Genomic DNA, 288,358 nt, shown 5'->3' on the forward strand with positions numbered 1-288,358 from the left:
GCTCGCCTTAATACTCGTCACAGACCCAAGGCTCCCCACTAGATCCGGTAATTCGGTCAGTGATGATACGACCCCCGATCTCACCTTCCTCCGAGGTATCGAAGGCAGGTGGGACAACCTCCAGGAGGGGCTAGGGAGTGACCATTACGTGCTTGAAATTCTGTTGCGTGTAAAACCCAGACCACCCGCGAGAGATGAGTTTGTGGACTGGGACCTTTTTCGAAAAATCAGTAATGAAACAGTCCCGCTAGACGAGACGCATGCAGATCTGCTAGACAATCTGAACATGGCAGTTAAAGGAGCAACCAAAAAAATCATTACGGATCTTGAAGTTCTTAAAATGGACTCGAAACTCGGTCACCTTCTGGAGGCCAAACACACCCTCTCAGCCACGGGGAAGACACAAAAGCTTAATCGTAGACTCAGATCGAAAATCGCGCTCCTTAACAACGAGATTGAAACCTATTCGGCCCAGCTCGCCCGGCAGCAATGGGGTGAGAAGTGTACCGAAAAGGACGGGCGTATGCGAAGAGGTATCAAATGGAGCTTATTGAAAAGTCTCCTCAACGATAAACAGTCTAAGGACACCCTTAGCCTTGCAACGGATAGCCTCATAAAGAAGCAAACCGCAATCGGTCTCACCGACAGGGAATTAGTCAACAACTAAGCGCATACTTATCTACCCCTCGCCAAAGACGCGGATCGCCTGGTAGAGCGCGTAAGCTACATGGGATTCTCGGCACCTGATCTAGACGAACCTTTCACCGTGTCCGAGATCAGACACGTTCTCTTCAATCTAAATGGCAGATCAGCCCCGGGACCTGATGGAATCACGAACAGACTCCTCAGGAACCTAGACGATAGGGCAATCGAGATAGTCACGGCGGAAATAAATTAGGTATGGAAAACTGGACAAGTCCCGATAGACTGGCGTACCGCAAAAGTGGTACTCATACCCAAACCAGGAAAAACCCCACGTATAAATATTATGCGGCCTATTTCCCTTACATCATGCATCGCCAAAATTGCGGATCACGAGGCACATAACAGGGTTACTGAACATATTGAAAAGAAGCAGCTCTGTAGACACAACCTACTCGGGTTTAGACAGGTGTTTTTCACACAGGACGCTACGCTTTTGCTTACAGAGCAATCTTTGGTAACACTACTCGCGATGTGAGAGGGATCCTCGCACTGGACCTCTGCAACGCCTTCGACAAGGTCCCGCATAAACGCATCCTCACGGAGACTTCCTCTCTTAACCTAGGTCTGCGGTTTTCATGATTACACCAGATCTTGCATCGCGAATGGAAACGCACACCTCCGACTAGGCACGGTCACGGGAGGACAATACGAACTGGGCAGCTGCGGGCACCCCGCAGAACTCGGTCCTCTCCCCACTCTTATTCAATGTAGCCATGCACAAACTCACCACTCGCCTCGCTGCAATCCCGAACGTGGGTCCCGCCATTTATGCGGACGGTATCACGATCTGGGCGCGGCGCGGATCGCTAGCCATGCTCGAACACTCGTTAAAAAGTGTATTGAAGGCTACAAAAGGTTTTCTTTCAAACTCGGGCCTTGAACTCTACCCCGCTAAATCAGAGCTACTGTTATACCGCCAGTCCAGACAGGGGGTCAGAAATCTGGCGCCTCTGGGAACCCTGCCGACAGAAATTCGAGCTAAAAAATGGGCATCCCATATTGAGAAATGGACTCGGTCAAAATTCTAGGTCTCCTCATTGATGCCAAGGGCTGTAACTCGACGGCCCTCAACAGGCCCACTGGACAGGCTAATAATGCCCTAAGACTTATAGCCCGCGTTTCAAATCGAAGAGGCGGTCTTAAAGAGGACAATTTGCTCAGAGCTTATCAGGCGCTCTTCCTGAGTCATGTTATCTACATCGCGTCGTACCTTAATTGGGCTAAAGCGGAAAAGGTCAAGCTCTACTCCATAATCAGAACCGGCCTCAAGCGCGTGCTCGGACTTCCGCTGTCCACAAGCACTGAGAAGCTTCTGGAGCTAGGACTCCATAACACCAACGATGAGCTAATAGAAGCTCACGCAGCGGCTCAAATAATGAGGTTTTCATCCAATAAGCCAGGGATCGGCATTTTAGAAGAAGCGGGAATCTAACCCAGACATGAACCGGCGACCAAAGCTAGCTTACCAGGGAGACCAGCACTGGCATCATGCTTGACCCCGTCCCGCGGAACATACACCCCGTGCGTAACGAGGGTCAAAAGTGTTGCATGGCACTTTCAAAACACACGCCATACACAGAACGGCCAATAAGTAAAACAGCACCTCAGCCCATCCACATAGCAACCACCGCAGTGTTTTTGGCAACGGCGAGACGGCCGCCGCCGCAGCCACACACTGCTTGGATAATCAATCGCTCGCAACTCCAAGGACGCCGCAAAACCGGCTCGTGTTGTACGATGGAGATCTCATCAATGATCGCGTGTTAAGATTTCATCATGGATTTGGAGCTCAACCGTTCCGACTACGTTCAGGTGAGCGAATCATCTCTCGTCACATGGATTTTCTTACTACTGAGGGACCAAAATGTCGCAAGCAAGACATTAAGCGCCAATACGCGTTGTTAGCTTGTCTAATGAGCCTTCAATGAAAATTTTGCCTAATTATGGCGTTTGCTCATTTGCCAAGAATGTTTCAGCGATGCCGTTAGCGCGAATTGGAGAGCACGAAAACGCTCTATGCGAGTTTGCGTGGTATTACGAAATGATTTGATTGTTCAGTGAGTTTATATGTTAACGAAGGGGGCAGCATTCTGGGTGTGATGACTAGAGAGATTTTCAAGTTTATGGGTTAATCACGTGCTAAACAAAAATTGCTGAACCCTCGCTTTCTACGTCTTCAAACGCAACATATATGAAACGGTTTCAATTTTTTCCGCAGAACTGACTCACCAAAAACCTTTTTTGTTATATATTTAGAGGAAATGGGAGCCATTTTATGGGTGACGAGCAATGAAATTTCCAATTGTTTCTGTTAAGCATAACTGCTGAAAATCATTACCGCATTCTCATTTTCTTCTATATCATGCCTTATACGATGCGAGTACTCAGTTCTAATAATTCCTTCGGGGAACTAAGCCAGGCACGTTCATATTTGCTTAAATGAAGAATGTTGCTCGTAATGTACGAATGAAGTTAAAACTGAGTGAGTTAAATTGCAACCTTAAGGGAAAATTTTGCACAATCATTCTAGTCATTACAAGGGTTGTTCACAAACCACACCAGCAGTTTATCTAATGTCTTGAAAGAAGACAGTATACCACAAAGTTTACATTTACGTGGTGATAGGTGGCATCCTATAGGCCCTGTGCAGGACATGTTCTTAGAAATTCCGCTAATTACGAGGTATTCAAAAAATTACTGAAGCAAGTATTTGAAAGCGTTATAGGACTGGTATCCAAATGTTTCCAAATGTCTCGAGATGGCTCTACATCAGATCAAGTTGCCAGTTAGCCATAATGTACAGCATAATAAGTGTAATGTGTGGCGAAAATATTAACTTGCTTTCCTTCTTGTGATGCATACCAGGTTCATAGTAGGTTTGCCAAGTGCACTCGGTAACCGCTGTGATGGCTTAGGTGCTATTGTGCTGCGCTCTAAGCACTTGGTCGTGGTATCGAATCCCGGCCGTGGCGGCCGCATTTCGATGGAGGAAACATGCAAAAACGCCCATGTCCGGTGCATTGAAGGTACGTTAAAGATGTTCGGGTGGTGAAAATATAATCCAGAGTCCCCTACTACGGCGAGCCTCATAATATAATCGCGGTTTTGGCAACTAAAACACTAGAATTCAATTTAGATGTCCTCGGCGGAGGAAGGAAACTGTTTATAATTGGTGAAAATAAGGGGCAGGTGATTGATAATGAGGATGCTAAGTACAAAGTGTGTGGGTCGATTATGCTTTTTTGCAAGGAATTACGTATTCAAGCACTCTGGAGCACAATAAGTGTGCTTTAAGGAACAGTATATATTGTCGGTGACAACTTAACAATTACAAAGCAAATCTACCACTGTCCAACTTGTATAAATGTACCAGCCAATCATGTTCGCTCATTGTGATGATTTCATGGCGAAGGATAACCTATGCCAATTTAGTATGGCGTCTTTGCGACTACAAGCCACCAAGATCCGTCGAGGGTGTTGTGACTTCCGTTTCCACTAAACCAAGTACCTCCGTACAGTTGTCCGAACATAATTTAGTTTCACACTCGCAATTCGTCTATCGATGCAGTACAATTATGTGACTGTATCACCTCGGAAGTGTATCCTTCGCCGTCTCACAGTGTTTTCGCTCACCGTCGTTCCGCCGCGGGGCAAGTTGTTAGACGCCACGTGTTCTTCTCGGACCACTCGCATCGCCCGTGCACTGCCTACAGATTCACCGACACATCAGGGCACTCAACGAATGTCATCGCATTCATTTGCGTGCGATGACGCGAAGGTGCAGTCGTCGTCGAACTGTTTAACGTGCGCGCCTGTGAATGCTTCGCTGCCGACGGAAGCACTCTTTACCGGTGAAAGGGATCGCGTCGGTGTCGCCATCTGTGCTCGTTTAGCGCTTCCAGATAACAAGCAGGAAATTGGGGTGACCTACCTTGATATTTACTGTCCGCTTCAGCTAAAGGAGTGCTTTCAATGCTGCTCAAGGAATGGCCGATTGTTCAAGCGACAATGGGGTACGAGGAATACACAGAGCGGAGGAGTGGTCACAGTACGGCGGTTTCGCTCGTCCGGTTCGCGAATCCCTGTGTAAGGTGTGACTTTGTTCGTGAAGTTGCGTTTGTGAAAGTGCTTCCACTAGGACATGAAGATGTCCTAGTCGACAGAGCTTTGTCGGTTCTGCGAGTGACAACTGTCGTCTTGCTCTCTGCATGCCTGCGCCGTGGGCACAAAAGCGAGCCACCGATGTTTCACGAAATGAATCGGCCTCTTCAATAGCATGCAGAGTTCCAAGCAAGTGTTGTCACCAAACTGCAAAAGTAATGCTTCCAGTATGATGCGCGTGTTATCCGGTAACTTGCGATTGCGATCACTTGTTTGACAGCACCGTAAGTGTCTTTTAGGGAAGAACAACTAGCGTGGCGTCGTAATCAGCTGGCACTTTGTATGTTCACTCTTGCATAACACGAACGTTTAATGTCACGTACGTTTGTACTCTGAATAGTATCATTAGTGTTTATTTATTTATTTGTGAATGGAAAATGTTGGCAATAAGCACAAGATGTCGCCCGCTTCTGCACAGCTATATATTGCTAAATAACTGAAAAGTGATGATCGGTACAGTGAAGCATTTTTGCTGTTTAGCAGTTTGCAGCTGGCTAATGTGCGGAATCGACTTTTTAGGCTAATTAATAGTTATGCTGCTTTTACATTCTGTTTTCTCGTGAAGCCTTATTTTTCCACTCCGTGTAGCTTTCTTTTCTTTAAATCCTGCAGACACCTACACGTATCCATTCAGGGGCGTAACCAGGAAGGGGGAGCTTTTGGGCTTCAGCCCCCTCTCACGTTTTCTCGTGCTGTCCTGCACCGCCTACCAAAACAACCCCCTGCGCCGGAAATCATTCTGGATTTTGTCGAGAACGTCTTTTTCACGCTGGAAAAGACAGGCATTTCAGCGCGAACCTTGCAAACTCGGGCTGGATTTAGGATTTCTTAGCCTTAGGATTCTCTGATTTGTTATTGCGCAAGACGTTTATCTCCTTTGTTTGACGCATTATTTATTTATTTATTTATTTATTTATTTATTTATTTATTTATTTATTTATTTATTTATTATTTGTACCTTCAAGGCCCGAAGGCATTACAGAAGGGAGTGGAACGAAATACACAGCATGTGGAGATAACACGCTATAATAATAAAAAAAATGAGAAAATGACAAAGTGCGGATTACCAAAAGTATTCTTCAATAGTAGTTCTAAAAGCAGATATATGAGTTATGTTAACGATTGAGGCCGGCAGATGATTCCCTTCATGGGTAGTTTTAGGAATAAATGAATAAAAAAATAGGTTAGTGCGACAGTGTGGAACGCTCAATTTATGGCGATGGTCAGTACGGGGTGATATGTATGCAGTGACTTTTTCTTAGGTGCTTAGATTTATTTGAGACTTTTACGTGTATGTAGATATCTCGTTGCGAAGTTTTGTGTATACTTGCAGTGAACCTTGTTTCCAGTAACACTTTTTTTACCTTTATCAAGCTGTAGCTTCGCGTTCGTATATTTCGTTGTATCTTCGCATTTCTAACGCACGAGGGCGAGTCAAATGAAAGTGAGCCAACCCATTCCGCGCAATAATGAATTCGGTTCATTATCTGCGAGCACGCGCGTAGCACACAGGGATCTCTCATTCACAAAAATGACAGACAGGTGTGAGGATAAATGTTCTTTAATGCTCTAATACACTGCGTTGAACATGGTTCTGCGACATAATAGACGCTTCAAAAGTTGAACAGCATGGTGTCATCATGTTTTCGACAGCTGAATGTGTTTCCCAAAAAGAACTTAGTCGTCGTATGGCTACCATGTACATTGAACATTGTTTTTCATTGGTGACTGTGACGTATTGGAGCAAATGGTTCAAAGAAGGACGTGAAAGTTGCAAATACGATACAAGACCGGGCCCAACCCACCGTGCAATCACCCCCTACACAATTGCAAAGGTTGATGAACCGATTTGACAAGAACGGAGGATAAGCATCGATGAACTGGCAGAGCGTGCGAACATCAGCCACTGTGCGGTTCACACCATAATTCATGGAAATCTCGATTATCGGCTCTTGTGTGCGCAATAGATGCTCAATATTTTTAACTACCGTGAGAAGAAGGAGTGGTTCGGTGCTGCATTGGCTCATCTGATCCAGTATCACAATAAGCGTGACGACTTCTTGCCTGCAATTATGACCGGGGACGAATCATGGGGCCACTACTACGAGACTGAAACACGGCAGCAAAGCTTACAGTGGAAACATTCGAATACTTCGAATTCGAATTCACCGGGACGCTTTCTTGTAATCAATGAAAGCTATATATAAGGGTTAGTTATATTCCGCACATTTTTCTATCACCTGATTGATAGTGTGAATATGGTCTATAGTTAAGTAGCCTTTACGGAATCCTGCCTGGTCCTTTGGTTGACGGAAGTCTAAGGTGTTCCTGATTCTATTTGCAATTACCTTAGTAAAGACTTTGTAGGCAACGGACAGTAAGCTGATCGGTATATAATTTTTCAGGTCTTCGGCGTCCCCTTTCTTATTAATTAGGATTATGTTAGCGTTCTTCCAAGATTCCGGTACGCTCGAAGTCATGAGGCATTGCGTATACAAGGTGGCCAGTATTTCTAGAACAATCTGCCCACCATCCTTCAACAAATCTGCTGTTACCTGATCCTCCCCAGCTGCCTTTCCCCTTTGCATAGCTCCCAAGGCTTTCCTCTTATTAGCTATACTTCTTAGCAAGTCTATACCTCTTATTAAGTTTGATTACAAGTACAGCTACTCTCTCATTAATACTGTAGAATTCGTCAATATTGTTCACTATGTCCTTATGGATTAGGAATCCTACCCCGTATTGCTCCGTATCTAGGATACCTCTATAACAGAGGACATGTCCGTTAACCAGTAATGTATAAGCCTCACCAGTTCTTTTAATCTCGCTAACGCCGATGATATCCCAAACGATGTCTGATAATTCCTCAAAGAGTACTGCTAACGTAGCCTCACTCGACATAGTTCGTGTGTTAAACGTTGCAAGGATCAGTTTCCATTGGGGGCCTGTCCGGATCCAGAGATTTTTAGCACCCTCTGCAGCGTTACAGTTCTGACCGCCCTCTTGGTCAGGTTCTCCGCAGCCTAGTTAGCCATCTATGAGGGGGTGGCCGAATACTGCACCAGGGAGGCCAATTCCTGATCTGGTGAGGGAGTGTATTGTTGAAGTTTTGTGGGCCTTCCTAATTTGGTTGTACGTGGATTAGAATAGCCCCACTCGATTTCGGCATCTTTTGCCGGTGACAGGCGTCACTCCAACCCTGCAGAAGTTGTGCCCTAGAGGAGCTGAATTGCAAGCTCACCATCATATATATATATATATATATATATATATATATATATATATATATATATATATATATATATATACAGAGAGAGAGAAAGAAACAAACTTATGGCGGGATTCGAACTTACGACTATGGCAGCCGAGCATTCGCCATAGCTCAGTCAGATAATCCCGCAGGCGGGTAGGCAACCTTATCACCGACAAGTACAGCCCAAAGGATCCTACATGCCTAAAAACTGCTTTGAGTTGTCCGCGATAGAAGGGTAACGATTTCTAAACGGTTCCGGTCTCGTAGTTCCGGAGTCGCACGTGCGCAGGGGCATAGTATTGCTCAATGGTTCCATCATCGTGGTTTCAGAGTCACCCGTACGCATGCGGGCATGAATGCGGCTAGATATACGATACATCTTCGGCGAACTTGAACAATACTTAAATGTAGTGTGGAAAAAAAAGAAAATGAGAAGAAATAAAAAAAACTTTCAGCGCTTACCGGGAATTCACTAGTAGCGTGTTCAAGGCGGTACTCCAAACAACTCACGGTCTGTCGAAAGCATCGGCGAAGTCTTTCCGAACGAGACGGACCTGGTACTGATGCATCGCGCAAGGCTGAGACTTCGTATGTGAGGAGGGTGCATTTACTGAGACTTTCGCTCAAAGGCGAATTATCAGTGGCGAGACGGGCCGCCAAACAATAGTTCGTAAACGCGCGTAAGACATGCAACTTTAGAAGGGCCTGGCTCTATGGTTGGAAAGCGCTTATACGACGCCTCCTTTAAGCTACAGCGTAAGCTTCTGCCTGCGATCAGTTAGGCATGTTCGTACAACTTCGCGCGGGAAACCTACTGACGTACCGTTTGCCGTCGAACTTGCAATACCTGTAATTTAGCAGATGCGAATCCGCGCTCGCGATCATTTTGAGTACGAACAAAAACCCGCGAAAACTAATATAAGTGCGAATGCAGAGCAAATAGATGGGTGCGAACTACGACCTTTTTTGCATGATGAAGATCCGTATTGTGAACTTAGCCACTGTTGTCGCTACGTTATTTTACTTATGTCGCGCGTGACACCGTAAACTGTCACATCGCATTTTCTTTCCCTTTCGCAAGACAATTATTATTTCTTTTCTCTGCGGTGCAGAGCCCATGCTACTATTCGTGTTTCGAATAATAATAACGTGCACGATGCGCTCACTTTGATAGCAGAAAAGGGCATCTCAGTAGGTACAATCGGCAGCGAGCTTCGGAAGTTATTGCAACTCATTTCGTAAATGTTACATGCCTAAAAACTTCTTTGATTTGTCCGCGATGGAAATGTCACTAGTCACTAGTCACTGAACAAATTGGCGTGCCAAGCAACCACCTTGTTTACAAAATTACCAATTTCAATCATAAGAACTTCTCACCAAAACAAACGAGATGTTGAATTTTGTTCAGAAGATGTGCCAATTTTAATTAACACATTCACTAAAAATGTCCTTCTTTAATTTTTGTTACAGCTGTTCCCTTAAAGAAAGCAAACAGCACGAAAGATGTCGGCCTTTACTGTTGTGTTACAAATATACGCCCCAAAGCATGTAAAATGTTCATAGAGTGTGTAGAATGGTTAATAGCCGGTAAATACTGAACAATTTTTCCGTCTTTCTCCCTTTGAAACCTGCGCAGAATATGATTGGTTTTCCTGTGAGAACTAAAACTTCCATCAAGATATAACTTAAATAAAATGTGGTGAACATTTACAATTGTCCATGCAAAGTTAAATGAGTGGTTGAGTTACAGCCTTTGTAAAAGCTTTATATTTAGCATGCATAAAGCCCCATGGAAATAAATTACTCTTGTCAGGTTGACGGGACGTCCCCAGGGGCCACCAAGATCCTTCCGCACTCATCGGAGCCTAAAGGGTGTCAAAAGGTATGTCTCACGCTTAGGAGCGCTATGATGAACTAACATGTGACACTTTTTTCGCAGGTGGTCGTCGGTAGTCAGTCTGGAGTCGTTCACTCATTCGGGGCTAACCACGGGCACATTGAAGTAAGTACCCAATGTCACTTGTTTACAGACGAGGAGCAGTCCCGCCAGTCGTTCAGTGTATTTTTTTCAAAGGTGTAAGCTGCTTCTTTATCTGTCTTTAAGCAGAATGACCACGAGTTTTCCTTTGTCCTATCGTGGTCTCCTGATAGTCGGGCCAAGCGTCCTATGAACCCTGATTCCAATTCCGTTGCTCCATTCTCGCAACTGCAGACGGTGTTCAAGACGTTGCCTGGCAAAGGTGTGAGCTGCATTCAGCTAGGCGGGGCCATCGGCAGCATCCAGGACAAGATATTTGTGGCGGCAGGCAATGAGATCACTGGTTACACGCGCAAAGGAAAGCAATTCCTGAAGTTCGACACCAACCTGACAGACAACATACGGTGCATGTAAGTCCTGCTTCGTCCACAGCCACCAACTGCGGCCGTGCTAAGCAATTAGCTTTGAGGCATCGGCTTCGCGCGTCTACACCGCAGGGCCGGCCGTCCAGTCCAGTGAAAGCATTGTTTGGCAGTCTAGCACGTTTGATTTGCAACTTGACGCAGCAATCTAACATTTTGTGCCGCTCATCTTGAAGTCATGGTTCTGGCAGAACCAAATTCTACTCGAAATGAAGTAACGAAAGAACATTGAGACGCCTGTAGTGTTTACACGGATGAGTCTATTTTAATGCACAAGGAGACCATAGGACCGTGAGCTGGAGCGTGGCGCTCTGAATGAATCAGGCGAACGCGTTCTGAATGCTCGATTTTAACCAGCCCAGTGTAAACACCACGGGAGTGCTCTAGAGCACTCTAAATCGACCATTCAATATGTCCACACTGAGCTCCCTTTATGGCGTTCTCCGCCAGCCAGAAGCAGAAAGCGAGTCCACTAAGGGGCTCAAAAGAATGCCAAACGATTTTCCACCTGCAAGGGAAATATTGTCATCCACCCGAATTTAGCACGAAGGTACAAAGAAAACCCACACAAGTTTCTCAGAAAGAACGCTTCGCAGTTGAGAAAAATTCGTCGTGGTCCGAGATTCGAATGCGGGACCAACGCCTGGCCGGGGTGCTCGCTTTACCACCTGAGCAAACCAGGATATGCTAGCAGACCGTAGCCCGAGGGCGAATTAATCGACTACTCGAAGCATAGGGGCACAGAATATGACAAATCAGTTCTGTGGAATCCCGCAAGGCGGAGGAAGTACCATGAAAGGGAACAATTGTCATCCACCCGAATGTAGCACGAAGCTACAAAGGAAACCCACACAGGTTTCTGAGTAGGAATGGGCGTTTTCTGCATTTTGACAATCCGTGGCATAGAATGAATGTCCATCAAGGTATAAAATAAAGTTTATACCACCACCACCACCATCAAGGTATAAGCTTGAATGGCGATAACTCTTTCTCGAAAGGTGTGGTGCGTGGTAGAAATAGGAAGCGCAGCGCAAATCTAGGCTCGCTGTTAGCAAATAAAGGATGTGCCCAAGTGCACAACACACGCCGTGCAGCTGGTCACCGTTGCGACCAGGAAAACAGCGAGTGCATGCGTGCTCTATGAGTACACTGATAGCGGCGACGCCTTTATTGCAACAGCCCCGATCAGTGGCTGCTGTCGCTTTCACTGTGCTTCGATTTCTCAGCAGCTCCTCGCAGCAAATTTTCACCATCACATTACGACAGCAATCAGAGTACTTCATAGACTGCCAGGTCAGTGCTTCTACCGCTACTGAGCTTCCCACTTGACTTGCTGATAATTATGCACACGCAACAGTATACCGCTAACTCCTGCGTGCCTTTGCCACTATCCACTATGCAAGCATATAAACATGTGCTGAAGTGAATTCCTGTCGGATGAAAAGCGATGAGTAGCGTCGACAAGTATAATATCTCACTAGGAACTGGGGACCAAGATAAAAGATAGGGTACGACGGATAGGGTACGACGACACCATAGCCACTGAGCAACCACGGCGGGTTAAGGGGTCGCCTTGAGGGAAGCACCCAAAGAATGTCCATTGCTATTTTGCCACACAACAGCGTTCTCCGCAGCCAAGAGATCCACTCTAAGGGTGACCAGCTGTCTGCTGTCAGGTTGCCTGAAGCGTCGCATTTAAGTGCGACTTCGGGAATTCTCCGAAAGCAGACTATGATGACACACTGCAATTTGGCGTCCCAGTGCTCCTTCTATTCTGGTAGTCTTCCTGGGAACTCACAACTACCGAGCACAAGAAAGCGCCGAGATCCATCGGGTCTGGCGAACAAACCTACGCACCTGCCCTATGCAGTAAAATTAAAGCACAAAATTGGCCATCCAAACATTTTTGAAACATTCGGAAAAGTCCAAAATTTAAAGATAATAACAGATTCTGTCGTAGTTAACCACAGAAATCGCTTCACCAACCAAGAACGGCCATCCATCGAATCAAGAAAGAGCTCTCAATTTGTAAATCGTTCGTCATTGATCATCAGGCGCACGAGGGAGGATCAACGGCGAATATCTTAGCAAATTTTGGTTTGGAGATGACATTGTCTTGTTCAGCAACTCTGGGCAATGAACGCTTGTCTGTGTAACTGTCCAAAGAGCGAACTTCTCTCTTGCTTCTCTTCTTTTAATCCCCTTTCCTCCTTTCCCCGTTCACGGTAGCCTACCGGGCTCAGCCTGCTTAACCTCCCTGTGTTTCCTTTATGACTACTCTGTCTCTCTGGGGACAAATTGCAACAAATGATTGAGGACCTTAACAGAGGAAGTGCACGAGTGGCGTTGAATGTTAATATACAGAAGACGAAGATGATGCTTAATAGCCTGGCAAGCGAACAAAAGTTCAGGATAGCCAGTCAGCCTCTCGAGTCCGTGAAAGAGTACGTTTACCTAGGTCAATTACTCGCAGGAGACCCTGATCACGAGAACGAAATTTACAAAAGATAGAAATGCGTTGGAGTGCTTGCGGCATACATTGCTAGATCCCGACTGGAAGGTTACCACTATCATGGAAAAGAAAGGTGTACACTCAATGGATTTTGATAGTGCTGACATATCGCAGAAACTTGAAGGTTGGCAAAGAAGCTCAAGAACAAGTTAAGGAACAAGGAACAACGAATATTAGGGGTAACGTTAGGAGACAGGAATAGAGCGGTGTGGATGAGAGAGCAAACGGGGATAGCCGATATTCTAATTGACATTAAGAGAAAAAATGGAGCTGGGCAGGCCATGTAACGTGTAGGTTATATAACCGGTGGATCATTAGAGTTACAGAATGGGTACGAAGAGAAGGGAAGCGCACTCGAGGATGGCAGAAAACTAGGTGGGGGCGATGAAATGGGGAAATTCGAAGGTAGAAGTTGGAATTGGTTGGCGCTGGACACAGGTAATTGCAGATCGCACTGAGAGGCCTTCGTCCTGCAGTGAACATAAAATGGGATGACGATGATGAACAGGGTCTTTAAACCTTCGGGCGTGCGACGACTACCCTCGACACAGCGTGCGGGAGCATTAAATGACAGCCATCGTCAGCGCAGCTTGGGTACGACAGCGCATCGGGAATGGCACGCTCACGCTGGTTCATGTTACAGGGCGCTATCTCCTGGGCGGTCTGTTCTTGGCTTGTTCATCCTAGCCAACACTCTGGTGTCATGTTATCGCTACCACTCGCTGCATCACAGCGCTGGAAGCCGGTTCTGGGCGAAGCTTGCTTCACCAACTGGAAACGCGGGCGTGCGACGACTACTCTCGACACAGCGTGCGGGAGCCTTAAATGACAGCCATCGACAGCACACCTTGGGCACGACAGCGCATCGGAAATGGCACGCTCACGCTGGGTCATGTTACAGGGCGCTATCTCCTGGGCGGTCTGTTCTTGTCTTGTTTTATCGCTACCGCTCTCTGCATCACAGCGCTGGAAGCTGGTTCTGGACGAAGCTTGCTTCACGAACTGGAAATCCGGGCGTGCGACAACTACCTTCGACACAGAGTGCGGAAGCCTTAAATGATAGCCATTGACAGCGCACCTTGGGTACGAGGGCGCATCGGGAATGGCATGCTCCCGCTGGTTCATTTTGCAGGTCAGTTACCTCAATAATGCGGCGTGTGTTAGGAGCAGTAACTACTGTTTATGTGCGGTGTAGTGCCCTGTAGAACTTAATGATTTGTTTAATCGGTTTTTGCTATTGTATTCCAACATGACAATGCTTTATCTGCCCTTCTCTTCATAATTTATGGAGACTTTGAGCCAAATCCTTTTCCAATGCCCGAAATTGAACCTGGTGCATTTGCCCAGGCTCTAGAATCCATTCGAAGGTTTGAAAATGGTCACGCTGTTTTAATTGCAGAACTCAAGGAGACGAAGCAAAAGCAGGACGCAGCAGAAAACGAAGTGCAGCTGCTAAGTGCAAAAATAATAAAATTAGAATCCGCCATTTCTTCGCATTCCACAGCCGAAGCCGGGACAAATTCTGATGCTATAAGCGATGTTTCCAAGCAATTGACAGCAATATCTTCAGGATGTAATCACGCTGAAAATAGACTACACCGCTCGAATCTCTTCTTTTTGGTATAGATGATGATCCAAAAGAAGATTGGGCTGCGTCCGAGCAAAAAATTATCAAGTTTTGCTCAATAAAACTTGGCGTTACCACGACAGGTCAACAATTTGAGCGCATGCACCGTTTGGGCAAGCATTCGCAAAAAAAAAACGCAGGCAGCAAAATTTCACTTTTTTCAAACACAGAGCGTGTCTTGACTTCAGCGTCTAAACTTAGGGGATCAACGTTTTCAATCCGCGAGGATTTTTCACCCGCAACGCGACAAGTGAGGCGGAAATCGATTAGCTTTGCTAAGAATAAAAACAAGGCGTTTAAGTTGCACGTCTACCGAATGCGCATAGACTCTGAGTCCTACACCTATGATCTCGCAACTGATGCAGTCTTCATGGTCAATAAATAGCCCCGGCACAACACGCATGTGCGCAATCAGCATAAACCAAACCAAACCCTTACTTCCTCATCCTTATCATCGGCAGAAACATCCGTAGTATTATGTCAAAGTGCAATCTTGTTTCTTCTTTTCTTGACGACTGTAATTCGGATGCTCTTGCTTTTACCGAAACCTGGTTAAACCCTGGAATAACTCGCAATGAAATTTTCTCCGGTAACACAACTTATAACATATACATACGCGACCGTGATAAGAAAAGAGGTGGCGGTGTCATGGTAGGAATTAAAAAGAATACCGTATCTCTTGTTGTTCAAACCCATACTAACCACGAAATCATTTGGGTGGCCTGCTCTGTATCAACCGTGAATGTACTACTCCGTAACTGTTACCGTGCGCCGGATTCTGATTTTTCCTTCCTAACTGCATTACATGATAGTATCAAAGTAATAATCGGTCTGTATCAGGGAGATATAATGTATCTAAACGGAAATTTCAATCTTCCCTTAATTGACTCGGTTAATTTATTCTCATCGTGTCATATGTGCACAAGCTTTACTTCCTTAACATTAGATTTGAAACTATCTCAAGTAGTTAATCAACCGACTCGTAATTCCGATCTTTTGGATCTCATTTTAACAACAGCTCCAAAAACTGTCACATATTTAACTTAGATGGATTCAATGATCATCACTTACTCCAAGTGACCATCGATATTCCATGCGCGTCCACCGGTTTCACAACAAAGCATATTAGAGCCTACAATAAAGGTAATTATAGTATCATCAACTTAGAATTAGACTACTACTTTATCGACGTATTGGAGCCATCCTTTTCCAGCAGATCTGTCAACGAAAATTGCCTTCTATTCAGAGATAAGTTGCGTGCATTAATTGAAAAGCATATTCCTCTTGTTACTATAACTAACGATAATTCCAACCCATGGTTGACTAAAACTCTTCACAGAATGCAAAACAAAGAAATAAGGCCTATATGAAAACCTGATGCGCGTACAAAGAACATTCGCTTGGGATAAATGCAGAAGCCATCTAAAAGAGCACTGCGCAGCTTTATTGGTCGCCAAGGATAAACATTCTTCAAAAGACCTACCAGGAATTCTTACAAGCAATCCAAGAAAATCCTGGAACGTAGTTAACCATAGAAATAAGTGCGCTTTTATTTTATTGCATGATAAAAACTGACCTATTTCTGACAGTCAATGTCCGACAGCATTCAACTCATTCTTCACATCCGTCTTTACAAGAGAAGATAGTTGTAACATACCTCTTGTACCCGATTTCGATTTCCAGTACATGGCTCCCATCACTATCACTTTAAAAGGCGTAGCCGATCTTATAGGTAACCTTAAAATGTCTTCATCCTCTGGAATAGATGGTATAAATTCCAAAATACTAAAAAACACAATACTAGTATCGAACAATATTCTGCTACACCCACTTAACCATTCCCTTACAACTGGTATGTTTCCCACAGACTGCAAGATAGCAAAAGTAGTGCCCGTCTATAAGAAAGGCAACAAGAGCTCCAGTGAAAATTACCGTGCTATATCACTAATTTGCATTTGCTGCAAAATGTTAGAACACATTATCGCACCCCATATATATTCTCATCTTGAATATAACTTTTTTACCCGAAACAGCATGGTTTCCGAAAGGATTTTCTTGCGAAAGCCGACTACTAGAATTCACGCCAGAGTTACACTTTCATATGAACAGTAATAAACAAATTGGCTGAATCTTTTTGGACTTCTCGAAAGCATTCGATCGTGTAGGCCATTATCGCCTGATATCAAAGCTCTGTGCAATTAAATTTGACTCACTAACCCTATCATGGATTCGTATTTTTCTCTCTCAGCGCGAACAGTTCCCTCTTGCTAACTTTTCCTCTTTCCTGTCTGACGTCACCTCCGGTGTACCTCAAGGCAGTGTGCTCGCACCTCTTCTCTTTTTTTCATTTACATTAATGACTCTTCTGTACGATTATTTGCTGACGACTCCATTGTATACCGTTCGATTAACTGTTCCGCTCACCCCGCGGCACTCCGAAATGACTTTGCACATATCAGTGATTGGTGTGCTACGTGACTGATGTCCCTAAACGTGTCGAAGCGCAAACTAGTTTCCTTTTCTCGAAAAACTGTTAAATCTCACTTTTCCTATCAACTGGATTCTAACATAGTTGACCACATCACAGATTGAGTACTTAGGAGTGCTCCTAACGCACAATCATTCATGGACTAATCACATCACCTCCATTTCAGCTAACGCCTCCAGACTATTAGAATTTCTGCACCGCAACTTAAGAAGTGCGTCTTCACCACTAAGAAAACTAGCTCATATAACTATTGTACGGCCAAAAATTGAGTACACCTCTTGTATATGGTCTCCTCACCAAAGATACCTCATCGAACTCCTGGAGAGCATCCCGAATAGAGCGAGCCGTTTCATTAAAAAAATTGTAGTAACCAGTCAAGAGTAACCCAAATAAAGCTCGATCTCTCGCCAAAACCACTAACTACTCGCCGCGTTATTGTCCTTCCGTCTATTGTTATTTCATAGATTCATTTACACAGTTGGCCTAACCTTATGAAACACTAAAGAAGCATCCTCGACGTCACAAAGACTGAACAATCAGTTCAGCTACACCCGAAATAAGGCAACACACACGCTTTTAATTTGTCCGCTTTGCCCCGTGCGATCCGTTTTTAGAACGCTGTACCAGATCTGTACGTTCGCTTCAATCAGAGCCCCCGCCATTTATTGCGCTTCGTTTTACAGCTGCGGCTGCAGCGAGGGAAAGGGAAAAGGGACGCTGGCTTGTTATCGGGCCACTTGCGTGATAACCACACCTGATACATCTTTTCCTCTCCGAAGAAATCAGGTCTGACAATGCACTAAGAAACTTGCGGAAAATTTTGGCATCGTATGTCAGCCGTGTACGCTCGAAGTCATGAGGCATTTCGTAGCATTGAGGTATAGAGGTATAGGTGTAGAGGTATAGAGGCATTGCGTAGGGCCAGTGCATAGTCGGGTTAAACTGCGTGGAACTGCTGCAATGTTTCTTCCAGCAGCCGTATGCTGCGATCTGAGTCTTGTTGCATGTCCACAACATGGCTGATCATGACCGCCGGTCATGATCAGCCATGTGGGTCTGCTGGCCTTGAGGGTCTGCTGGCCTTGAGGCTAATGTCCACATCGCCGTCGTCGCTGCCGTCGACTACCCTGTAGTGTTCTCGTGTTCGCAGCAGGTGTTGCCTATTTCCCCGTAGAATGCGGCCGTTGTCCGCTTTCACTATGTCCGACCTAGGATTCACCTTATGGAGAATCATCGCTTTGAGCGAGCGCTGGCGGCCGTCGCGAACCCGTACCATGTCTCCTTGCTGCAGTGGAGGCAATGGCGTGTCATTGGACGTCTAGCGGTGTTTTACCACCAGGTGCTCCGTTTGGTTGCTGCATTTAGGCACCATCTTGTAGTGTCGTTTCACGCAGCCGATTCCACAGAAAAGGTGCGGGACAGTTTGCTCTAGTGATTCGTGCCCATCTTGTTTAACGCGTCCACAGCTATTGAGATGAGGCCAAATTGCAGGCATGTGTTGAAGCCAAGGATTGCTCGTCGGCCTTTTTTCACAATAAAAAAGCTTGTCTCGTGCTTCGCTCCGTTCATGACCAAGGGTGCTGTGGCGATGCCGACATGCTTGATAACGGTGCCGTTGTAGGCAGTCAGGACCGCTGTACTCTTGCTCAGGTACGTTGTACAGCGGATGCGTTGAATAATGCGGAGGGGGAGGTGGTTTGCCTGGGAGCCTGTATCAACTTTGAATCTGACCTGGCATCCGGAAATCTCGCCTCGCACCATCCAATCTAGCCCTGCTTGCTTTTTGACACCGCATATGCTGACGTCCGAAACTTGGAAATTTTCATCACCTTCCAGCTCTTCCTGTACTTGGTTCACTTGGCAATTTCTGCAGCATACCGAGAAGTGATTCATTCTGTTGCACGCGTGGCAGTGCTTCCCGTAAGCTGGACATTGTCGTGGCGTGTGCGTCCGGCTGCATTGCTTACAAAAAATTTGCTTTCCTTTGCCAGGCTCATTTCTTACGGCGTAGTCTACTTGCAGACTTTCTCTGCGCCATGTAGTAATTTTGCTTTGCGGCAACCTCCGTCGCCTTGCACATTTCTTCTGCTTTCTGAAATGTGAGAGACTTATCTCGGAGCATCTTTTCTTTGAGCGCCGTACTATTAGCACCGAAAATAATCTGGTCACGTACCATGGATCCTTTGAGGCCGCCAAAATTACAGTGCTTAGCTTGAGTTCTCAGACCTCGCTAAAACGGCTCAAATGGTTCGGCCTCACATTGCACACGCATACGAAACACGTGCCTTTTGTAGACTTCGTTTTCCTTTTCATGGAAGTAACTGCCGAATTTCTTGAGCAGCGTATCGTAATCATCTTTGAAGCTAAAGTTGTTGTATATGTCGAGTGCTTCGTCGCCAGCAGCGCTGATAAGGATCGCTGCTCTTACCGCTGCCGTCTTTCGGCTGTCACTCAATGTCGCTGTCAGGAGCAGTTGCAGTTTCTGCTTGAAGACAAGCCAGTTTCTTCTGACATTTCAGTCAGCTGAAGTGGTCCCGGCAGTTTGACGCTGTGCTGTCCATTGCTTAGGCTATGGGAACGATCCTGATGGGCAGACGGGGCCGCTTCTGACATTAGGTGTCACTCGCTTCAAGCAGAGCCACCACACATCAGTAGGCTAGGCAAGGAAAAAGAACTCCCGGCCGTTTATTGCGCTTCGTTTTTTAGCTGCGGCTAAAGCGAGGCAAAGGGAAAGGGGACCCTGGCTTGTTATCGGGCCGCTTGCGTGATAGCCACACCCGATATAAAATCGCTTGCCAATCTAAACACAGTACATTTCGCAATTCTCTAATTGATCAATATGCCATTTCAACCGTCTAACACGTGTTGCCTTCTTTTAATGTCTTCCCTACATTTTACAATAAATTCATAAAATAATTTCAGTGATCCTAATTTTTTATTATACTTACTACTGTACACATGCAAAAACGTTTATAATGTTATTATGCTATTATGTTATTTTGTGTACCGTTTATTGTTATTGCTCTACATACTGTATTTGCTAATGTATTAATTTTCCATGTTGCACGAATATTCCTTTCATTATAATGATGTTCCTTCTTTCCTGATTCCATACTAATATGTTACCGTATTTCCCCCCTTACACAATGCCTTCTCGAAGGCCTGTAAGATACATGTAAATAAATAAATAACGCCGGTGCGGCAACTTCAGTTATATGCATCGTTGCGTGACAGCCCCTAAGCCGCGCTTGATGCAACGAATCTTACGAAGTAGGTAGACTGATTGACTCTACTGTGAATTTGGTTTCGCTTGCAGAGTGCTTATAGTCAACTTTTTCTCGGTTGTAGTGCTCGAAAAATCGTGCTCTAGATCTAGATTACTTATCCACTACTGACGCGTCAATCAGCAGGCCACCACTGTTTTTGTCACTGTAACCGCAGCAGAAATGGGCTCATTGAGAGTTCTGAGATAACGATATGACCGAAGGCGCACTGTTGTACTCTGTGGCTTGCTTTGCAAAACAAATTACATTTTTGTGCTTCCTGCTTAGGGCTTTTTAAAGAAAGTCTAGCTGCGTGAAGAATAAAACGATGTCGGCAATACGAAGAAGGAAAGCGGTGACTTATATAGGTGTTGGGATAAGGCGTGTAGGACGGAGCTGACTAAGTATACGTTTTGCCGTTTATCGTGTAGAAAACAGAAAGGCTCTGCACTTGATTTCAATTTTCTCGTCGCAAACTTCATATGAACACGCCCTCTTTCTCACTGCGATTTTAGGAGGATATAAGAAAGAAATTCGAAATGTTCAGCATGCTTTCTAAGTACCATCGAAGGCATTCTTCAAGGTGCGTGTGCAGTGCGCCCGCACTGTCATGGTACATCCAACGAAGAGTGCAGTTTCATCTAGATTCGAGAATAACTGCAGCCCCTGCATGTTATTTTATAAGCATATTATGTAAATTAATACACTGCAGAAAATTCAGGGTGGTTGTTAACTCCGTTTGTAGCGCTTAAATACGCCTATAGATATGCTGCACGTAAGCTAGCTCTTATCACCGAAACTACGAAGGCAAAGACGCTTACTTCTTCGTGCCATATTGCTCCGCGAGCCCCACGTGTGACGAAGTGCGCGCAAGAACCTTCTCCAGGCGGTGAACATAAATAAGCGCTTACATTTCCATCGCTGGCGCGTGGTTTCACCGTGTTCAGGAGACCAACCAGGGGGCCTCGCACGTTGGGCTGCGTGCTGAGCGGAGCGCTGTGCTATCCGCCCTTTCCTGCAGGAGCGTGTGCGGCAACGACCTGGCGGTATGCGGTGAATACGTTTACAACCACTACTTCGAATGCCAGGACAAGAACTACTTCCTGTCGAGTGGCCGCATCAACGACATGCTCCTGCTGCCCGTGGAGAAGCTCAGAGCTCTGGTACCCGTGCTCGCTTGCCAGGACAGGCTTCTCCGGGTGCTCAAGGTCAGGCATGATCACCCTTACATTATGGCGGCAAGGTGACAATGATTCGGTTTTAATGCTTTAGCATTCTTAGGGTACTTGTCACATTTGATGTCCCGTGAGTGTACCTTGCCCCTGTGGGACTCGAATGTTTTCATCATGTGTCGATTGCGTTCGTTGTCTCCGAACATACGGATGCACCTCTCGCCTGGATTACCACGACGTGAACAGACCATGCTCTACCGTCTGTGGCTAGGCGTTGCCTTTACAAACTCATATGCTTTCCTCATAGGAATGGCCGACAGCCCCACGTGCGACACATGTAACATCGACGAGACGCTAGCACACATTATCTGTGTCCGCCCGCGGTACAGTGCTGACAGACAAGTGATGTGCAGAGTACTGGCCCAGTTCGACAATGGTCCACTTTCAGAACTGAAAGCTTTAGGCCAATGCTCCGAAAGAACATCCGCGTTGAAGGCCTTACTCGCGCTATTAAGGCCGCCCCACATTCAGCGTTTCTACCGGCGTTTTTTGGCGTTGCGCCAAACGGCGCCAAACGGCGCCAGAGAGGGCGTCCAGCCACACGAGCGGCACGCGGACCAGCGCCAGCGCAGCGTCGCACAATGTGACCAGATTTATTTTACCAGATACCTCCTAAGCTAATTGTGTAATATCAATGAAAAGAGCTGTCATAAGTATTCTTCAATGCAATACTTATGCCTTTTGCATAGTTTTACGCTAAATAAAATATTCAGGGCTGTGTAGAAAAATTACACAAGGCTAAGCTTCAGAAAACTGGCAGCAATAATCGGCGTGAACATCACGAGCGGTCGGCGCGTCGGCGTGCGAAGCTGAGCATCGAGGGTTCTTTATTCTATGATAGAGGGGGAAGTAGGTGCTTTTTATTGCTAGACGCCATACGCCACATCATGGAAAGAAGGCAGCAGCTTTTGCTGCTAAAAAAGAAGCTCCTGCTTCTCATTTGGTACACCCGGCAGGACGATGGCGGCGACTTCAATCCACAAAACGTTTTTTTTAACACGATTCTTGTGTTCCTTGTGTTTGGTCTGCCACAATATCGGCCTTGCTTCTACAATGGCTATAAGAAGCTCGTTATCGATGTTCGCCGGTAGCATGATTGAATCGACCAAACAAACAGCAATGGCGGCGCGAACTGCGAATCTGCGGAAGTTTCTTGCAATAGTTGCCAGCAGCGCGGCCACGCCCTGCCACGCGCTGATTGGTCGGCGCTGTCGAGCCGCTTCCGACGGCGGCGGCGAGATCTGGTGTCCCTTGAGCACGACGTTTTGGCTTGGCGCCAGCCTCAGCGTCGCCGCCGAGCGACGCCGGGTGACAAAACGCCAGAAAACGCTGAATGTGGGGCGGCCTTTAAGGTTCTTGCGGTCCACGGCGCTTCACGACAGACTCAAGAATGCCGCCCCCTACCACTTTGTAGTGTACGCGCTTTGTTCGTGCTTGTCTCCCTTTCTTTCTATCTCCCCTTTCCTCTCTGTTTCTCTTTTTATCCCCCTTAACCCTTCGCCCTGCGCAGAGTAGCCAACCGGAACTACCTCTGGTTAACCTCCCTGCCTTTCTCTGCATTATTTTCTCTCTCTCTCTCTTGACGCACTTTCCGGAGGGTATCTATCTATCTATCTATCTATCTATCTATCTATCTATCTATCTATCTATCTATCTATATATCTATCTATCTATCTATCTATCTAACCAACCAACCAATTTTCCGCCTGCCTGGGTAACTGTGCAGTGCGTCACTGTAGTTGCGGGATTGGGCAAGTACCGCTGTTGAATTAAACTATCCGACACCGACTCGGAGCACTAGATTTGTGCCACTCCGTATGTGCTGGTCTTCAACAAACCTATTTGGTGGCAATTTGGGCCCCTGGGAACGTGCTGGTAGGTATTTGCCGCTCTTCAATGTGGGTCTATGGCGCCAACTTAGGTAACCAGGTATGGGCCACTTGAAAGGTGCCACTCTACAATGACAAAATATATGCCTCAAGTTTCCCTCATTATGCGTGACACATTTCTAGTGCACAATTCGTAGGGAAAAAAAGGGGGGGGGGGAAGCTGACAGGAAAGAGGTATAGTGCACAGAGTGCATTCTGTCCTATCACCCCCTTCGTTCTTTTCTACAAATTGCGCAATAAAATGTATTTTTCTCTCCTCGTTTGTGGGGTTCTTCTCCCGTGCTCTTGGGACAAAGGAATGGCAACACAGTAGTGCAAACAATCGCAAGGGCATTTATTGCACCTTTCATAGATCAATGCCTGCTAGCCGAGCTGCTATCCACAAAACATGCCGATGGGCGCGCGACAAATCTAGGAAGTCCGACTCACCGCGACCGGATAGCGAGCGAATAAGTTCACCTCATGCTGGATCCGAATGCCTGGTTGTTCGCGCGTACGGTAACGCGAACGGTGGCGCGTTCGAAGGAGGCCACGCGAGAAGGTCTCGCAGAAGCATGGATCGGCGCAGGCGCGGGACGCCGCGCCGACGTGCTTCTGCCGCCGCGCCGAGGACGTGCTTTCTCCTTTTCGCGCCTGAGTAACCCCACCGGTAGGTGGCGTTAGCAGCGCAACACTCGCGTCATCTCTCGCACTGCGCTTCAACCACACCGACCGCTGCGGGCCCCAGGCCACGTGGCGAAGCCGCATTGCAAGAGACGGGAGCTACGCGGGAAAACAAGATATCAGGGGATGCGTGAGAGTCTCGCATCCCCACACGTTTTAACGCTGTTTTACCAAGCAGGAACCCTTTTGACGCTTCAGCAGGTTGCGCTTTAACAAACTGGCTGTGGGCCGCTTTTCTATGAACGGCTTTTACGCGAATGCTTGGGAGCGCGGCGCCATAAGCGCGCTGGCTATGTGCCGCTCTTCGATGAACCAACTTAGGTCACTGAGCATGTGTGGCAACACTTCTCGGCATGCACCGGCACGCCCCGCTTCTCTTCTTGGAGGTCAAGCGCCGACCTCTCGGCAGTGCCCCTAGATGGCGCAGCATGTCCAGAAAGAAGTGCGAGAGACGAGCCCGTCTGCCACATGACGCGTTTCTCCACGTTGGAACGCACCGGCGCGCCAAACATTTTAGGAGGTCACGCGCATACTTCGTGGCTGCGGCGGTAGATGGCGCTGAGTGTTCATAGAGAGTAGCGAAAGCGCATCCCACTGGAGTACACGCCTTCTACGTAACTTCTTTTGGCGGTGGTAATACCGCTAGATCGATTCAGTGCTAAACTCATTACCGTCGGCCGCCATCGCAAAATGGGTTGCGCCGAATTTCGGTCTAGCCCTAGCTTTACACTTTGCACCTGGCTAAAATGGTCTGCGTGAATCCGCTACAACAAATCTCGGCGCATGTTTGTCGGTATCACCAATTTCGTTTCCTTCAAAAGTATGCCATTTACCACAGAAAGGTAGGCAGCCACCGGTATGAGCGGAACGTTGACATAGTCTCCCCTGGGTAGCTTTCTTATAGCCCAAATTTGCTAAAGCCTCCTGTCCGTTCCGCGGGGCGGATCATGTCACAAAGTTTGGTGAATCGCACGCACACTCTGATTGGACAACGCGAAGTCTGTTGACAGCTGGCAACTATCGAAAACAGCAGACGACACTGGCGCGTTTGTCAAGATGCGAGTGCGTTTCCGCGTTGTGGGGATAACGCGGCTCTTCACATTCTGTTCTGTGGCCGCATGTCTTGCGATGACGCGGTCAATCACGTTCGATGCATTGCACACTCACCTGCGCTCCCTTCCAAAAATGTATTGCAATCGTGTCATGCTGCCACATTGGACGTATTTTGAGCCCATCACTCTCAGTGGGCGCTCAACTGGCTCGTTGTGCAAAATCTCTCTAATCATCCAACGCGCGGCATGCTACGTCACGTGAAAGCGATAGTATCGCCGAAAGTTAGACGTCCGAGAATTCTTTATATATCGCTATTTATAGTTTTGTGTTCGGCGCGATGGCGCACTTTCTGTAGTTATGCTAGCGCCAGCTTGCAAGAGCACGTAACACACGCACGCGCTCGAAATTGTCGCCGAAGACAGCTGCCTAGGACGGCAAGTCGCCCCTCGACCACCGAATAGCACGCGTGCGACGCCTAGCACCGCTGCGACACATCGCACAGATAAAGCAATATTTGCATCTTATTTTAAATAAATGATTTAAATATGGGGTTTTACGGGCCAAAACAACAATCTGATTATGAGGCACGCCGTAGCGGGGACTCCGGAAATTTTAACCACGTGGGGATCTTTAACGTACACCTAAGTATACGAGTGTTTTCGCATTTCGCTCCTGTCGAAATGCGGCCCCCGGGGCCGGGATTCAATGCCGCGACCTCGTGCTCAGCAGCGCAACACCATAGCCACAAAGCAACCACGGCGGGTGATTTGTATCTTCGTATTGATAGATTGTTCAAACGTCGTGACCACCACGGCGCATCGCAGATGGCAAAACGTCTCACACGCACATGAGGAATGACAGCGACATAACGAGACAATAAAGTTTATCGCTACTGTTCCTATCACCACTTGTGGAAGCTTTAAAGGACTAGCGTTCACCACTTCGCGGCGGCGAACAACATATACAGAACACATACAATTTCTGCATGCTGGGTGCATCGATCAGACACTTTTCATTTCGCAGCGCCCTGGACATGTACCTTGCTTAGAATACACGTGTATGTGATGGACTTCTCGTTAGCAACGCACACGCGAAGCATGGCACAATAAATCACGAAGTCGGCGGCTTCAAATATTTCTTGCGACGCTCTCGCAAACACAACGCACACTTCCTGCGATCCGTCTGTTTCTGCCGGTGTTCGCACGCACTGAGAGGCCCGGAAGGGTACACCGGCTTGCTGCGGTCCACGAATATCTCCGTGGGTGCTGGATAACTTTAGTAAAAATCGCGAAAGCGAGCAAACTGCACTGACTCTGACACGGCTGTAGCTCAGGCCTCGCGTCCCCATTTCACTTCAAGCAAGCGCCATATTTGCTGTCAAGACGCCCAGTGCCGTCCACCTCAACCTAGCCAATGAGAAATGAGCTGGCATGCGAATGGCCAAGTTGCCAGTGTTCGTCAAGCCACCAGACAGCCGTCCGCTAGGCGGAGTCGAGTACCAAGGCGGAGTGCGGAACACCAGGCGGATTGACCGAGTTTGAGCGATTAGCATGGTTGAGACATTAGCCCTAACTGGTGATCTTTTGTTGTGGTTTTCTGGTTCTCACCGTGAGTTGAGATAGTCCAGACGGTCTGCCGTAAGAACGGAACAGCGCTTCCGTCCGTCCACGGCTTCCCCGTACCCCGACACTCACCTCAAGTTACGGCTTTGGTTTGGCTTGCCGGGTGGGACGGCTCGGGGAGGCGGCGGGACTGTGGGAAGAGCGGACGGAGGCAGAACGACTCGGAGGGGCTGATGCAAAAGCATGTTATGATAGCCACGGGGACAAGATCTGAAGATGTTTTATTCACTGCTCTTATTTGTACAAATGTAACTTGAAGAATAAACGAGAGTATAACATCAAACGGCAGTGCCGTCCTGAAACGATCATCAACAACTAAGTATTACAACAAAATTATTGCTGCCGAGCCTCGAAAACGAATTATACAAGACCATAGAGAACCATTGACCGGACCCGACCACGATTCACTGAACAACGAGGATGGGTAAACAGAAGAGAAAAGACGTAAAGTCATCGGAATTCAAGTCATGCTTTTCGCGAAAGAAGCGGCCCAACTTCTTGGCGTCAATTCTGCTGTCTTTTTAGAAGAGGCGAGTGTTCTCATAAAACGTCTACAGTTTGCCTAGCAGCAACTAAAGCATGTAGACGCAGTGATGGAGCCTCATCTCAGAGAAGAGCACGCAAAGATTGAATTTGAAACCATCTTAAATTCCAGTGACGAGATCACAACTTACATGCACAGACTATATGGACAGTATATAGAATGAAGTTGTGCTGCCAACTGAAGGACTGAAGTGCCAGCCAAAACAAACCAACGATCCATCAAGCTCCAACCAACCGAATTCAAAGAACGAAACTCATCGCACGACGAGGACCTCCCAGCTACAGAAGAGTGTCTTTCCACGCTGGTGAATCTCCGCCGGAGACGCCAGCAGAATAAGATAGCGACAAAGGGTGACGTCGCGTGGGCATCGACGACGTCACTCACGGCATCTGGGAATCCCACCCACCCCGGCAAGCCCGCCAGTGCTCGCGCTGTGCTGCCGCTGAACAAGAAGACGGCAACTACCTGGCGCCTGGAGCAGACACCAAAAATGAATTCGGAGGATCTGATCGTGATATTGAAGCCGCGTGGGACTCTGGACCTCAAGACGACCTTTCGGCATGGAGTAGTGGGAGCAGCAGTGGCTCGCTATGTGGGTGGGGCGGCAGGAGCTGCTGTCAACGTCTGGCCGCTCTGGGACCGAAATCACATCGTCTGTGGAACAGAAGTAGTGCTAGCAGTGGACAAGCTTGCCTAGGACTTTACCTTGAAAGTGGGTGAACGCTCCTTCACATTTTGAGGCCATGTGAAACTAAATGGTGAAGTGTGCCAATGTGTGGTCCGTGTATGGGGCTGACGGAACCTCCGCATCTCGAAGCCTAAGCTTGAATGGTGAGAGGGCGATATTCCCTTCATATGGAAAGTTGGTGCGTCCAATGTAGCCGTGCTGACCTTCGCGGGCCGACGATTACCGTGTTCCATACACTAGAACTGTTAGTGTCCTGCAATCAGGGAATACAAAAATACGATCCCCACCTGCTACATGTGGCACAATGGGGCACAGTGAGGACAACTGCCCTCACCTGGACGTAGGATGGTGTGGATACTGTGGTCAGCGCGTTGGAGCTTCGGACCAAGGCCTGACAGAACACGAGTGCATTCCGACATGCATGATCTGGGGAGTGGCCCATCTCACTGGCGCAGCAGATTGTGTAGGCAAGTTTTGGAAGCTATAGCGAGGAGAAACCTACGCAGAAACAACGGGGTCAACCTCCGAAGACGGGCAAGAAGACCCAGCAGAGCCACGTAACCCCTACCAACGAGAAGAAGAGCAAGTCGGAGCAAGCCGACCGGAATCAGCCTTCTCAGCGCTAACCTGTAAAGTCCGGGACCAGCGCCAAGCCGAAAGCCTTCAAGGCCGAGGATTTTTCACCGCTTGGCAATAACCCAACAGTACCACAGGTGAACAACTTGGCGGGGGCTGCCTCAACTTCCTCTCCAACCCTCCCCTATGGTACTCGGGCTGAGAAAAGAATTAGTAATTCTCAGAAGTCAGGGCGCGTAGCTGGCAACAAAACTCAATGCACTGGAAAAAGCTAAGGCAGAGCCGCTTGTTCCAGGAACAATGGATGAGGGGGACGACTCAACATCTCTGTGCTCGAACTGTGCTCCGATGTCGCAGTCCCCTGTAACCGCTAACATGGAAAGCCGCATAACGACGCTTGATCAAACCATGGCCGAACGAATCGCCCAGCTCGCCGGTCTGATTGCGCAGGTCATTCAAGCTCAGTCGCAACAAACTGCAGCCCCTATAACCCAATAGGTGTTGGTACCAGTAACGAAAAACATCAAGGCCTGGATCCAGACCAGTCCAAAATTGTTTAAGCGCGCAGGACCTGTCAAGGAGGTGAGCCAACCATCAAAGATATTTTGTTCTGTCGATGACGATGACACTGATGATACCCCCTTAGCAGCTGTGCAGTGTGTCGGAACAGTTATGCCAGTGGGTGTGGTGGACCAACCAGCCTTGAGTCAGCAACATGGCCCAGTGGAATAATCAGTCGCCTCACAAGCAAAAACTTGAACGTTTATCATTAATACAGTGGTATTCTCGATGATTCCGTGATCGGCGTAAAAGAGCACACTTCCGCCTCTACCTCGAAACTCTTGAATTCCTAGCAGTCATTGTGGTTCTGCGAGAACCTGGTGCGCCTGCCGAAATGTCGGGCTAAAGGACATTTCAGAAAGACCTATCCAACTGTATCCTTGTACACAAATCGTAAATAGTATAGGAAGTGTATCTATACGTTAATCTGGCCTACTCGTACACAACGGTCACTGTGCTTCCCCTGCTGCACTCTGACTCATAAGTACATATGCTTAATATGTATTGTTCACCCAAACTCAAACATGTCAATATGTCCGACATATTTAGTCGGGCGCTTAAGACGGCGGGTCGAGACCCATTGTTGATTGTGGGCGATTTCAACACTCCTAGTCAAATATAGGGTTACAAGAAGGATGAAGCACTTGGGCGTAAACTAGCAGAGTTTGTGTCAACGTTAGGCATCACCCTCAAAACCGGCCTGGTGGACCCTAAGCGTGTGGGGAATTCCGTTACCAGGGGCTCGTGCCCTGCTTCACGCTCTCCAAACACGTACAGTACATCGAATGGCACAACACTGAGGACCCTCTCGGCCGCGATAATTTTAGCATTACCATATTAATACATGCGCGACCTCTATAGAGGCCACTTTCTCAAGCCCGGCTCCCACCCAGACTAGCAGGTATTCCGTTAGTCCCTACCATTCACCGGTCTCTTTGAACATGGACATGAATCATGTGCACGAACACTCAACTCTACCCTCAAACAAAACGAGAAGCACATCCAGACACCGAAGGACTGCCCACCTCTGGATAACTGTCCACTCCGGCTCTGGGAAGCCAAAGACTGGCATAGACAGAAACAGAACCGTACTCTCAAAAGACGAATTGTAGAGCTCACCCAAAAGGCCATGGAATATGCCTCTGACTTGACTAACGCTAACTGGATGGTACGGTGCGACACAGCAGCTACAAAAATGTCTGGTAAGAAGATATGGAAACTTTTCCAGACTCATTGACCCCTCACAGTCAAGAGGCGAGGCACAAAGATATTTACAACGCGCACTTCACAACATGAAAGGCACCACGGCAGAACTGGCCGGCACATTACGGGACGAGTACTTGTGCCTGAAACAGGACCTCAAAGGCACGGAATTACTTCCCGCAGGCGAAGATGATTCGCAGTTGAAGCAACCGTACCAACTATAACACCTGAAGGCGACCCTGGTGGAGATGCTCAGAGGCGCGGAGCCGGATAGGGACAGGGTCACAGTCAAACTGCTGGCCGATCTCCCTGACCCGGCATATAAAGCCCTCTGGAATACATTAACGCGATTTCGAAAGGCGAGAAACCGGTTCCCTTTGATTGTAAAACAGCAGTGGTTACATTCATTCCTAAATCAGGAAAGGAAATCAACACAGGCAACTTAAGACCTATCTCGCTCACATCATGTGTGGGCAAGATGGTAACGCTGGCTCGGGATAGACTCTCAAAATATATGGAACACCGTAAAACTTTCTCGGACATGGTGTTCGGATTTCGTCTACATAAGTCAGCACAGGACATCGTGCTCCAACTTAACAGAGATCTAATACAGCCTATCGAGCACCCTCATAATTTCAAGGATTTGGACTTGAAGGGTACTTTCGATAACGTCGAACACAGCGTCATACCAACTCACCTCAATGAGACACACTGCGACTGCAACACTTTCAGGTACATAAAAGATTTCTTGACAGATCGGGCTTCACTGATGCCTATTCAAGACACCGAACATGGACCCTATCAAATGGGTACGCGGGGCACACCACAAGGCGTGGTCTTTTAAGTTTACTTATTGATTTCTTTCTGTACATCAACATAAATCGAAGCAAAAGCAAAAGCCTATAAGCCTGACAGAGGCTTTTGCTCCGAGGTACAGTTCAGCAAGCAGTCACAATACAAGTAGAGAAACAATATACAATAATTAACATAAGATAATCATTGAACAATCTAAATTGTCTCTAGGTATAAAAAACAAAAAAACAAATATCACAGAGTCAAGAAAACAAGCAGAACGACATACATATATTGTGACAAGCAGCAAAAAAAGAAATAAACAATGTGTGCTCAGAAATAAAACACATAGTGCACATTGAGTAAGATAAAAAAAGTCAATACACATGGAAGTTGTAATGAACACTTAAACAGCGATTAAACATAATCAATGCAATTTTCTAAAAGAATTTGTTTAAACCTATTTTTGGAAATTTGTTTATTTAGGTCTAGAATGTTGCCAAGTTTATTAAGCAGACTGGTTATTTGATGCACAATATGCTGCCGACCATAGGTAGTTCTAATTTTTGGTGTTCTTATACTTTGTGTACGGAGGCAATATTGAACATATTGAGCTTATTATTTTGGATATGCAGAAAAAGCTTGAGATAATAGATTTGGTTAGCTTGTAATATGAAATGTTTTGTAAATAGCGGACGCGTGCTGAGACCTTGCGGCTGACCATAATATCCCTCAAATATTCGTAGTACCTTTTTTTGTAAAGTGAGTAATGTGGTATAATTATGTGCTGTCGTTGTGCCCCAAATCAACACGCAGTAACTAAGCCTGGAATAGAATAGCGTATAATATAGCGCTTTCTTGAGCCAAAGTGGTAATACAATAAACTCTCAGTTGTACGAACGTCGGTTTATCGAATATTTCAGAATAACGAACTTTTTAAGAATCCCCGGCAGTTTCTTTATAGATTCTATGGAAAAAAGTTTCACTTAAACGAATTTCGGAACAGTCAATATTTCAGTTTACCGAACTCGCTCAGAGGACCAAGGCTCCTTTTTACAACCCACATGCGGTGTTTTTCATCGGCTCCGTTCAGCCTTCCAGTTTTACGTAACAACGGCAATTCGCGTACCCACTTTCGAGATGAGTGTGACGAAACGGAAGCGGTTGTCTCTCTCGGACAAGCTGGAAATCCTTCAGCGCCTGGACAACGGTCAAAGGCAAGTGGACCTTGCAAAGGACTATGGAATTGCACCGTCGACGTTGTCAACGATTGTAAAACAAAAATCGAAGCTTGAAAGAGAAACTTCGATGAATCCGGCCAGGAAACGACTCTGCACGGGGTACTTCAAAGAAGTGGACGATGCCGTTGCGGTATGGCATCGCGACCTACGATCTCAAAACATTCCAGTGTCCGGCCCGATAATACAGGGCAAAGCGAAGGAATTTTCTCTTCTTTTGGACGTTCGCGGGTTCGAAGCAAGCAGTGGATGGCTTACACCATTTTGGTATTTGCGGCGAAAGCTAGGATGCTGACCAAGAGGCAGCGAGAACCTGAAAGGATGAGGTTGTAGCTGAGGTTGTAGGGTACATTATAAAGTTGAGAGACTTTGTGTCTCAACAGCAAGCTGTGCCGCAAGAAGTGTACAAAAGCATTGACTCTTTGGACAGTTTTGTTACTTCCTGTGCTTTAACAGTACAAGTGCAGAAGAAGATTACAGTTTTTTTTTCTAAGTGAGAAAGGCAGCATTATAACTGTTATGAACCTTGTACTTGTTGATATGTACAAATTCCATTTCACACATTTCTAACACTATGGATGCCATATCTTTTGCTCCGTGAATTGCACTTCAAACTTTTGACTCTGTGTGCCATGTCTTATGTTGGTCTAGTGAATATTCAGTTTAGTGAACTTTCAGTTAAGTCAACTATTTCCTTCGGTCCCTTGAAGTTCACTCAAGTGGGAGTTCACTGTAATCGACTTAACCTGTAACTACATCGAACACTTTTGCTTAATTCTAATGCTACTTTATTTATGTGTTCATTCCAAAACTGGTCTTCCTGGAACCATACGCCCAGAAATTTTTGAACCTTAACTTGCTGAAGCGTCTGGCCCTCAAAGCAAACATTTAAGCTTATATACCGTGGCTTATTGATAGGTGCAAACAATATGTATTTAGTTTTGCTCACGTTTAGCCGTAACTTCTTGATTTTAAGCCAACAAGGCAGCTTACTTAGGTAGGTATTTACACTTCCTTCAAGGTTAGAAATTGAAGCGCCAGTAAAAAAAATGTTAGTGTAATCGGCGTACCTAATTATTTTAGGAGAGTCCGGAATGCGACGCAGGTCATTTACGTAAATTATGCTCCCACTGCTCTTCAATTTAGCTATGCTACACCTTCCGACACAGTTGAAGGATACTGAAGGCATACTGCATGCGTTGTATGCTGATGAGATCACGATCTGTGCCACCAAACGCAACTTAAGGCACATAGAAGAGAGCCTGCAAGCAGCAGCGCGGGTAGTGGATCGCCACGCGGAGCACTGTGGCCTCCAATATGCACCGACAAAGCCAGAATTTGTTCACCTTAGGGCTCCCCTAAGGACAATACAAACATCCGCTCAACCCTAGCCAGTGGCCCCATCCACGAGTCTAAGGAGATTAAAATTCTGGGGCTCTTTATACACCATCAGCGAAAGGTCGACGCTACACTTGACAAGCTCTGGAAGATTGGAGACCAGGTGGATCGAATGGTGCGCCGATTTTCTAACAAGAGGAGAGGGTTACGAAGCAAGGATGCCGTGCGGCTAGCTCAAGCTTTCCTAATAAACCGCATGCCGCATTGGGTACCCTACCTTCACTTGCGGAAGCACGTCGAAGACAGGGTAGAGGTTATCCTCCACAAAACGATGAAAAGGGCCCTTGATCTCCCGGCATCCGCTTCCAAGGGACTTCTCGATCTTGGAATGGTCAGCACCTTCCATGAGCTCAAAGAAGCTCATCTAACAAATGAACACACAAGGTTACCCCAAACACCATCAGCCCAACCACTCCTTGCTCAACTACACACTTAACACTATTTCTATATACAGGAAAGTGTCAGAGTGCCAGAACAACGGAGAAGCGCCATCCGAGTTCGACCTCTTCCAACCAACATGGATACAGAAGACCAAAGTGGACGCCGCCAGGCTAGGGTGAAAGCTTTGGAGTGCCACTATGGCAACAAACATGTAGTTTACTACGTAGATGTCGCTGGGCCAAACCACGGGGCTGGTATACTGCAGCAGTCCTACATCAGGGAACACAGGTAGATGGTCTCACTTTTCGTGCGGCACGTACAACGCAAGCAGAGGACGTAGTGATCACCTTAGCTGCCTCGGATTCTAATTCTAAATATATCGTTACGGATTCACGTGGGCTGTGTCGTAAATATAGGGCTGGTTGGGTCACCCTACTGGCCGAACGTATACTGCGAAACTGCATCATGGATGTAGATCTCACCTCCCGCTGTATAGTTTGGACTCCTGGCCATCAGGGCCTTCAAGGGAATGAAGCTGCTGATGCAGCAGACCAAGCACCCACTTACCGGGCGTCCCTTGAGGTCCTCGAACGAGAAAGCGGAATTCCCTTAACTTTCAAAGGCATTGCTACCTGTGATAACGATAGCCATCGCCGGTACCCAGCCCCATTCAAGAGACTGGGGAAAGCGAACGAACGCGTCCTACTTCGCTTATACACTAACAGAAAGCTAGGTGCGCGGTAGTAATGAAACATTTTTGCGATCCCTGCCTGGTGCCAACACTGTGGAGAGGTGGCTGACAGTTATCACATGGTGCGGGCCTGCCAGCAAAATTCAGCTCTCACCCCCACCCCAACGCTTCCCGAGAGGGAGGCAACCCTGTTTCGTAGCTCAGATGTTCAGGCCTAAAGGCTTTGTCAAGGGGGCCAGGGTGGCGGCTTCGACCAATGGGGTCGAAGCCGCCAGCCGGGCTAAGTTATTTATTTATTTATTAATGATTGTGACGAACGCGGGAGCAGTGGCACGAGCGCGTTGGCGCGGTAGCGCCTATATGGGGCGCCAACGAGCGAGCTGTGGAAGACGACGACGACGGTGGAGCCAATCGTGATGGTGGCAGTTTTGTGTGGAGACACGGACCCGTTCTTGGCGGAAGCAACCCTGAACAGCTTCGCTGTAAAAAGTGCAACCGGAATAGACGCTGTTTAGCATGAATTGCGGTTTGACGTCACGGATTCTATAGGCAAGTTCAAGCTTATTCACATTTTCTTGCGTACATGATAACAGCATAGGTGGCGTTATTACATTTGGTGGTTCCATTGTTATGAAACTGCAAGGGCGCCAAATAATACTATACATGATAACGATAGATTGTAGCATGCTATAAAGGACATACGTGAGCAGTAAATGTGAGCAGAAAAGCTAGGGGAAACGAAATGGTACAAAAGTAAAAGCAAACAAATGAAATGAAAGGTAAATATCATATATAGTTTTATGAAAATATACAACAATTAGTATAAGCTGGAAAACACATGCAAATGAAAAATAGTGCAGGCTTCATAAAATTCTTTAAAATAATGAATTCAATAAAACCGAAGAACAAAATCACTGTACAAAGCGTTGCCGCAATAGGTGAAAGCAAAATTTGTGCTTCCAGGAACAACATAAACACAAAGAACTTTATTTTACACGATTTACACATTTGCACGGAAGTAATAGGTAATATAAATAAAACAACAATGTAAGAATTATTAATTAGTGCAATTCTTCGTACGACTTGTGAAGTAGATATTTCTTGGGGAGGTATAGAAACATATGTACCGATGATGATGATTTAATTCCATATGGTATAGGATTGCAAAATGATGTCCCAGAGAAGACGGCAGTTAATTTCCCGTAGCTTGTTAAAACTCGGGGAAGTAGTAAATTATCGTTTACAGAAAACCTCGTAATGTTAGTATATTTGAGGAAACATTTCAGAAAAACCAAACTTAAGGTCTCAGAACGTTTAAGCTTGGAGATAAATAGCGGTAGCCTTTGTTTCAACAGTTAAGTTAGTGTTAGAGTATTGAGGCTTTGGTACAAAGGTTTGGAGTGCGTAAAATATTATTAAAAGTCATTAGTCGGACCGCTTAATTTTGAAGGTGTTAAAGGGCATCTAGGTGACCGTAATAAGTGTTACCCCAAGATGATATACACTAGCACAGATCGCTGTGAATGTAGGAATAACATAGTTAAAGAATCATATATCCCTGGACATAGTTACAGGCTTTATTGATTACATGGATGCCAAAAGAAACTTCATGTATTAGTGAATGGCCTTGAAGATTAAAATTTAAGTGCTCGTCTAAAGTAACACATAAAAACTTGGCGCTGTTAGTAGCCGGTATTCCATCTGGTGCTAATGTGAGCACAACGGGAACCAGTTTTTATAATTGTGAATGGAATATTACAAATATAGTTTTGACGCGTTGAAGTGCAAATAGTTATTCCATCACCAAATTCTGGCGTTATTTAAATCAGCATTGATATTTTCTTGCAATACCGTGATCATTTCTTTTGATGAATATATAGTTGCATGAAACAGATATTGCAAGCAGTGAATGTGGTGAAGTGTCTGAGAGAAATCATTGATAAATAATACAAAAAGCAATGTGCCTGGAATAGATCCCTCAGGTAGTCCTTAGTTAGTCAACCTGGGACTGAAAATTTTGCCATCGACTGCGACAACATGCGACCTGTGTTTCGGCAACTTCTTATCAGATTCAAAACTGGACCAGTAATTCCGTAAGTGTCGAGTTTCCGAGAGAGAATGGCTTGATTATTAGTGTCAAACGCTTTAGTAAGGTAAAAAAACTGCAACAAATAGTTATTCAACATCAATAGCAAGTTTAATTTGGTTCGTGAAATTAACGAGTGCCAGTTCAGTTGACAACCCTGGACAAAAGGCAAACTGGTAAGGAGAAAGTAAACCGAACTTCTTTAAATACGACATTAGGCGTTGGCACAGAAGCCTTTCAATTATTTTGCTACAAACGGAAGAATACAAATTGGACGGTAATTATTATTATATTAGCGGTCACCTTTCTTGAAAACAGGAGTTATCTTTCGGTTTTTTAGGGAGGTTCGAAACGTACCGTTCATAAAGACTTTATTAATGATGTTAGCAAGAAGAGGCGAAACTGTACCGTTTATTAATCTTATTCTTGAAGGGTAACACGTAACCTTATCTCATTTCCCTTCCTCTTGTGCACTGGGTGGGCCGCGTGCGGTGAGGACAACGGAAGAACAGCGCGCCTACGAAGAACACCGTCGTGAACACAAGCGGGAATATGCGCGGGGGCGGAACGTAGTACGGGCGAAGATCGTGCCGCAAACGCCAAGCGTGTGCACGTTTGTTTGGATCACTCCTACGGGCTCCACTCCCATCGTAATTGTGGATAACTTCAACATAGACGTGTCTCGGCCACACAGAAAGTGGTTCGTGGCGTTTCTCTTGGGAACATTTGGCATTCAATGTTACACAAACATCACTGCGCCTACAACACGTCATCGGTCGTGTATAGGTCTCACGTTGGCCAAGAACTTCTCCAGTGTCGCCACAGAGCCATTGACCACATATGGACGCGATCATAAAGCGATAGTCGTCCTGGTAGCCAAATAATAAATAATAAAACCAAAAAAGCAACAAAATAAGTAAAAAATTTCGTTAATGCATGGAGTTTGCGATTTAATAAAACCGCAAAAATACAGTGAGAAAACCAAATTCATTGTGGTATATGTCCTTAATTTTCAATGAACATAATTATTATCAACGTAATCATCACCCTATATGCAGTTCCGCTAGTCTTCCATCTTAACAGAGTGGAATGACTGAGTTTTATCTCAACGAGAGAAAAAGAGGGAAGTAGCCTCAGAGAATGTAAAATTAACAGTATGAAGCTAATTAAGCAATTTAGTCGAACATCAACCACATTGAGCCATACACTTCACTACTTTGGGAACGGCCTACCTGTCCTCTTAAGCACAAAAATAAAGTATCAACCAAACCCGCTTGAAAAGCACAACAAGAAATTTAAGTCTGTCGTATTTTGTTTCTGTAGTTCTGTTGTCTGGCGTCCTGTAGTCGAAATTACTGTAGTTCTTCATCAATATTTAATTAAAAATTGACAAAGACCTCATTAAGGCTATGTAAATCTGTACGTAGAAAAAATATAAAAAGATCTTCACCAGGGATTTGAACTTCGGACTTGAGGATTCCGAGCAGAGCATCTTACCACTGCACCACGCCGAATTCTTTTTTCTTTCTTTCATGGTATTTATTACAGTAGCATTCAAACCGACATCCACCAGTTCTGCATAGTCAGAGAATGGAGGGCACAATGAAAGACACACGCAGAAAAGGTCGCGTTCATACTGCGAGAACATGTCCCTAAGAGTACAATTTGGCTATGTGAACAGTAAGAATCTCTGTCTGCGTTGATGTTTACATTTGCATTTTAACAGCCAAGATACGCTTTCACTCCACCTCGTCAACTGCCGCATCTCTAGAAGAGCAAAAGTGTTACCATCGACAGGTACATCGTGGAGTGCTAGAACATTCATTTTGCTGTACGATATCCATATTAAATAAGAAATTCAGAAGTATACAGCGGTGACCGGGAGCACTATTAGGATTGTTACTGCTAATTTCGACAGTCATGTATTTTGCTGTACGATATCCATATTAAATAAGAAATTCAGAAGTATACAGCGGTGACCAGGAGCAATATTAGGATTGTTACTGCTAATTTCGACAGTTGTCTCTCGCGCTTTACACTTTTGAGTGTCCATATAATTCGCGTGTTCAATGAAAAATAGCTACATAAATATCCGTGGATGAGTGTTCATTCTGACAGCACAATGGCTTCTCACGGCAGCGCTGTACCAGAATAATGAGACCCGAGCGAGACATCTTTTCACACAACTTTGTGGAACAACCCAAAACTTCTTTTTCGCTTCGCAAAAGCTTAGGTAACATTTCTGGGAAATTGACCAATGTGTCAGTGTAATGGCACACGTAAGTCCACAGGGCGGTGTGCCACATCCTACCAAATAAAGCAAAACGGATACGCAACCATTCCCTCAGATGGTATGATTTTGATCAGCAGCCGATTTTGAGGAGGCCGGTAGGGCGTTGCTGGTGCCTCGTCGTCACGGCACAATTATAACAATTAGCCACGTCTACTTTAATACTGGTGTCGGTGCTATCAGCACTTCCGTCCTCAGTGAAGCACGACTCAATACCGCGCAAGCGAAAAGTACAGTGCACACCACCGATGCGAAACTGATATACAACTTTAAAGCGCCGCGACGGAAAGCGCTTCTGTCGCGGTGTCAGAAAGTGGCACATTTCTAATACCTCGACAGAAAATGTGTAGTCCCGACAGAGAGTTCTGTTGCGACATGAGAAACGCTGTTGCTATAGAAAGTTGTTGCCACTTCATAAAATCTTGTTGTCACGGCAGAACGTTTCTGTTGCGACTTCAGAACTCTTAGCCGTCGCGACCGAATGTTTCTGCTACGACGTCAGAATTGCTATCGTAACGTCAGAGTCGCTGTCACAATAGAAAGCTGTTGTTGCGACTTCAGAACTCTTGTAGTCGCGACAGAACGTTTCTGTTGCGATTCAGAACTCTTGGTCTTCGCGACAGAATGTTGCTGTTGCGACATCAGAATTTCTCTTCTGTCTAAGACTTGATTTTCTTGTATACTTTTTCAAGAAATGTATTGCGCCTTAAGTTCAGCCATGAAAATTTCTTGTCGATAAGCTCTTGATATCAAGTATGTTCTAGTTCACTTATTAAAAGCACGGCTTAGTTCTTTTCTTTTTGCTCCACTGCATTTATGTATTACATTAAGTGTTATGTATTATTATTACATTATGTATTATTAACTAGTATTGCATTTATGTGTGATTTATTACAGGCTTAGTGTTCTGCAATAATTTCGTTGTTTTTTTCCCTTTTTTTCTTTTTTACTACATTTATGTTTTACAGAGTGACACGCGGAGTGTTGTACAATATCGTGGTCTGGGCGGGGATTGGCGCATTGTCAGGCATTCAGTTGCCTTTTCGCCACCCCTTCCAGCTGTAACACTGGATGTTTGAACTGATGATGAAATAAACCATTCATTCATTCTGTCGTAACGTCAGCAATGACTGTCGCAACTAGAAAAACGTCAGGAACTTCGTCAGGAACTTCGTCGTACAACAGAAACTTCTGCAGTTGCGACAGGAATTCCTGTTGTCTTTTAACTGGGAATGTCGATGCTAAAGAAGACAGTGGAATTGCCCGTCGTATCGTACGCGAATAACATACAAAATGAGTGAATAATGAGCATGAAAAAGAGACCCACAACTGATAGGCATAACGCATATTTAATGAAATAGTTATTTGAGCCAATGTTTACGTCGAGCTTGTCTTCTTCAGAGTCAACGCTTGGCTTTTTGGCAACACACATAAGATAATCAACGAATAACATAAAATTTGTGCAGTAAACAAAGACCAACGTAGATGACGCTTTTCATCTCGTTCCCTGAACCTTGTTTGTCCACTGCGACTTGTACAATAAAGGCTCCAGTGAGATTCCCCGAAAACACGACCCTCCCCCCTAAAAAACAGATTCTGTCTGCAGCTCCTAGGTGAGACGAGTGGCCTCCAATATCATCTGCACTGTCCGAGTATTGCATTTCATCTCAAAGGTCGCTTGCAGCACTACGGAAGCTACAAGGCCCGTAGAGAATAAGAAGCTACAGAAATTCTGAGATGTATGTACTAATGCGTAAGCATTGCTTGGCGCGGCTCTGACTTCATTTTTGCGTAGAATTGCCTATTTACTTTTCCTAGCTTATGCGCGTCTACCTTTCCGGTTGCATGGCCTTTCCGGTTGCAAAGAATGCTTAGGCTTTACTTGATAATTGTAAGATTTTCTCGCCGCACCCCTTCAGTTTAATCGTACCAAATTTAATCCGGAACGCCAGGTGCTAGTGCGGCTCGGCGGAGCACAGCGGTCGACAGGGAAGCTGCCGCAGTGCACGTCGCTCTCGCAAGCCTGTGCTGTGTGTGCATTCCTTGCCCATTCAAGCTCCTGCCTGCGTTTTGGTGGCACCTCGCTATGACTTAATGAAAACGCGCCAAGCGGCTCAACGCGCTCGCTTGCCCGACAGGTGTTCATAACTCGAAGGACACTCAGCAGCGTTCAAGTGCACAGTGGGTCACCCCAAAATCCCAAGTTGGCCCACATCCAAATTTAAGTTGGCCCACCCCCCAATTTAAACATCGCCCATCCCAAAATTTAAGTTAGTCCACCCCCCAATTTCTAGTTGACACGCCCCCTGTTTTAGTTCGCCGACGTCCAAATTTCTCCTTGGTTCACCCCTAAATTTAGGTTAGTCCACTTCCAAATTTAAGTTGGCCCACTGTTGAACTTCATTTGGGCCACGCTAAAATTTGAAGTTGGTCCACCGCCAGATTTCACATTGGCCCACACCTACATTTCGGTTGGGCCATGTTCAAATTTCAAGTTGGCCCACACCTAATTTGATTTGGCTTATGTCCAATTTCAAGTTAGCTCATCCTCCAAATTTTAAGTTTGCCCAGCCTGTAATTTAAGTTTACCCACCACACATCTGAAGTTCGGTCCCCCACAAATTTAAGTTGACCCTCCCCTACTATATGCTTCGCCGTGCATATTCTAAGGAGCCCAGTGCATTTATATTAGTATTCGATTTTTATTTTATTTTTTTGCTTTAAGTTGTTCGTTATCGCTTACAACCTACCAATCGTCTACACTTACACTATCATAACGGTTAAACGTCTTAACTTTGCAAATTAGGGATTTTTGTACACATACAAGGCATTGCACTTTTCGCGTCACAGGGCTGGGGAACTCGACCAAGAAATGCTTACGCATTAAAATACGAATACCCCTCGAGATGCGTTCATCCACACCGCGTCGGCCGCTCAGTGGCTGCTGAAATCACGGTATACGAGGTGCATGTGCAAAGGCCCTAACATGCCCCGCGTCGCTGTAACGTGGGCACTATGTTCTCTAAGTAGACCTCGTAGGTTCGGCAGTGCTGCAAGGGACTTGGGAGGTGGATTGTAGTCGTATTTTATCGTTGTATATTACTGTATCTACTTCGCGTATCTGCTGCGCCCCATTGCTCGTGGTGACTGTTTTCACCCTCTTCGTCCTGTACACTGATGCTGGTAAGGAGGTCTCGCAGACCAAGCCAAAAACGTGAAGCTCACACAATTATAAACAATATAGAGATAGTTTGTACAAAACATAGACTGCAAGAAACAGTCTCCTATAATCCCCAAAAGTACTCTTAACTTTAGTTAACTAAAGCTCTTTCTGGTCTGCCTCTCTATTTTTCTTTGCAGGATTCTCAATGCCAGATCGAGATCGAAGTGTCTGGCCCTGTAACAGCACTGACTCTTTATCAAGGAGATGGAGGTGAGAAAACAAGATAGCGCAAGACTTTTGTGTGATAAATGTGGCTACATACTTTGATTTGGTACAGGTCACGTTGACACAGAATACGCTGTTAAAATCGACTACTGTCGAAAGCGCATGTCAACGGTTCATCTGCTCCAATTGGTGAAGGCCGCTCTTAAAAGTTTCACTCAGCTTTAATCTGAACTATGCGGGCATTCGAGGCATTACAAGCTACAGGAAGTATACGTGAAGAGAGGGGTTAATCGAGAGGCCCGATATTCATTAGTCATGTCATAAGAAGCCAACAAACACTGACACGAAGGACAGCATAGGGGAAATTACTTCTGCTTAGTAAATAAAATAAGTAAACGATAAATAATGGAAATAAAAGTGGAGGCAAGAACTTCTTGCCGCAGGTGGGGAACGATCCCACCGCCAAGGTCTCTGGGTGGTGGCGATGGCTAACACTCCCAGGCTTCTACCAGGAAACATAAGTACCCAAGAAAGTGGATGGCGAAATGGCGCCGCGGTAGCTCAATTCGCACGCAAAATGCGCAGATTGTGGGATCATGCCTTACCTGCGGCAAGTTGTTTTTTCAACTACTCTGATTTCCAATAATTTATCGTTTCTTTATTTCATCTATTAAGCACAAGTAATTTCCTCTATGTTGTCCTCGATGTCAGTGTTTGTTGGCTTATGATAGGAAGTATACGTATAAGCCAATATATATAAAGGTTCCACAGCTGGCGTGATTCTTCGCAAGCAAACTGAAAACATACCTACAAAAACGAGGGCCAGGAACGCAGACAGTTTCTCCAATGCTATTAGAGAATGCTTGGAAGAAATATTTGCTAATACCGATGTCTGAGCGAGCTGGGGAAAATTCAAGGTACAAAAAAAAGAGCGAAAATTTGGACGCGGACAAAAGAAGTCACCGAAGAACATAATTTGTTAGACGGGGAAGCACCGCAATTGAGGGCTCATGGGAAGTAACATCTCAGCAACCTGTGGTTTGCGGGTGACATTGTCCTTTTCAGCAACGCTGGAGATGATTTGTAACAAATTATTCAGGACGTTAGCCGAGAAATTTATTGTAAGAGTAGGTGCGAAGATTAATTTGCAGAGGGCTAAGGTAACTTACAGCAGCCTTGTAAGAGAACCAGCGTTCAACTTTGGGCAGTCAGGCTGCGAGATCTGTACAAGAGGTCGTTTATATAGGTTTGTCAATCACATGACACCCGGATGAAGAAAAGCAAAGCTAAATTATTTTATTGAGACATCGCTTGAAGTGCATACGGCAGGCATTACGAAGTCATTACTGGCAGCTTGCCGCAATCCTTGCAAAGTGTACAATCATTGCATTCGGCCGGTACCAGCATATGTGGGAGAAACTTTTTTATTCCACGTTAACCCTTTCAGACGCTGTCTATACAATTGTGTACAGCAAAATAATGCATCAACAGCAAACCACTAATTAATGCAATGATATTTAGAATTTGTTGCATACATCTTGAAACACTTATTATTGGAACTGTGCTGCAATTTTTAGTATCCTCCATAATTTTTTTAGCAAAATGAATGAGAAGGTAAACGGTTGGGTGTTCTTACACTGTGCCAGTCTGCTATATGTAGCAGGTTCTCTTCTTTCAATGTTCGTCACAATGTCATGCACCAGGCATAATTTTCAAGTGGTTGGATAAGTGCTTTTCAAGCTTTGCAAAACATGAAATAGTTTATTTTCTCATATTTGATGCTCCTGTAGCGAGTTTTCGCATGGAGTTGCAATTCTGTAAACTTGACAAAACTCACGAAAGAATTGAAAATTCTTAATATTTTCTGCAGCTGTACACTATGATTCTGAAGATGCAAGAGATATGGTGAAAGCAAGTTTTCAATCAACGGGATAAAGTGGCGTCTGAAAGGGTTAACAAAGAAGCTGGAGAAAAGGTTAAGGAGTGCGCAGCGAGCGATTAAACGAAAGATGTTGAGTGCAACGTTAGCAATCTGGAATATTGCGCTGCGATTTAGAGAGTAAACGTGGGTACCCGATTAAAAGGAAGGAAAGGAGGTGGGCAGCATATGTAACGCGTAAGACAGACAACTACTCGTCTGTTACAGATTCGGTTCCACGGAAATGGAAGCACCAGAGCTGAGTATTAGGTGGTGTGACGAAATTAGCAAATTTTCAGGCATAACTTTCAATGAGCTAGCGTGGGACGAGTTAATATTTCGTGGCATGCAGTGTACATAAAATAGGACGATGATGCTTAGAACAATAGTGACGACGACCATGACAGTGGTGGTGGTGCAGAATTGGTCATGTTGCTCACAGGGCCAACAGGGAAAGACGTTGTCTACGGTACCAGTGACGGCAAAATCGGCCTCCTTTCGATCGACAAGTAAGCGATCGCCTGTCCTTGCTCTTGTGTCTCTATAGCCTGAGTTACTATACGCAGGCCTTCTCAAGTTCCGGTCTGGGAGATCGAAAATACCAACGGAGGTGGAAGTGAGTATGACAGCTGCCATACTTTTGTTACCTGATTATATGCAAGGCTCTGTTTGCGTAGGTGTCACTTGTCTCGGCTCTTACGACATGACAGGCGACGGAGTCCTGGACCTCCTTGCCGGAAGAAATGATGGTCAGGTGGAAATATACTCCTTCAACGACCTCGGTGAACCGGTGCTCCGTTTCGCATACGTAACTACCTCTACTTTTGCTCAACGCTCAAACACGTGACACTACAGAACACAGAATCACAAGTGCTTGCTTCAGAACAAAATTTAATGCCTCGGTGTACTTCCGAGAAAAGTGAGGGCAAATGCGGCGGTTGAAGTTTGAAATAGGAACTTAACGGAGGGAATGTAACATTAGTTTGTAATCATAAGATGCACAAGACTGACAAGAACTAAGACGTCGAAGCCACCGCAACAAAAGGCAGTGATTAAGTAAAAGATGAAATTTCAGGATATCACCTACTAAACTGGACTCATGCAGAAGAAAACGTAGAACCAGACAAACAAAAGCTGACGTCTACGTAGCTACGAGAAGTGTATCAGGCTCGGCAAAGTCCGGGTGCAGGTGGGAGTTCCGGCGAAGAGTTTAGTTTATGTAGTCTGGGGTGCCTTGTACTCTATGTCAGGGCCAGATAGTTATATGCAAACAGCCATAATAAATATTCTTCGTAGTCACGTGCTACAGTAAAAATTGAGCAAATGGTATTTTTTTTATTTCGTCCAACAAAGCTTTTGGTCACCGCGAATGCCACTCATGGAGCGATTGCTCATGGTACCTCTGCATTGTGTTTTCCCGTTCGTGGAGCTTGATGTTCAGCTCGAGCGACGTGGTTGCAATCTGGAACCAGATTATCGCCCGTAAGGGTCACGCGCTGTATTCAATTCACCGATTTCTGTTTTTAGATGAGTGCCTCGCAGAAGTTACATGGATGAAACATTGAAAAAGTTTCTGGCCCGCATGCCTGACGTGGGATAGCTTGCTTCTGGCACCTGCCGCCAGAAATCAGCAGTCTTGGACGATCGCATGATCATCTTCAGTCGTTCGTCTGCTTGAAGCTCCGGGTACACCATTCAGAAGCTCCAATATCACTTGCAAAGCTTCCCATCACTGAAGATTCGCCACTCAACGCATCGACCGTGAAAGGATTGGCTAGTACCTCAAAGCATGGTTTGAGTTGGTGGATATCTCTGTCCAGTTCTGATATCACTGTCCAGTTCATGAAGCTTGAAAAAGCATTCAGTAAGCTTAACTTTCGTCAAGTCAAATTATACATTAGCATGCATCATGCCCTTCAGTCTCGTAAAGTTCATCAGATGGTTTGTTCGCAAATTTTTTTGGAAAGGTCTTAACTTGCTTCGAAACGTTAACACTGCATCTCCGCGAGACGGTGCGAACTCGCAATGGTTGCCCGTGTGCATGCGTCTTCTAGACAATTAAGTAAGCTGGTCTTTAGAAGCAAGCATATGGAGAGGGCGGGGCTGCACAGATGCCAGGGAGTCGCAAGCCGCACTTGGGCGCCCGAGGAGCCGCAGTGACCACCCCTGGAGTCTATATTGGGCACAGATTAATTCCGCAATTATTGTATATGACGGATAGACTGTACCATAGAAATTTAAATAAAAGCACTATGTGCAGTTGTAACAGGACTGTACAGGCATCCTAGAGGTCCTTCCTGCAAGGAACTTAAACAAATGACAAATAGTGGTCAATCGCGTTTTCACGTACTTCATGTTAGGAGTCCACGACAGATCTCCGTCAAACATAGCTCCGAAGAACCTCTAAGCTCTGCTTCGCGATATCAGTTTGATGAAAAATTCCTGCATGCAGACACCGACACCAGTGCGCAATAAACGATGTGCGATCACGTGCGGTAGCAGGCGCAGATCACGAACACTAGTTTTACAGCTAATTTGTTGAAGATACAGTGGAGCCAAATGTCCTTGGTCACGTATAATATTCGTCCCTCATCCAGTGCTCGTTGGTTCTCGGAGTACGACGAATGTTCCAATGTCCACATATAGTTTGCCAACTGAATACTGCGGCATAGTTGACTTCTCAATGGTCCACAATTCCCGGATGTACGTGCGGGCACCACCTCCACTGCAGGAATATCTAAAACCAAACAGTCTCCGCCCTCAGGTATCCTTTCCTACCTACTATCCGTGCCCATCCGTGCCTACTATCCGTGACGGTAAGTAACAGCACCTAGAACAAGTTTCAAAGCCGCAACACCTTGCAGTCTTTGACCCTACGTCATCCACAGGAGGTGACAGAAAGAACGAGTCTCTCCCTGGCCGTCACGTTTCTCCACGGCCGATCTGGTTCGCGAGTACATTGCCCGCGTTCCAAGGCGGCTATGGCTCGTTAAACGCCGCGGAGAGTAGCTTTTGTCTAAGGTACGGTGCCTTGACACCAAGCCTAGCTTTGTGGGTCGGTCTCCACCAAAGCAAAAATTTTTCTCGTCTCCGCCGCCCCACCTTGGAGCCTGTGCGAAAGCCGTCGTGATGTTATCGGGATGATTCGCACTTGCTCTGAAAAAGGAAGTCAGAAAGAGCAATTTGGTACAAGGAAGCATTTGCTTTAATATTATATTCCTAGGAAAACGTTTACACATAAAATGAAGCATTTATTTGCATGTGTTACTCGGGAGTTCCTATTTCAACAGATGTGAACGGAAAAGTACTTTTATACTCAATAACTGCCCCTATTATGAAAAGGTTTCTTTCATGTAAAAATGAAACGCTACCGACCGTATGGAATACATACGCATTCACACATACCAGCGCGCACACGCACAAGCACACACGAAAAAAGAAACATGGAAACACACGCAAACACGCGCCCACACAAAGACCTACAAACTCAAAAACACTCACGCACACTGTACAAACACTCACCCACACTCAGTCATCTACACCCCCAAACGCACCTGCGCGTCCCCCCACATTTTGGTGCACTTTGTGTATCCTTCTGCATGAAATATTCACTGAAATTTTGTTGATATCAATAAAACAAAATGGGCGTGAATATGCTTCTTGGAGCAATGTTACTGCAACCGTATCAATTCATGCAGTTTTTCAAGCATGGCCGTCAATCATCGGCTTGCGTTCGCCGCCACCCCATGAGGCTATGGCGGCTCTGCTGAGGCCCTGAACTTGTTCTTGGTGGCGTTGCGGTAAACCGCGTTCCTCATACCTTTTCCATACGAAACACTCGGTCAACAACTGGCTGTGATCTCACTGAAGCCCTCGACGTATCCAGATGCTTCTTTAACCCCCGTGTGCGAGTTTATTGCTTTATTGTATTTATGCACCCACATTAAGGGCTGAATTTCTAACAACGCGGTTGTGAATATGATCACTTGTGAACCATTGCAACCACGGGAAATGCTCGTGAGTTTCTTTTTTTTCTGATCAGTGAGCATACAATTAGTCTTCCAACGGCGTGTGTAAGAAATAATGCAGCGGAGGCAAAGTAAGGCCAGCAAGAGGAGCGTTTCTTGAATGTCTCTGCGGTGCTCCTGCTTACAAATAACAAAAATACCGACACGCAAATAATGAAAACGATAAATGTGAACGAGTATACGCTAAACGTTAGTGCTCACGCCATACAGAAGTTCATGGGTAGGCTCATGCATGCATGCTCAACCCAGTATGTGCAATGAGCTCAAGATACACTGAATCTTTGTTTTGTTTTTGTTTTGACCATGATGATGGACGTAAAAAACTGTTGCACTGTGGTGTCGGTAGGCAATGAAATGATATACGCGCCAGCAGCGTCACCACTCGGTTGCATAATATGCGCTCGTTTATTACACCATGAGAGTTGCGAGCACCACATTCAACATGCTCCCATGTTCGAGTGAGAATCATTCTTGAGCAGCAAATTATCCATCACAGACAGCGTGCGACTGGGCCAAGTTTGAGCAATGTGGCAACAGTTGATTGACAGTACTTATGTGACTCCTTCACTTGACAGAACTGTGGTGAAAGCGTCACGTCCGTGCAAGGTGGTGTCATTGGGAATGCACGCTATGACGAACTCCTGGTCACTACTTACAGCGGTGAGAACTGGCTCATTGAGCCGAGAAGCGCCTCTCATATACTCGGTTCACATTTCCACCAGGCTGGGTCTTCGGACTGTCCGCCGAGCACGCGGAAAAAAGGCTGGACCCCAACTACCTGCTCATTTCTCCGGAGTCGGCGCAGAAGATTCTGAAACTAAAGTAGGTGCCGCTGACTTTTTATTGCGTCTAAAATTCAGAGCATTCCTGATAAAACCTAAACGTCTTTGTTTTTAGCTTCCTCGTAGCGAAATAATGTCAAAATCATATTACATTGAACATAAGGTACAGTGACAGCCTCATCAGCGTCTGTTCTTGTTCGTCCATTTCCCAATGTTCCGTCTTTTTGCACACACCAAGTTCATTGTGGAAATCAAGAGAAACATTATCACGTGACACACACTGCCGCATTTCACATGTTGTTCATGTTGCCTCAAAACATGGATTCTGGTTTTCTGCTTTTCTTTTCCTTCGTCGCCTAAAACTGAACAGCAAAAGCAGTTAAGTACTAAATGTTCTCATTTTTTTTGCAAACACCATGGCTTTCATGTCTTCTTCTTTAGTGCACTTAATTTTTTTATGTAAATTTTATACGTACACGCCTTGTTACCACTCCTACCGAGGGACTCTCACCAGAGGCTTGCTTGAAATAAACCACTCCCAGGGAAGAGGTGGAGCAACTGGAGCAGAAGGTGGGCCGTGAGCGCGAGGTGTACCAGCTGCGCACCTACTCGGACAAGGGCGCTTTGTCGGCTGTGCCCTTCTTCGCGCTGGACGATTCGTTCGTGCTCCACCACCAGGATGCCTCATACACGCTCGCCGTCCAGTTGCAGACGGCCATTGACACCGTGGTCCTGCAGGTGACGCCTGACTTAGTGCTTTCTCCAGCTACACGTTATCGGCCACATTGTATAATCTGGCGCACCGCAATGGGTCACCTGCACACGCCTCAAATGCATCTTATGATATGACCAATAAAGATCAGGCCCCTCAGTTAACCCCCTACCTTCTCAAATGCTTAAGGCACTCGGGGCTTTTTCCGTGTTTTCCCTAACAAAGGTTTTACAAATCAAATCGCGCAATCACATACCCAGTGAAGTCAATCAGTTTGTCTGCTAGCTTGAGGCACGAGGTACGTGCTGGCCGAGTTCACAAAACGAGTAGATGGGTCTGTGTCCCGGTAGGCCGCTGGCTGCAGTCTGGCCTAGTAGACAGCTTGGGTCGCTGGGTATCTGTGACCCTTGGGTGTGTGCCCGAACACACAACTTAGGCAAGACAGACGTATATGGGTGTGTGGCCATTCTTGACCAATCCTCCAGAATGAATGCACGAAGGGGTATGTAGCCTTATATATGTCACATTGCTAGCGCCCAATCCACAAGAGAAACATCCGCGTCGGGTGCGGCCCCTGGATCGCTAGCGTTAGCACCAGCGCTGCGGAGTGGAAACTCCGGAGTTGCAATGACTCTGGAATCATTGCGCAGTTTGAAACACCTGGAATGGCATGGGAATAGAATGATGGCGCAAGACTGGCAGCTGGAATGGGAATGGAAAGGGAGCCCGGGATTTCGGAAGGAATTGGAATGAAATGGGCACCTAGTCATAGAATTCTAAGGCTACGTTCACACTTGGTCTCGCAGCAAATGGAAACGACAAAACTTTACAACATCCGCCCACCTAGGCGGCGAAACGGGCGAAAAATCTGGCGGAGAGCCCGATCGGTCTCGGACTAATTTTTTCGCCACGTTAAGCAGAAAGCGGTTCGGCTTCACCGGAAGCTTAACAATTACCATTCTCTTAAAATTTAACAGTTTCTCTTGCTCATTGTCCATTTTTAACAAGAACAGCTAGCTAAAAGTATCAGACCTATGTCTTCTTCCGCATCTATGGCAGACGAAAGTTAAAAACTACACGCGCAGGTGAGCGAAATGATAGCTTTTTATAACTGATGAGTCAATGAATCAACATACCACTTGAAATGGTGTGATGAAAAGCGCCACCACGCGGACAAACGTACACGGTCTAGATGGATGTGGGCGAAAGCGGCGGTGGTTTCCGCTGCAGTGGCGAAGCAAATGTGAAAATCTTGGGCTTGCACGGAAAATATTTTCCGCTCGCTTTCGCCTTTCCACCCGCTTGCCGCTTCCCAAGTGTGAACATAGTCTAAATGTTGATTTTAGGTGAGTCTACAAATCTACAAAACCGGTAAATTTGGCATTTAGACTAAACTAGACTTATCGAATATATTGCGAGGCAGCTGTTATACCTCGACGCTTTTTTCAACAGGGCCACGCGCTACTGTTCCCCCGTTCACGAAAGTGACCAATCTGGCCGCTGGTTTTGGCAGCGAACGCCGTATGAAAGGCTGTAAACAAGAAACAATCTCTATGGCACGGTATCAGCCGTCGAAGGCGGGACAACCGGAGTGACGCGATAATTCACTGGCGAAGTTTGTTCCCCAGCAGTGTAGTGCCCGACAAAACGGGATTGAAACATTTCGCATAATCCAGGAGCTCGAACTGGAGCCCACAGCAACACTTATTCTCTAGGGTGGAAAGAAACGACACGGTGGAATGTATCATTGCGAGTTTTGCGGTGTTGTTGACTGGCGTCAGTGTTGAGGTGGGAGCGGTGGCGACACTGGGCAATGCGCGAAACGGACTGATCACACGCTGATGTCGACGAGGGTATCGGAACCTTAAAGAAAGAGACGTCGAGGAGAGTGATCGGTTGACGGCCATACGCTAGGAAAAATGGCGAGTACCCCGTAGTGCACTGCATGACAGTGTTATATGCGAATGTGACGATGGTAGAATGACATCACAGCGTGCGATGAAAGTGCTCTGTGGGGCTGTTACATTGAGCGTGGTGGCTGGAAGTCGTTTTGTGGATCGTGTTGGCCGCACGGAAAACATCGTCGAGGAGTTCAGAAAGGTCTTGGCTCAGTCACTCAAAGGACACGTCGGGTTCCAGCACATAAAAAGATAGCTTTGCAACCACCGCTTCGGTTCCTGAAATTAGTGCGGCTGTACCGTGTCACGTGGTCTACAGCTGTGACTACAGATTGGTTACCGCGAGCTGATATGGGTAGCAATCCATACAGGTCGATACCAACAACCGCGAAAGAAGCTTCAGGGCACGGTACACGTTGAACCAGTCCAACCGTAGGTGAGGTCAGTCGTTTGCGGAGTTAGCTGTGCGAGCAGGAAGTCAATTATTTCACTACGCTGGTTGCAAGTCCAGGCCAGAGAACCGGCTGTGGATTCGCTCATGGGCTTTATATAAACCAAAATAACTGGCGGTGGCATCGTTGTGAAAGCTATCCAGTATATGGGCCAGAAGTAATCGGGGAATGACAGGAATTTAGAGGTGTTCGGGAGGAAGCGACCCCCCCCTCCCCCCGAGCTGGTATAGCATCGAATGTTCAATTTTCAAGTTCCCCTGCTGACGGAGCCGAGCGTAAGGCTGACGAGATGATCGGCGAACATAGAGGATCCGCAAGCGTATGAGGATGGTTAGAGGGAAGCCACTCAAGAAGTGCGAACGAAGGAACTGCACAAGGCGCGCCCTCAGGTGTGCTCATGAAAGGTGGTAAGCAGCAGCGTTTGAAGACGGTGGTAGGGGACAACGAAAGAGAGCATCTTGGTGTTTATTTCCATACTTGCAGGTGGCGTCGAAGTCGTATTCTTGTAAATGAAGTATCCAATGACCGACACGTGTCTATCATTCAGCGTCACCAACCAGTACAAGGCGTGATGATCAGTAACGACCGTAAAAGAGGCGGCAGTGCTAATAAGGCCGAAATTTTTGGATGCACCAAACGGTGGCGCACTCTCGCTCAGTGATGTATAGCTTTTTTCTGCAGCTGTCAGCGTGGTACTTGCGTACACGACACACCCTTCCGAATTTTTCTGACGTTGCAAAAGAACAGCGCCGATACCGTAGGCGAAAGTAGGGGCGGTGTAGTCGAAATGGCAAAGCACAGGTTCGGACCTGAGGGGTACGCTTGAGGGCGTCAAAAGCCGATTGGCATTCGTCCGGCCATATGTAGGGAGCTCCACAAGGAAGGAGTGGATGGAGCGGCGTTCCTTACAAGAGTACTATACAATTCTGCAAGACTTCAAGCACACGGACCACAGAACGGACGTATGCCCGAACCCCCACCTGCCATTATGTCCCAACTGCGCCACTAGGAAGCACCAACCAGACCACGACTGCAACCCCCTGCACCACCTGCGGAGAAGAGCATCTCACGGGAGCCGAAAAATGTTTCTAGCTGCCACCGCAGCGACAGCACCCAAAATCCCCAAATTGGATAGCAAGCAAAACGCCAACCAAGACGATCAAGTTGTCCCCAAAAACGGAGATGGCATGCCAGACAATACAGACGACGACGACTGCCTTACACTGCGAACTCAAAAGGACATTCCAACGTCGCGACCAGAAATGCGAAAATTAAGAGGATAAGGAAGAAAGAAGAATCGAGAGCAAGGACTATCTTACCATTTCGTCAACAGACCCCACCGCAAATCCTCCAAACCCCTGCCCCATCCAGGACTTGATTGGCGGCGGCAGACTGGACAGAACAAAAAGTGAGCTGGGCGGGAGTGGCACGAAATGGCGATCCAATAACCGCCAACCCTGAGTACCGAAGAATCGTTTCTGAAGATCCTGAACTAAAACAAACGGTAGAAGAAGTTCAAGTCGAGAGGGCAGCATTCAAAACACAGTTTTAAAATACCAAAATTGGGCAAGCTAAAGCAGCTCAGGGGGACAAACGTGCACACAACAAACAACAATTAGCAACATCTAAAGAATGATGAACCCAGTACTACGACAAATTCAGGTTTTGCAAAATTTTCCACGGCAATTATTTGCTGAGGAGCAGAACCACAAAGTTGATGTCGATGAACAAATGTCTAAGCTGCAGCAAACGTCGTGTAAAAGCGCTGGCAGTCGCCACAGAGCATCGACGGCCAGGAAGGTCAAAAAACAGGGCCTGTTTCCGATTCGACGGACATCGAAATAGTAGCTAGCCGCGGCCACTCAAACAACCCGGACGACGGGCATCACTTAGATATGACAACGGAACTGCCGCTCTTTTCAGAAAAGAGCGGCAGCGCTACAAGCATGTTTAGACGCCGCCGTTACTCAACCGGACGTCGTTTGTCTACAGGAAGTAATGGCGCTCCTGGCGTCCCCTCCCCTTTGGGAGACGGTGCAGTACCGTGAGAGCGTAAGGGTTTTGCATAGAATTTCCTGTAATAGTATTACGTGCGGCTTTTTCGGTTAAATTTTGAGGTACTGTTCAAGCGAGGATTTGCGTTTCGCATAGCTAGCGCAATTCCACTGCCAAATTTCTAAAGTATCCCGTGTCGTGTTAGCCATGATGGTTTTGCGAAGAATTTATTAGCGCCGAAGGGTGCGTCGTCGTGTCCATCTGTTGTGGCTGATTAGCTTTGTCTTTAATTTTTATGGCGACTTTGTTTTCGCCAACCTCTACACGATTCGCTGGGGTACGAATACTTCCTAGGTTCTGTCGCGTAAGGCGCAGAATTTCGTCTGGGGTATCTTGCGGTGCATTACTCTCCTCTTCGGTCTCCGGGAGCGGAGGGGGTTTGCGCTTGGCTGTGCTTACTTTTACGTTTGTCTCTTGGGGTGGTGCTTGTCTGGGAGCTTTAAGGTTTTGAATCTGCTGTTTCGCGCCATTAAGCTGCGGTGTAAGCACTTGTATGGTTGCTCGGAGACCCGCTAGTTCCTGTCGTAGTGTTGTGACTATATCGCTCTCATGCTCCGGCAATGTAGACCGCGTTACCTGTTTGGTAGATGGTCCCGTTGCTGCTGCTGCTGGTGTTTCCTTCGCACTCGGTCGGCCCACGTCAGTTTGGGTGGCCGGGTGTAGGGCGCGCCCTGGAGCGGGAGCGGCTGCTGCGGAGGGCGCTGCGGCGCTCGGGTGTCGGCGTGACTGAGCGACTCCTTGTGGTCCCTACGGAAGGAAATTCCAGAGGTGGCGCTCGAATCGCGGTGACTGGCATCGCTCGGTCCTCGGGAGGGGCGGCGGCCGCGTTGGTTGCGCCTGCGGCGGCGTCTCTGTCGCACGATGTAAGGGACTTGAAATTTGCATTTGCGGTCCTTGTCAGCGGTGGCGTGTGGTCCGCCACACAGGGTGCAGTGAGGAGTACACTGGTGATCTTCTGGTGGCGTTTTGAGGCCACACTTCCGGCACCACGTGGTGCTGGTGTTAGGGCAGACATCCGCGGGGGTGACCGATGTTGCCACAGTTGTAGCAAACTTCCGTGTGTCTGCGAAAGGGCGTGCATCGAATAATGCTTGCTCCGCAGTAGATGTAACTTGGTACTTGCATTCCTTGGAAAAGGATTGTCACGGCTTTGGTGTTCTTGATTCTTTTCACCTCCAAGGCGTTGGGGTTGCGTTTCGTGACGATCAGTTCTCGGAGTTGGGAGTTAGTGAGCTCGAGCTCAATGCCTCGGACTACACCTTTGCAGGTATTATTGGGTGGGGCCGGGTATACCACGACCCGATACGTAGTGTCTTTCATGCGAATTTGTTGCATCGTGGCGTATGCTCTTGCGTTACGTTCGCTGGGGGTGCAGATGATGAAGATATTCCGAGTTACGTTGGGGCATATGTAGTCTTCCGTGAGGTCTTGAGGAGCCAGGGCTGCCGCCATTGCCAGGGCTTGCTCAACCTGCACTGGTATGGATTTGGCCACGTTGAGACCGTCTCGGGGTCTCACGATGATACAGAACGTGTCCCTCGGTAGCTGAGGGAGTCCCGAGGTAGCGACGAGGCGCTGGTATGCACTGTTCGGTCCGGCGGTGCGATCGCCGTCCCTTCGTCTGCCACGTGAACTTGACGAACTTGCTCCTTGGGGTTGACTGGCCTTGCCCTTGCGTGGTTTGCGGTTATATGCCGCGATCCAGCCCGGGTCATTCGCGTCTTCCGGCGATATCGCCTCACCGGTGATGATTTCCATGGCGGTAGTGAGTGACTTGCGGTGTTAGCCCTAGGCCTACCCGCCTTTGCATGCCGAGGTTGAGAATTCGAACGCAGAAAATGTTGAGAAAGTGTCCACTCACCGAAATAAATCCGGTATCCACGGAATCCGTGTAACTTGCTGCTTTCGTTGGTGCGCAATTCACCTCGATTTGGGTGAATAACCTCGTGAAATCATTGATGATATGGGGAGCCGATGTTTGCTTGTCCGCACTAGTCGGCGCCCCACTACCCAGCCCGTAATGGTCAGTGATTCTTTTTTTCTTGGTGACCTTTCGTGGACGTTTGGGATGTCGGAAATCTATCGAAGCTGGTGTTTGAACATCGCCAAGTCTGGCAAATTGCTCTCATGGCTAAAAAACCAAGTCTTGGCAACGTCAGCGACGTGGAAGGCGACGTTAAGAACCTTGTGAAAATGAACGCACCGGTTAACTTCACTCGGTCATAACTGTCCAGCCATCCTTCAATGTCGTTACCACGGACGCCAGCGAACATGATTGGGTCGCGCTGCTGATGGTACATGAAAGAGGTTGGGCGATGATCACGGAGCCTGCGCTTCTTGTGGCATGGCGGTAAAAAGGCGAAACATGCGGCGACCTGAACGAAGGGAAGTTGCAGATGGCGAACGGATCAAGAGCAACCTCCACCACTTGCGATGCAGCTGTTATACCTCGACGCTTTATTCGGCGGGACCGCGTGCTGAAGAGAATGATGCTGGCCAAGATAATGAAAATATACAAATGAAGAAGATGAAAGGTGACTGAAATGTTCGCAATATTTATTCCTTCTACTGGTTCTGTCAGCCTCCACATATAGGTGACTATGTCTGCCGCAGCGATAGTAAAGAACATGATATTCTGCGTGCATATACGGCAATTCTGAAGACATGGAAACCTTTCTTAGTTAGAAGGCTCAAGTTTTAAAAGGTTAAAAAGCCATTTTCTACTTGTCAAGAGCTATTCTGTCTAGCAAGAGCACGCACTGCCAACGACACAAAGATGCAGGCCAAGAACAACGCCTCAAGAGGTTGCACTCTAGGCGTGTCCACCGTAATTTGGAACGCGTGCCATGTTCTTTCGCATTCTGTCGAGTATCCACAAGACACCGTGACAGGAGCTCAGAGAGACGCTGGGGAAACAATTACGTCCATTACTATGCTGGCAGATGTGAAACAAAAGATATCGCGCTGCAAAAGAGATTCGCTTGTATGTGAACACTCGGCAAACCTAGCTGCACGCATGACATGCACAGCCGTGTAAGACCATTTTATAGTTTGCTTTACTCGTATAAAAATAATCTTGGACCAATTACAGGTTTTTTGGAAATGATGAATAAATTATAAGGCTAGTCGTTCCTGAATCACAGCGTGCGACGGGGTAGTGGACCGCTTAAATGTTGTGCTGCGGCTAGTGCGTACGACTAGAAATAGCTCAGTCGCATGCATCGCAATGCGATTTTGAGAGGGCGCCTTTCACGCGGCTGCGATTGCAACGATGCGGCAGGTGCGACGCCCAGGGTTGCTTGGTACCAAGTTCTGCAGTAGATATATGCGCTGCCAGAAGTCCTCGAACATGATTCACCGGGCATACAGCAAGTCTGGGCGCGTAACGCTCGTCTTAGGGCTAAACAGACTGTTTGGCTTTAGCTTGTGCCCTCAGGAATAATTAATTAAAATAAATTATGGGGTTCTACGAACCAAAACCACTTTATCACTATGATGCACGCCGTAGTGGAGGACTCCGCAAATTTGGGCCACCTGGGCTTCTTTAACGTGCACCTGAATCTAAGTACCACGGGTGTTTTCGCATTTCGCCCCCATCGAAATGCGTCCGCCATGGCCGCGATTCGATCCCGTGACCTCGTGCTGAGCAGTCCAACACCAGAGCCACTGAGCAACTGTGGCAGGTCCTAGTGAATAATTAAACGGTTCATTAGCGCAACTATGTATTCAGCCAAATCCTAATTATCTTTTCTTTTTTCCTGAATGAGAGTTAATATCCTTTGATTTAGGGTAAATCACTTTGCAAATGGTAGCACTGGTATATACTGAGTCTACGTAATTTACTTCATATATGCCACGTTACCCAGTTGTCTTTGTAATACATTAAAGGACTGCTGAACTGAGTGAATATTTATTTACAAGGTGGAGTGGGAAGCCCACGCCGTTTAACCTCATACACATCGTTCCTATTTGCAGTCCAACGTACCCGTGGATCTTTTGGACAGCAGCAAGAACTCAGCCGTTGTCAGTTACACGTCCTGCGACCCTCAAGTAAGCATGCTCGTCTGCACCCGTGCTTAACATAAATTCATGAGCACGAGCTTTGCATAACGCTCATTTACACTTTCAAAACTCTCTCGTAAATAGAGCAAGCAATACTGTTGCTGAAGAGAAAGTTGTATAGCGGGCGGTCAACGGCTGGCACGTGTATGAATAGCAGGATGTAAAATGTTGCCACAAGCCTGTCTGCAACGGGGGCGGGTGATTAGTTTGGTGAAATATTGCCTATTTCGGCACACGCGACATTATTTTATGTGTGTGCATCTCTGCGTGTGTATGTGTGCGTGCGTCTCAAAACACTCTCTTGCCTGCACTGCACATAAGTCCCGACTCGTTGCCTAATGAACTATATGTAGTCGTTTATTTGCAAGAAAATAAATTTCTAGTAATTTTTTACAGCGACGCTGTTACCCTCTCACTGGTCGGCGTTCTTCGCGTCCGTTAGCAAAAATGTGGGCCGATCCCGGCCAGGCCCGGAGCCCCGACTCGTAGGGCACAAGTTTCAAGCACTCGGCAAAGTGAGGCGAGCAGTGCATGCATAGTATTTTCGAATCACGCATACGCAGCAGCATACGTTTCAATAAGGAACACGCACAGATAAAGCAACTGAACCCCATACTTGATGATAAGGTGCTCTCGATACCAATGGGAAGCACGCGGCACTGCCCGCATGCGTTTCCCGGTAAAGATTACTGTGGCCTGCCGCGCCGACGGTAGCTTGCAACGTGAGGAGGGACATCCGTCGCCTGTCATACATGGAAGAAGCAGCCAGTTTTCAGTGTTGTTGCAGCACCGCTATGGGTGGCGGTGTGCTGTCAAAATTATCATCATTCGCATTGCCACTATTACTCTAAAGCACCGCATGACCCCCTCAGCAGTTGTAATGGTGGTTTTGAACTGCTTCGCTGGACATGCATTTTGCAGGGCCGGAATTGCGAGTGAATTTTTCTGAATTGGTCAATTACTTTTTACTCGGTAACAGTCACTGTTAATTCAGTACCCATTTTTTTGTATATGAGCGCGCGGCAAACAACGTCACCTATAGAGTAAAGTTTAGGTGGCGTTGAGCGAAGCGGGGAAGGGGAAGAGATACGAAGCTTCGCAGAAGAGGACGGTAGGGCAAGCGCGCTTGGTAAACTTCCTATCAGCATGGCTAATTCTGGGGAAGTTTTGGGGAACCATTCTATGCCTTGATTAGGGAAATAAAGAAGTGATTTTATATCTAGGGAAATTTGACGCCAGGACATTGAACGGGCTAAACTGCTGAGGTGACGGCGTCTTTTTATTTCAGTCACCTCAAACTACCTTCGCATTAGCCTGTGAGGTATGACTTGATCCTACAGCACCGCAATGAACGCATCTTTCCAAACAAACAACAGGGTGTGGATGCCCTGGATCCCTTAAAGAGCTGCTAGTACGATTTTTTTTTCTTGCTTCTAGCTGTGCTGACGATGTCTATGCACTCGGAATTAAATATTTTACTGTAAACGGCGAAACACATTTATGCCAAATTTTTAAACAAAACAGCGCGAATACATCTGGGCATAAGCAGACATATATACTCTGCACGCAATGTGTTCATGACATTGAATAGCCGACTACGAATGCGTAGACTAAAATTTACCTGGAACCACCCACAGCCAGAGCAACTATGCACGGGGTCCCAGTGTTCATGTTTTTGGGCGAGCTTTGCTTTCTCGCAAAGATATAAATTACTTGCATATTTTTGTTATCCGCTGCATGCAGATGACGTGCGAGTGCGTAAATGTAATGGTGCTAGTCCGTATAGAGCAAGCAAACAAAGACATTCATATATTAAGGCGAAAGGCTTAGATGGCTCTTGGGTCGAAAATTTGACCATGCGGTCAAATTATGCAGTCAAATTATGTCAGCAAAATTCAATGGCACCTACTATGGGTGTCGAACCTTCGTCCTTTGGTGGGAGTCAAACGCACGACCTTTGGTGTTATTAGTGTGATGTTAAGGCACAGTTAACAAATAGAGTTAATAAAGGCACCCGATTCCACTACCTTTGGTGTTATTAAGCCGATGTTAATTAAGGTACTCTTAATTAAGACACAGTTAGTTAAGGTACTCGCTCCCACAGACTTTGGTGGTAGTCGAACTCACGATTTTTGGTGCGGGAGGAACCCACGGCCTTTGGTGTAAATTAGGCCAAATTAAGGCACAGTTAATAAGGCTAGAGTTAAGACACTGGAACCCACGACCTTGGGTGGGCGTCGAACCGTCGAACGATAAATTTAGCTGCATTTCCGGCCTCATGAGCCATATAATGCGCTCGCGTTAAACCAACAGAAGAAAATAGAAAGTGGCAAGGCATTTGAACGAGAATGTCAAGTAATTCAATTAATGCCTTGTCAGCGCGCAGCCTTTCGCCTTCACCATGTTTAGCGTATGCTAAAGTGTCTGACGCTTTTTTAAAATTGCTGTTGCGCAGTAGCGCATTGCTTTGACACTCTTACACTTGTAAGGGATCTCCGGCGCCAACCTAACCCTCAGAATAAGGATCATTGTAATCGTGGCACGTCCCTCTATAGGCCAAACAATTATGGACAAGAACAAAGTGTCCGCGTGCTGGCGTCTTTTCCTGTCAATATCGCATTAACTAAGAGGCCGTGTTATCAGCAGAACTTGCACTGCGACACCACTTCCCGTTAAGCACAGGAGCGTTAAAAAGAGCATCTTATTAAAATATAAATTATGCTGTCATTGGCATAACACGAACATTTTTCATTACAGAAATAAAATTCGCGTACTGAGGAACCACATTTTGCACAAATCTGTGGATATCTGCGGAAATATTTCATCCAAATTAAGGGAAAACTAACTTCGGAGATTGGCAGCACTGCCTCATCGGGCAGTTGCTGCGGGTTGTGTGCGCGCTATGGAGGCACCATGCTCGTCTCGCGATCGAGTTGCCGAGGGCCATGCAAGAAGGACGGAGCAGCAACGCAGCAACTTGCTGGCGTGAGGAAGCGCCCCACCAGCAGCGACCAAAGTCACCTTCGCGCTGTCTATCGATTCAACGCAAGCTGAACGGCGAGAACACGGCGCGCACAAAGGTATGGGCTATCTGCAGACCGCCGTCAAGATACGGCGCGCGCCACGTTGCCTTCCCTTGTGCGTTGCCGCGTTCCTCCCTTGTGCGCGATTCGGCAAACCGTCGTACGCTCTGACCCACACATACAGCATACGGCGCGCGAGGACGATGTCATGTCATGGTGTGACATGTCCTTCTTGCCGTGCCTCGCCGCTTCGCTCGCGCGTGCGTGGTGTGCAGCGATTTCAACACCCATCACGGGAGCTGGGGCCCTGCCAGAACCGACACGCGCGGAAGAACCTGGTGAGCGCGGCCGGTACGGCGGGCCTCGCCGTCATCAACAGCGGCTAGCGAACCTACGTCCGACGCAGCGGGACCGCCACGGTGATCGACCTGGCGCTTGTTTCGGAGCGCTGCTCGTACGACTGGCAGCGCGCCCCGGACGCCGCTGGATCCGACCACTTCCCCATCTCCCCCGCGCGGCCGAGTGGGCTCGGTGGCTGTGCCATGACACAGCCTTCTCATCCACTGACTTTCGCAATGCAGGTACTCGTGACTACCTTCGCCTACGTCTTGCCAGCATTCTTCAACGTTTCCTCGGTCGTCGTACCACAGCTGGAAATGCCGTTCTGCAACGGGAACTACGGAGCCCTTGTTTTGAGCGCCTCGGAAGCGTCGACGAAAGCCACGCTCCCCCACTGGATCCTCGACATCGAATGGAAAGCGCAATCGACAGCGACAACATCGTTCCTGCCAGCGTTTAAAGAGCACCGCTTCCCGCCTGCGCTTTGTGGGCTCGGTGGCTGTGCCATGACACAGCCTTCTCATCCACTGACTTTCGCAATGCAGGTCCGTAAACCATGCTGCCTTCTCGCTAAAAAAACTAACAACTACTGTCTGGTACAGCTGCCGAGCCTGCAGTGTTGCATCTGTGTCGCTGGTGAATGTTTTGGTGTTATGAAATCCCTCCTGCTCTTGTCGGGCGATATAGAGACGAACCCTGGTCCTGACAAATTGGACCGTGTTCTTGCTAAGCTGGAGACGTTGTCAACCGGCCAGGACCAAATAATAACCGATGTACAGGACCTTAAACATCAGATGCGTTCTATTGACACAACTATTTCTGATTTGAGCAAGCGCGTAGCAGATCTAGAAAGTGTTTTCCAGGGTATTTCAACTCTCAAAATCGATCTGCAGTCTGCCCAATCTGTATCCGCTAAGACTGCTGCTCTTGTTACTAACCTTGAAGCTCGGTTGGATGACGCCGAAAATAGGTCACGCCGCAACAATTTGATATTTTATGGCCTTTCGGATTCTAATTCGCGCGAAACGTTCGTTGAATCGGAAGAATTGCTAATCCGCCATTGTCGTGACCAATTACGCATAACCTTGGACCCATGTCAAATTGAGCGTGCACATCGTCTGGACCGCTACGAAGATGGCCGTCAGCGGCCGATTATAGTTAAATTTTTGTCCTGTAAAACAAAAGAAACTGTCCTCTCAAACGGGCCCAAGTTAAAGGGCACCAATTTTAGCATTGGAGAAGACTTTTCCCTTCCAGTTCGTAAAGCACGCAAACACCTTGTCGCATTTGCAAAAGCAAAAACCGGACCGTTCTCCCTGCGATACAAGACTGTTTCTCGGAAAGAAACGCTACACTTTCGATGCCGCCACAGAAACGGTTACGGAAATAGCATAGCGCTTACCTCGCCATCGTCACAAACCTAATCTGTGCGATACCGCCCCTCGAGAGAATATTTGCCTCTCGGTTATCTACACCAACATACGCAGCCTGCTTCCAAAGAGCGATCTTGTGTCCAGCCTCGTGTCTTCAACGGGCAGCAACCTGCTCATCTTGACAGAGACCTGGCTGACTGATAACATAAGTGACGCTGAAGTTCTTTGTAACCTACCTAACTTTAATCTTTTCCGCACTGATCGCACAAACTCTCGAGGGGGTGGCGTCCTTATTGCTACAAGCAATAAGCTACAGTGTTCCCACGTAAACATCTCATCAGACCTCGAAATATTATGGCTCCTTTGTCGCGCCACACCAGTATCTATATTAATTGGCGTTTGTTATAGACCCCCTCACAATAGCCCCGAATTCCCCCGTAAACTTCACAACATTTTAAACGAACTTAAAACTAGACATCCTAAAGCACACATTCTTCTTTTTGGGGATTTTAACTATCCTGGCATAGATTGGTGTCCCCCTAATTATCCTATTTTTAGACAGGATGAATCCCGTGAATTTATGGATGTCTGCTTAACTTTTAAGCTAGCCCAACTAGTAACCCAGCCTACACGCATCGCCGGAGATACTGCTAACATTCTTGACCTCATACTATCTAGCCACCCCGACAGCCTGAACACTATTACTTATCTCCGTGAAATCAGCGATCATAAAGTCATTCATGCATGCTTTAACTTCACCCCAATAACAAAAGCAACTTGCCAAAAACAATTTCTCTCTACAACAAAGGAAACTATGAGGCCTTTAACGCGGAATTGGAGGCCATTTTTCCATCATATCAGGGGTCATTTGATGAACAAGACATCCACACAAATTGGTCAATGTTTAAACATAAAATGAATGAATTGACTAATAAATATATTCCCAAATGCAGCTTCCGCGCTAACCACCACAAGCCATGGTTCACCAAGACACTGGGAAGATTAGAAAATAAAAAGAAACGCCTTTTCCGTAGTGCTAAACTGAGCAGAACAGACTGCGCATGGGAAAAATATTACGCTGCTGAAGAGGCGTATTTGGTCGCAGTAAAAAACGCTAAACATTCCTTTTACCACATCGATTTGCCAAACATACTTACAGATAACCCGACTAAATTCTGGCAGCTTTTAAACCCCCAATCTTCGCGCGTTGTTACCCTGACTGACGATTCTGGACGTTTTATTTCAGACGTTGAGTGCGCTAACATATTTAATTCTGTCTTCGCATCTGTATTCACTAAAGAACAAAAACCACGACCCCTCATGACAGCCAGTGACCCCACAATTGCAATGCCAGCCGTTACATTCTCAGAAACCGGCATATCCCTTCTTATAGATAAGTTAAAACTTTCTTCATCTACCGGCATTGATGAAATCAACACAAAGGTCTTAAAAAACACTCGCCACACGTCTACCAAGTTTTTATGCTTGCTATTTTCGCAGTCCATTTCTACAGGTATCATACCCCACGACTGGAAAGTGGGGAAGGTCGTCCCAGTCCACAAGTCGGGTAAAAAAGATTCACCACTTAACTACCGCCCCATATCACTTACCAGAATACCCTGCAAGCTCATGGAACACGTCATTTACTCTTTAACAATGCAGTTTCTGGACTCAAATAATTTCTTTCACTCATCGCAGCATGGATTTCGTAAAGGTTACTCCTGTGAGACTCAACTAGCCATTTTCGTTCACGACCTGCATGCCAACCTTGACGCTAATCTCCAAACCGACGCAATCTTCCTCGACTTTGCTAAGGCATTTGACAAGGTACCCCATAACCGCCTATTTCTGAAACTTTCCAGCCTAAACTTGCATTGTGACATACTAGCATGGATAAAGGAATTCTTGACTCACCGCTCCCAATCAGTCATCATTAATAAACAAATGTCTAACTTACTACCAGTTTCCTCAGGGGTACCCCAAGGATCCGTCCTTGGGCCTCTTTTGTTTTTAATTTATATTAACGACCTACCTCAGATATTAGATTGCCATATTCGGATGTTTGCCGACGATTGCGTTATTTACAAAACAGTTACTGACACCTTTAACCAACAATCCCTACAAAATAACCTAAATCTGGTAGAAAACTGGTGCAACGACTGGCTAATGACACTTAATATAAACAAATGCAAATATATATCTTTCCACCGTCACAGTAATCCTCTCCTGTTTCCCTACACTATCTCTAACGTTCCTATCGACCCTGTCCAATCATATAAATATCTCGGTGTTCATCTTAGCCATGATCTTACGTGGTATAGCCATATCGCGAATATTATTTCATCTGCTAACAAAACGCTTGGCTTCCTAAAGCGTCATCTCCACTCTGCCCCCCTGCATGTTAAGCTACTCGCATACAAATCACTAGTTCGATCAAAATTAGAATACGCATCGCCCATCTGGTCCCCGAAACAAGTATACCTTGCTAATTCACTTGAATCAGTTCAAAACAGGGCAACTAGATTCATTCATTCCTCGTACTCTTTTGATAACAGCATATCATCTCTGAAATCGCAGTCCAACCTACCTACTCTTGCACTTCGTCGCCACATTTCTAGTTTGAGCTTATTTCATAAATTATTTTATTCCGAGCTATCACAGGAACCCTACATCTGCCCTCCCCCACCACGTTTCTCTCTTCGCACCGGACATCAGCAGCAGGTGTCTCGACCACGAGCACACACAAAAACTTTTGCTTCGTCATTCTTCCCCCGGACTGCTTGCGACTGGAACGACCTTCCCCAAGAACTTGCTGCCATCACATGCCCATCTATGTTCCTTAACCAAATTACGCGTGCGCTTGCATCACAATAATCATTTTTGTTTGTATAACTCGTTCAACATTTTTCTGTTTACTGTTGTTAACCTATATGTGTCCCACCCCTTATGTAATACCCTCACATGAGGGTCTTTAAGGAAATAAAGTGAAGTGAAGTGAAGTCGTGGTGCCACGCGTGTATACACGGTCGTGCGCTGGCCCATGTTCCGCGATTTCTGTGCCGAGAGACTGCGCGGCGATTTCCTCGCGCACATCGCAGACTGCGCGAATCGTGCTTCGTCGCGTGTGGTCGTCCCCGCCGGGCCCCCTTTCTAGGATGGACATCAAGCTCCCCAATGTGCGCGCCGCCCGCTGTCGCACTCAGCGGCGAGCGATTCGGACCGATGCCACGAAGGACTGGACACTGTACAACCGCCTGGACGCAGTGTGCAGACAGCACGCCCGTCAGCTGCGCCGACGATCATGGGCTCTGCTCGTCGCTTGCCCAGCCGGGCAACGAGCGCCATGGCTGGCGAGTCATCCGTGCCCTGTTGAACCTGAAGACACCGCGGTTCCCGGTGCTGGCCATCGCCATAGAGTGGGGGATCAGCGAGCGCCAACTCGCTGCGATTCTGGCGGACGCTTTTGCTGCCACCCGCTTCCAGCGCGCCCACGGCTACGTTGTAGGCGCTCTACGCGGCGGCGTTCATGTGGGGGCAGGCGGACCACGCACAGGCGATCTCAAGCCTGTGCGAGGGTGACTTCAATCATCACGAGCTGCAGCGGGCCCTGCCGCGCGGCCGGCGACGCCACAGTGCCCCTGGGGAAGACTGGATCACGCGGCAGATGTTGCGCAAACTCCATGAGCCGCAGCGCCGCCTCCTCCTCGACGTTTACCACATCCTGCGCAGCAGCTCCCTCCCGGATTCGTGGCGCCATGCTGTCGTCGTCCCCGTCCAGAAATGTGGCAAGCCACCTCGCAGCCCTGCCTCATACCGACCCATCTCCCTGACGTCTATCCCAGGGAAGACGATGGAGGCGACGGCTCTATCCCGGCTACAGTGGATTGCGGATGCCCGCGGTGCTCTACCTTCCGAGCAGTGCGGCTTCCGCGCTCACCGCTCTACGGCGGACTGCTATCGCTATCGTCGTCGGCACCCTTGAGCAGGCCAGGCTCGACAGGGATACCGCTTTCTTGCTGCTCCTCGACGTCCGAAGCGCATTCTACTGCCTCCCTCACGCCACCATCCTCTCGGCCGTGCGGGCCCTCGGTGTTATGGGCAGGCTCCTTGCCTACATAGAGATCGAGGCCTTCCTCGCCGACAGAACATCTGCTGTCCCGAGTCGCAGGTATGGTCGGCTCGCCTCGTCCTGTGAGCTGTGGTGTGCCTCAGGGAAGCGTGTTGTGCCCGTTTTTGTTCAACCTTGCCCTCGCGCCCATAATCGAGTGCATTCCCACAACGGGCCGGTTCCCTGTGCGCGCTGTGCTTTACGCGGACGACATCGCGCTCTACGTGCGCGAGCCGACCTCTGCGATGGGCGAGATGCGCTCCCGGCTTCAGGCGGCACTGGACATCGTCGCGGACTTCCTGCGCGCCATCGGCCGATGAAATCCGAGGTGCTCATCATACACCCCTGCAGTGGTGATCGCGGCCGCACGGGCTGCGTGCTCGTCGACGGAGTCCCCCTGCCCTGGCGCCTGACAGTGCAGTACCTGGGGCTCAGGATCGACACCGCCTCACTTGGTTCGCTGCCGTTCGCCGGCTGCGCGCTGAAACGCGTTGAGTGGAGAGTGCGGTGCGCGGGCTGCTCGCCCGCGGCGACGGCTGCCCTGCTTCTTTCGCGGCGGCGCTCTACTCCGCGGTGGCGCTCTACGCGCTGCCGCCTTGTCGTGCCCGGCTCTGGAGTTGCATCGACGGCGACCACTGCCGAGTGCTTCGTATGTGCCACGGTCTCCCTCGCGCATCGCGGGTTGCGGAAACGCTCGCGGAGACTAGTGCATGGCCCGTCTCCCTGTCGGCTGACCTGCGTGCCCTCGGCCACCTCGAGCGCCTCTCCCGTGCCCCGGACGCAGGCTCCATCCTGTCCCTCCTTCGTCGCCTACCCCGGTCTCGAGTGGGAGCAGCGTGTGAGCTCTTTGACTGCCTGGTGGTTGATCCCCCGCCCGCCCCGCCGACCTGGCCACCGCCTCACCAGCGCACGCCACTTCACGTGTGTCTCGATCTCCCGGGCGTCCGCTCCAAGCATCGCACCCCTCTCTGCGCTTTACAGCAGGAGGCTGCTGCCAGGATCGAGGACGACCTATGGGGGAGGACGCAATTGTATGCCGATGGCTCCGTACTCGGCGACGGCTCGGCGGCTGCCGCCTGTGTTGCGCCGGACCTTGGCGGCACGAGGCAGTGCCGGCTCTCCTACCGGGCTTTCTCTACGACAGCGAAGCTAAGGGTATTACATGTCGCCGCGGAAATCCTTGAGGAGTCGCCGCACAGCCAGCGGTAGCACGCGCGCCAGGTGTAGCCCACTCTCAAGTTCAACAAATGGACACGGAGGGCGAAAAAATCGACCGCGCAGCGCTGCTAATAGAATCAGCATAGTAGAATCACTTCGTGATGCCTCCGTTAGTTCCAATATTTCCCGCTATAGGCGCCGTAATAAGCGCAATATTATTTTACGAACTTTCTCTTACAATTACCGAAGCATTTTTATTACATAAAAAAGAGGGCAAAATTATCATTGCTAATTACATATTGCACTATTTATTAGTAAGTTTAGTGTTTCTTTGTCACTATAAAAGCGAATGGCGTTCAGCATCATCGATCTTTCACGTGACCTCTGGCCTGGATTTAAAATTTTTACCGGTATTTTCGAGTGCACGGCGGCACGGATTCATTCGTTCGTACACTTAGACTGGTTGCTTCTTTGTGGCTAAAACTAGTTCATTGTCTCGCGTCATTGTCTCGCGTCATTTATCTTGCGGTGAAGTGGCGTGTTTGCAAGCGGACATGTAAGCCCGAAAGCTAGGTTTCGGTCGTGAGCCATTCGGAACACGGCTGCATCGAAACGGGAGCTGGATTCTGCTGCGGCTGACAACGACAATAACGGTGAGTCGTTTAACGCCGCAAGCAGAAAAAGACACCTTATCCACTTTTTTCTATAGACCGTCTATAGAGTTCGAATAGGCAAAACGAAATAGAAACTTTATCGAATTTCTTCTATAGACAGTCTATAGACTTTGTACCAACAAAAGTCCGAATCTATAGAAAGGCAAGGTCGTCTATAAAAAGTCCATAGACTTTCTTGCCGGGTTTGACACATTGTTTCACGGTTCCAACGATTGTCTATGGAGCCTGCGCGGTTGGAGAGCTACACCAGACGTTCACGTGATACCAACGTCATCTACGTCTACTACATGGGTGTACTTAAGGGACTGCACTGCACGGATCACGACCAGTGGGCACGGCGGAGGCACCGAGACCATGCGTCTCACGAATCCCTTCTTGTTTATTGTGCAGGCCGTCCTTTTCACTGCTTCACCTGTACCGGCCGAGGAAGTGAACACCGACAATCTACCTAATGCTACTACGACTGCGCATCAAGTTGCCGGGTTTGACACATCGTTTCACGGTTCCGACGATTGTCTATGGAGCCTGCGCGGTTGGAGAGCTACACCAGACGTTCACGTGATACCAACGTCATCTACGTCTGCTACATGGGTGTACTTAAGGGACTGCACTGCACGGATCACGACCAGTGGGCACGGCGGAGGCACCGAGACCATGCGTCTCATGAATCCCTTCTTGTTTATTGTGCAGGCAGTCCTTTTCACTGCTTCACCTGTACCGGCCGAGGAAGTGAACACCGACAATCTACCTAATGCTACTACGACTGCGCATCAAGTTGCCGGGTTTGACACATCGTTTCACGGTTCCGACGATTGTCTATGGAGCCTGCGCGGTTGGAGAGCTACACCAGACGTTCACGTGATACCAACGTCATCTACGTCTGCTACATGGGTGTACTTAAGGGACTGCACTGCACGGATCATGACCAGTGGGCACGGCGGAAGCACCGAGACCATGCGTCTCACGAATCCCTTCTTGTTTATTGTGCAGGTGAGGCAAGACCATTTGGTTCATTCTTACCGTAGCAACAACGTATGCCTCTTGCTTCTGCCGTGCCCACGGTCCATTTTTGATCTTACATTGATGATGTATCACTGTTTTGTTAATTTGTTACGATGTTGTGGAGACATTGAATCTAATCCGGGTCCTTCTACTGAAGACATTCTTAAAATCATACGCGACGACATACGAGACCTCAAGCAAACAACGAACAGTAAACCTAAAGAGTCTACCGACAAACCGAATGCCATTGACAGGAAATTGGATAACATAGCTTCAACGGTCACCAAATATACGAGTAAAGTTGATGCCTTGCAAGAGACAGTTGACAGCTTACTTTTGAAGATTGACGACCTCGAGAACCGAAGCAGACGTAGTAACCTCATCATTTTTGGAGTAAAGGAAGCAAAAGGGGAGCATATTGCCTCTCTTGAGCGGACAGTATCGAAAGATATCCTTGACGACCTGTTGAAGCTGCCCAACGTGGGCATTGAACGAATCCACAGAATCGGTAAGCCAACAGAGAATAGGCGTCGTCCAGTTATTCTCAAACTTGTTGATGGGAGAGACAAATTTAGGATTTTGAAAAACTGTGGTAAATTGCAAGATACGGAATTCAGTATTTCGGAGGACTTTTCGCCTAGGGTACAGTCTATCTGCAAGAAGTTTTGGGCAAGTACCAAAGTAAACAGGTCCAATGGGGATAAAGTCATCCTCGTTTTCGACAAGGTTAGAATCAATGGGACCCTTTACTATTGGAATGAGGCCCGGAACGAACTTGTTCAGTCTACTAGGCAATGACCACGCTCTTGGGATGACTGCACCCAACAATGCAATCCAAACAACCCCCCACCTCAGCCGATAGTTCCTCACAACCGAAGAGCGTTATCCTTAATGAATGTCAACGCTAGAAGCATTGTAAATAAAAGCGACGATCTAGAAGGTTTACTCATTGCTTACGATCCTGACATCACCGTGGTAACAGAGACTTGGCTTCACGATAGCATAGATGATGCAGATGTTGTACCTGTCACGCATGAAATTATCCGTCATGATCGCTGTTCAAGAGGGGGAGGTGTGGCACTTCTGATGAAGAAAGGCACTCAGTATACGCTGGTCCCACACAATAAGCAGATTGAAATGGTGCGGATAGCTGCCAAACTCTCCGGCCAAAACGCACTAATCGGAGCTGTCTATAGGCCACCAAATGCTGACATTTCTTTGCTGGAGGCACTACACGACTTTCTATACGGCAACAAAAAGCGCTACAGTTGCGTTGTGAGTGGCGACTTCAACATGCCTAATATAGACTGGGACTTGATGTGTGCCACTTCAACATGCCATCACGCGGATCTGTTGCTAGACATCGCATATGCCTTCGATCTACACCAGGTAGTGCATACCCCAACGCGCCAGACTGCCGTATCAAGTTCGATTCTCGACCTAGTCTTCATATCCGAAAACGTCAGTCAACTAGGTTATACTGTCGACATCGTGCCTGGTATATCCGACCATTTCTCTGTCCTTTTTAAAAGCCAACTGTGGCGTAAAGCTGAGCGCAGCAAGCCAAGGCCCTACTATGATTTTAATAATGCGATGTCAGCATATTAGATTTCTTAGAACAAGACTATGATTTCTTTTTACATTGTCACAGAAACTTTACAACTGTTAATAGTTTGTGGCTGCACTTCAAATGTTCAGTGCGTCATTGCATGAATAAATATATCCCGAAAAGACATAATAGCAAACGTCGAAGCCCCTGGATAACGCGCGAAATCATTCATATAAAGCGGCGCGTAAAACGATTATCGTCTAAAAACCAGAGAGATAGCGGCACCTTGGCTGAGCTGCGATCGGACTTGCGTTCGAAAATAAAATCGTCCAGATTCACTTTTTTTAACGTCAAAATGCACAACTTCCTTTCCAACGATCCGAGAAAGTTTTGGCTTCACTTGACGCAAAAGAAGGAACCAGTTAATAAATTGAAAATACACGATAAGGACGTCACTGACCCAACTTGTACAGCAACGGCATACAACGACTATTTTTCGTCCGTTTTTCTGCACAGTGCCGATAACAATATAGATTTCAGCCACGCAACTATGTATGAACTTCCAGAGCTAATAATCACAGAAGGTATTTTTTCAGCATTGCTTAGCTTAGACATTAGGAAATCGTCAGGACCCGACGAAATCCCCAATGCATTTTTGTTTAGATACGCGGAGTGGTGTGCCAAGTATCTTTATATTATTTTTAGCAAAAGTTTGGAGAAAGGAGAAGTTCCTTCTGACTGGAAAATAGGCAAAATTATACCAATACACAAGACTGGCGATAAGCTCACAGTAACTAACTATCGCCCGGTGTCGTTGTTGTACACAGCTAGCAAGGTATTAGAACATTTTCTTTTCAAACATTTAAGCAGCTTCCTAGACGGCAACAATTTTTTTATGAAGTCAACACTGATTCAGGCGTGGCCTTTCAACAGTGACACAATTACTCCACATTACTAATGATTTGTTTGCAGTTCTTGATAACAGTGGCCAGGTCGACATAATCTTTCTAGACTTTGAAAAAGCCTTTGACCGCGTGTCGCATTCCAAAATGATATTAAAACTAAAGCATCTCTTTAGAAATGAGCGTATTCTGAGGTGGCTTGACTCTTACCTAACGCAACGCCAACAATATGTTCAAATAGGTGACTCTAAATCATCAATGCTTCCAGTCCTTTCAGGCGTACCTCAAGGGTCCGTCCTTGGACCATTACTTTTTCTTGTTTATCTGAATGATCTCTCACTTGACACTGCTGTACAATGCCGATTTTTCGCGGATGACTGCGTTGTATATCATGCCATTCAAACTAAAGATGATCAATTACTCTTAAGTAATTCTCTAACATCAATTGCTAACTGGTGCCAAACCTGGAAAATGAGCCTAAATATCCCTAAGTGCTCCCAAATGACCGTAACAAAAAAGAAGAGTCCACTATCGCATGCACACAAAATTAACGACGTTGGCGTTACTCTTGTCGATACGTTTAAATATCTGGGGATTGAAATATCTCGCGATTTAAGATGGAGTGCGCACATTAAAAAGATAGTTTCGTCAGCCTCAAAACGACTATGGTTACTGCGGCAACGTCTGAAGCACTGTACAAGCAAGACAAAACTAGTTGGTTATACTTCACTGGTGCGTCCTTACTTGAATATGGCGATGTCGTTTGGGACCCGCACACTAAGACTGATACAGATAAGCTGGAAAAAGTACAAAAAAGAGCACTCAGGTTTATTTTTAATGCCTACGGAAGACAAGTATCACTATCTGATCTCCGTTCAAGGTCTGGTCTTCCAACACTGGAGGAACGCCGTAAGCTACACCGTCTGAATATGCTTTACACGATAGTGAACGGCCAAACTAAAATGAATTTTGACAAATACTTACAGTTTAACACGTGTAGAAGTACCCGCGGAAAGCACGAACTTACCCTTATTGTACCCCAGGCTAGAACTATCGCTTATCAGTTTTCATTTTTTCCTAGAACGATAAGAGAATGGAACAGGCTTCCACAAGAGGTAACGAACACGCGTACTGTCGACTCTTTTTTTTTTTTATCGGCTATTTCTCAGTTGTCAGCGAAGCACGCAATTCGTTTCGTACGGAATTTTTATTCAACTCGTGTCATTAGTTTCAGAGATATTGTTCTGCGCAGTAACGTACAAGTATGACCTGTGTTGCACTGTGTGTGAGCTTGCTGCGTTCGAATTTTATTTTGGCATTTTCTTTGCTTGTACAGTATCCCTTTGTATTTTCTATGTACCACTCCTGCTTTGGCTGCCAAAAAGCAGCTGGCAGTATTTTCAAATAAATAAATATAGACAGTCCAAAGTCATTTTTGTAAGGGTTAGCTTGCAGTCCATGGTAGAAAATCGCGCGGTGTGCAACGTAGCGTTAAAAATGCCGCCAGAACAGATCCTCAGCAAAGAAGAGTTGGCAAAATGCGTCCCATACGTGCCGAAAGGGCTGCATAAGGTTTACAGTGCCATGGAAAAATGTTTATTAGAGGGAGATAAATATCCAGTATAGCTATATATATAGTGCCACAGCAATTGGTGGGCAGCCATCTCCTATTCCTTTCGGAACAGGGCAGCCTCCGGCTATTCAAAAAAAAAAGTCAGTTTTGTTCGGCATATTAATGTGTGCTTTCCGCGTGCACGTCACTTTGGCGCTATGAGTTTTCGCGGTTTTGTGACGTCGTGTGACTGACAGGCGAACTGAGTGCTGCCGGAAAACGTTTGACCAATGAAAGAGTATTATGTCGAAAAAGGCATCGAATGAGAAATAATTATTTTTATTTCGTTCTGACTAACCAGGCATAATCAGTCTGCACACATCATATCAGACTGATTTTTTTTCAGACTGATTATCAGACGTATATATTTCGCGGTTTTCATGACGTCGCGTGAGAGACAATCGAAGTGGGGGTGGCCCGAGAATTTTTTGGCCAATCATGGAGGGCTGATTGCAAGATTGGAATACAAAAGTTGTTTGGAATAGCTTAACATTATAGCGCCCCAGGAAAGGAATTTGGTTCGTAGTCAGCTGGTCTGTATGCTCGTGGAACGAGTTGCGGTCCGAGAAAACGCCAGTGGCGTTCAACTTTGCCTTTTGCTTTATTATTTCCTCGAGTGACGACTCGACGCGACGGTGGCTGATCCTCGGAACCATATAGCCGCGATTTGGGTAACATAAGGTGGAAAATAAAATCATGCGAAACTGCGTCCATCCTGAGACCCCACAATAACCGTTAAACACATAAACAATATGACTGTCACCCGTTACCTCGTCTCGCTTTTCCCTAATTGTACAGAACTTTTCGTGCAAAATTGGCAACTAGAAACAAGAATCGCAAAGAGTTGAGAAATTAAGCGATTTACTAAGGCAGAGAGCAAAGGCAACAGCCAAACAGAAAGGAAAAGCGAAAATAAACAAATTTAATCGTTGTCTGTGAAAATATTTATGAATCAACATCTCTTTATTTAAAAAAGAAGTAGTGAAAACGCCGCCGGAAGTGGAGAATAATTCGATGTGCTTTGAATGACGTTTCTACAGTTATCAGTCGAGCCGCCTGACGTAGCCACTTCTATGCTTTGCTAACGTGGTTGTTCTTGTAACCTTTGTAAATTTGTGTCTGCCTAACTACAATGCATGTTAACAGCTGAAGTATTATTAAGATCACAAATGAGAACATTTGTGCGCTCATTTATACACTAGAAGATATCAAGCTGCTGGTTTCACAAGCAAATGCATGAAAGACATGAAGCTATTAGAAATGATGCATTCTTTTTCTGCACAAACGCCATGCGCCACTTCACTACTGCAAAAGTAAATGTCCTGAGGTAAACCAAAATGAACAGCAGGAACATTAGCAACCATCAGGTACGAAATATGGGTGAAGTACCATGCGTGCAACTGTTTAATACATTATATTCAGTACTTTATATTCAGTTTATCAAAGATATATTCGGTTCTGTGAACGAAAGAAGTTGCCGGCGCTCTCGAAAAAAAGTATATTGATACGGCTACTCAGTCACCCATGGTTACGGCTACAACGAGATGAAAAAATGTGATGCGCGTTCCGATATCGTTTTGTCTTTCGTTAAAGTGTCTATAGTGCTGGCCTCGAACTAAAAGTTTATTTCGGAAGCAGCAACGGAAGGTCCTGACTACCCATATATAATGCAGCATCTAGTTCGCTAGCCTGTCTCCGTCTGTAAGTTAACGCGAGCAGTATTACATAAGGATTCAGACAGCGATATTAAACGACTCACCGGTACTGCTGTCCTCAGTCGCAGAATACGGTTCCCGTTTCGATGCAGATGCATGGCTCACAACCGAAACCTGGCTTTCTGGGTTACATGTGGGGGGCGCCGAGCCGCGCAATACTGCTTGCATCGCGCTCTGCGTTTCGTTGTGTTTTTTGGTAGACTAGTGCTTCCACCCACGGTACCGAGAACCAGTCGACTCGTCAGGATACAAGGAACACGGGTGTGCTACTCACGTGGCCCTTGGTGAAGCTCGTGGAGCCCAGCGGTCCTACAATCTCGGACTACGGGTCAGCGTCGATAACCCCGACGCCAGCTCGGCGCAACAGCCGGTGCTGCTCCGGCGCGTGACGAACGCGAACGGCAGCAACCGTTCTGCCTGGGCATGGCTACGGGAACGCTTAGCGAACTTCAGACGACGACGACTATGCAAGGTGAGACCACAGCAGCAGAGAACATGGATCTAACAAATTTAGACAGAACAGAAGACGGAATAACAGGCTCCGTTCGCCACAACGCCGGGGGACGCCAGCGGACGGACAGTCCTGACACTACGGCAAAAGAAGCAGCAGGCTCGAGAGCGCAAGCGAGAAACGGACTCAACGGGCAGCACTAACCCGGCGAAACTAAGGAAACGACGAAGAGGCATACCCAAACTTCCTCCTCTTCCTAAGGATGACGACTTCAAGATAGTTATCCGACCACACCAGGCACTGCCTTTGAAGACTATCAGCGCGCCGGCCCTCGCCGAAGCGATCGTCACGGCCTGCGACTACCGAATAAGAGGTGAGCAATTTTTGCTCCGTATAAAGCCCGGCTCCAATATCGCCATACTTTCGACATCGAGTCAGGAGGTCGCGGAGCAGACACGCCGAGTCCACTCCCTCACCATCAACGGACGTTCGCATGACGTTAACGTATACGCTGCTACCGGAGAGGAAGCTATCCGAGGAGTTATACACGGACTTCCACCCCGAACGCCACCGGAGACCATCATAGCAAACATACGTATACGGACTCAAGGCGTCTAACTTATCCAAGCAAGAATGATCGGAGTGCCGCCCTTACTTTCTGCGGGCCATCACTACCTCTGGTGGTGTACTACAACGGAGGCGAACTCCTGTGCCATCTTTACCGTGCTACTGTTCAGGTGTTCAAAACATGCCATGGAAAAGAGCATCGGACAGACGTCTGTCCACAGCCCGACCTGCGAGTGTGCCGAATTCGCGGACTCAGAAACCCAGTGGAGGGACACCCGTGTGAGCCAAAGTGTGTCTCGTGTGAGGGGGCCCACGTCACCGGGGACCGCAGCTGCCAACGACGCCTCAAGCAGCCGAAAAAACCTCGTCACAAAGAGCACTGACAAGAGCAATGAAGTGCAGAAAAAACCACGCTGGTTCGCCTCAGAGGATGAGGAATCGGACTACACAAACGGCCATAGGAGCGACCAACGCGGCCGACAGGGAAGGACGCCATCGCCATCTCCACACCGACTGAACGCCCGGTCCAGATCAGCGTCACCTCACCCGAGCAGATCCCGCTCTCGAGCACGAGAGCGCGTCCAGGGAGGAGAAGCAAGGCAGACGCAACGATCATCCGGAAAAGCACCGAAGGCGGCCTCCGTTCTGACAAATCCACAGGTAAGCTGGGCAGCGGTCGCGTCCTCCACAACCACACCTATCACACAAAACGAGGAGTACAAGAAAATACTTGCCGAAAACGGACAACTTAAAGCACGCTTGGTCAGCATGAAAAATGAACTCGAAACGCTTAAACGACAAATGGCAAGAATGATGACGCACGGAGGAACCCATAAAACAAACGCACCCGCACAACTGTCCAACACACAGACCAAACCACTATCACAAACGCAGCCTGTAGAACAGACGCCTACACCCAACACTCATCTGGAAGGGAAACTGGACAATATGTGCGCACAAATACAATTATTTTTTTGCAGAGCTTCACAATCTGAAGCGGTATGTCGACGACTCGCTCAAAGGAGTAAAAAAAACGCGAAAACGTCGTAGCAGCCTTAGCCCGGAGAATCCAAAGGTCACCGTAACCAGACACAGAACGCTTCGAGAGCCCATACTCTGGCTAACTACACACCTACAGACCAAGAGAATTTCGTAATTTGGCAGTGGAACTGCCGATCACTACATAACGAACATACTGCACTTACACAGTATATCAAGGCGGCGCTCGTCCCACCTGACATTATTTGTCTTCAGGAAGTGGGGAAAATGCGGATGCCCATTGGGGGCTACCGTTCTTACGGCGATTCGAACTACCCTGAAGTGGCAGCATTGGCCCGCAAGGACCTGACAATCACTGTCGCCAAAGCACCTGGCGTAGAAATCCACCACCAAATACTCACCATTTGGCCAGTTAAGAAGGGTCGTCACAAGTGCCTGATAACCAACGTATATAGTCCCTCCAGGGATAAGAGGACCGATTTTTCATTAATCTTAAGTCACGTGTCTACCTTGCTCTCAACGAAAGACCGACTAATCTTTCTCTGAGACTTTAACGCTTGGCACTCCGCATGGAGTTATCAACGCGACACCGCCAAGGGCTTCAATCTACTACGATAAACTCAGTCCCACGAACTTGTACTGATTACGCAGCCAGGCACTCCTACAAGGATGGGAAACAGCGTTGCCCGGGACACCACGCCGGACCTTCCGTTTTTCAACAATGAGACGGGGGTCACCTGGTGTAACCTAGACGAAACGCTAGGCAGTGATCACTATCTATTGTGTATCAATGTTGACACAGCTAAAGTTCGACAGCCCCTAGGGGTGGCCAGGCTCACTGATTGGAAAAGGTATAGAGAACGACAGCAGGCTGCTTCCTCATTTCCAGCCACGGCCGCAGGTTGGACAACTTTCCTCAAGGAAGCCCATGCTGCCACCACCAGAAAGATTAAGACCACAACGGAAGCACCAGCAGTTGACAGCCATCTCGCCCACCTCTGGCAGGCCCACAGAAGCCTCACCAAACGCTGGAAGCGACAGCGGCGTAATCGCAAATTTAGGCGCCGAATAGCCCTGCTGGCAAACGAAGATAACACCTATGCAAAGGAGCTGAATAATCAAAATTGGCGCAGCTTCTGCGACTCTCTCAGAGGCACCCTCAGCACCAAGAAGACCTGGGCCATTCTTCGGTGCATGTTAGACCCAACTAGCACGCGCACCGAGACGTCTAACGTCATGCGACGGCTCTTAGGAGAATACAAGGGCTCAGAACTAGAACTACTCGAGCACCTAAAACGCACCTACACCGGCGCTGCCCAGACATCTTCACGCGTTATGAGAGAATACCAAGGACAGGATAACTCGAGCTTGGACGCCCCCATCACCTTCTCAGAGCTCTACGCCGCGGCACAAACCTTCAAAAAGAACCCGGCTCCTGGACCCGACCAAATCATCAACGCAATGCAGCGCAACCTTAGTGACGTAGCCCTACAGCACTTAGTCGACTTCTTCAACGAACAGATCTGGCGACCGGACGGAAGTCTACCGCGAGAATGGAAGGAGGCAGACATCGTGCTTATACCAAAACCGGGCAAGCCGCGCGAGCTCAACCATCTCAGGCCCATATCGCTCACGTCTTGCATGGGCAAGCTCTTTGAACGAGTAATTCTATCCCGACTCGAAGCCCACATCGAACGAAACTCACTCTTCCCTGAATCCATGTTCGGTTTCTGCAGAGGAATCTGTGCACAGGACGTCTTTCTTCTATTAAGAGATGAGGTGCTCGATCTTCCTCCGGGCAGTATGGACATAATCCTGCTAGCACTCGACGTCCATAAGGCATTTGATAACATATCACACACTACAATATTAGACGGACTACGAGATGTCGGGTGTGGAGAAAGAGTATTTCATTACGTTCAAGACTTCCTGAGCAGCCGCTCCGCGAAAATAGGACTGGGTTCAGCACGTTCTGCCCTGTATCGCCTACCAGATAAGGGCACCCCTCAAGGATCCATATTGTCACCACTTCTGTTTAACATCGGCTTACGTAGAATGGCCCTGGACTTACAGAAGAACCGGGACCTTGGCTGCCCCATGTATGCAGACGACATTACCCTCTGGGCCTGCAAAGGGTCCTACGGAAACCGACAGCACACGCTTCAACAGGCCATCAACACCATTGAAAGCTATATGAGGCGAGCAGGCACGAGGTGCGCTCCAGCGAAATCGGAGTGCATTCATATTAGGCCTAGACATACCCAAGCGACCAGGGCTCCTGATCTGCAGCTCACCTTGGAGGGAGAGCCCATCAAGAGGGCAGCCCACCTGCGCGTAGTGGGAACGTGCATTCAAGAAACGGGCGGCGTTAGCATAGCGCTCTCCAATCTCAGACGCAATGTTCGGAGCGTAACCGGGCTTATTAGCAGAGTCGCACGCAGCAGAGAAGGCATGACCGAAGCAGACACCTTGCAACTAGTAAACGCCTTCGTCATTAGTCGTCTAACGTATGCCCTGCCTTTCCAAACAACGCGGCGTAACGACATCGAACATGCGGATATGCTCATAAGAATCGCCTGTAAAGCAGCACTCGGCCTGCCTGAAAGCACAAGCACGATCCGACTGAACGAATTGGGAATGAACACTTTCGAGGAATATGCAGCAGCCACACTAATGGCGCAGCGTCAACGGCTAAACACGACACCTCAGGGACGCTCGGTTTTACAAAGACTTCACTATCCATTGGCACCACAATATTGCGGCGACGAAACAATACCACTGCCATCTGAAATCCGAGAGCGGATCCACGTGGCGCCAATCCCCCGTCACATGCACCCAGTCCATCATGCGGCACGGAGACGCGCGTGGGCAGCCACCTTACTAAGGCGGCGAAGCGATCCAGACGAAGCGATGACTTTACAGACGCGAATTCGTATCAGAGGAATACAGGCACCCTCAATACATTTGCAGCAGTCGTCACTAGCCAAGGCCGAACAACCGCAGCAGCATCCATACACACGAAATCGGTTGCAACGGCCGAAGCTGTGGCCATAGCCCTGGCCATACGCGCCGCGGAAGCTAAAGGCCAATCGGCCTACGTGCTGACAGACTCGCAGGACACCTGCCGCCTCTTCCTTGGGGGGGCTTTACCGGGCTGCGTCTTCCGCATCCTAGGAACGGAACTCACCCTGGATCATTGCGTAACCTGGTGCCCGGCGCACACAGGGATAGCGGGGCACCAACGGGCGGACCGCTTGGCTCGAGGGATGACAGGCCGAGCCGCGGGCCACAGCGCCCGAGAGAACACCTCGACACCCGGTGCGCCAAGAGAAATCCTCGAATTACAACGGCTAAGTAGGCGAACCAAAGCCCTTCCTCACCCAGACGTAGACAGAAGGCAAGCACGGGACTGGCGTCGCCTGCAAACAAACACTTCCCCACATTTATACAGGCTACACAAAATGTAACCAGACAAATACAGCAACACATGCCCGTGGTGCGAAGGAACACCGACATTGGAACACATAACATTCCAGTGCTCGTTACGTCCGGCGGCTGCCACCTCGCGGCTGCTAGACAACACTCTACATAACTGGTCGTGGGAGGCGCGACTCGCGGAAGTGGAATCGGGAAGCCAACTGGCGACCCTTGACCAGGCCCGGCTCTCTCTCTCTGGGTGACATGTCCGCTTGCAAATACGTCACTTCACCCAAAGTTGATGGTGATGACAAAATTTATTTATTAAGGGATGGCGCGAAGGCCTATACTGGGGAATAGGAAGAGGAGGGGGGAGGCATATTCAAAGCCTAGAAGCTGCGCGTCCTTGGCGAAAGCCAAGAGCGAGTCCAGAATGACCCTGTCGGAATCCATCGAGTCAGTTGCCGGACTAATTAAAAAACGCGAGACATCGAAGCGCGATAAACTAGTTTCAGCAACAAAGAAGAAACCAGTCTAAGTGTATGAACGAATGAATCCGTCCAGCCGTGCACTCGAAAATACCCGTAGAAATATTAAACCCAGACCAGAGGTCACGTGGAAGATCGATGATGCTGACCGCTATTTGCGTTTATAATGATAAAAACAATAAGCTTGCTAATAAAAAGTACAATATACAATTAGCAATGATAATTTTGTACTCTTCTTTATGTAATAAAAATGCTTCGGCGATTGTGGAAGAAAGTTTATAAGATGAAATTGCGCTTATTGCGGAGCCTCTAGCGGGAAATATTGAAACTAACGCGGGCATCCCTTGAGTGCTTCTACTATGCTCGTTTTATTAGCGTAGGCGCGCGGTCGATTTTTTCGTCCTCTGTGGCCATTTGTTGATCTGGAGAGTGTGCGGGGCCTAGCGTCGGCGCAACTCAAAGAAGCCGTCGGCGACAAACCTCCCAGACGACGCACGCTAATCTGGCGCCATCTCGTAGTCCACCCTGACTGCACTACGTTTTTTCTTCTCACACTTTAGCCATACCCTCTTCCCCTTTCCACCTGGCGCCTCATCTCTCTCGCCGCTTTTTTCATCCCCCGGTTGCGTGCCGCGTTCGCTCAATTAAGCCAGGAACGCCTACGCTTGCCACAGGAACGTGGCTCTGAAACGCTTCTGCGGCAAAACTGTACAACGTTTCCCCTACGAAAAGGGAGTCTTCCGTGCAGCGTCTATTAAGCTTTCCAGGTAGGACTGCAGCGTTGCTTACTTTTGTAGCCATTTACATCATTAAACTCACAGGATATGGAAGCAAGATATGTCGAAGTCATCATAGTCAACCATAGAAACTATACATAAAGGAATACAAAAGGCTTGCGTTCCGCCTCAGTACGTGATCTGCTTGGGTCCTGCCGAAAAATACGAGTAGAGATTAGATTTTTGGGTACGAATTCACTTGCGTCTTCGAGTATGAAGCTCTCGAATAACGTGCGGCGCATACAGGCGGAATAGGCAGTCGTCATGAAATTGCCGGCTCTTGTAGGTTGCAACATTGTCAAGTATTTCCTTTGAAATGCAGTGGTGAGTTCAATCCCATGAGCGTGCCCGTTTTCTTCCATTTTATCACACCAGCTAGGAAGCCATGCAAAACTGTTAACGCTAAATCCAAAGAAAACCGCTAGTACGCTATTTGAACAACTCACCTTCCTTCTCTGTGCATAGATACTCTAGATCTGATAATTTGCAGCGTTTGCACAAAAGCCTGCCGTGCGCCATATTAAATATATTTACATTCGCTATATTTAAGACACTCCATTTAATATGGCTCTCAGTACAGCTAAGTAAACGTCTTGGCTAGATGCAGGGCACGGTAGTGACTCCTATGAAAATAAGTGCGACTGAGGTTCAGGGCAGTGCAAGGTAAGACTTAACACTAAAGGCAAATACTAAGTCGACGTCGAATGTTTAAATACCATTCCAGAAACCTCGTAACGCTTGTTTCGTGCCAAGAAGACTTCGTTAACAACAAAGTTGCATCTGAAGGGTCCGGATACCTTTTCCGAAATTCAAATCTCCCGCCACCCAACGGGGGGAATGGTGACGTTGTATACGCCATCACCACCCTATGCTGCCGTCGGTGAGTAAAACTGGGCCCGACAGACAGCGGTACCGAGCCAAGACAGAGTGGCGGATTCGCCGCTGCAGCTGCTTTTTGATGAAGTGGAGTAGACCGCTCGGGCATCCCGCGACATCACATGGAAGATGAATTCTCGTGCTACTTGTAGTTTGTGCGAGTTTCGCGAGCCACTAACATCAGCGCAAGATTATGCGATCAGGAAAGTACTGAAACACGAAGGCGCAGGCGGCGCAGAGTCGAGCGAAAACAAAACCTTTCGTCCGCCTGCGTCGTTGTCAACGGTAATGTCAATGCGTTTTTTTTTTTTCTGAAAATGAAAGAAGTGGACAAGTAGCATTTTCTTTCATGTTATAATTCAATACGAGGATGCCTTTTGCAACAAGTTGTTGAGTACTAGCGACAGAATTTATCTGAGGAGTACTTTCGTCATCGGGCAAGTGCTTGAATGTCCCAGGGGAGTCCCTAATCATGTCCTCCATTTACCTCAATTTCTTCATTATTAAGGTTCTGTTAGCGATGATATTGACGCTTTAGAGATTCTAGAGCACTAATCTATCACTTTAGCTTGACTTAGTATTTGCCTTTAGTGTCGCTTTAAAGTCAACACGCTAAACACGCTTCGACAGGGCTTTTGTGAACGGATGCATCATGTAAAAAGCAAATGTCAACGGTTTTGAACAGGATACGTAATCGCTTGCAAAGCTGTCGCTGTCAGTATGCATGCGTAGATAGATGATGCTTCTTGACAGCCGTTTCAGTTTTAAACCCTTTCCTGTCTTACGGAGCAATGACGGTTTCCAGAGGGAAAGTTTAGCGTTTGGAGAGGATGGCTTCAGTGAAACTCTCTCTGTCATGTGCAGACAAGTGGCAACTACCTGCTCGCCACGTTCCGGTGCCAGGCGAACACATCGAGGCTCGAGGTCAAGATTCGCACCATCGAAGGGCAGCAGGGCGTTTTGCGTGCCTACGTCATTCCGCAGTTGCAGCCAAAGTGCTGCCAACTGCGCCAGTACCAGATACGGCCACTCTCGCTGCACCGGCGAGCGCACTCCGTCGATGACCAGGACAGGTGCCCATTCAGTTCTGTTGACTTCCACGTTATATTAAGGCGACAGCGATAAGGGCCCCGTGTCGCAAAAAAATCCGGTGTCGGCGTCCGGCGCCGACCGTCTTGTGAGTGAAAAATCGTTCCTAACCACGCATTACGAACCATGCGAGCCCTCTGCGTGGCGCAGAGACGTTGCTGAACTAACTAATTTCTCAAAGTAAAATGCTTAAAAAAAAGTCATGGCTCTGCCCGAAAGGCGAAGCGCCGATTGCGATAGCGAATTAGTAGATAGCAATACGAAGTATGGATAGTAGATTTATCGGCCGTGTAAACACCTAAAGATTCGCTTACTGACTAAATTAACAATGATATAATATGTGAGCGCGACTGAACAATGACTTAGAAAGAAACAGACACAGAGACAGCGCTGTCTTTGTGTGTCGTTTTTTTTTCAAGAACTCGTTCAGTCGCGCTTACACATTCTATCGTGGATTCAAACCGACTAACCCGCCAACGTGTTTTGACTAAATTAACAAGCACGGTGTCAGGCGCGCACTAGTAAACATGAATACATTTGGCTCGATGAGCGCGGAAACTCTCTCTTAAAATATTGGAGTGAGGAATCGCGGCACGAGAAGCAATCTAATTGACCTTGATGTCTCTCTCGCTCCAACGCAAACGAACGTCGATAGCATAGCGCATATGAAGCTACCGGCACTACGCGCACCCTGCAGAAATCGCAGATCGCAGAAGAACGCCCCGCCACCCGCGCCTCACACCATGCCTCTTGCGCGACAGGAGAGGGCGCACTATCCGCGCTCGCACGCGGGAGGTTCGCTGGCTCAACCTCGCACGCTTTCACTCGCACGTAGAGCATACGGCGCCCTTAGACTTTGTGCGGAACCTCACGGCGACGGCAGAAATGCGTCTTTATTTTCACATAATGGCTATCGCAATAAAATCATAAAGTACGATTCACACAAACCCACACACATGATAGCGTAGGATTATAATTTGAATATACGAGAAAACATAATTTTTTTTTATTATGCAGAAGAAGGTCCCCTAGGAGTACCTCAGACTAGCATCGCCGTCAATCACACAAAAAGGCGGAAAAGAAGAAATAAGAAAGCTCGCCGTGAAATTGGCTACATATACATGCATGGCGGCAGATGAAAGATAAAGTGGTTAGAAATTGAGGATCGAGCAGTTAAATAGAGAACAAACAGGTGTGTATGCGGTTACAAGAACGCACCTTAGAGACTTAAGATAGGCACCAACGATTTATAGTTATATTTGAGAAGGGTGCAACAGGACTTGCCCTCCCTTTGTTTCCGAGTAAGTCGGAATGCTGACACATAATGGAGCCAAATGAGAAAGAGTGAATTCAAAGTGTTAACATGTTTGGTTTATGAGGGGAAAGAAAACTTCCCTGGGCGTAACATATTTAGGGACGGTAAAAAATGCAAGGAATCAAGATTTAGTGAAATGCCTAAATGCTGATAATAGGGGTTTCGGGAGTGATGCCGAAATTATCCTGTTAGGTGACATGAATGCAGGATCTAAACCGTAATACCGATAACTGCGGGAAGTTTATACTAGATCGCTACGAGCAACTTAACCTCGCTATTGTAAATATGGGACCTAAGTGTCATGGCCAGATCACATTGGAAGTAGGAAATAGGCAATCCGTAATTGATTATTTATTTATTTATTTATTTATTTATTCAATATATCTTACAGGCCCGAAAAGGGCATTGGGTAAGCGGTGCTTCACAAAATGTATCAATTCTAAACAGCATAAAGTTATAGAAATAATAAAAAAAGAACACTGTTAAAGATTGCACACAAAAAAAGTGTACGATAGTATTACCAAGCACGAGAATCACTGTAATCACTGAAAGTTCTGTTATAACGCACAGAAACATGGCGAGAAATAAAATGCATGTAAATCGGTAATTAATAAAATGGGTGTTAAGCTGGTGACGAAATTTTTCTTTGTTACGTTCAGCTACCGTGATATCGGGAAGGTCATTCCACAAGCGGATAACGCGTGGTAGCACACACGAGTTAGGGGTGTCTATTTTGCCATATTGCACGTGAAGGAAACATGATTATGTAATCTTCGTGATAGGAATGAAGAGGCTTGCAATGTTATCGGTAATAAACTCGATTCGTGCACGTACTTATGAAACAAGGAGGGCTATATCACGATGAATGTTCAAAGGAAAAAAAAGAACTGTGTTTAAAGGAATCAGTGAGAGCAAGAAACGTTGAGATATCTAGAGCATGGTGACTCCTCGTGCATCGATAATGGTTTGGAAAAAGTCAAGTAGTGATTTAGAGAGGAGAGCGAGCAGAATCGATTAACGTTTTAAGGAATTTTAGGCGTTAAGCATTACTATGTCTACCCAACAAGAAATTAATCCGTCCATAATGCAAGGCGAATGCAATGGCTCACAACCCCCTAAACAATGGCTCATACCCCTACGCTAGGGTTTTTGGGATCGGACCATGAGTGTTTTGCCTAGGCATATACAGCTTCACTGTAAAAAGAATGAACACCTTTCTGCTAGAGACCGAGACGATCATGAGGCGTACTAACAAATTATAGTTTATTGAATATGCCCAGTAAGTGCTGGCTGACAAGCAATAAATCGAAGTTACACAAAAAGCAGAAGCAAAAACTGATGTGTGTCCATACAGATCCCAACAAAAAACGCAGCCATGCTGACAAGATTCTCCTAGTGTCTTTGCATCTATAGCTTACATAATTTCTCTAGGCAGCCGATCTCCACAGAATGCTAGTTTCTTCTTCTAGAATGCACTCTCGATATCTGAGCGTGCATTGTAGAGGAAGGAGCTAGCATTCTGTGCAGGCTGCCTAAAGAAATTATGGAAGCGGTAGATCTAAAAATGCTGGGAGAATCTTGTCAGCATGGGCTCCGTTAGAAATAGATACATTTCCTGTCAGGAAACCCACATTAAGTTTTGCTTCTCCTTTTTGTGCATGTTTGGTTTATTGCTTGGCAGCCAGCATTTACTCGGCGTGTACATTAAACTTTTGTATGTTGTATCCTCTCGGTTTTCTTATTCGTCCTATGTTTTCTCTATTGCCGTTTGCAGCCAGGCTATTCTTTATTTTTTTAGACTGCAACAAGTCACTTTAATGACCCTGATGATACTGCTCTGTACCTTATAATATCTTTTACTTGGCCAATGTAGCAGGAATGTATAGTGTGAAGCGGTAAGAACAGGGTACGCTAACTTCTAATTAAAAGGTTTATTATGAAAATGCAGTGATCTATAAAGGTTACCAGAAAGTAGTACAGCAATAAAACCTGACAAAAATTTGTGCTTGATGAAAGCAAACATAAAAGATGGGAAGTGAGAAAATACATATAGATATACAAGTCCAGGAAATAAATATATTGGAATCACCAAGTGCACACGTGGCTACCTTCCAAGAAACCCTTGTTTTTCCAATGGCATGGAACTGGAAGAATGTGCTTGCATAAGCAAGCTGTCAGTCTGTCAATTGGAATAACAACAGTGTTTCTTGAAAGGTGCTGGCATACAGGATTCGCAAATGTAATGATTTTTTTCCTGCACTTGGAATTTTTCTGTATTTTCTTTCTGTAGCATTTTTATTTATGTTTGGTTGCATAAAGCACCAATTTTTATCCAGCCTACAAAGATGTCTTTCTTTTTCTGGGGAAAACAAATGGAAGGCGGGAGATGGCAATTCAAGACGATGAGCAAAACGAGAACAAGGGGAAAGCAGGAGCCAACGTCTCGACAAGTGGACCTTGAAGAAGACTTGTCAAAACGTTGGCTCCTGCTTTCACCTTGTTCTCGTTTTGCTCATCGTCTCTTTTTGTCTGGTAATTTGTATAACTCGCCACATTTTTACAATGAACCTCAGATGAAATTGAGTGCTCAGCCATCTCTAGTGTCATCCTGTTGATACTGCTTCATGCTATGCACCCTTGCAACATTTGCGTGCGTGTGCGCGTGTGCGTGTGCGTGTGCGTGTGCGCGTGTGCGTGTGTGTGTGCGTGCGCGTGTGTGCGTGCGCGTGTGTGCGTGCGCGTGTGCGTGTGTGCGTGTGTGCGTGTGTGCGTGTGTGCGTGTGTGCGTGTGTGCGTGTGTGCGTGTGTGCGTGTGTGCGTGTGTGCGTGTGTGCGTGTGTGCGTGTGTGCGTGTGTGCGTGTGTGCGTGTGCGCGTGTGTGCGTGTGTGCGTGTGCGCGTGTGTGCGTGTGTGCGTGTGTGCGTGTGTGCGTGTGCGCGTGTGTGCGTGTGCGCGTGTGTGCGTGTGTGCGTGTGTGCGTGTGTGCGTGTGCGTGTGCGTGTGTGCGTGTGTGCGTGTGCGTGTGTGCGTGTGTGCGTGTGTGCGTGTGCGTGTGTGCGTGTGTGCGTGTGTGTGTGCGTGTGCGTGTGCGTGTGCGCGTGTGTGCGCGTGCGCGTGCGCGTGCGCGTGTGCGCGCGCGCGGATTTGGATGTGAAATCAGGGCCCTTGGGCAGAAGTATGATTCTTCTCCTGTGCATTCTCGTCAATTCATTAACTATAGTGCAACAGAAATACGATGGACAAGAACAAAGTGAACACACAGAACGCTTCGTTCTTATCTATCTGTTGCGCTTTAGTTATTGATGAATACACACCAACTCGTCCAGTTTTCAGTTGTTATGCCGGGCTTACAAGCCCGCTTGTGTCCTGGAATATATGCATGGCTATGTATCCTGTAATTTAATTTCTGGCAATGTGCTTGCAGGTCCTGATTTCCCGACTATCTCGTGTGATGTGCAGGCCTGGACAGTTTCTGGTGAATCCATGCAGGTGTGCAGGGTGTTGTGCAGGGTGTAATCCGCACTACAAGGGCCACTTTGATTGCTTTCAGTTCAGCTTTTTCTAGGTGTAGGATGACCTGGAATGGTACTAACTTATATGGGGTTTACTTTTATGCAGTGTCATAGTATTGTCACACTGCTATTGCCACATCAGTGTACTATGTGTACCTGATGTTTGCTTGCATCTTCATGATTAACAACCTCCTCTGTGTGTTTGGCAGTTGCATATAGTCTCCTGGCCTAATTGTTTGCCCCCATATTGCACGGTATGGGCCTGTTGTGTTCCAAGTTCAGGTGCTCCCGAGGTTGTTTCTGAAGGGAGAGGAGGTCCTCTTTGCATCTCATATGCTAGCTGGCATAGTGTCTTGGGGCCAGGTTCTGAGCTCTTTAGGCAAGGAATTTGTGCTGCAGGCTGCAACTATACTCTGTCTAGGTGCTTGTTCGTTTGCTCTTTCTCATAGAGGTCTTCAAGCATGGTAAAGTCGGAAAGACCTGTTATTACCCGATGCCTGTATTCGATTAGTTGTCTTTTTTGTGTGCTGCTGGTAATTCATACCGTACCATACCTTGGACACAAGCACAGCGTCTACGATTTTCCATAGTATCCACTCGCCCACCCCCCATGATTTCAAGGTTGTTCTTTTCACTAGGTGTAGAATTTGCGTCCAGGCATGGCATAATTGTTTCACCCACGTGCTGGCTCTGCCTTCATGGTCTTATACTAGCTGAGCATTTGTGTATGTTGACTTGCGGGTATGTTTCTCCAGCTACTGGGAGCAAAATGTGCAATCTGGAGCAGTTCTTGATCCTAGTCTTTTTTCCGACGTCGATGCAAGCTGACTTATCAGAAAGCGAGAGACCAGACTGGCAAAGAAAGTCTGCAGTGTTGTCGAGGGCGTGTTGCATCATTCTTGATTTCTGTATAAGATAGCTTTCCCATAGACTGTAGTACACCATAGGCTGTAGTATTTCATGTAGTGTGCCTGTGTGGTTGGTGTGGATGGGCAAATGTACCTCCAACTCTCACCTGGAATTATCTGTCTTTCAAAAAGTTACTGTTCAACTTAAGTGCTCCACCAGAAATGTTTTTGCTCATCGTTCATCTTATTAGAGTAGCATGAGGTACTGCTGTTAGAAGCTTCTTCACTCTCTTTATTCTTTCATAAGCGGTATTACACAATGTCCTGCAATAAATTTTCTGCTGTTTATGGCCCACTCATATCAGTGAGAAGGGAGAAGTCTTGAAAAAGGTCTTGTTTGTGCTATGGGTGCGACGTAGTACGAGCATTCATGTCTTATATTTATACATCTGTAGAACCAGCTTCCTGACAGAGAACTTGCTATACTTGATTATGCTTACTTGTGCAGTGCTGTTGATGCAATGAATGTCTACACAATCGAATTATCACGAAAGATAGTTGTTTTACAATTGTGCCCTTTGGTTTCGATTGGTGTTGAATTTTGCATAAGCATGCCCCTCTATGCAATAGTATTTGGAAGTTTATGGTTTCAATAAAAGGTGATGAACTAAATCTAAGTTCAAGAGCTTTGTTTTACCTATGACTCACACTGAAAGGCGACTTCCATTGCTGGCAAATCAACCCCTCGCCTTGTGTTAGCAGCAGAATGCTATAGCCACAGTGGCAGGTGAATAAATTGACAATATTTTTGTCTATAGATATATTTTTCTCGCCTGTATGTAAAATTTGTGATAAGTTTATCATTGCAAAAAATCAGTTTGTGGTCCTTTCTTGAATAAACCACATATTGTGTATAGTTGAAATGCAGAAATTTGTTCTAAAATACTCAGGTGATATGTTCTTGCAAGTAGCGTGGTATTTATTTCATTACTTATAAAGAGTAATCACAGCGGATATCGTTATATGGGTTTGCACACTAATATATGTGATCACAGCCTTATTAGTAACCTATAAGGCTTGAATGTTTCTCCACATTTGATCAGCTGTGAACGTGCAAGAACTGCTTGTACTTCGATTAAAAGTTTCACAGGAAGCGATGCAACTGACTGACTTCACTGCACAGTTTTGATTTACTTTTCTTTAACGTGTCGTTTTCTACTGTTTTATCCCCACAAGAACAGGCTGTTTGCCTGCTTTTAGCATTGTTGCACGAGTTTTACATGACGGTGCAGGAGGGTACGTTGTCACTGTGCCACTATAGCGAGCGAATAATTTACTTAATTTACTAGCTGTATATTTAATTACCTTTCGAAGCAAATGTTAATACAGGTGCAGTAAGATACAAAGTCCGCAACACAGTCAATGTTTATTGGTTTATATGCAAGAAAAAAAAATTCTCCAGAGAAGAGTTGCAACTTAACGTGCATGTATCGAAAACAAATTAACGACGCTGTTTATTGAAGCCACGGAATTATTGCTATCGTAGAAAATTCATTACCATAGCCTACACTTTTGCTCTGTCAAATTTAATAGGTGAGGTGCACCTTCCAAGACGCATGGGGAAATTCACGCTTGAAAACCGACAAGAAAATGCAACTGAACGGTACCGCGTTCAGCACAACGTCGAAACTTCGGGTACTTTGCTGTCTCATTTGCCCTTGCCGAGGGTGAAATATTTCAAGCTGCACCGTAAGCGCGATTTTTGCATGCTACTCAACAAAAGAAAATTGTGACGACCTCGTCGTCTGATGGGGATCGAACACCTAATACTGTCAACTCGCAAAGGCGTACAAAGCAAACGTGAAAATGCACTTCATTTGCTGTGTAGCGTGTCAACAGACGCATAGAAATCGGAGAATGGAATCTGCGGTACAAGTTGTTTTATTCTCCCTTACGCACCGAATTGGGCAATCCACGTCTCCGCGCATTGCACTCGTCACGGAGGAAGGAAACTAAGGAGAGGCCCTACCCCCTCCGCGCGCTGGGAGAAAAGTGTGGCGGAAATGACGTAGTAGGTTCTCATTTTTGTGCTGCTTTTTTATTTTTTTTGCTGTATGGCCACGCCTTTTGGGCCACAATGGCGGCGTTGTTATGGTTTTGAGCGCTCACACGTGTTGCTCTGGTAGGTTTCGTGCCGTGGCAAAGGCGCTGTGTGGGTGGGTTTGCGTTAGTCACCGTGTCTTGTTGCGCTGTGTTACCTGCACCGTGCTCTGCCGGATGTTGCGCGAGCGCGCGCGCTCCGCGCGCGATACCACACGCAGCGCGGCGTGGTTTCACGAAAGATGTAAACAAGGGAGGAGGGTGGCCCAAAAGGCGGAGCATCGCCATGAGCAACGCCAACTTCCGGCTTCACTTTTGCTTCACAAAGAGTGACGTCAGGGCCTCTCCTTAGTTTCCTTCCTCCGTGGCACTCGTTGTGTGAGACGCCATTTTCCAAATCAAACCGGCGAAATAGCTCCATGATAGCTCTCTGCGCAATTTCGACGGAAAATCGCAGCGATCGCAGCGACGGTGCGACTGTGCGACCAACCGGTTTGTCGCAGCGGAATATTGGGGGGTCGGCACTGCGACTGCGATTTTTTTCGCAAACGACGGCAATCGCACTTACGGTGCGACGAAAATCGCACCATGTGAAACCGGCTTATCGCCACATTTTCCCCATCGTTTGGCGCCACGAAAATTTTTTGTTCATAACGCGTGTTCATAGTATTTGCATCGCTCTCGGTTGGTGTTGGCGTTTGTGTTTGGGGCCATCATTTCTTTAAAAGAACGCGTTTATACTAAATAATATTGGTTGAACATAGCAAACTTTCGGCAATGTTGTCCACTTTTCACTGCTGCATCTGTATTGTAATCAAGATTAATGCCTTTTTGCACAATGAAAAGTTATGACAACGGCGTCTTTTTACTATATAAAAAGGAGTATACGCAAGGCGAAGTGTGTTTCCTCGCGAAGTGCGAGTAACTAGCGAAGTGAACAAGAGATGGCATCGCCGGCACTTGCGTCGCGCTAGTGGATATCTCTGGCGCGTGCAGTGGTATCGGTGATATTCGGCCGTTCCTCAGCAAGCCGAGTCGGGCTGAGTCACTTGCGTTTCACGAGATGGCGATAACGTGGCCGAGAACGTGCGCGCATGACCACTAGTAGGTCGCGTATGTTGTCTCAAGGAAGAAAAGAGCGGTGGCGCCAACATACACTGACTCATTCCATTTTTCGAGGACACGCATCCTAGCTATTGAAACAGACAACGGCTTGTACGCAGTAGACGACCGAAGCGAGAAGCGTTTTCGACGAAATAATCATGCGCTTTGGGCTAGCTGCTTTGTTTTTACTGTGGAGGAAAACTGTTTTGCTTTACCGCGAACCTAACGTTCAGCGCCTTCATTTCAGTTTATTAGGCAAAAAGTCAAGCTGGCGTCACGTTACGAAAGCAAGATAGGGCCATCAGCGCCATTTTATTCGCGTCGCGTCTACGTCACGCATCGAAGAAAATGGCGCAACGTCCAGAATAGCGTCCCTGCCCGCTGCACGCGAGGAATGCTGGGATGCGCGACCAGCCCAGCTCGGCGCTCAGTGCAAAAAAAATGCGAACGGAGCTATACACAAGGCAGCACCGCTGGAGCGCTCGCGACTGTGCCAGACTCGCCACCGTGAGGTCGCGGAGCTCGCCGCGAGCGTGCGCGTTACGTCGGAGTATAGCTTCGGCCTTATTAACCTTCGTTCCTCATAAGTGAATTGAATTCTGTGGTTTTGCGTGCTAGAACCACCATTCGGCTAGGAGACATGCCGTAGTGAGACTCCGAATTCATTTTGACCATAAGGGGTCTTTAATTTGCCTCCTATGCATGGGACACAGGCGTCTTTTGCATTTGGCCCCATCGAAATGCGCCCGCCGCGGCTTCGATGAAATAGTAATAACATTCACCATGCTCACCAGTGATCACCTCGTGATTAGCAGCGCTGCGCCATAGGCGCTAAGCCACCGTCCGCGGCGGGTAACACCTCGTCACTGTGCAGTTTATTGGGGTGGGATATACTAACAGAACTTTAATATTAAAAGTAATACAAGTAATGAACTCCTCCATAAATTGTTGTTTTCCAGGATGCGATGCAGTTCCTAGAATGTCGGGTGCGTTGGCCGCGTGTCGAAAGAAATTCGGGTTTGGGCAGATGTATGTCGACACCTGGCGGCTTTCTGATAGAATGTCTCGTTGGAAGTTAGTGCGCCCACTGGTAGGTGGCGGTAATTGCACAGTAGCTTTAAGTAGCTTTTGCACGGAATTGCACGGTAATTCCACAGAATGACAATGGGCAGGAAGCTTGAGATTTTGTGTCGAATGGACGTGATTTTCGGGGGTCCGTGGCGCCGACAAAATCACAAGTTTCGTGCATGCTTTGAGCTTGCTTCTGTTTTTGATTTGCAGATTTTTTTTTGCCTTTAAATAGTAACTGGGTGGTTTTCTATTTCTTTATTTTTCTCTTCTTTTTTGTGTCTCGTATTTCGTATGCTCGGGTATGTTTCGTGTACATTAGACATTGCGGGATGGTTAGAGCGTCCTTTCGCGCCAAGTGCTTCAACACGTGCAGCTGAGTGGGACGTTCAGTGTTTGTAGCCTTTCATTGATAGCGTGGAGGTGCCAAGACTAATAGCTATTAGTGGTTTTACTGTGTGTGTTTTGGTAGGAATGTGAGAGCGTAGCCGCGTGGTTGAGAGCGCGTGCGAGAGCGTGTCATACCTTGGGTCTCCGCGGCATTGATTGCTTTTGATACAGGGGTGAGAGTTGCTTTGCGACATTTTGAGGATTTGGATCCTGTGCGTATCGGTTTTTGCTAAAAGGCACGTGCTCTGCATTATTATAGTATTTGTATCAGGAAAAGCCGTGCAATACATGGCAAGAAAGCCGGCAAAGCAGGCAGTGCTCGGGGGGGGGGGGGGGGGAGTCCCTCAAGGCAGATGAAGGGACGGATGAGAATGGAGAGGGAATGGAGTGAACCGGCACACACTGTGATGTCGATACTAGGCTGCAGAAAATCGAGGCTTTCCAGGAAGAGCTTGTCAAACAGGTGGAAGAGCTCAAAAATGGGCTAAATAGGGAGCGTGATGCACGGAAGGCACTTGAAAAAAGACTTGAAGCAGCCGAGGAAAACCTGAACATGGCCGCCATTGAGAGCGAGAATGTGCGTGACAATGGAACGCAGTCCCCCGACGTGAAAGGAGAGGGAGTGCTAGCAAAGTACGTGGAATGAGTGAACCGTGGTGAAGGGTTAGCTGGAAAGAGCGGCACCTACCTTGAGGCCGCCACGCGGTAAAAGCAGGAGCGCATGGGTCAATGGCCCTTGTCAAGTCCTAATCACGCGGAAAAGACAAAGGGAAGCAGGGAGGGGTAAGAGTGAGTGAAAGGGTGATTAGCGCCGGCTACTCAAACCTGGCTAGGTGCTCAGAAGCAATTGTGGAGAGGGTAAACGGCGATAAAAGAGTGGCGGTAGGGACATTTCCAGGGCAGACACTGGGTTGTGTCAAGGAGCGAGCAAAAGAAAAGCTCGCGGAAAATGCCCACGTGCGCAACCTTGTCATAGTAGCAGGTGGGCAAATGACGTCCTAAACAGGAAAGGGACAGGACAGACACTGGGTTCTGTCAAGGAGCGAGCAAAATAAAAGCTCGCGGAAAATGCCCACGTGCGCAACCTTGTCATAGTAGCAGGTGGGCAAATTACGTCCTAAACAGGAAAGGGACAGGACTAGCCCAGCGCTTGGCGAATGGGATGGACGGCTTGCGCGAGCTATTCCTTCAGGTGCAGATCGTGGTGTGCACTGTGCCGGAGGTGCCTGTACGTGACAGTCACGTACAAAGAGCAGCAGTGGCTGCTAATGAGGCGATATGGAAAATGAACCGAGAGAAAGGCTTCGAGGCTGTCGAAGTAAACAGGAATGTGAGAGGATGTGGTGGTTTTAAACAAAATGGTATCCACTTCCATTACAGGCTGGTACGAGAAGTGGGCTGGCGACTTGGTGGTCGCGCTGTTGCTTTGTTTAGGGGGCCCACGGGCGCTCAGCAGGACAGACACAGAGTACGCAGGAATGAAGAAAGTCCCCTAAGGGAACCTCAGAACAGCATCGCCGTCGATAACAGAAAAAGGAGCAAAGCAAGAAAGAGAGCGGGCCATGAAATAGGCTACATAAATATGCAGGGCGGCAGAAGAAACGAAAAGTGGGCAGATATTGAGGAGCAGTTAAATAGTGAACAAATAAGGGTGTATGCGGTTGCAGAAACGCACCTTAGAGACACGAAAGAGCCGCCAGTGATTGATAATTACGCTTGGGAAGGGTGCAACAGAGCTAAGTCGGAGAGAAAGGTAGGGGGAGTCGGAATGCTCGTCCATCAGGGAGCCAAATGGAAACGAGTAAATTCAAAATGTCAAGAGCATCTTTGGTTATCAGGTACAATGAGTTGGATAAAAACTTGGCTGGGCGTTACATATTTGTGGACCGGAAATAACTGCACAAAGAAGAATAAACATTTAGTGGAATGCATAAGCGCTTATATTAAGGGTTTCGGGAATGGTGCTGAAATTATCCTATTAGGACTAAATGAGAGCCCACATACAGGATTTAGATGGCTATACCCACAACAACGGGAAGTCAATGCTAGACCTTTGTGAGCAACATAACCTCGTTATCGTGAATAGAGGGCCTAAGTTTGAAGGGCATATAACGTGGGAAGTGTGAAACCGGCAATCAACTATTGATTACTGTCTTATGACTGAAGGAATTCATTATAAGTTGAGAGAAATGTTCATTGATGAGGAAGGGTATAGCAGCATAGCGAGCGACCACAAACGCATCATTTTGAAGATGGGATATGTAGTTAAGAAAGAGAACAAGGAATGCAAAATAACCAGTCCAAATTTGAACACTGAACAAATAACAAATATAGTCCCTAGACTCGATGAAGAACTTGGTAAATGGCCAAATAAAGAGTGGGAATATAGTGAGCTTCTAAGTGTAATAACGACAGAAATACGGAATGAGAAACAACATGTTCGTTGAAAAGAAAAAAAAAAGAAACCGAAGAGCTGTTGGAACAGGGAGATACGAGAAGTGATCGCTGAACGACAGAAAGCATCCCGACAGCACAGGCAGGCAGAGATGGCGCAATTGCCGCAGGATGAAGTACACAATAAATGGTAAATATACCGGGAGAAAAAGTATATGGTTCAAATACTGGTGCAAGCAAAATTAAAAGGTGAAAGTGAACGCTGGTTGTCAGAAATACGTGAGAAAAAGAAGGCAGCAGCTAGGATATATTGGAATCACGTAAAATTATTAGGCAGGAATTCAACAACAATACAACATATCCTAGACGAAGATGAAAACAGAAAGGGAGGAGAAGCGGCAATAAATTACATCCGAAAAATAACAGCCCAATCTTTCCAAGGCAATGACGAGGTTGTATTTGAAGAAAAAAAGGGCACGAAAGAGACCCAAGTGGAAAAGGAGCTGGTGCTGACAAATTTCAACTGGAAGAAAGCCGAAGAGAAAATTCCTAAGCGCACAGCCACAGGGATAGACGAGGTTCCCGTTAGGCTGATGAATGAACTAGGACCAAAAAGTACGGAAGCTCTGGTGAAAGCAGTGGAAGAAAACTTTAAAAGATAGACGAATACAGGGCAGTTCGCGACAAAGTAGAATGAAATTAATTTATCAGGGTAAGGGGGAGAAAGAAACAATTCACTCGTATAGACCATTGACCGTTACATCGGTTATATAAGGCTACCAATGCAGGCAATCAAATTAAAGCTTCAAGCATAGGCAGTGGCTAATGACATTTTGGGAGAACTTCATAATGGCTTCAGTATGGGTAGTGTTGCATCTGGGTCGCAAGCCCCAAGGGAAGCGTTGGCCTGGCGGCCTGGGGCACAACTGGAAGCATCCGAAAGTCCTGGCAAAGCATGAGTCGGCTGCTAACAGAACTTGTTTATTCTAGCATCGCAAAAGAGCGGCCGGTCAGGTCGACCGAAGTGGAGAGACGGGAGCGCACGTTACTCGACGGAAGAAATCGGAGCCTCTCTCTAGGCGTCCAGGGTCAGCTGCTTTTATACTCTCGGTGTCGAGGGCAAGAAGGAACGGCTCTGGATGGGGCGCACGTGACGGCGCCGCTCGGGCACGTTGAGACTAGAAGGTGACGCATCCGCCGGGCCGGTGCCGTTCAGACCTCCTCGCTTCACAGTTGGGGAGCTCCTCTCCCCGGCTGCCGCGCTTTGACAAGCGTGGGCACTAACATGCACACACACACACACACGAAGACACGTGGCATTGAAACATGCCTGTACGCGCTTGGCGGGGAGGTGTTGCGGCAGCGCTGAACGGGCCAAAATGTCCGCCGCTTTGAACGAAGCCCCGGCGTCCGTTGCATCCGCGCCGGCTATACCGCGCGTCGTAGGCGAAACGTAACAGACCGCCCCGCCGGGAGAAGGAGATCCCGATTGTCAGGGGACTGCATCCGCTGTCCGGAGGGATGTCGCTCGATGATGCTCATAACCGAAGTCGGTCGTCCCTCGGCGTTTCTTGACCGCAGCGCACAGAGAAGGCCTCGTTCTCACGTTCAGGTTCACACAGGACACTGCAAAGTGACTTCGGGAGAGTTGCCATTTTTGTTCTCGTTCCCAACAAGCGTTAGAACTACGCCGAAACTCAACCGCTCAATCAGCAAGCACGACACAATCCTCACTAAGCCATGCCAGGCTCTTTCCCCTTTTATACTACTGCCTAGTTCCTTACAGTAGTCTAGCAGCACTCAGAACGCGTCCACAAATTGGAAAATTGCACTAGAAAGCACGTCATGACTTTGAAACACTAAACAAAAGCAATATGTTAAAAATCCTGCCTCAGGAAGAAAAATATTACCGACGATTACGTTACTTCCTAATGCGAAATTTGAGCGCAGCAAATAAGCTGTTTCACCTTTTGGATAGATTGAGGCAAAGAAATCGAGCAACACATGTATGCGCTATCACAGAATTTTTTTTTTATTTTTCACACTTATTCCTTTAACAAAGACTCCACTAACAGTTCTTGACAGTCATGAAGGAAGCTTTGTGGTCGGAGAAATAGACTGATATATGTTCGACTTGGTACACCAATGCTTGATTCTCAAAGACGAGATGTATACAAGTGCCTCGCGAGGTTGTCACAGCCGTGGGGGAAGCAGAGGCTAAGCGCCGCCGCCGAGAAGACCCTGCCGTTCGCGCCGCCGAAGCGGAGGCTCATTGCCGCCGTCGAGAGCAACCAGCAGTAAGCGAGGCTGAAGCAGAAGCTCATCGCCGCCGCCGAGAAGACCCTGCAGTTCGCGCCGCCGAAGCGGAGGCTCATCGCCGCCGTCGAGAGCAACCAGCAGTAAGCGGAAGCGGAGGGGGGCGGCGTGTACACCCAGCGGCAAACGATGGGGGCAGAAGCGCGCGCAGCAAGCGGACAACACGATAAAGGGAGGAGGGAAGAGATAGCAGCGACTGACTGATGCCTTTGACTGATACTCTTTCTGCATGGCGGCGACGGTGTTCTATGCAGTCACGTTATCTTGACTCTCTAGCGGCGTCAGCGGCATCCAGCGGTATCAGTCGGTCGCTGCTAGCGCTGGGGGGATGAAAGGGGGGCGGAGCTGGTTACGAGGCCGACGCCGACGACAACGCCGACGACAACGCCGACGACGACGCGAAACCCAGGAACGGACGCCAAAGAGCTGCGCTCTAAAACATCAGTAACAAATAACTTTGAGGCTGATTCCTACGTTAGGGGCCTCGACTTAAGCCATTGGCGTTACCGTTGAGACTCCTCTTTTTGTAACGCACCTCAAAGGAATATTGTTGCAAAGCGAGGCTCCAGCGCAGGAGGCGGCCATTTTTGAGAGAGATGGTCTGCAGCCATTGGAGAGGGCAGTGATCCGTCTCAATGATAAACCTCGAGCCGGCTAGGTAGCATGACAATTTCTGAACGGCCCATACGAGACACGCACACTCTTTCTCGGTGGCGCTGTACGCCTGCTCACGACTGGTCAGCTTACGACTAGCATACAGGACGGGGTGTTCCACTTCTCCATTTTCCCGTTGGCAGTGTACAACGCCCATTCCTCGCTCACTAGCATCGCACTGAACAACGAACCCTTTTGTGTAGTCTGGCGATCGTAGCACAGGCTGGCTTGTTAGGGCGCTCTTTAGGGCGCTAAAAGCTCTTTCTCTTGTCTCGTCCCAGACGACTGTTTGGGGCTCTGTTTTTCTTAGAGCATCCGTCAGGGGAGCCGCGATATCAGAGTACCTGGGGATGTACCTCTGACAGTTGCCGGCGACACCTAAGAACGACCGAATATCGGTCTTTGTGCGCGGTTGCGGGAAGTCTCGCACAGCGGCCGCCTTTATTTCAGAGGGGCGGCGACGACCCCGTCCAATCACTTGACCGAGGTAGACAACCTCGGCCTGTGCTAACTGGCACTTGGGAGCCTTGACTGTCAAGCCCGCTTCGCGCAGGCGGGTTAGCACTGCCCGCAAGTGTGCCATATGCTCAGACCAGGATGTGGAGAATATCGCTACGTCGTCTAAATACGGTAAAGCGAATTCTTCCTCTCCCCGCAACACTTTGTCCATGAGGCTTGAAAAGCAGTATGGCGCGTTCTTCAAACCAAAACTCAACACTTTCGGACGGAATGTTCCCATTGGTGAAATGAACGCCGCATACCTACTAGCCTCTTCTGTAAGTTGAACCTGCCAATAACCCCTGACAAGATCTAGGGTGGAAATAAACTGGGCGCTACTAACTTTCTCAAGGCGCTCCTCGATGTTAGGGATCGGATAAATTTGATCCTTAGTGATGGAATTAAGCCTGCGGTAGTCGACGCAAGGACGAGGTTCCTTGCCCGGTACCTCAACTAAAATCAAAGGGGAGGTATAATCACTCTCACCCGCCTCAATAACACCGAGCTGTAGCATTTTCTTTACCTCAGCCTCCATAATATCGCGCTGGCGGGGCGACACCCGGTACGCCTTGGATCGTACTGGCTCTGGGGAGGTAAGTTCTATGTCATGAGTAAGGACAAAAGTCCTACCAGGCCTCTCAGAGAACTGACCTTGAAACTCTTGTAAGAGCTCGTGTAGTTCGGTTTTCTGCTCAGGCGACAGCGGTGCTTTACTGATTAAGTCACTAATGACTTGATCGGTGTCTTCCCTGTTCGTCACTGAGCCTAGTCCTGGAAGCTCGACCGGAAGCTCTTCGGGAACGTTTACCATCATACACACCACTGCTTCCCGTTGTCTATAGGGTTTGAGCAGATTACAGTGGTAAACTTGCTGTGCTTTCCGTTTTCCTGGCAGACTCACCACGTAGTTGACGTCCGACAGTTTTTGAACAATCCGTGCTGGGCCCTCCCACTGCACGTCGAGTTTGTTTTTTAGCGATGTGAGCAATATCATGACCTCATCGCCCACCTCAAAACGACGGGCGCTGGCTATCCGATCATAATAAACCTTGGCCCTCTGCTGGGCCTTTGCCATTGCTTCACCTGACAACTCCTGTGCCCTTCTTAAGCGTTCGAGGAGCCTAAGCACGTACTCCACCACGACTGGGTCGTCGCCCCTGCCTTCCCACGATTCTCGAACCATGCGAAGCGGAGACCGCAGCGAGCGACCGTACACCAGCTCAGCTGGCGAAAACCCCGTAGCCGCATGCGGCGCGGTCCTTAATGCAAACATCACCCCAGGCAGACACAGCTCCCAGTCAGTTTGTTGTTCAAAACACAATGCTCTCAACACGCGCTTCATGACGGAGTGGAGCTTCTCAACTGAATTCGACTGTGGGTGGTACACTGAGCTGTGTAACAGCTTTACCCCGCACCTTTCGAGAAAGGCTGTCGTCAAAACGCTAGTAAACACTGTGCCCTGATCTGACTGGATTTCCGCAGGAAAACCAACTCGCGCAAATATGGACAGTAGTGCATTGACTATCTCAACTGAGCTGAGTTCTTTAAGCGGCACTGCTTCAGGGAACTTTGTCGCTGGGCAGATCACAGTCAAAATGTGTCTGTACCCCGTGGCTGTTACCGGCAGAGGTCCCACTGTATCAATAACGAGCCGTCTAAAAGGCTCCGTAACGATAGGTACCAACTTCAACGGCGCCCTCGATTTGTCCCATGGTTTGCCCACCCGCTGACAGGTGTCGCATGTCCTCACCAAAGTGGTCTGCGTCACGCAAACACCCTGGCCAATAGTACTCTTGCAAGAGACAGTCCTTAGTCTTCTTAGCTCCTAGGTGCCCGGACCACGAACCTCCATGCGACAAGCGCAACAGATCCTGACGGTAGCACTGAGGCACAATCAGCTGATCGAACTCCACTCCCCTGCGGTCTAGATACTTCCGGTACAGGACCCCACCTCTTTCCACAAAACGAGCATTTTTCTTGGCGATACCTTCGTTGACATTGCAGCGCATGTTTTCTAGGCTGCCATCCTTTTTTTGCTCGGCTATCAAAGCCGACCGGCTGACTTTTAGCAACCTATTAAGTCCATCTGACGTAGGCGCGATGAGCAAATCTGCAGATAGTTCTTCTAACTTTCCCGTGTCGGGCATGTCCTCTCGAGTATCTGGTGCCTTCAACGCTACAGGCTCAATTTTATTCAGTTCGGATGTGCTCTGAATATCAGCTTGCTGCGCCTCCGACCCTTTCTCATTGTTCGACAACGTCGGCCCCGCAACTACCGCCTTTGCAGCGAGCTCCCGAACTCTCGATCTGGTTAAGGCCTGAACGCTAGCCTCACCAAACAAAAGCCCCTTCTCGCGCAGGAGGTGATCGGACCTGTCCGAAAATAGGCACGGGTACTAGGGGGGGGGGGGGGGGGGGGGCAGCATAGATGACACTGCGGCCTCCGTCTCAAGTGCTCCGAAAGGTCCTTCAATAAGCACTTTTGCTACGGGCAGACACACGCTACGAGCTTCCACGGCTTGCTTGATCCATGCGCACTCGCCCGTGAACATATCGGGTTCTACGTAAGAGGGGTGAACTACATCCATTGTAGCTGCGGAATCACAAAGCACTCGGCACTCTTTCCCGTTCACGAGGAGGTCTCGCATGTAAGGCTCGAGAAGCTTCATGTTCTCGTCAGTGCTGCATAATGACAAAAACACGACTTTTGTTTTTGTTTCTGGACACTGCGCCGAAAAGTGACCCGGCTTCTGACACGTATAACAAACGCGCGCTTGCCTCGTCTCGAACCGCTTTCTGCGTTCGGCTTCGGCCGCCGCCGTCTCCTTACGTTCGGTCGCACTGCTTTCACTCGCATCCGCACTACGTGTGTCCCCCCTTGCTCTCATGGGCGTGAACTTCGGCCTCTCAAACTTGGAGCCAAATTCACCCTTTTGACCGTCCTTAGCTCCGCGAGCCCGACGCGTCACAAACTCCTCGGCTAGCTCGGCGGCTTTAGCCACCCTACTAACGTCTGGCCTATCCAAGACCCAGTACCGCACGTTCTCAGGTAACCGACTATAAAACTGTTGCAGCCCGAAACACTGCAGAACTTTCTCGTGGTCACCAAACGCTTTCTCTTCTTTGAGCCACTCCTGCATGTTTGACATTAGCCTGTAGGCAAACTCTGTATATGACTCACTTCTGCCTTTCTCATTTTCCCGAAACTTCCGACGGAACGCCTCCGCTGACAGCCTGTACTTCTTTAGCAGACTCGATTTCACTTTGTCGAAATCCTCTGCCTCCTCTCTCTTCAAGCGAGCGACTACGTCGGCCGCCTCGCCGGGTAACAAAGTGAGCAAGCGCTGTGGCCACGTTTCCCGAGAGAACCCCTGCTTCTCGCACGTTCGCTCAAAGTTAACCAGGAACAAACCAATGTCCTCTCCAAGCTTAAACGGCCGCATCAGATCAGACATTTTGAACGATACTCGTTCTCCTGCACCGTGTGCCTGACTTCCATTACGAGCGCGTTCCATCTCTACCTCAAGACGCTTCATTTCCAAAGCGTGTTGACGGTCGCGCTCTTCTTTTTCTTTCTCTTTTTGTTCTTTAAGTTCGCGCTCGTCTTTCTCTTTTTGCTCTTATTGCATCTTCCTCTCCTCAATGGTCTCAAGGCATTCCGACAGCTCGTCATCCTCAGCTTCCAACTCAAGAATAGCCCTTAGCCGTTCTGGTTTTCTGAGTTTGTCTCAGACATCCAGACCCAACTCTCTTGCAAGCTCCAGCAATTTCGGTTTGCGCAACGACTTCCAATCCATGGCTGCTCTGAATGCTGCTTTCTCTACTGCCTACTATTGTCTTGCCGCAAACTAACCCGGCAGCAACGACAACCACAATTACCAGCTCTGTTTCTGACACTAACAAAAGCCTGGCAAAACTCAGAAGAAGAAAGTCTCGCACTCACCAAACCTCGCAGCCAAGAATTCAGCGCAGTCCTTCCGCTGCAGGCGACCAGTCATCACACAGGGCTCGCTGCACTGTTCCCGGATGGTCGTTGTGCTGCTCAGCATACAGTCGACCGCATATCTTCGCTGCTGGCCTCCGTTGTCGCGATCTCACCGCTGGCAAACAGTTGTAGCAATCTCACCGCTGGCACCAGTTGTTGCATCTGGGTCGCAAGCCCCAAGGCTAGCGTTGGCCTGGCGGCCTGGGGCACAACTGGAAGCATCCGAAGGTCCTGGCAAAGCATGAGTCGGCTGCTAACAGAACAACTTGTTTATTCTAGCATCGCAAAAGAGCGGCCGGTCAGGTCGACCGAAGTGGGGAGACGGGAGAGCACGTTACTCGACGGAAGAATTCGAAGCCTCTCTCTTGGCATCCGGGGGCAGCTGCTTTTATACTCTCAGAGTTGAGGGCAAGAAGAAACGGCTTTGGATGGGGCGCACGTGACGGCGCCGCTCGGGCATGTTGAGACTAGAAGGTGACGCATCCGCCGGGCCGGCGCCGGTCAGACCTCCTCGCTTCACAGTTGGGGAGCTCCTCTCCCCGGCTGCCGCGCTTTGACAAGCGTGGGCACCAACATGCACACACACACACACGCACACACGAAGACACGTGGCATTGAAACATGCCTGGACGCGCTTGGCGGGGAGGCGTTGCGGCAGCGCTGAACGGGCCAAAATGTCCGCCGCTTTGAACGAAGCCCCGGCGTCCGTTGCATCCGCGCCGGCTATACCGCGCGTCTTAGGCGAAACGTAACAGTAGGCGCTTAGATGATAAGTTATTTGTTCTTACTCAATGTCTTGACATTTCAAAAGTAGAAAGCAGACAGTTGTATGTGGACATTTTAGACATACAGGAGCGTACGACAACGTAGACTGCAAGATATTGTGAGATATTCTGGAAGGAGAAGGCTTAGGTGATGATTGTCTGCAGCTTTTGAGAGAGATTTACCTAGAAAATATCGTTTGCGTTGAAATGGGAAGGGATGCTCAATATTGTGTAAAGGACATTTCTAAACAATGATGTACTACCTTTGTGCTCGCTAACGCCGCGCAAACGCCAATGCGGGGGCCTGCGGCTTCGTCAAGCTGTCCATGTGGCAGCTTTTTCTGCATGCTCCTCGCGTCATGTACTGATGCAAAATAAACATCATTGTCATTGTCATGAGGAGCATGAGAAGGGACTGAGGCAGGGGTGCGCTTTATCCCCACATCTGTTTATGATTCAATCTCTCATGCAAACAGGCGGGTACAGTAGTAAAGTAGCAGCTTCCAGGTTTATATTATGCGGACGACATTGTGTTGGTAGCTAACGGGCGAGGGGATTTGTAACGTCTGGCTAATATCTATGGACAGGAAGGCAACAACCCGCCGTGGTTGCTCAGTGGCTATGGTGTTGGGCTGCTGAGCAAGAGGTCGCGGGATCGAATCCCGGCCACGGCGGCCGCATTTCGATGGGGGCGAAATGCGAAAACACCCGTGTGCTTAGATTTAGGTGCACGTTAAAGAACCCCAGGTGTTCAAAATTTCCGGAGTCCTCCACTACGGCGTGCCTCATAATCAGAAAGTGGTTTTGGAACGTAAAACCCCAAATATTATTATTATTATTAGGAAGGCAACAATTTAGGTTTGAAATTTAGTGTTCGAAAATCAGGTGTTATGGTATCCAATGAAAATAGGGAACAGACAATGGCTATACAGGGCCGGAAATACATCGGGTAACAGAATATAAATACCTTGGTATATGTACAAACGAAGGCAATACATATATGGAAACGCAGGAAAACAGGATAACAATGAAGGGAAAGATAAATGCAGCCATATTGAAGCATACAGCATTATGGGAATGCAATAGGTACGAGTTGCTCCGAGGTATGTGGAAAGGTGTATAGGTTCCAGGAGTTACTTTCGGAAAAGCGGTTGTTTGCTTTAAATAAGGGGTACAATCAGGACTCGATTAGAACCAAAGGTCAGTGGGTCGCCTTGCATTGGGCGCTCAAGGGAAGACTACAAATGAAGCTGTGCAGGGTGAAATGGGCTGGACTAGTCTTGAAGTGAGGGAACGTCGCAGTAAAATTGAGTGTGACGAACGACTGAGTAATACGGAAGATAGTAAATGGGTTGGGGGAGTGTTGAGGTATCTGTACAGGAAAGGCATTGATTCACAGTGGAGGAAGAGAACAAGGAAGCTTACCAGCAAGTATGCGGCCTGTAGGGTGGGCAACGCAGCAACAAATTACGTCAAGCGGTAAGTCAGAGAGGCTGAAATAATCACATGGTTGGCGGCAAAGAAAAAAAAACCTGCCATGAGTAACTACTTAAGAGGAAAAAAACGAAATCAGGAAAGAAACCATTTATGATAACTCAAAGGGAAGCTCGTTACTTTTCGAAGCGAGATCGGGATGCCGTAGAACAAGCACCTATAAAGCGAGATATAAGAAGGAAGAAGAAGCATGTGCTGCCTGCGGTAAACCTAGGGAAACTATGGAGCATGTTTTATTAGAATGTGAAGACGTCTACCCAGCGGTCGAATTAGGCAGCACTCGCCTCCTTGAAGCCCTTGGGTACAGCGAGAGCAGTGGAAAAGTAAACATGTCCGCAATAAGGATTAGTAAGAGACGATTGGAGGATTGGTGGAAGAAAAGTAGGGAAACGACAAAAAAACGGAGGCGTACCAAAGCACAGTTCGCAATAGGGGATCAGAAAATTTGGTTGTGGAAGTTCATAGTGTTTTTTTTTTCTTTTTTTATTGTTTAACTTAGGTAGGACATTATGCAGTATAATAGCAAGAGCTTGGTGGCGCAGCCCACCGCCCCTTTCTAAAGGGGACGCTCATAACATCCATCCATCCATTCATTTGAAAACCCCTCAATTTTCCAAAAGTAGCGCCATTCGTATATCTTTCTGCCACCCCGCTTTCCCCGACGTTTCCTCCTCCACGCCTACTGTCGCCCCAGTCACCTCCACTCCCCGATTGGCTAATGAGTGTCACGTGGAAGCAGGCGCCGCCGCCGCGCTTTTGTATAGTTTTTTTTTCCAGCGCGCTCCGACAGCCATTGTTTGCCCTGCGCGACGAAAGCACGCGCAAATGGACTGATCGAGTGCGTAAGCGGAACAAATCGAGTGTGTTAGGGGCGATAACATAAATGTGATGCCTTGCTGCTGCGCCTTCGGTTACCGTAACCGACACAGCGACGGCAAAAGGCTTGTTTCTTTACCATCCGACGAGCGCAACACACAAAGCAGTGTGGATACATCGAATCGGGCGGGCTAACTTCGAGGAAGTGGCAAAAAACGCACGTCTTTGTGAAGTGCCACGGTTCCCCAGAAGCTCTTCTTTTGAGCCTAGTTCACGCCTGCCGCTTCGAAAAAGTGTACGTGTTCATGCTGTGCGTGCTTTTAGCCCGTTTAAGTTGACGTTCTTTCGAATGCTCTCTTTGTTTCATGTAGTTTCGTCTTGCGGCGAAAGTGTACGCAGCTGCAGCTGACCTGTGGCATAAAAGCGACTTTACTTATGCTATGTTTTGAGCTGCACCAGAAGTTCACACATTCTCGACGCTTTTGGAAGGCTGACTGTGACTTGCGGATGCTGTCGTTTACCTTCGAATGTACGTCCGCATGTATTGATTTGGTTTGTGGTGATTAACGTTTTCAACGTCCCGAAGCGACTAAAGCTATGAGGGCGGTTATAGTGGATGGCTCCGAATAACTTTATTTAGGTCGCCTGGTGAGGTTTAACCTGCACTTTGATCGTAGCTGTACGTGGGCCGGTAAATTCCTCGTTGGCGTTTCGTAATTCCCACGCGGGCGCGGTAGTGCTGCGCCAGAAGTTGGCGTCTCGCCGCGATTGTATTTTTTATTACATTTCATTTACTAGCTGTAACAGCGTGTAATTATTTCTCAGTATTTATTGACAATCTATCGTCGAGATTACCAAAGCAATCAGGAACGAAAAAAGCGCCCCGCGACTGAGGCAACCTACCGCGCCCGTGCGAGGAGAATTACGGAACACCAACGAGAAATCTCTTCACGGGCCTCTTGCATTTTTCCTCCATCCTGGCTGCTGCCGGACGCGTCCTCAATATTGGAGGCATGAGCAGCGGCTACTCGCACGTTTTGTGTGCATTATTATAATGGCCGAGAAAGGCCGAAAAGGACTGCAGACCCGCTGATAAGGATTAAGAGTTTTACTTCTTAACGTTAACATTTTTATGCGTCCGATTAAGCAAATGGATCATGCGTCATATCCAGCGTATGTGCACCTACGAAACCACGTACGCATACTTTCACGCAGTCAAAACCTGAAAATCTGGTAATTACGCGCGTGTTTTAACACACCGCGTGCATGCGTCGTGTTTCAGCGACACGAACTCTCAACGTGCGCATTTACGCCTTAAATAATGGTCCTTCTCTCTATTTTTTCCGCAATTCCAACACAACATTCACATGACCAGTTACCAACTGAAGATTTCTATTGAAAAGACTGCCCAGCAGGGCTCGAACGAACTCCAGCAGCGTGTCAGCCGTCGTCTGCTACGGCAGGGCCAGCACGGGCGGCGCCACCGCCCGCGCCGAGCGGAGGAGGGGGGCACTGGTTGGTGCTACTTTGGGAGGTTGATGTGCTTCAAAAAGCTTAGGTTTAGTCGCGCAGCCTTTAAAGTGATTATTTGGCACCGCCCCGTTTCAAAGGAGATGCCATTAAATCATGATCGTCGTCATTTGTGTATTACAGAAATTCTTATATTCAAGACTAGATGGCACTACGGTCTTTTTGCGAGACGAAGCGGAAGCACGAACGGAATGAAGCAGACAATGCCCTCAGGCACCTAGCCAAAGAATGCTACGCAATAAAATAATTTTTACTGTTAGGAAATTCAAGTTCAGAGCTTTTTTTAGTTCCATCGGCAAATAGTTCCATACTTTAGCGCCAATAAGTTGGATTTGGCAGTCACTATATACGTTGTGAATTGGAGGTAAGTTAAAATTATGTGAGGCCACATTTCTGGTCACACAGAATCACATCAATAACAGGGACGCGGGGAGATGGTGATTATGTATAAGTACACTGAAATGCCTGTGATGAAAGAGGTAGAAGTGAGTTATTATTCTTATAGACATCCTTTTGTTCTTATTTACGCAGCGGCTCAAGGTAGGTGCTTAGAGTCCACGCCTGTGATTCTTTGTAGAATGATAAATGACCGTGTAGTAAGTATTAACATTCCACTGAAAGCCTACTACACAGCGCATGAATGTGGTTTTTCCACTCTAGATGGCAGTGAAATTACTAAGCCAAGATATTTGAACGAAGTGGCGTGCTCTGAAAGATTGTAATTAAGTATTACATGAGCGGAAGGCACATCTACAAGCTTATTTCGCGAGTGAACGATCACGTATTTTGCTTTTACAGGGAAGCTGCGTATGGCCAGCCCATTCGTCCGTCCGTTCGTCCGTCCGTTCGACCGTCCGTCGCCTGCACGCAGAAAACTCCCCCGGCGCAACCCCATAGTATTTTAGTTTCGAAGTCATAGTATTTTAGTTTATTCAGTAGGATGTGGTCTGCTGGCCTACGGGATGGCGAATGCTTTAGTTAGGTCGAGCAACACCAATACGACGAGCTTGTTATCGAGAGCTACGTTAAGTATTCGAATGAGAGACACGACTGCAATAGATGCGCCAAAAATTGGCATAATCCGCATTGCTGTAGACGAATAGCGTGTGCTTCTCTATAAATTTATTAATTGGTCTCGCAGGGAACTTTTCATAAGTATTAGTTTGAATACTTAGGACATGTATCGGGTCATAACAAAAGTGATCTGATTTGTTACCACTGTTAAATATTGGTATCACCTTGGCCACTTGTAGTTAATGTGGGTAGTATGTACAACTGCTTAACAAATAGGTGAAAATGAGGCATATATAGTATAGGTCCTAGCACGTCAATGTTTTATTTAATCATACGCATCCAGACCGGGGGCCTGATTAGATGGCGTACTTGCCGCAACTTCTAGTAATTCTCAGCTCAATGTTAAAGATAGAGAGCGGTGTAAGCAAAGCAACATTGCGGAGCAAGTCATGGAAGTCTATGTCAAGGTTGATTCATTTTACATACGCCGTTGAACTTTGAAGTCATTTTTATACATACATACATACATACATACATACATACATACATACATACATACATACATACATACATACATACATACATACATACATACATACATACATACATACATACATACATACATACATACATACATACATACATACATACATACATACATACATACATACATACATACATACATACATACATACATACATACATCTTTATTTTCAATTAGTACAACAGTACTGACCGCAGGCCAGCCAAAGCCTCAAAGGCTTCAATGGCTCCGTCTGACAGAAAGCAGGGGACCACTGCGTACTTACTAAAGTTCGACTTAGACTACAATATAATACAACAGTCGAAAAAAAAACATCAATATACCGTGTAATGTGGAACATGTGATGTCAGAAAGCAATAGGAACAATCAGATGACAAACATTTGAGTAGTTGTTTAACCAGTGAACCTTGTTGTGATGCCAGAAATGCAAGGGTGTAAGAGATTGAAAATTTTGGGAGCATTATATAGAGGCATACATTTCCCATATAGCGTAAAAAAGTGTTTTTTTTTTTTCTGTAATGGTCCTTTGGCCTGAGACAGCATACTGGAACATACGGTACTTTGCACAGACTCGTCAAAAGGTGTTTTATTGCAACAGGTTTGGCAGGGAGAAGGCAGCATCCTGGAGTCCAAACATTTGAAAATATTATCACGTTGTGCAGGGCACAAATCATATTCAATAATTTTCAACGCGCAACATAAGTTAGAGTTTATTCTCTCTTTTTTTCTACCGACCTGAGCAGTGACCACAAACAGTTGAACCATATCTAATCACGCCATGATCCACAGCATGTACTATGTCATAGCAAATCGAAATATGGAATATTGTGTATTAAGCAAGATAATGTGCGGGTTTTCTAGAAACATGATTCAGCTGAGAGTTCCAGGTAAGGTCGCAGTGAAAGTGTAGTCCAAGGCATTTTACTGAGGATACAGGTTTAAGTGCTAAAGTGCTAAAAGTGTTGGCAGCGGAGAGGGCGTGGTGTCCGGCGAGAACATCGAGGTTCCTTTCATCCGCGAGACACCGTGCAAATAACCATGCAATATATCACGATACGCTAACGTTGACAATTATTAGATTTTGCTCGTGAACACTCTTGGCAAATTTAATAATTTCTTGAAGGTATTCGAGGTTACTAAGTCAAAAGAGTAATTATCTGTTTTTTTTTTCTCTTAAGATGAGGCATCGGGGGTGCGGGAGGGGGCTAGTTTTATTATTAGAAACATTTTTACCGGCAGATTAATTTTCAGGTTTTCATGATAAAATTCAAAATCGGAATCGTCAGGGTGTGGCAAGCTGCAGCTGTAACACAGCTTTTCAAATCAATTTTCAGAAACGTACAAAAGGCTCAGTATGTGCTAGTTAGATTAAAATAGAGCAAAATAAATGTAATTTTAAGGGTGCATGTCGCCACATGTTGAAAGTACTTTGCCATAGCAGCCAATACGTGGTTGAAGTGAACCGCTGACGAGTAGCGTGTACCAATCGGTTGCACGGACAACTCAGCACAGCCTGAACATTATAATACAAACTTAGTGATTTACTGCGCTGCCTGACCTCAAAAGCCGTTCCTTCCTTTCAGCAGCAGTTGGCTCGAAGAGAACAAACGCGACACCCGCCTGCTGTGGTCTCACAGATTGTTTTTCCTGCAGGCCACTGAATGTGCTGAAACTTTGCGGTCCATTCAGCCTGGCCGAGATGCATGCCTGGCTGGTGCTGAGCCTTCCGGAGGTGGCCGAGAGGCCGCCGGTGACGGACTCGGCCACGCTTCACTTTGTCTCCACATTCCTCGGGACGTTGCTCGCTTGCGTTTACAGGTAGGCAGCACTGATCAACCAGAGCTGAAAACTAACCGGCCTCACCGTCCAGCTTCAATCAGCAGACATTTGTACGCAGGATGAGCAAACTTTCTGTGTAAATGCTCGCCGCTGTATGTACACAAGGTCATTGCGAGTCATAATCATGAGATCCTCAAGCACTTTGACGAGTTAGTGTACACACGCAGCGAAAACTAAATCGTCGCAAAGAGCGCGCTTATGAGGAGGCAATGTCTACACCACGCTCACGACCAACATGGCGAAACTGTGGCTGGTGCCGTAACCGGCCGTCGATTTGATCGATTAAAAACGGACATGTTTAAAGATGATCCCATTGCCAGAGTTACATTATACTGCGTACACGTCATGTAGTGTGGCATCACTCGAAACTGTGAAACTTAACGGGACACTACAGGCAAATATTAAGTCAAGCTAAAATAACAGATTCGTTCTCGACAATCTCTGAGGCGCCAATCTTATCGTGCACAGAGCCTTAATAATCGAGAAATTGACGTAAATGCCGGACGTGATTAGAGACTCCCCCGGGACATTAAAGTACTTGCGCGATCACGAAAGCACTCCTCATTCAAATTCTGTCACTAGTACTAAACCACTCGTTGCAAAAAAATATCCGTGCTTTGTATTGTAAGCCGAAATAAAATGCTACTTGTCCAGCTCTATTTCACCTTTAGGAAAAAGAACTCTCTGAAATAACTCGTGACAACAAAGCGGGTTGTCGAAAGGTTTCATTTTCGCTCGACTCCGCGCCGCCCACGTGTTCGCGTTTCAGAGTACTTTCGTCATCGCGTTGTGGTGCGCTGGTTTTGAGGGCTCGCGAAACTCGCACAAACTGCAAGTAGCAGAAAATTCAACTTACATATGACGTCGCGGGGTGCCTGAACGGTCTATCTATATAGGTGTTCTGTGGGTTTATGCCACTTGACCAAAAAGAGGCTGCAGCGGCGAATCCACTGCTCTGCCTTGGCTCGGTACCACCGTCTGTCTGGCGCCGTTTCACTCACCGACGGCAGCAAAGGGTGGTGATGGCGTATGCAACGTCACGATTCCTCCGGCAGCGGGAAGTTTGAACTGCGGTAGATGTATTCAGACCCGTAAGATGCAATTTTCTCGTAAACTAAGTATTTTCTTGGCGCGAAACAAGCGTTGCGAGGTTTATGGAATGGTATTTCAACAGTCCACGTCGACTTAGTATTTGCCTTTAGTGTCCAAGGCCCTGGAAATGGTTCGGAGAAATTTTGTAGACGCGTATAGGGTAAAATTAATGTTAATCATTCGCACCACAATTTGTGTGAAAGGACTCATATTATGAGAGCTACGGGCGAGAACATGATACCTTCCTCCATAGCCACGCATTTTCTCCTCAACTCGTTGGCCGAGTGATCGGGGCTAAGCTCCGCCTTCACTGGTTCTGCGTCATGATGGCACGTCGTGTCGTCGACTTCCGGTTCTCTAGGAGCGAGCGCGCGAAGTCTCCAACCTCTCCGGCAGCTGCTTGGCAGTCGACCCAAGCGAAAGCCATCGAAGCAGCGTGCGTTGCGAGCATTCTCTCGCTGCGCCGAACGTATCTCATGTTCCAGTAACCACGGGCGAGCTGGGCGTTTCCATGGATGCCTGGAGACATAAACTCAAGCTGATGAAGGAACTTTAGCGTAGACGTATGTGAGCGGCCTGATAGGTCTGCACGGTCAAGCCACTGTTGGTGCAGAGCTTAACCAGCCAAACAAACCGCTAATGTTGCTCTAACCAAGTATAAAACATTTTAAACATTTACGAAAACAACGTGCTAACGATTACACTCCTGCGAAAATTTTACACCAGCAGCAAAAAAGAATACATTTCGTTACTGCTATAGTGTGTGGTTGCGCTCTGTGCCACCAGGTGGCTGCACCATGCAGGCCATTCACATTGGCGCTCCTGCTCATCCCGTCATGGTCAAACGGCCAGGCCCTGTCCCCTTGCGCTTGGGTTTACCCTAATACCGGACTCGCAAACCGCTATTCCGGTAGTAATACTCGGGAGTACAGTGACGGCCGCAAACATGCAAATTCTGGCGCCGATCGGATAGCGGCAGTCCGATGCGCCGCAGCCAGTCCGCTCGTCTGCTGCCTTGCAGAGGGACACGATATCGCAGCTTCACATATTGCCAGTCGCTACGTTTGCAGCCTACAAGGCAACAAAAACGAATCATGGTGCTCGCGAAAAGAGTGAGACCGACTCTGACCGCGGAGCTCTCTTCAATATGGAGCACGTTGTAACACAAGCAGACGACGCTTTCAGGGTGCCGCACGTGCTTAATTGTAGTGAGAAATTGTTTTTGTGCATTCTCTCTCTGTCACTTTCCTTTTATAGAAACAAATTAACATGCCAACTATTACGAACAACATTTTTTCACCATAAAGTTGGAAAAATGTGATGACGCGCCCTGGGCAGCCAGTCGGATAGCTCGCCCTACTAAGGTCATTGGGGTAAGTGACGTCAAATGGGTAGGGGCGGCTTGAAATTCAGCCGCGTGATGTGCTGCGATCAGCAGCAATGTACATTTATAAGACCTTATATTAAATTACACGCTTCACGCGGAGCACCTAAATGTGTCAATTGATGATCACGAGGACAGGCTCTAACGACTCGGTACGTTTGTACAAAATCGTCAAAAGAATTTCGTGGTCCGTTTAAAGGGCCCCTCACCAGGCCCCATAGCAAACTTGGTTATACGCTGGAAGTTGTAACATGTCCTCTAGGGAGCGTTCTGCCGCAAAAAAATTTCATATCGGCCCATTAATAGCCGAGATGGAAATATTTCAATGCCGTGAACCCATAATTTCAGCAGGCGGGCTCCACTGCTAAGCAGGACCCTCTCTCCACTCGGCCCGTCTAGCCTTCGCAAGCTAAATTCCATCCCTGCGTTCTCCCATACCGGACCTCGAGGATCGCGTGACACATACGTCACAGGCCCCACCTTCATTTTTTTTTCTCGAATTTTTTTTTCGGCACTCGCAATACCGCTCATGGTGTCACGCGCGAGCTGTGGTCTGGTTCGGGGAGCGCACGATTTCGCCCGCTGTGCACAAGGAAACATGACTAGCGGTATAATTCAATGCTACACGAATACTGAGCAAGAACAAGCGGATCGCAGAGCATGATCACGCGCTGGAGCACTGTAGAAAATGGCAGTTTCGGTACCTAAGCACTTGACCGCACCACCGTGGGAACAAGCAGACGAAGCGAAAGTACATCTCTCTTGCTTCGGTGGGAAGTAAAACAAAAAACACGCGCACATTCCGTTTGTGTGTTTTATTATTTCTCTAAACTTCCATTCGTCAGTTCAAGCAACAGATCGCACAGATAACAGTTGTTGTCTTGAATAATTCTCGAAGTCGCGCATCACCACGAGCGACGTCACACTGCGGACACGACTACGTAGGCGTAGGGCCGCGACTACGTCATCCTCCGGTTTGGAGCGCGGCAGCCGTAAAGAGAAAAAAAACGGCGTTCGGTTTGAAATTTCAGATCCTTCCGCAGCGCGTAGCGATGTAATACTTCGCAGACACGATCGTTGTCGCGCATTGTATGCTCTGCGCTTGTCAGCTCAAAACGGCCAGACCTAATCAGGGGCCCTTTAGGCATTCTTGTTTTCCGGCATAATGGAGCCGTATAGTATAGTTTAGTTCTATTGATATTGCTCGGTGAACATCGTTCCCTCGAGCGTAGCTGCGTTCATAGTCGTTTGAATAATATCTGAAATAAGAAGTCCTTTTGTTTCAACTCGTATGTTACCGGAACAAATGGTTTTAAATCGCCAGGGAGTAAAGTATATTCCCCGTCGATTAGAGCGCTCAATAAAGCAACAAAGATGAAGCCTTGGCAACGACGGGCAACAGCTGCCGCTATTCACGGCGCCACCAATGTTCTCCAGAGGTCTTTCATCATTTCTTTTGTAAAACCTCGTGATTTACCGATAATTAACTATCGGGACAGCACCAAACATTTGAGACAAATGCAATACGTTACTTGAGCGAAAAATTGAGCCCGCGATGGAAAACTTCTGATGCTTTAATGGACGCTTTCTTTTTGAGTGCCAACGGTCATTCATACGTCTTGGGAATGTTGTAAAAGAAAACAAATATCTACCTTGAGGACGAATGGAGAGTGAAAAAAGGATTATCAATTCAATCAGTGATGAGTTCCGCGCCACAAGCATAGCGATCAGTCAGAATATAGTTCTCTGGCATTTGATATTGATTAAGTTAATTATGCAGCATGCAAGAATAAAGCCAGCGGTAAGTGCAATGATGCATCATGTTTGTTATTTTTTTCAGACGTGGCGAAGCAATATTCAAATCCGACAGCGTTTCGACAATATCTATACTGAAGGACTTCCTTGCTAAGCAGGCCACTCGGAAAAAGATCAGATTGGACATCGTATGTGGTGCGTTTACTTGTGTTGCGCGTTCTAGCGGAGCCTTTAAGAAAGAAGGCAATGTAGTGTGGAGGCCTTGCTCGCCTCCACATTGCACAATTTACGAGCGATTTCAACTCACTGCTTTGCTACAGACATTCGTGATAACCTTTGTAAAATTATTAGTGCGCAAATGTTAGTGGTGATCAGCATTCTTTGCCTACTTTGGGCACATCTATCTATCTATCTATCTATCTATCTATCTATCTATCTATCTATCTATCTATCTATCTATCTATCTATCTATCTATCTATCTATCTATCTATCTATCTATCTATCTATCTATCTAATCATATCACAAGAAGCCAACAAACACCGACACCAAGGAAAACTTAGGGGAAGTTACATGCGCTTGCTAACTGAATTAAAGAAAGGATAAATTAATGACAATGAAAGTGAATGAAGAAACAACTTGCCACAGGTGGGGAACGTTCCCACGTACTCGCATTACGCGTGCAATGCTCTACCAGATGAGCTACAGCGGCGCCGTTTTCCCGTCCACTTTCTTGGGTATTTATGCTTTTACTACTAGAACTATCCCTAGGAATGTTAGGATATCATTGGCCTTAGCAAGATTAGAAGAACTGGTGAGGCTTGTACAGTGCTGATAAATGGCCATGTCCTCTGCTATAGAGGTCTCCCAGATAAGATGCAATACGGGGTAGGATTCCTAATCCATAAGGACATAGCGGGCAACATTGACGAATTCTACCGCATTAATCAGAGGGTAGCAGTAGTCGTAATCACACTTAATAAGAGGTATGCATTAAAAGTAGTACAAGCCTACGTTCCAACATCCAGTCACCATCATGAGGGAGTAGATCAGTTTTATGAAGATGTTGAATTAGCGCTGAGAAAAGTGCAAACTAAGTATCCTGCAGTAATGGGTGACTTCAGTGCAAAAATGGGGGAAAAGCAGGCTGGTGAACAAGCAATTGGCAACTACAGCGTCGATTCCAGGAACGCTTGAGGAGAGACGCTGGTAGGATTCGCACAAAAGAGTAAGCTGCGAATAATGAACACCTTTTTTCAGGAAGCGTAGCAACATACAATGGACCTGGTTAAGCTCTGCGGGTGAAGCAGGAAATGAAATTGATTTCATATGCAAAATAGAAGTGAGGCGTGCAGACAGGACACAAGAGTAGAGAAGTGGACAACACGAACGCCGACCAAGGTAGATGTACTGGTAGCGAAGGCTCCATAGACGCCCATTGGTCCAAAAAATGGCGGCTCGTGGGCACTCCAGCGCCCCCTGGATTTTGGGGGGCAAACTACGCAAACGTGACGTAGAATGACGTCACGCATACGTATGCTTTTGGCGCGAATTATAAAGCGGTCTTTCTGTAGAATCCGCGTTTTCGAGCCCGTACCTCTCGAAGGTTGCTGCCTTTCAGCGCACCCCAACCTTTGCCAGTCAAATGTGCTCGAGTTCCTGCTAGTTATGGCCTTGTTAATGTGCAATTGGGAACGCAATGAAAGTGACTGGTAAAGGAGGGGCAGCATAGAAAGGCAGCAACACTTCCAGACACTGGCGAAGCATGCATGATTCGTAGTGCAAATACTGGTGCTAGTACTTTTGAGAGCTTTTGAGTACAGCAAGGTATGATACACAAAGCACTGGCTCAAGTGCACAGTTCGCAATAGAGTGTACGGCAAGTATGGTTTTCATAGTTTCATATTCATTGTTTATTGCAGCAACCAAACAAATACAGTCACAAAGCACACCCTTGGCACACAAACAAAAAATACATGTCACAGGCAGCACAAGCAGTATTGTTTAAGTTGGCTAATCATCTCAATAGTCACAGTGCAGATAGGAAAAAGCCCTGAAGTGCCACGAACGTTGTCAGTTAGGAAATTGAAAAGTATAGAAAACAATGCTACGACAGCTTCAATTGAAGCAAACATAACATGACATAAGTAGGCGCATCAACACAGACCATAGAGCACACTGGGATTATTCTTCACATTTAATTTCTTCAGCTGAAAGAATACAGCAGGTGCGTTTACATCTGCAAGGCAATGTTAAAGCCAGCTTTAGCACCCTCAAACGTGCTCAACGTAGGAGCAAATACCATACATTGAGCCGGCGTACCATCTCCAGAGTACTTCTAGTCGTTAGCCGGATCAATTTGAAGTAATTTTACGTCAACAAAAGTACACATGAAGTACAGCGTACAGTGAAGTGCAAGGACATTCGCGGGGCAGTAAAGCATGTAATCAGTGTACTGTACGCTACAATATAGCCAGATAAAAGTCCAGCGGGAATCGGTGTAGCGTGACACCAATGGTACTATCCACGCTGTCGCAGTGTACCACGGAGCATCGTTTCTTCACATGCCGCAAGCTCATCTTGAAATGAAGCGCTAAGCGCTTCAAAAGAAGAGCGTGAAGCGTGCAAAGACGGAAAAAAGACTTCGCACTGGCCGCACGCCGAAGGAAACGACAAAACCGAGAAAACTGCCGCAGCGGTGCAGCGGGCTGCAAATCTTACCGAACGGTGACAAAGAAGCGACGTACAAGGACGACGAAAACTTCGCAAAAGGAGCATTTTTGAGACCGGCGAGCTAAATTCATACGCTTTACCAGGCGCGCCATCGCAGACAGCTGGCGATAAGAAATCGCTTCGTAAGCTCCCGCCACTGTGGCCGGGTTAGCCGGGTATCGAAACAAGGCCTGCAAAGACGCGCTGTAATGCACCGCACACTCATGAATAGGGGGCAGGTCAAGAGTGTTGGAAAAATACAAAATTTGCCAGGTTTTAATAAAATGACTTACCTCTTTCATAAAACAAGGTGCTAATATATTTTTTCTTTTCTATTGGCAGATTACATTCCAATTTTGTAGCTTTATCATTTCTTTATATGAGTGTTTTGCCCCCCATCCTCTGGTTGTGCTGCAGTCGCGCTAAACCACTTTTCGGCCCAGCCTTCGCCACCACTTTAAATCCGCCTTGCGCCGACTATCAACTGAAGGGAGCACTGAGGCGAAAAAAAGAAAGAAAACACAAAACTCATCTGCGCATGCTCAGGAATGGTAACACCACGTGTCAATCGGGTACGCGTGCCGGTCTACGCGAGAGATAACTGTTAAGGCACTTAATCTCTTCCTTGTGTAAAGTAATCGAAGGCTGACTCACGCACGCACTTCCACCATTATAGATATGCCATGCCTCTACCATAAGGCGCGTATCTTCATCCTTATGCCTGTACAATATCGCGCATTCATCTAACTCTGGCGTGCAGTTACAATCTCGGCAATGTAGCGAAAGATTAGAAGGCGATCCACCGGTTAACGACCTTTTATGTTCCATTAGCCTCTGATTGATACATTGTCCCGTTTGCCCTACGTAGAACTGGCCACAGCTAAGGGGAATATTATAAACCACACCCACACGACAGTCAGTAAAACTGTTGTTCTTATTGTGCTTAACTGGACAAACATCTGTTCATTTTTTTGCCTTTTACCCGCTCCTTCCTATTCTGTACTGCAGCGCATATCTTACCTAGCTCATTGGGAGCAGTGAAAGCAACATTAACATCATATCTACTAGCAACTTTTTAAGCCTGTGCGACACTGAATGAATATACGGAATAACCACTACTCTTTTTTTTGCTATTACTGCTTTCTGTAATCACGTCCGTCCCTCTCGAAACCGGCTTCTTTAGGCGCTCAGCCACAGTGGCCACCGCTACACTGCACGGCGTTCGTGTTCTCCGCTTCTCTACTCTTGTGTCCTGTCTGCACGCCTCACTTCTATTTTGCATAATGAATCCTTACCAACTAGCTCAGCTTTCTGTCGTTCTAAGCTTGATTTCATACTTTCTGCCGATCCCAGCATAGTGCAGGATGTAGAAGTAATAATAATAATATTTGGGGTTTTACGTGCCAAAACCACTTTCTGATTATGAGGCACGCCGTAGTGGAGGACTCCGGAAATTTTGACCACCTGGGGTTCTTTAACGTGCGCCTAAATCTAAGCACACGGGTGTTTTCGCATTTCGCCTCCATCGAAATGCGGCCGCCGTGGCCGGGAGGGATGTAGAAGTGATAGGTCGGGTAAAGTGCAGTGATCGTAGGTTAGTGCGGGCTAGGATTCACCTCAATTTGAAGAGAGAAAGAGTAAACTTGGTCAAGAAGAAACAGGTGAGCCTAGAGGCAGTAAGGGTAAAAGCAGACAAATTAAGGCGAGTTCTTGCAAAGAAATATGTAGCCTTAGAACAGAGAGATGAAGATCATATAGAGGTAATGAATGAACCCGTAACTAGGATGGCTTCAGAGGGAGCACTTGAAGTGGAAGGCAAGGCACCAAGGCAACCAGTAGGCAAGCTCTCCCAAGTAATAAAGAACCTAAAAATGAAACGACAAAGAATGAAAGTGACCTGCTCAAAAGATAAGACAGAATTCGCGGAACTGTCAAAACTGATCAACAAGGCGAAAATAAGTGATATTTGAAATTACACCGTGAGAAAGAATGAAGAAGCCGTAAAAAGTGGACGCAGCCTGAAATTAGTGAGAAGGAAACTTGGCATAAGACAGAGCAAGATGCTTGCACTGAAAGGTAATCAGTGTAATATCATCAGCAATCTCGAATATATAGTAAAAGCAGTGGAAGAATTCTATACTGACTTGTACAATACCCAGAAAACTTAGAATAACTCCATTCGAAACAGTAATGAACAGGATACAGAATTTCCTCCTATAACTGGCGATGAGGTCAGAAGGGCCTTGTAACACATGAAACGGGAAAGAGCGGCAGGCGAAGATGGAATAAAAGTCATTTTAATCAGAGATGGCGGAGGCATAATGTTTGGAAAACTGGCGGCTCTATATATGAAGTACCTATTGACTGCAAGGGCCCCATGAAACTGTAAGAATGCAAACATTATACTAAACCACAAATAGGGAGACGTTAAATATTTGAGGAATTATAGGCCCATTAGCTCGCTCCCAGTATTATATAAAACATTTACCAAAATAATCTCTAGTAAAATAAGGGCAATAATGAACTTTAATCAATCAAGGGAACAGGTTTGCTTCAGGAAAGTTTACTCTGCAAATGGATCACATGCATGTCATTAATCAGGTTATCGAGAAATCCGCAGAGTACAATAAGCCGCTCTATATGGGTTACATAGATTGCGAAAAAGCATTTGATTCAGTAGAGATACAAGCAGTTATAGAGGGATTACTTAATCAAGAAGTACAGGAGGCTTACGTAAATATTTTGAAAAACATCTACAAAGATTCCACTGGTACCTTATTCTCTACGAGAAAAGTAGAAAGATACCTATAAAGAAGAGGGCCAGACAAGGCAACACAATTTCTGCAATGCTATTCACTGCATGCTTGGAAGAAGTATTTAGGATATTAGGCTGGGAAGGCTTAGGAGTAAGGATCAATGACGAATATCTCAGCAACCTTCGGTTTTCAGATGAGATTGTCCTGTTCAGCAACACCGGGGAAAAATTGTAAAAGATGATTGAGGGCCTTAACAGAGAAAGTGTAAGAGCGGTGTTGAAGATTAATATGTATAAGACAAAGGTAATGTTCAATAGCCTGGCAAGGGAACAAGACTTCAGGATCGCCAGTCAGTTTCTAGTCTGTGAAGGAGTACATTTATCTAGGTCAATTGCTCACAGGGAACCCTCATCATAAGAACGAAATTTACAAAAGAATAAAATGGGTTGGAGTTCATAGGGCAGACATTGTGAGATCCTGACGGGAAGCTCACCACTATGATTGAAAAGAAAGATGTACAATCAATGCAAGCAACTGGTGCTAACATATGGGGCAGACATTTGCAGACTCGCAAAGACGCTGGAGAACAAGTTAAGGACCACACAAAGAGCTATGGAATGAACAATGATAGGCGTAACGTTAAGAGACAGAAAGAGAGCGTTGTGGATCAGAGAACAAACGGTAATAGCCGATATTCTAATTCACATTAACATAAACAATTGCGTTTGGCAAGTCATGTAATGCGCAGGTTAGATTACCGTTGGGCTAATAGGGTTACAGAATAGGTACTGACAGAAGAGAGAAAAGAATGGTGTTTGGCAAGTCATGTATTGTGCAGGTTAGATAACCGTTGGACCGTTAGGGTTAAAGAATAGGTACCGAGAGAAGCGAAGCGCAGTAGAGGACGGCGGAAGACTAGATGGGGCGATGAAATTAGGAAATTCGCGGATACTAGTCCAAATCTGTTGGCGCAGGACAGAGGTTTTTGGAGATCGCAGGGAGAGGGCTCAGTCCTGCAGCGGACATAAAATAGGCTACCGCTGCCGCTAAACTGATAACGATGATGGCATGAGGACAACAGGATGACCGCGAGCGTATGACGACAATGGTTTGATGAAGGCATGACGACAACAGTTTAAAGAAGCTGGAATGATGAGGAAGGCATAACGACGGCAGTACGACAATGCATGCACGACAGCCGCTCTCTGACGACGCTCGCGATGACGGTGACGGTGTGACAACGGCGACACAATCAGGATTGAATGACGATAGCATGGTTACAATAAAATGACGCAGAACCAATGACGTCGATGGATCGACGGAGGTAGGGCGGCAATGGTATGACTTTCCCGAAGTTATGTAACGCTGGAAAAATGACAGCGGGACACGAACGGTTTGGTTGTAATGGTATGACGACAACTGTGACGACAGTGGCGTGACGGCAATTGCATCACAAGAGGCGGACGACGAAGTTAGAATGACGACAATTGAAGGACCACGACAGCATCACATCAATTGTGTGACGACGAGTGTGACGGCGACAAAATAACTGAAATGGCTTTGCGATTGTACGAGCACAATGACATGCCGACTAGTGTACCACGAAGAGTGTATGAGGACGATAGCGTAACGATAACGGCATGACGAGAGTTTAATGAAGAAGCTGGATTGATGACGATGGAACAACCCCGACGGCATCACGACGACGGTATGACTAAATGCGTGATCACTTTATGACGTCGATGGCGTGACGAGGGCTTTATTACGGGAGTCGGGTGCAAAGCTGCAATGGCGGAGATCATACGAGCACGATGGCATCATGACGACGAGTCGTTTAACCTATCAGACAACTTGGTCCATTGCGTCGGCGTATAAAGTGTGACGACGAGAGCATTACGTGTCAGAATATAATTCTGGACTGATGACAATGGAGCGACCATGGCGGCGTCACGACCAGGAGCTCACATGTAGTGGCCTAAGCTGGTAGACAACTTGGGTAAGTGCGAGGGCCTAAGAGTATCGATGGATGGATGGATCGATCCAGAGATAGATAGATAGATAGATAGATAGATAGATAGATAGATAGATAGATAGATAGATAGATAGATAGATAGATATGCTCAAAACGCATCAAGTAGGAAAAGGATGCTAATCGCATTACGAAGATAAACAAGCGTCAATGTAGTCGTATAAATTTACACTCTTAAGCAAACTTACGCCCCTTTGCCACACAACAATCATCACCTGTCTTGTCCGCGTTTCCTTTCTTTAAAGGGACACTAAAGGTTACCAGAAACTCAAGTTAAAGTGGTAGAGCAATGTTCTAGAACGTCTAAGGCGTCAATATAATCGCGAACAGAGCTTTAGTAACCGAGAAATTGAGGTAAATGCATGACACGATTTGAGACCCCCCAGCGACATTCCGGTACTAGCCCGATGACGAAAGGACTCCTCATAATTTGTGTTACTAATACTCAACTACTCGTATTAAAAATATCATTTCATTCGATTATAAGACGGAAAAGATGCTACTTGTCTACGTCTATTCGATTCTAAGAAAAAGTAACATTTTGACGTTACCCTTCAGTAATATAGGTGTTCTAAAGGTTTCGTTTTCGTTCGACTCTGCGCCGCGCACGCTTTGGAGTTTCAGTAGTTTCGTTATCGCGTCGTGCTGTGAGGGTTCTGCTGGCTCGCGAAACTTTCATTTGGAACAAGCAGCGAGGATGCCACGTCCATGTGATGTCGTGGGAAGCCCTCGTTGCTTTCCCGCTCCGGAGAGCCGGTGCCGAGGCCGCCGTCGTAGTACGCAACGACGCCGGCAGTGCGAGCCCTCAGCAGCAGGTCGCGCCCGTCGGTGCTCAAATCGCTGAAGTTGAGCTCACCATCGCGAGCCAATCTGTCGGTGTCAGGGTCCATTGCGACGAGCGTCGAAGTTAGCGTCATAGAATGAAGTACCAGCTTATGGGCGCCTTGCGCTGGAGTTTGAGGTAAAGTAGCGGCGCCTGGTGGCGGTGCGGGAAACGACATCTGGGTCGTGCCAGCTTGGGTCGTATTGAGCCCTGGCTGTGGCGAAGCACGTTTCTAGGCCGAGTTTTGCGTCGATTCGCACATTTTTATGCCCTGTTGCGAGTGCGAAAAGGCTCGTCGCTTCTCATAGACCACGCCGACCACGCTGCGAGCTCGCCGCAGCCTATAGTTTAACGAAAACGGACTCTCCGTGTGCCTAGGGACGTAATGTAGGACGTAATTCGTTTCTCCTTCCGCTAGCCACCATACTCCTGCTTTCGCTCTGCTGTCGGCTCTGTCTTGGTTCTGTTTCTGGCCGCGCGTTCGCGTTTTGCGCAGAAAAGCCGTAGCGCCGTCTGCGGACGCCGTTCTACTCACCGATGGCGCAACGTCACTATGAGACCATGATGTAAGTACTCCTCGATCGGAGGGCGGGCGATTTGAACTGCGCTAGAGGTACGCGGACGCTTCAGAACGCATTTTCTCTTAAAATAAGTCTCTCCTTGGCACGAAACAAGCTTTTCGAGGTTTCTGTGATGGTATTTCAACAGTCCACGTTGACTTAATAGTAACCTTTAGTGTCCCTTTAACACGCAGAGCCCGGTACTTCCAAGTCACGAGCGGCATGCCCGTTATCAGCATGACAGAGCATTCTCGACAGGAAAGTAGCGAGCGCAGCGTTTTCAAGGAAGGAAACGCAAGCAAGACAGATGATGATTATTGTTGTGTGGCAAATATACACCCCGAAGTGTGTACATTTGCTTACACTTTACACTCTAAAACGAAATTACACCCTTTGGGTCGTATCTTGCCACACAACGATAAACTTCATCTGTTTTGTCCGCATTTCATTTCTTTAACGCTGTGAGCCTTGTACTTCCCAGTAACGAACGGCATGCGCATTATCAGCATGACGTAGCATTCCCGACCGAAAAGTAGCGGGCGCGGCCTTTTCAACTACTTTCCTGTCGGCAATGCTGCGTCATGCTGAAAACACGCATGCCGCTCGTTACTGAGATGTACCGGGTGACATCTCAGATGACAAGACAGATGACGTTTATTGTTGTGTGGCAAGATAGGACTCAGAGGATGTAATTTTGTTTTAGAGTGTATATTCCGGCGATAAACAAAGTATTTTGTTTTATGTAGAAAGTGTATATAATCATAAATAATAATAAAGAGAAAAAATAATAATATAATAATAATATAATAATAAATAATAAAGAGAAAAAACGTTTCATTCCACCAAATCTATATTTTTATCTACAATAGATGCTAAGTAAACACAAACGCAACTGAAACGCTGCGCCTCCACTGAAGGACATACATTAGCGGCGGCTCACAGTGCACTGTGCTAAATGTAACAGAATGCTAGTGCCTGTACTTACCTAACACGCATTAGAGTCTGCCACAACCCCAGGAGAACATTGCAATTTGATCAGTTCGGTAGACTTTAAGCATGGCTCAGTGGTGATTGAAGTATTGTTTCAGATATCAATTACGACAGCATAGAGCACACGCTACGGATGATTCACCCGAAGCTTGAGTACCAGCTGATATTGGCCAAAAAGGTGCAGCTCGTGGAAGCCTTGAAGGTAAGATAACTCGGAATTCTGATCTTGTTTCCTTCAACAGAACATTGTGTGGCACCGCGGAACCTAAACTGCAGTGAAAGTTCGTTGATCAAGAAGCAGTATTTTATTAATGAACTCCTTTTGACTTCGTACTATTGGTACACGAAACTTCACAAAAAGTAACATCAGCGAATGCAGTGTGACGTTCCAATGAATCAGAATAAGCGGCGTTTAATGCTTGAAAATGCGGCTTTATTGACCATGCTCCACATCGGACCGTCGGCCACTTCTGACGGCGCCGTTTCTGGGTGTTTCATCGACCACACTGAGCACCTGACTTTCGAAATGCAAACAAAAAGTCACTCAGTGAAACAAACTCGGCAATTAAATAAATTGCTGGCCCTCCTGTAATAAAGAGTAGATGAAAACATGAATGGCAACCGGCAAAGCAGATTGGTTGGAGGTGATACGAGCCACAATCTTAAATTGGGTGTAGTGCATGTTCGCAACTGTACATCCCTCCACACCGCACCACGCCAGACTGTGCACTGATCCATGTGCACGCTGTCCAGCTAGAAGAAAGCCGGCTGAAGGTGGCACGACAGGCATGCAGCGAAAGGCGCCAGGGAGACAGAGCGCACGGCCGAGTTAGAAGCAGCGCCTGAAGGGGGCGTCACGCAGCGTGTCGCCATCTCTCGAGGCGACGCAAAGCCCGCGCCGCAGAACTCAAGCACAGCTGGCGTTCAGAAGAACCCAGGCAAACCTGTCTTAGCACTAAAAGATGACAATGGAGTGTATGGTGCCCTGTATCGGCCTTTTGAACGTCACTATATGAAATTGCTAATTAAACTTCAACGTAAGAAAAGTTACAGCTTTATTGATATTGTGAAAGAAACATAAGGAACTTTAAAGCAATATTTTTTGGTAACTTGTGTGGGCCGTAACTAGCGTATGTAATGCGGTCCGGTACGAAGGGTTAGGCGCCAGACACCGCACTTTCTTAAGTTTTTATGGGTTGCCCGGGTGATCTCGTTTGGGTGCCCGGATAACTGCTCTGGCTTTTGGCTCAAGCTCACTGGAAGGTCGCCGACAACTGGAGATAAAAGCATTTCATGCTTAAAATCCTGTGTGCATACGATGTGCATTGCTCTCTGAGTAAAAGAACAAAAACTGAACTAATGTATGATTTAAAAGAAATTGTTCATTCCTCTTTCAGTAGAGCCGGTCAAACACAAAAGTGAAACTTATATTCTAAGAAGCAGTGGTAGCTACATTGCGCATTCGCAAATTGGAATCTATAATGTGCACAGTCATTCATTAATTACAGCTTCGCTCGAAGGGCGAAGCTACGACAGCGATAGCAAGCACGCGAGGCCTGCGCTGCTGCGCAGCGTAAACAGCACTCCGGCAAAGCAACACACCGACAACAAACAATGAAGCCTTCAGTTAACAAGAGCACAACTGGAAGACGGCAGCTACATCCGGAAGATTTCCCAAAATGGAATCTATCAGCCCCCGCGAAGGCCCCCGAGGAGCTCGCATGGGCAGAACGAATCGCCCGCAAATCAGACTCTCGGGACGAGGAGTTGGCCCGCCTTCGAGAGGAGGCAAGAGGCTTACGAGAGGCCATCACCCAATCTAACCCCTCAACCATTGCACAACCAATCACCCACCCATCGTCGCCACTTCCTGGTCACCCTCTATCCCTAGACACTCAGAGTTCATGTTCCGCAGAAACCTCAACATCCACACCACCTACCAAAAAGAAAAGAAAAAAAGTTATTTCGTTGTCAGATGAAACAGCTGAAAATGAACCATCAGACAAAACAGCTGAGATAGAGACTCAGTTTGAAGCCAAACTTGAGGCAAAATTAACAGCGAAACTAGCAGACTTCCAACAGCAGATGCGCGATCAGTGTCAGTAATTCCTAGAAAATCGCCTACAAACACTCGAGGCTCAATTTCCAACACTCGAAACTCGCATGGACTGCCTCATTGCCGAACGCTTCAAAATTTTACAGAACAAACTAGATACCTTCTGTACCCAGCTTAGCACACAAATGAGCCTCATGGTGGCGGAGGCAACCAAGCAAATGCAGGCGACGCCCCTACCCGAAATCACCCACCCCCTTTCATCTTCCAAAACTTCTGGCCAGCAAAATGGTTGGTGATTCACCTAAATCGAAGTCTACTCCTCCCCCTTTAAAACTCTGGCATTGGAACTGTCGCCGCATACGTCGTAAACGAGAAGCGCTAATACAACGTATACAAAATGAGGAACACCCACCAGATCTAATTACGCTACAGGACCCTAAAATTATTGTTTCGCTCCCGGGATATACTGCTTATCACTGACCAAATGATAGTCCTCCAATTGTGTCCACCTTTACGAAGTGATTCATAAGGCACACTCAATTTACATTCCCACATAATGTCCACAACGTAGTCCTTGACGTAATCCCAGTCGACATCCAACAGCTCATCGTCAATATCTATAATACCCCCAGTATGCCAGCAATGCGCTGCGCTAACCTAATAGCGCAAATAGCCACAGCGGCAAATAAAACACCAATCATAGCGGCCGGGGACCTTAACTGCGCACACATCGACTCGGGATACCAGAGAACTTCGGCAGAGGAGAGGTTCCTATATGAAACAAACTCAACAGTCTCAGCTCGCGGTGTACAATGATTTCGATTGCCCCACCAGACAAGGTACAACAGGAATGATGGACAGATGTCCGGACCTCACTATGGGCAGACGCATTAACAATTTGGAACGGAATAGAACAACACATACTTTAGGCAGTGACCACTATATTATCGAAGTTCAAGTCTCAGGTCCCCAAGCGTCTCGTACGAGTATAAAGCATAAGCTAATCAACTACGATAAATTTGGAAAACAACGGGAACCAAACCGAGAAATTGGGCCGGTGGATGCGCGAACTTGGACAGCACAGTTCCTCGAGGACCAGGCGGCGTGTACCAAGGAATATAGCCCAAAAGAACAAGTCCCAGTTATGGACTCGAAATTGGCCCATATGATAGAAGCACATGAAAGTCTCATGAAACGAAACCTTCAACAAAAATACAATAAGAAACTCCAAAACAAGATACCTGAGCTTGCAAGACAATTCATGATTATAGCCAACTTTGTAGGCAGAATTGGCAGCAGATGTGCCAAGGTCTGAGAGGCAATCTCAGTACCGCTCGAGCATGGCATCTTTTAAAACATTTAATTGTAGCCATGAGAAATCAACAACATACTAGAAATATCGTCGCTCGACTAACACGCAACCATAAATACGACACGCAGGCGCTACTAGAAACACTCAGGAGCCTACACAATTCACCTAACCCTCCGAATCCCTTATCGGAGTTCGCCGGCCCACCAAATACTGAACTGGACAGGGACATAACTATACAAGAAGTCCGAGCAGCACTTCATAGATTCCGTAACACCACGCCAGGCGAAGTTCGCATAACAAACGCCGCTCTTAGGAACCTTGATGACAACTCCCTGCGAGAACTTACCAGTATCTTCAACAAGCATTGGCAGAGCGGCACACTGCCAGAGGAGTGGACGCATTAAAGGGTTATTCTAATACCCAAACCTCACAAACCTGTTACACCAGAAAATATGCGCCCCATTTCCCTTACCTGTAGCTTAGGCAAACTCTTTAAGCAAGTCATCCTAGCTAGACTGCATGGCCACATGGAAGACACCTGTCAATACCCACACTCAGTGATTGGATTCCGATCTGGCCTATTCACACAGGATGCCATGCTTCAACTCACGACAGATGTACTGGAGCCCCTCATACCTACGCTCACCAAAGTGGTGCTGGCGACTGACCTCAAGAATGGCTTCGACAACGTCACCCACGAGGCCATCCTAAAAGCTATGTTATACCTAGGCGTAGGCCAACGAGCATACAACTACATAAGAGCTTTCCTGCAGAACCGAAGGGCCAGCATGTGCGTAGACAACCTTCGTACACGCCGCTACACTCTAGCGAATGTGGGCACAACGCAAGGCTCCGCGATGTCCCCTTTCCTTTTCAATGCAGTACTCATTCCGCTCGCATGGAAGCTGCAGCAAATTCTCTATCTTGACCATACTCTGTACGCGGATGATATCACCCTGCGGACTACATATGGATCAGACGCCCAAATAGAAGAAACACTGCAAACAGCCGCAATGGTAATACAGGACGAAGTCACCAAGGTAGGCCTCACCAGCTCACCGGAAAAATCTGAACTTTTCTGGATCCCGCCAAAGGGTAAAACGTATCATACTCGTATCAGAATCTACGTGCACAATAGAGAGGTCCCACAGGTCCCCACCATTCGAGTCATGGGCCTCTACCTGCAACAAGATGGCAAAAATACTGAAACAATCCAACGTTTAAAAAGCACACTAGCAGCCACCATGCAGCTAATACGCAGAGTAAAAATAAAGCTCACGGCCTGCGTGGATAAGACACTCCGGAAGTGGTACAAGCTTTTACCATGAGTAGATTATTCTATTCCGCCCCTATCTCAACCTCAATGCAACCGAAACCCAAACAATAAATTCTATAATAAGGAAAGCTACCAAGGCGGCGATCCGTCTGCCCAAAAACACCAGTAACGAACGCCTGGCTGAGTTAGGTGTGCATAACACCATACAAAAACTAACCGAAGCACACCTACAGGCACAATATCTCCAATTAGCCAGCACCCCTACCAGAAGACATATACTTTCTAAACTTCAAATTAACATTCCTGCTAATCATAACTCCCTAAAAGCCCTTCCCATGGCAATTCGTCAAACGATACGCATTCGACCACTCCCCCGTAATATGCGCCCCGACCAAGACCGCGAGCGACGAAAAGCCAGAGCAGCAGCATAAACGCTACGGCGATGAACAGAACGCAATATTGGTAGATGCTGCATGTGATCAGCACGGAGCCACAGCTGTTGCTTACACACGGATAACCCCTCCCTTAATACAGGAACGACCCCTGGGAATAGACCCAGTGGAAGAGATCACTATAGCGCTAGCGCTCGGCAGCTGCAGTGCTACCTACATTCTGAGTGATCCTAAAACTGCTAAATTATGCTAAATTATGCTAGGGGCAGAGTTCACCCTGCCACCTTCCACGTACTGACCCAGAACCCTCCTTTCTCCCGCAGAGCTGAGCTCATCAGGGTGCCTGCGGATTCGAGAAATCCCGACAATGAGGCCACCGATTCTTTAGCCCGAGGGTCGAGAAACCGGGCACAGGCGGACCTCATGGGGGGCTTCTCGAGGGAGCGTGCATGTACCTTCGCTGACCTCATCGCGAATGCTCGTGGCAAATATACACCCCCCCCCCCTACTCTTCCCTCACTACCAGGGAGCAACACTTATGGCGCCGCCTGCAAACGCGCACGCTACCTACTCCATCCCTCCTATCCCATTACCGACTCATCCCACCTTGTTGCCATCTGTGCAATGCGCCTAAAGTAAACCTCACCCATATACTCCTGGCCTGCCCGGTTTATCTTCCCCCGGCGGGCCGGTACCACTCCAAACCTGGGAGGACTGGGAGATCTCACTACGCTCCACGGAGCCGGCAAGGCAGAAGATCGCCGCCAGTCGGGCTGCCAGCGTTATTGACATGTTAAACATCAGCGTTAGAGTGCAGTGGGGTCGTGCGGGGACCCAGGGGGCCTGGGAGGTTCCAAACTGCTTTGCAAAATAAAGTTGCTTCCTCTTCCTCCTCGGGAGACTACGAAGGAAATTGCGTCGTTGCCTCAAGGCGCGTTGTTTGCGGGCGAAAACGTGACGCCGCCAAACACCTGCAGCACCGCCGACGACTGAGGACCCGCACGAAGGACGTGAAAACGCGGCGCGGACTAGCCGTGCATCTTCATGCTTTATCGCGCTTCGTATTGTTTTTACGCACAAGCGTACATGGCTCGCCAGTGAAATCGACGACGCGACGTTTGAGGCTGCGAAGGAAGCGAACGCCAGAGCAGGAAGGCACCTGGATTAGGAGAAGAAAATCGCGCTCCTGGGAAAGTCCGAAGGAGTGCGCGGAGCGCAGGGCAAAACAACGTCATCTAGAGGAAAGTCCAGATGGCGTTGAACGAAGCGGGGGAGGAGACAGGCAAACGTCTCTGTGGAGGAGGGTAGGCGGGGGCGCGCTCGGTTGACCTTCTCCGGCCGTTGCTACGGGCACGGCCGCTGGATAAAAAATTGGTAGGCTATTACGCTTCTTGGTAAGGCGATTCTTCCAAGAACAGGCAACCGCATACAGAACACTCAGTGCCAAACGGAGGCGGTTCTGCTTTTCAGATTGGGCAGCACACATCGGGTTTTAACCGGCATTCCGGCGACGTGTCATCGCGCTATGTTATAGTGGGTCACCGCTGCGGAGAGGGTGAGGGGAGATTAGCAATTATTATTTAATGTTTCTTCTGAGGTGGGATGAGGAAACGGGTGGACAACAGGGGTATTGAGTAGAGGTCAGACACTCATTCACTCCCAGACAATGTGGCTGCACAAGGCAGGGGTGGGAGTAGAAGTAGACGAAACGCTATAATTGTCTTTCGACTCACCGGAACGGCACTGCGCCAGGTAAGGGGAGGAATAGGACAAGACTGGAGGAGGGAGAAGGACAGCCAGGCGCAAGCACTGCCAGAGGGGACATATGCCATTGAGGAACGCACCCCGCAAACGGGGAAGCGAGAGACACGGCTGAGAGGCCGTACAGCCACGCGACGCAGAGGAGTGGAGAGCCGTGGATCGCGCGCGAGGCGGCAAGGAGCGCCCTCCGCCGGCACCGCGGCAGTGCCGCGACAGCGGGAGAAGGAACGCCGTGCTCGTAGTGGACGGTAACGGCAAGAATCAGCGCAACGGCGCTGCACGGAGGAAGGGGACGAGATAGGCGAGTACACGTGATCCGGCTTTGGAGAACAAGGGAAGAGCAAGACTCGCGCCGCGCGCGAGCGATGCCAGCAGGAGCTAGCGCAGCAAGATCAGCGCCCAACAGTGGCTACGGTGAGGCCTACGGCCAGGTTCAACAGCGAAGCGAAACGCAGGAACGAGCGCCAAAGAGCTCCACTCTAAAAAAAAGTGCAGCCTGCCGCGTCGGGCGGGCTGCATTGGGAGCGAACGTGAGAGCCATAGTTGCGTTCTCGGCCGCTTGGCTGGGCCGAACGGCGCTGGTTGCGGGAGACAGAGCGTGCCAGGACGCGTCGGGCGACGGCGTTTCATGCGCATTACTGGCGCATTTTCTATGCCTATCTCAGACAGTCCCGGCTGGTGGCGCCGCGGCGGAGGACACCGCTTCTGATAAACGCGACAGGCCGCACCTTTTTTTTTATCCAGTGGCCATGCTACGTGCTGCGTGTTCGTTATGAAGGTGCCGGTTTCGTCTCATGATCCGAGCGCTGACCGAGAAGGACAGAGCAGCAACGTCAGCGGCGGCAGGACGACCGCGGGTCGACCGACGCCAGAGTCGTCGCCTTGCGCCGTGCACGACCAAATTGCTTGAATTTGGAAAAGACTGCGCATTTCCTTACGCTTCCTTACCATCGTTCCTGATCGCACTTTATAATTTAAAAATAAAATTTCGCAAGACGGTCCTAAAACATACCAACAATGTCGCAGTTTCGCCCGTGAGGCAAAGCATCGATTGCGATAGCCAATTAACAAACAGCCATACGAAGTAAGTACAGTACTTTTATCGGCCGTGTTAAATTGTAAACGTTCGTTCACTAATTAAATTAACAAGCAAGGTATCAGCGCGCACAGGCAAGCATGAACACATGACACTCGATGAGCTCTGGCACGCGGTCAAAACGTCGGGAAAATGCGCGGCAGCAGCAGCGAGCGAAGTGACCTTCGTGCCGTGTATCGTTTCAACACAAACTGGGCGGCGAGAACGTAGCACGCACAAAGGTATGAGCTGTCGAAGCGCCTAGACTCTGCCATCAACGCAGATCGCTTTCAAGATCAGGGGCGCGCAGCCGCGGAATACCGAGTTGCTGCCGGAATACGCTGTTTTCTCGCCGCGGTTTGCGTTGAAGGAATACACAGCATGAATATCACTTCTCTCGCTACTGCTGCCACGCTTGCTCACGCTAGTGCTTTCACAGCGAGTGCCCGAGGTCTTCGAGTGTGATGTGCTCATGTTTGCCTGTGCCTGCTGACACCATGCTTGTTAATTCAGTTAGTAAGCGAATGTTTCCAAGTTTATACATCCGATAAAACGATTTTCCGTCCTTAGTATAACTGTCTGCTAATTTGCCAAAGCATCGATGCTTCGACTTTTGAGCGAAACTACGACTTTTTCTGTAGCAATACTCTAAAAGTATCTGGCTTATCTCGGCTGCTGACCGGTTGACGCTTCCGGTAATTTCAAATACAAGCGCTTCTGGAAGGTGTACTTTACCTACGGGTCTCACGGGGTGCCGACGGCAAGACAATTTGGTGGTGTTCTGCGACCATTCCTTTTCAGTTTCCAATACATCACTAGACGCCAAAGCAATGCGATCTCGCAGGAATGCTAACAAGTTAGTGTGATGGTGATTACGTTACATACATAGATTGGAAAAAAAAATTTTGGTGGAACCAGGCACAAAATAATCTCGTGTGAAAGAGCAGCCTCATGCTCTCATCGCTGCTTAAAAGCACACTTCTACAAATTTATTAAAGCAAATCATTCTTTGCCTCATTGGTCAACTTTTCCGATACTAATACTACTACTATTGCTATTACCACTACTATTGCTATTACACTACTAGTAGTAGTACTGCTACTGCTAATGTCTCGCACGAGGAGGTGGTGGTGACTCCGTCGACTCTATTCATTGCCCTGCCTCTCCTCACTACCTTCCCTCTACCATTCTATGTATTTCTCTTCTGGGATGTTCCTCGTGAGTACCAAGGCCAGCGCTGCTGCTTCTGCAATGCTTTTGCAGCGGGCTCAAGGATAATTAAGAGCCGTCCACAAGGCATTGTGAGACGCCCAGGAAACTCCAGCTGGCATTGCGGCAACGCATTGTAAACGAGCCACGCTTTTTGTAGTCGCCTGTCGCGCGTAAATGACATCTGTACTCCCGACGCGACGTGCCAGACAGCAGCAGCGGCAGTAACAGCAATAGTGGGAAAGTCGAAAGAAGAGGCAAAGCAAGCTTCGCCTTAAGAGGAAAGTCCTTTCTTGGATGTTTGTGTGTGATATTGGCGTGTTTGTATGCGGATATGTTTTCGTGTGCTATAAAGCTGCAACCAACCAAGGCAGAATACCAACTAGCCCAGCTTCAAGTTAATCTAGGTTGTATATCTGCCCTTTCATGGAGATAATCGTGGGAAAGTTCTCCGGGCGCTGTCATGACTGGAAGGATTTCACACGCAGGATCTCAAGGTGTATGAAGGGAATGCGGACTGCCTTGCACCTGAGTATCAAGACATACTGGCGCGAAGTGATGAGCTGGAGATGGAATTCAAAAGACAACCATGCCATTTGGAAAGACTTTACGGTAGGTTTCCCTGATCGAACAGCGAACATGCTCGGGATTTTTTTGCATTTTGGGCGTGAACGTAGGAACAACGCATCTGGCACGACTTTTACGACATTCACACGCGTGGTTTCACGGCCTGTTTAAGTCATACATTATCGAAATCTGCTAGCCACACTGTCTCCCTTTCAATAGGTCGCACAATCCATTCAATGCAGCAACAAGGTTTTCAATGAGTATGAACGGTCATAAAACCGAACTTTTAAAGGGCAAATAAGCACACCCCCCCTCCTTTATATCTGCCTTACTTCATGCATACTTGACATTTATTAGCGTCAGCGAACGGTTTTGTTTTATAGTGCGTCTTTCCTTTGCTCTCATGAACTTGAATTATTTCAAAAAGGTAACGATCGGTGGCTGTTCATACTTTCGTTTTGCTCTATGCAGTACGAAAAGTCGGGGGTAGAAAGAAAATTAACAAATGGTGTGCGAACTGCAACATATTCATTAGTGTCAGATCACGAAGGTATAACTATAAGAAGTAAGGATTAGATTAATGCAGAACACTAAAAGGCACAAAATAAACAAAAGCATTATTATTAGACTTTGAGATAAACATCTCTTTCCGTCCGCTCCCAAGAGTTTCAAAGAACTCTTACGAAACGCGACAAATAATATAGTGGTGTGGCAAATCGAACCCACAATGATTGGCTTAAAGCCAAGCACTGTAATCTAGGCAATGGGCAGAGTGTGTCCAAAGCGACCGCCGCAGGAAGATGTTCAGTCGAAAGAGAATGGCTTCGCAACGGCGTAGCGATGTCAAAAATGAGTTGAACATCTTGAAGGGGCAGCGCAAAAAGACGATGACAGAAAGCAGGAACACACAGGACAGCGCTGAACTCACAACTAACTTTATTCGAAGGCATACATACACTTATATACACAACCCATAGCCACGTGCTCTGCCATCCATGGCGTCATTATCAGTGCGCAGGCAAAAAACACGCAAAACCATTTAATCTAATGCTACGTTATGAAGCGGCTTAAAAATTCAAATTCACTATCATGCAAATTTATCGATTAATGAATGATTAATGACAATGATTGTGCACTGTAGAATGGGAGTGGTTTATGAACTTCCATTTTCCTGCGGTCACGTATACATCGGTCAAACAGGTCGTTGCCTCAATATTAGATTGTCTGAACATAGGCGCTCACTAACGGGTAATGCCTACTCGCATGTCGCGCGGCATTGCTCTGAGCATGGGTGCACTCCAATATATAACGACACCACAATATTTTCCACGCACAAAAATCAGGCTACGAGGGAGATAATTGAGGCCTTCTATATCAGAAAAAAAGGATCGCTTTGTGTAAGCATGCCATCGATAAATTTGCATGATAGTGAATTTCAATTTTTAAGCCGCTTCATAACGTAGCATTAGATTAAATGGTTTTGCGTGTTTTTTGCCTGCGCACTGATAATGACGCCATGGATGGGAGAGCACGTGGCTATGGGTTGTGTATATAAGTGTATGTATGCCTTCGAATAAAGTTAGTTGTGAGTTCAGCGCTGTCCTGTGTGTTCCTGCCTTCTGTCATCGTCTTTTTGCGCTGCCCCTTCAAGATGTTCAACCAGTACCAACTCGCCGAAATGTCGATCCTTCTACAAAAATGAGTATAAGAAAAGCTTCACGCCAGCGCGTAGAAAAATTATGCTGGTGATAGTGACCAGGATACCATGCGGACATTGATGGAAGGGTATTCACTTCTGGAAGTGTTTCACTAATAAGTTTGGTGATGTATCGCTTCATGTGGTTTCGGAACAGCATGTGACCGCCTCTTACGCTGTTAAACAAAAGAAAAGATATTCTGTAGTTTAACGTGTAATAACCGGGATTTGACGCACGCCCTGTTGAGACTGACAAGTTGAGACTGTCAAGTTATCATTTGAGACTGATAAGTATGACCACCTGTGGCTATTTAACATAAGTTTATTGCATGGTACACGAGCGTTTTGTTTTTTTGTTCATTCTGGCCCCATCAGCATGCGACCGCCGAATCCGCGATCGAACAAGTGACGTTGCTATGAGGAGCGCAACGCCATACCGACTGAACTGCCGCGGCTGCTCACCTCTCAAAGCATGTTCTTCTCAAGATCACGAGGAAGTATCGAGAGCTCGTGAATGCCGTTTCCAGTAATTTAGCAAGGGAAGTAGAATATACGCCAGTCATTGTTTCTTCTTGTGCAGGAATGATCACCGACCTCTACATTGATGTCTACAAATTTAAAGGAACCAACGTGAAGAGCAAAGTCCCCGCTCTGCTCCAAGTTCTCGACCGCTACGACTTGACTGCGCTGATCGACTTTTTTCATAACCAAGTGTAGCCTCTACGCAAATGCAATGCCTGGGTGCTTCATCCTAGGAAGACATAATCATAATCATAGGAAGACATGGTGAATCTGCTTCACAATAGAAAAAGTCAAAGGCCTACACGGCACACGCAGCACAATCACATCATTTTCGGCAGCACGCACTAGAAGGTTCCCCCCTCCTTCCGTGGAGACACCACGACGTGCACCGTAGAGTAAATACAAGTATCGAGACAACGCGGCGCATGTGTTACTTCCCTTGACCCGTTGCGCCGTACGATGTTGTTGATGATGATGAACATCATCATTTATTTGCATTCCCTTTGTAGCAAGGCGGGGACAAATAGTCACCAAGCCTCATTCAGTTGACCAGGCCCAGCTACATACAACTGCTACATGCAACTACATACAACTGCTACATGCCGGGACAATTGTTTGAATACGACGCAACTTCAATGCGCAATTTGCACCTGTCAAGGCTACGCGGTACGCATGTCAAGTTGTGACAAGTGGCACGATATGATGCTAATGTTGATGATTTGCTGGCATCCCCTTTGAAACGTGGCGGTGACAAGCTGTCACCTAGCCTGCTTGATTTATTCAGTTAGGCTATGCATGTTTTTGTTCCACCATTTTGTATGCATCTGCTTCTTCTTCATCAAGGCTCCTCCATCTCCCTTGTACCCATACCTATGTAACTGCTGCTTGGCGTGCAACTTGGTGTAATATCACGCAACTACAATACAAAGTGCGTACACATCGACGTTATGCGGAGCGCATCTCGCGTCGCGTGACAAGTGGCACGGTACGATGTTAACGATTATTTATTGGAATCCCCGTTGAAACGGGTTGGTCATAAGTGTTCACCTAGCCAGCTTGATTCAGTAAGGTATACTGTACATGTTTTTCGTTGTAGCATATTGTGTACACCTCCGTAATATTCTTTTTATTTCTCAAGGTTTCTATAGCTCTCTTGTATACCTATGCTACTGCATACTTGGCGTGCAACTTGGTGTAATACTACGAAACTGCAATACAAACTGCGCACAGAAGGACGCTAAGGGGCGCTCATTTCCTATCGCGTGACAAGTGAAACGGTACGGTGTTAACGATGAGTTATTGAAATCCCCGTTGAAACTGGGCGGTGAAAAGTGGTCACCTAGCCTCTTGATCCAATAAGGTATACTGTACATGTTTCTTGTTGTAGTGTTTTGTATGCACCTAGTAAGCAGAGTAGGTATCTGTTTGTCACCTGCGTTTCAAAGGGGATTCCAATAAATCATCATCATTACCTTGATCACCAATTCTATCGTATCGTGCCACTTGGAACGCGATATGAGATGCGCGCCACATAGCGCCGATGCGCGCACACTTCGCAGTGCAGTTACACGCTTTTACACCAGCTGGAACGGCGTGTACACTTTTTAGGTAGTGGTTGGAAGTAGATAGAGAAGGTTTGTGGAAGAGAAAGAATGTTAAGGAGATGCATAGAAAATGCCAGAACAAATAATATGCGGTATGCGCTAATAAATAAAGCTGGTTAGGTAACTATTCCTCACCGCCACGCTTCAAAGGGGGTGCTAATAAGTCATAATCATCATCATTAATATCCTACCGTGCCACGTGTCACGCGATGTGAGATGCGCGCCGCATAGCATCGATGTGTGCGCACATTGTTTTACAGTTACGTAACATTGAACCAAGTTCCACGCTATGAAACAGTTGCATAAAATCTCATGAGTGGCGGCAATAGAAAAGAAATCTGACATGAGTAACTACTTAAGAGAAAAAAGGAGGAAATCAGGAAAGAAACAACTTATGATAACTCAAAGGCAAGCTCATTACTTTTCGAAGCAAGGTGATGATTTGTATATAAATGCAAATGACGGCCAAAGCAACGCATACACCATAAACGAAGGAGTTCCGCAAGCAGGTGTATTATGTCCACTTCTCTTCAATGGAGCAATAGCAGGTTTACCAGCAGTACTTCCAGCAGACATAAACATATCTATGCATGCTGATAACATTTGCATATGGACATCAAACAAGCCTCTAGAAGTTGACAGGCATCGGCTGCAGGAAACTTTGAACGCAATAGGTGATTATTTAAGAGAACGGGGCATGAAGATCTCTTATGCCAAATCAGTGGTTCTGTCCTTCACAAGAAAAAAGTTTAGAAATTTTGGTCTTTCAGCAGATGGCCATGAGATCGAGCTGGTTCGGAAACATCGTTTTCTCGGCGTGATTTCAGGCCACCATCTTCGATGCACTCATCATTTTACCGCCCTGGAGGACCAAGTTAGTTGTGTTATAAATGTTCTCCCCAGAATCGCAGGTATGAAGTAGGGCGAACAACTGCATCCCTGTTTTACGTCCACTCAGCACTTATGCGCGAGAGAATTGCTTACTCTGCCCCCTAAATTGCACAATTTATCTGCGACATCCCTCCATCGGCTACAGCTATTGCAGGCTCGGAGTTTACTAGTGTGCCTAGGTGTCCCGCAAGCTATATACGTCCAATCACCTCACTATTGCAGAAGCGCGGGAACCGCATTTCACGGTGATTCGCAGCCTGGAAACATGCCGACATCTCTTCAGAATTTCTACTCAGCATTCTGCACGCCCCCTTCTCTCTCTGATGGAGAACTTTTCGGGTGCACATATACACGCCTTGTTTCAAGAGTATAAATCATGACTCCCATGATAACTTTTTTGGCGCTCAGACCTCTGCTACGCACCATGGCTTCTGCAAGCGCCAAAAATAGAAACGTCAATCGAAGGGCTTAAAAATAAAAGCGACGTTTCCACGTCAGCAGCAAAACAATTAGCGTTACATTACCTATTTTACAAGTACCAGGAATCTATTCACGTCTACACGGACGGTTCTGTAATCAAATAAAGTGCGACTGCAGCTTGTTATACCATCCTTAGAGGTAGAGCACACTTCGACAAGGACACACGTCGTCACCAACAATAGCGGAATTAGTGGCAATTCTCCAAGCCACTCATTTTATGAAAAGATATGAAACACAAACAAAGTGGGTAATTTGCACGGACTCCTTATAGGCTTTAGCATGTCGTGAAAATATTCATGACAGCAAACCACACGCACGAATAAAATACGCAGTACTGGACAGTTTAACTCGGGCTAATGAAAGGAAACATGAAGTGATATTACAGTGGGTCCCAGGCCATGCTGGTATAGCAGGCAACGAACTAGCGGACTCACTGGCAAAATCAGCCCATAAAGATGCAGAAATTCAACTCATCCCTTTATCACCAATGGACACAAAGCAGATATTGAAAGTACTAAAGAAAAACTTGTGTATGTAAACATGGCTTAATGAAAACACTCAGGAATCAATCCTTTACGAAGTAGATCCTCAACTCAAATACCAGCTGGATATACAACTTTCTTAAAGTACCGAGATACTAATTCATTGACTGCGCCTTGGCATAGCATACGCCAAAGATTTCCTACGTCGCATCAAACGGGCACCTTCCCCGTCTTGCTGCTGTGGCCACGACAATGAGGATGTTCGCCATCTATTCCTGAAACGCCCTATATACGAGATTCAAAGACGGCAGCTAGAACGAGAGCTACACTCCATTGATCCTCACCGGCCTTTCTCACTGGCAAAATTGCTGGGCCCATGGCCATCTAAAACAGCACAGCGAAAAGAATTCAACGCACTCGAACATTTTTATGAAGACACAGGCATCCTTAACGAATACTAGGTATTGCACTGAATAATCACACAATGTCACTATAACTTTATTCTATTATTTCTAATTATTAGTGCTTGTGTATTACGTTGGAAGGCATAATCAACGTGGCTTTTATGAAGACGTGGAATCGGCGATGGGTAAAGTCAAAACAAAATACACTATACTGATGGGCGACTTCAATGCCAGGGTAGGCAAGAAGCAGGCTGGAGACAAGTCAGTGGGGGAATATGGCATAGGCTCTAGGAATAGCAGAGGAGAATTATTAGTAGAGTTTGCAGAACAGAATAATATGCGGATAATGAACACCTTTTTCCGCAAGCGGGTTAGTCGAAAGTGGACGTGGAGGAGCCCGAATGGTGAGACTAGAAATGAAATCGACTTCATACTCTGCGCGAACCCTGGCATCATACAAGATGTAGACGTGCTCGGCAAGGTACGCTGCAGTGACCATAGGATGGCAAGAACTCGAATTAGCCTAGACTTGAGGAGGGAACGGAAGAAACTGGTACACAAGAAGCCAATCAATGAGTTAGCGGTAAGAGGGAAACTAGAGGAATTCCGGATCAAGCTACAGAACAGGTATTCGGCTTTAACTCAGGAAGAGGACCTTAGTGTTGAAGCAATGAACGACTATCTCATGGGCACCATTAAGGAGTGCGCAATTGAAGTCGGTGGTAACGCCGTTAGACAGGAAACCAGTAAGCTATCGCAGGAGACGAAAGATCTGATCAAGAAACGCCAATGTATGAAAGCCTCTAACCCGTACAGCTAGAATAGAACTGGCAGAACTTTCTAAGTTAATCAACAAGCGTAAGACAGCGGACATCAGGAACTATAATATGGATAGAATTGAACAGGCTCTCAGGAACGGAGGAAGCCTAAAAACAGTGAAAAAGAAACTAGGAATAGGCAAGAATCAGATGTGTGCGTTAAGAGACAAAGCTGGCAATATCGTTACTAATATGGATGAGATAGTTCAAGTGGCTGAGGAGTTCTATAGAGATTTATACAGTACCAGTGGCAACCACGACGATAGTGGAAGAGAGAATAGCCTAGAGGAATTAGAAATCCCACAGGTAACGCCAGAAGAAGTAAAGAAAGCCTTAGGAGCTACGCAAAGGGGGAAGGCAGCTGGGGAGGATCAGGTAACAGCAGATTTGTTGAAGGATGGTGGTCAGATTGTTCTAGAGAAACTGGCCACTCTGTATACGCAATGCCTCATAACCTCGAGCGTACCGGAATCTTGGAAGAACGCTAACATAATCCTAATCCATAAGAAAGGGGACGCCAAAGACTTGAAAAATTATAGACCGATCAGCTTACTGTCCGTTGCCTACAAAGTATTTACTAAGGTAATCGCAAATAGAATCAGGAACACCTTAGACTTCTGTCAACCAAAGGACCAGGCAGGATTCCGTAAAGGCTACTCAACAATAGACCATATTCACACTATCAATCAAGTGATAGAGAAATGTGCAGAATATAACCAACCCTTATATATAGCTTTCATTGATTACGAGAAAGCGTGTGATTCAGTCGAAACCTCAGCAGTCATGGAGGCATTACGGAATCAGGGTGTAGATGAGCCATATGTAAAGATACTGGAAGATATCTATAGCGGCTCCACAGCCACCGTAGTCCTCCACAAAGAAAACAACAAAATCCCTATAAAGAAAGGCGTCAGACAGGGAGATATCTCCAATGCTATTCACAGCATGTTTACAGGAGGTATTCAGAGGCCTGGAGTGGGAAGAATTGGGGATAAAAGTTGATGGAGAATACCTTAGCAACTTGCGATTCGCTGATGATATTGCCTTGCTTAGTAACTCAGGAGACCAATTGCAATGCATGCTCACTGACCTGGAGAGGCAAAGCAGAAGGGTGGGTCTGAAAATTAATCTGCAGAAAACTAAAGTATTGTTTAACAGGCTCGGAAGAGAACAGCAGTTTACGATAGGTAGCGAAGCACTGGAAGGGGTAAGGGAATACATCTACTTAGGGCAGGTAATGACCACGGATCCGGATCATGAGACTGAAATAACCAGAAGAATAAGAATGGGCTGGGGTGCGTTTGGCAGGCATTCTCAAATCATGAACAGCAGGTTGCCACTATCCCTCAAAAGGAAAGTGTATAACAGCTGTGTGTTACCAGTACTCACATATGGGGCAGAAACCTGGAGGCTTACGAAAAGGGTTCTGCTGAAATTGAGGACGACGCAACGAGCTATGGAAAGAAGAATGATGGGTGTGACGTTAAGGGATAAGAAAAGAGCAGATTGGGTGAGGCAACAAACGCGGGTAAACGACATCTTAGTTGAAATCAAGAAAAAGAAATGGGCATGGGCCGGACATGTAATGAGGAGGGAAGATAACCGATGGTCACTAAGGGTTACGGACTGGATTCCAAGGGAAGGGATGCGTAGCAGGGGGCGGCAGAAAGTTAGGTGGGCGGATGACATTAGTACATGACCAGGGTAGTTGGAGAAGTATGGGAGAGGCCTTTGCCCTGCAGTGGGCGTAACTAGGCTGATGATGATGATGATGATGATGATGATGATGATGATGATGATGATGATGATGATGATGGTGTATTACGTATTATAAATTTTTTGTGCGTGAATAATTTTAACACTGTAATTCCTCATCTGCTTATATGGTCCTCGAAGTCTACATCACGGCCGTTTGAGTGTGTTTGTGACTTTGTTTACTAACTCATTGTGGTGCAATTTGCATTTGACGTTTATACTGTTATGTTCTTGGACGTATAGGACTGTGCTGTGGATTTCCGACTGTATGAAGTGGTTTCTTTTCATTTTCCTACATATTATTTATATTCTTGTTTCCGCTATGAGAAAAGGCGTAGCCCTCATCATTTTAAAGTCACTACGTCTCTTTTATCTGCATTTCAATAAAAACATGCCTTAGAGCACGCACCTATAAAGGGTGATATAAGAATGAAGGAGAAGCATAGGCTTGCTGCGGTAAAACTAAGGAAACGATGGAGCATGTTTTATTAGAATGTGAACAGATCTGTCCAGCGGTCGATTTAGGCACCACTGGCCTCCTTGAAGCCCTTGGGTTCAGCGATAGCACGGGAAAAGTAAACATGTCCGCAGTAGAGATCAGTAAGAGGCGATAGGAAGATTGGTGGAAGAAAAGTAGGGAAATGACAAAAAATCAGGGACGTACAAGAGCAAAGTTCTCAATAGGTGGTCAGAAAATTTGGTTGCGGGAGGTCATCGTTTTATTTTCGTTTTTTTATCTAGGTAGTTAGGCATTATAATAGCAAGAGCTTGGCGTCGCATCCCACCGCCCCGTTCCAAAGGGAACGCTCATAACATCCATCCATCTATCCAGCAGAAAACCACTCAATGGCTAAAAGATCACCGCCGCCCTCCCCCCGCTTCTTCTGGCGCGCTCTCGCCCCTCTATTGTAGCGATGCAGCGTAGCAGACGACGCCAGGCGTTAATGCGTGACATTTTAGTATGGCGCTCTTTTTTCTGCTCCTGTGTATTTCCTTTACCATTGAAATTAGATATGAGAGCCTTATTTCATCCCTGGAAAACATAGAAAGCGGTAGGAAAGAAATTTTAACGGGAAAAGAAATGTAAGAAATGAATCCTTCGGAGAGTCCCGACAGCGATAGTGTGAGCGCATACGTACGGCTATTCGCCGAGTACGCTTTCTGAATTGTCGCAAGTAGCTGTGAAGCACGGCTGCCTCAAAGTGCTCGTCAGACAGAAATCTGTTTTGAGTACAGCCTATTGGAACCCGCGGTGGGAAACTCCCCGGCTTCGATGGCAGAGGTAATTGGCGCCATCTATGAGGAGGGCGAAGGCGAAAATCCGTTTCCCTTGCATGGCCTACCGCGCCGATCCAGGTGGTCGAGCACCCCCCCCCCCCCCGAACTCCTCTCCCCTCGCCCTCTCTCATGACTCCCTCGCAACTCCCTCACATTCGACTGTCTCCGCGCGCGCACCGCCAGCTTAGCCCGCTGCATGACGTTCCATGTTTCGTTATCTGATGTTATCGGGAAGCATGCGCTGCTGCGCATAGACCGGCGTGGGTAGTTTTGTTCGTTTCGTGGACCTCGGTAGCTGTGTGCTTGTGCACAGCAAGCACATATTCTGTGCATCGGCATAATGTTGTTGTGGAAGTATTACGTTGTTAATCAATCACATTCTGCACAGATGCATTAGTAACTTGGTTTTCAGTAGATGTTTGTCCTGATTACAATTTATAGTATCGCAGCAAGAAACATTTTAGTAGAAGCTGAAGGCATTCGAACAGTTTAAGCATACCGACTGCACAAAGCACTGATGACACCTTTTCACCTTCCCGACAATGCACTCACACCATCTACAGTTTCCATAAACAAAAAGCGAGATAAAACATCAATTACAATTTCATTGACGTAGTACTTGCTGCTTCTGAAGCAGGCATCGAAACACTGCCGGTATACGCTGCTACATGCATAGGTCTTGCATGATGCAAATCCTGATATGCACTGCACACGGTGCGCAGGTTGCAAACAGATAATTCCTTTTTGCAGTGCTCAAGCATAAGTACACACTGACTCAAACATGACTGCGCTGTCACGTATGCTTCAGTGCGTCAGTGTTCTTGAGTGTTGCCCGAGCGATTTATCCCCAACTAGTCCAAAAGACAGATGCACATGAAAGAAGTGAGTGAAGGAGTATGAAGGAGTATAGTGAACTCGTACTGAACTGGATTGGCATGCCGAATGGAAGAGCGCACTGTCAGCTCAAACGGGCGGCATGGCTGATTATGTAAGTACTTCCCATAGTTCAGCTACGCTTTCGAAGGTTATCTTTGACACTGCAAACAGCGCAGAGATTGCCCGTTAAACTTGAGTCACCCGACGCCACACGAAACACGCCGCGGTTGACCCCCCCCCCCCCAAATTCCACGCGCTTCCTTCACATCACACATCACACGAAGTCAGCAGTGTCATACTTTAAATCACTGCAGCACCAAACGGAACTGAAAATTCATTTCCTTCGAGAGAGTTTCTCAGCTGGGCTCGTTCGCTCGCCAGTTACGAATTCGATGGACGCGCTAGGCCTACGCGTAACGTAAACAACATCGGCGATAGGCGAGTGCTGATTATCCAGACTTCGGAGCTCGTAAACATGTTCCCATTCGTTTTGAGCACAACAAAATACACATACAACATGCACAGACGTTGCGGCAATCGTGATTCGGTTGGCTGTTTTAGCAGACGATCGCACTGAGCCCGGCGGAACCCACTGGGCAGGTTGGATTACTCGACGTCGTTCGAAGTCGCTTCGGATCCACGTCGCACTGTCACAACCCACGGTCGTCAGTAGATGTCGTTGTCGGCCTACTATTGCAACACTGTCTTTCAGGAACACTGTCGCGTGCGCCGTGCGTCCAAAGAACTCGGACGATCGTTCATGCCGGCACCTTCGCATGGGCGGCCATCATAGGCATAGCACCCGGAGGCTTCGCAGCCTCTGATTGGTTGACGCCTGCGACGCGTTGCAGCCTCTCATTTGGTGCACGCCGGCGCAGCTTCGCCTCGCGTTGGCAAACTTCTAGCATCGGCAGTAGACATAATCGTTGCGCGTCGTCACGCTTCGCCGTGTTCCCGACCGACGCTTTTGACGCTTCGGCGAGTGCCGAAGCTTTCCGACGCATGCCAGTGGTTGGGGCATTAGGCTTTACGAAGCTGCCTGTCGTACGTCGTGGGACAAACCTGGTGGACCGTGGCGTTGAGGTGTTGCACTTTGTTTCCCTCACTCTATAGAGCTAGCCTCGCACGAATTGAAATTACTCGTTCAGCTCAAGGAAGCGAGCTTCGTTCACGTGAACTTAGCATCTGAATAGCCGCCTGATTTTTTGCTAGCCGAGTTGAACATCGTACCATGTGGGCGATGCGCATGCACAATTTCTCTCCCTTGCACTACTTTAGCGTTTGCCGAGTGCGTTGAATGTACGCAGTGCGAGCGGAGTCACCCTGGTTTGCTGTCACCTGCACACCGTCTGCGCTGCTACCCCGGACTACGGTCGAACCACCCCGGGCAATGGTGATGTTGTGGCCGGTGCGGGGCAACGACTGCGGCGGCCGCCTGTATCCAGCTCGCAGCCCTCGGCGGCAGAGAAAAGAGGCGGCGGTCACCGACAGCTACTGCGGCTCTCGTAAGAAGGGCAAGTCGTCGCGAGCGACACTTGATCGTACCGACTACTGCGTCGTCGTTTCTGCAGTCCTGGCCTGCAATCGTACCGTCGAGTCTGCAGAGCTGCTGCTGTAACCAGCGGACGCTAAAGGTGCACCCAAGGACAATGTCACCTCGCATGTTATACACAGCGTGTGGACATTTGGTCGGCGCGGCCACTGTTGCAAGTTTTACCTTTCTCGCGAAGCACGCGTTGATGTTATTGGTATACTTTGTGGCACAAGCTACATTTCTTGAAAAGGCACAGAAGAAAGGAAGACAGTGAAGCGCTTCACTTCACTGTCTTCCTTTCTTCTGTCCCTTTTCAAGAAATGCATTTTGCGCCACAAGGTATACCTAGGAAATCTAAGCACCAACTTGCCCAAGAAGTCCTTTTCATTGATGTTAGACCGTGTGACACGTTTCGCGGAATATCTAGTGATTTAAGTTGTGGGGATGCGGGGATGCGCGACTCTCACGCGTCCCCTGATATGTTGTTTTCTCGCATAGCTCCCGTCTCCTGTAATCCGGCTTTGCTTTACTGCGACGGTCAGTATGCTTCCAGGGTAGTACGAGAGTTGGCGCGAGTGTTGCTCTGCTAACGCCACCTAACGGCGGAGTTACTTGGGCGCAAAAAGGAGAAGGCTCTTCCTCTTTCAATCGGGATCGGCGAACGGCGCGGACGTTCTGCGCGTGCTCCGATTCATGCTTCTGCGAGACTGCCTCGCGAGGCCTACTCCGGAATGGACGAACACGATCGTTATCGTTCTAATGCGCCACCGTTCGCATGACCGTACGCGCGAGCGACCAGGCGTTGGTGTCCAGCATGAGACGAACATATTCGCTCGTTATTCGGTCGCAGTGAGTCAGACTTCCCCGATTTGTCGCGCGCCCATCAGCATGTTTTTTGGATAGGAACTCGGCTAGCAAGCATTATTTATTTCTTCATACTGTCAACCTTCTGCTGAGCATTCTTACAGGGAGGGTTTAAATACAGGCAGGCCATAAATACAGGTGCACCAAGCGGCAGCGGAATCACAAAAATACATGTTTAACAATTTTTCAAATTCATAACCGTCACTGGCATTTGCCACAAAGCTTGGTATCGCGTTCAAAAGTTCAATCACAGCAGGGAAAAAGAACAGCGGAACACATCACTGTGAGCAAAGTATGGGCGTAAAACATGCTTATGATTAACACGACTCCTTCGTTCTCCTGGAAGCTGCACATACACTTCTTTGTCGATTTTTAAATGTCCGTGTAGTATTCTAAAGAACCCTTTCAAGGCGGAACCGCATGGCGCGATTTCAGGCGCGATTGACGCGCGGGTGGTGGGACGCGCGCGTCTGTTTGACGCGTGCCCAGCATGATCCGTCACGAAATCGCGCCGCCGCGTGCTGCTGCTCGGAGCAGTAAAAAACGCGTCGCGCGGCGCGTCCACCAATCAGAGTTCAGGTAAGTCACGTGGCATTTGGTCACGTTGCATTTTGGTTCTTTTTTTGCCACCAGATGGGCCTGCTCTCTGCGCATCTCGACGGAACCTCCTTGGCGGAATTTCTTTTTCTCGGAAGAACTGGCGTGCACGTCAAGGAAAACATGTGCTACCGTGATTTCGTTCGCGCATCGTGTTCACCTAAAATGAACAAAGTAACCTTCAACGAGGCCCTAATAACTAAAGTGGAGAAGCGTCGCGTCTCATCGCTAATACTGGCAAGACAATTTGCTAATAATATTACCAGTGTATGGTGCTCGCTCTCTTCTCAACCAGGAAGGCCGCACCCACATGTACCTCCTGACCCGCATTTTTTCTTGCTACAGTATCAGCATCCCCCTTAATAGTAGCAATCGCCTCTTCTGCTCGGTAGTAAGCGGCCGACACTCCTTTTTATATGTGAAGTTGTAAACAAGCAGCGGCTTCTCAGCATGCGGAAGGTACATAGTCGCAGTTTCGCACACAATATTGCTGCTTGAAATAAAGCTTGACAAATACACTTCGGAAAGAAATGTCGCTGTCTAATTACACTCAGATTATTTTTATTGTAGTGTTCTGTAAGTTTAAAGGCATATTATATATGCGGTAACAGAGACAATACATGTCGTTGAGAGTTATCTTGTCTGGCAACCCGGAAAACGCGGCGCGAAAACGCCGCTCCTTTTTTTCGTACGGGTGCTCGCGCGTTGGCGGCAACGCGGGCGTTTGCCGCCCGTCGCGTTTTTCGCTCGCGAAAAACGCGCCATGCGGTTCCAGCTTCAGACGGTTTTCTTGCCTTCGTACTTCTAGTGTTTCCACTTCACAAAACTGCAACATCAGTGTGACGGAATCTAAACGGCGGTACTTTGAGCATATGAAGCGCGCGGCACGGCGTTGAACTTTTTCTAACCTTGTAGTCATTTCTTTCTGATGAGGGCTCCAGATGACTGAGGCATATTCAAGTAAAGGTCTAGCAAAGTTTTATAAGCTATCAGCTTTACATCTCGTGAACCTTGATCTAGTTCTTGCCTTAAGAAACTTAGTCTCTGGTTCGCCTTCGAGCACACATTCTCTATGTGCGTATGCCATGTCAGATTATGCGTGACTGTAACACCTCAATTTCTTGCAGCGCAGTGAGTGCAGCGGTGGCGTAGAGGTAGAGCATCCGCCTCGCGTGCAAGGGGACCGTGGTTCGAATCCCGGTGCCGCGCAATTTTCCACCGGATTAAAAGAAACATCCGCATGTTGATAAAATTGCATAAACAGGCCTGGAGTGTGGCCTGATCCCGCTGACCAGAACCGGTAACGCACCTCACCAGAGCAGGATTGGCCACTCTGGGGCAGTACTTGGCCACAACCTCCTATATGAATACAACAATCAAACCCCGGCCCCTCAGTCCCCAGCAGCTGCAAAGCAACTGACCGCGGCTGCGGTCAGACCTGTGACGCAGCAGAGGGTGCTAAGAATCCCTGGCTCCGGACAGGCCGCCATTGGAATCTGAACCTGGGAAGGTTTAATGCTAGAACGTTATCTAGTGAGGCGAGTCTAGCAGTGCTATTAGAGGGCAGTAAATGGGATCTAATAGGGCTCAGTGAAGTTAGCAGGCCAAATGAAGCATATACAGTGCTAAAAAGCGGGCACGTCCTGTGCTACCGGGGCTTCGTGGAGAGACGAGAACTAGGAGTCGGATTTTTCATTATTAAGAATATAGCTGGTAACATACAGGAATTCTATAGCATTAACCAGAGGGTGGCAGCTTCAGTTGTGAAACTTAATAAGAAATACAAATTAACCATCGTACAGGTCTACGCCCCTACATCCAGTCATGATGACCAGGAAGTCGACAGCTTCTATGGAGACGTGGAATCGGCGATGGATAAAGTCAAAACAAGATAAACTATACTGATGGGCGACTTCAATGCCAAGGTAGGCAAGAAGCAGGCTGGAGACAAGTCAGTGGGGAATATGGCATAGGCACTAGGAATAGCACGGGAGAGATAATAGTAGACTTTGCAGAACAGAATAATATGCGGATAATGAATACCTTCTTCTCCAAGCGGGTTAGCCGAAAGTGGACGTGGAGGAACCCGAATGACGAGACAAGGAATGAAATAGACCTTACACTCTGCGCCAACCCTGGCATCATGCAAGATGTGGACTTGCTCTGCAAGGTGCGCTGCAGTGACCATAGGATGGCAAGAACTCGAATTAGCCTAGACTTGAGGAGGGAACGGAAGAACCTGGTACATAAGAAGCCGATCAATGAGTTGGTGGTAAGAGAGAAAATAGAGGAATTCCGGATGAAGCTACAGAACAGGTATTCGGCTTTAACTCAGGAAGAGGACCTTAGTGTTGAAACAATGAACGACAATCTTGTGGGCATCATTAAGGAGTGTGAAATAGAAGTCGGTGGTAGCGCCGTTAGACAGGATACCAGTGAGCTATCGCAGGAGACGAAAGATCTCATTAAGAAACGCCAATGTATGAAGGCCTCTAACCCTACAGCTAGAATAGAACTGGCAGAACTTTCGAAGTTTATCAACAAGCATAAGGCAGCTGACATCAGGAAGTATAATACGGATCGAATGGAACTTGCTCTCAGGAACAGAGCAAGCCTAAAAGCAGTGAAGAAGAAACTATGAATTGGCAAGAATCAGATGTATGCGTTAAGAGACAAAGCCGGCAATATCCTTACTAGTATGGATGAGATAGTTCAATTGGCTGAGGAGCTCTATAGAGATTTATGCAGTACCAGCGGCACCCACGACTATAATGGAAGAGAGAATAGTCTAGAGGAACTTGAAGTCCCACAAGTAACGCCGGAAGAAGTAAAGAAAGCCTTGGGAGCTATGCAAAGGGGGAAGGCAGCTGGGGAAGATCAGGTAACAGCAGATTTGTTGAAGGATGGTGGGCAGATTGTTCTAGAGAAACAGGCCACCCTGTATACGCAATGCCTCATGACCTCGAGCGTACCGGAACCTTAGAGAAACGCTTGCATAATCCTAATTCGTAAGAAAGGGGACGCTAAATACTTGAAAAGTTATAGACCGATCAGCTTACTGTCCGTTGTCACACAAAGCATTTACTAAGGTAATCGCAAATAGAATCAGGAACACCTCAGACATCTGTCAAGCAAAGGACCAGGCAGGATTCCGTAAAGGCTACTCAACAATAGACCATATTCACAGTATCAATCATGTGATAGAGAAATGTGCAGAATATAACCAACCCTTATATATATCTTTCATTGATTACGTGAAAGCGTTTGATTCTGTCGAAACCTGAGCAGTCATAGAGGCATTACGGAATCAGGGTGTAGACGAGCCGTATGTAAAAATACTGAATGATATTTATAGCGGCTCCACAGCCACCGTACTCCTCCATAAAAGAAAGCAACAAAATCCCAATAAAGAAAGGAGCCAGGCAGGGAGATAGGATCTCTCCAATGCTATTCACAGCGTGTTTACAGGACGTATTCAGAGACCTGGGTTGGGAAGAATCGGGGATAAAAGTTAATGGAGAATACCTTAGTAACTTGCGATTCGCTGATGATATTGCCTTGCTTAGTAACTCAGGGGACCAATTGCAATGCATGCTCACTGACCTGGAGAGGCAAAGCAGAAGAGTGGGTCTAAAAATTATTCTGCAGAAAACTAAAGTAATGCTTAACAGTCTCGGAAGAGAACAGCAATTTACAATAGGCAGCGAGGCACTGGAAGTCGTAAGGGAATACATCTACTTAGGGCAGGTAGTGACGGCGGATCCGGATCATGAGACGGAAATAATCAGAAGAATAAGAATGGGCTAGGGTGCATTTGGCAGGCGTTCTCAGATCATGAGCAGCAGGTTGCCATTATCCCTCAAGAGAAAAGTGTATGACAGCTGTGTTTTACCAGTACTCACGTACGGGGCAGAAACCTGGACGCTTACGAAAAGGGTTCTACTTAATGAGGACGACGCAATGAGCTATGGAAAGAAGAATGATGGGTGTAATGTTACGGGATAAAAAAAAAGAGCAGATAGGGTGAGAGAACAAACATGAGTTAATGACATCTTAGTTGAAATCAAGAAAACGAAATGGGCATGGGCAGGACATGTAATGAGGAGGGAAGATAACCGATAGTCATTAAGGGTTACGGATTGGATTCCAAGGGAAGTTAAGCGTAGCAGGAGGCGGCAGAAAGTTAGGTGGGCGGATGAGATTAAGAAGTTTGCAGGGACGACATGGCCACAATTAGTACATGAACGGGGTAGTTGGAGAAGTATGGGAGAGGCCTTTGCCCTGCAGTGAGCGTAACCAGGCTGATGATGATGATGATGATGAACACCTAAGTATTTAAACTGATTAGCACGAACTAACAAATTACCATAGGTGTACTAGTTAAAAGGCAGAACGTTTTTTTCCTAGTCATATGTGTGTACGTTGATTTAATGTAGTCTATATTCATACCCCATAATTTACATCATCGGCTGAATTTTTCTAAACAACGACAATTTCTGAGTTGATACTGAACGTTGGTTCCGGTAGAATAAATAAGTCAGTCATCAGCAAAAGCTTAATTTTTACGGGTTCTTCAACTACACGGGAGATATCCTTTATGTATATAAGAAATAACAGTGGGCCCAAGACTGACCCCTGAGGAACACCTGAAAGCACTTGGAGTGGACTCGACAGACTGCCATCTAAATTTACGGTCTATTTACGATCACTTAAATATTCTTTTACCCATAGCACTAATCTTTCATCGATACCTGTTTCTCTCAGGTTAAAGATAAGCTTATTATGGGGAACATTATCAAGGGCTTTCGCAAGATCTATACATATGATGTCTATCTGGTGCTTCTCATCTAAGGCTGCAGCGAGGTCATGAACTACTTCAATTAATTGTGTGATGGTAGATAGTCCAGTACAGAAGCCATGCTGGGATGAGTAAACGATTCGCTTCTAGAAATTGTAAAATATGTTTTGCGATGATATGTCCTAGAAGTTTACAACTGATACATGTGATTGAAATGGGACGGTAATTATTTACAAGTGTGCGATCACCGCCTTGGTACACTGGTATAATTACGGCCCTGCGCCAGTCTGTGGGTAGAGAATGCGTATGTAATGACTTTTCGAAAATTATCGTTAAGTAGTAGGACATCCATTCAGCATATCGTTTCAGAAACGCAGGACAAATTCTGTCAGGTACACTAGATTTTTTTCTATCAAAATTGAGCAGCGATTCGAATACCCCTTCGTGTTTGATTTCCAGATTTTCCATTGGGTAACATGTAATATAGGGTAAATGCTCGTCTGTATCCATGTTTGTATTATTAGTAAACACAGATTGAAAGAAGTAATTAAAATTTTCGGGCAGTGTCCGCAGGCTTTGTTAACATTATGTTGTCTTTTACGATTTCTTCAATTTTATCTTTCCTACTGCTGAGATATCGCCATAATTTTTGTGGGAAAATTTTTCTGAACCCTGTCAGTGTTTGTTCAAAGAATTGCTTTTTGGATAGTGTCAGAGTACGCCTCAACTCTGCGCGAAGTGTGGGTATTTCGTCCGAACCCTCTTTCTTCTTACGCAGTCGCTTTAGCTTTCTTTTCATGTGAATGATGTCTATGAAAGGTGCAATAATTTCCCTTGTGATTGTTTCCACTACTGTGTTGTCGTTCCTTTGTACCTAGAGCACGGGTGAGAACCTCGCAATGCACATATACCTATATGCATATATATTTATACAAGTTCTGTGCTAGCATGCATGCGTGACTATAATGTGAGCGAAACAAAGATCATATACAACACTAGTTGGGTATCTGGTGTAACTGATAAAATAGTCTTGTTGCATGGTTTGGAATACACAAAGGATCAATTTCTTCCTTTGCGAGTTTATTAAGCAGAATAGGCATATTGTATGTAAACGATTGCTCATCGTAATTGGTTCGAGGTGTATGGACATGCCGTTCTTCTTTATGCCTAGTGTCACGAATGCTACGGTTTACGTTCAGCTCTGCTAGAGAAAACACAATAGTTTCTTTACACTTCAAATGTGACTTGAAGCTCAAAACTAAACGATAATTGTATAGAAAGAATACAGGTAAAATGGCAAACTTTACGAACAAATGTTTCGTAGAAAATGAGCAAGGAACTTTGGCAATGCATATCACTGCTCTTTTCTGAAGCAAATGCGATTTCGTGAGGCTTGCCTTGCTAGTGTGCCCCAAACGATGTTGCAGTATTGTAAAACTGATAACACTAGAGCATTGCAAAGTAATATTTTAATTTTAATAGGAAGAAAACATTTCAGACGTCCTATTGTTCCCACAGTAAAATATACCTGTTTACTGACTTGTTCCACACGATTGTTCCAGCTTAAGTCCTTAGAGAATGTTACACCTAATGTCGAGACCGTTTTAACTATTTCTAAATTATCCGTAGATATATTCATTTTTATTGAACTTCGTAAGTTTTTGCTTCTTTGCGTATACACAACTTTTGCCTTGCTGGCGTTTATTCGTAAACAGTTTGCATAAGTCCACTCTTTAAAATCGTTTAGCGCTTTGTTCCCTTGAAGCTCTAGTTCAGCCTCCGAAGCAGCAGTAGTAAACATTACAGTATCATCTGCATAAGAAATCACTTTGGCCTGTTCTGAGCTTTGTGGCATATCATTTACAAAAATTATGAACAGGAGGTGCCCAAGGATGCTTTCTCACTCCTACTCTACCAACCTGAAGATTGCACTTTTCTATCTCTACATATTGTGCTCGATGCGATAAGTTGGATTGAAAAAATTCTAAGGCTATGCCACGGACACAATAAGCGTGGATCTCAGCGAGTAAAATTTATGATTTACAAGATCGAATGCTTTGGAGAAATTTAATATGTTCCCATAATTATTTTTTTATCGTTGAACGCTTGCAGAATGGTTTCTTTTCTAGTTGAAGGAGCTGTCTCTGTGGATATATGCTCCCTGAAACCATGTTGGTAGTCGCGTAGCAAAATATTTTTGTCAAGATATGATAGTACTTTAATACGAATTATTTCTTCAATGTCTTTCGAGAACATAGGTAGGATCGAAATTAAACGATAATTGCCTAGCAAATTTCTGTCACCTTTCTTAAACACCGGCTGTTCTCGAGCTATTTGCATGTCTTTAGGAAATTGGCCAGACGACACAATCAGGTTATAAATGTAAGAACAGGACAAAGGATGTAAAGGGCATGCTTTACAGATCTTATTTCAATGCCATCTGTGTCCTGAAATATACTATTCTTGATTGAGTTTATAGAAGAAAAAATTCAGTAAAGTTAGTGGCATTGAGAAAGAATGATTTCGAACGAATGTTTTGAATAACTGATGCATCATACCTACTACTGTACGAGTTACTGGAAAGATTTACTTGTTGAACGAAGAAATCGTTAAAAGCATTAGCTAGTGCTGCGCCAGATAGTCGTTTACATTGACATTGAAAGTTATCAGGAAAAATGTGGGATTTAACTGGACCTAGCAGGGAGCAGGGAGTTTAAATTTTTCCATGTCACATCTGATCGCGTAGTCGCACGCTGTGAAAACAAGTTTTGAAGACATAGGTATTTAGCAGTTCTTAGTTTACTTGTAAGTTAATTTCGGTATGACCTATATTCTTCAAGACTAGCTGGGCTTTTATGGTTAGCAAAACAGGCGTACCGGGCATTTTTATGCTTAATCATATTTAATAATTCATAAGTAACCTAAGGTTTACGAGCTTTCGAGGGTTTTTTAAACTTTTTCAATGGAGAATGTTCGTCGTATATCTTTTTAAAAGTAGTGATGAAAGCTGAGTATGCAATTTCACTGTTGTTTGAATTTAGACCGCCGTTCCACTCAGGCAGACTAACTGAGCTGCGAAAATTTTCTAGAGAACGTGGTGTTATATCTTGAATATAACGAATTGGTGTGCTCTTTATTATTAAACGGAAGGTACTGCCGATTAACAAAAAAAAACCTAAATGGCGCTGATACCTGTACAGATAACATCTGCTATTACGTCATCAAAGTAAGTGTTTGTAATAAAGAGGTCTAACAGCGTGGCAGTTTCGTGAGTAACACGTGTTGGCGCTGCAATTGCATCGCTTAAACTGTTCGCAACCACCAGGTCCTGAAATTCTTGCCTATAGTGCATGTGCACAAGCGTGTCCACGTCGCAGTCACCTCCCAGGAAAAGGTTAAAATTTCTTTCTACTACATGACTACATGAACGAAAAGTTTGGCAGTGAAACTCCGAAACCGATTAAAATCACCAGTAGGTGGGCGGTAGATGATGCGAAAGAAATCGTCGCGGCTGCGCAGTGCAAGTCCTTCAATATTTGAGTTGATAATATACACCTCGCCGACTGTATCACGTATGATGCCTTCCTGTACAAGACTAGCCATACCGCCGCCACACTTACCTTCACGATTTCGATAAAAGTACTGATAGACGGGAGGGCAAAACGCCTGTGACGTGTCAGTGTACCATGTTTCTGTTAGTATTATTGCCGTGAGAGGTGCATTTATGCTTTCCAGGAGCATTTCTATTTTATCTGTTTACTTTACCAAGGAACGAACGTTTTGGTGAAAAAATGACAGTGACGGTTTCTTTGCTTTCGCCAAGACGTTGACATTGTTTGATAAAAAACCTGTAATTGTAATGTAACAAAGAAGTAAAAGGAACAAAGACTAATAGAAGTTTCCCTACACGATATTAGATAAGTCATCCAGGCCATTTATCAGAACAGCAGCCGTTCCAGCTGATTTGCGAACAAATATCTTACCGTTTCTTGTCCACGCATGCTGCCATTGACAATCTTTCCTTTTCCCATTCGCGGCACCGCATAGTCGCTTCATGGCAGGGCACAAATGCTCATTTACAAAAACAGGCATTTTTGATGGAAAGCCTGAGTCATCAGAAGATAGCTTTTGCTTTCTAGCCTTCTCTAGAAAAGTGTCTCGTGATGATCTTCGTGAAAACTGAATGACAATGTAAGGCGCAGTACTATTGCCTGATGTTTTTATGCGATGACAGATTTCAATGTCAGAGTCATCGAAGGGGAATGTCTATAGCTTGTCCTAATATTTTGGCGATTTCTCTCACGTTCTGCTGAGGAGCATGGGGCACACCCCTCACTTCTACATTATTGCATTTTGAGTGCTGTTCAATTTGTAAAAGTCTAGTCTAATGTTGCTTCAGCTCCGTACGCAGAACATCATGCTCCTCCTTCAATTCCTTGACATTTTCTTTCAAGGTTTGATTTTCCCTCTCAATTCGACCTATGGACACCTTCATTGACTCGTAGCATTCGCTTATGAAGTTCAGGCTGGTCCTTATTTCCCTGATATCCTTTCTTAGATCTCTCTCAGGGTTTCTCGAATCCAGCTTCCCTAAATTCGAATTATGTAATCCAGCTTCCCTAAAAAGAATTACCCCTTTATTCGACTCGTAACCTCGAAACAAATCTATATGCGTACAAGGGCGAATCCGAAAGCAATTGCCTGAACTTTTTATTAGCCAAGATAAAGTACATACGCGTAATTATAAATGCACGTACTATTTACGTACCTTACACTATTTTTCCACATAGTTCCCTCATCGGTTCAGACATTTGTCCCATCGAAGCACTAAATTTGTGATGCCCCTGTGGTAGAAACCGTCCGGCTGATTGCGGAACCACCGTCGTACTGCTGTCTTGACTTCATCAGGGTCTTTTGCAAACTCGCAACACCACCACCTCACAGCTTTCAAAGATAGACACCTTTCCCCATACGTGGGCTGCATTTCCATGTGGATTTCGACGGACGTTCGTCCCTTGCTCCATAGAAAACGAATCACACTTCGTTGCTCGTACGCCTTGTGCAGCACAACCGCCATATTTAACTGACAGCAGCGTCGTACCACCGAGCAACCGGCAGATAAGGACGGTCCAAGAAAGGTGCACCGCTGCGAATGGGTATGTTCACTTTGCATTTACAGCGGTAGATTGGCTAACAAAGCATAGGGGCAAATACTTGCTGATTCGCCCTCGTATGTATACATTTGCATCGTCTTTACACCAACAGTCGCAGTGCACGAAACCGACGGCAGTCAAGTTTTGTCCTTTTCATCGTGTAATGTATACGCGTTAATCAGAAATTATGTGTTGTATTGCAATTGAATCGCAAGCACTATCTGATTCGTATCTGAAATTTTCGCGCACCACTAGCTTTTGTGCATTAACTCTTATAGACTTTTCATGGGCACTGTAGCATACTTAATTGAAGTATCTCTCGTTTCATTTTCGTTCAAGAGGCGTTCGTTGCAGCGAGGTTCGACTCTAGTACTGACGACGTATCGATATGTCGCCGGCCTCAGGTTGTCACCTTGGCATGCCCCTGGCCCACTGCACGCAGAAGCGAGCGGATGCAGCGCGACCCACATTCGTCGCCCTTTGACGACCCCAGCTTTGCCGGCGTTATATTTAGTGGCCGAGCGCGCACGCGGCCACGAAAACTGCCAAATGCCGGCGCCTGAAGCGATCCGCGGCTCGAAGTGAAACGTGCCGTCCGCAATGTATGCACGCTCGCGAAGGACGCCGTACTGCAGTGCGTCGTGGCGGATGGAGAAAGGGGGCAACGCGCACAGCGCCCCTCTGGGGGGGGGGGGGGGGGGGCAACGGCGCCCGACCCTGAACGGCATCCTTGTCCTCGCTTTTAGACGCTGAGGGCCGCATCCGCGGAGAGGGCGCACTACGCTGCGCACATCATGCCCGCGCTTCTGCACTATGCGGCCGTCCGGCTGTGTAAACAACGACACTCACCAAGCATTGATTGTTTCAACCAGGCTCACATTTTTTTTCTAATTCAAGGTACGCTAGATAAATAAGCATCGTGCAAATAATCTCCTATTATCACCATGCCGAGGAGAAGATATCGGTGGGGGCATCCCGCATGCATGGTAGGACCTACGTATCTTTCGGTCTGCCTTTCGGCAGTGACGAGTGCAAGCCACGTGTGCTGCTTTTGACAACGCGTAGCAGGACGCGCCACTCCACTGAGGGGTTACGCATGCGGCGCCATCTGAAGGCGACCTGGGCGAGCCTCTTTCCCGTAGAGCAACTGGCGCAACAAACCAGGTGAAGGTCGGGACCATATATTGCATCCGGTGTTGGCTTCCGCAGTCGTGAGAGGTTTGCTGGCATTCAAGTCGTGCCGAAAGGCCAGCGACGTTGCTCTTTCTTGAGAGCATCTGTACGAGTTGCAAAAGCGGATATCTGCATGACGCAGTAAAATAATGCTGGTATTCGCGTTAACCATCCTTCAAAGACGGCGATGAGCCAACTCTTATTTCTTCGATTGAGTTGCCAGCCACTCGGGAAAAAAGAACATATCTAAAATTCTCACCTGCTGGCGCTATTTAGCAAAGATACAAACATGCACTTACGGAACGCACAGCAGTTCCTTTCGAATACTCTGTCGTTATATTTGTAACCTTGCATTTCACGGTTAATTATAATTTTCTGTGCGTCGCTTACGGTGCTTATAGAAGCTGGCTAAGACGATTACGGAGGTTACTGGAATAAACACTACATGTCATCATCATCATCATCATCATCATCATCACACTTGCTTCAGGCGCCTCTTCTTGGTCAGTCCTGTCGCCGACAACCCCTCTCCCCCCCCCCCCCCCGCCCTACATCTTTTCGAAAGTCGGAAGCACACTTTCGGAGCTAGTCCTCGTTTCCAAGCTCGTCTATCTGCTATGACATAGTCCTTCAACTCTTTTAGTGTTCATGAAACTTCAGGGCAATGCCGTGTAATATAGCTTTGTGTGTTGCACGGCAGCCCCCGCAGTGGTGCGATCGATCGTAGGAGGTCGCTGACCGGCGGCGAAGCAACACACTGTATTGACGCCCCATTTATTTTGTTACAAGACCAAGTACAGCTTTTTTTTCGTTTTATTGTGCCTGGGAGCGCAGTGTATGCTGGCGGAAAGCCGCCGTGTGTAGCCTCGCCGTTGCATAAGTTGATCATGGATGAAAATGTAACGCTTTTCCTCAGCGCAATGCCACAGAGGAGCTAAGGTCCTCTTGAAGAAAGTATTGTCCTCGTCGGCTGCTCCAACGCCCAAGTATGCGAACATGCACACGAAAGGACCGCGCGAACTGCTGTTGAGGAGCCGCCGGGAGAGAGGAAGCGGCGACAGCTTCGCTTCGTGTATCCGCGATTATACCAATTCATGCAAACACCTAGTGGCCAGCGCAGGAAACCTCGCACGAAGGTCGGATCAGCAAGGTCGGATCAGCTTGTAGAACGAGAGAGCCGTGCCACCTCAGAAAGTCCGCAAGGCCAAGCAGTTTTTCTGCTTTTCACGGTGTTCATCAGCCAGATGTAAAGAAAGGTTTGTTTCCTATAACACATTTTCCCCTGCAACAAAAAATCGGCGCTGAAGAGCCACGTGGATTCCGCATCACAAAGCTGTGACGACGACAGTTGTGTCCTCAAAATTTTGCTGGAGATCTTTTTTTTCTTTTGTTTCTTTCTATTTGGCCGTCAATGCCTTGGTGGGCCCAGATGGTTATATCGCCAGTGTAGATGGCGTGGGTGACACCGTCAACTCGCTGCAACTCTTTGGCAAGATCAATCATGACGAGCTTAAAAAGCATTGGGGAGATAACGGAGCCCTAGGGGGTTCCCGCGCTGCCCAGAGTCTGTGCTTCGGAGCGGAGATCCCCCACCTAGAGGAAGGCGGTGCAATTAGACAGAAAGTCTCTGACGTAACTATAAGCGCGCGCACCGAAATTAAGGCGTGAGATACGGTCAAGAATGGTGGAATGGGCTATGCTGTCAAAGGCTTTTTCGACGTCTAGGCCGAGTTCCACTCTCTATACCGTCACTTCCACCGAAGGTATTCACACGGCGAGAGTCAGTCTTGCTTCGGAGAATCCAGACAAGCACCCTCCTTACTCCTCACTTGTTGAACCGTTTCCACAAGGGTGGCACACCACCACCCGTAAGTGGGTTCTGTTCCATGCGCACATGTCGTGCTGATCTAAACCACCTTTGTTGGGAGTGCGCCCTCTACATCCCACCAAGGCTTCGTGCCCTGGCCACCATACAGCGGGGACCCTGGCCTTCTTCTCTCCGGACTTGGGCTTGCCCGGATACCACGTCTCCGGACCATGCCATCGAGCTCTGGCGAGCACTGCTGCTTTTCCTTCAGGACCCTGCAGCACCACCCGTCGGCGATCGGCTCCGCGACAGCCACAAGCGTCATGCGGCCCCCACTTAGCTGCCTCCAGGACGTTCGTTAATAAAACGGAGGCAGCCTTACCCTTCCCCTTTTGCAATAACACCCCTCCTCTTTCCACGGCAGCGTCTTCGGCGCATTTTACTGTGGAATAAACGTGGTTTCATTCATTCATTCTATAGTAGTACGCGTTCTACCTTCTATTATATGGTGCTTAAGTTGTAGCATGACGTCTTGGGTCGACAGGTGGGCCCTGAAGCCCATGACCGTGTGAGGATACGCTGCAGTATCTTCCAGATGGCTGTTAATTCAGGCGAGGAAGGCATGCTCAATACCCTTTCCAACTCGTGAGGTTAGTGAGATGGGGCGAAAATGATCGAGGCTAGAAGGTTTGCCAGCTTTGGGAAAAAAGCTGACCTTTGCTGGATGACCTTTGCTTCGTGTTCCCTTGCGAAGTCCGAACTTCTCCTCTACAGGCCTACGCTCCGTGTTCGCCGTCCGAAATATTCCTCCGCTAAACGCCATTACGAAGACATCGCGCTTGATCTCACGGAGGGCAGCCCCGTACCCCTCGTCACCAATATCCCTGTGCTCGGCATGCTCATAGAGGCGAACGGAGCGAATAGCATGGCCCTCGTCAAAATCAAGATCAATACAGCCAACACTATCACACTTTTCAAGCGGATCTCCAAGCGCCTTGGGGGTACGAAAGAGGAGAATCTCCTGCGATTTATCCAGCCATTCGTAATTTGCCACAACAGCTACGTTGCAGGGTATCTAAACTGTGTGGGGATGCGCGACTCACGCGCGTCCCCAGATATCTTGTTTTCCCCATCTCCTGCAATCCCCCTTCGCCGCGTGGCCTGCGTGACGCCCGCGGCGGTCGATGTGGTTGAAGCGCAGCGCGAGAGATGGCGCGAGTGTTGCGCTGCTACCGGCGGGGTTACTTGGGTGCGGGAGCGGAAGGCGCTCTCTCTTTGGGTTCGGGAAGCAAGCGGGACGGACGTGCCGTGCTGCGCGTGCGCCAACCCATGCTTCTGCGAGACCGTCTCGCGTGGCCGCCTTGGAATGCACCACCGTTGGCGTGACCGTACACGCGAAGGACCAGGCGTTGGGATCCAGCATGGGGCGAACATATTCGCTCGCTATGCGGTCGCGGTAAGTCGGACTTCTAGATTTGTCGCGCGCCCATCGGCATGTTTTGTAGATAGCAACTCGGCTAGCAGGCATTGATCTATGAAAGGTGCAATAAATGCCCTTGTGATTGTTTGCACTACTGTACGGAGTACGGGAGGAGAACCCCACGAGTACGGGAGGAGAACTCCACAACTGATAGAAGGCTGAAGAAACCAAGCTCAACATCCTAATACGCGGCTTGTGTAAACAAGCCTTCGGCCTCCCCGGTTGCACCAGCACTGACCTCCTCCTTCAGCTAATCTTCCATAACACACTGGACGAGCTCACCGAGGCCAAACGCCGCCCTCAGCTGGAGAGACCCCCTCTCACAGCTAAGGGCCGGCACACCTCACCTCGCTCGGTATCACCTACAACCATCAACACGGCCATAAACACCAGATCCCCTCCACCATACGAGCCTGGATTCACGCCAACCCTATCCCCAGAAACATGCACCCCGAATACAACCGCGCACGCCGCGCAGCACGTACCACGGCTCCCACCAAATCGCTTGCTCGCCACGTCGGTGTGCGTTTCGTCGACGCCGCCTAATATCCCCACGTACCCGCTTTGCAGCCGTCAACAAGCGTGAAGGCTCTCTCCGCCATGCTATCAGCCTAGTAAGCCTACACGCTGAGGAAGCTGAAGAAGTGGCCATCGCGCTAGCCACACTAGACCTAACACGCCATACCATCGTCTCTGACTCCCACTCTGCCATTATCAACTATATCAACGGCCATATACTAAGCCTTGCGCATGTTGCAACAAGCACCCCGCTCCCAACCGACCATCAGGTTACACTCGTGTGGTTCCCAGCTCATGCAGGCACCGTCCACCCACACCTCCCCAACCTCAACGAGGTTACCCGCTCCCTAGCGCGAGGCCTAGTTAACCGCGCGGGAGACGGGGAGGCTGCCCTCACTGGTAGGAATCGCCTGACACGCTACAATGATCTTGTGAAATCTTTCTACTTAGAGCATAGAGCCTTCCCCGGCCCACACAACAAACTATACCAAGCAGAAGCTACGACTTTCCGCCTGCTACAAACCAATACTTACCCCTCGTTACAACGTTACAAGATCTACCCAGACATTTACCCCAATCCCTCGTGCCATATCTGCAAAACACAGCCAGCCACACTTCCAGACATGCTTTGGGACTGTACACAACAATATCCCGACACTAACCCCACGACCCTCTCGTCGAGATGGCACGCTGCCCTGCGTAGCTTCAACCTTGACGACCAACTCTGGGCGACCCAGCAAGCCTGCGAGGCGGCGAAGAGGCATGACATCGACGTCCCCACGTGGGAAGCCTAGGCCCAGCCACCACCTCTTGCTGGTTTCAATAAAGTTTATTGATTCAGTCAATCGCTTCCTTCTCTCCTTTTTTCTTTATTTTACAGCGAAGCTGTTAGCATCTATTGTTGGCTCGATCTCGCCCAAGAATAGTACCGCCACCTAGCGGGCGCGGCCACTAAGACAGACCTCAACCAACAGCTGGAGAAGAGTTCCATGTTTGAGCGTAGAGTTTCACACTACTACATCTAGAAGGAAATGTGGCACTGCGATCGTTCAACTATCATAGGAATGATGTGAGGTACACGCCACGAATTGGTATTCCGTTGATTGGCGAACTAGTCTACAGCTATTTTTTTGGCAGTTTTGGTTCCGCATCAAACGCAAATGCTTTAAACCGCAGTGGGGCAGTGCGACGCAACGCTCTCTGCTTTTGTTCTGTTGCTCGAAGTGCCGATAGGGCGCTGGGCGAGCATCTGAGCTGATGTTTGAGTCGCGGTGTGGTGACGAAGCCCTCTGACACGAAAGCGACGACATCGTAAACGTTGAAATAATGTGCTTTGACCGTTTTGCCCTTGGGTTGTTAATTTTGTTAGGTTGGCGCTGTAGCGTTACGTGTTTTATCAAACTTCAGAAGATCAAAAAGACGACACTACTGATGCAAGACAGACAGTTGTACTTCTAGTGGCTTAACAGTCAAATCTGATTGAGGGGCTTCATTACGCATTGCTTGTTTATGTGCTCATCGGAATGTTTGTTTCAGGATATTTGAGAACACAAACATGTATCGTTCCTAACTAGAACGGCAGCAGAAATGACATAATCTCAGTGAGACGGGTGTCGTCCGCCATTTTATTTCAACTTCTTCCTTCTCACTTCTCCCCTAGCGCATTTATTCGTCTTGATTCATACGTCCAGCGCCGACCGCTACAGTCTTCCGGACTTCTAATTACGTCTCCTGGGGTAATACTTGAATATGTTTCCAATAGAGGCGCACTCCGTTTGACCTGAGGCTCCGGTGTACCAGACATTCTTCAATATTCCATGCTGACATGCTGCCTTAATCACTTGAAATGGTCCGCAAAATTTAGAATTTGAAGGCACAGCTGTTTTCCTTACAAGGACATAGTCTCTAGGTTGTATGTCCGGCATCTCGCTGCTGTGCCTTTTATCAAAGTTTCGCTTCATGCGGCGCTTGTAGACCTCCTGTTCTTTGACTGTTTTCCTTACTTCCGCGAGTTCGAGGTTGTCTAGGAGGCCTAGCTCACGATCTGAAGGAAGTATGGGCGCTGTACCCGAACTTGCAAAATGAGGGCGGCAGCCTAAATCAGTTGTGTAGGATCTGTTGTGATGTTTCACAGTGGCCTGGAGACAGCACTTCCAGCCACCGGCAAAGTCTCGATACATCTTCAGATACTGTTTGATGTCTCGTATGGCACGCTCCGCTAGGCCGTTTGTTGCCGGGTGGTATGGAGAAGAATACTTGAAAATTATGCCGTGCTGCTGTGCCCACTTTAATAATTTGACACTTCGGAAAGTCGGCCCGTTGTCGCAGACGAGCGTCTTTGTACGTTTAAGACATTCAGCCTTGAGGAGATTTATTACGCTATTTACGTCTTCATTGCCAGCTTTAGCCGTAATCGTCCTTGTGCACTCATCTATGGAGAGGAAGAAAGCCTGTGTTCGCTTGACTCCTTCCCCCTTCTTTTTGAGCTCCGCGAAGTCCAAGTGAATTACTTCCAACGGGATGCTTGAATATTCAGGGTTTGTCATAACGTCTGTCGATTGCTTGAATTTAACTTTGTTAACCTGGCAGAGGTGGCATGTGCGGATGTAATGGCTGATGTCGCTTTTCATGCCCGGCCATGTGAATCTCATGAGCAATTTCTTTAAGTGCGCCAGAAGCCATCATGTCTGCCCGATCCAGGAGTGTCGTGGTATAGATGAAGAATCCTTGGAATCATACTTGGTGGTACGTGATACCTTCCATTGATAAACTAGAGCTCTTTCGTACCTTCCCACAGCTTAATATGAATGATTGCCTCTGGATTCTTGCTTGATTCGTGTAAAGTAATCTTGATAATGCGTCAGTGTCAGTGAGGAGTGGGCCAGGACGGTGCGAAATTACGAAATCAAATTGTTGCAGATTGTTCACCCATATAACAATGCGCGCTCTTGGCTGGGCCATGCTCAGAAGTGCAGTCAGTGCTTGATGGTCAGTGAAAAGTATGAATTTGGCACCTTCCAGGTACCAAATTCATACTTTTCACTACCTCCGCCGACACTAAGGCAATTCTCGGCTTGGATTTGGAAAAGGCTTTTGACAACATATCGCATGCCTTTATTCTCAAGAGCCTGACAGAGTGTAACGTCGGCAAACGGGCGTAAAATTTCGTGCGCTCCTTCCTTTCCTCGAGGTCCACTAGACTCAATATTGACGAGTTTTTGACCTACGAAATTCAGCTTGTGCCAAAGGGAACACCTCAGGGGGCGGTGATCTCCCCCACGGTGTTCAACATTTCCGTGATCAAGCTGTCGAGGGCCTTGAACAAAATATCGGACATTAACCACACGATCTACGCGGATGGCATCACCATCTGGTGCTCCAGCGGATGTGAGGGTCAGGTCGAGGGTGCTTTGCATGAGGCCATCGATGTGACGGAGCGGTATCTTGTCTCCACCGGGCTAAGGTGCCCGCTCGCTAAATCCGAGCTCTTGCGCTACAAGAGGCCCAGAGGCGGTTCTCACCGGTCCTGGAAGCCAGCAACAGAGAGCCACATTACGTTATTCACCGGTAAGGGCTCCCCAGTACCACGGGTGGACACTATCAGGGTCCTAGAAATGTTTATCGAGTCGAACAGGGCCAATGGAGCAGCCCTCAAACGCATTTGTTCCAAGACTGAAAGCGCCCTGGGCCTGATCCGAAGAATCGCCAACCGGTACCGCGGAATCAGGGAGGGCAATGTGATCCGGATTATCCACGCCTTCGTGCTATGCCACCTCGCTCATTCAGGGGCTATGCAAACTGACTCGTATCGGAGCGCAACAAGATCAATGCCCTAATCAGAAGGGTCTTCAAGCTTGCCTTAGGCCTTCCCATCCGAACGCACACAAAAGACATCCTCAATTTGAGAATTCACAACACGTTCGAAGAAATCGTTGAAGCCCAAGAATTTTTCCAGTTTGTCAGAGTCTCCGGTTCCCCAGCGGGCCGAGCCATACTTGGCAAGCTGGGCCGTAACCCGATGGTCGTCAGTCTCGACGCTGTGAAGCTGCCGAACGACGTAAGATCCAAGATTTACATACACCGGATGCCACGCAATGTGCATCCCACCTACAACGAAGGACGAAGACGAGCCAGGGGTAAAGCTCTGCTCGCCAGTGCCCGCTTGAACAAGGACCGAACATGCTCCGTAGACACTGCTGCGTACGTTCAAGAAGAGGCCTTGTCCTCAGTGGTCATCGACTGTGATTCTAAAATCCTTAGCTGCGCTACCATCCGCACTTCTGATTCCAGCGTTGTAGAGCAGGTTGCTATTGCTCTTGCACTGACGGACAGTGTGCATGACACGATTTATTCAGATTGCAAGGCCGCTGTTAGGGCCTTTCAGATAGGAATGGTGGCTCCGCAGACACTACGTATCATCCAAAATGCTAAAGACATGAAACATCACTCTTTGGCCTGGTTCCCTGCGCACCTTGGAACCATTGAGCATACCTCGATCATCCCCAATGAGGAGGCGCACTAGCCTGCACGAGGTTTGACTGACCGTGCGCTGGGTAACGCGTCCTCTCCTGGGCGACCCGAGCCTCTCTGCTCGTACAACGAAATTTGCAAACATAATTATCTGTCAAGAAGACTCCTGCCTTTGCCGCACTCATCGATGTGCAGGGCCCAAGCAGTCACTCTCAGACTTCTGCAAACAAGCACTTACCCAAGCCCGGCGGCGCTGCACACAATGTACCCCGAACGGTTTCAAAGAACGCACTTTTCTTGAAGTTGACTTTGAGTTCGACAACACTGAGAGCGTGAAGAACATTTGAAAGATGACTACGGTGTTCTTCCTGTGTCTTTGAGTAGATGATGATGTCGTCGATGCACACATTGCAAAATATGCCCAGATAAGATTTCAGAATGTCCGTCATAATCTTCTGAAACCACGCAGGGGAGTTTTTCCAACCAAATGGTAGGCGGTTGTACTCAAACAAGTCAAATGGGGTATGAACGCGGTGTGCTTGGTTTGTTCACTTAGTGGAATCTGCCAAAAGCTTTTGCAGAGATCTATTCGTGAGAAACAATGGCAACCACCAGTTTCGCCAATGATGTCGATTCTCAGCATCGGATAAGGTGTCAATGCAGTTTAACGACTCAGAGCTCGGTAGTCTGTGCAGAGGCGGAATGTCCCATCTTTTTTTTGGTGCAATAGTTATAGAAGCAAATGGGGATACAGAAGGCCGGATGATACCTGCGTCCAACATTTCTTGCAACACCTTCTTGCGTCACACCTTTTTTTCTCTGGCCATATTATAGGGGGTTCTACTAACCACTGTTTTATCTGCGAGCTCGAAAGGAACGACGTAATTTCATTGCTGGAGGGTATCTACTCATGCATGTAAGCTCATGGTACTTAGTCTTGATGTGTTCCTGGTGAAAAATTAGCCTTGATACACGAGTTTCTTCACCAGGATCTTCTGTTCTTATCCCGTCTTCGGCCATTTTTTTCATGTCTCGACGAGACAAAAGAAAATCGTAGGTGACATTGGGAATTGCCAATATGCCACTAGTAATAGCATGTCCTTGAAATTCAATAGCCAGGGTTACCCATTCATTATGCATTGTCACTGACCCATCGTAGGCTTGGACACGCAATGTTCTACCAGCGTGCAGACGACCGGCATCCACTCGAGTCTTGTTGATAATTGATACCGAAGCTCCACTGTCAACAAGAGCCTTCATTTCAATGCCATCTACGTTAATGGGGGCGTACAATAACCTTGACGACATCATATACACTGTCTCACTGAAGCTCTTTTTCTGGGGCTTGATTCACGGTAGACAGATTATGTGGAAGTAGGTTGTCGTGAACTATGGTAATTGGTTCTTCACGATCCTCACAATCATGATTGACGCTTCCCCGGGATTTGTTTATGCAGCTATCTTCACATTCATATGACGGCAACGACTCTAGATGCTCGCTCAGCTTACGAGAATCAAGTTGCTCTGTTCTACAACCTGGCGGTCTTCTCAATGTAATTCTTGGCACTGAGGTCTGTGAAAGTTCAGAAGGTCATCAAATGTTCTTGGACCTTTGAGCTGTACATGATTACGGATCTCGACACACAGCCCTTGCGTTGTCAAAGCTACAACAGCAGAATACGACAGCTTCGGTTCTCCAAAATACAATAGGCGACGCTTCTCAAGACAGTACTCAAGCAGAGAGCCACCTGTATACCTGAACCGTACTGCCACATCCCATCTTTCTACTTGCGTTGCCTTCGAAAGCCGCTAAATAGTTGCTTTCCACAGTTCCCAACATGTTGTTCCATGATTGAACATCTTGAAGGGACAGCGCAATAAGACGAAGACAGAAGGCAGAAACACACAGGACAGCCTTCTGTCTTCATCTTATTGTGCTGCCCCTTCAAGATGTTCAACCAGTACCAACTCGCCCAAATGTCGATCCTTGTTCCATGATCCATGAGTTGCATATCATACCATTGTCTGGCTATACCGCCCAAATAGCGGCGCATATTCAAAATCTTGGTGTTGTCGGAGTGCCACATATTCTTGTTACAGGCATACTCGAAAAACCACAGCCAGTAGTGCGCACTTTGCGAGTTTCCATCAAAAACATCCGGTTCAACAATGCCTCGTGCTGATTGCTCTCGATTAAGCGCTTGCACGAAAGTTCTCATTATTTCAATCTGTCGCATAATGCGCCTTTGCAGTTCCATAACAGTCAAGTCTAGGCTCACCTTCCCGGCAGGCGTTCACCCGCCCTCCCCCGCCCCCCTTGGGTAGGTGCCCGGTCTAGCTTATCATAGAGAAGACCAACCTTCTTTCAGCCTACGCATGCGGAATGAGGTCATATTCTTGTTAAACATACATCTTTGTTTAACGATATCATGACAAGTTATTTCATTTTCAGTAGCTTTAGGAAAAGCAATAAAGAGAGGACAGTGCTCACTTACGCCGGTGCATAACGTGCCAGCTGCGCTTATATCCGCGTCTATGCTGACCATAAACAAGTCTAGTATGGAAGTTGTCGTTACGCGTGTAGGCGTAGCAATGACGTCATTGTAGCCACAAGCGTATGGTTTGTTAAGGAATTCCCGGGAGGTCAAATTATCCTTCAGAAGGTTTGTCTTAAAGTCGGAACCTATTAGACTGTTATACCACTGAAATGTTGAGTATCCTAGGATTTCTTCAATAAATTCCAAGAATACACACATATCACCAGATTGTGGGCGGTAAAATGCCATGTACATGTTGGTATTATTTTTTATGCAAAGCACTTCATAGCCAGCTGTAATGCACGTTCATTCCGGAATTATGTCGCAGAGCCTGTGTTTTCTTACGTGCACTGCTACTCCGCCACCATCGCGGCCACTTCAATTGATAAAATAGTGATTGTAGTCAATCATATTTAACATGTCGCTTCCTTCGTGATACCCCGTTTTAGTCAACATGATCACCTCGAACAGGAAGTTGAATTCATAAAGAATGTGCTTAACTCATCTAGCTTAGTGGCTGCGGAACGTGCATTGAGGTGAACAGCAGTGAACATGCCTTGCGACTGCGCTATAAGTTTAAGTTCACATGGCAGACAACATTTGTGATACAGCATTGTGTGTACAAGAAAAGGCAACACAGATTATAACCATAAGCACCCTAGGCAATCTTGACGTGGTGAGAATCTATTTCAATGCGCACCACTTGACTAGACGGTGGCTTGCGCGCGAAAATCCTTCCATTCTTCGTCCACACAAGCTGCCACTGATTCTCCCGTTTTTTTGCATTTGTCTGTGCAAGCAGCCGCTTCAGTGTCGGACAGAAATGCTCATCCACGAAGATTTTTCCTTCGCTGGAGATTCCTACGTTATGATTCCTAATGCGATTTTTGCGGGCTTTCTTGACGACATGGTCCCGTTTCTGCTAGCTTTTGAACTGAACAATAACGTTCGTTTTGCCCTGCTCACGTGTCTCTACACGGTGGCACACTTCTATATCGCTAGCAGAAATGGGTTCGCCAACGACATTACCAAACTAGCCTACAAGATCAATGATGTTTTCATTTTTCATCTCATTCGAGCCCTTTTATTCCAACGTTCGATATGCGCGAGTACTGCTCCACCTTAAACAACTAGCTTCTGCAGTTCGACAACGACTGACTCATTTTCACTGAATGTAGTCTTCAGCCTCTCATTTTCCTTCCTTAAGCTTTCTCTCTCGGTACGCCCTGCCATTAACTGTTGTTTCATTGTCTAAAATTGCTGTTCGATGAATTCAAGTCCCTGTTTCATTTGTTTCATCTCGGCATGTAGTTCGTGCAAGTCAGAGCGTGCATCCCGATACTTCTGTGACATCAAAAAAAGCAGAAAGTGCAAAATGTGCAAGAAGAAATTCAATAAGCAGAATGACACAGCAAGCTCGCAGCAGTGACAAAGAAAATAAAATAAAACGCGTCTATAAGAGACAGAAAAACAGCAACAACCTGCAGTAGAACAACCCGTTTGATCAGTCCTGCGCCTACTGGCTGTCACCGCTGCCAAATGTTCCGTTGAGTGTCGAGCGCTACCTTTTGTACTCTCGCTGATGCTCTGTGGGTAGGTTCGGGGTGATGCCGACGCGTCACCGTCTGGTGGTCTTTCTCTGGATCTCGCTTTTAGTATAAGAAGCTGCTATTTTTGCGGCACGCAAGCGACCCCGCCAGCCTTGAGGTAGGTTTCGGTACAATCCACCGCTTCTTCAAGTGCATCCTGTCGAGTTCCCGCGGATCCGCCTGTCGTCCAGATGGTAATGTCGTCTGCATAGAAGGCGTGTCTTATCCCCTGTATTCCTTTCAATATATTATCATACTACTTGTTCGGCGTGGTAAAATCGGGAATTGTCGGGTTTTACCCGCAGACGAAGGACCCTGTAAGCACAGTGCGCCCAAACTAAACTTGCCCAGGGATCATAAATATGCTATACATATATATGTAATATGTAACGGTAACGAAGAACGCCGCAAATTAAGGAAGAGGAAGACAAGGGCAAGGAGAAGGATAGAGTTTGCAGTGGGTCAGGGGAATAGTTCATTTTGGGAACGTCCGAAATTTGGGTGTCCTGCGCCGCTTGCAATCCGTTCAAGGCGCCAGACTACCGTTACATTTTGGTGGCAGCGGTCAGGCTAAGCCGCAGGAAGACGTCCCTTAGCACGATGCCTTCAGTCACATCGGCGCCGCAATCTGTGCCGGCACCGTCATCGGACACTCAACTGGGCCACGCCTTTTCCGTGAGCGACGCCACCACTACGCAACCGTCGCTGCCATCTCAGGCTTCATATTCTGGTGCCATAGCTTCAAATATTCACCTTGACGACTCGGATTCCACTCGCCGTCCGCATGCGCCCGACCTAGCGGCTTTCCTGGACTCTTTTCAAGCACGCCTTGACAAGCTGTTGCTCTCCCTTGAGGTCCGTTTAGCCCAGCGTTGTCTTCCGCGGAGGTTCGCATCGCCGGCCTCACCACACGTGTTTCAAGCCTCTTGTCGCCTGCTTCCACTGATCAAGCTCCACCTGTCTAGGAACCTCAATCTCTCTTTCCCCGTTCGGTCACGCCGCAGTGTCAGGGACCCTTCCCAAGTCGACCTAACTTTGACGGTACCACCTCATGGTCTGATTTTCCTATGCACTTTGAGTCTGTCGCTGCTCTCCAGTCCTGGTCGCCTCACCACAAAGCTCAAATCGTCGTGGCTCAGCTTCGTTCAGCTGCAACTGAATTTCCGGAGTTCCTGCCGGCATCCGACCGTTTCAACTGTCCAAGTCTCATCTCGGAACTCCAGTCCAGCTATGGTGATGCCCATCTTAGGCGCATACATCTTACAGAATTACAGCACGTACAACAAGGCCACTATAGCCTGGAAGAGCTCGCTGCTCATGTCGAGCGCCTGTTGTCGCTGCCAGGCTGTCCGAACTCCAACGCCGGATTCGTTGCTACCAAAGTCTTCATCAACGCCATCACTGCCTTCAACGTTTCTTCCACCTCAGCCGCTGATCTGCAGTTCACGCTTCCTTAGCTCTTGCTTATGAGGCTCACATAGTAGAACTTTCCACTGCAGTGCGCCGCTACCGCCCTTTTTAAAGTCAACAAGCGTCAGCACGCTAAGCCAGCCTCTCCGACGCATACCGTCAGCTCTCTCCAACCATGCGCTCCTATCACTGCACCGAGATCGGCCATTACAGTCGAGACTGTGTGCGTCCTGCCCCTTCGTCGGGAAACTTCAGCGATGATCACCGAGGGCAGGACTCCGCATAAGTTGTCAAGTCCTTCTCCGGTCACTGGGCCCGTTTGCATGTATGCCCACGTTGCAATTCCAGCTAGGTGAGCCACCGGAACACGTTGAAGCCCTAGTGGACACCGGTGCAGATTTTCATTTCATGGCACCAAATTTGCTCCCCATTCAGTACCACCAGAAGACGGCTACGATTGCACCAGCCGGCCTCCTCCTAGCTGACGGAACTCGTCTACAATTCATTGAAGAAATCTCGATGAATTTGTCTGCTTTCGTAAAAAGTGTAAGTTTCCCATTTATTGTGGTGCAAAACCTTTGCGCACCTTTAATTTTGTGTGGCATCTGGTGCGCTACACTTGGCGTACGCATGGGCTTTAACCACGCCGGGTGCGTAATAGGATTGCTCCCTCACGATGCGGCACCTGACCTTGAAGCCAACGCTATCGCAAATACAGTGCTGTCTTCATGTGTGTGCTCTATTTTTAAGTTGGCCAAGCACGTGGCCACAGGAGCTCGCTCCTTTTGGAGCAATGGCAATTCGCCGTTGCATAAGCATTGATCTTACTTTTGTAGGAGAGTACGTGCCCTGTTCACATGAATATGCGCGCCAACGGCCTTGCTTGTAATGAAGGTCCTAAAAAATGATCATGTTCGCCCACCACCACCGCTTTCTTTACCTGTACTGGCAATATCTACGGTAGCTGCACCATTGTTTTCTGCTGCGTGGGTACCTGTTCCTTCCAGCATGGACTCATCCTCAGAAAGGGATGTCATTGTACTATCTGCGCGCGACCGGGCAGTGAATTTGCCGTCCAACGTTCTTTGTGGCACTCCTCTTCTTCTGAGTTTGCTGTCCTCGTGTTCAACCTACCAGACAGCCCGCAGCCCCTACTCTAGAACTGTGCTGGCGTCCGGGGCAACCCTTCAGCCCTGCTCCGTCCTCGCAACAGTGCAGCACTGTACTTCTCCATAGAGTGGCGATGACTCCGTCGACTGGAATGCATTCCATTTCGGCCCAAACCAAATGTCATGAGAGAAGTCCAATATCCAAGCATTCCTAGTGAAATTTCGAAGGTGCTTGGCGCTGTCACTGAATCTACTTGGCCGTACTACTCTTCTTCGTCAAAAAATCAACACTGGCTCGCATGCATCCGTTCGACACAACCCTCGTCCTCAATCCTGAAAATCCTGAACGCGCTGAAATTACAACTCAAGTTAGGTCACAGCGAGGCATCGTATATTGCTCGTTCAGTCCTTTGTCATCCCCAGTAGTTCTCGTGAGGAAAGAGGACGGCAATATGCGATTTTGCGTAGACTATGGCCGGCTAAACAGCGTTACCAAGCTGGATGTATGCCTTTTTCCCCGCCTCGGCAAAGCCTTAGATAGGCTTTACGGGGCCATATTTTTCACTACACTCGACCTCCCTTCTGGCTTCTGGCAAGTCGGGCTCGACAAGAACGACGCCGAGAAGACTGTTTTCACAACACCAGACGGCCTGTACCATTTTAACCGCCTTCCTTTTGGCACCTCTAATTCACCTCGAATGTTTCAACGACTACTGGATCGGGTCCTTGGACACGTGAAGTGTTCAAAGGCGTTGGCGTATTTGGACGACATCATAGTTGGCGCTTCCGCGCTTTCCAATCACCAACGGCGTTTGAAGCTAGCCTTGAGCGTTCTAGACGATGATGGGCTCCGCATAAAGCCTTCAAAGTTTATTGGGCTATTCACAAGTTACCTACTCGGGTCATGCTGTGAGTGCCCACGGCATCATCCCTGACTCTTCGAATCTACAAGCTTTAGCAATCATTCCGTATCTTACAGCAGCCAAACATGTTAAAAGGTTTTGGTCTTCACTTCTTATTTCTGCCGTTCCGTCCCTGGCTTCGCCGCTCGCGCTGTACCCCTCAATGAACTTCTCAGGAAACATCAGGAGTTGCATTGGGGCTCCGAACAGGAATCAGCCTTCCAGAACATTAAGGTGGCCCTGACAACTCCACTGACACCCGCACGCTATCACCATGAGGACGCCTTTAGCATCAACTGACGCCAGAGGTCCTTGGGGCGGTTCTACAATCCGACTCCGAAGGGAACTAGAAGCCCGTTGCCAGTCGCCGCCTCAGTCAAACACAGAATCGCTACCACGCTTCAGAACTTGAGTGCCTTGCGATAGTCTGGGCCATTGGTAAGCTTCGGCCGCACATCTGCGGCAAGCATTCTACTACTGTTACTGACAGTGTTGTAGTGCGCTGGCTCCAAACAAAAAAATACCTAAATGCCAAACATTCAGGTTGGGCCCTCAGAATTCAATACTACAGCTTCACCGTCCTTTATCGTAACGGCTCTTGTCACAAAGACGCCGACATTTCACGCAATCCTGTCACCACTGACTTCTCAGCGCCGGAATTTGCAGTACTCGATCTCCGAGCTGTACAATCTTAGGCTACCGAAATCTGCGACATCGTCCGGCACACTTTGGTGATACCAGCACACCAAAGCACCGCTTCGACAGACTTTCATCAGCTTATACAGTCCGATATGGCATCATTTATCTTGGACGTAGAGGAAGTGAATCGTACCTACCTATGGTGGCTGTGGCCATGCGACCATCTACACTTTTCATGTTTCACGACGCCCCCTCTGCTGGCCAGCTGGAGTAGTAGAAGACGGGCTCGTGTTATGAAAAGGTTCTGGTGGTCTGGCATGCACGCCGACGTGTCATCCTGCACGATTGTGCCAAACTCGTCACAAATGCAGAACCTTCGCCCTTACAACCAATCGCCCCTTTTATCTAACCACTCAATATCGTGGACATTGATCACATGGGCCCGTTTCGCCGCAGCAATCATAGCAACAAATTTCTCATTGTGGCTACGGACTATCTGACTAAGTGGGTGAAGTTCGAGCTGCCCCTGGTTCTTCAGCCCCTCATGTCATGACGTTTTTCTAACGAGTGCCTCATATTCCGGCAGTACACGCCGAAGTTGTTGATTTCCGACCTTGATACGGCATTTACGTCACGTGCCTTCAGAGCTTTCTTGTCTAAACATGGAATAGGACACGCTGCAACATCTCCTTGACATCCATAAAGAAACGGTCGAGCGCACCAGCGGCACCATCAAAGACATTTTTTCCTACGTCTATCCCAGACCCGACGACTGGTATGGCTACATCGGTGCTGCGGTTTTCGCTCTGAACACGTCCCAATAGGAAGTCACTCGCGCCGTTTCAGCTGCTCTGCGGCAGGACGCCAAGGTTACCGCAAAAACACCTTCTCGGCTTCGACGTGTCTCCTAAAGAACGCCCTGCCAAAGCGGACTCCAGTGAGACCTTGCGCCAGGCTCACCTCCGAGCTCGGCTAGAAATACTGCACCAACAAACGCAGTCCAATGCCTCTTCTCAGCGAATTCCTGCTCGCTCTTTCCAACCAGGCGATTTATTCATCGTTCGAAGGGCACTGCGCTCCAAAAATTCTTACCCCGGTTTTCCGGCCCTTTCCGTATTGTGGAAGCTCTGAATCCTGTGATGTTTCTTTATCCGCGATACCCGAACTTGGTGACAACCGCCGCAGACGCACTTTTCCTTCTCATGATAGCCAGATGAAGCTTTATGTCCCTCGTGAAACCTGTACTGAACTCCTCCTGTCTTGTGCGAACTTGAGGGGAGAGGAGGCGGCGAATGTACGGTAACGAAGAACGTCGCAAGTGATAGGAGAGGAAGAGAAGGGCAACCAGAAGGAGCAGTGGTTGAGGGGAATACTTGGTTTTTTGGAACGGCAGAGATTTGGGTGCTTCGTGTGTCGCTTGGAGCCCGTTCATGGTGCCGGGCTCCTCTTAGAATATACAGTGTGTCCGTAAAGTCATGGTGCACTTTTGACCGGTCACAGGAAAGCAACAAAACAAGATAGAAATGTGAAATCTTCGCCAAATAAAAGTAAAACTCTCCAAGTTTCTGTAGTATGATGTGCAAGGGTAGGCGCACACAGGTGGTGACGTAGCACCACGAACTGCGCAGCAGCGGATCAGCCCGCGCCAGTGCGTTCTGAGGCTTGCTAAATTCGAATCCGCGACAAAAGTGCAACGTGAATATGGTCGCGTATGCAACGAAGGGCCACCATTTCATGATTTCAAAAAGAGAATCACAGATATTATTGACTGTTACACCAGACGTCTTGAATCGTGTGTGGGAAAAGACTTGCACATCGTTTAGACGTGCGTAGGAAAACAAATGGAGGCCGCATCGAACTGCACTGAACAGGTATGAAAGTTGGAAAGCTTTCCTTTTATTTGACGATTTCATATTTCTGCCTTGTTTCGTTGATTTCCTGAGACCGTTCAAACTGCCGGTCACGGTTATTTGCATATATATATATATATATATATATATATATATATATATATATATATATATATATATATATATATATTTATATATATGTATATATATATATATATATATATATATATATATATATATATATATATATATATATATATATATATATATATCATCAGACTGGTTACGCCCACTGCAGGGCACAGGCCTCTCCCATACTTCACCAACTACCCCGGTCATGTACTAATTGTGGCCATGTTGTCCCTGCAAACTTTTTCATCTCATCCGCCCACATAACTTTCTGCCGCCCTCTGCTGTGCTTCCCTTCCCTTGGAATCCATTCCGTAACTCTTAATGACCATCGGTTATCTTCCCTCCTGATTACGTGTCCTGCCCATGCCCATTTCTTTTCTTGATTTCAACTAAGATATCATTAACTCGCGTTTGTTCCCTCACCCAATCTGCTCTTTTCTTATCCCTTAACGTTACACCTATCATTCTTCTTTCCATAGTTCGTTGCGTCGTCCTCAATTTAAGTAGAACCCTTTTCGTAAGCCTCCAGGTTTCGGCCCCGTACGTGAGTACTGGTAAGACACAGCTGTTATAAACTTTTCTCTTGAGGGATAATGGCAACCTGCGGTTCATGATTTGAGAATGCCTGCCAAACGCACCCCAGCCCATTCTTATTCTTCTGATTATTTCTGTCCCATGATCCGGATCCGCAGTCACTACCTGCCCTAAGTAGATGTATTCCCTTACCACTTCTAGTGCCTCACTACCTATCGTAAACTGCTGTTCTGTTCCGAGACTGTTAAACATTACTTTAGTTTTCTGCAGATTAATTTTTAGACCCACCCTCCGGCTTTGCCTCTCCAGGTCAGTGAGCATGCATTGCAGTTGGTCCCCTGGGTTTCTAAGCAAGGCAATATCATCAGCGAATCGCAAGTTACTAAGGTATTCTCCATTACCTCTTATCCCCAATTCTTCCCAATCCAGGTCTCTGAATACCTCCTGTAAACACGCTGTGAATAGCATTGGAGTGATCGTATCTCCCTGCCTGACGCCTTTCTTTATTGGGATTTTGTTGCTTTCTTTATGGAGGACTACGGTGGCTGTGGAGCTGCTATAGATATCTTTCAGTATTTTTACATACGCCTCGTCTACACCCTGATTCCGCAATGCCTCCATGACTGCTGAGGTTTCGAATGAATCAAATGCTTTCTCGTAATCAATGAAAGCTATATATAAAGGTTGGTTATATTCCTCACATTTTTCTATGACCTGATTGATAGTGTGTATATGGTCTATTGTTGAGTAGCCTTTACGGAATCCTGCCTGGTCCTTTGGTTGATGGAAGTCTAAGGTGTTCCTGAATATATTTGCAATTACCTTAGTAAATAATTTGTAGGCAACGGACAGTAAGCTGATCGGTCTATAATTATTCAAGTCTTTGGCGTCCCCTTTCTTATGGATTAGAATTATGTTAGCGTTCTTCCAAGATTCCGGTACGCTCGAAGTCATGAGGCATTGCGTATACAGGGTGGCCAGTTTCTCTAGAACAATATGCCCACCATCCTTCAGCAAATCTGCTGTTACCTGATCCTCCCCAGCTGCCTTCCCCCTTTGCATAGCTCCCAAGGCTTTCTTTACTTCTTGCGGCGTTACCTGTGGGATTTGGAATTCCTCTAGACTACTCTCGCTTCAATTATCATCGTGGGTGCCACTGGTACTGTACAAATCTCTATAGAACTCCTCAGCCACTTGAACTATCTCATCCATATTAGTAATGATATTGCCGGCTTTGTCTCTTAACGCATACATCTGATTCTTCCCAATTCCTAGTTTCTTCACTGCTTTTAAGCTTCCTCCGTTCCTGAGAGCATGTTCAATTCTATCCATATTATACTTCCTTATGTAAGCTGTCTTACGCTTGTTGATGAATTTCGAAAGTTGTGCCAGTTCTATTCTTGCTGTAAGGTTAGACGCTTTCATACATTGGCGTTTCTTGATCAGATCTTTCGTCTCCTGTGATAGCTTACTGGTATCCTGTCTAACGGAGTTACCAACGACTTCTATTGCACACTTCTTAATGATGCCTACAAGACTGTCGTTCATTGCTTCAAAACTAAGGACCTCTTCCTGAGTTAAAGCCGAATACCTATTCTGTAGCTTCATCCGGAATTCCTCTATTTTCTCTCTTACCACGAACTCATTGATCGGCTTCTAATGTACCAGTTTCTTCCGTTCCCTCCTCAAGTCTAGGCTAATTCGAGTTCTTGCCATCCTATGGTCACTGCAGCGCACCTTGCAGAGCAAGTCCACATCTTCTATGATGCCAGGGTTGGCGCAGAGTATAAGGTCTATTTCATTCCTTGTCTCGTCAATCGGGCTCCTCCACGTCCACTTTCGGCTATCCCGCTTGCGGAAGAAGGTATTCATTATCCGCATATTATTCTGTTCCGCAAACTCTACTAATAACTCTCCCCTGCTATTTCTAGTGCCTATGCACGATGGCATAGGCACTAGAAATAGCAGGGGAGAGTTATTAGTTATATATATATATATATATATATATATATATATATATATATATATACATATATAAGCCGAAGCGTATTGCGCAAGACCCGAAGGTATAACGTTCAAAAAAGACAAACGTTATAGCATATCTTTCTTCTGACGTTTATCTTTCTACTACTACTTCGTAAGACTCCGACGACGACCGGTCTTCCGACCGAAGTGTCCGAAAAGTGATATACCGTAACGTTCATCTTTCTTTCTTTTTCGAATATTATATACAGGGTGTTTCAGCTAACTTTAGCCAGAGTTTATAGATATGCCGATTCACTCTAAGATGAGGCGACCAAATGTATGTTGCTCGCTTTTGTATGAAGTGTGTCCCGCTATTTTTTGCATGGATGGATGGTTAAACCTTTATTGGATCGATTTAAATGCGGTTGGGCCCCTAGACGTCCGGGAGCTCCCTGGCCGACATCTCGAGGCAAGCACGGTCCACCAGCCAGAGCTTGTCATTCGAGCAAGTGGCCCGAGGAGCGGCCTCCCACGAGGAAAAGGAAGGGTTGGGAATAGGCTCTAGCGCCACGTGCGTGGGGAGGCTCCACAGACAGCGGAAAAGATCGGCCCGGGGCGCTCGGCAGGTGGTGCATTGTGGATTATGGAGACCAGGGTAAAATAAATGTGCCAGATAGAGAGAAATACATGCTTTGGTCTGGATCTGGCGCTAGACTGAACTCTGATGGGCGGTAAGGGAATGGTGAGGGGGAGGTAAATCTCCTCTACCATCCCTGTAATACGTGGTAATCTGGTGCTAGGTGCAGATACCCTCTCATTTATTGTATTTTGCTTAATGAGATAATTAGTTAAGATTATTTCACCAACTTTTGAAGCAACAAAGTTAGCCAAAAAATTTCAATTAGAAAGTTGGAGACCGCTTCGCAGAACGTCCGACTACACAGTTTCTAACTTTCTGTTTATTAGGTATTAGTGTTTCTGAGCTTACTGCGGATACCCGCGAAAAGATAAACGTCACATACCCGCTTGCGCGCCGTGACTGCAGCGCTCCCAAGCTGTCCACGTACAAAAGAATGCAGCAGGGCGTGCTGCCGCCTAGAAGGCTGTGCGATTTACGCCAGCGATGTGCGTGCCTCGCGGCGGTTCACGATAAGCAGACGGGTTTTGACACCCGGCTAAATGCCGTGTTCGTTTGTGCGCGGAACGCTTGGGAGCAGTGCAACCACGACGCGCAAGCGAGCATGTCACGTGGTGTTTTCTGCATTTCTCGGGCAACCGCAGTAAGCTGAAAAATACTAATATTTAGGAAATAGAAAGTTCGAAACTGTCCAATTGAACGTTTTCCAAAGCGCTCTACAACTTTCCAACTGAAATTTCTTACCTAACTTCGTTGCTTCAGATGTTGGTTGAGTAATCTTGACTGCTTATGTTATTAAGCCAAATACAAAAGATAGCGTCGCACACTACAGACAAAAGTGAGCAACATGCATTTGGTCACCTCGTCTTAGAGTGCATCGGCATATTTTTAAAATCTGGCTAAAGTGAGCTGAAATACCCTGTATACACAAAATCAAGAAATAGGGCTGACTGATGGAATAGCACACTGTGGTATAAAGATTATAAACAGGGATAAAGTGCCTTTCGGGAACAGGGATAAAGTGCCTTAGGCCAGCCTTTCTCAGGCACTTTATGCATGTTTGTAACGCTTATACCACCCTGTATATACAGTATTTGAAGACGAACTTGAAGGGACCATGAAAATATGGTCGTCTTATCAGTAGAATAATGGCAGCATGACTAGGTGCATCCAAATATATTACTTCAAAACGGTAAGTGAAGTAGACCTAATTAAAACGGGGCAAAATGATGAACAACATTTATTTAGCTGAACTCAATAGAAAACTGCTTTCAAGTGGCACTCTTGCTTGGTTTCGTCCAGACCGTGTTGGATGTTTGGCGTTTCTGTGCAAATCGGTGAGTAGTCAGAAACGATGACATCTCACCTAATGACCTTAAATATACTTCTGTGCCTTCGTGCTGCCGGGAAAAGTTCATAAGGGAGTTAAAGCAGCCGACTCACAAGTGATTGGTGCAGGCTCCGAGCTAGCGAACGTACGAAGGAGCGCGCTAGTGTCCGTGTATATGCGGGAGCATCAGTTGCGCATAGGTCCGCCAGTATGTTTCAGCTATGCAGTGAAGCAACTCCTCGCGCGCGCAGGAGGCAAATGCCGCGCGGTGCTCTATTTGCTTTTTTGCCTGCGGCTCGCGAGCTACATGCGCCAATTGTTCGCAAGTGCTGAGCAAGGTGGCACGGTTTAATGTAGGCTACGCTCGAACCCCCCGAAATTTTGTATATATGCACATATAAAAACACATGCACGAACGTACATATAGGGGGTACGGCCCCACCTTCGTTCCCCCGAAATAAGATCCCGGCTACGCCTGGTGGCTCGAGCAGCTCAAAAGTTCATGTGCAAGCGCGCTGTACTTTGCGACAAAAAGCGGAGCAATGCTTTCCAGCGTGCATATGGAGTTTTCTCACCGCGGCCAGAAGGCAAGAAAAGTTTTAAAGGGTGTTTGAAGAAAACTTCACACACGTAAGGTGGACATTTATGTGAGCGCATTTTGGCTGCCGAAACCAGCCGATTAATGATCGTTGCTAAGAGAACTATCGCGCCCGCAGTTATGTAAGGAACCGTTAACAGAGCGTCATTTATCGCTAGCTCTCGTTCACAGCAGCTACACGCTTTCGATATATGCGGTGCCAACACGTAGATTTAAAGGCATGTCTAACGTTCACATGCACACATTTTATGCAAGGCTTATTTTTACGATTCATTCACACCGAAGGCTTAGCAGCTGCTTTGTAGAAGCAAATCTTCAGGCATAATTTCATACATACTTACATGCATTCATACATACAGCATAATTTCAAACATACAGGCATAATTTTACATTGCTCATGACAGCTAAGGCCATATAATCGCACAAGCAAGATATTGCGGCCGGTAAATTCTGAAACTATCACAGCTGTCTCGCAAGCAGGATCGCGCGAGGTTTTCGTTGCTACAAAATAATGAACATTAGCACATCAATCAACGTTACATTAAAAATCAAAAGGCCGACAAAAAAATTTAAGAAAGGAACCAGGGTGCAGCGGACACACGGTATCATACGCTAGTATTTACTCTGTTTGGAAAACACTGTTCTAGAGCCGCGTAGTCAGAACAATCGTACAAGCAAGACTACGAATTGGACTAGTTTGTAAGATAACATTCTTGGCGCATATATGTCGAGCGACGCAGAGGTGTCGTTCATTCTGTCTACCGCGTCAGTGTCGCGCTCCACGTATACGCCAAAAATTGTACATGTGAACAATCTTTCATGCCACCCGTACATATTTCAGCTCTAACAAGGGTGTTACTCGTTAACAGGGGTACGTGTTACTCGAGATAAACGCTCCTTTAGTGTAAAGAGGGCAGCACTCACCTCTTAAACAAGGCGAACGCTCCTCGCATATCCTGCTCCTTTTCGGAGTCAGCCGGGCACGGCTGATGCGCAGTTGCCACACTAGTCACCGGCGCACATCAGCCCGTCCGCGCGGCACTGCGTAAAAAGCTTTGTCACCATCAGTGCGGTTTGTGCACTTTGGTACGCGGCACCCCGTCATACTGGAATACAAGTATCAATATGATGTGTTTCGTATCACTTCACCACGGTTCTTGACTTAATGTCGTCGAATAAAGTACCTGCAGCCCGGAGCCGATGAAGGCAACGCACGCTCGACGATCTGCTGATTGCAATGTCGATGGAACTGACGGAGACGAAGTGTCGGCATCGTGCCCGGAAATTTGGCTTCGCAACGGCGCAGTTGAACATTTTACGTCATTTTGCGCCACGTAATAGCTCTCGGCGAATACTGGTGCGAGCGATGCCTGAGAAGTTATGCGCGACTCTGCTCCTTGCGGGAGCATATACAGGAACACTAATCCTTATAAAAATTTCTAGCACCATTCGTTAAGCTGTCTTTAGACTATTGTTACTAGAACCTACTAACGGTCAATTCAAGTCCTACCAACTGTCTTTATACGTCCTAGCTACGCTCTAGTAACTCCCTAAAAACAATTGGTCACCAACTCACAATAGAAATTTGTTTATAGGATGTCATTAAACTTCCTGCCAATTTCATATGAACCTTTGTTTTTATACACCCTAGTAACATTCTTTCAAAGGAAGAATTTTCATATATGTTCTGCGAACTTTCTACCAACCACCTATTAACGTTCTTCCAATTGAAGAATATTTGTAAACGCTGTGCCAACTTCCTAGCAATCGCCTACTAAGAGTCCTTTCTTATACACCACATTAACATTCTTCCAATTGAAGAATGTAAACGTTTTGTCAATTTCCTACCAATCACCTATTAACATTTGTCTTTATACACCCTAGTAACATCCTGTCAACAATTGGCCACCGTACTTCAATTGAAGCATGTTCATAGATTGTCTGTAAACATTCTAGTAACACTCAACCAACACAACTCTTTCGGCTCTGTAGCAACATTGTGGCAATATTTTACATACATGCGCTTATGTACTTGCTGCTCACGTTTTACTAGCCCCCTAGTAACATTTGTCCTTCATACGACCTAGTAGCATGCAGTCAGTATGTGAGAACACGTTGGTAAAAGGCAATGTGCAACCTTGAAGGTATATTTACATGGAAAACAGATGCAAGTTTGCGCTAAAAGTGATTTATTCGCTCAATAATATATACAGAAAATTATGAGAAAAATAGTAGAGAAGTTCATAAAAATAATATATAAAAATGACCTAATTGATTGCGGCATAGCAGCTGTCACATAATCTCTAGCAAGCATCGATGATAATGCATTTTTTTACATTCCGAGCTGATGTCTCTGAGAACGCTTACAGAGTGAACGCTGCACAGAAACAAGATGGTCAGTGTTAACATCATGTTCAGATTAGCACATCACATATATAGAACAGCTTTTTAGCAAGGTTCACATGCAAGTTCCCTTGAATGTTAAAATTATAGCCGTCATCCCTATATACTTGCAGTGCGAATCGCAAGGAATGGGTCACATTTTGCAAGGCGTATCCTTTGCTACGTTTTGTTTACTACGCGTTATTAAATTTAGGAAAGTGTGCAAGGTCGTTTCCGCAAAAGAGGAAACAGGCTAAAACTATTGCTATAGCCCCCATAGTTGTGGCCTGAATTATTTTAGTTTCCTAAAATATTTTCTTAAGCAATCTTCTGCATAAATAATTTACGCATTCAAAAAGACAATTACGTGGTTTCTTCATGGTGAAATTCGGAGCGCGCAGAATAGACAAGGACGCAGCGAAGGTGGACACAAGAGCGCTTACTCACAACTTTTTTATTTTTGGACAGACAGAGAACATAAAAGCGCCAGCTAGAGGCACCGAGCTTGTCCAAAACGAGTCATCAATTTTTTATATAAACAGATTACAAAGCTTGAAGCTGTATTCATGAATGCAAATTCTTTGTCAGTGATAGCGACCAATGGCTGACTGATGCATCTTTAAGCACGCCTTATTTTATTTATTGCATAGAACGCTTCTAAAATTTCACGTGTTCGTTGATTTTTATTCGAAAACAAAATATCAGTGTCAGAAAATACTAGCTCACAATGACATGGGCTACATTGGCTATACAAATGCGAATGACTTTCTTTTACATTCGCACTTGTCTAACCAGTGCAAAATATGTCATTCTGAACGGTGAAGCTATACGCTGAATATTTCACTACCTCTCATTCTGTACAGCCAGGTTAGAAAAGAGCAAAGAATGAGTTCATGATCACACAATATTTACCACAGATTAAGTCATCGCGACCGCTGTGAAAATTTATTGTTAGTACGATTCGTGTTTATAGCAACTTCAAGTGAACTGCAAGACGCGGCGCAGCTCAAAAATGTAAGAAAATCGTTCTTAAAACATTTTACGTCATTACAGTTCGCGCTATATTAACCTGCCGAAATGCCGCATAGCAAACTTGAATCAAAATAACTTAAAAAATATGTTTATGAAGAATCATGGAAAAGAACATACCTTTTATTAAAGTTTGGCGGCAGACAAAACTTGATCGCAGTGCTGTCTTGAGGAACAGCTGTTCGGTACTTGTGCAGTGTGCAATTTCAATGACGGACAGTGGCAATATTAAATCACTTCACACAACACTGCAGCGCAGCTGGCAGAGAAGTTGCAGAAACGTTCACATCACGTAACGAAGGAAGCGCCGTCGGCTAAGCAAGCACGTTGCTCGTTGGCTTGCATCGATGAATCAGCCACAACATAAGCATAAACAGCAGCAGAAATAGCTAGCTTGCTGCTACAATACACAACCAAACACGTACGTCGCTCCGACTGTGCCACGTCCGCGTCGCAAAGGAACTGATGGTGATGGCTGGTCTCTTTCCTTCACTCAACTCGGACCACATCCAAGCATGCTTGAGAGTAAGAGACATGCTTCCCTCGCCCTCTGTAACCCCGGCGCCAGCGGCGGCAGCGCCGCGATAGCGGAGGGCAGCCGCTCCCCGGCCGTTCACAGTTGGCTCAAGTTTTTATACCAAGACTCTACATGCTCAGCGAAGCCCAGTATTTTCGACTGTCGATCAAAACCAAATATTCTGCTCTAGTATGACAAAGCGTTACGAATGCCCAAAATAGTACCGGAAACACTGTTCCCCCGCTGTCTGAGCTTGCTTTGTCTCTACTTGCGCTGCCTCTTTCCAACGCAGGCGTCGAACGCGTGTTCAGCCAGGTGTGGTTGACAAACAATGATTTGACAAACCGCATGTTGAATGAGACACTGCAAGGACTCCTTCACGTTAAGTTTTGTCTGGCAGAGAGGGGGACTGTTGGAAATAAAAGATTTGATTGTTGGGCTAGTCGGTTTTCTATAATTGAAGTAGTAACTTAGCGCGATAAGGATCACAGAGACAATAAAGGTGGACAAAGATAGGCGTTACTCAGAAATGTTTAACGGAAGGGTAGAATTGTACATATATATCCTCTTGTCAAGCATGCATATACCAAGCAAAAAAAAAACAGGCACATGCACATCAAAGGCGATTGCGCAAGAACTCAAATTTGTCATCAAGTAATGAGATAGAAGGCTCACTTTTACACCTATATTTATTCTTGATGAGGAAGCCCTCAAGTACAAGCCTAGAAGAAGCGTTGCCGCTACTGCCGCAATAGTAATCTCAGAAAATCGAGCGTCACACCTACTCGCGGTAACATGAGCAACCATATGTGGCGCCCCCATCGTCCTTTTTCTTTATTTTTTGCACATGTTCCCTTAAACGGTCATTCACGCAATACTCGATTCGCCCAAATGTAGAGCTTCCCACAAGGGTGCAAGCGAATTGCATATGCAACCCCTCTGGAGCACATAACTAAGGGCTTCTCATGCCTCGTGCGGCAACCCTTCCTGCTCTCACAGCAAACACGAGAGCACAGCTTCGAAAGCTTGTTGGGCGCAAAATAACTCAGAGGAAACCATGATGGTTAGCAACCTGTTTAAGGTTTTGTGACACCTTGTTCACGTAAGGTATAACCTCCGGTGTCACCTTCGGTCGTTGGCCCTCTGCTCTAGACCTTCGTGCTCCAAGCTTGACGTTTTGCAGAAGAGACTCTACTATAGCGTTGACGACCGTCAAAGGGGAATCAGCTGCCACAAGGCGTCCAACTTCATTTGAGAAACTAGACCGCATATGATGCACGCACGATTTTCGCAAAGCTGTTCACAAGCAAAGGCTGCCCACTGCTCGCTTCCGCACCTTAGAATGTGCTCAATCATAAGGTAGAAACTGCTTCAAGGCACGCGGTTGATAGGCCCAACAGGCGGGACCAGCTTCAAAAGACAGCTTTATATCTGGGGATTGGAGGCTTGTGGCGTCAGGAAGTTCATCCGCAAAAACGAGCCCTCTGCCTTGGTGGTTAAAAGCTTCTAAAATGAAAGCAGGGGATGTGAAAGTCACCCTGATTGTTTAAAAGCACTACAAGATCACCAGTATAACTGAAAACCTTTAGAACCTGCCGCCCATTAAAAAGAAACTCGAAAGACCTATCAGTGAAAGAGAAAAAAATGGCGCACGAGAAAGGAGCTACAGATAAACCTATACGCCCTCCCCGGGGTTGCAGATAGGGTTGCTCGTTGAAAAGAATAAAAGTCCACTTAAAACACAAGTAATGTTAAAAAGCTGTCCACTGATAGGTACGCTGATTTCTGTAAGTCGACCGCATCATTGTACTCAATACAATCCCTTAAGGAAACCAGAAGCTTATCCTGAGGAATCGGCCTCAACAGAAAAACCATACTTAATGTCGCAATTACACTTAACAAGTTGCGCAACCTCCGAAGAACTTTTCACACGGAAAGGATTGTCCACATGTAGCTTAAGCTTGTGCAAAAGAAAAAGGCTCACGCAATGCTGCCACGCATCGAGTGCGGGGCGCGGCAGCAAGTGCCTGTTCATTTTTTGCTTGTTATGCGCATGCGTGACCAGTGAATATATATGTACGATTCTATCCTTTCACAAAACAATTGTAAGTAGCGCGTGTCCTTGTCCACCTTTCTTGTCTCTGCGGATTTTATCGCGCTAATTTACTACTTCGATTGTAGGAAATATTTTCAGCCATATGAACTGTTCCTCTTCCTCCTCATCATTATCAGCCTATTTTATGTCCACTGCAGGACGAAGGCCTCTCCCTGCGATTTCCAAATACCCCTGTCCTGCACCAACCGGTTCCAACTAGCACCCGCAAATTTCCTAGTTTCTTCGCACCACCTAGTCGTCTGCCCTCCTCTAATGCGATTCCCTTCTTTTGGTATCCATTATGTCACCCTAATGGTCCAACGGTTATCTAATCTGCGCATTACATGACCTGCCCAGCGCCATTTCTTTCTCTTAATGTCTCTTAGAATATTGTCTATAGCCGTTTGCTCTCTGACCCGTACTGCTCTCTTTCAGTCTCTTAAGGTTATGCCTAGCATTCTTCATTCCATCGCTCATTGCGCGGTCCTTAACTTGTTCTCAAGCTTCTTTGTCAATCTCCAAGTCTCTGCCCCATATGTCAGCACTGGTAAAATGCGCTGATTGAATACCTACCTTTTCAAAGATAACGGTAAGCTCCCAGTCAGGAGTTCACAATGTCTGCCATATGCGATCCAACCCATTTTTATTCTTCTCTGAATTTTCTTCTCATGGTCAAGGGTTCCCTGTGATTATTTCACCAAGGTAAACGTACTCTTTCACGGACTCTAGAGGCTAGCTTGCGATCTTGAAGCCTTGTTACCTTGCCCGGTTATTTATCATTATCTTTGTCTTCTGCATATTAATCTTCAACCGCACTCTTACAATCTCCCTGTTAAGGTCCTCAATCATTTGTTGTAACTCGTCCGCAGTGTTGCTGAATAGAACAATGTCATCGGCAAACCGAAGGTTGCTGAGGTATTCGCCGTCGATCCTTACTCATAAGCCTTCCCACTTTAACAGCTTGAACACTTCTTCCAAGCACACAGTCAATAGCATTGGAGAGATTGTGTCTCCTTGTCTGACCCTTCGTTATAGGTATCTTCCTGCTTCTCTTGTCTAGAATGAAGGTGGCTGTGGAATCTCTGTAGATACTTTCCACGGTATTCACGTGAGCGGTCTGTACTCCTTGATTACCCAATGCCTCCATTACTGCTCGTATCTCTACTGAATGAAATGCTTTTTCGTAATCTATGTAACCCATATAGAGCGGCTTATTGTACTCTGCCGATTTCTCGATAAACTGATTAATGACATGCATGTGATCCATTTGCAGAGTAAACCTTCCTGAAGCAAACCTGTTCCCTTGATTGATTAAAGTTCATTATTGCCCATATTTTATTAGAGATTATTTTGGTAAATATTTTATATAATACTGGGAGCGAGCTAATGGGCCTATAATTTTTCAGTTCTTGAACGCCTCCCTTGTTGTGGATTAGTATAATATTTGCACTCTTCCAGTTTTCTGGGACCCTTGCAGTCGATAGACACTTCGTATAGAGAGCCGCCAGTTTTCCTAGCATTTTGTCTCCTACATCTTTGATTAAATGGACTGTTGTTCCATCCTCTCCTGCAGCTTTCCCCAGTTTGATGCCTTGCAAGACCCTTCTGACCTCATCTCATGTTACAGGAGGAGTTTCTGTACACTGTTCATTATTGTTTCGAATAGAATACTCCTCAGTCCTCTGGGTACTGTACAGGTCACTATAGAATTCTTGCGCTGCTTTTATTATACCTTCGAGATTGCTGATGATATTACCCTGCTTATCTTTCAGTGCATACATCTTGGCTTGTCCTATGCCAAGATTCTTTCTCACTGATTTTAGGCTGTGTCCATTGTTTCATTTCATTTGATTTCATTTCCTTAAAGGCCCCGCCCCATTGAAGGGGTATTACATAAGGGGTGGCTACGTACATACATAAAAAAATTGAAGGCCATATTTTTATTACAGGGTAAGATCATTTGTTACGGTGTTTAAAAATGTGCTAGGACAGGTTATGACTGTGATTTTGTTGGAAAGGCCGTTCCAGTCTGTTGCTGCACGAAAAAAGAATGAAGACTAAAAAGTGACAGTGCGTGTATGTGGGCGCGCGACTTGTTGCGGGTGACCGGTGCGGCTGGATATGCGTGCCGGGGGGAGAGAGAGAGCGTAACCTTTTATTTCAAATCAACAAGATTTGAGTCCGGCGTCTTTTTAGTGGGTCTGGACACCCGCCGCGGACGCGGTTCCGAGACCTTGTCTCGAAGCGGCTTCCTCGGCTCGCTGGACGGCCCAGAGTTGTGCTGTCAGGTCAGAGCTGAGCAGTGCGGTCATCCAGCGTGACCGGAGGCTGGCGGTGGAAGAGACGGAGGGGTCGGCACTGCCCGACTTGTTTGTTAGGTCCCGACACTCCCATAACATGTGATTTAGTGTGGCAACCTCGCCACACGATGTGCATCTGTTTGTAGTGTACATGTCTGGATACATGGCGTGCATTAGTCTGGGGTTTCTGTAAGAGTCTGTAATTGTCTGAAGTGTACTGCTTGCGTCCTGTCTAACCTAGCGTGAGGGAATGGGTATATGCGTATTTGTAATTGGTAGTGTGCCGTGATGTCGTAAAAACTGGTCATACGATCCTCACATGCCCAGACGTTTGCAGTACCCCGCGGGGGCTCTTCCTCCGATGCTGCTATGTATGGTGCTTTGCCAAGTGAGCTGTAAAAGAACTTGTGAAAAAGACAAAGACTAGCAATGCGGCGGCGAGATGCAAGCAATGATAAGCCAGATTCTGTTTTTAGTGCCGATATACTGATGTTGTAGGAGTACTTCGAATGAATAAATCTTGCAGCTCGATTTTGAAGCGCTTCCAGTTGGTTGATGAGATGTACTTGATGAGGGTTCCAAATGGGGGATGCATATTTTAATTTCGCCCTGACGAGAGACTGATAGGCTAGTAATTTTACATGTTCGGGGGCGTGGCGCAAGTGGCGTTTTAAAAACCCGGGTGTTTTGTTAGCAGATGAAATGATGTTCATAATGTGCGTTTCCCAGGTTAAATCACTACAAGAGGTTACTCCGAGATATTTGTAGGAAGGAACTAATTCAAGGTTGACGTCAGCAATTTGGTACGAGAAAACAAGTGGATTTTTGCGGCGGTGGAAGGAGGCAGTCTTACATTTGTTAGGGTTTAGTTCCATTAGCCAAAGGTTACACCATTCCTGTACACTTCGCAGGTCGTTTTGGAGGGACGTGTTATCGAAAACGCTGTTAATTTTACGATAAATTACACAATCGTCTGCAAACATACGGATGTTAGAAGATACATGCATTGGTAGGTCATTAATGTAAATTAGAAATAGTAGTGGACCAAGGACTGACCCTTAGGGTACGCCTGAGGTTACAGGGGTAGAGTTAGATGCTTGATTGTTGACAAAGACTGATTGTGAACGGTTACTTAAGAATTATTTAATCCATGCTAAGATATTGTCACGTGGTCGTGACGTCAAAGAATACAGTAGCAATACTGTGAAAGGCAAAACTAGCTTCTATTGGGCGAACCTGTGCCCACAAAACAGGCTACACTTAAAGCACAACGATAGCAGCGAACACAGTCGGCGATCGTCGAAAATCTGGTCAGCGGGTCCAGCGCGTCGGCTTTTATACAGCAGTCATCGAACGTTCCCGACTAATCGTTGGGACCCGCATGCCTTCCACAAAGTTCTACACCATTCGCGTAACGCGATGAAATCAGATAACACAAGCTTCGGCGACAACAGACAGCATATAGAAGCATCGATAACTTTCCAGAAACTTCGGATATATGCAGGCGCGTCCGGCGCTGTGCGATAACAATTGCTAGGCGGCGAAACGTGGTCGCCCGATAAATATAAGTACACGTGTCAATATTGGTATTCAGATGTAATGCGGCAACTTTTAGCAGTAGACGCTCATGAGGAACTTTGTCCAAAGCTTTGGCGAAATCTAGGAAGATGGCGTCAGTCTGGAAGTTAGAGTCAAGGTTTACATGCAGGTCGTGAACTAACATAGCTAGCTGCGTTTCGCAGGAAAAACCTTTCCTGAAGCCATGCTGCGCAGGATAAAAAAAATGGTTGGCATCAAGGAAGTCCATGATATGTGTGTAGATGATATGTTCAAGGATTTTGCAGGGTACACTGGTTAATGAGATGGGACGATAATTTAATGGGGAGCGTTTGTTGCCCGATTTGTGAACTGGAACGACCTTTCCGTGCTTCCAATCTGGAGGCAGCACGCCTGTTGAAACTGACTGCGAAAATAGAAGACAGAGATATGCTGCACAAATATGTTTAGTGTTTTTTAGAAGTTTAGACGTAGTTTCGTCCACACCAGCTGCCGATGAAAGTTTGATATTGTCTATGAGGGATGTAATGCCGGATGGAAAAAATGTAATAGGTGGCATGGTACATTGAAAGTTCGCATGAGGAATAGAAAATGACATTTCAGTTTCTTGTGCAAATACTGACGCTAAGGTAGTGTTAAACAAGTGAGCGCATTCAGCGTCGGTTAGGGAATCACCTGATTCATTTGATAAGGTAATAGTTCGCGTGTCGTGTGGGCTTAAGACTTGCCCGAATTTTTTTTGGGTCGTTCTTGAGCATGTTCGGCACATCATAATAAAAGAATGAGCGTTTGGCGTGAAGTATGGCTTCCAGATAGGCAGTTTCAGCGGGTTTGTGTGTGTTGTGACTCTCCGAACTGGACCTGGGAAGCCAACTGGCGACCCTCGACCAGGCCCGGCGAGCCGCGATCGCCAGTGGAGCCCTGCCAGAGGGAACCACCCAGGAATAAACCGCGCAACGGTTTCTGCAATAATAAAGTTCCTCCTCCTCCTCCTCCTCAGCGGGTTTGTATTTTTTCCATGCGTCAGGGGTGTTACGGGACATAGCTGCTCGGAAGAGACGTTTTTTCTTGTTTTCTAGTCGCTTCAGTGCTTTATTGAACCAGGGTTGTGCTGAATGGGAATGAATATTAATTTGGGGAATGTATTTGCCAACTAGATTGTTTATTTTCTCTATGAAAATTTGCCAATTTTCACCCATGGTATGACAAGGAAAGTCAGTTGCAAAACTGGGGTAAAATTGCGTTAGTTCGTGATTAATTGCTTCATAATTGCCCTTTTCATACAAGCGAATAGTCTTTTTAACAGTCGGGGTGAAAACGGGTTTAATTACGAATTCGACATCAATGACTTTATGATGACTGATTTCGGGAAGATACGCGATGGATGACACGCTCTCAGGATTACTTGTTAAGACAAGGTCTAGAATATTTTGGCAGTTATCGGTGACACGGGTTGGTTCTGTGAGCACTTGAGATAAGTTAAAGTTGAGGCATAACTCAAGGAACTCGTTCAATTCCCTTGATGTAGCCGTTGGTGCAGGCCGGCTTGACCAATCGGTATTAGGAAAATTAAAGTCTCCAAATAGAATTACTTGCATGTTGGGGTGTTTGGTGGTTATTTCACTTAAGATGTTATTCAGTTTGAAAGAGAAGTCTGGAGTACTTTGAGGGGGCCTATAGCAAACGCCAAGTAAAATTGAATAGGGTGCGGCATGGCATTTAAGCCATAGGATTTCAAGATCGGACATAGTGTTAACAGATGTGCATGATATATTTTGGCCTACGGCGACAAGTACCCCTCCCCCCCCCCTCTCGTGCCCTTGCGATAGTTTCGGAAGAGTTGAAAATGTGGTAGGTCAGAGAGCACTTCGCTGTCCGTTACGTCTCCTGTAAGCCATGTTTCCGTTAATATTAGAAGGTTACTGCAAGATGACGAAACCAGATTAGAAATAATGTCACGTTTTGGGATGAAGCTCCGTATGTTAGTGAAAATAGCGGAAAGGAATAAGTTTGATGGCGGGGCGGGCCGAGGGTGGGAAGGCACATGTTGATGACTGGGCAATTGCTACGATATTTCCTTAACGGATTCTGTGGAATGGTCAAACACGTATCGTTTGGTACCTATATGTAATGTTTTGAAGCGGAGAGAGTAGGACGTGAATTTCGATTTAGCGAAAGCAATAAGGTTTTTACGAGCAATTCTGATGGGTTGACGGAAGTCTTCTCCGACGCTGAAATTGCTTCCCTTAAATTTAGGGCCATTAGAAAGTAGAGACTCTTTAGTTTTGAATTGATTAAATTTTTCGATAAGTGGCCGAGCACGACCTTCTGTATGGCGTCCAAGGCGATGCGCACGGTCAATATGGTTGGGATCAATGACGAAGTTCAAGTGTTCATTACAGTGGCGGCTGACGATTTTTTCAGATTCTGCAAATGTTTCTTTCGGGTTATAATCGCAGATGTTATAAAATATTAGATTATTACGGCGTGACCTGTCTTCGTTATCGTCCATCTGTGTAGCAAGGCGTGCGATCTGACCTGCCATTTGGGTGGTATCTATTCTTATGGTATCAAGGTCACTTCGTAGTGTTGAAATGGCATTGTAATGCCTTTCTAAATCAGGCATGCGTTTACCTAAATCCGATAGGGTTTTGTCTTGTTAGTAGCTTGCTTTTTAGGTCTAGTACTTCGGTAATAAGTTTTGACTAGCCAGAAGCTAGTTTTCCTAATTCAGACATTACGTCTTCAATACCGGGAGGGCCAGGGTTAGTTTCTATATCACCCGACAAAAGCAACAAAGACCGTATGACATGAACACATTTGATAACAATTGTAGCGCAGCACCATGGGCTCGGTAGCTGTATTAGGAAGTAGTTACTGGATTTTTTCCCGAAAGAATGATACGTTATACTGACCTGCATGGCGAAATACAGCGGATTAGTGGTCTGCGCTGAAGCACAGCCACCGAGCTTCTTCAGTCTCTCTGACGTTATAATGTCGAATATCACATATTTCCGCCTTGTTTATCAGTTTTTACAGTTCCGCGAATTCTATCTGATCTCTAAAGTTGGACACTTTCATTCCTTGTCGTTTTTTATTAGGTCCTTCGTTATTTGGGAGAGCTTGCCTACTGGTTTCCTTGGTGCCTTGGCTCCCACGTCAATTGCTCCTTCTGAAGCCAGCTTCGTTATGGTTTCATTCATTACCTCTATGTCGTCATCATCATCATCATCTCTCTGTTCTGAGGCTGCATATTTGTTTACAAGTGCCAGCCTAAATTGGTCATCTTATACGCTTACTACCTCTAAGTTGACCTGTTCTTTCTGGTCCAATTTTACTCTTTCTATGTTTGAATTGAAGTAGATCCTGGCCCTCACTAACCTATGATCCCTACATTTTACGCTACCTATTACTTGAACATCCTGCACTATGCTGGGATCTGCAGAAAGTATGAAATCAATTTCATTTCTTGTTTCACCATTAGGGCTTTTCCAGGTCCATTTTCTGTTGCTACGTTTCCTGAAAAAGTGTTCATTATTCCTTTCGGCGAATTCTACCAGCATCGCAACTCTAGCGTTTCTAGAATCGACACCGTAGTCGCCGATTGCCTGTTCACCCGCCTGCTTTTCCCCTACTCTTGATTTGAAGTCCCCCATTACTACTGTATACCACGTTTGCACTTTTCTCATCACTAATTCAACATCTTCATAAAACTGATCTACTTCCTTATCGTCGTGACTGGACGTTGGAGCGTAGGTTTGTACTATCTTTAATCTATACCTTTTATTGAGTTTCATTACGCCGACTGCTACCCTCTCGCTGATGCTGTACAATTCGTCAATGTTGCCCGCCATGTCTTTATGGATTAGGAGTCCTACCCCATATTCCTTCTTATCTTCTTAACCTGGCGCTTACGCTGCTCAAAATACAGATTTGTCTGAAACTGAGACGCGTCGCACAACATTCTATGGTGCTTTCTTTCTCTGCGTGCGATCACTGGAACTTGAGGAAGCGATTGCGTTCCTTAAGCAATCTCCTGGCACTTACACTTCTCGCAATAAAGAATCTTCTGAAACTTAGACGCGGCGCCCAACACACTAGGATGCTTTCTTTCTCAGCCTGTGATCGCTGGAAATTGATGAAGCGATTCCTTTGCTTACGCAAACTCCTGGCACTTACATTGTTCGCAATACAGACTTTTCTGAAAGTAAGACGCCATGCACAACATTGCAGGGCGCTTTCTCTCGCTGCGGGCGATCGCTGCAACCTGACGAAGCGATTACTTTGCTTAAGGAATCTTCTGGCACATATGCTGCTCGCAATACAGACTTTCGTCGACGCGTCGCACAACATTCTAAGGGGCTTTCTTTCCCTGCGTGTGATCAATGGAACTTGAGTAAGCGATTGCTTTGCTTAAGCAATCTTCTCTCATTTACACTGCTTGCAATACAGATTTTTCCGAAACTTAGACGCATCGCACAACAGTCTATAGTGCTTTTTTTCTCTCTGTGTGCTGGAGATTGAGGAAGCGATTGCTTTCCATAAGTAATATCCTGGCGCTTATGCTACTCGCAATACAGACTTGTCTGCAACTGAGACGCGTCGCACAACACTCTAAGGTGCTTTCTGTCGCTGTGCACGACCGCTGCGACGAACGTCGCAATTGCTTTGATTAAGGAATGTCCTGGCGCTTATGCTGCACGCAATACAGATTTTTCTGAAACTGAGACGTGTCGCACAACGCTCTAGGGTGCTTTCATTCGTTGCCCGTGATCGCTGCAACCTGACGAAGTGGTTGCTTTGCATAATGAATCGTCTGGCGCTTACGCTGCTCGCAATACAAACTTTTCTGAAACTGAGACGCGTCGGACCACAATCTAGCGTATTTATTTCGCTGCGTGAGATTTCTGGAACATGAGGGAGCGATTGCTTTGCTTAATGAATTTGCTGACACTTACACTTTACTTACAATTTCCTGACGCGTCGCAAAACACACTAGGGCGCTTTCTTTCTCTGCTTAAGGTCGCTGGAACTTGACGAAGATATTGCTTTGCTTAAGGAATGCTTTGCTAGCGCTTACGCTGGTCGCAATACAGGCTTTTGTGAAACTTAGACGCGTCACACAACACTCTAGAGTGTGTTCTCTCTCCGCGCGATTTCTGGAACTTGAGGAAGCGATTGCTTTGCTTAAGCAATATCCTAGCGCTTACGCCGCTTGCAATAGACTTTTCTGAAACTGACACGCGTTGCACAGCACTGTAGGGCGCTTTCTTTCGCTGCGCGCGTTCGCTGCAACCTGACGAAGCGATTACCTTGCTTAAGGAATCTCCTAGCACTTACACTGCTCACAATACGGACTTTTCTGAAATTGAGACGCCATGCACAACATTCCAGGGCGCTTTCTTTTGCGTCGCGCGATCGCTGCTACCTGACGAAGCGATTGCTTTGCTTAAGGAATCTTCTGGCACATATGCTGCTCGCAATACAGACTTTTCCGTAGACGCATCGCACAACACTCTAGAGTGCTTTCTGTCTCCGCGCGCGATTGCTGGGACTTGAGGAAGCGATTGCTTTGCTTAAGCAATATCCTAGCGCTTACACATCTCGCAACACAGACTTTTCTGAAACTGCGACGGAGCGCACAACACTCTAGGGCGCTTTCTTTCGCGGCGCGCGATCGATGCAATGTGAAGAAGCGATTACTTTGCTTAAAGATTATCCTAGCGCTTACGCTGCTCCCAATAGACTTTTCTGAAATTGAGACGCGTCGCGCAGCACTTTAGGGCGCTTCATTTCGCTGCGCGCGTTCGCTGCAACCTGACGAAGCGATTGGTTTGCTTAAGGAATCTTCTGGCGCTTATGCTGCTCGCAACACACACTTTTCTGAAACTGAGACGGGTCGCACTACAATCTAGGGTGCGTTCTTTCGCTGTGCGCAATCGCTGGAACTTGAGGAAGCGATTTGGTTTGCTTAAGGAATAACCTGGCGCTTCATCATCATCATCATCAGCAGCAGCAGCAGCAGCAGCAGCAGCAGCCTATTCATGTCCCCTGCAGGACCAAGGCCTCTCCCTGCGGTCTTCAATTACCCGTGTCCTGCGCCAACCGATTCCAAATAGCATCCGCCAATTTCCTAATTTCGTCGCCCCATCTAGTCTTCTTTCGTCTATTGCGCTTCCCTTCTCTTGGTACCCATTCTGTTACCCTAATGGTCCAACGGTTATCTAGTCTGCGCATTACACGACCTGCCAAGCGCCATTTTTTTTTCTCTTAGTGTCTATTAGAACATCGTCTATGCCCGTTTGCTCTGTGATCCCAACTGCTCTCTTTCTGTCTCTTAAAGTTATGCCTAGCATTCTTCGTTTCATCGCTCTTTGCGCGGTCCTTAACTTGTTCTCAAGCTTCTTTGTCAGTCTCCAAGTCTCTGCCCCATATGTCAGCACTGGTAAAATGCACTGATTGTATACTTTCATTTTCAATGATAACGATAAGCTCCCATTCAGGAGTTCACGATGTGTGCCGTACGCTATCCAAGCCATTTTAATTCTTCTGTGAATTTCCTTCTCATGGTACAAGTTCTCTGTGATTAGTTGACCTAGGTAAAGGTACTCCACCACAGATTCCAGAGGCTGACTTGCGGTCTTGAACTCTTGTTCCCTTGCCAGGTTATTTATCATTATCTTTGTCTTCTGCATATTAACCTTCAGTCCCACTCTTACATTCTCCTGTTAAGGTCCTCAATCATTTGTTGTAACTCGTCTGCATTGTTGCTGAATAGAAAAATGTCATCGGCAAACTGAAGGTTCTTGAGGTATTTGCCGTCAATCTTTACTCCTAAGCCTTGCCAGTTTGATAGCTTGAATACTTCTTCTAAGCACGCAGTGAATAGCATTGGAGAAATTGTGTCTACTTGTCTGACCGCTTTCTTTATAGGTATCTTTCTACTTTTCTTCTGTAGAATTAAGGTGGCTGTGGAATGTCTGTGGGTATTTTCTAGGGTATTTACGAAAGCGGTCTGTACTCCTTGATTACGCAATGCCTTTATGACTGCTAGGATCTCTACTGAATCGAATGCTTTTTCGTAATCTATGAAAGCCATATAGAGAGGTTTCTTGTACTCTGCGGATTTTTCGATAACCTGGTTAATGACAAGGATGTGATCAATTGTAGAGTAACCTTTCCTGAAGCCAGCCTGCTCCCTTGGTTGACTAAATTTCAGTGTTTTCCTTGTTCTATTGGAGATTATTTTGGTAAATATTTTATATAATAGTGGGAGAAAGTTAATCGGCCTATAAGCTTTTAGTTCTTTAACGTCGCCCTTTTTGTGGATTAGTATAATGTTCGCATTCTTCTAGTTTTCTGGGACCATTGCAGTCGATAGACACTTCGTATAGAGAGCCGCCCGTTTTCCTAGCATTATGTATCCTCTATCTTTGATTAAATCGACTGTTATTCCATCCTCTCCTGCCGCTTTTCCCCGTCTCATGCCTTGCAAGGCCTTTCTGACCTCAACTCTAGATATAGGAGGAGTTTCTGTGTGCTGCTCATTATTACTACAACTGAATGTAACTTGAGTAAATTATTTCGTATGCAGAAGAAAATAATACGTGTCATCGCTAATGTACCGTTTGCCGCCCATACTGAAAACCTGTTCAAGAAATACAACATTGCGACAGCCCATAACATCTATACCTGCAGACTATTACGCGAGTATTACTTTAATACCAAACGTAACAATATTTCACTTGTAGAACTTGCAAATCTATCCGTCAATTCATACCGTTATTCAACTCGTACACCTGAAGTCTGGAAGGTTCCGCGCTCTAGAACTAACTACGGTTGTCAAATGTTGTGTAACAACCTTCCAAGATTACTGAATTTATACGACAGAGCAGGCTTCAATTTACAGGATTTATCACTGTCAGAATTTAAAACTCTATTGCTTTCACTTTAGAGCACGTTTGTAAATGATTAATAATGTGTGTTATGTTCCTCTTTTTTTGTCTATGTTACCAAGTGTATATCATTTATTTATTTCAATGCCGCAGTGTATTTTGCATTGTTATTGTGGATATATTTCACTGTTCTTTCATATATTGTATAACTGCAATGTTTTATGGCCATTAGATAAATATAATTTATATGGCGCTTGATGTGTTACCCCATGCAGCCATATTGTACCTAAGGGGGTGAGGTTACCTCAAGCCGCGTCTGTGCGGCTTTTTTCCCTCATCCACCTCCATTTACCACTCCTCTGTACATGTGTGTGTGTGTGTAAATGGAAATCAATAAATCAAATCAAATCAAATCAATTGTTTTGAATAGAGTGCCCCTCAGTCGTCTGCGTACTGTAAAGGTCAGTATAGAATTCTTCCACTGCATTTACTATATCTTCGAGATTGCTGATGATATTACCCTGCTTATCTTTCAGTGCATACATCTTGGTTTGTCCTATGTCAAGTTTCTTTCACACAGATTTCAGGCTGTGTACATTTTTTACGGCTTCTTCAGTCTTTCTCACGTTATAGTTTCGAATATCGCTTATTTTCGCCTTCTTGATCAGTTTTGACAGTTCCGCGAATTCTATCTGATCTCTAAACTTGGACACTTTCATTCCTTGACGTTTCTTTTATTAGGTCCTTTGTTATTTGGGAGAGCTTGCCTACTGCTTTCCTTGGTGCCTTGGCTCCCACTTCAATTGCTGCCTCTGGAGCCAGCCTCGTTACGGTTTCATTCATTACTCTATGTCATCATCATCATCATCACCATCATCATCATCATCATCATCTCTCTATTCTAAGGTTCCATATTTGTTTAGAAGTACCAGCCTAAATTGGTCTGCTTTTACCCTCACTACCTCTAAGTTGACCTGTTCTTTCCTGTCCAATTTTACTGTTTCTATGTTTGAATTGAAGTAGATCCTGGCCCTCACTAACCTATGATCCCTACATTTTACGCTACCTATTACTTGAATATCCTGCACTATGCTGGGATATGCAGAAAGTATGAAATCAATTTCATTTCTTGTTTCACCATTAGGGCTTTTCCAGGTCCATTTTCTGTTGCTACGTTTCCTGATTAAAGTGTTCATTATACTCAGCTTATTCATTTCTGCGAATTTACCAGCATCTCACCTCTAGCGTTTCTGGAATCGACAGCGTAGTCGCCAATTACCTGTTCACCCGCTTTATTTTTCTCAATAAGTTAAATATGAATTCTGAGACCATGCTTAGTGCTTTGAGTCAAGGCATTGGACTTTTTTGGATCTTTTATGAGTCAAGGCACTGAGCATGATCTCCGCAGCAGCACGTCGTTGAGTGTGCTTGCCGAAATGCGAGACCGCTGTTCCCATAAAAGGAACTTAAACGAAGATAAACGAACGATTAATGTTTGTTAACAAAGCGTTGTAACCGTACAAAACAAAACGACAAGCTCTTCAGCGCCCAACTCCTGGGTTTTGCTACGGTGCCGATCTGCTTGTGCACCGAGCGGCAGGCTAAGATTAGAGGAGCGCTCGGCCGCCTATCGCTCGCACTATCCCTGTCTGAGATAGGCGCTCATGCGGGCACCTGAGATACGCACTAAAGCTGACGTTGACTGTGCTTCGGTTGTTTCGTATACCCAACTTTCCCATTGAATCGAAAACCCATAAAAAATATTTCAGTTTCCAATGCAAAACAAAATAATAAATACAGTGTCGCTTACGTTTTGGTCCCGATCAAAAATATCGTTCTTTTCTGTTTTGTTTTCGTTTTGTTCCGACACACTGAGAGGCGACCAGTCCAGGAACTTGACCAATTAAAGCTGGGGAGATGCAGGTATGTGCATACGCTGCATGCAAAGCCATGCGAAAAAAATCCTGAACCTGGACACAAAAATGTGCTTACGCTATACTGTTGGTAAGAACATATGTTAGCCCATGACGATGCTGGACATATTAGTAATGGCGGCTAGCCAATAGCAGAATGCAGTTACGAACGAAAACCCTTTGTGAATCCAGCCGGACTACCAAAAACGCTCCCAGCAGAGAAGGTGTATTCTCCTTTCGTGACCACACATTCGACATCCTTACATGACCTCGTGGCTATCAGCATCACTGCGGACTTACAACGGGAGATGTGCGCACTGTTCGCGCGAGCATTGGAGTACACGCCACAACGACTGCCGCGCCTGCTAAGTGACACTCTGGACGACGCCAAGCAGGAACGGAAGCGGGGCAAGCTGTACCATTTTCAGTGTACGATGTTTGCAGGGCCACTTTCTAATTTATTCTATAAAGGGGTTGGTCATAGTAGGAACTAGTACTCCCTTCTCCTGCCTCCTGTGACGCTTTTCTTAAAAGTTTGTTTGTCTACAACGGTGGTCATAACCCCATGCCGTAATACTCAAGGCATCTTAGGGCCATATTTGGTGCGAATACAGCAGCAGGCGTTTCATATAAGTGCGCGCCGTGGAAGTGGTCAAATAAGGCTTGGCTTTTTCTACATGATCGAAAAAATTTAACCTAATTGTTCTGATCACTTGATATTCCATAGAATTAAAATCCCCATTTTACTCTTATGGATGCAATTGAAGTGTCAAAGTATGACTATAAGGATGCCTGGCAATACGTTTTCGCAGAATCTGCAACTCGCAAAGTAGTGTAGACATGTAGACGGTGAGCGAAGGAAGTAGGATAGAAACTATACCATTCAAATACATCTCTTTAATCACAGTTTAAGATATACGTACAGGACAAAGACAACAGATCTTTCAAGGTACATGAAAGGACACTGACTAGAGCCTATGACATAAAACGAGCAGGCTGCTCAGAAAAGTCCGCCATATTCACAATGTACTGTAAAACTCTATTATTCCACGGTCCAGACATGTTGCGAAATGGGCACGCTGCTCATATTGGAGGCTGATAAATTTCTCGGCTTTGCTTGTCCTGCGCGCCAAATACCTTTGTGCCAAATTTTATTTTGGCTTGACGTAATTCGTCGTTCACAAAATTTAAGGTGCCGGTAAATAACTGAGTTTTACGAAAGTTTGTACGTTTGAAATTTGTAACTATATACAAGGCTAAAAACCCTTTCATAACACGATGTTTTTTTACAAGTGTAGGATAGATGAGCAATGAGTTGAATCATTTGTTCAATGAATGTGCGCGTGGTTGTCTCATAAATATAGTTGTCAACTTCTAATGCAATTGCCGATGTGCGTGGTATTATGGAGCATGCGAGTGAATGAGTGAACTATGTACACAATCTCACAATAGTCTTTGTGGCACTGAGCCTCACAGCTTTTCCAGTGTTTCGTATCTAGGCTGCGTCTTGCGGAGCTTGGTGATGCTGATAGCTGACACAACTAGAAGGAGGGCGTTGCATACTGCCAGGGCCACCACGACATACGCTGCGCTCTGCTCCACTGGTAGTGTGAGTCGGAGGCTCTGCGGACTCGGTTCGAAGAGGTAGACCTGGGAGGAGGTCACTGAGAGTGGCTCGGCCGCTGGGAGCTCATGCACGGTCCTGCTGATCTTTATCAGTGGCACGATGTCATGCCAGAAGGCGACGGCTCGGTTCAGCACGCTGCGACGAGCGGTAGAGCGACCAGAGGTGAAGTGCATGACGAGCTGGCCTTGCTCCGTGTACTCAGGCCAGTCCAAATTTATACTGGGGGCGCCAACGATGCTTGGATCACTGTGAAGCGAGAGAACATTCATTAAGCAACACGAAACAAAAGAAACACCACTTAAAGCTGAACCCACCAAATGGATGCGATACGCACCTGTCAAGTGCAAAGTTGCCAATGGAGGCAGCGATCTTGACGCTGAGGAGCACTTCGGACTTGGGAAGGTCTCGCTGCTTGAGAACAAGACCCAAGGCGAAGAGCACATCGTCACCATGGGCTGCTCCGATGAAATCGGGCTGTTTGGAGAAGGATGGCCGGTGAGCAAATCGGTAGACGTACACGGAGCCCTTCTTATGGTGAGCCAGGAGGCGGGCCATCTGCTCGGCGTGGGAAGCTACGTACATGTCACCGCAGAACTGAACATACTGAGCTCGCAGACCATCTTTGATGTGCTGATAATGGTACTCGTGCTGAACGAGTTTGGAAAGCACGTCGTCGTCCCGGACGTTGAAGTCGCGCAGATGGAACTGAACCATGTCGGCGACGTCTTGTGTGGTGAGCCTGTTCTGAATGAGGCGCTCGAAGAAATTTGACTTGAGGTACTGCAGCGTCAGGAGGCACAGCGAACCCTCGTTCTGATTTGTGCCAATGATGACATCAACAGCTTGGTGGCGACCTTTCTTCACGGCCTCTAGCGGCTCTTCGACGATGAGGTTACCGTCGATGACGGGCTTGAAGAACTTTCCAATGCGAGTTGTGGCGCTCACCAACTCAGGAGCCGGTAAGTTCCGCAGACACGTGGTCATATCTACGCTGGAATTGGTGGGGCAGCCGACAGCGTCGGCGAGCTTCTCAGTAGTGTTGAGTGGGTTCGAGTCGAACACATAGTCACCTATAGCTATGCCGCTCTGCATGACGGCTTTTTGAAAAAGCTTCTCTTTTATAGGAGTGGCAATGTGGATGCTAATGCTCATGGATCCCGTGAAGCGCCCCATGATGGTAACCTTGTCCGGATTGCCACCAAAGTGAGCGATGTTTTTCTTAATCCATCTGAGCGCCATGCGCTGGTCGTGAAGGCCTACGTTTCCGGGGGCATCGGGCGTAAGAGTGGTGAGGAATCCCAAAGAGGACACCCGGTAGTTGACCGTGACGACGATGGCATTGGAATGTATGGCTAGGTAGCCGCCGTCGAACTGGCGTGCAATAGCGTAGTCGAAGCCCTCCCCAGGAATCCAAACAATCACGGGAAGGAGACCCGCATCTGGGACATCGGGTACATACACGTTCAGAGTCAAGCAGTCTTCGCTCATCTCGGAGGCGTCGTCCAGAAAGCTGCTCATAAGCTCCTTTAGGTGAGCCGGTTGGTAACAAGAGGGTCCGTGGTGGCTGGCATCCAATTCCTCCTGACTGGCATCGTCCAGCGGCTCAGGGGGTGCGAATCGGAGAGCACCCACGGGGGGCTTGGCGTACGGAATGCCCAGGAAGTGGTTGACGCGATGATGGTGTCCAACCTTGGAGCGAAAACCGACCAGGAGGCCCGAGGACGTTTGCACGGAGGTGGGCCTGTGCGCCGACAGCGTGCCCGCCAGGCACAAAAGCATCAGAGCGACACGCATGCTTGCTTCGGGAAGCTGATCTGAAGTCTCCGTGTGCAGGCTGCGCTTTTATGGGCGACAGTCTGGCGAGGGGAGAGAGGAGGGAGCCGGCGAGGGCACCGCCTCAATGAATGCGATAAGCCGCGCAGTGGAGAGAAGAATGCCAGTGACCCCATTCGGCACTTGGCTCCCTTCTCCTCCTCTTTCCTCGCGTGGAAAGCGAAAGGAATTGGCGCCAACGGAAAAGTATGCTGTGTACAGTTACGCCAGGCGCCTCGCGGGTAAATGCGTCGGGCACGCGTGTGCTTTGGTTTCCGCGATAGTGAGCGCATCGCATCCTTTAGGCCCAATGCTTTCGCTGCAAAGCAATGAATTTTGATTCCTTGACATAAAAACACGCATACGAAACGTTAACGTAGCTCCCTGAGCATCGCAATGTTAGGTGTTGATTGGGCTTCATACGCGTAGCTTATTTAAACGCGCCTCTATTTGGTCAACGGCCACACTGCATCGGAAGCACTTACGGCATGGTACCCAGCGCCGTTGAAAATCTCTACTGCCTGAATATTCGTTTGCAGCAGCGCTCCACCTGAACCTTTACAGTCGAGGCCAAAATTCGTACACAGAATCAATAACCATACACATGTTCACACTGCATTGGTCTCGGCGACCTACTCTTTACAGGTGTATAACATGCAGAAGACAAAGATAATTATGAATAACCGGGTAAAGAAGCAAGAGTTCAGGATCGCCAGTCAGCCTCTATATTTTGCGAAGGAGCACGTTTACCTAGGTCAATTAATCACAGGGAACCCTGATCATGAGAAGGACATTCACAGAAGAATAAAAGTTGGTTGGATCGCATACGGCAGACATTGTCAGCTCCTGACTGGAAGCTTACCATTATAATTGAAAAGGAAGTTGTATAATCAGTGCATTTTACCGGTGATTGCATATGGGGCTTAGAATGGATACTGGCAAAGAAGCTGGGGAACGAGTTAGTGACCGCACAAGGAGCAATGGAACGAAGAATGCTAGGCATGACGTTAAGAGACTGAAAGAAAGCGGTTTGAATCAGAGAGCAAACCGGTATAACCGATATTCTAATTGACATTAAGAGGCAAACGGCGCGAGGCAGGCCATATAATGCGCAGGTTAGATAACCGTTAAAACATTAGGGTTACAGAATGGGTACCAAGAGAAGGGAAGCGCAGTAGAGGACGCCAGAACATCAGGTGGTGCGATGAAATTAGGAAATTCGCGGGTGCTAGTTCTGCTAGTTGTGCTAGTTGGCGCTGGTTGGCGCCGGACAGGGGTAATTAGAGATCGCAGGGAGAGGCCTTCGTCCTGCAGTGGACATAAAATAGGCTGATGATGATGGTGTAAGTGCCGACATCACTGCAGGCCTATGTATTCGTTCAGAACAAGTACCGCATGCCTAGCTTGTGCTTTTTATACTGTCAGCGTTTCGGATGTAATTCTCAAGCGCGCGTGCAAGAATGTGATGTCTGATGTGACTTGTGGACTTGGATTTTCTTTCTTTTAAAGTATGAGTTATGTTCTGTGGTCACCGAAACACCCGCAATACAAACTTGAACCCGTTTCGAAGCTGAGAGTTATGCTTCTCAAATAAATAAAATGACGGGAGCTCACAACGCGATGGGCACGTTCTACTTGCAACGAGCACCAGTATAGTCTGTCCTTATCCGGAAGGATTCGCCACAGCACAGGATATCCAAGGCTGTTGCCTACCTTGCTCCGACGATGATGTGTAAGTGCTCTGTCATGTCACAACGTCGCACACTGCTTATATTTATTCTTTCAGTTGAAGAAATCGTTAGACTGGTTCCCACTTAGCTAGTAGGATTGGCATCTGAAGGAAAGAGCTCCCCTGCGGCTTCATTTCTCAGGAAGCAGTGTTCTGCTGTATTTTGCTTTCATTCTCTCTTCGAGTCAAGAGTGGCACGCTGTTGTGTCTGGGACTCTGCATGCAACGCCTAATGGCAAGTGTAGCTCATCTCCAGCAAACATTCACCTGCTTTTTGAAAAGAGTGCGTCCTCTTTTTTTTTTTTTGTTATCTCGAGCCGTTGGAAATAAAAGTTGCCCTTCCAGACGGCACTACCCTGTCGGAATAAAAGCGAAAGTGTGTTGGCCTCTTGTTAAGGGCGAGAGAGCTGGCACAGCACTGCTCTCACTTTGGCAAGGTGCGCAGACAAACAAGACGTGAACCGGTGCTGACGACCTGACCAGGAGACCCTGTGGTTCGCGGCGCCAGGTCGGCCTTTCTTTTTTTTTTTGTTGAGCCTCTGGATAAGAGCGAGCGAGGCGTTCACCCCTCCTAATACACTAACTACAACCGTATAACAACAAGCCATGAGCGCGCACCGCCTGCTGTCGGCGGAGAGGGGGAAAGCGTGTTTTTGCTCGCCAATCACAGGCGGGAAAAAGTCGAGACCAGAAATCGGTGCGCGAAAGGCACAGAAACCTGAAATAGGCACGGCTGCTTATCAAGACGTCGCCGGGTGGGAGGAGGACCGGCGACGGTTGTTTGCGGGCGGATGTCATTTACCTGGCAGATGTCGCCAGATTCTTTGCATTCCGACCGCCGCTCGAGCACCCATTAGCCGCTGCGGGAAGATGTCCTAACATTCATCTGGTTCAGCTGCTGCTACAGACACCGCGCCCTGCAGGGCCTCGTACGTGACCCTCAAATCTTGGTGCTGTTGTGCATGACAGCGCTGGTTTACGTGCAGTTTGACTGCCTGTTGATTAGTAAAGGCACTAACCTGCAACATCAACGAGAGAGGTCTTTGACGGTGTGTTGTGACCGAGTCACTCAGACGTCACTGGAATTGGTGCCAGAAAACGTCACATGATGAAATATGCTATACGACCACCAATTGCAAAGTGTTGGAGAAATACAGAAAAACAGCCACGTTCACGAATGACCTGACAAAAGTACCAGCGCTTGTTTGTGTACCTGTTCCTATCGCGTGCAACGTTCAACATCCATTCTCTTGCTCTTTAGCGCAGCGTATAGTTCCCACAACTAAGATGGCAGTGAAGCTTATACATTTCATTCCACGCCGGCAATCAGATAACAGCAGTTCCCCTTGACGACCATTTTCATCCACCTTCGTGACGCAAGTCAGCGCTTGCTCGTGCGGGCTCTTTCATTCCCTTTGCCATTTCTTGCTGGTGCTATCTCTTTAAAAAGAAACCATACACTACATTTAGTGCTTTCTTTTTCAGCTGTAACCTTCAAGATGACTTGTCGCTACCGACGCAATCCATCTGTAAACCGCTCCGTGAAACTTTCTAACTACCTTGTGGGCCTCCTTCGGCACCTCCTAACAGTCCTTCCAGCATCTCAGTAAAGCTTGTAGTTCTATCTCCCTTAACTGTTATAAGAACTACGGCAGCCATAAAGAATTCTAATCGCCATTTGAACAAAACTTTATTATAGGCCTTGAGCAGTATTTTGTTTTATATCAGATGCCAAATGGCAGCAAGAAGCGGCTCTGACGTAATTGCGTGCGGAAAAAAAAGAAAAAAAGAAGAAAAATGTAACGGAAGCTATTGTACAATACCCGTCTTGTATATAGTACTGCTCTAAAATGGAAATGCACAAATATTCCACGGTAAAAGAATAGAATTCGAAACATACAATTTGCGGCAAGGCCACCAAAGCGGTGACACGCGGCCATAGATACGCGTGCTTCTCTTTCGGTGGAAGGCGGTCAACAGCAGAGGGGGCTCCCGCGCACCGAATGAATTGTGTGCAAGTAGATGGCACCACTACTGGCCTTCCTGCACCCGCAACGACCTTCGCAGCTGCGGGTTTGGCCGCGCCTTAAGTCGCGCTTTCATGCGGGAGCCGTGCGGTCAACGAACGCGGCGCGCGGAGCGTTCTTTTGTGCTATCGCTCAGAGGGTTCCGTTGCTTTTGAAGGGTGCAACGCATGGGGGTCATGAACACCCGCGCCTTTCGATCCTGGCCCTTCTTTCGAGCGCGTAGCGGGCGCTTCGTTCCGCGTTCGCTTTTCAGGCGACTGTGGAAGCAACCGGAGGTAAACGGCCGACGCGCCGCTATTGCCTAGCTGTTGCTCTCGAGCGGCGCTACCTGCCGCTTCGGTGTTCCGGTTTCACTGATGCCTTGTGGCGTGACACGCTGACAGAGCGGCCTCCACTGTTGCCCTTCCTGATGGCGTCACCACCGCCGCGAGGGAGGCTCGCTCTCAAGGGCAGACCGTGACCCGTTGATCCCTGTCGGCGAAGTCACGTACACGTGCAATTGGTAGTCAAGTGACGCGCTTCAAGAAGCGAGAGCCGCATAAGCGATTCACGAGCCACACGTGAGGCGCCCTTGTGGAGGAGTCCGAAACAGTGTGTCTTTCATGAGCAAGGCGGGCACAAGCTTACAAGGGACCACGGCGAAAAGAAAATGAATCTATTGAAATGCATAGGGCATCCGGACGTTGTCTTGTTTTAAGAAAAGAATCAAGCTTTGTTGACAATTTCTGAGGATTAGAAAATGGCCTTGAGTTGAATCACGGCGCTCGGCCCCCGTTTACTTTACTGCGCAGCGTTGCTCTTCCTATTCAGGGGCACATCCTTATTGTGACGTGATGTGGCGACATGTTTCTTTTTTACCTGCTCTCTGGAACTAGGTCACAAGGAAACAACTCGTATCATCCTGATGGTCCCTTCGAGGTTCTATCTTGTTGCATTTTTTATTACTGTAAGACATCTGAAATACGTTTTTCTTCAGCTGTGTATACTCGATGCAAGAGGTATTTGTCGACTTTGACTCCACAAGGGCGCGAAGCCGTGCACTCGACTATCAGCGTAGCCGTGTTAGGCTTCTTCCTTTAGATGAGTCGTTGTCTGAGGAATGAACCCCCGTGGTAGCTATGGTGCCGAGCACGAAGTGCCTGGTTCCATCAGGTGATGGAGGCGGAATGCAAAAGCGGTCGTGTACCGTCCATCGGGTGCACTTTAATGAACCCTGCAGGCAGTGAAAACATAGTCCCCGCTGTGGCGTGCCTCATAACCAGACCGTAGTTATAACACGCGAAACCCAACAATTTGAATAAGAAATTAGCTCAGTACCCGGAAGGGTCTTTCCCCACCATCAATGCTCACTTTTAGCTGCTAATTGTCTGAGACTTTCGCCGCACTAGTCAGCATTCCTAAACCGTGCTCAATATAGAAAATCAGTTGTACGGAAACCTATGCATCCCCCTCGAAGAAGAATATTGTTGCAATATAAATTCATACGGGTTTGTGAGAAAGAAAGGTTCCTAGCTGAAAAAATTTTGTCTGCTATCCGCTAACTTCCTGGTCAGCTCAGCTGCAATCGCTAACTTCCAGGTCAGCGACCCCTCTTAAAATGCGTTGGTCCCAGGTTCGATTGCCCCTGGACAGGATGAATTTTTCTGTAACTTGGACGCTTTCTTTTTTGACAAAACTGTATGCCTTTTTCATTGTAGCTTCGTACAGACGACTTTTTCCCTTTCACCTAATACCGCTGCGCAAGACTGGCAGTATATGGCCCACGTTGATGTGTAGCGACGACATTGGCAACACGTGCTTCGTTGTGCATTAAAACCGCCCGTAATAGTGGCACGTGCCAGAACCCTAATCAATCACCGCGAGGCCAGCGGCCTCGAATCAACGGTGTCCATGACCCCCGCCGGCAAAGGTGCGAGGACCTCAGGTCGGAGGCAGCGTTCCTGGAAGCGTTATCGTGCAGCGAGCGGTGTCACTGCTCGGCAGGCACGTTGCTGCGCTCAGCAGCAGCAGAAGGCGATAGCGGCATCACTGGCGATTCGCGGTAATGTTTGCCTCGTCGCAGCACTGCCCTCTCCGCGCTATTGAGATATGCGAGAGATTCTACGCGCGACCCTGTATCGACATGTCTGCGCCGAGAAAGGACAAAAGGGCTCGCACTTGATTCTTTCTTGGAACGAGGCGGTCAAGCTGCGAGCACGGAAGATAGCTGTGCGGAATCCTCGAGCTCTAAAAAGCACGCGAGTTCCTACCAAATGGCCGATCCATGTTTTTGAGGGGGAAGGTTTCTTACCAAACTCCTTCTTTCCTTTTTCCTCTGTCATGCAATCCAACGAGTGACTGATGAGAACGCAAATTGCAAGACCGTTTATTTCTGTCCTGCTGTTGGGACATCTTCCTGGGAACTCGCCAACGGCGACAGTAATCTCTTATCGCTGGCGCATTTCTTTCCGACCTTTGAGCAGTCTATTCCCAGAAAGCGCGGGATCGGGAATTCTACTCAGAATCTCCAATTCACGAGAACATGGGGCATTGCTCTGTGCTTCTGACATCATGGCAATTTCCGGAACTTCGCTGCTGCCTTCCATTGTAGTTACATGACGTATGACAACAACTCTCCACTTGTGCCGTCCAGTTAGCTCCTGGCAAAGCGAGTCTCCTCGAGGAAGATGAGCCTCCTGAATGTGCAGTGCTCCAGGCCGGCGCTGGGCAAAGATACCTTACAAAGGTATCATGATACAAGATACTCGGGTAATAAGTACTTGAGATACAGGTACAAGATTCTACCGCAATGATTTTATCCGATACGATACTGTCCATTTGTAGCTTAAGATACTTCGATGCGTTCGCAAATTTCTTATTATAGGTCTATATACTGTAGCAGCAAACGCGTATGCACAAAAATGTTTGCTTGGAAATTTCTTAACTCCGTCCAACATTGTTTCATCTCAAGAAAATATCTGTTCGTACTTTGAAAGCTTTGTCTTTCTTGCTCAAAGTATAATGTTTTCATTCCGAGAGAATGTGTTAAGGCCACTAGAAGCGAGGGCAACACCGTTCTTGCATCCTTCAGATTTCGTAACAAAGCATCCCGCAAGGGAAACTTAGATAACGACACTATAGCGGCATCAGGATTTGCGCGAAAGACGCCGCACGCATTGGCGTACGCAGCACAGCACGGTGGCTACGAGCAAATGCCATGGCAGCTACGCAACCAAAAACACAAAAAATGAGAGAACTAAAGGTTGGCTGTGGTGAAAAGACGTTCGCACGCTTGTTTTTGCCCAGGCGGAGCGAGCGCCACCACGTGACTCTACTCCACTAATAGGGACGCGCAGACCCCATCGCCTGCCCTCGCTGCTTTTAGTTTTATTAAGGTGGCTTAGTGGCAGCAGTATCGGCTTGAGAATTGGAGTTCAGCCAAAGTTTGTAGTTTCGCGTGGTGATGTTGCGATAGCCCCGGTACCTTGTATCTTAAGCTGCACGATACGTTATTTCATGTATCGGAAATGCAGATACTGATACACGTATTGCCAACGTATCATGATAGAGATACAATATACCCGAAGAGTATCTAAGATAGTAAGTATCTAAGATACACGTATCTTCGGCACTGCCCAGCACCGCTTCGAAGGAACATATGAAGACAGTTTTCTATGCGTACGGTTATTGTGAAGGGTCGGCTCAAGTATGACAACACCATTATATGCCCGCCTCCAGCCCGATATCATATCTGCAATCCTCACAGAGGCACTCTTACACCACGGCCCACCTAGCAAGGTGCACTAATAGGAGCTCTGGCAAACGAAGCATATGCGTGCTCTCTCCTGCATTCTTGGTTTGATGGAACGTACTCCACTCTAGGCCCTTTCCTAAAGGACCACGCCCAGAAACCGTGTTGACATCTTCGCCGCGACGCCAGCTGTCATGCCTGGTAAGCGGTGCTTACGAGCAGTTAAACTCCCATGTTCGGGGGAAGGTTCTCTATTGTGCTCTTGGTAATGGGCATAATTGTTATGCAAGCAGTGCAGAATCTCTGCGATATAATCCCGCCGTCGATGGTGCAGCCAGGTTCACCCGTAAGCATTCCTCTGTCGACTGCACAGCACAACGTTCGATGACTTGGGCCCCGGTGTGTGACAGCCACGCCCGCGTTGCCACGGCTGGGGCGACCACAGCGGCGGCACTGCTGTTTGAGGAGCACCAACGATATTGTTCTCAAGGCCAATATTGTTCTTATCGGCAGTTAGGTAACTCGAGAATAAAGGAGGGTTATTAGATTATTCAGGCTACAGAACAGGCTGGCGTACTTACAGATCGCAGACATAGCTATACAGAAGTCAAAACGAAGCCACTGAGTTGGTCAGTTGATGAAAACTGGCGTTTTGAGAATGTAGCTTCGCAGCTAGCATGAGTGAATGAGTTTATACTGGTAAATAAATATTTCAAACCTATCTTCTTTTTTTTCAGGAGGAAAATGTGTATTACTCAGGAGAAAATTCAGTCCAAGCTTCCCTCCCTTGAATTTCCCACCAACACAGGCTTAGTGGCGTTGCGGTGCTATGCACCCGCTTCCTGCAACCGCAGTGCCCTTGTACCGCGTTTCGTCAAGGACACCATGTGGTGAATCAAAGGCCCCCAACAAAGATCTCGCTCCTCAACCACAGCGATGCCTCGGAACCGTAGAAACCCGCCGTGGTTCTAAAAGGACTTCTTAATTAATTAAATTATGGGGTTTTACGTGCCAAAACCACTTTCTGATTATGAGGCACGCCGTAGTGGAGGACTCCGGAAATTTCGACTACCTCGGGATCTTTAACGTGCACTTAAATCTAAGTACACGGGTGTTTTCGCATTTCGCCCCCATCGAAATGCGGCCGCCGTGGCCGGGATTCGATCCCGCGACCTCGTGCTCAGCAGCCCAACACCATAGCCACTGAGCAACCACGGCGGGTCAAAAGGACTTCTTCTTGGCCAGTTGGTGCTTAGATTTCCTAGGTATACTTTGTGGCACAAAATACATTTCGTGAAAGGAGATTTTCTTTCTCTGTCCTTTCTTCTGTCCCTTTTCAAGAGGTGTATTTTGCGCCACGAAGTATACCGAGGTTGTTGCTTAGTGCCTTTTGTGTTGGGATGCTAAGCATGAGTTCGCGGTCCCGGCCACGGCGGACGCGTTTCGATGGGGATGAAATGCGAAAATACCCGTGTACTTATATTTAGGTGCACTTAGAGAACCCCTAGTGACCTTCAATATTCGGGAGTCTCCCGCTATGACGTGCCTCATAATCAAATCTTGGTTTTAGCACGTAAAACCCCGTAATGTTATTTTTCGGAACCCTAAAATTGCCTAAATTTTGCATAAAAACATCAGCAAGCCAGCGCATATCACGTATTTCGAACTCTCTTCTATTTGGGCAGTTTTGGCGCAGGAAAGGGTTTCCAATGTAGTTCGTTCAGTCTGGTCTGCTCAGAATGCATTGCAGCCCCTTTTTGCCGATAAAAACAATTACCCACTGCCGCGTAGGTGCTCTCAGACAATCGAAACTCATGACATCACAACGAGCTGGGGCGCAAACTTAAGCCACTTGTCTCCTCCCGTCTTTCGTTCTTTTGTAGTCACGGGCGATTGACACCCAAAAGCGTCATCACGTTAATGTCGATTTTCAAGCCGAATAAACGACGAATGATACGAACATTCTGTTGCTTGATCATTATTTTGAACTGATAGCATGGGGGTACTTGTCAGGGGGGGGGGGGGAGATTGCCCCGCCTTCCTCACTTTTGACAGTGGGCTGGGGAAAAGTATACCATTGCCACTTCGCCCCCTCATTGGAAAGTCCAACAAACTACAGCGGCCAAGTAAGCGATGCTTTTCTCTGCCACGCATCCCTTGTTCGGGCGCCTTTTTTGCCTCCTCGGCACGTGCTATAGCGGACAGGTTTCATCCCACTCGCATTGCGCAGAAGGCCTGGCGCTGGGTAGTTCCGGCCCTAGCAAATGTCATCTTGCGCTACATGCAATATGCCAAGTTTTTTCGGACCGCCTAACTGTATTTGAAAACACAATCAGCTTCCTATATTGAACCTGCGGGCGAGGGGAGAGGTCCGCATGTATTATTATATTTAGCCGTGCCCAACGATTGGTATGCTTTACGGCATGAAGTCACTGGATTATCAAGCGCGGCAACTATTGGATCTCTGTCAAGGGATATTCTACATAGCGTTGCAGTCTCAGTGTATTATTGCCTTCAAAAATCTAATCAAACCTTTTACAGGTCTAACTGTAGAATTTCATTGCGTAATCACGACTTAGCGTATAAAATTTCGTGAAAGCGACCTTGGTCGAACGTGCAGCGCCATTTCAATACCAATAGAACACTGACTGAATTTTTTCTAAAAGCATCTGTCACTTCTGGCTTTGCCAATGTCTTTTCACCTAGTTTATAAATAAGAGCTACACTATGATTTGTTTTGCGGCAGGAGGAGAAAGAGCAGAAATTTCATATTTTGCAGAAATGAAGGCAACTTTTTCGTGACGTGTACCGGAAATGTGAACTTTGTAGGTTGCTTACGTAGTCTGAAAGCAGTTAATTAATGCTCGGGTTCTTCCAATTTTTATCCGTCATACAAAGCATTTAGTTATTTTTCCCCGGTATCCTCGGTAAATTGTGCGCGGCACGGTGTTTATTCCAAGTACGAAACAATATTCTGAGTGGCAAGCGATCCGTGTTTGTCCAGTGTGGGGTCATTACGGCCTTTGTAGAAAGTTACTCAATGAAGCGTTCCAGGAAGTCATACTACCGCTGGTCGAAATATCTGCCACACTCCTAAAACAACTGCACGACATACAGACTTGACATTCCGTGGAAACAGACTGAGTTTTAAGCGCAATGCGTTGCGAAACTTTAATTTTCCTGCTTTAAATGCAAGTGTTGCATATAATTACTAAACCCTCATTTTTTCATGTGTTTTCGTGCATCATACGAGATGTGTAGTTTGTTTCTCCGACGTCCTCAGGGAGCTAAACAAGGCACCTTGTTTACATCTGGGAAAAATTAGGGCATGGTATGGCGAATATGTAGGCAATGTTCCAAATGAGTGGGTGAAATACGCTCTTAAACGCGAAGCATTTCGTTGGTGAGAATTTGCCACTTTGACAATATCTATCTATCTATCTATCTATCTATCTATCTATCTATCTATCTATCTATCTATCTATCTATCTATCTATCTATCTATCTATCTATCTATCTATCTATCTATCTATCTATCTATCTATCTATCCATCTATTAAGCCGCCTACGTTTTGGTGCTCTCATGGTAGTTTCGTTAACTTGGTATGTACCAAAATTGGCATAGTATGACCCGAGTGTATGACGAACATAAATAATAGGTCATGATATAAATGTCATGACATGTGTGTCATGTAGTTACTGAAACAGCCACCTACGTCGTGGTGCTCTCATGGTCGTTTCGTTAACTTAATATGTGCCCAAATTGGCATAGTATGACCAGAGTGTATGACGAATATAAATGACAGGTCATGACATGAATGTCATGGCATGCGTGTGGTGTAGGTCGTGAAGTAGCCGCCTACGTCTTGGTCTTCTTATAGTCGTTTCGTTGAGTTGGTAGGCTCCCCGCACACTGCTTCGCATAACATCGATTCCCACAGGGCACGGGATCTGCCGGCTTTTTTCCCAATACAATGCGTACGCAATTGGCACTTAGCGTTATTAGTCTGTTTCACGAAGGGTGTAGAACTTGAATGCCTTCACTGGCATAATGGCATTTATAACTGAGGTCATATTTTTCCAATATAGGGGGAACAATAAGCCAAGTTTATGTGCCGGGGTAAACGCATCTTGATCAAATAGAGCCTTAAAAAGACTGTAAGCAAGTACTACAAGGTAACACGCTGCGGTTAATAGCTGGGTTCCCCAATATATATCCCAACAGAACTCTGCTTTGTAGATATTTTATACTTTGAAAGAATACGCAGCATCTTAAGTGCAACGCGTCTCGCAGTGTGAAAGTTTCTCGCTTGTTTAGAAGCGTTGTGAACAATTATTGAATCCTCATTTTGTTTTGTTTTTTCCTTCTTCATGCCTTTATATTATATTTGCCTGGTGTCCTCACTGAACTAAACGAGGCAGCTCCTTTATGTTTGTTGACTCTAAGGACCAGGTAATGGGTTATAGGTATCGGTTATAGTTATTATAGGTTATTATAGTTATAGATATAGGTAACGTTCAGAACAGATGGGTAATTGTAGCTTTCGCAATTTATTACGTATGCAAACACTCCAGATTCTAATGAGCCTGTCTATCGAGCGGGGTAGAATTGAGCCCACCACCCGGGCAGAAGTATAAATGCTGCCAAGACCAAATTTAGCGAAAATTGGCGGTACGCTATTGAAACTGCCTGTGCGAAATAAATGCGGTTGGATCAAACACAGCCTTTGTACAAAATGCTTATTCAAGCGTTCGACCTCGTTATATGACTGCTTTAAGCTATGCTTCCGAGTGTCCCGACGTAGCTATTGGTTACAATAGGTTTATATTTCATGGAAAGGTGAGGGGGATCATGGTAAGTGCAATGCGCGAAAACATTTTTACGTTCCTGGTCTAGTTAGACGCGCTGCAAATAAGTACTGCGCCGCCGTTCCTCTGCATGTCTCCCTTCCCATTTTAATGCGTCATAAGACGTCCCTAGTTGGTTTCAACGATGCCCTTGGTGAATTAAGCAAGGCACTTTGCTTATATTTGGCGATAACACAGGGAGTGGTATGGGCAATATGTAGGTAAACTTCAAAGTTCAAAGACAGGTGACTAATTATGACACTTGCGGTAAATTACACATGGAAGCTATATGGAGCTTTGTGAATGTGTTTTATGAAGAAAGCAGAATTTATCCCGCTGCCGTGCGAGAACTGTCAGCTCAAACGATGTCAAATCTAGTGAAAATTATGTTTGTTAAAAATAAAAAGAATAAAGAGATGCATTTACAGCCTTTTTCGCTTATTGTAATAGTAATTCCCAATATATACAAATACATAGTTCCGTTTCTGGCTGTTACGTGGAAATAAATTTCCGCGTTGATAAGGCAATATATATAATATATATATATATATATATATATATATATATATATATATATATATATACACACACACAGAGAGAGTAAAATCGTTTGCGATTTGCCCCCCCCCCATGTTTGTGTCTCGTTCTCCTTCCCTACGCAGAGTACCATGTGGGCGCCTACGTGTAATCTGGCAGAACTGTCTGCATTTCAAAAAAAGGGCTTTCATCCTCTATGAAGTGAAATAGGGTGGACTTCGTGCATCGTGCTTCCCGGACGAGTGGGACACACGTGTGAACCGTTGGCACTCGGAAAGGTGTTTGGAACCTTATCGATCTGGAAGACAAACGCTGCTTCAGCAAAGAACATTATGGCGTATTCTGCTGTTGCCTTACATAGAAATTGAACGGGTGGATACGGTTACTGGTGATCCGACAAAATGCCACAGTTCTTTGTATTTTGTAGCCATGCAGGTCGAACATATGCAAAACCTTTCCCTTTCTTTTTGACACCTCTTATTTGCTGAGTTTGCAAAAGTATGTGCTGATGAATTGAAGCAATTATTCAATTCAAGTTTACACTCTTTCCAAAGCCACGCAGTAAGGAATTAGTCCATACAATTAGCTATTGAATAAGCAGGGAGCTTTATATTTGGTGGCAGCCTATGTAACTTCTGTGAACATTTCTGATTCTAAATTGATTCGCGCACCCAAAAAACGCTTCCAGCGAGTAGGACGTGCCTACAACCGCAAAGTAAACCATGTCAATGCCAGCGCAGTACGACTCAGTGATTACTGTGACTCTCCAAAGTCTGTTTGTTTCATGCTCTCGTTAACGATACTTATGTTAGATAAATATTTTATTTGTAGCTGTCAGGCATCATTTTCAGGCAGCGTATATAGGAACCACTGTCATTGCTTTTGACGGCAAAATAAAGGGTAAGAACATAGCGACGTTTCCAGCACGAGTGGAGAACGCTTTCGCGCAGATGCGTGCTCGTGCACGAGAGGCCCGAAGCATTTCTTTCTCTCCGACGAAAGGAAAGAAACGGTCAACATGCAGAATAATTTCCCCGAGTATCTCAGTGGAAGGAAGCAATGATGAGCGTGCCATAAGCACGGACTGATCTTAGGAACGATACAAAAACTAGCAAAAGTGCCTTAAAGGGCACCTCAAGAGTGTTTACGCTGCGACAGATTGTAACAGTAATTCTCATGCAAAGCACGTGTCGATGTATGTCCCCAGGTGGTCGCCGTGACTTGGCCGTTTCGTCCACACTTCTCAGAAGACACGCATTATCTCCTCCAGTGTACACACAAGCATGTCTGCGATCTTGAGCTGCGATCGAACGCCGATACTGCAGGGAGAGCTTTCCTGGAAGACAAAAAGACCTCACTTATCGGCCTCCTCAGAGTTCAACGGCGCTGGGCCGTTTCTCCTCCCTAGCGGTGAGCGATAACAGGTCAGCATACGCTACTTCCCAGAAATTCAATCGAAAACACCTGTTTGCATGGGAATTGTCTTTGATAACGCGCTCTCCTGGAGAAGATACGCCGTATATGAGGACACTGACCTGTCATTCCGCTAAAGAGTCCCTTATATCTCGAGCAGCCAGATTTCGAATTAATGCACGACCTTTATCGGGGACAACGGCGCTCTCATGGCCATGTGCGAGTTTCCTGGAAAGAAAGAAACAGTCTGTAATCTCGTTGTGATTGCAACGACTCTTTCGAAGTACCGGTAAGTGACAAACACCTAGGTTTCTGCTGCATGGTCGCGTATGTGGAAGCGACGTACTTGGTGCGTGTGTGGTACGTAAGCATGAGCTCTTGATAGCATGGCCTCCTCACCATGGCCTCTCAAAGGAAAGGCCTGTCCAAAAAAAAAAACGCTGGCAGCATGCAAATCAAGTGACCACCTTGCGCGCACAAAACTCAAATCAATGGCTGCCGTGGCCTGTCAACGCGCAAATCGCACAACACGCAACATTTCCCACAGCGCCAGCGTGCACCCGCGAAAGCTTGCACAAACGATCGTGTCTGAATCAGTAATTGGTGACCAAAACAGCCACAGTGGTCACATCCGAATACACCTGCGACAAACATGTCCATCTTGAATTGAGAGAAATACAAGGAAGTCAACCAGAACAGAAAAGCCGGATGTTTCCACATTGCATTTTGTTGTCACTGGGCGCTACAGAAAGACAAATGTGTTATGGAGTATAGTTCTATCGTGAACTGGTTGAGTTCTCTTGACAGGGCCACTAGAAAACAGAGGCGGTTGAGATTTACAAAATTCGCTGCCCTAGTCTTCAAAAGCTGCAAGCATAGAGGTGTCGTTGTTACATCGAATTCATATTGCAAAGTAAAGGTATGTGAGAATTAGGTCTTGTGTGTTTTTAACGTTCAAAACATACTATTTTAAATGAGGCAACAACCACGAAGACGCAGTTGCTCTCGCATTGCCGCTCTCGCATAGCGGGGACGCGCATAGCGGGGGCACGCCGCCGCTATGATTCCCTTGAAATCAACGCCCTTCGTTCCGCAGGCTGTCCTTTCATGAACCATCTGGCTGGCTCCGGCTTGGACCGACGCCACCAATCTGTTGCGAATGCGCCAGCTTTCCTGCGTCGTTTCCGTGGCCATCTTCGCCGACTGCACCGTTTCTTCAGTTACGCCGCTTCCCACTCTGGAGCATTCTCTAGCCTGGCAACCATGAGGCACTCTCAGCCTGGACGGTCCACCAAGACTACTTAAATAGCCCACGCTGCATCATTAGTTGGAGAACGCCGCCGCTATGATTTCCTTGAAATCAGCATTCCTCATTCTGGAGGTTAGCTACTTGACGAAAGCTTCTTGCTGCCATTGCGATGACCCCTTTCTTTGAGCGGTAGCGTGACCCACTGACTTGCTTTGCTATTGTCGCCGAAGGCTGTATGAAGTGCTTAGTTTGCACTGTTTCAGCTCATGCCATGCATCTTTTACTAATTATTTGGGTGACATTGAATTGAACGCTAGCCCTAATCATCCTACATTAGAAACCATTGCCAGCTCTCTTGCTTATTTGGAGCACTTGCAGAATTTTATGCTAAATGAACTTACGATTATCCGATCAACTTAAACTAAGACTGGGAACCTCATTAGCAGCGTATCGTCGCGTGTTGACGCTCTTGAAGAAACTGTAGCACATCTTCAAACTGCTGGTGAATGCTGAGAATCAATCCACAGCAAGGCCGTTGCAAAACTATCTTCCGACATCAGGGTTCTGGCAGTGAAGTGTGATGACGCTGAAAACCGCCTTCGAAGGATAATTTGTTATCTTTTGAGAAACCAGACAAGCATGGTGAATCGTAGGAGCAATCCGTGACCCAATAATTTCCTTTTATGCTTATAAGCTTGATATTCCTGTTGTTTGCTCTGACATTGAGCGTGCACATAGGCGGGACGTTTTCGACAAGGCAAAAACCGCCTCATTGTAGTTATGCTTACACACTTTAAAGACAAATCTAAGATTCTTTCTGTCAATTCCAAACTGAAGGCATCATTGTTCTCGATCCGCGAAGATTTTTCTGAGCAAGTGCAAACAGCTCGGAGGAAAGCTTACTGCGAACGCTCAGCAGTTGAACACACCGTTCAAAATTCGCTTCAACAAACTACACATTGATAATAGAGAGTTTTAGAATAGGGATCCCCAACACTTGGGGCACCAAAAGAAATAACCTCCAAGCCACTACGCATGCGCAAGACGCCAACTGCGTTCGCGTTTTTCGTCGGGCACGCTATTTCACTGATTTAACGGGAGCCCCAAAAGATGCCCCAAGGTATTTGCGTAAACAAACATGGTCGCACCCATCGAAGCGACGGCTCTAACCTGGCGCCAAACTGGGCTCGATTTGTTGTAAAGCATCGCCACTTCTCCCGATCAGCACATTCTAGGTCTGTACATCAAAACTGGTCACTATACAGGCGGAAAATTCATGCTCTTATAGACGCTCATGTAAGACTGGTTCGCATAAACGGTAATGTCAGCAGGCCCCGGTTCTCGAATAACGTTAGAAGATTATCTAAACGAAGAAAGCGTCTATTACGAGATGCTAAACGAATAAATTCTAGTGATAAATGGCAGAAATACTTTGAGTGCTTGCACCAGTATAGGATCGGATTAAAGCGTTCAAGAAGAAAATTATATCGCCAGGACCCGCTGAACGTACTCCGCAATAACCCTAAAATATTTTGGAACTTACTTTCGCATAAAACCAGCGCACTCACCAACATTCCCCTAACTAATCCTGAGGGATCCCCGTTTCCTCCTGAATTCTGATCTGATGGCACTAACTCCTACTTTAATTATGTTTTTACTCTGGAAACCTCACTTCCCCCAAACTGCCTACTTGATTATAGTTTTGTCCCAATGAATCCTGTACTATTTACTGCCGAAGGAATTATGAAACTCATTGATGAGCTCAAGGTATCTATAGCCCCGGATCCCTATAATATTCCATCAAAGTATTCAAGAGTACTAAACTTGTTTCCAGCAAAATTTTACCAATCAGTTTTACACAATCAATTTCTGATAGTTCTGTTCCTAAGGGCTAGAAAATCAGTAAAGTTGTTCCTGTTTTCAAACATGGTAATCGCTCTGACCCGTCACATTATCGCCAAATATCACTCACCTGCCCCGCTTGCAAACTCCTATATATAGAGCACATCATATACATGCAAACGTCGCTTCCCACCTTGATAAAAACTCATTCTTTTTCCAAACAACATGGTTTCCGCAAAGGCCTGTCTTGTCACGCACAACTGTTTGAATTTACTACTGATCTTCACCACAACGTTGATTATTTTCGGCCAGACGTGATCTATCTCGACTTCACTAAAGCCTTCGACCGCATAGCCCATATTTGTTTATTGACGAAACTCTCGACCTCACCTTGACCCTGTAATATTATCATGGATTGTATGCTTCCTGACTAATCGTTCACCGTACCCTGTTGTTGAAAATCAGGAGTTTGAAACATGCGACATAATATCAGGCGTTCGCCAAGGGTCAGTTCTAGGTCCTCTCTTGTTTCTTATATTTATAAATGATCTCCCATATAATTTCTCCTCTACTACACGATGTTTTGCAGATAACTGTGTCCTTTATTGAAGAACTGCTTCCAGCAGTCATCAGCCTAAGCTTCTTAATGTGTCGCATAAAATTGACAAAATGGTGCACTTTATGGCAAATTTATTTAAACGTTCCTAAATGTAAATTCATGTAGGTTTCTCGGAAAAGGGTTAACGATATCTATCCTTATTCCCTCCATTCAGTTAGTATTGAGCAACTTGATTCTTATTACTATCTTGGAGTAACAAGCACTTGCACGTTATCCTGGTCAGAAAACATACTCAAGCTCGATGCTAATACCTCCGAGTCCCGCGGCTTTATCAGACGATCGCTTGATCTTTCTCCCCATTTCATTCGTCAGCTAGCCTACGAAACCTTTATCCGCACCACATTTGAGTATGCATCCGCCATCTGGAGCCCCCATCAAGCTTATTTAATCGACGCGTTAGAAGTAATTCGGAGCCGAGCCTCACGGTTTATCACTTCTAAATATGACAGGGATATCAGTATTGCCAATATACTAATACCCCTGTAATGCCTTCGGGCCTTGAGGGTACAATAAATAAATATCAAATCATCCCTACGTCTTCCATCTTTAGCAGTGCCTTTCACTCGTCTTTCTCTTTTCCACAAAATATACTATAATTTTCCAGACACTCATGGTGTTCTCCTGCTGCCTCTTAATCGTACTTCCCGCCATCTTTTCAATTCTTGTAGTTTACAACGAATACACGGATCTACCAAATCCTTCAATCAATATTTTCTACCACGCAGAATTGAACACTTCCTGAGTCTATCGTCAATGAGAGAAATCCCGCAAAATTCAAAGATAGCCTTACAACCCTTTTTATTACCTAAATGTTTTGCTGCTATTTTGTCTTTCCCTCAGGAAGGAAGCAACAACATTACTGAATCACCAGTCAATGAACGTCTGTATGTGGTTCTTGGTTGTTACTATACATAGTTGGTCTTTTAATTCGGGCTTTTTTTCTTGTTCACTTTCGTCATTTATGCCATATCGCGCACTGTAATGTTTCCTGCTACACCTCCCCCCCCCCTTATGTAATGCCCCATCAGGGTCTTTAAAGGAAAATAAATGACGAATGATGATGATGAACAGGCTTTGTGCAGCTGCAACACAACACCGAATCGCAATGTACTCGGGCAGTTACTAAAACAGACAACAATATTTCTGATCGGCTAGCATTTCTTACGCGAAAATATTGATGTTTTTTGCCTGTTTTCTTTTTTATTTCAGTATGGTCAGCCGAAAGAACTCCAGTAGACGCATCTTCTGTATTACTGGTCGTTTAGTGTCTGCTGTTGGCACCCTATTTAACATGACACATTAAGAGACAACCTCACAGAGTGCATACGTGACATTGAGTGATACTTCCTTATCGCTAGTAAATAATCAGTATACCGAACGGCGAGGACGCCGTTGTTAAGTAGTTCTTAGTTAAAGCCATAGAAAGAATGCAGGTGTGTACGTGTGTAAGTGTTTATGGAGTTACCTACCGGGAATTCTCACCAGCCCAGGAAATATGTGCGATGCTCAATGGCATATATCCTTTAATGAGATAGAAGCAAGGGGCTTAACCGAGGGGCCTGATTATGCAGAATTTGGCAGAACAACCTTCGGCCACTTCTTTTTCTTATATATTTAAATGACCTAAAGCTTGACTCTCCCGTGCAGGCCCGGTTTTTCGCACATGACTGCGTAATTAGATGACTGCTATTAATAACTGGTGCCAAAATTGGTCGATGACATTATATGTCACGAAATGCAAACAAATGACCTTAACCCGAAAAAAAGATCCATTGAAGTATTCTTACAAAATTCACAGCGCTTCTCTCGAACCAGTAAAGCAATTTAAGTATCGTGGCGTAACGATCAGCTCGAACCTCAGTTGGAGCCCCCCACCCCCATTAAAAACATAGTTTCCTTGGCATCCAAAAGACTACGGATAATGAGACACATGTTAAAACATGCAACCACTAAAGAAAAACTTGTAGCTTATACTCCACTCGTGCGTCTCTCACTGGAATATGCTGACGTGGTCTGGGATGCGCACACTAAAACGAATGTAAAAAGTATTGAGCGGGTTCAGAGAAAGGCACTGCGATTCATACACCACGCTTATGGAAGACAGGTATCGATATCTGACCTTCTCAGCCACTCCGGCCTTCCCACCTTAGAATCTCGTTGAAGAATGCACCGTCTCAATATGTTATTTGCAATTATTAATAATCACACCAAAATAGAATTCCACACTTACATGCAGCACAACAGAACCCGAGAGACTCGGCACAAACACGACAAAATAATTATAATGTCTCAGTGCAGAACCAACATATACAAGCTGTCCTTCTTTCTGTGAACTATAGCTGACTAGAACAAGTTACCTTATGATGTGGCCACCTTATCATCACCCGATGCACTTTTTTTTCAGCAATCAGTTCTAGCCAATAAGTTTTGTGTGCTCGGTTTTTCACCGGTAGACTTTTGATGCTTCATTTTTCGTTTTTGAATGTAAGGCGTTTGCGTCTTGTTTTGTTTGTTTCTGTTTTGTTTGGCAGTAACATTACTGCGTGCCTATATGGTTCTCTGTTGTAGTTGTTACTGTTGTTGTTTTCTTGATAGACCATTATTTCGTAAACGTCATGTACCCACTCCTGCCTTGGCTACCAAAAGACGGCCGGCAGTATTGAATAAAAAAAAGACTAAAAAATGCGAAGGTTGTGGGATCGTTTCCCACCTGCGGCACGTTGCTTCTTCACCCACTTTCATTTCCATTAATTTATCGTTTCTTTTTTCATTTATTAAGCACACGTAATTTCCTCTATGGTGTCCTTGGTGTCAGGGTTTGTTGGCTTCTGATGCTTTGATGAGATAGGTATCTTTGTCTTGTCATATACATATGGTTCAGGTGGAGTATACTAGGATGGGGGAGGGGGTCCAGCGGATGCATTTGGCAAGCGCCGAGGTTGATGCAAAAAAACGCTGAAATTGCGGCGGCGCTGCCGTCGCCTTATCCTGTAGCTCCGACTGTCGCGGCAGCGCCCATTCGCTGAGCCCAGCTCGCAGGCTGAGTTGCTGTCCTCTGCTCGACGCACCGTCGTTGTGGTGTCATTTGCCTCGTTTCCGTCGCTCTTTCTCCATTTTATTGACTACAACTCGGTGGGGAATAAATTGACTGTTTCCGTCACCGATTATCAAAACTAGATGCAACAGAGGGAAACGCTTGTCAAAAATTCATAGACTGCAACGCGGTCTCCGACGCGACAAGTGTTCGACCGGCCCGCGGGGCCGCTCATACACGTGATAGCAACGGTGGACCCGGTCCCCCTATCTCGAACACTCTGCTTCAGAGGAAGTCGACACCTTGTATCTAGCATCCCTACGCCCTTAACTTGAGAGACAAGGTGTTGCGCAAAATCAGGATAAAAAATTCACTGCCATTGAAATGAATTTGCGAGAGACTGACCTGATGCGAAAGCATAAAAGATTAATACAGGCCGGTCTATGTCCCATAGCTACACCTCTGCCGGAAAAGCAGTCTTATTGGAAGCCCTCAGAGTTCTTCCTCGAGGACCCACCTTAATTACCCTTCTCAGAAGTTTCAATACACATGCACTTTTGCGTTGTGACCCTTTCGCAATATGGCTGTCGTGCCGAAGAGCATAACGCCAAAGCCATTGCTGCACAGCAGTGGCACACACCGACAATTTATAAGAAATCAAGCTTTCATTGCGAAAAAATTGGAGGACGCTTAATCTTCGCCTTGAAGATTGAAACGCGATAGCATTCAAATATTCCTGACTGCTTCTCACACTTCCCAGCAACTGCAGCTTATGTAACCGTAATGTTTTCTGCGAAATGCTGGCTGCAAACACCATGCACGAATAAAGCGAGCTTTCTGGTAGAAACGCGGCCTCTTGCGTGGGCCGAGCCTGGAGGTATTGCAAAGCCGCGTCAAGAAAGGTAAATCATTTTCAGATTTCTGATATTGTTTCGCAGTTTTATTAGTAAGTCTGAGAAGATTTAACATAAGAGAGATGCGCTGTCGGTCTTTCGTTTATGAAACTTGTTTGTGGGCTGCCGTTCTCAAAATTCAGAATAATAACTTTGTCATGGATGTGATACAAGGTAGTGAGTAACTTTCGCGATAGAATGATGTGGCAATATAGCCCCCATATACCGCATGCCATGTAGCAAAGCCTGACACATACATATACCTGAATACATAGGGAAATTTTCACTCACGGACCACTGCAGGCGACGACGACTACACCAACACTGGATTTTTTGCAACGCGGGGCTCACAACGCTATCGCGTTAAAATGAGATTTATGACGCATTTTGACTACAGTCGCCGTAGAAGCTGGCGATCACGTACTCAAGCTTGAATTCTCAAGCTTGGACAGTGCAACACCCAGGACAGCTGAGCAAGGTGGCCTGCGATCGCTGCTTAACGTCAGCGCAGCAAAAAGAGCTCAGCTCGTGTGACTGAAACTTTATCGCAATTTATGTTTTACTACTCTGGCACACTTTGCTTTGCTTGTTTTTCTCTGGCTAACACTCCGGCGCTAAGACGAACGTATGCTGCGCTCGTGCGCCAACTTCTGTTGCACGGCCGGGCCCCAGCTCAGTCGAGTTGGTTGTAGCGACTACAACAACAACAACAAAAAAAAAGATGTAGGGGGCGCACAAGTGGCCTCTCGCAGCGCCGGCGCCGCCTTGATGGCTCCGGTCCAGGAAACGCTCACTCGCCGCTCACTGAGAATGGCGAACTTGAGCATCGTTCAAGGTTCCGTGGCGGGATCGTTGTACTCTGGCGCCCGCCAGGGGCAAGCGCGGTTGCTCAATGCTCGCGATAAGAGACCCGTGCTCTGCTCTCGACGCAACGGCTCCGCACAACCTCGGCAAGTGGTGGTAAACAGCGCGCTGCGTGCAGTTCCACCTGCCCTCGTGCGGGGGAGATGTTACGCAAGATGGCGCCCACGAATAGAAAGGCTCGTCGAAAGCTAGCGTGGACGATGCCATTTATTAATGACCGGGACATAATCGCAATATTTACACCCTGCGACAGCTGCCTTAAGCAACAATGCACCGACGAGGAGGCGGAAAGACAGGAAAAACGCAGGGATCTTAACGAGAAAGGCATCTGTTGGTCTGTTGCCCTATGTACGCTGGGGAACAGAAAGCTGAAGGAAAGACGCGGTGAATCGGCACACAGGCATTGTGATCGACTGTCTACTGGTTGCACAAAACAGCCCACAACTCCGTTCTTTAATGATCAACCTACCCATTGATAGGCACCTCATCATATATATATATATATATATATATATATATATATATATATATATATATCTGCGCCTTCTTTTTCCCTTTCTCCCATTTGAACCAGCATGCATGGAAGCATGGTTGTCACGCCGATCACCCCAAATTGAGCGTTATGTCAGAAGTGTCCGCTATACTAAGGTGTTTTTTCCTAAGGCACCGGCAGCAGGAGCCTTTAGGCGTGTGGACAACAGCTAAAAGCTCTAAGGTGAAACCAAATCACTTCTGCACATATTAAGTTCTCGATGTCTAAATCATCAAAAATGATTCCAGAAATTTGTGACCATACTAAACGCCTTTTTTTTTCCCTAAAAGAATCCGTGCATCGCGTTAATTTCCACGAGAGTCGAACAGATGCAGAACAGTGCTCGCTGCCATATCACCCGCTACCTCCTCGCTGGGAGCCTAGGACCAGCCGCATTTGAAAGAAGAGTTCTTGGAGTCACCTGCTCGGGAATCATTATTCAAAAGACTAGCGCAAAATAGCAGGGGCAAAGACAGAGAAGACGACAGGGCGAGCGCTAAACATGAACTGGTTTTTACTGCGAGCGAAGGTACATATATACATTTCGTTGGTGCATGCGCACACAGGGTTAAAACATTACAAGCACATTCTAATCAAAATGTGGCAGACTGTTCTGTAAGTACATTTTTTTTTCTTTTTTGGGCAAGGCAAGTGTGGGCAAGGCAAGTGAAGCCGTACTGACACAGTTATCACCTTCCCTGTCAATGTGATATGCCTCACAAATCTCGCGCACCCACCTTGTGCCTCCCCTACCAAGCACACACGTGGTGTCAAACGCAGGTACGCACCCGAATCGCTTACAGTGCATGGCCAAGTGGCCGCCCCCCGCTAATGAATCTAATAGCGTTCGGTGCTCTATCTTTGTCCCTGCTATTTTGCGTTAGTCTTTTGAATAATGATGACACACCAACTAGCCCAGCTTTCTGCCTTGATTGCTCGGGAATCATCTATGCCCAACGTTGATTTTCTTCACCTTGGCCAAAGTGTGGGACGCTTGCTTTCTTCTGCTCATCTCCTGAGCGCAGTCTGCATCATGGGCGGTCGTGTTTCCGGTCATGGCCAACTCATTTTTACAGTAGCTCAAATGGTGTAAAGTAATTACTGGTCGAGATTATTTTGGCGAATGACCGCAGGCTTAGTATGCGCCATGACCACCGCTTTCTTCACTGGAGCTTGTCAGCTCCCATTTCTCGTTTCAATGGTTGCCAGTCTTCATTAGCAAAAAACAAAAGCGTGAGCTGTTAGAGTGATTTCTGTAAACAAAGCGCCGCTGAACAGCCGTTGCCATGATTCCCTGAAAAGCGCGGTGGACATTTTCTCTTTTGTGGCAGACTGTACAGTCGATGCCACTGTTGCACTTTAACTAATGTTTAAGCCGACAGTAAGAACTTTGCCGAGAACGCCCGTATTTCTCATCGTCCGACTCTGGGGCAACGCTAAAGATCTGTAGACGATGACCGTTTTGAAATATTCCTCTTCCTGTACTGCTCTATACTGCACACGCACGCATTCCGTGTTAAGGGCGCTGTATCGTTCAGAAAAGCGTCATGTTTCGAAGGATGTGTGGGCAGTCCCCATGTATGCACCTTTTTGCAAGCATAGTAAGCGTTTTAACGTACCGCATCGGGTCGGTATGGGCGTCGTCTGCTTCAGTGTAAGTCTGCGTTGGTCAGACTCGAGGTGACTTTCGCGCTTTAGGCGAAGAGCAGACGTATCATGCTGGCACTTCATATCTTCGTCGGACATACAGAACACCGCTGTACCTAGTGTCTGTAGCTATAGAAGAGCGTGAATTCCAGTCCGCATTTTCACTACGTGGTCAGTATGTGAGATTGTAAGTGTATACATCTATCGAGGTTAGTGACTGGGAGTGGCAGACGTAAGCTAAGAAGATGTAGTCGAAAGCATAATGCGACGCCGCTGCTCGCATGTCACTCAGTACTAAGCGCATATAGAAAGGACAGACAGGTTCATTCACGGTTGTTTGTCATCTTCGCTCCCCCCCCCCCCCCCCCACTTCGCTTGGAATGGAATTTCACGATCCTTCTTGACCTGGCGCCTGCGTCCGTAGAATGCGTTCTGAACGCGCTGTTCAGGCAACCGCTTCTCGCAGGGCGCTATATTCCATCACAGTAGTTTTCTCGCGCAACTGTCTGGTTTTCAGTATTTTCTGCCACAGATTTTCTGTCATGTGCGTGTAGATTAGTGTGACAACCCAAACCAGACGCATTAGCACCATGCTAATAGAGTTTTCATAATGAAAAATAATACGCGCTATGAACTGGCGCGTGGCACGCTTGGCGACCATATATAGCGTTTCTAGCCTCCAAAGTGGCCCAGTTTTGTGCATGCTGGGGCTGAGTTTTTGACTGCACTGCTGAGCCAGAAATTGAGCCCCAGCCGTTTGGCCACTCGGCCTTTATTGCGCTTCTCTTGTTGACGCCGCTGCAGTGAAGGCCTCAAAAACTGATTACATCCTTGCCACGCGGTTATGAAGGCCAGTGTAACGAACGCCCGATAGCAGCCCAGAACAGGGCCGATGGAGATACAACGGTTCTCGGAAATGGCGACGATACGAGGCGTGCCTGCATAGATGCGTCTCAAACCCCGCTGCCGACACAGCGGCTCGTCAAGGTAATGACGCAATCGGTTTTTCGCAGAAAAGAGATGGAGACCCCCTCGTGAGTGATAACGGTGTCACATGCGATAACAGTGCTCTCCTGTTGTTGTCATTCGGCCAACCTGAACGCGGCCTGCAGGCTGTGATTCGCACGCCGTTTTTTTTTTCTTTCCTCGTGGTCCGGTGAACGTCAAAGCCATACGGAGGAAAGTGCTGGCCACCTGAACACACGCAACGCTTGAGTTTTGCGGGGCCGTCTTTAGCGGACAGTTGGCCACTTTATTTTATGCATTCGCCGTGACAAAATCAAAATTGAACGTCCGAGCGATTTTAGATAATTTGAGTGGTGATAGCTATAATTGGATTTCATTCAGCCTGCTGCTCACGAAGCAACTGCGTGAAGGCTGCCAGAAATATTGAAAGGAAAACGCAGAGCACAGAGCGCTTTGGTAGCAGCTAAAATTTCACTGAAAGAGCTCGATGAGGCCTTCTCTATAGCGGCTAGCCTTTCTTAGCTATGAGAACAGCCATAGGCGCTACATTTCTGCTTTCCTATTTCAAACGAGGCAAGAGCGTAGATTTAAGTAATGAAACGTAAGTAGGTGCGCAGCTACTGCAGAATGCATCTGCTAAACAACAAGGTGTAAACTTGTGCACAGATCACCCCATGAAAACAGGGACAAAACAAAAGCAAGGCAAAGTGACCCACTTGTGTTTAGAAGCTTGCTTTCGGCTATGAGAAAATTACTTGCATTGTCCGTTTTGTTGTTCTAGTGCGATAGCAATTATATGGACACGCCAGGCGTATTTCTACCGTCGGCGTCGCCGTGAGGTTCCGTATTGAGAGTGAGCTCCATGACTTGAAAAGCTGGCGCTGCCACCGGCATGACATGGTATGAGAGGTCGCGTGGACACAGCGGCCGTGTCGGCTGCTTCAGAAGCGCCAAAGCGAGCTGAAAACGTAAGCTTAAAGTCCCACCTGCGCTTCAATTCTGATCAGCTGGGATGTTTTCCCGCTTCGGCTGTCTACAAGACTTGAAATCACTATAATAGAGAGTAGCGGCCCTCAAAGGCATCCAACGTGGAAGACTACTGCTCGGTGCCGCAGTGCGGACGTGCGGGGCCCGGTGTCAGCCTTCACACGTGGGACAAGGAGCTTCGTGAAGCTTGGATCGAGAAATTTAGAACCGGCAAGCAGCCATCGGCTGCAACTCGGTGCGCAGCAAGCACTTCGAAGCAAGAAGATTTCTGCTATGGCGTCGGGGCTGGAATGTTCAGTGAGTAGTAGAAAATGCGCAGTGAGACGCTCGCCTACGCACGCTGCCCGGTTAATGTCATGATGGCTTGGTCTATGAACTTGTTAATGCTGGACATTGGCAAGTTCACTGAAATTGAAAGCGAGCGGTAAGAAACACGTAAAAAAGGGATGGCATACCCTCATGTTTGTGTTAGCACCAAACAATGAATGTATATTTGATTAAGAAAAAGAAGCAGCGGGAAATTATTCGCTGGGAATACCGATATACATTGCAATGCAATTTGAGGAATAACCATATTGAAACGTCCAAGAATTTATAAGGAACTAAAAAAGAGATTGAATCGTCGTGACGGCACATGACAAGTTGCCTTAGATTTCAAAGACCCTAGCTATAGCGAACTTATTTCTGAACAGCTCTGATCGCGTCCACGCAACAATGGCTGCTTGTGTACTGTTAAATGCTCATATGCTGCGGCCTAAACCTCACTAACCGGTACGAAAACGCGATCCCACCGAAAGCGAGACATTGTGCGTGGTTATTTATCTTTATTTATTTATTTTACCATACTGCGGACCCACAGTCCATGCAGGGTGGATAAAATAAAATATTAGGTAAGAAGAAGTAAAACAATGCTAATACAACAATATTTCGCTGTAGTACAGTAATAATGCTCATAAAAAAGTAAACAATGCTGATACGACTTTTATAAAGGCAGGTCGTCCCAGTCGTCAATAGCGCGTGGAAAGAAAGAGTATTTTAATACGATGGTTCGGGCAAAATAGGGGGCTAGAGCATTTGTGTGCTGTTGGCGAGTTGGTATCATTCTTAGTACACTTAGATATATTTCATGGTCGAGTGCCAGTTTGTTCTTAAGTAACTAAGAGAGCAGAGCCGTAATTTTTTTTCGACGCGACTCAATTGTAGGAACACTATTAGACCTCATTAGTTTTCTTGGAGAGTCGAATGTCAAAAATTTGTTGTAAATGAAGCCGACAGCCTGTCTTTCGATTTGTTCAAGTTTCTTTATGTTACATTGAGTGTAGGGATCCCAGATAATATAGGCATACTCGAGCTTCGGTCGAATTAAGTAGTGATAATCTAGTACTGTAACAGAGGATGGGACGTGAGTAAAGCTTTTGTCTTCTTTCTTCCTCCGCCGGGTTCTTCTTTCTTGGTGATTTCGTTCATTCTCGGCTCTCCCTAAGCCGCTGCACTGTTCTCCGCTTCGGTATTACGGGACTAAAGATGCTAGGTGGCAATAATTTGAACTTAATTTATTTACAGACAGGCTCTAACGGGGGGGGGGGGGTTACACTGAGTATATAGAAAACAAGGAAAGAAGGTTCACTTTAACGAATGCGGCTGAGCAAAGACCTCGGGGTAGCCCGTCGCCCCGATCGGGCACTTGACTAGATCGGTCCGTTGTCTCTCAAGTCTCGGACCACACTGCAACCTCTCAGTATATACTAAACAAGGAAACTAAGTTCATATTTACGAATGCGGCTGAGCAAAGGCCTCGGAGCAGTCCACCGCTCCGATCGGGCACCTGAAGAGATCGGTCCGTTGTCTCTTCAGTCTCAGACCACACTGCTCTCAGCCGCGCACATTCTAGCCCCCAGCCGGGGACCATCTCTCCGGGGCTGCGAAACTCGCACTGGCGGTGGCCACCGCTCGAACCACCCGACCCGCCTCAGCCCAACCCAAACACTCCCCAAGGGCTCCCTCCTCCACTGCAGCGGCTCGCTGCCTGATTGAGGGCCAGAGCCAGTGCGCGAGAACCCGTGCCGCGCTTCCTAGTCCGGCCACCGCCTTCCCAAAGCAGGCACTCTCTGGAAGCGGCCCGGGTGCGAGCCAACAGCACTACATTTCAATGCAACAGATACACAAACACAAAATGGACCCCAGAAAATTCGAGCAAGCATTCACTTCAACAAACAAAAAGAATGCGCACATGAGCTTAACATGAGGCGAACCTTCACAACGACCTTACAACGTCTTTAAGCTTGTATTTGAGAATACAGCTTGCAGAAAACTGAAAAATATATATTTCACACACGAAGGTTCCAGGACACGTTGCTGCAAAGGGTTGCATGTAAATATATATTTTTAGAAACTTGTTTAAGCGCAGGAGAGCCTAGCATATAACTATAACAGAGAGAAGTTTTCTTTCGGAAAATTGCAAGAAAATCACTTTTTCCAACATTCAAGGACATCCCCCATTGAGCGCACCAAAATAAAATTTTACTGAGGCTATCCTTCAGCTCATCTTCTTCTCTAGTGTGGGAAATTTCTTTAAACAAGACACAATCATCTGCAAATAGTCTTGTTTGAACACTCGGATTTACACCATCCACAATATCCTTCACGCACAGGAAAACCAACAAAGGGCCCGATAAACTTCCCTGTGGTACCCCAGATGAGACTAGAAGACAGGCCGAGTGACGCCCACCTACATCCACGAACCTTTCGCGACTGTTTATGTATACAGTGATCCAAGAAACAAGTCGTCCTGGTATGCCATAGTTGTTTAGCTTAAATATTATTTTGGAATGAGGTACCCTATCGAAAGCTTTACTAAAATCTAGAAAAATTAAATAATATTGGTTGTTGTTGTCAATAGAAGTAGCAAAAGTCTGAATTACCGTGACTCGTGGTACTGCAGAATTTCCCTTTCTGAAAGCAAGTTGACAGTTGGATAGAATATTATTCCCTTCAAGAAACTCCTTCAGGGTTTTCGCAATAATATGCTGCATTAGTTTACCGCAAGTTGACGTTAGTGAGATGGGACAGTAGCTTTCTAAATGTAGTCGGTCGCCTTTCTTAAAAATTAGCACCACACGGGCTGTCCTTTGGCAAAATAAAACACAACAACACAGCATGCGAGAGGTTCGGAATATCGGTGAAGAAAAACATTTGGTGTGTTATCGGGTCCAGAAGAAGGTTTAGCTTTCAAGTAGCACTGAGAGCACTACAGGCTAACTGATAATATTTGAAACAATTGTAATTGCAGCGTCTGTGGTAGCGAGAAAGCCATCAGTGGAAGCCGAAAATACGCTGTTGAAGTACATATTGAATTGTTCGGCAATCCCTCTGTGTTAGGTAATAGTAGCGCCTTTAGCAGAAATCTGTGAAACTGCTTTATTTTTTTCACTCAAGTAGTTCCAAAATTTAGTCGGGTCGGTTTTAAAAACGCTTGTTAGTGATCTACTGAAGTAATGTTCGTTTGAACGATACTCTGCACTTGCAAGGCTTCCGTTGCTTTGCGCTATGACGCTAAGTCTTGTGAGGTTATTTTTCATCTTTTCGCTTTGAATATTAAATGGACTATGCCTCAGTTATGCACAGTGTTTCCTTGAATACTTTTGTTTGTTCGGCTCAATGCATGCAGACGCGGAGTCGGTCGCTGCGAGCGCGTGAGATCGCTGCATTGAGGCTTAATTCTGTAAGACTCTATTGGTTCCGCCACTCTTGGCGCAACCAAGAGAGGCGCCATTCAGAAAAAGTGTGTATGTGGAATCAGTTTCGACAGCCACCTTGTTTATTCATCGATGTCTCTCTTGCAAATATTGTAAATATGCCTTTATATGTGACTTCTGCAACGTAATAAATTGGTGGAGGTGCGGTGTACCCACGAGAACCAACAACGGAGCTCCGCACTGGTCGTCACCTCGGACTGGACAACATGACGGATGAAGCAGGACCCGAAATGACCCGACCCACATGAACGCCTACAACTCCGACGGTTGTGATGGCTCAGCCGCGGGATCCAGGAACGTTCTATGGCACCGACCACCTCGACGTGGAAGGCTGGATCACCACGTGTGAGCGTGTAAGTTCCCACAGCACATGAGATCTGACGATTATGTTCACTAACTTGGTCTTCTACCTACAAGGCAGGGCGAAGGTGCGGTATGACAACCACTAGGAAGAGATTAATGACTGGGACGAGTGCAAACAGAAGCCGGGGACTTGTACGGCCACCCCGCCGGGCGGAAGGGCACCGCTAAGAAAGAAATAGTGACCCACGCATCGACCTCCATAGAATCATACGTCTCTCACATCCAGGACGTACTGGCTCTGTGCGTAAGGCCGACGGCGATATAGCTGAGTCAGACAAGGTTGGGCATGTACTGAAGGGGATGGCTGACGATGCTTTCAACCTACTCATGTGCGAAAATTGTGAAGCAGTGCTGGACATCATAAAAGAGTGTTCACGCTTTGAGCAGGCGAAAAGCCGCCGCATGTCAGCGCCGGTCGCACGTCTACCAAATACAGCTGCGACATGCGCTTGGGACGACAGGTTAAGAGTGCAACGACCATCATCACCAGATGATCTGACGTGGATAGTGCGGCGAGAACGTGAAGCCATGGCTCCTGTAGCCTTCTTCGCCCGCCCTATTGAGTCGAACAACTTGTCTACAGCATCATTTGTGCAGGCAATAGTCTGCGAAGAAATAGCTAATCTTGAATTTCATTCTGCACGTCGCGTTGCCGCTTCACAGCTATCTCATGCTCCAGGTCCATCGACTGGTCCGCATTACTGCACGCTACCGAAATCCAGCCGAGTAGCGAAACGCAGATGAACGGCTAATCTGTTTTGCCTACCGGCGTATCGGTCACGTTGCTCGCCATTGCAACAACCGTACTGTCTCCTTCCTTCTACGACCGCTGTTCACCAGTTATTATCACCCCGACAAGAGCGAGCGTCGCTACCAGCCAAATTGGCACCGCAAAAGCCGAATAATGACGCTCGTGTTTCTGGGACCAGTCCCTCCTCGTCATTCGACGTCACAAATCCCGTTCGCCACCAGCCCGTTGACAATCATCCTTATCGCCGCAGGCTCGTCGCCCACCGTCCACGATGCTTGACACGACGCCCGTTTCCGGAAAACTCGGCGCTACAGCTCCTGGAGGTGACGCTGCATTGACAACTCGACCGCAAAACCCTCTGATCACTTTGCTTACCAAACAGAACTTGATGGACGTTGTAGTCGATGGCGTCAGTGTCTCAGCACTAGTTGACACTGACGCGCAGGTATCCGTGACGAGTGCCCAATTGCTATGACGCTTGAACAAAGTTCTCCCACCCACTGCATCATGCACCCTCCGAGTTGCCGACAGAGGAACGGCCACCATGCTTGGTATGTGCACCGCTCGCATTGGCATCGCGGGGCGTCTAACCTCTGTTTTGTTAGCAGTTTTGGAACAAAGCCCTTACGACGTTATACCCGGCTTAGGCTTTTTGTTGTCCCACTCAGCACTCAACCTATTTCATTCCGCGTCTAGCGTCATTCAGCTTGAACTGCACCAAGGCTGCTATAGGCCACCAGTGACACAGCCACTGTTATGCTCTCCCGAAGACATCCTCCTGTCGCCTCAAGCCACTACGCATGTCACTCTACTATGATTCCTCTCTGTTCGTGACGGCGTCTATGTACTATTTTCCACCGCTAACATGTGCTTGAAAGAAATTTGGCCATTCCTCATACCGTGCTCACTGTTACAGGCAATCAGACTTCGCTTCCTCTACTTAATTATAACTGCTCCACTCAGATTCCTCTCAGAGGCATGTCTTTGGCGGACATCTCGCCTGTGAACGATTGCGACATATCGGCTCTTGACGGCGAAATTCCTTCGCCCTCAACAGGAACCTCCGATTCACCAACTCTCACAGACTAACTTAGCAAGATGACCGCACCTTATCTTCTTCCAACACAAGCTGCTGACCTCTGTCATCGCTTGGGTACCTACATGAAATTTTTTTACCTTGACAGCCGCCCTGTAGCTCAGAGCCGCCCATTAGCCCAGACCATCGGTGGCCACTCATTGTATTTACACTGGAGGCGCCAATCGGATACGCCACCGGCCGTGCCGTGTTTCACATGCTGAACGAACTTGATACAACGAGAAGTCGATAAGATGTTGACTAAAGGCGTTATCGATCCATCTTTCAGTCTGTGGGCGTCCCTTTCTGTCCTTGTCAAGAAGAATTATGGCAGTTGGTGCTTGTGTGGATTACAGACACCTCAACAAACTCGCACGCAAGGATGTCAACCCCTTCCCGCGTATTGATGACACCTTGGACAGGTTTCACGGAGCCAAGTACTTTTCATCGATAGACCTATCGATAGGCAATTGGCAAATCTCGGTAGATGATATGGACGTTAGAAGACTGCCTTCGTAACGCCTGACGGCCTCTGCCAATTCAAGGTTGTGCCATTCGGCCTTTGTAAGGTCCCGGCAACCTTAGAAAGAATGATGGCCTCCTTACTTCGTGGCTATAAATGGTCCACATGTGTGTGTTATCTAGACGATTTCATAATCTTTCCATCAACTTTCACGAGTCATCTAACGCGTCTATCTGCTATTGTCGTTGTTTTTCGCCGCACCGGCCTGCAAATGAACTTGTCCAAGTACCACTCTGGACGTCGTCAAACTACCGCTCTTGGCCATGTTGTCCGTGTCGCTGGCGTTCAACCCTACCCTGACAATTAAGATTCTCCCTGTCAAGAACTTTCCTGTTTCGTCTTTCGCCGCAGACGTAAGAAGATTTCTTGTGCTATCCTCCTATTTCCGTCTTTTTATCAAGAATTTTACTGAAATAGCTCGTCCACATACCCATTTACTTAAGAAGTACGTTGCTTTCATATGGGGCCTTGCTCAAACCAAAGCCTTCTCCGCCCTCTTACGCTTGCTCATGGCTCCCCCATTACTGGCTCATTATGGTCCATTTGCCGCCACTGAACTTCGCACGAATGCGAGTGGCCATGGAATAGGGGCTGTACTTGTTCAGTGGCAGCGTAACGCAAAGCGCATAATTACATGCACTAGCCGCCTCCTGTCACCCTCCGAGAGAAATTTTTCAATTACCAAGCAGGAGTGCCTGACGTGAGTTTGAGCAGTTGCCGAATTCCGGCCGCACTTGTACGGCCGCACATTTTCCGTGGTTACTGATCGCCACGCCTTGTGCTGGCTCTGCTCACTTAAAGACCTTACTGGACGATTGGGTAGATGGGCACTATGACTCCACGAATATTCATTCGCTGTTTTATACAAGTCAGGCCATTTGCACAAGGACGCCGACTGCCTCTCCCGTCATCCTGTCGACCATCCTGAATGTGACGCGCATCACACCGACTCTTGCGTCCTGGTGATTTCGCATCTTCACGACATCCGCACTGAGCAACGGCGTGACGACTGCTTACGTGTTGTCATCGATCGTCTCAATTCTGGCCATTCGGAGCCCGCGCTGCGCATGTTCGTGCTCCGCAACGACGTTATCTACCGTCGCAGCTTACACCCTGAAGAACCAGAATTTTTACTCGTTGTACCATGCCATCTCCGAACATTGACATCTCCGGAATTTTTTAGCAGTTGCATGACGTCCCTACTCGAGGTCACTTCGGTGCTTCGCGCACTTACGACCGCGTACGGCACCACTTCTAATGGCCAGACCTGTACCGCTCTGTGCGCTACGTTGCAGGCTGGGCCCTCCGTGAGCTGCGCAAAAAAACCTGCTGCACTGCCCGCTGGGCGCCTTCACCCCATCGATGTGACCTCAGAATCATTCTTTCACGTCAGCTTCGACTTTCCCTGGCCTTTTTCGATGTCGAAATCTGGCAGTAATTGGGTAGTTGCCGCCACTGATTGCATGACCCGGTACGCGATCGCGCGAGCTTTGCGCAAAACCTGTGAAGTTGATGTGGCAGATTTCCTTTTAGATGACGTCATGCTCCATCATGGCGCACCCCGACAGCTCTTCACTGATCGCGGCAGCACTTTCTTGTCCCGAGTAGTTGAAGACCTACTTCGCTCCTGATCTGCTGAGCATAAGCTTTCCACAACTTACCACCCGCAGACAAACGGACTGACGGAGCGGCTCAATTAGCCCCGAGAACGAACTACAGAGGCGCTGCGAGCGCCGCTCGCGTGACGTCAGGGCAAGGACTCGCGCCTGTCGTCTGCTACAGTTCGGGCGTTGTCCGGGCGCTTTCTGCGCTGTTTTCGTTTGTTCGCCCTAGTTCTCTCTGCTTGTATACTTATGATGGTCGTCTCAAATATATTTTCATGACGTCTTCCTTTGCGAACATTTATTCAAAGAGCTAATTTCTTAGGCAACAATGCAGCTCTCAAAGGCAACGCTACAGTGCCAGCCGAAGGAGCGCAAACCAGCCCATTGCGGTTTTTTTCATGCGCGGATGGACAATCTCAAAAAACATAGCATATAGGAATCCAGTTATGATACCATACCTGCCGCGGTGCAACAAGCATGTCACAAACGCTGGCTATATATGACGTCTAGAAGAGTTACGTTGATTTTAATCCGCTAAAACAGGTTTGCTCACGACGAGTACTTCATGGTATAATATCGATTTTTTGCATTTCTTCACAAAAACGCTCGGCAGTAACACGGGGACTTAACTAATACTGGAGTTTAGATTCTACAAGTACCACTTGCTTCTTTAACTGCTTGTCAACATTAGGCGGTTCTTCACGTGTTTATCTTAAGCAGCGGAAATTTAAAGTAAAGTTAATGAAGGCTTGCAGCTATTTGCAGAATACAAATAGGAATGTATCAATATATATTCCCTTTTCCGTGCTACACGTTCAACTCACTTGAGAAATTTACTGGTGCTTGTTGCTTGAGGAATGAATATACATGACGAATCTGTTTGGCGAACTGACACAGGCTGCGCGGCCCAATTTTTTTAGTGAAGTATGTCTGTTGGACTGCATGGCTGGAGCCAGAAAGAAGTCGAAGCGTCAATCAGTAGTAGTATGGGATATACTAAGATATCGAAATTCCCCCCATCCCCGTTGAAGGGTCAGAAATCAAGTGAAAGTATATGCAAGGCTTGTGGTGCTTTCTTTATGAATGTTTGCGATTGGATTGGAGCAAACATTATTTAGCCTGCAGTTGGGCAAGGTTCTCTTTTATGTACCGATGAAGCGAATAGTTATCCGTTTGTATAATTAAACAACGCTGGATCGAGACATGGTGAGACAGAAGGTGCTTGAATTTTCCTTTTCTAGGCAATCTAAGCTGCGCTGTAGTAGCTCGGGAATATTTTAGCCATTCCAGTTGGCGCTGTAAAAAATGCTTTATGGTTTCAATTCGAAGTTGTAGTGAACTGATGGGTTTCGCGAACATAGCGTGCCTCGCCATACGGACAGTCGATTGCTACCGTTACGTGATCAGGGGCGTGCCATATTGTCGATAAAGGCTACTGAGGGCCACTATGAAACATTTCATCACTTTCAATTGATTGGTTCTCGATCTTAACAGCGAAACTTTTCTCTCAGCCGATTTCTACTATGCTGTTTGTGAATTAACTATGTAAATACTCTACATGACGCGCCGTCGTGTTAGCAGCCATGAGCAATTCGTTTTTTTTTTTTGGAGGCCTGTTTCAGAGGGGGATGAAAGTAGCAGCAAACTTTTTCATAAGAAATGCGCGCCTAACAATTTTTTACGCATTAATGAATGGCCATATTTGAATAGAACAACACACCAGAGTAATAAGAATCATGATGACAGCTTCGCTGGGCAGTGTCTGTCTAACATCGGATAACATGCTGACGCCAATTACCAAAATTTTTCTTCCATGTAAAATGCAATGTCTCTCATAGCTAAATACTAAGGGAATGTTAAGTGTTTAGCGAGGCATCATACACAACTTCGAGTGTTGAATTTGCAGACATTCTTTTTACGCAAAGTTTACCGATAGACACGGCGCATATATGCATTGCAAAACCAGCAGACCTTTTTAACGCTACACACCTTGCGATATCCAAACCGCGAAGTTTCTCGACTCACGTGCTCATGAAGAAAAAACTTGTGGTTCAAGCATGGCAGCTGAAAGAAGCCGACGTATCCTTCAACAAGTACGGCTCGAGCCACCCGCACCCCGAGCACACACGAAGGGAACGAGCGCGCGCGGCAGCCGAGCGAGCGAGCGGCGTCCTGGCCGTGACGTGACTCGCGAGAGGGCGCCACTCCTAATTCTCGCCGCTAATAGCACGTTGACAGAAATGCTGTCTATGTAGGTTTCTGACAACCACAGTGATAGGGACAGCATGTTACGCTTCGTGACGTTCGCCTTTAATTCGTCCCGTCACGAGACCGCTCGCTTTTCACCCTTTTACTTTCTGTTCGGCCACTGCCCTTCTTTGTCCTTTCACACACTGCTTCCTTCCTCGACGAACACACCCACAGCGAATGTGCTCAAGACGTGGGAGCCCCGGCACGCCAGGTTATCGGCTCGCTCAGGCTGCGCAGAAGATCGGACGCCAGCCGACATCGGAAAGTTGGATTTTCTCTTGGCTCCTTTGTCCCCCTATATGGACACCATGTCACCGCGTCGGCTTGTCTGAAAAGCTGCTGCCACGCTATACAGGGCCCTACAGGATATTGCGTCACTTTGGCGATATGAGCTACGAGATCGCTCCGCTGGACTCGCGTGTCCCCACAGACGTTACGCATGTGTCCCTGCCGAAGCCTTATTTTGCCGCGAGTTCACCTCCTTTATAATTGGGGCTAAAATGGCGTCTTTAGAGGTGGGGGTAATGTTGTGGCGCAACCAAGAGTGGCGCCACTCAGAACAAGTGTGATTTGCCGCGTAGAGGTGGAATCGGTTTCGACAGTCATCTTGTTTATGCATCGTTGTCTCTCTTCTAAATATTGTAAATACATCTTTATATGTGAATGCTGCAACGTAATAATATGCTATTTAGTTTTCTCTCAGCGACTGCCCACCTTTCACGCAAGAAACCGATTCGGGGGACTCCGTCGCGACGACCATGCGCAGTGGGCGTTCACTGTACGTATTCAGTAAAGAAATAGCGTCTGTAAGCCATTATGTACTTTCTGTTTGTCCAAGATTGTTATTTTGACCGTAAAGAAATTGTGTCGTTTCGAGAGTACACACAGAAATGTCCAGGAGGACTCCCGCGGGGGGGGTTTTATTCAGTGCCGATACCCAAACCTATGAGGAGCATGTCGCGTTATCCCTCATGCTGCGCAAGCGAAGCGCTACTGACAGATGGCGACTGCGTAAGTCCGCGCCGCCAATAATCGTCGTCGTGCGCTGTATGTTGCATGCAGTCTAGCATACAAGTTACCGGAGGACAACTGCCTACCACCCGCATATGAATGGTCTTGCGGAGTGGCTGAACAAGACTCTTGCCAACATGCTAACTATGTAGTACGTCGATGTCGAACACAAGACGTGGGGTGTCGTCCTTCCGTACGCAACCTGCGCTTACAACACGGCAGTGCAAGAAACAACGCAAAGGACGCCCTTCAAGCTCATTTACGGAAGGAACCAGACGACGACTCTCGACGCCATGCTGCCGCACGTCACCGACGAAGAGAATCTCGAAGTCGCCGCGTATCTTCAGGGCTCCGAAGAAACCCGACAGCTCGCCCGCATCGCATCAAGAACCAGAAGAGGACTGATAGCCGGTATTACAATCTTCGTCTACGCTACGTAAAATAGCAACCTGGCGGCCATGTTTGGGTCTGAACTCCGATACGCCGACGAGGACTTAGCGAGAAACTTTTCCAACGCTGTTTCGCACCCGACAAGATCATCCGACATATTGGCGTAGTGGACTATGAGATCGTAGCAGACGGCATTACGCAATCGCAGCTGCGCCGCTAGCGACCTCAAGTAGTCCATTTGCGCCTTAAATCATTTTGCCAGCGCTAACGAACACTGGGACTTTGTTGCTTTGTTGTTTTTCTTTAGTACGTGTACTTTTGTTTGCTCTCGTGTTTGTAGCATCGGGCCGATACTTTTTTGAAACGGGGAATTGACACATGTACTTATAATTGTTATCGGAGGCTACATTTCATCCGCTATAAGCTTAATGTCATCGCTCAGGGCAAGACGCCCCTGCATGGTTTCCAACTTACTCGAACGTTACCGATAATTCTATCTGTTGTGCATGTTCTCGTCGAACCTTTTATAATCAGATTGCCTACGCGACACGTATTGTGTAGCAGTTTCTGGAAGGCACGCGGGAACCAGCAATTACCCTGAATCTTTCAACGAGTAATGTGTAAAAGCCGACACGCTTGACCTGCAGGTCAGGTTTCGACGATCGCTGACTGTACCCCGTTGTGCTTCAAGTCTCGCTTGCTTTTCTGGGCACAAGTTCAGCCAATAAAAAGTTATTTATTCACAGTTTTGCTATGCTGTTTCATTCACCCTCACTGCAACGTGACTACAGTGAGGAACTAAGAAACTGTAAACGAAAAATATTCGCCGACGATTACGTTACCCCCTAATGCGAAATTTCAGCGCAGCTCTAGGCGTGTTTCATTTCGCGATATATTGAGGCAAAGAATTTGAGAGAGACATGTAGCAAAGTCAGCAATCGTCGAAAATCTGATCTGCGGGTCGAGCGTGTCGGCTTTTATGCATTACTCGTTGAAGGTTCCAGTGCAATCGTTGGTGCCGCTTGGCTTCCAGAAAGTACTACACAATTCGCGTAGCGCATACAATCAGATTACAAAACAACCACAAACCATGCCAATCGAAACGAGTGTGAACGCGACAAAATCAAGCAAACCAAACAAGCGCGAGCAAGAGCTGACGCGAGCAGACGATAGTACGAAACTACCTGTCCGCTTGAGACCAGATGCGAGTACGCATGGAGCGGTAGGCCAGGTCTGCACAAAACCTGTTTATCCGCGTGCACCTGACCGAAGGGGCCGCTCTCATTGGTGTCCGCCGTTCGCGGCTCGCATATCTTTACAGCAAAACTGTATATGGCTAGCCGATTCGTCCGTCTGTCTGTCGCCTGTACACCGAAAACTCCTCCGGTACAAACCCCAATCGCATGTGCGAAAAAAAAAGAGTAAGAGAGGCGCGCGATTAGCAAACACACCTAGATAGCGAAAGGCCTGTTTTCTCCGATCCATGACGTCACGTTACCTGGCCCGAAATTGCCATTGACAAGGCTGGCGTTATGAAAGTGGTGATGTCAAAATCACTGCTGCCTACTCGGAAGTATCCCCTTTGGATTCTATGGCGTTTGGGCCAGGTAACATGACGTCATGGTTCGGACTGTAAAGGCCTTGTACTATCTAGGTGCTGTTGGATTACCGGCGCCAGTTGTGACGTCGTCGCTCTCCGTCGCAGCGGAGCGCGAGCGCAGTAGCTTTTCTCCGGCTCCGAAATGCATGGGCCACGCGTCATACGTACTCCTGAGGACAGGCAACTTTCGATCCGCAGCGCCGTCAGCAGATCCGGGAACGAACGCGTCTGCGCCATACCTATGCTGCAGCCCGGACACAAGAACAGGCACCTGCCGCCGGGCGCAAGCAGCAACTGCATACCGAGGATCCGGCAGCCTACCAAGCCGTCGTTTAATGAACCATCGCGAATAACCCAGTGATAAACACCGGGGTGGCACGTCTCAGCTTCGCTGGTTAACGATCTGTGCGTTGTGCTTGCGCGGTGGTTTTTTTATAGGCCGCTCCGCTATCTCATCCTTCGCTATTGTGCTCGTTCGCTCGGTTACGCAGAGACCGACGCTGACGCTCGCCGTAGGAACGGGTGCCTAAGAATTGTGCTCCGAAAGTGTAAGAGTAGTGTTGAAGATTAATATGCGCAAGGCAAAGCTTATGTTCAATAGCCTGGCAAGGGGACAAGAATTCATGATCGTCAGTCAGCCTCAAGATTAAGCGCAGAAGTTCGGCATTCTGGCCTCCAACGGCTTCGTGACCTTGTGAACTCGTAATTTGCAATAATGTACTGCGTAATAAATAAATAAACATTATTAAAATTGTCCGGCTGCAGGATTCGAACACAAGACCTCTGGAACAGACGCCCGATATTGAAACTGTTGGGAGCTCGATTTAACGGAGGTGAGGAATACACGCGTTGACAGCTTGAGAACCGAGAGTCGGCAAGCTTTATTCAGAAGTAAAAGTAGGCTTGCCCTGTGGCAGTGGTGGCACCCCAGTAGGGCAGCCGCTTCGGTTCCAAGAAAGAGCAAGGGCAATAACCCCCACGGCGAGGCAAACTGAATTTCTGGAGCTAGGGGCATTGACCCCTACTGCGTGACGGACGATCGCAACACAACCATTACGTCATGGTCGCATCCACAGACCTGCGAAATATAACGCCTTCGTCAATGCGCGTGATAATTTATTGCGGGCAACCCAGTGCCTTGAGATGCTTTGCACGCTTCCATTTGGCCACCTCGACAAGCTGAACAGTGCCGATTATGCGGTTTCGAAGCGTCATCTGGACATAGAAAATTGCAGATTGTTCTGATATGTATAACAATGAATGCATACAAAGCGCAATAAACGAATTCACAACAACGTCTGAATCCGCAAGCACGAAGATCAGACAAATTCATGTACTTCCCATCATTCCCATGGCGGCTGAATGCATAAAGTTTCCCACACTATACGTACCAGAGGGAACTCTGGCGCTGAAATCAGTGAGCCACAATGGGAATTATAGGAAGTACATGGATTTCTCTCACCTTCATTTTCGTGGATCCATACGTTCTTGCGACTTTGTCTATTACGCTAGATATGCCTTCATTGTGGTATATTCCAGAGCAATCTATACTTTTCCTGGTGTACAAGACGCTGCGAACACGCACAATAGCTATTAATTGCGGCGGTTCAACTTGTCGAGGTGTCCAAATCGAGGCACGCCAAACGTCCCAAGGCTCTAGGTTCATAAGGGCGTTTTATGTTGCTTGTTCATGCAGGTGTCCATGGCGTAATGAATCTGCTTCTGGCGGCCGAGCGTGACGGATGTACAATGAAGGGTTCCGTCGGAGCGGCCACAGCGGCCATGCCTGGTCGCGAAAACAGGCCTAGTGCATCGGAAAACGAATACCAGATCGTACTGCCGACTTTGCCAACAGGTCATTTTCTTTTAAATGCCGTTTTTCTGCACGGGGACATCAGTGTCCACTCATACCGGATGGGAGATTTTCGTGATGCGCTCGCTCTGCTTCCACCCCTGCCGGAAGTTGTCGCCTTACGGGTGTACCGCAAGGGTCATGTGGGAGCGGTTACATTTACGAATGCCGATACTGTGAAGAATATTGTTTGCATCGGCGAATTGAAAGGGGAAAATGCTAGATGTGTCATGATCGACCATGCAAACCGGGACGTCCGAATGAAGCTGCACTGGCTCCTTCACAGCGCATCCGACGAGGCCGTGCGTCTTGCCTTCTCGTCATTTGGAAAGGTGACGCACGTCTCAAGAGAGCTATGACGCGCACAGGGCGTGTCTGATAAGATGTCCACTACGAGGCTGATGACCCTGAAGTTGAATGCTGGCGCGAAGCTTGACGACTTGCCGCACCAGGTGAATGTAGCTGGAGAGCTGGCGCTTGTGGCCGTGTCGGGCACGCCAATCCTGTGCCTTCGCTGCCGTGGCACGGGTCATATTCGGCGTGACTGTCGAATTCCATTGTGCGTTCATGCCGTCGCTTCGGACATGACGAGGGTCAGTGCGCACGGACGTACGCCAGCGTCGCCAGGCCTGTCAGCAGTGACGAGACGTCAGCACTCCCCATGGAAGAGGCGGATGCGGAGGAGGCATTGAAAGAAGCCAGCGGACCAGCGGTGTAGGACGCCATCTCGGCTGCTCCTCGGGCGCATCAATTGGAAGCGCAACCGAAGGCTCGCGCGACTCCTGGATAGACGCCTCTAGCTCCTGCACAGGATGCCGAGGCGGCGTCGAAGAACGCAGCGGAAAGGCCTAACGCGACTTTGGTGAGACATCTAACCGGTGGCGGAACCCGTGGACTTTCCCTCTGAAGGGTCCACCCTCATGGCCGAAAAGCGGTCGCACGATGATGCCGTGAGCATGGCGTCGCAACCGGATGACATAGGCGGTGACGCGCCTACTGTTAAAACAGCAGGTATGAGGCGAGCGTAACCGCGATCAATCATTCCGTCCGAATCGCGGCAGGTGGGGAAGCCGCCTCCATAATTCCCTACTCTAGATCCCGAAATGGGTTGGGGGGGTTTGCAAAGTTGTCCTGAGGCTAGCCACCATAAGATCTTCAGTCAAATGCTAATATAACATAAAAGGTCGTTAACCGGTGGATCGCCTTCTAATCTTTCCCTTCATTGCCAAGATTGTAACTGCACGCCAGAGTTCGATGAATGCTCGATATTTTACAGGCACAAGAATGAAGATACGTGGCTTACGGTAGAGGCACGGCATATCTATAATGGTGGAAGTGCGTGCGTGAGTCGGCCTTCGATTACTTTACATAAGGGACAGATAAATGCCTTAACAGTTATCTCTCACGTAGACCAGCACATGTACCCGACTGACACGTGGTGATACCATTCCAGAGCTTGCGCAGATGAGTTGTGTGTCTTGTTTCTTTTTTTCGCCTCAGTGCTCCCTTCAGTTGATAGTCGGCGTTTGTGGCTTCCACTTCTCTTGCGTCCTGTCAGCACTCCTCACCTTTTTTTACAACATATCTAGGCGTGCATCTCGACCCTTATAGCGACCCGGAGCCGTACTGGAAGGAGTAAGCGTCGAGAGCAAAGGAGAAGACTAAGGCGTGGCAAGGGCGACAGCTGTAAATGTTCTCGCGTGCCACAGTCTGTAACCTATTTCTTACCTCCAAGATATGGTACGACATTAATGTACTCTGTGCTTCGCGGATCAACATCCAAAAAAGCAAGCGTGTCTGCGCCGTTTTCATACAGGCATCGACTTGGGGAAGAACCAGTCGCACAAACTTGTTCTTGCCTGTAAAGAAAGGGGGCCTTGGGTTGGTACATTTATGTGTGCGACAAGTTGTGTCGTGCTTTATGTACCTTCGCGATGAGACTTATGTGTTCCTTCGCACAGTCATCCAAGCGCTTTTATGTCGTCACCTTCCAGGATGTGTTGTATGCTCGTGTGAAGCAATGCATGATGCCGTTAAAGGTTATCTACGAGAAGTCGTGCTTGCTGTACAGAATGTTGCATGTGCGGTTTTCAATGCAGTACCTCGCAAATATGACTGAAAAAACTATACAAAGACCTAATAGACACTATGCTTCCTGTACCGATTTACCGCATGTCAAACCACGGAGCCCCAGGAGATGTTCTCAAAAGGTTTGAAAGAATGCCAGTACACCCTTCGGTAAAAACTATTTTCTTTGCACTACACACTAATACATTATCACCTATAAGATGGATGCATAATAAAGGTGTTTTGTCCCGTGGTCAATTAACGGCTTTTTATTCGAAAAACCTGAAACGATAGAGCATGCGTTTCAAGATTTCTGGGATCCAATTTTTTTCTGGGATGTGCTACGAAAGGCGTTAGATAAAGAGTTACATTTAGATTCACATGGAATAAGATTCTTACCGGCAGAAAGAGAGGGTTTTCCTTATGACGCTATAATGCTCCTGGGCCTCCACAGTTTGTGGAATGCTTCAACGCAATTCAACAATGCCAATGTCACAATGCGACCCGCACGCGATCACTTCATTCAAGGTGTATTACGGTTCAGGGATTTACATCGGGCACTCCCTGAGCAGACACTATGGATTGACATTCCAGATAAATTGTCAGCATGAAAACAACATTTTAATATGCCGTGTCAGCATAATGCTTGCTGACACGTTTTACATTTTTGTATTGTATGTGTATAATGTTAAAGACTGCAATAAACGAGAAAGCAAGCGTGCGTGGCATAATGGTTTCAATATCGGGCTTCTGTACTGGACGTGCTATGTTCGGATCCTGCTCTCAGACAATTTAATATTGTTTATTTAATTATTTTTTACGCAGTACTTTGTTGAAAATGACACGTTCACAAAGTCACGGAGCCGTTTGAAGCTAGAAGGACGAAGTTTAGGCACATCCATGTACTTACCGTAATCCTCATGCTCGCTGAAACGCCGCCATTGCCGCTCCCGCAGACACTAGCGCCAGAGTTCCCTGTAGCAATAATTGTGCGAAACTATGCTTGCACGAACAAGGAACGCGCCGAAAGACACACGCTTGCGAGAGCAAGGGTGGCGCGGTGTCGCACCGACGCCCTCTCCACTCTCCTGGCTCAGAGGCACGTGTTGCCCGCTCGGCTTCGTCGAGCCACACACGTGACGAGCGCCCCCAATGGGACGCGGTCGTGCAAGCTCATGAATTATATTTCCTACTGTCCCACCTGTGTTCAAGAAAATGGAAACGAAAAAAAAACCCACGAAGAATTCCCATCAATATTCCAGTCGCGTCTTACTAATCTCCATTGCGGACATGCTTACTTTTCCTTTGCTCGCCGAACCCAAGGGCCTCAAGAGGCCAGATGTGCTTAAATCGACCGCAGCGAAGATATCTCCCCATTTCAACAAAACATACTCCATCGTTTCCCTACCTTTACCGCAGCACGCACATGCTTCTTCCTTGTTGTATCTCGCTTTATAAGTGCGCGTTCTAAGGCATCCTGATCTCGCTTTATAAATTAGTTTCCCTTTGAGTTATCATAAATAGTTAATTATTTACTGATTTCGTTCTTATGTCTTATGTAGTTGCTCACAGCAGGGTTCTTATCCATTACCGCCACAAATAAGACCATCTGCGCCTCTCTGACTTACAGCTCAACGTTCTTTGTTTCCATGTTGCTCACCATACCGGTCGCATACTTACTGGTAAGCTTCCTAGCTCTTTCGCACCATTGTGAATCAATGTTTTTCCTGTACAAACATCTAACTTCACAACTTTGCAGCCAATATCTTCCTGCCCAGCTAAATTTGTAGTCCTCCCATGAACACTCACTGCGAAGCGTCCCACTGACCTTTGGTTGCCATCGAGTCCTGATTGTTAACCTGACTTGAAGCAAACAACCGTATTTGTAAATTGAAGTCCTGGAACCATTACACCTTTCCACATGCCCCTGAGCCCCTCGTACCTCTAGTATTCCCGTAGCACTCTGTATTTGATTATAGCCGTATTCCTCTTCCCCTTTGCTTTTCTTTTTTTCTATGTTTTCATATATCTATTGCCGTCGTTTATCTATATAGTAAGGGATTTATATTCTTTTACCCGAGATATTTCTTGGCTCTATATTGCCCCTGTCTGTTCACTGTTTTCAATGAATGTCATAACACCTGGTTTTTTAATGCTGAATTTCAGACCTATTTTTTCTCGCCTTCCTGTCCACAGATATTAGCCAGATGTTGCATATCACTCAGCTTGTTGTCTAGCAAAATAATGCCTTCCGCATAAAACAAACCTGGAAGCTTCTGCGTTACTACTGTACTCGCGTGTTTCTATGAGAGATTTAACCCGATATTGCTTTCCTCTAGCGTCCTTTCCATCATTACCGCGGACATCATAAAGATAGAGGGCACCCCTGTCTCAGTCCCTTGTTTAAACTAACACGGGTAGTAGTTCACCTTTCTCGAGTTACCGTATTTTCATAAGCTAACAGAGGTTATACGTTTTCGCTCAGCGCAGGGCGCCCATAGTTGCATGGAAAGTTGCGCGAATGCTTTAGATACTTCTATCATTTGTCTGTTGTCACCGGACCTTGTGTAACCTGACTGTATACGGGACGCGAATTGTGTAGTACTTTCTGGAAGACACGCGGGCACCAACGATTATTACAGAAAAGCTCTCAATGGCTAGGATTTGGCGGATCGCATCCGCGCGTAGACCAACACTTTTTCTAATTCATGGAAGAAACACTGTTCATTTGTTAAGCTCATTTATCCAATATTGAAGTATATCTCTTCTCTATTTCACCATTCTCTTATTTTTTTAATGTTCTGAAAGAAGTACTCAAGGATATAATTCACTCCATTTGTAGATTATTTTTGTGGACATATACAAATGTACGTTCCCCGTACCGGTCCTTATTTTCGGTGTGTGATGCGTCGAAAACAGTATACGGAAACGTTACGTTCAATGCATTGTACATATGTAGGCCGATTCCCAAGATAATGCAATTGTAGGCCGACCCGCGGTAAGGTGAAGCAGGCGTTAAGCACTTCCGATACGTGGGCCGATCGCAAAGGTGTGCAACGCCGGGCCGACCCGCAATGAAGGTGAAGCAGGCGTTAAACAATCCCCATACTAGGGCCCATCCCGAAAGTGTGCAATGGCGGGCCGACACGCGGTGGATGTGAAACAGGCGTTAAGCACTCGCCATAGGTGGAGCGATCCCAAAGGTTTTGCGATAGCGGGCAGACCCCCAGAGGAGGTGAAGCAAGCGTTAAGTAGTTCCCATACGTGAGCCGATCCCGAAGAAGTGCAATGGCGAGCCGACCCGCGCCGGCCGTGAAGCAGGCTCCAAGAACTCCCCATACGTGGGCCGATCCCGAAAGTGTGCAATGCTGTGCTGACCACGGTGGACGTGAAGCAGATGTTTAGCCCTCCCATTTCACGGGCCTATCCCGAAGGTGGGAAATGCCGGGCTTATCCGCGGCGGAGGTGAAGCAGGGGTTAAGCCCTCCTCATGCATGGGCCTGTCCCGAAGTCGCGCAATGACGAGCCGACCCGCGGCGTACGGCAAGCAGGCGCTACGCACTCCCCATACGCGGGCCGTTCCCGAAGGTGTGCAATGCCGGGCTCATCCGCGGCGGACGTGAAACAGACGCTAAGCACTCCCCATACGTTGCCGATCCCGAAAGTGCACAATGCCAGGCTGATCCCCAGCGGAGGTGAAGCAGGTGTTAAGCACTCCACATACATGGCCCGATCCCGAAGTTGTACAATGGCGAGCTGACCCGCCATCGACGTCAAGCAGGTGCTAAGCACTTCGCAAACGTGGGCCGATCCCGAGGGCGCGCAATGCCGGGCTGACGCGCGGTGGATGGGAAGCTGGCGTTAAGCACTCCCAATACAAGGGCCTATCCCGAAGACGTGCATGGCGAGCCGACCCGCTGCGGAGGTGAAGCAGGCATCAAGCACTCCCGTAACGTGGGCAGATCCTGAAAGTGTGCAATTGCGGGCCGACCCATGGCGAAGACGAAGCAGGCGTGAAGCAGTCCTCGTACGTGCGCCGAGCCCGAAGGTACTTAAAATGCGGGCCAACCCGGGGCAGGGTTGAAGCAGGCGTTAAGCACTCAGCAGGCGAGAAGGTGAAGCAACCGTCAAGCACTCCCCATACGTGGGCCGATCCCGAAAATGTGCAATAGCGGGCCGGCCCGCTTTGCAGATGAAGCAGGCGTTAAGCACTCCCCACACGTGGGCTAATCCCGTAAGTGTGCAATTTAGGGCATGCCCGCAACGGAGGTGAACCAGGCGTTAAGAATTCCGCATACGTGAGTCAATCCCGAAGGTGTGCAATGCCGGGCCGACCCGCGGCAACGTTGAAGCAGCCGTTAAGCATTCGCCACACGTGGGCCGATTCCGAAAGTGTGCAATGCCGTGCCGACTCAAGACAGGTGAAGCCGGCGTCAAGTACATTGCATAGGTGGGGCAATGCCGGGCCGACCCCCAGAGGAGGGGAAGCAGGCGTTAAGCACTCCCCATACATGGGCCCATCCCGAAGGTGTGCAATAGCAGATCAAGCTGCGGAGGACGTGCAGCAGGCGTTAAGCCCTCCCTATACATGGGCCCATCCCGGAGTTAGTGCAATACCGGGCCAACCAAGGCGGAGCTGAAACCGGCGTTAAGCAGTCACCATACGATGGAGATACCGAAGGTAGTGCAATAGCGCACGGACCCAGAGGAGGTGAACCAGGCGTTAAGCACTCCCCATACATGGGACCATGCCGAGGTTTGTGCAACACCGGGCCGACCCGGGGCGGAGCTGAAGCAGGCGCTAAGCAGTCCCCATACGAGGGCGATACCGAAGGTTGTGCAATATCGCGCCGACGCGCGGAAAAGATGAAACAGGCTTGAAGCAGCCCCGTACGTGCGCCGAGCCCAAAGGTAGTGCAATTGCGGGTCAACCCGGGGCAGATTTGATGCAGGCATTCAGCACTCGTTATACGGGGGCCGATCCCAAAAGTTTTGCAATGCCAGGCTCACCTGCGGCGACGTGAAGCAGGCGTTAAGCACTCCCCATACGTGGGCGGATTCCAAAAGTGTGCGATGCCGGGCCTACCCCCAGAGCAGGTTAAGCAGGCGTTAAGCACTACCCTTATACGGGCCCATCCCGAAGGTGTGCAATGGTGGGCCGACGCGCGGTGGACGTGAAGCAGGCGTTAAGTACTCCCCTTACGTGGGCCGATCCCGAATATGTGCTATGCCGCGCGACCCCCAGAGGAGGTGAACCATGCGTTAAGCACTCTCCATACATGGGACCATCCCGAAGTTAGTGCAACACCAGGCCGACCCGGGGCGGAGCTGAAGCAGGCGTTAAGCAGTCCCAATACGAGGGTGATCCCGAAGGTTGTGCCATTCCGCGCCGACTCGCGGCGAAGATGAAGCAGGCGTGAAGCAGTCCTCGTACGTGCGCCGAGCCCGAAGGTACTTAAAATGCGCGCCGACCCGGGGCAGGGTTGAAGCAGGCGTTAAGCACTCCCCATACGAACGCAATACCTAAGGCGTGCAATGCCGGGCTTACCCGCGACGGAGGTCAAGCAGGCGTTAAGTGCTCCTGATGCGTGGGCCTATGCTGAAGTTAGCTATAAGCCTGGCCGACCCGTGGCAGATGTAAATCAAGCGTTAAGCACTCCGCACACCTGGGCCGATCCCGTAAGTGTGCAATTGCGGGACGACCAGCAGCGGAGGTGAAGCAGGCGTCAAGCACTCCCCATACTCGGAACGATCCCAACGGTGTGCAATGCCGGGCCGACCCCCAGAAGAGCTGAAGCAGGCGTTAAGCAGTCCCCATACGAGGGCGATACCGAAGGTAGTGCAATACCACGCCGGCCCGCGGCGAAGACGAAGTAAGCGTGAAACAGTCCCCGTACATGCGCCGAGCCCGAAAGTAGTGCAATGGGGGGCCACTCAGGGGCAGAGTTGAAGCAGGCGTTAAGCACTTGCCATACGAAGGCGATCCCGAAGGTGTGCAATGGCGAATTGACCAGCGCCGGAGGTCAAGCAGGCGTTAAGTGCTCCTGATACGGGGGCCTATGCCGAAGTTAGTGACATGCCTGGCCGACCCATGGCGGATGTAAATCAAGCGTGAAGCACTCCGCACACTTGGGCCGATCCCAAAGGTGTGCAATGCCTAGCCGGGCCCCAGAGGAGGTGAAGCAGGCGTTAAGCACTCCCCTTCATGGGCCCATCCCGAAGGCGTGCAATAGGGGCCGACCTGCGGCGGACGTGAAGCAGGCGTTAAGAACTCCCCATACGTGGGCCGATCCCGAAGGTGTGCAAAGCCAGGCTGACCAGCAGCGGAGGTGAAGCAGGCGTTAAGCACTGCTCATACGTGGGCCGATCCCAAAGGTGTGCAATGTTGGGCCGACCTCCAGAGGAGGCTAAGCAGGCGTTAAGCAGTCCCCGTACAAGGGCGATACCGAAAGTAGTGCAATACCGCGCCGACCCGCGGCGGACGTGAAGCAGGCGTTAAGCACTCCCCACTCGTGGGCCGATGCCAATGGTGACCAATGCCGGGCCGACCCCCAGAGGAGATGAAGCAGGCGTGAGCACTCCCACTACATGGGCCCATACCGAAGTTAGTGCAATACATGGCCGACCCGGGGCGGGGCTGAAGCAGGCGTTCAGCAGTCCCCGTACGAGGGCGATCCCGAAGGTTGTGCAGTGCCGCACCGACGCTTAGCGAAGATGAAGGAGGCGTTAAGCAGTTCCCTTACGTGCGCCAAGCCCGAAGGTAGTGCAATGGCGGGCCGACCCGGGGCAGAGCTGAAGCAGGCATTAAGCACTCCCAATACTTTTTTTAATCAAGTACCCTAAAGGCCCATGCGGCCATTACATAGGGGTGTTACAATAAATTAGTGATTGATACAGTATACGCTTTTGAACACTTCATGCGTGTTAAAATAAGAACACAAGCGGAAAAACAGGAAACAGTAATAGCAATACAACGACACGCCCGAAACGTTGAATGAATGAATGAATGAATGAATGAATGAATGAATGAATGAATGAATGAATGAATGAATGAATGAATGAATGGTGTTTATTGGCACAAGGGCCAGGTATGGCCAAAGAGCGCCAGGTCCGTGGTGATGAGTTCGCAGTGTAGTTATGAATTCTATGAAGTTGATGTGACGTGGCTGTAAAGGGGCCTTAAAAATAGTCGCTCTAGAATGCGTAAAATCGATCTGTAATAAGATTATGTCGATGACAAACGACATGTTTTATCTGCAAGAAAATCCATAGTGAAAGAGTGATGTAATATAGAAAATATGTGAGATGGTAAAATTACCTGGTGCACTAGTGCCTCGCCAGACCCCGTGAAGGGAAGCTGAAGAGTCTGTCGAATTCAATAAGACGCTCATATACGGATGCGGAAACCTTATAAACCATGGAGGTAAAATTTGGGGGTTTTTTTCAATTAGGAGCGACGTAATCGTCGGTTGAAATTGCGCTGTAGTTCCGCCCCCCTTTGAGTGAGCGAGCGGAGCGGAGACCGGAAACCGCGGTGTTGTGACGTCAACTCTGCTTCGTTCCTTCGCAACGTCCGCGACCGTGCCTGACCGCGCTTGTTTCTGCGTGCGTGCCATCGTAATCTGCTTCGATCGACCTTGCATTCCTTTGTTGGTGCGTCTGCGTGTATGTAGAGTGGTAGTCAACGTGCGTGGTAGTCAACGTGAGTGGTAATTAACGTGAGTGGTAGTCAACGTGAGTGGTAGTCAACAGATGAAGGTCACTACACGTACTGCATGAACCGCGAAGCTTTTCACGCGTTTAAACCGTCTTTTTAGATTGCCGACAGCTTTGGACAGCGCACAAATGCCGACGATCGCATCCCCTCTTACGTTCCACGAGGAGGCATGCAGGAACACAACACTATAGTTGTTTGACCAGAAACGAGCTCACTAGATCGGCGAAAGATCGGCGAGATCACTAGATCGCTTTGCAAAAAAACATACTCACCAAAGAGCATTTCCAACACGAGGAGATCCCAAGACTTTGCTTTCGTTCGCGTCGAAAGCACTGCTCGCACCAGCATCGTTTGCTTCTTCGAGAGGCCGGCTCTTCGCAATCGGCTCGTACATGCAGGGAGTAACGCCGAACTCCTCAGAAAAATGCAGTCTCTCTAAATTTTCCATTACCGTCTCAGAAAAACAGCACCAAACTACCTGGCACCGCGCTTCATGTGTAGCGGCAGCGGTCGGCAGCGGCAGAGTTGACGTCACGAGGCGCACCGACCAATCACAGGCGGAAACGAGACGCGCGAGCTGGGCGTGTCCGCTGCTGCACTTTTCGTTGAAATAAAATATATTTGCGCTTTCTTTCGCTCAATTTCGATACGATATTCGAATTCGGAGGGTTGAAAACCATTATGTACAGATGTTCACTCATTTTTTCTGGAAAACCTTTCAGCTTCCCTTTGAGACACAAGGGCCTAGAGGCATGTGCTATACGAAACAGCTATGACAGCGGCATCCTCCGAAGAGAGGAGACGCTATGAATATGTGGGGCTAATAACATGTAATACAACATCTTTCAGGAAACCTAGGACTGCGTTGGTGTCAGAGAGCCGTTCTGGGCCGAATAACATTACAGGATGAAGGGGGATGTACTGCCTGTATGCTAGGGGAAAATGTTTCTTCTCTCAGACTCGGCTTCCCGACACTCCATGAGGACGTGGAAGACGGTCAGCCTCTCCCCGCATCTACCACAGGTTGGAGGATCATTTCCAGTGAGTAAAAAGTAATGCGTGCCAAATGTGTGTCCTATTCTGAGACGACAGAATAGGACATCTGTTCGCCGTGATTTCGTTGCGGAGGGCGAAGAACCTAATTGTGGCTTTATCACCTGCAGTTTGTTCTTTATTTCTGCGTCCCACATGCATTGCCAATGGTTTCGTAGTTTGCTTCTTAAGAAGGGCTTCAGGTCTGTGACAGGGACCGAAGCAGTAGGATTAACTGCATGCAATGAAATCAATGTGGCCATCTGGTCCGCTAGAACGTTACCCTCGATGCCCCTATCACCAGGCACCCAGCATATAATCACATGCTGGTTAGATATATACGATTTACACAGGACGGAATAGAGTTAAAAAATTACTGGATTTTTGTGCTTACAGAATGACATCAGGGCCTTCACAACACTAAGGGAGTCCGTATATATAACGGATTTTTCGATTTTTGATCACCTTATATGCTTCACTGCCAAAAATAGTGCGCAGGCCTCAGCCATAAAGATACTTTTTTCTGGATGTAGTACATCAGATTCCGAGAAGGATGAACCGGCGGCTGCGTAGGATACTCCGGCATGTGACTTGGAAGCGTCTGTGTAGAACTCTGTGCACGAGTGCTTGTACTGAAGTTCTAGGAAATGCATTCGCATTCCGACCTCTGGAGCGTGCTTTGTAACTTTCAGAAAGGATACGTCACATTCTATCACCTGCCACTCCCAACGAGGTAAGATCTTGGTTAGGTGCATTAAGCGATGCTCGAGGAGTGCGACATGCATTTCATCGCTAAGCTCCTTCACACGCAGCGAGAAAGGCAGTCTTATGGAGGGACGATTGCGGAAAAGGGTAGCACACGTCATATCGGTAACGTTATTAAAACATGGATGTTCCGGGGTAGATTGCACTTTAAGGAAATATGTAAAGCTGATGTATGATCTATGCAGGTGGAGCGACCACTCATTCGATTCCGCATATAAGTTTTCAATCGGGCTTGTTCTGAAAGCGCCAGTGGCTAAGCGGATACCTAGATGGTGGACAGGGTCCAGCATCCTTAGCGCGCTCGGGGTGGCAGAGTTTTACACTACGGCACCATAATCCAATCGTGACCGAATTAGGATCTTGTAGAAATTCATTAGACACTTCCTGTCACTACACCATGTAGTCTGGGATAGAAGTTCATTAAGTTGATTATTTTTCGACATCTTTCTTTAAGATATTTAATGTGTGGAATGAAAGTGAGCCTATAGTCAATTATACTACCTAGAAATTTCTGCTCTTTGCTGACAGGTATTCGTTGTCCACAAAGTTCTAAGCAAGGATCCGGGACCAGGCCTCTCTTGTAAAAAGAACACAAGAGCTTTTCTGAGAGTTGATTTTGAATTCAGTTTTCTCTGCCCACTTTGGCACTTTGTTCAAGCCATGCTGTACCTGTCACTCGCACACTGCGAGGTTACATGACTTGAAACCTATTTGAATGTCGTCCACGTACACGGAATAAAAAATGGCCGGTGGTAATGAAGCACGAAGTGTTGTTATCTGAACAATAAAACCTGTGCAGCTGAGCACGCCTCCCTGGGTCCACCAGTTTCCTGTATAAAAGGACGTGAGAGTACGTTGCCGACTTTTACCCGGAAGGTGCGTTTCGGCAAATAGCTTTCTATTAGGTTTAGCAAATTGCCATGAATGCCCATTTCTGACAAGTCTCTCAAGATGCCGTAGCGCCACGTGTTGTCGTACGCCTTCTCCATGTCGAGGAATATGGATAAGAAAAACTGTTTGTGTACAAATGCGTCATAGATATATCCTTCAATATGTACAAGATGATCGGTTGTGGAGCGCCCTTCTCTGAAGCCACACTGATAGGGATCAAGCATTTTGCTCAGTTCACCACGTGGCAACCACGAGGCAACGGGTGCTGCCATACTACTTGTACCACGGGGCTACCACGAGGCGACGGGAGCTCCCACTTTGCGCGAAGAATCAAGAATTCGACAAGGGAGGCGATTTCAAGAAGCGCCCAGCCATCTCCGTGACAAATCAAGAATTCCACGCGGGCGACATCATCCCCCTGCCCCACCTAGTTCTTGCCGACAAGGACTAGCCCAAGCTGGTTCCTGGCGCCGAGGGGATGCCGAAGGGATATAAGAGAGAACCGGCCCATTGTGAGAACAGAGAGTCGGTTCCAGCCGTCCAGTCGGTCTGATGCGCGTTTCTGCTACCGGTATGCTATCATCCACTATCTGTAAATATTGTATAATATTTTCTTTATCCAGTCCAGTATCCAGTCGGACGAAAAATCTGAGGCTCCTCCAGCCATATATGCAGGAGGTCGTGGTAAACGGGAAAATGTGCGGGGCACTTCGCGATTCTGATGCCACCACGGATGTTACTCATCCGTCCTGTGTTTCTCCCCGGGACTATACAGGAGAATGCGCCTGGATCAGACAAGTCGCAGAAGAGCAGAGCGCGTGCTTGCCAGTTGCCAGGGTAACCTTCGAGGACGGTTTTGGAATGTTGCAAACGGAGGCAGCCGTAAGTCCACGTTTACCCTAACACCTTTCATATCTTTTTTAAAACAAATCGGAACAGCTTTTAGAAAAGGGGGGCCGGTCGTTCTCTACCAGTCTCGCATGCATGGCATGAACGCGGTCGTGGTCACGTGCCCTCTCAAAGAAACGTCAAAGCTCATCTTCAAACGAGCAAACTGACAATGTAACGTCCTCACAGCGGCAGTCTACGCCGGGAGATACGGTTGATGAACAGCAGATGACGCAGACTTGTGATGGATCAATTACCGGATCAGGGACAGTGGGTGAAGAGCCTTTCGAATCTCGGGAAAATGGGGCGCCTATGGCTGAAGCGGAAGGTTCACTGCTTGGTACCGCATCTTATTGCTGGTAGCAGCTTAGTAGGGTGGAACGAAAGGCGCTTATTGCGGCACAGAAATGTGACCCTTCGCTAACTGTGCTGCAGGCTAATGTAAATGAAGGAGTGGCCTGAAAGAACATCTCGTTCTACACTAGGTCAGGTCTCAAGTACCGGAAATATCAGGATTTCAAGGCTCGGACATACAACCAACTACTGGTGCCAGAAAAGTACCGACCACAGCTTTTAGAGTTAGCACATGGGAATGCTTGGGAGGGTCACCTCGGTATCAATAAGACAAAGGCCAGGCTAGCGCAAGATTTCTATTCGCGAGGATGCTGCAATGAGGTTGAAACACTTGGTCGGTGGTGCGACGCATGTGAGCAAGTTCGTAAAGCCAATGACAAGTGACAGAATTTTACTCGGAGCGAGACAGGGCAAAATATAAATTTTCTTCGATCGTCCCAGCTGTGTCTTGTCTGCCCAAATGACTGTTAAGAATTGCTTTGCAATCCATTGCTTAGCTGTTAATTCTCTTTGAATAATTCTTCTTTAAGAGCGCTATTTGTAGAGATCTGTATCCCGGGCTCTTTGTCGGGTGCGTGTTTCGTGTTTAGTACAACCGCCATGGGCTGTTGAGAGCACAGAGGCGGTTAGAGCGCTTGGTTTCATGGAGTTTGGTCTGGTGTTGTTGAGAGCATTGGCAGAGTGCTCACTTTCACCGAAGTGATTGGCGCTGATTTTTGGTCACTCCATGAGCTTTCTCAGATCCAAGCAAAGGAAAGACCGGCGATGAAAGGGCGGCAAAGCCATTTCCTTGGCCCCATCAGGTACGAGCCCATCACATACTTCGAGCCGCGTCGAACAGCTCGACTTCTACATGTATTATCTGGCGGTGTGGGTGCTGTTGGGACATACTACGAGCATCACGTGGCAACCACAAGGCGACGAGAGCTGACACGCTACATGCACCACGTGGCTACCAAGAGGCGATGGCAGCTCCCAATTCTCCACGAAAAATCAAGAATTCGACACGGGAGGCGACTTCAAGAAGCGCCCAGCTATATGCGCGGCGCCCAGCAATCTCCGCGACGAATCAAGAATTGGACGCGGGCGACGTAATCACCCTGCCCCTCCTGGTTCCTGCCGACGAGAACTCGCCCAAGCTGGTTCCTGCCGACGAGGGGTCACCGAAGAGATTTAATGGAGAACCCGCCCATTGTGAGAAGAGAGAGTCGCTTCCAGCCGCCCAGTCGGTCTGATGCGCTCTTACAGCTACCTGTACGCTATAATCCACTATCTGTAAATATTGTGTAAAGTTTTTTGTTTCTTCTTCGTCTGCCGAAAGAGTCCGTCTTTCGTCCTCCACCCCGAAGTCACAACAGCAATCGCCACTAGTAGGCCGATCCCGAAAGTGTACTCTAGCGGGCCGACCATACGTGGGCCGAGCCCAAAGGTGTTCATTGCCGTGCCGACTCACGGCAGAGATGAAGCTGGTGCCAAGTACTTTCCATACGTGGGCCGATCCCGAAGACATTGCAATGCCGGGTCGACTCGCGCCGGAGGTGAAGCGGGCGTTAAGCACTCCCCATATGTTGGCCGATACCGAAGGTGCGCACTACCCGGCCGACCTGCGGCGGAGGTGAAGCAGGCGTTAGTTTAGCACTCCCCATACGTGGCCCAATGCCGAAGGTAGTTGAATGTGGGCCGACTCACCACGGATGTAAAGACACGTTAAGTACTCCCCATACGTGGGTCGATCCTTAAGCTAGTGCAATACCGGGCCGACCCAAGGTGGAAGTGAAGCAGGCGTTAAGTACTCCCCATACATGGGGCGATCTCGAAGACGTGCAATGCTGGGCCGGCCAGTGGCGAAGGCGAAGCAAGCGTTAAGCAGTCCCAATACGTGGGCCGACCCGAAGAAGGGCGATACCTGGCCAACCCGATGGCAGAGGTGAAGTTGGTGTTAAGCAATCCCCATACGTGGGCTGATCCCGGAGATAGTGCAATGCCGGGCCTACTCGTGGCGGAGGTGAAGGAGGAGTTGAGCACTCCCCGTACGTGGGCCGATCCGGAAGCTCTGCAATGTCGGGCTGACCCAAGGCGGAGGTAAAACAGGCGTTAAGTACTCCCCATACGTGGGCCGATCCCGAAGATAGTGCAATGTAGTGCCGACCGCGGTGGTGGTGAAGCAGGCGTTGAGTATTCCGCATACTGGGACGATCCCGGAGGTATGCAGCACGGGTTCGACTCTCGGCGGGGGTGAAGTAGGCGTTAGTCGCTCCCCAAATATGGCCCAATCCCGAAGCGCAATGCAAAATGTGCACGTATCAAGCTAGCAGGCGTGTCCCCTTGCGCTAGCACGCGTTTATAGGGCATTTTTCTGCGGAATCCTAGCAAGCGCTGTCGTGGCTCAGACAGGAAGGGTTGCTGAATGTAACTTATAAAACTTTTATCCCTGGAGGAATGATTATTCGGCGAACACGCTTCAGCTCATCTAGGTAATAACATTGCAAATAAGGCGCACGATAGTTCGGAACCGAAAACAATACGTCTATGAATGCCGCAGAAATGTCTTTCCTGGAGGCAGTGAAGATATTGTCACGTGGTGGTGACGTTGAATAACACAGTAGCAATACTGTGAAAGACAAAACTAAGTTTTTTTGGGCGAACCTGTGCCCACAAAAACAGGCTAGACTTATAGCACAACGATAGCGTCGAACACAGTCGGCGATCGCCGAAAATCTGATCAGCGGGTCAAGCGCGTCGGCTTTTCTAGATCAGTCATCGAATGTTCCAGATTAACCGTTGGGACCCGCACGCCTTCTACAAAGTTCTACACCATTCGTGTCAAGCGATGAAATCAGATAACACAAGGTTCGGCGACAACAGACAGCGGATAGAAGCATCGATAACTTTCCAGAAACTTCGGATACATGCAGGCGCGTCCCGCGCTGTGCGATAACATTTGTTAGGCGGCAAAACGTGTCGCCCGATAAAGACAAGTACACGTGTCAATATCATCCTTGCTAAAGCGAGCCTTCAGAAAGTGAAAGCCTTCAACAACCTACTTCAAGAAGTCCCAAGGGGCATCTTTGAAAGATTACGACACAACTATTTACAAAAGGTAATTGATTAGACGAAGTTGTAACATCTCTCTTTGAAATGGACTGTTCACATCCCAAAAGAAGAATAACCTTGAGACAAGTTGCCCAAAGAAAGCTGAACTAGGCCAAGACTCTCACTCTCAAGAGGAAAAAAAAGGTTACCCCGCCGTTTCACCTGAACATGTGAGCAATTCTTCCTGTCGAAACCTGGTTAGAAAAAGGCTGTTTCGTGCCATGGTCGGCAAACTGCCCCTTGTGTTCCACTGCTGCAATGATTTCCACTGTTTCATTGATTGTACGGATGTGGTGTTCTTCTGAGATGTTCTGCGAAGAACACATAAAAAATTTAGACATCACACCATACGCAATCCGTTTCCTGCCTTTTAAAGATCCCTGTGACCCACCATACGAAATGTTCACAACACTTGTCCTACATAGCCAGTGGCGCAGTATAATCTGTGAACCACCGCGAAGCGCTCGGTCGCTTTTTTTTTTTTCAAGGATCTGCTGCCAACGTTCGTGGTGTCTACGCTGCACAAGAAACACTGCCGGACTGGACGCCTTTATTGGACACTTGCTTGCCTGATTTTCTTGAATGTATATTCAGTAACCATAAATTTCTATAGCGCTTTGTTTTTCTTATTTTACTGAAGATTGTGCTCCCACGTATTATAGAATAAAAAGCGCTGGCGTGGGTTAGCGTTAGAGTCGCTAACTATCACGCAGTGGGCGCGGGTTCGATCCCATCAGATACTGTATATATCATTTTTGTCATTCCCGGCGATAGTTGTGACGAACGCAGGACATCGGCGGTGGAGGTGGCGGCGGACACTATCGCCAAACGACAGGGTTATTGGAATGAGCCCTTAGCAGCTTACGCTGCAAACGGCAAGCGTCAAAAGAGCACCTTCTCTGTGGTGCTCGATTTGGCGCATAAGATCTATAACGCTGTCTCGCGCACAAATCCAGACATACAAGTTAATAATTTTCGACTGCGTTCTCTAAACCAACTCAACCTTGTGTAGATTACCTTCCGCCACGCGCAATGTTATTGACATTAGATGCTTCCTTTCCTGGCTTCGTTATACTTGGCATTTACGATGCCACTTTCCATACCTCTGGCATGTTCCTTGTGTTCCAAAGATTATTAGAAAAGTCCAGAAGCTCGTGCCGTCGCTGCTTGAGCAGCTTCTTAACCATGCGATTACTTAATTACTTTGCTTGGCGCAAAACCGCGGACACAAGAAAGACGACAGGACAAGATGCTACTATCGACTAGCATCATTTTATTGCGTCACTCCTTTATAGACAGCAGAAACTAGAAGAACATTCGCAGTGAGCACCATGTGCAGGAACCACCACCATCTGATCACAAGAGCGCACTCATGCGACAGAATAAAAAGAATATTCAGCACTGTATAAGGTTAAAGAAGGCACACTAATGCACTGTGACCCTAAAGACTGTATGAAGAAAGCCTCCGATAACTGTAGAGCGGCGGTATCATGGCTCTTTTGCAAAGTCGTAGTATCAGGATACATCGCTTCGCACTTGCCTATTTTACAATGTTGAGCCAAACGGGAACCTGTGTCTGTTGGTATGGATCGCTCATGTTCTCTAAGGCGCTCGTTAACACAGCTGCCTGACTGCCCTACATACACTTTGCCATATGACAACAGAATCTTATATACCACACCGACGCTGCAATCTACAAACTTCGTGTGGTTCTCTTCACAATCTGGTTTTTTACTTGTTTTAGAAATACGGGTGCACAACATTGAGAGTTTCTGAGGAGCAGAAAACACTACCGGAATTTGGTATCTAGTGGTGACATTCTTTAGACTGTGAGCCACTCTATGGCAATACGGCAGAACTTCGGGCCTCTTCTTTTGTGTTATACAGTTACTTTTGTACCCCTTCCCTTTCAGTTTCTGAAGCAATACCTCCGAGACTGACGTCACCACCATACTTGGCTAACCAGCAGCCTGCAGCATATTTAACTGAGCAATGAAACTCTGGTTCGCAATGTGATGACAAGATTTCGTTAACGAAGATTCTAAACACATCAAAGCACATAAGGTAACGCGCACGTGGCACCTTACGCGCACGTGGCGAGTGCATCCAACAGGCGTGACCGGTTTGTAAGGATAGCTGCAAATCTAAAAACTGGTATCTAAAAACTGGAGAGTCCTAGACAGCTCATGTGTGAAAGCTAAACTTTTGTAGCTGTCATTGAACAGAGTTAAAATGTCAGCTACGTAACGTAGCATTCGTTGTTAGTCTGTTTTATCACAAGAAAATCATCAACATATCTAAAAATTTGAACCTTCATTGTTCAAAGCACTCTTAAGAGTGCGGTCGATGAATGATAAAAAAAATTACAAGGAGCAGGTGCCACACATGAACCAACACACACACTATTTTTCTGAATAAATAGCTTATTTTCGAACCCGATAAAAGGTGCACTTAGATAAAATTGGAGAAGAGACATGAAATTTTCCGAGGACAACCCGGTTGTGTTGCGAAAATCTACCATGCCACTTTCTTCGATGCATGATGCAGGCCTTGAAGAAGACAAGTCCACTTGTCGAAACGTTGGCTCCTGCTTTCACCTTGTTCTCGCTTCGCTCAAAATGTATGTAGGGCAGTCAGGCCGCTGTGTTAACGAGCGCCTTATAGAACATGAGCGATCCATACCAACAGGCACAGGTTCCCATTTGGCTCAACATTGTTGAGGATACAGGAAAGGTATTACTGGCCGCGTGTGACCGCCGACGTCGCCCGTTACGTCAAGACATGCCGAGACTGTCAGCAACGCAAGACACCACCGACAAGGCACGCCAGCAGGATTACTACAGCCGGTCGAACCTCCTTGCTGACCATTCCAGCAGATTGAGATGGATTTGTTGGGGCCGTTTCCGATGTCAACATTCGGTAATAAGTGGATCGTCGTGGCGACGGACTACCTCAACCGATTCGCTGAAACTAAAGCTCCACCGAAAGACAGCGCAGCCGAAGTGGCGAAATTTTTCGTCGAGAGCATCCTGCTGTGACATGGTACCCCAGAAGTCCTCATCACCGATAGAGGAACGGCTTTTACAGCAGAGCTCACCCAAGCCATTCTGCAAATACAGCCAGACAAGCCACAAGAGGACAACTGCCTACCATCCGCAGACGAATGACCTCACGGAGCACCTGCACAAGACCCTCGCTGACATGCTAGCAATGTACGTCGACGTCGAGCACAAGACGTGGGACGCGGTCCTGCCATACGTAACCTTTGCTCACAACAGGGCCGTGCAAAAAACAACAGAGATCACGCCGTTCAAGCTGGTTTACGGCGCGAACCCCACCTCGACTCTCGACGCCATGCTGCCGCACGTCACCGACGAAGAGAATCTTGACGTCACTACCTATATCCAGCGCGCCGAAGACGCCCGACAGCTCGCCCGCCTACTGATCAAGAAACAGTATCATACCGACAGCCGACACTACAACCTCCGCCAATGCTACGTCCAGTACCAGCCTGACGACGGTGTTTGGGTTTGGACACCGATACATCGACGAGAACTCAGTGAAAAACTACTGCGACGGTATTTCGGTGCCTCCACCATCATCCGACGTGTTGGCGAACTGGACTATGAGGTCATGCCAGACGGCATTTCGCATTCACAGCGGCGCCGCACACGATTTGAAGTGGTCCACGTGGTGCGTCTTAAGCCCTTTTGCGCACGCTGACGAACTTCCTTAATTTGTTGTTTTTTTTTGCTACGGGTGTTTTTGGTTATTACTTTCGTTTGCTTGCAGCATCAGGTCGATGTTCTTTAAGAGGGGCGTATTGACACGTGTACTTCTTTATCTTTATCGGGTGACCACGTTTCACCGCCTAACAAATTTGATCGCTCAGCACAGCCAATGCCTCCTTTACAAGATGCTTGCCGCGTTGTCCGGTAGTTCGGTTCCGGGCCCTCTCCCTTTTCTCTCCTCCGCGAAATAGTGTTCCTGTATATGCTATACAGGAACACTACCGCGAAAAGGCAACGAGCGCCTCTCATGGCGAACGCCTGCAACTTGCAATCACGTGCTGCGGCCATTGAGATTAACATGGCATCTGTCACCGTCTCGGAGGCCCGCGATAACGCTCGCTAACAGACGCCCGCGCATATAACGCGCCGGTGGATGCATTCAGCCGCCGCTGCCACATCCGCCGGAAGTTGAAAGGGCAACGAGCGCCACCTCACGGTATTTACGCTGAACTAACTTCAACTAAGGGAACCGCCGCTACAATGGGAAAGTGAGCAACGCGGCGGGCATCTAGTAAAGGAGGCATCGGCACAGCACGCGCCTACATGTATCAGATGTTTCTAGAATGTTATTGATGTTTCTATCCGGTGTCTGTCCCCGAATCTTGTGTAATCTGATTACATGTATGAACGACGCGAGTGGCGTAGAACTTTGTGGAAGGCACGCGGGTCCCAGTGATTAGTCTGGAACATTCGACGACTGATGTATAAAAGCCGACGCGCTTGACCCGCTGATCAGATTCTGACGATCGCCGAATTGTGTTCACCGTTGTCGCCATTCTTTAAGTTTAGCCTGTTTTTGTGGGCACAGGTTCGCCCAATAAAAGTTAGTTTCGTCTTTCACATTATTGCTACTGTGTTCTTTATACGTTACTACCACGTGACAATATGCAAGCGCAAAGCCAGGTTTCGTGATACTATGATTTTGAAAAAAAGCCGTGATGCCACCGCCCGAGACTTATCGGAAGCTTTCTTCATAGTCATTGGGGTCACAGTGCATTAGTGTGCCTTCTTTAACCTTGTACAGTGCTTAATACGGTTTTTTTTTATTCAGTCGCATGAGTGCGCTCTTGTGATCGGATGTTGGTGGTTCCTGCACATCGTGCTCACTGCGCGTGCTCTTCTAGTTTCTGCTGTTTATAAAGGAGTGGCGCAATAAAATAAGGTGTGTTGAGAGTAGCGCCTTGTCCTGTCGTCTTTCTTGTGTCCGTTGTTTTACGCTAAACAAAGTAATTATGGATTCGTACCAACTAGTGCGCCAGCGCAATGCGATTAATAATCAGACCTTCAGCCCAGCGGTGACGTGCTAAACCGCTCAGCTCTACCTCGAGTTCCCGTATAGTGGAAGGAGGACCCACATAGATGTAAATACCAGCGTGTAACCTCCGCAAAACATTCTGATGGAGAACAACGTTCCCGTCCTGCCTCAAGGCAATAGCTTCGTAAGGTCTGTGAGTGCGAGATTTCCCTGCAAGGTCACTGATGACTTCCCAGGCTCTTGTCATCAGGTTGAATACCAAAAAGCTAGCGCAAAACAACGCCCACTGATGTCTTCCTAATTATTTAGTGTGCGAGTATTTTAAACTTTCGAATAACGAATCGAATACTGTCTTATTCGATGCGGTCTCCGACTCGAATATTCACTATTCGTAAATGCAAATATTTTTCGAATACTTTTGGAATATGTTAAAACGTCAACTGCACCCAAATGCATCTAAAATTGTAGCAGAAGTGCGATACATTATCGCTACCGCGGGCATATTGCAGGCATAAAAGCTGAGAGCTTGCGTAGTGGAGGGGCAGACCTCCTCACTTAGGTAGCCTTACCTTACAGGCTTCTACGACGATCATTCGCAATCTCTAAATAGCTGTGTGCATACGATAAAGGATTTATTTGCTCCTTGTGTTTCATTTGTGCTTTTAGTAAAGAACGCTTCATAACGGGCTATGTAATTAAAGAAACTTGGTAACTATAACATTATCGGCATGCGAGCACCGTTTTATATTGTTACGCGAACAAAGGATTAAGATTGGAAACTATTTACAAAGTATACTTACAAAAGTTAACTGCAGCGCTGGCCAGTTCAGCCGACAGCTCGAGAGCCAGAGAGCGTTCGTCGTCTTCGTCGGGGCGCCCAGCTGCATCGGCCACAAGAAACACGCAATATACACGTATCATTACCCCCGGCGGCGGAAGCACCGTATCAGTAATAACACGAGAGTAATAATGCTTGAGGCGTGCGACATGCACAACGTAATTGGAATTTGGGGCAGATGAGGCACTGGTACTGACTGGGGCAATTTCGTATGCAACTGGAGTCATGGCTCGCAGCACGTGATATGGGCCTGTGTACCGAGAGAGGAGGTTTTCTGGCATGCCAACTTGACTAGTCGGGGACCACAGGAGTGCCAGAGATCCAGGCTAAAAAATGAAGTCTCTGTGTTGGCGATCGTAAAAGCGCTGTTGCTTGTCTTGAGACACCCGCCGTGGTTGCTCAGTGGCTATGGTGTTGGGCTGCTGAGCACGAGGTCGCGGGATCGAATCCCGGCCACGGCGGCCGCATTTCGATGGGGGCGAAAGGCGAAAACACCCGTGTGCTTAGATTTAGGTGCACGTTAAAGAACCCCAGGTGGTCAAAATTTCCGGAGTCCTCCACTACGGCGTGCCTCATAATCAGAAAGTGGTTTTGGCACGTAAAACCCCAAATATTATTATTGTCTTGAGAGGTCCGGAGGCGAGTGCGGGCAATTTCGCGTGCTTGGGCTGCCCTGGTGATAGCGTCAAGTGCATACTCGCTGGTCTCTGCTGCGGCGGATGGAACGGATGCGTCCAGTGACAATGTGGATTCTCGGGCGAACAGTAGTGTCATGACGCGAAGAATTATATGAAAAAGTTACATAAGGGAGGGCAAGATGCCAATCAGTATAATCGGACGAGACATTCTTTGCAAGCATGTCTGTTAGGGTCATATTCAGGCACTCAGTGAGACCATTAGTCTGTGGATGGTAAGACGTAGTCAGCTTGTGCTTGGTGGAGCACGGCTGCAGAATGTTGGCTATGACTTGAGAAAGAAATGTCCGACCACGGTCGGTGAGCGGTTGGTGTGGAGAACCATGCTGCAGAATCACGTAGCGTAAAAGAAAATCGGCGACATCTGTGGCGCAGCTTGTTGAATGTGGGTTCTCGGGCGAACAGTAGTGTCATGACGCGAAGAATTATATGAAAAAGTTACATAAGGGAGGGCAAGATGCCAATCAGTATAATCGGACGAGACATTCTTTGCAAGCATGTCTGTTAGGGTCATATTCAGGCACTCAGTGAGACCATTAGTCTGTGGATGGTACGACGTAGTCAGCTTGTGCTTGGTGGAGCACGGCTGCAGAATGTTGGCTATGACTTGAGAAAGAAATGTCCGACCACGGGCGGTGAGCGGTTGGTGTGGAGAACCATGCTGCAGAATCACGTAGCGTAAAAGAAAATCGGCGACATCTGTGGCGCAGCTTGTTGGAAGCGCTCTGGTGATGGCGTAGCGCGTGGCGTAATCTATCGCCATAGCGACCCACTTGTCACCAGACGTGGATAGCGGGAAACGGCCAAGTAAGTCCAAGTCAACGCGAAAGAACGGCTCCGAAGGAATGTCGAGCGGTTGAAGGCACCCGGCAGGGAGCGTCGATGGTGTTTTTAGGCGCTGGCATTTTTCGCACGCCGCAACGTATTTCTGGACGGAGCTGGCAAGGCATGGCCAAAAGAAACATCGGCGGATCCGGTCGTAGGTGCGGGAGACGCCAAGATGACGTCCCGTTGGTAAATCGTGAAGTTCATGGAGAACATCTGACCGGAGGTGCTAAGGAATGACGAGGTGTAGGACTGGACCATCGGGGCGTACATTGTGGATGTGTAATACACCATCCGGGAGAACAAATAGGTGAAGGGACCAATCAGAAGGCGAAGATTCCAAGCCATCAATGCTGGCGCGCAAAGTGGCATCACGGCGTTGCTCGTCGGCAACGTGTACCAGCTGAGAAATGGAGAAAACGCAAGCGTCGGTATCGGGGTTAGGGTCGTCGAGTGGTTCGTCCACTGGATAGCGTAATAAGCAGTTTGCGTCTTCATGTAGTCGGCCCGACTTGTACAATACTGTATAGGAATATTCTTGCATCCGCAGAGCCCAGCGACCAAGCCGGCCGGTAGGATCCTTGAGGCAGGAAAGCCAGCAGAGCCCGTGGTGGTCCGTGATTACAGAGAAGTGCGTGCCATAAAAGTACGGGCGGAATCCGGAAACTGCCCAGACGAGAACCAGGCGTTCAAGATCTGTAATCGAATAGTTGCGCTCCGCTGCTGTGAGGAGGCGGCTAGTGTATGCGATAACGCGATCTTGACTGTGTTGGCACTGGGCTAAGACGGCTCCGATACCGTGACCACTGGCATCGGTACGCACCTCTGTAGGAGAGGACGGGTCAAAGAGGGCCAGATAGGTGGCGTCGTGAGAATGTTGGGTGAGGTGGGCAAACGCGAAAGTTTGAGTGGGGCCCCATATAAACGGCACGTACTTCGTCAGAAGATCCGTAAGGGGTCGGGCAATCGCTGCGAAGTTTTTAACGAAGTGTCGGAAGTAGAAGCAGAGTCTTGCAAAACTGCGGACGTCTTTGACACACTGATCTAGATGAAAAGGCGTGACAGCACAAATTTTCTCCAGCTCTGGTTGCATACCGAAAGCGTTGACGAGGTGGCCCAGCACTGTAATCTGCCGACGACCGAAATGACACTTCAAGGAATGTAGTTGGAGCCAAGCATCGCGGAAGACTTCAAGAACAGCTGATAAACGCTCAAGGTGTGTCTCAAATGTAGGCGAAAATACGAGAACGTGATCTAGTTAGCAGAAACATGTTGACCATTTGAACCCTTGAAGCAAAGACTACATCATACGTTCGAACGTTGCTGGGGCGTTGCATAGACCTAAAGGCATAACTTTGAATTGATACAGACCATCAGGAGTGACGAACGCGGTCTTCTCTTGGTCTTTTTCATCCACAGAAATTTGCCAATAACCAGACCGCAGGTTTATTGATGAAATGTGGTTGGCACCGTGGAGACAATCGAGGGCGTCGTCAATGCGAGGCAAGGGATAGACGTCTTTCTTGGTAATGTGGTTTAGATGACGATAATCTACGCAGAAATGCCATGTGCCATCATCCTTTTTAACAAGCACCACGGGCGATTCCCAAGGGCTCGAGGAAGGTTCAATAATGCCTTTGGCAAGCATCTTGTTCACTTCATCTTGAATAACCTTACGCTCTGAAGCAGAAACTCGTTATGGCCGGCGATGAATAGTACTGTCATCAACAGTATTTATGTGATGCCTAACAATTGAAGTGTGGCCCAATTGGTGATTGCTGAGGTCGAATAAGTCGTGGTTGGAAACCAGAATGCGACACAGAGCTCGGCTTGTTCAGGCTATAGCTCCGCAACCATCATACACGAAATTTTGCGTCAAGGCAAATAGCATCCTATGGACATGATGGAGAATCTGAGCAGACGTCTACAGAAAACGTCGTGACGTGGTCATCTTCGATAGCACGGAGCGTTGCAACCGATATACATTTCGGTAGAACTTCCTTTGTCAGGCCAAAATTAACGACAAGGAGGCATGTCCGGTTATTGGTGGCGGTGACGATGGAGTGGGGCACAGTGATAATGCGCATCAAAAGGACATCAGGAATAGGTGTGGCCACGTAATCCCCATCAGTCACAGGAAAAGATGAGAGCGAATCGACGAAAGTCAAGGCTTTAGGCGGCAGGCGGACGAAGGCGATCGTACTAAAGTTCTTCGGCAGTTCGGCACGAATATGCGCGAGTAGAGGAAGTTTGAGGCAAAGGGTACCGGCAGAACAGCCGATCAAAGCTGAATGCGCCGTAAGAAAGTCGAATCCGAGGATTAGGTCATGGGGACAAATGGTGAGCACTGTAAAAAGAACAGGAACGTGGCGGTCTGCGATACTGATATGGGAAGTACACATTTCAGTGGCGTCAACAGTGCTACCATCGGCCACGTGTACGGCTCGAGTAGTAGGAGGCGTGAAAACCTTCCTCAGTCGACGACGGAGATTACAACTCATTATGGACACCTGGGTTCTAGCATCTATTAACGCGGTCAAAGGGACACCGTCGACGTGAACATCAAGTAAGTTCTGGTTCGTTGGGAGCGTCAATGGAGGATTTCTACACGACGAAGATAATACTAGAACCAGGAGCTGCATGGTCTACTTTTCCGTCCGGGAGGGTCCATAATTGGTCGGCGACGAATAGCGGCGTAGCTGAGGCGACGGGTACCGACGGCGCTGAGTTGACGGTGAGCGTGCAGGACGACTGTCACCGATGGATACGCCTGAGGTAGGAGGCATACGGCGAGGCGAGTAACGGCGCGCGTCGGCATATGGGCGAGAAGACGGGGGAAAGGAGCTCGAATACGGCGACGTCCAGGAGGTGCGGCAGTGGCGAACGACGTGGCCAATGCGGAGACAACGGAAGCAAATTGGCTTGTCGTCCGGAGTTCACCACGCGGTAGTGTTGTGGTATCTGGGAGGCGAATGCCGATGGCTGTGAGGCGTAGATGCCGCCACCGGTCGGGAGTCAGGTAGGGAGAGGGAGCAGGCAGCAGGAAAACCGAGGTTGGCAAATTCTTGCCGCACAAATGCCTGAATGAGATAGATCGCTGGGGCTGGTTGGTCAATGGTGGGGTCTAGTGGGCATGGATGGAACGGCGCAGGACTTGTAGCCTCGAGCTCGCGGTGAAAAATACGGGTGACGCGCTCATTTAAGGGTGGTGAAGCGGTAAGTTCGATGCAAGACGACGTCGCAGCCGTGTTAGGGAGCCGGGAGAACTGTGGAATGACGCGGCGGCTTTTGGCGAGCTCAAAGCGGCAGCATTCCTTGACAATGACGTCAATGGTGGGCACATTGTTGAAGACCAACAAGTTGAACGCGTCGTCCGTGATCCCCTAAGTACATGGCCGACTTTGCCAACATCGGCCATTTTGTCGTCAACTTTCCAGCAAAGAGCGAGCACGTCTTGTATGTACGAGAAATACGATTCAGTAGAAGACTGTACTCGGGTAGCAAGCTGTTTTCTAGCAGCCAGCTGCCGACAGGGGGGATTTCCAAAGAGGTCGACGAGCTTCTCCTTGAAAGCATCCAAGCTAGAGATCTCGTCCTCATGTGTCCGGAACCAGACACGAGGTGTTCCGCCCAAGCAGAATAGGACATTGGCTAGCATAATGGTAGGGTCCCAGCGGTTTTTTTTTTTTTTTGTCTAACACGCTCATACAGGTTGAGCCAGTCCTCAACGTCGACATTTTCTTGGCCGGTGAATATGCCAGGATCGCGGGAACTGGTAACGGTAACGTACGCTATTTTCGGGGTCGCAGGAGTAGAAGGAGATGACGTGTCGTCACCGGGAGCCATGGCGTAAAGCAGGACGGTGCGGCCGCGGTGGAGCTCCGTGGCGAGGACACGGGACGGCACCCTCCACCAAAATGTTACGCGAACAAAGTATTAAGACTGGAGATTATTTACAAAGTATATTTACAAAAGGTAACTGCAGCGCTGGCTGGTTCAGCGAACAGCTTGAGAGCCAACGAGCGTTCGTCGTCTTCGTCGGTCCGCCCACGTGCATCGGCCACAAGAAACACGCAATATGCATGTATCAATATCAATTGCGATAAGGGCTTATCATTATTCCAAAGCTATTCGAAAAGTATTCCATATTCGATTCGATTCACTTCGGGCACTATTCTAATCGTATTCGATTTGGACTATAAAACCGCTATTCCCACACCCCTACTTGATATATCTGCGAATAACGGAATTGAATCTTTAGGAAGCCGTATTCAGTGATGGTGATGGTGATATTCAGTGATTATCTTGCCCCTACGAGCAGAACGCGTGATGAAACCCGATCCCGCGGCGACTGATTACGGTCACAGCGCTTAAGTGTGGCGGACAAGGAGGAAAGAAAAGGACGAGCTTTATCTTGGAGAACCCGTGTTCTGGTGCAGAAGGTGAGCGTTCTGACACACCAGGTTTCAGCAACAATGGAGAAAACAAGTGGATCGAGAGGATTAAAGGAACCGAGAAAGGAAATTTAGGCGTGCATATCTTTGGGCTAGTTCATTTCATACATTTCTTCAGATCATAGTGCTTAGGTGACGCGGAGAACGACGATCAAACGGGGACCAGACCAAATAGTCCAGAAGTCTGTACTCCAAGTGAAACATGTGGAGCTCGCTTCACAAACGAAGTGAAAAATATATTGCCCTAACTTGAACAAATGATGTGGGGTGCAAGTGTTTAAACAGTAACAAAGAAACTGGTTTCACAATATTTAGAGCAGTACGCCAATTACGCAGATCAGACCCTTTCTGTTCACCAGTTTTTATGGAAACAATCGTGCTTTTAAATAATACATTGTTGCGCAAAAAAAAAAGGAAAATAAAGACTTGGGAAGGAACAGTACGAAAAGACAGATTGAGCGCTGAACTTCAACTGATTTTATTCTTACAGCAGGGCAGGGAGAATGAACAAATGCGCATGCGTACATCAGTGTTGCCTAGAGCGATTCTAGCGACGTTTTTTTTTTTTTTAACAGTTGCAACTCGTTTTCAAACAGAAAAGCAGACGTGTCACTAATACAACTCGTGCCTCTCTTTTTAATGTGATATACCTCGAAAAGTTCTCTTGCTAACGTATCACCACTCCTGCCAAGTATCTTTATCTCACGCAGCAGTGGCTGGCATCTGCCTTCCATGCAAACCGTGCAATGCGCAGGTAAATGCGCACTACTTTTATTGATTACAGACAATTCATGCTCCCGGGCCCGGTCATTAACACATCTCCCCGTTTGTCCAACGTAGGATTTGCCACATTTTAGCGGTATTTCGTATATAACGCCCGTCAAACATTTGACGTACTGTCTAGTGTGCTTTTTCTGGCATCCTGACTTTTTGTCAACGCGGCTTATGCGCGGACACAGTCCAGCCAACTTGCGTGGTGCCGAGAAAACAACTGGCACACCAAACCTAGTAGCGACTTTCTTCAAGTTGTGGGAAAGCTTGTGGACGTAGCTTGTGGAGCTTATGGTACCACTGCGGATTTGTCTCGTTTTTGGTCGGGCCTAGGCGCATGCCTTATTTTTTCCCTTCACCTTCTGGAGCAATGTTTTAGACACCGCCCCAAGGACCGAGCTCGGGTAGCCGGCTGTGTGTAGCCTCGCCAATTGCTTATCAAAGCTAGTCTGCATCGCCTGGGGACACGACTTCATGAGAGCAGATTCAAGGCAAAGAGTGGCTATTCCTCTTTTAACTAACTTTTAACTAACTCTTTTCGTACTCTTCCTTCCCAAGTCTTTATTTTCCTTTTTTGGCGTAACAACGTATTATTTAGATCCCAACCAACTCACCCAGCAACAAGTTCTACTCAATCGCGCTTTTCCCCGTAAATATTGTTACGGGAAGAAAGGACGCTTGACAATATATTTACAGGATATATACATCGGGCAGAAGACAGGCACGCCAGATGGAGCCCGTGCGCGCAACTATCGGGGATCGTCGCCTTCGTCAGTCCTCTCATCATTCCCCGCGTTTACATGAATACAGTAGAAGCGTATCGTATTATCTTGCCGTATCGCATTCCGCTGATGCACCTCCGTTTACATGTATGCGCATCTCAATGGCTGGCAAGCTAGCGCTGTCTCGTGTCACATTTGAAAATGAGCGCCCTACTTCCGGTAAACATGCTTCCGCTGTCCCGCGTCAACAATTCGAAAACGATACCATACGCACCGAATGAGCTATGTCCTTCAGCGCGTTTCTGCGTCTGCACGTCCTGCTTCTTTTGTCTGCGTGGATGAATTTGCACGTAGTTCGGTTTGCATTAGCACTTATCCGCTGCCAAAAGTGCTGCCGGAAAATACGGCTGCTGCACACTCAAGCTTTGCAACTTGGCGCCAGTGCCACAACGGCGTCGACTGTCAGGGGATTGGCCCTGAGGCAAGGTAAGAAAAATGGGCTGATTATACGGACCACTCTTGTTTACGCGAATTGCGTGTTCTCTAAAAGAAACGACTTATATCATGAGTTGCAAATATGATTGTTTTGAAACCTCCAAGTACCATGATCGGTTTGATTCACTGAAAAGAAAGCGAACGTTATTTTGCAAAAAAGAATGGTTTGTCACACTTATACGGTGCTGTGAAAACAGCAATTTTGTTAACAATCTACTGGCATTGCTCCTCCATCTATGTCTACAGCATGTATTGCAACATAGCATTAATTTTTTTTATTATTATTGCTTTGCCAAGTACTAGCCGCGTTCTGTCGGACGTTATGTTTCGTTAACACGTCTCACTACTAATAAACTCTAAGAAAACGTTAACGTTCTGTGCGTGCTCTTTCGATGGGGGCGAAATGCGAAAACACCCGTGTGCTTAGATTTAGGTGCACGTTAAAGAACCCCAGGTGGTCAAAATTTCCGGAGTCCTCCACTACGGCGTGCCTCATAATCAGAAAGTGGTTTTGGCACGTAAAACCCCAAATATTATTATTATTGCGTGCTCTTATATGTCCCATAAGCTGTGACTGTGCTTAACAAAAAATGGAATATGAAGTAACAATCCACACTGTGCTTCCCTGTAGGAATGCTTGCAGTGTTTCCGCTAATTTAATTGCGCGTTATTTTGCAGATAGCTTATCAAAAGAGCGGCGCAAGCGGGCTTTCTGGGAAAGAACAAGATATGGTGAATGGTGGCGTAGCATCGTCTTAGAAGAATTCACGGACAGCGACTGGAGCGACAATTTGCGCATCAGCTGAGATTCATTCTATGAGCTTGTCTCTCTCATGGGAGATTACATGTCACCAAAATCTGGCTGGGTGAGAGCGCCCTTCCCCCTGGAAAAGAGAGTGACCGTTGCTTCGTACAAGCTAGCTAGTTGCTGTAAGTACAAGAATGTTGCAAACCAATTTGGCGTGCACAAAAGTACTGTAAAAGAGTGTTTTTTACATGTTCTGTCATGTACTTACCAAGTATTACTTGAAGGCATTCATAATGTTACCATCAGCACAAGAAGCGACAGCTATAGCCAGAAGCTTTGAGCTCAGGCGCCACTTGCCTCAAATTTTCGAGGCGATTGATGGAATTTATATTCGAATAATTGCCCGAAAAGGCCTACAGAGACTTCGTAAACAGGAAGGGCTGGAAATCGTACAATGTACAAGCCGTTGTGGATGACAGAGGCCTCTAAGTGTATTTTAGCTATTCTTTCTAAACCTATGGAAGAAAAAGTCCTCTACCGCAGACTCAGCTAGCTAACAGCGAACTTGGTTAGAAAACAAGCTCTTGTCGACAGTGGCCCGCGAATGTGCCACTGTGGACCAGAAACACGCGACGCAAAGTAAGGCACAGTTCTACATTTGTCCCAAGTTGCTCCCACGCAAAAAAGGGCGCCTCGCGAACTTGGGGGAGCAAACACACACAACCTTTCTCTTTGAAACGCAACTTTACTCTCTCTACGACACAGGTTACTGTACACCGTTGGGGTCGTAAGACGCGGGGCTCGAGGCGGCTTGCCTACGGTCAGCGAAGGGGCTCGAACCGGGGGTGGCGGCGAAGCTGCAGGCACGCAGCCCGCCGCTTGCGGGACTATCTCCTCAATATCTTCGAGGGACCTCGCTTTCTGAGAAGAACGGGACCTGGTGGTGACGGGGCCATCCTGGGCAATCTCGTCCCGAGAGAGTCTCGTCAATCTGACTTGCTTCCGCACTCGCTGTCCGACGCCAATTTAAATTGTTTTACCTGGCTTGCATGGGCGCTCGTGACGTAGTCTGGCCGTGTTGATGCCTTCGATATTCGTAGGTTCGAGATGCTGCGTGTTACTGCAGGCAGCACCTCTGTAACATAGTACGGGCCTCTGTGTTTAGGTTCCGTCTTCGTGAGCGGTCCTGTGTCCTTAACTGTTTGTGGCCAAGGAGGCGGCTGTAGTCGATCACCATCTTTGTATGCGCTATATGGCGCATACAAAGAAACGATATCGTTTCTTCCGCGCGAGAACAGTGTTGTTCTACTCGGAAGTACTAATACAGATCCATCCATTAAGTAACAACTCATCTGTAATCTCATTCAATGCCCGCCTCTGGTAGTAAGAGCTACAGTATGGGAGCTAGGAAACCAGCTTGCTTCGAGGGAGCTCGACAATTTTCTTCTCAGCGATGCCGGTGAACTCCAGTTCTTCTATTTGCACTGAGCAGCAATTATTATGCTTGTTAAGCAACACGTGGGGCTATGTTTTCTCCTCTCCATAGAAGATCGAGCCAACATCAATATCGCCTCGGCTTATTAATTGCAGCGCATGGGCTTCCTCATTGGCGGTCAGTAAAACTTGCTCTGGCATGTTGCAAGGAACGGGTGGACGCATGAATATTTCACGTTGCTTGACGTGCAACTTGACGTTGCTGTAGTTCGCAACCGGGTCACTGAAAACGTAAGCTTCATCAAGAGAAAGCCTTCCCGACAGAAACAGAATCGTCCAAGGGGCAGCCTCAACGCTTTCGCGATACTTGACGACATCTCTAGGTCATTCCAATTCTGTGAAAATACCTGTCAGCTCTTGTTCTTGCCTTTGGCCCAGCAAATGGGTACACCCACCTCCACGGACCAGGAGCAGATCGGGCAAGTCGATCACGTCAGTGCCAATGATGACGCCCGGTCCGACAAAGGCGTCATCGCTGATTATCTAGAAGTGAACGGCCGGATGTTCAACATCGTCGACGCCCATCTTTAAGTCTAGATCGCCGAGGGATGATTGCTGTTCACCGAGTCCGCGTATGGCCGCCCCGGGAGGCACAATAAGCTTCCTGTTAAGCTGCACGGCATTGTGGTGGAGGTGGAACGATCCCCGTCCTCGCCACGAAGCTCCGAAGCAGCTGCACAGTCGTCTTCTCAGCCATGACTTCCGATGAAACCACCCCGTCGCCACCTACACCTGCGGCGCCAACCACAACGTACGTTACGGATACTAGCCTCCGTTATCGTGGAACATTCTCCGCCCAAGATGACGTTGACGTCGACGACTGGCTCAGCATATATGAGCGTATTAGCCGAAGCAACCACTGGGACCCTACGATCATTCTTGCCAATGTGATCTTTTATCTGGACGGGACACCGCGTGTCTGGTTTCACGCCCATGAGATCGAGCTCTCCAGCTGGGACATATTCAAAGAGTGGCTTCGCGACCTATTTGGCAATCCGTCAGGTCGCCAACAGGCTTCGCGAAAACAGCTTGCCACCCGTGTCCAGTCGTCGACCGAATCGTATGTCTCCTACATACAGGAAATGCTCGCGCTTTGCCGGAAAGTCGACGAGCACATCACCGAGGCTGACAAGATGGGCTATATCCTTAAAGGCAACGCAGGTGACGCCTTTAATTTGCTCGTCTATATGACGTTTCTACCGTCGACGCCATCGTCAAAGAATGCCGCCGTCTCGAGGTAGCCAAAAACCGCCACGTCGTTCCGTAGTTTTGCCGGCTCCCAAATATCCCTACCACGTCCTCTTGCTCCGCTCTTACCGCTACACCGCCATTTCAAGACAACGTCATAGGTATCGTTCGCCATGAGATTGAAGTGGCGAGTCCGGCCTCCCTTCATCCACGACCCCCTGACGGTACCTTTGACCAAGCGGCCCCCATTATTTCCGTTATTCAAGCAGTTGTGCTGTAAGAAATTGCAAACCATGGCATGCTTACCGCCTTCTCTGTCTCCCGACCTGATTCCGCACCCATTCCCATGTCCACAATCTGTAATGACCAGTATTTCGCATCCAGACCACGCAATCCTGCTAAATGGCGAACACCAGACGACAAACCGATCTGCTTCCACTGCCACCGTGTTGGTCATGTATCCCGTCACTGCCATATCACCTGGATACCGCTGTACTGGAGCTCATTCCCTGCTCCTCGCCCATACGCCGACGCTCGCCGTTATTCACGCTGGCAGCTTTTCCTTGCCAAGCCGACGGACGGAAAACAAGGCCATGCAGCTCTTGGAGGTAGTCCTGCATCACGTTCACCCTGTCCAAATCTTCCGTTGACGCTCCCCACCAACACGAACCTATTTGATGTAGAGGTAGATGGCGTTACGTTGCAGCATTAATTGATACTGGAGCCCAAGCGTCCATAATGAGTGGTAACCTATGTCGTCGCCTCAAACAAGTTCTTACGCCTGCCATCACTCGAGCCGTACGCGTCACCAATGGCACCACTGTTGCAGTCAGGGGTATGTGCACTGCCCGCATAGTAATTGCTGGCCGCGAAGTTCCAGTCCTGTTCACCGTGCTTACTAGTTGCCGTCACGACCTAATCTTCGGGCTCGACTCTCTGACGACGTATTCTGCCCTCATCGACTATTCCACCGGCACGCTGTGCCTCGAGCTTCCTCTACTTTCAGACGTTCGCTCCCGAACAGCCGAATACCCAGTGCACTGCAGAGCTTGTTCGCTTACCTCCAAAAGCCCTAACCGTTGAGCCCCAAATTGGCCTCAACGGCAACCGTGCCTGATGGCGACTATGTCGTCGCACCTATTCCTGATGTCCTTCTCGCGCCCGACATCTCTGTGCCACACTCCGTCGTAACCCTTGCCGCTAATCGGATGTGTCTTCATGTTATCAATTTTGGCTTGACGAAGCAAGTGTTATTTGAAGGCATAGTGGCGCCCACGCTCCGGTCAGTGACAGACGACCGCGTCTCTGCTTTTCCAGCCGACGCGTCTGCAGATCCTCCTGATTACCCGCAGAATGCCTTGAAACTCGACGACCCATTACGTCTCATAGTCGCTCCAGACCTCGCACCTCACCAAGCAGCCGCCCTATATCGCCTTTTCCTTTCGTATCATGACGTATTTGACACTAACAATCGACCACTTGGTCAGACGTCCCTTGTTAAGCATCGCATAAACACTGGTGATGTTGTTCCCATTCACCGCTGACCGTATCGCATGTCCACGTCAAAGCGGCAAGTTATTAAGCAGGAAGTAAATAAGATGCTCGCGAGAGGCATTGTTGAGCCCTCGTCGAGTCCTTGGGCGTCGCCGGTCGTGCTCGTCAAAAAGGAAGATGGCACGCGGCGTTTCTGCGTTGGTTACCACCGCCTAAACCGAATTACTAAAAATGACGTTTACCCTTTACCACGAATCGACGACGCTCTTGATTGTCTTCACGGTGCCCAATACATTTCATCCATCCACCTTCGACCTGGTTATTGGTAGATTTCCGTCGATGAGCAAGACCAAGAAAAGACCTTTTTCGTCACTCCAGATGGCCTCTGCCAATTCAAGGTTATGCCGTTCGGTTTATGCAATGCCTTCGCCACGTTCAAACGGATGATCGACTCTCGGCTTCAAGGTTTCAAATGTTCAAATTGCCTTTGTTATCTCGACGACTTCCTTGTGTTTTCTCCTACATTTGAGACGTACCTTGAGCGCGTCGCAGCTATCCTCGACGTCTTCCGCAAGGCTGCGCTCCAATTAAGTTCATCAAAGTACCACTTCCGGCTCTGACAGATTACAGCGCTAGGCCATCTCGTCGATGCTTCCGGAGTACAACCCGACCCGGAGAAGGTTCGAGCAGTAACGGCTTTTCCTGTACCTCAGTTTGTCAAAGACGTCTGGAGCTGTTCTTATTTCAGACGGTTAGTCAAAGATTTCGCAGCAATCACTCGACCACTCACTGAACTTCTGAAGAAAGACGTGCCTTTTACGTAGGGTGCCCCTCAGGCTGCCGCGTTTTCACTTCTTATCACGATTCTCACCAAACTACCGGTCATGGCCCACTTTGACCCATCCGCGCTTACAGAGGTCCGAACCGATGCCAGTGGTTATGGAATCGGGGCAGTCTTATCGAAACGCCAATACGACGCGTCGGCGTTATAGCATATGCTACCCGGCTCCTGACAACTGCGGAGCGCAACTATTCGATTACCGAGCGCGAATGTTTCGCTCTCGTCTGGGCGGCTTCTAAATTCCCGCCATATTTATATTGCAAGCCCTTCTCAGTAAGCATAGACCATCATGCGCTCTGTTAGCTCTGTTCATCGCTCAAGGATGCTACTGGCCGGTTCGGTCGTTGGGCCCTCCGACTACACGAATATCGCTACACAGTGACTTACAAGTCGGGACGCCAACACCAGGACGCAGATTGCCTCTCTCGCTACCCAGTCGAAGACGCGACCTCTACGTCTGATACTGACACCGACGCCTGCGTTCTCTCTGTTTTTCCACTGCTCCATGTCGCCGACGAGCAGCGCCGTGAGCCGTCCTCGCGTATCATCATTGACCGCCTGGAATCGCCACTTGCCGACAGTTCCTTTCACTTATTGACACTTCAAGATGACGTACTTTACCACCACAGCGTTCGTCCGACGGCCCTGCATTACTCCTTGTGATCTGTAAACACCTTCGCTCGGCTGTTCTCCACGAACTTCAAGACCTCCCCACTGCCGGTGACCTGGATGTGTCACGTACCTACGACCGGATCCGCCGACGCTTCTTTTGGCCAGGGCTTGTTCGCTCCGTTGGAAGCTGCGTGTGAGAAATGCCAGCAACGTAAGACACCATGGACGCTCCCTGCTGGGTACCTTCAACCGCTCGACATTCCCGCGGAACCATTCTTTCGGGTTGGTTTGGACTTACTTGGCCCTTTTACTCTTTCTACCTCTGGCAACACGTGGATCACTCTGGCCACGGTTTATGCCACGTGCTACGCCATCACCCGAGCGCTTCGTACATGCTGGGCCGGTTTTCTTCAACGCGACGCGATTTGATTACATGGAGCTCCACTACAATTTCTCACAGACCGTGGCCGGACATTCCTATCAAAGGTTAACGCGGTCATACTGTAGTGCTGTGCCACGAGGCACAAGCTATCCACGTCATACCATCCGCAAACAAATGGCCTCACGGAGCGTCTCAATCGCACTTTCACAGACATGCTCGCGAAATATGTCTCTGGAGACCACACTGACTAGGACCTCGCTCTACCGTTTGTCACATTTTCTTATAATTCCTCGCGCCATGACAAAGCTGGTTATTCCCCATTTTTTCCTTTTGATCGGCCAAGATCCAGCATTGCCCCTCGACACAACCCTCCCTGTTCACGCGGCACCGACCAGTGAATATGCACTTGACGCCATCGCCCGCTGTGCCCACGCAAGGGAAATTTCCCGTGACCGCCTTCTGAAATCCCAAGATGAGTCAAAGGCGCTTGTTCGACCGGCGACACCGAGACGTGCACTTCCCACCTGGTTCTTTCGTGCTTCTATGGTCTCCGTCGCGTCAGGTCGGCCTGTCAGTAAAACTGCTGTCTCGTTACACAGGCCCATACCGAGTGCTTCGTGCCGTGACTCCCGC

At 47.4% G+C, this 288,358-nt stretch overlaps 2 protein-coding genes and 1 long non-coding RNA gene across 6 annotated transcripts; 1 reads left to right on the forward strand and 2 right to left on the reverse strand.

Annotated features, from left to right (window-relative positions):
• The first annotated feature begins 2,358 nt into the window (after nucleotides 1-2,358).
• LOC142578589 (BBSome complex member BBS7-like) lies at nucleotides 2,359-139,297 on the forward strand. Of its 4 annotated transcripts, none has more exons than XM_075687980.1 (19): nucleotides 2,359-2,517; nucleotides 9,933-10,001; nucleotides 10,059-10,121; nucleotides 10,332-10,507; nucleotides 21,431-21,617; nucleotides 42,677-42,749; nucleotides 45,065-45,131; nucleotides 45,189-45,238; nucleotides 45,285-45,430; nucleotides 49,226-49,310; nucleotides 49,373-49,472; nucleotides 49,975-50,170; nucleotides 58,525-58,599; nucleotides 84,505-84,713; nucleotides 112,729-112,893; nucleotides 117,231-117,340; nucleotides 127,113-127,216; nucleotides 136,584-136,707; nucleotides 138,939-139,297. In XM_075687980.1, exons 1-19 carry the CDS (start codon nucleotides 2,482-2,484, stop codon nucleotides 139,073-139,075), a joined length of 2,172 nt encoding a protein of 723 aa, XP_075544095.1. In that variant the 5' UTR covers nucleotides 2,359-2,481; the 3' UTR covers nucleotides 139,076-139,297. The 4 variants fall into 4 exon arrangements, with proteins under 4 accessions (XP_075544095.1, XP_075544096.1, XP_075544097.1 ...); XM_075687981.1 differs by having other exon boundaries at nucleotides 45,300-45,430; XM_075687982.1 differs by lacking the exons at nucleotides 117,231-117,340; nucleotides 127,113-127,216 and having other exon boundaries at nucleotides 138,939-139,078.
• Nucleotides 45,312-76,488, reverse strand: LOC142578590 (uncharacterized). Its single transcript, XR_012827264.1, has 3 exons — nucleotides 76,341-76,488; nucleotides 49,944-50,164; nucleotides 45,312-47,778 (listed from the first exon to the last, which is right to left on the reverse strand). It is a non-coding gene; the product is annotated as an uncharacterized LOC142578590 (long non-coding RNA).
• Nucleotides 139,298-205,660: 66,363 nt separating the features above from the next.
• Nucleotides 205,661-208,214, reverse strand: LOC142578591 (carboxylesterase 1C-like). The gene is made up of 2 exons (XM_075687985.1): nucleotides 206,745-208,214; nucleotides 205,661-206,656 (listed from the first exon to the last, which is right to left on the reverse strand). Exons 1-2 carry the CDS (start codon nucleotides 208,202-208,204, stop codon nucleotides 206,254-206,256), a joined length of 1,863 nt encoding a protein of 620 aa, XP_075544100.1. The 5' UTR covers nucleotides 208,205-208,214; the 3' UTR covers nucleotides 205,661-206,253.
• Between the last annotated feature and the right edge of the window lie 80,144 nt (nucleotides 208,215-288,358).

Source organism: Dermacentor variabilis, chromosome 4, assembly GCF_050947875.1.
Source record: "Dermacentor variabilis isolate Ectoservices chromosome 4, ASM5094787v1, whole genome shotgun sequence".
NCBI classification, from domain to species: domain Eukaryota; kingdom Metazoa; phylum Arthropoda; class Arachnida; order Ixodida; family Ixodidae; genus Dermacentor; species Dermacentor variabilis.

Bases quoted from the DNA above. Each gene is read 5' to 3' on its own strand.
- LOC142578589 (XM_075687980.1), top strand. From the start codon at position 2,482: ATGGATTTGGAGCTCAACCGTTCCGACTACGTTCAG. The intron at 45,132-45,188 runs GTAAGCGATCGC...TACTATACGCAG, and splicing joins GGCCTCCTTTCGATCGACAA to GCCTTCTCAAGTTCCGGTCT. The intron at 49,473-49,974 runs GTAGGTGCCGCT...AACCACTCCCAG, and splicing joins CAGAAGATTCTGAAACTAAA to GGAAGAGGTGGAGCAACTGG.
- LOC142578591 (XM_075687985.1), bottom strand. From the start codon at position 208,204: ATGCGTGTCGCTCTGATGCTTTTGTGCCTGGCGGGCACGCTGTCGGCG. The intron at 206,657-206,744 runs GTGCGTATCGCA...CTCGCTTCACAG, and splicing joins GGCAACTTTGCACTTGACAG to TGATCCAAGCATCGTTGGCG.